General features: G+C 47.1%; 1 non-coding gene across 1 annotated transcript; it reads right to left on the reverse strand.

Annotated features, from left to right (window-relative positions):
• Nucleotides 1-191,473: 191,473 nt before the first annotated feature.
• Trnat-ggu (transfer RNA threonine (anticodon GGU)) lies at nucleotides 191,474-191,546 on the reverse strand. The gene has a single exon. It is a non-coding gene; the product is annotated as a tRNA-Thr (tRNA).
• Between the last annotated feature and the right edge of the window lie 96,812 nt (nucleotides 191,547-288,358).

Below are 288,358 nucleotides of genomic sequence, written 5' to 3' on the forward strand. Positions count from 1 at the left end.
CCTCAGTTCCGCTTCCATCACAGATGGGGTACCAAGAAGAACCTTAGCTCCTTTAGTTTTGGTCTTGTCGCAGTACCGCGCTATGGCGACCTGATCATATTGAAGAACCGCGTCACTGCAAAATCATGCGCACCCCTTCGTCGACGTCGGTACGCTGCAGCTCTTTCAGGTGTGTCGTTGCTGCTCGTTGGCGACGTGTCAGATGTGCTGCGCGTGTGTTTTTGGGCATGGGCCGGTGATCAACGATGGCTATTTGTTTCCATGGTTCAGGCACTTGGTAGATCGGAGGCTTCTTGTCCATCCAGTGACCGCGTTGACGATGAATGGCCCTGGCGGCTTCAGTGCTTTCGAGGCGTAGTAGTTGTGAAACTGCTAAGCTTTCAGCTCTGTCATCAATGGTGTTCAATTCTGTGTGGAGGTGGAGGTGGAACCATTGCGAAGTGAGGAAGACCAAAGACAACTCGCATGGCTTTGCGGTTAAGGTATTATACAGACTCTCGTTGTTTTTTGCGAGTATATAGAAGTTATACCCGTACGTCGCTTTTGGAACGAACAGACCGTTTACCAAACTGTGACCCACTTCTCGGCGCCCCACTTCTTTGAAGTAATGCGACGGTTCATGAAAGGGTGCTTTTCCACGTAGCGGTCAATTTTATGATCCCCAACTCGTACTCGAAAATGGCGGTCTCGCAGGAAATCTTGTACAAATGGGAGTGGCTTTCCGTCCAGTCCTCGGTTGCGTGCGCCTTGGATAACTGCCTCATGAAGTACCCAGTCGAATCCTTTTTTACGAAGATAGCTACCACTAGACGGGGATCACATGATGAGGTGTTAGCTATATCATCTTTTGACAACAATGTTAAGCTATCTAGAGTAGAAAGGTGCCTCCGGAACCACGTATAATGTGTGTAAAGTTGGCCTGTTGTTTCTAAATGCCATTGAATTCTTGCGAGAACCATCCTCCCCAAAGTTTCATAATATTAGAAATAAAAGAAATGGGTCTCAGATTCTCTATTTGCGTGAGAGGCTTTCCAGGCTTTGGAATGGGTACCACCCACGATTCCTTCCACTCATTGGGCAGCACAGAAGATTCCCAGTTAGCATTGAGCCAGTCAAGGAGTTGCTCCTTGTGCGCCTCAGGCAAGTTGCAAAGAGCAGCGTAAGTGGTCCCACCTGGACCAGGTGCTTTCGTCATTTTGGTTTCCTGAAGAGCTGATAGAAGTTCGGCCATTGAGAACGGGTCATTTAGACGTGTTCATTTCGGGAGGCGTCGTGGGTGGGAGAAACGCCGCTCTTTTGCTTTACCCCATGGGGGGTTGTGGGAAGAAAAGTTGGCCTGCCTGGATTGCAAGATCAGTCTCTGTGATGCCCAGTCGAAGAGCTATGTTCTGGCCCGCTGTTTTGCTCTTTCTTTTGTTCTACATGCCACGAAATGTTGTACTGACTTTGCTGAGCCCGGTCTGCGCATTGAAAGCGGCGCGGTGCCGATGCCCGTTATCCCGGGAGAATTGCAAGGAGTAATAGCATGCCTTCGCAGTTGCTTGGTTAAGGCGCCATCGAAGCAGAGTTCTCCTCCCTCCTTTGCGCAATTGGTGGAACGCTTGCAGATGGCTGGCCCATAGATTTCGCAAATGTAGGTCGGGGAGTGGTGCACCGTATTTGACTAGAACCGATGTTGGGGCGTCCCGCAAAAGAGCACCAATGCGTGTGTAGATAGGGTCTGTTGGATCGGTTCCATTTAGGATGGTACCAAATGTCTCCCATTTTACGAAAGTGGTCTGTCGTTTCTCTGGTATAGCTTGCAATGCTTGCAGTGTTATCCTTATCGGCCGGTGGTCACTTCCGAGTGTGCCTTGTCGGGTCTGCCAAATGCCTCGAAGGTTGGGAGAAGCCCAAGTAAGATCCGGTGTCGTGCCTCGCTGCGACGCAAACGCTGCAATGCGCGTCAGAACTTAAGAGACGTTGAGGAGTTGTAAGCGACTATGCCGCATAGCAGCAAGCGGCTGGGTTCCTCTGATGTTGTTTTTGGGATATCCCCAAGTGGTGTGCCAAGCGTTAAAGTCCCTACCAATAAGTACTGATTGACCTTGTAGGGTCTGCATGGAGTTCACCCATGTAGCTTCTTGGCTGCTGTGCCCCATGGCTCTCCAGTATACCGAAACAAATTTAACCGTCTGCCCCGGAGCTGAGTCTTCATCGCTACGACTTCCCGATTCGGTTCACACAGATGGATAGTGTCAAGCTGAGTTTGCGGCACGGACTTGCTGACAAGAGCGGCAGCTTGACCGTTGCAGACATCTGGCTACGATGTGTCACCGTTGTTTCGCCCTCTGTGACTTTGTCAAATAACAGGAGTTGTATAAACATTGAATTCTCTCCGCTAAATATTAGGAGTGTTTGTTTCCTGTAGAAGCCGGATTCTCGTGTGAGTAAGTTTCGATGATTAAGCGAGCACCGATGCAACCCTGTCTTCACCACTTGACCCTGGATAACCCTAAATTGGTTTGAGTTTAGTTAGAGGGCTGTCAACACCCGCTAGTAAACGCACTGGTGGGTGGCGATAATTAGTAGCCGTGAACAGTCGTCATTACATGGATCACCCGAGAACAACGGTATTTGCAGCTTCGGGAGTACAGCCTTGTGCGTTCCCTTTGTTGCCTAAGTGATTCCCGGCCGATCTTGCGAAGGAGCACTCCCGCGAGTCTTACCAGACTCGAAATTTGGTATTCCTATAGTACGCCTCACCTAATTTCGCTCAAAATCGGGCCTAACAAAATTCAACCCCTTGTATTTCCTACACAATCAAAAGCGCGCGTATAGTATCTGGGTTCTAATTTCTTTTTTGCGTTAAATAATTGCGGGAATTGCTTCATATTCTCGCTACGATTATATCCTCGTGAATTGCTACGAAGATATCCTCGTGAGACTCAGTGTACAATATATTGCACACTCGTTCTCAGCGCCGTGGCAGTTTTCCGACAGCCGTAGAAGCTAAGACCACCTGTACAAAGAATTGCGGAGACATGTGCTGCCATCTAGCGCGAAGTGGAAGAAGTCGACTGCGTGGTTCTCTTTGCGCGCCATTTTGACGATGGCCTCCGTTCCCGTGGAGTCGTTCTACCTGGCCCGGCCAAGTAAGAGGGGCTTATTTTCTTACTGTTTTACGAAATGGTTTCAAATTTGTGTTGAATAGATTTTTGAATGTGTACGGATCATCTAGAACTCTATTTTATTTCGCGCAAACGTGTATTTTGTTTGTTGTCGAGCTGAATTCTTTTGTGTACAATTTATTGCACACTGGGATAGAGGTACATTGTATTAGGTATTTTAGAGTGTGTGCACAGTATGTAGTGTTACGATGACCGAGCAGTAAATTTATCTCTACCAAAAGAGCTTTTTTGGTTTATAATACAGCGTTATCAATTTTGGCGTTTTTCGAAGCCATTGCTTCTCTGGACACATCGGATCTCGACTTGTCAGAAGACGAAGAGGACACGAGTGTTCAACTGAATATTTTTTATTCTTCTTCTCCCTCCTTCTATTCCTGCTCGTCCTCGTCCTCCTCTTGCTCCTCTTGCTATTACTCCTCCTTGTCTTCCTCCTCGTCCTCTTGCTCCTCCTCCTCCTTCTTCTTCTTCTTCTTCTTCTTCTTTATTTGGTTATTTATTTCATTCCTTTTTTGTTGTTTATTTTAGTATTGACTAATTTTCAAACTCGATTCCTCAAACACAAGAAGAAAAAACGTTCAAATTTTTCTAAGTTTCCTCGAATCATCCACCTAGGCAGTTATCTCTTTTGGTTTCACGACTGTTGTTTGGCCAATATCCTGATTGGGTATGCGCCAATATTGTTAAGGAACAACAACAACCACAACAAACACCCCTCCCAGTACAGTGGAACTGCCGGGGGCTCACAACGAAGATGGGTGAGCTTTGTGAACGTCTCCGCCTAGGCAAACTTCGAGCTTGGGAGTTCCTGCTCCAAGAGACGAACGGATTACCTCGCCTCCCCAATTTTAGAGCCTATGCTACGCCTTCCATACCTGATGGGCGCTGTGGCTCCACCACGTCTCCACCAGGCAAAGCCGCAATTATGTGCACACGGCGTATGCACAAACTCCAATTCCATTAGAAGCATGGTGTACGGCTTGGCAGGAAGTGGTTGCGGTAAAGGTGCAACTGCCCAAGTGTGCAATAATTCTTGTATCGTGTTATGTGCGGCCTCACAGCGGACGTGCACCGCGGCTACGATTGGGCTGGCTAACATCTCGGCGCCGTTCGAACGCTGGCTGTCCCATACTTGTAACTGGCGACTTCAATGCGCCCCATTGCAATTGGGGATACCCTACCTCAAGTGAACGTGGACGCATGTTACTTGAGCATTTAAACGATGCTCAATTCGCACTACTAAATGATATAGCGAGCCCTACGCGTCGATGCACTCATCCCCGGATGCCGCCCTACTCACCCGACTTAACCTGGTGGCTTGGGAGTGCAGTGGTATCTTGGCAGCGAGAGGCTGACTGCTGGGGTAGTGATCATCACCCTATCATGCTTGGCATTGCCCCGAACTCGACGCGTCGACTTCGGCGAAGCTGCACTCTATTAAACTGGGATGAGTTCCGGTGCAACATCAATGCAACCATGACGGCCCCCAGCATAGACCCCACCACTGTGATTAAAGAAGCTCTGAGCAGTGCCAGTCGGAGGACGTGGGTAGAGGAGTCCCGGCCAAAGCCTGACCTCCGACTTTTGCAGCTGTGGGCCCAGCGCAAACAGGCTGAAGTGGCTGCCTCGCGAGATCCCTCGTGTGCGCCGGCTCGAATTCGTTTGCAACGCTTGACCGCTGCGGCCAGACGACATGAGAAGCGTCTTTCACGGCAACGATGGCTTAGCTGGTGCGAGTCACTCGGCCCTTCGTCCACCACATCGTCTATTTGGCGCACTTTTCGGGCAATGGAATCAGGCGGCCGCACTCCGGATGCAGCAGCCAGTGCGTGCCTGGCATCAGGCAAGAACCCGGACCAATTTGCCTTAGATGTGGTTCGCGCCTTGTACCCTGCATTTCACATCATCCCGGCTAGCAACCCGTGCCCGTTTCCTCTACCGCGCCACGTCGGTGCCTCTCCGTCTGATGATGCAGTCCGTGGAATACAATCAGCTTTCACTATGGCAGAGTTCCTGGCTGCGATAGACCAGGCGAAACTTCGGTCATCTCCCGGCTCAGACGGCGTTGCGTACGAGGTTTATAAAAACCTCGACGATCCGGCCCTGAGCCGTCTTCTCGACTCCATCAATGAGGTGTGGCTCTCGGGCCAAATACCAGAGTCATGGCTCCGGGCAGATATCGTCGCTATACCGAAGCCAGGCAAACCTCCCGAGCATCTCCCCAATTTGCGTCCAATCGCATTAATGTGCACCTTGTGGAAACTGTTGGAGCGAATGCTGGCTACGCGACTTCAGTGGGGGATGGACACTTACCAGTGGTACCACCCGGCACAGATTGGGTTCAGACCTCGTCTGGGGACAGAAGATGGACTTGAGCACTTATCATCAATGGTGCTACTTGGCGGCCGATCTCACAAAGTGCTGACGTTGCTTGCCATGGACATTCACAAGGCATATGACAACGTCAGCCACAGCGCTATCCTGGAAGTTCTCCAAAGCCTACTTGTCCCGGAAAAGGTCCGCTCTTTCATCCGGACCTTCTTGACTAAAAGATCATTTTCCGTACGGATTGGTGGAACTAGTTATGGCCATTTTACGGCCGTCCGTGGAGTGCCTCAGGGGTCGGTGATTTCACCCTTCCTCTTTAATGTAGTTATGCTGCCGCTTGCCTGGCATCTTGGCTCCATATCGGACCTACACCTTCTGGTGTACGCGGACGACATTACAGTATGAACTGTCCACCCAGACCTGTCTCAGCAAGCCGCCAGCCTGCAACAAGCTTTAACGGACACACAGAAATGGTGTGAATACGCTGGACTCTCGCTTTCAGCTGAAAAGACAGCCATTCTGTCCGTGGCCAATGCTTGGGGCCGTCGTAGACTGGAGATGTCACCGATCTCGCTGCAACTCTCCGGCCAGCCTGTGCGCACTGCAACCTCGCTTCGTGTGCTGGGATTGGAGATTTCATCATCAGGGTCAGCTGCCTTGTGGCTTCGATCTGCCCGCCAACAAGCAGGTCAAATGCTACACCTTATACGACGCATTTCACAAAAGTCTCGATGCTCCTGCTTCAAAATGGCCCGACTCTTGGTGCGGTCAATACTTCAGCCGCGACTTGTCTATCAGGCTCAATTCCAGCATATGACCCAAGCGGAGTGGGCCCGACTTGAAGCAATTAATAGAGCTGCAATGCGGACGATCACCTGCCTCCCTCAAATAACGCCTATACCAGCTCTTCAGGCCGAGGCTCAACATAACACCCTGGATGAGCTTGTGCATCAACGCCGCTCCGCACGCCAGAACAAACTAAATTTTGTTCCGGAGGCAGCGGCGTTGGCGATCTACATGGGCCGTTCTCTACCCGCCTTACCAGCCCACCCTGTAGCTAGGCCGCCCTGGCTGTACCATCAAGTGACCGACAACCGGCCTCTCATTCGACTCAACAGTCTGTCGGTGGGAAACGCAGTCGAGCAATCCGCGGGTGTGCCATTACTAGCGACTGCGAACCTGCCCCAGGTTGTAGAGGCATTTGTGGATGCTGGGGCCCAAGAGGGCGTTTTAACTACAGCGATCGTATGCCCCTCTCATCCAGAAGCAAACCAAAACTGTGCATATGAAACACTCCGCACCTGGCCTTCTATGCTGGCGGAGCTTACAGCCATCCGGGACGGACTGCAAGCTCTCCTACCGGCACTTCTTGAAGCTCCTGGAAGTTTTACGGCACACATTTACACGGACTCAACGGCGGCCATACGGGATTTGCGACGTGTAGCCTCCAACTCGTCTGTCTCAAGAGACATTCATGACCTGCTGGACACGTGGCCCTGCCATCTCCGACTGTCGTGGTTACGGCGTAATACTATCACCGCTCATATTGCGGCGGATAGTTTCTGTCACGTTACGTCGGTTCCACGGCCCCTGCCCTTGCTGACAACTGACCCACATGACCAACTTGTCCAACTAAAGGAAGATCTGCGTCGCGCCACACGTGCTCTCATCCCACCGTGTGGAACAGACCTTCCCAGTGGGCTCGCTCGCTGGGAGGAGGTCCTGCTGCGTAGACTACGAGTTGGGGTGGCCCTCTCTCCTGCGGTAACCCGGGCGTGGCCACCGCGATACCATGCCCCGTTTTCCACGACCTGCCCCTTTTGTACGGCTCCTGCCGAAGAAGCCGACACCAACCACCTGCTATGGACGTGCCCTTCACTGAGTGCAGCGAGATCCAGGCACCTTCGCGGCACAGGCCTGCATCCGGGGAGACCCCCCGATCTTCAGCGATGGCTGTGGGGGCCCCACCACCGCTGTCTTCTGGACTTCATCCGGGAAACGGGTGCAAACTTGTACCTGTAGGAACTTATGCCAAAGGGCATACTGTCGCAATTAAAAAAAAAAAAAAGATGCTTCCTCTTCGACCACGATAGCACCCTTGCCTCCTGTCTCTTTGAGGACAGCGGGCGCCAGACACATGCCTGAGCTTTCGAACCAAAGTCACCATCAAGGTGCTGTAACCCCGGATGCTCACAACGCTCGACGTTTTGGTACTCTCGCTGCGACGCATTTTTTTGTTTAACTTCCTCAAGAAACTGCTTCAAGCAGTTTCATAGCTAGAATTTATAGCTGGGGAACTGTCTTTGCTTTTATTACGCGCAATATGTGACTTTTTTTCGCGCACTTAATCGCGGTGTGCAATATATTGCACATGCCATGGTAGGCCAACATCACATTTTACATCAGTAACAAATTTTTAATGTAATTTTCTGTGTCCAATGGGCTTAAGTACACGTTTTTTTTCTACTACACGCGGCAGGTTGTTAGTCGGGTCTCACGAGGTAAGGGTAGAGTGTAGTAGAAAGATCTGTGTGGGACGAACGGAGCGCTCCACCTGAAGCGGTGCTGGCAGGTTCAATAGGGGGCGCAGCAGGCGAAATGGACTCCTGCCGACAGTGCTCACCCAGGCAAGCGTCATCGTGCGGGCCGCGCTTTTTCGCATTTCGGCAAATGTTTATGTTAACAGGAACGCCGAAGCGACAGCGGGGTAGAAATCATGCCTGAAAAAAGTAAAAGTGACTTTTAGAGGTTTTGCGGCGTGAGGGTGCTTGGTTTTTTTTTTCTACTAAGTGCCTACAATAGTGAAAAAGAACGATATACGAACGGAAGTTCGTATATCGTACGGGCTTCCACTATTTTTCTTTCCGTGTTGCTTATTAGCTCTTCCGCCGCAATAATCAATGAATAGAAGCAACATGGGGAGAGCTGTGATAACTTAAGTGGCGTGTGCTCGGCGACACCGGGCAATTTCATTGCAGCGTCAATGAAGCGAATCGAGGAACCTGGTTTTTTTTGTACTAACTTTCCAGCGAATTCCCTGCCAAAGAATAATTTTTAAAATGTGGCCCTCGTAACTCTTCAATCGAAGACTATATATTGCTGATTTGTCTGTGCCAGTGGCTCAGAACTGAAGGCCACATCAGCATTCCACTTTCTGTTATTTATGTTCCCAGTTGCGGCCTTCGATTTGACTGTACGAACGTAAGCCGTGCGCATCATTTCCATAACAAAACTTTTATTATATTTTTGATTGATTGATTTATTGATTGATTGATTGATTGACTGATTGACTGATTGATTGATTGATTGATTGATTGATTGATTGATTGATTGATTGATTGATTGATTGATTGATTGATTGATTGATTGATTGATTGATTGATTGATTGATTGATTGATTGTGGTGTTTCACGCACGAAAACTGCGGAGGTCATCAGTCGCGCCGTAGTGAACGGCTCCTGATTAATTTTCACTACTTGGTGATCTTTGACAAACACCGAAATATCGAACCGAACACAACGGCGTTTTCGCTATTCGCCTGCATCAGAAGAGCGGCCGCAGCTGCCGGTAATCGAACCCGCTTCTGTGTACTCAGCAGCAGAACGCCTTAGCCACTGAGCCACCGCGGCTGGATAGTCACATTTTTGTATTCTTCTTGACCATGCGTATGCTCTTCGCAGAACGCCGCGAAAAGGCGCGCTATTTTCCGAACATACGCAGAATATGTCATAGGAGCCCCGATATTTTATTCGAGCATTTATAGCCCTTGTTCGTACATTGAATAAACTTAAACCTTCTGTGTAGCGTACGTATTATAATATGGAGGGCCGATACAACAATGGATTGGGAAAACTGCTTCGGCTAATTAAAGGACGACAGCACGGGATTCATAGCAAATGTACCTGTCCAGATTTGAAAAACACGAGCCCTTTGCCAAACTATTCGCCTTATACGTGCCGCGGTAGCTTATAGGCTAGGGCGTTGCGCTGTTGAGCCCAAGGAGGCGGCAGCAATTCCCGCCCGCGGCGGCCGCTTTTCTGATGGACCCGAAAGGCAAAAACGCCCTGTGTTCGAGATTTCGGCGCACTTAAAGATTCCAAGGTGGCTACAAATAATCCGGCTCCCTCTACTACGGTGCGCATCATTGCTTTTGTAGCGTTGGCGCGTCGAACCCTACAATCAATGAATCTAAACAGTGGACCTCCACCGAGCCTACCAGCTTTTCATCAGTGAAAGGAGCATCACGTGATACAGAAGAGCCGCCACGTCAGCAGAACAAGCGGCGACTGGTCAATATTTTGGTTCATAGGAATTTAATGATATGCCACTTGGAAACTAACGCGATCCGACACGACTCCTTCCTGTGGTGAATCCTCGCTCAAACTCTTGTACGTCGGGAGTCATCCGAGGCACACCGCGAGCGATTTCTACTTCTTTACCATCGATTCTGGCCTGCAAATATGGTGCATGTTGCGCTACTCTACGTGCAACTTGTACACCGGGAAGTTTTACTCCTTAGGTTGATGTTCACGTTTCATCTTAGAGAACGCTATGGAGTGATTAGCCTTTTAAACCTTTGACACCTCGTAGCCGCCGCGTCATGCCAGCTTGTGAGAGTGTGGAAGGCTCTGGGCACACCGAGGACGTCGGAATTAAACACTTGAGCCTCACATCACAACACTCAATACAGACAGATAATCAGCTGCAGAGGTTCCGCACAGTCTTAAAATACATGACCGAATAGGACTGCATGACCTCCGGTTTTTGGACACCCTATGCCGACGCCCTAGGCCGGCACTCAGCGGCATGACCCAATCCACAGTGACCACAGCGCCTGCACACCAACTTTCTACAAACTGCGCTTCGCGACGAATTGCGGCTCTTCCCACTGAGATTCTACTGGTAAACTCTAATATAGGTGTGTTTTATTCACATGATTTTGACGCTTTTAGAGCGTGATAGCTTAGCAGAGACACCCCCGGCGGCCGCATCGCTGAGCCCGTCAGTGTGCTGGGCAAGTCACCGGAGAAGCGCGAGCTCCACAGTCAAAAACGGTAGGGAACGCTGAAGGGAAAGAGTTCGCGAGTTTTTTAACATGACAGTGTTTTTGCCGGGATTCACCCAGATTTTACTGACGTCATATTCGTCACAAAAATGACATCGCCACAAAAACGCGGCTGCGCAGCATTCGAGCAGGGTGCTGTGTCGCCGCTACGGGAGGTGCCAGGCGCTTTGTTTCCCGATCGTGGAAATATTAGTTCCTACCGCAATAAAAATAAGGCAGGACGAAGTGCGGTCCCCCGCACGGGGCACCTTGAGTAATCTTCGTAACGGTGAGTGGCGACACCGCGTACCCCGAGCCCCCCTTACTGTAGCTGTTACCTGCCGTGGCTAGAAGTTGAAAGGTGAAGGGTTAGAAGCCGTGAACGGTGGCCGTCGGAGCCTTGGTCAAGCTCCGGGACCTCTTTGACTACCAGGGTAAGGTCAAAGGAGAAAGTACCCCCGTCTCCCTGCTTTCCAATGTATCATATGGCATTTTTCAACCCCCCCCCAAACGTGATCGGCCCCCGAAAAGGGGCCGCACCGAAGTTTATTTTCCTCTTTTGCAATCGATCTCTCTCCCAAAGCCTGATAATTTCTCGCGGATTTTGATCATGGAATCTGTTGACAAGACAAAGCCCATCACTTCCCAGTCTGTGTTTCTAATCTCCAAGTTTCTCGAAAGCCTTATCGGAAAGTCGTACAAGGCTAGGAAACTCACAACGGGAGAAGTTCTGATAGAAGTAGAAAGCAAACAACAATCCGCCTAGCGATGCAACCCGGCCTGCACCTTCTACCGAAGCCGCCCGCAGCCGCGCAGCAGACAACCTGCCTGGTTCCTGCGACCATACAACTCGTTATCTCACGGCTATTGTTATGGTGGACGCCAGCACCACGCCGCATTATTGCGCTGCCTGGCCAAATATCTAGCTTGCTATCACTGTAGTCTCGTTTGTCATTTCAGGTCGGCATGCAACAAAACAATAAGGCGTTGCTGTTCGTCTTATTATGTAACAGAAAATGCCCTATAATAAATCTGTGCGAATTCCCCGCACGGGGCACCTTGAGTAATCTTGGTGACGGTGAGTGGCGACACCGCGTACCCCGAGCCCCCCATACTTAAGCTGTCACCTACCGTGGCTAGAAGTTGAAAGGTGAAGGGTTAGAAGCCGTAAACGGTGGCCGTCGGAGCCTTGGTCAAGCTCCGGTCGATGGGCTCCCTGCCTGTCTACCAGGCAGGGAGCTCCGGGACCTCTTTGACTATCAGGGTAAGGTCAAAGGAGAAAGTACCCCCGTCTCCCTGCTTTCCAATGTAACATATGGCATTTTCCAAACCCCCCCCCCCAAACGTGATCGGCCTCCGAAAAAGGGCCGCACCGAAGCTTCATTTCCACCGCTTCCAACAACTGTCTTTCCAACAACCATGAACAACTATTCCGGTTTTCTTGTAATTGAGTCAACTGACACAGAAAGATATGTCGCTTCATTGTCTGTCTTCTTGGTATCGAACTTCCTGACAAGTATATTTGGTGATTCATACAAAACCAAGAAACAAAGAACTGAGCAATTGCTGGTCGAAGTCACCAAGCAGCAGCAGGCAGAAAAACTCTTGAGCCAGACCCGAATCGGTGATCTTGACATGAGGGTCACGCCCCACCGCAGCTTAAACAGCTCCCAGGGCGTGATCTCCGATCCCGATCTACTGAATGAAACTGAAGCCGACCAGCTGGAGGGCCTTCAAGGTCAGGGCGTAACAGGGGTCAGGCGCATAAACATACGTAGAGAGGACAAACAAATACCTACAAAGGAAGTTTATCAACATAGAAGGTGATGCAGCCAGATAAAACCAGACCATAACGTTGAATCCGAACCAGCAAACCCATCTTCGACACCCGAGAAAACCGACGATCGCCGTGCAAAGCTAAGTCTGCAGCCTCACCAGCTACGCCATGCTAGAAGCTCCCGCGCCAACTTCCTCGGAGGAGCATGTGCTTCAGCATCGGGTCAGAAAACTAAAGGCTGGATGCCTCCAGTTCGATACTGGCACATATGTAAGTTGTGTGTGCTGGCGTACAGATGTATGCACTGCCAGATAATGTAGTCCTAAATAGACTATCAGCTGATGTTTGCGGATTTTTGTGCTTTTGTTCATAATGGAATTTGCAGTTCTATGTCAACCTATATAAAGATATCAGAGCCATATAACTGTATGCTGTAGATTTGTGCAGCATCCATGTCGTAGTATAGTTAAGCGCACATATCATGTTTGGTTGTCAACATTTTTTAGTTGTATGTATATGAATAGTAATACTAATGAACCAACTATTAATATCAGAGTTCTTTCAAGTAGGCGATTTTGTAGCGTTTCAGTGTTTGGTTTTTATTTCGTCTTCTTACACCCCAGTTTTCCGAATGTCGTTGTTTGAGTAGATATGCATGCCTCTGAATAACTATTCTGTGTGTGTATAAGAAAAACCCCTTAGGGGCTCGACCTGTCCGTATCTCGAGTCGTCTTTGTCTCATGAAGTCTCGGCAATAAAACACACGGTACTAAAACACCTTCCAATGCCTCACACAAGAACACAACGTGTGCAAAAAGAAAAGTGTATAAAGGATGAGAACCGTTTCTTCGGTAGGGTTATATGCGTGGAAGAGATTGAGCTGATATGTCTTGCTTGAACCAAACGAACAACATGAATTCGTAGCTTACAAACATGACCCCCATCAACAGCACGAATCCTCTCCTCATAGATTAACTATCAAAAAGCAATATCCCGCTTCCAGCCGCACTCACCCCCCAAAAAACACGCACGTCTAAGGACAGTAGGACAACACCTTTACATCATGAACGCACAGCCCACTGGCATAGAATTGCCGCTGCCCCGCAATTCATTCATTATTTAGGCGTAGGATTTTTATTAGGGGTAGCTCAGTGGGATAAAACTACTATAGTGGCCGTGTCATTGAAAACACACAAGAAAGGCAAAGTTTGTACAGATACCTCAAATGGAAGATATTAAAGCGCAAACTTTCTGCTAAAAGTAGCTTCAAATTTGTTTACGCGTTATATTTCGCACAAAAATAGAAATAGGCTTAAAAACACCCCGGAGCATTGCCATGGAGACAAACTTCTGATAAAATGCAACTCAATCAATTCGAAAAAAATCCATCAAATTCTCGTGTATATATTTCGTTCCACATAGTCATTATCATCACATTTTTATGCAGCATTCCTTGAGCCTCAGAAGAGGATCCTCCTCGGAAATGTCACTCGACAGCAAGGTAATTATGCTAGTTCGGTAATTGGACATGATCATGCCCCATGGGCGTCTTGAGGACAATACCTGGCCATTGGCGTAAACAAAGGACAACCATACTTTTATGCAAGGCCTCACTGACAGGAGCATGAAAGTTTTGGGGAACTGGAGGATTTCCACGTGGAATTCAGAAATTCGCAATGACACTTCGCATCTCTAATTACGATAATCACGGGACTTGAAATCTCAGACATCTTCAATGTTTCCCCTCCTTTTTTAATGCATGCAGGAGCTCTATAAGGAAGTATATGGAGTACATGGTGTTGTGGGAAAACGCAATTTATTGGTCTTTAGAAGCGGAAGCCGATGGGGTGAGGCGAAGTGGACTCCGGCTCAGGAGGATCCGAGAAGGCACTGGAAGCACGAGGAATGTCTGCTGCCACAGTTGCGTGTGCAAAAAGTACGTAGTGTTAGGTATTTACATACGCGCGGACAATGGGCAACTCAATTATCAAAGTTCTTCATGCTAAACGTAGCAGGGGAATACAATGGGACTTGTTAAAGCTATGGAAATACAAGTTACATAATTAAAAATCTTTTGTAATTTGAATATTTATTAAAGGAAAAAACATTATCCAGCCTTCAAATAATAAGTAAAATAGGAACGAGCAAAACACAGTGAACAAATGAGACAAGGTTCAATAGTCCTCAGCAGAAGGTTTTTAAATTAACGGCGTCTGCTTGAATTAACACTGGTGCATTTCTATTTTAACATTGATGTTATACATACACGCTCTTATCCTTGGTAGTCTAATTCTGGGTGCGTAAAAAAGTAAGCCAATGTTCATGGAAATTGAAAGTGTTTTGAAGACACGTGGAAAGAGAAACCAGCAGAAGAAAAAGCTCTAACGCTAAGAAAAGGAAATATCTGGTGTAAACGTACTTCTGAAGATTGTTCACTCGTTTCTTTGTGTGTGCCTACAACGCAATATTAATTTCAGTGTAAATGTCACTGTGCAAAAACACTTATACTTCCCCGTTTTTTGTAATTTCAGTAGAATTTTGGTTACACTCCGATATTCATTTTTAAAGATTTCAAAGAAGCATAACTTTGCATTTTCGACCATTTCGGTCACCGCAGGCCGATAAAAATAGTACGTCGGCATTTTGAGACCACGAATTTAGGGGGAGTTACACGACGCACTAGTTCGCAGCCGCACCGGTGACGCTGCATGACGTCAGCAGATGGTCCAGCGGAAGGAAATATTTACATCAGAAATAAAGCGAGCAGACGACAGCGGGGATGGACAGAGCATACTGCTGCGTCATTGCGTAGGGACGACCGTAGCGTTGCCGCAGAATAAGCAGCGTAAAATCGCGTGCGGGCTCAGTGAGAACGAATATATCGAGGAAAGATGTAGACCCCACGTTATATGCCCCTGCGTTGTCAGAACTAATGCTTCCTTTGCTGTCGCTTCAATCGCTCGACCTCTCTGCTCTCCGACGTAGCTCGCGACAGTGTTGCGAGCACTTGAGGAACGCTGCGATCAGTGGGTCACCCACTCCTGCTTGTGGCTGACAAGTCAAATGCCCCTGGCGCGAAAGCCGTGTAGGGCCGCGCAACCACGCCTAAACATGCACGCCAAATCGATCAAGTGGTCACTTCGATACGCCTCCGGCTCCAACGAGCAGAGGGGCGTGGTTGCTAGACTATCCCGCCTTGTTCTCCCCAAACCTCAGTATTTTCCTGTATTCCCCCACCAGAATCGCGAACGGAAAAGAAGCCTCGCATTGTCAGCCCGGGTCGCCCGTGGTCCGTTCGCTAGGGGTCACGAAACAGTGACATCGTATCACATGGTACGCATTCCGCTTTCCTAATCAGTGATTTCGTCCGCAGTGTGAAACGGCCTCTGTCGGCCCTTAAAAAAAGGTTTGTCCGGAAGGTGAATATTGATGCTCCAAAGGCAAGTAGGCGCCGGAAAAAAAAAACAAGCAAATACGTATACTCATCGCCAGGGCGAGGTTCTCCACGATATGCAATTGCCTTCCGAACGCTGCTCCGCGGGGAAAACCACGCGCGGCTAAATGTTCGCCTCCGTAAACACGCATCCCACGTTACAAGCATAACAAGGGCACTTTTTTGTCGCAGGCTAAGAACTTCCCATTCTGCTCACCTTCGTTTGAGCAGTGACTTGTTCTTGCTCCGAATCCCGGCACGGTGATGCGACAGGTATAAGAAGAATGGGCAAATGCACACCCGCAAACAGGATTGTGGCGACGCAGTCGATTCACTTGCTGGCAAGGAGATATTGTGGCTGCGGTCTGGGTTCTGGTATGTGTGTAATTTGTTCCTGGAATATGAAATACTGTTGGCTTTACTTTCCTTTTTTCTGCTTGTTAAGCGATATTTCAGTTGAACTTTTATTTCGCGCTGGGTTTAAGTGCTCTCTGGTCGTCCTCTTTTTCATCGGTGTTTACAGCTCTGTTATGTGTCAACTTGCCCGCCTACAACACGCGTTGTTTAGCGTTCTCTGAAGAATGGTGCTTCTTAGCCTACCTCGAGAATTTTCGGTCGACTCGCAGTAGTCTCCGCTTTTCCCATCTTCCTGGCATTCAACATGCGTTGTTTAGTGCTCCCTTCAGAATGGTAAGCAAAGAGCAATTAAATTTCTGTAATCGTGCATACCCCCTAGACCGAAAGGGAATGAATCTTGCCCTCTCTATGCCGTTTGATGTACAGCAATAAAATATCGAATTGAGTACAGCAATAAAATATCAGAATATTAACAGTTGATATCATAACAGTTAATAACAGTTGATAACAGTTGCCGGTTGATATACAGCAATAAAATATCGAATTGAATACAGCAATAAAATATCAGAATATTAACACATATCTTATTATACCGTGCGCTCGAAAGTATGGCGTCTGCAAAACAATAGGGGATATTTAAAAAGAGGCGCCATCTATCGAACGAAATGCAAACTATGCGCCGCGATTTTGAGAGCGGCGGCGCCCGACGCGGAGTTCTTCGTTCCGTACACCTTATTCACAGAACCACCTTGGCCAGAATCGATCCTTAATTTAAAGAAACTTAGTTATTGTCGTGCTTCGTTTCATTGCATTGATTTAATATAATTCCACCATACAAACAACAGGGTGCTTGTAAAGTTTGTAAAGTATAATCTCGGAGGTCAAGTTGTTCATAAAGCAAGGACGAGGGAAGAAAGCTCTGTGCCATTTTCCCCCCCTGTTTTGTGAGCACGTTAACCAGCACGATAAATACCATAAAATACACGCAACCCAGTTGACGTTTTACTGCTGGGACCGCGACCCCACGCATGCGCTGAACATTTCTTGGCGCTGTTCTTATTTCGCAGCTCAAATGTTTGTACGAGAAACGTTTTATGGGCTCTAAAAGAGTTATTTATTCACGGCTGCAGAGTGCGCTGATTCATTTTGCACTGATAGCGTACGCATGATGAAATGAACTGTGGTAGCTTCTCGAACTAAATTGTGCACTGGTCTCTAAAAATACCCAAGATGTTATAACAAGATGATTATGAACAGAAAAGTGCGCATAGCAATACGTACGTATCCTCTGACAAAGAAGAAGCTTTGGGCGGGCGTCGCCTCTACGGGATCGGTGATGGCAGCCATGTAAATATTGTAAATGGAGCGCGTTCGCTCATCTTTTATTATTGTTTTGTTTCTGGTGGAGTGGGCAGGTTCATTCCAATCGTGGCCCAGCATCGCACTGTCTCGTCACCGGTGCAATCACCGAAGCTACATGGGCCTCGTCGGGCAGCTTTAGCCCAACCACGAGAAGCGCTCGAAGATGTCCTCCGCCTTCCATCCCCATCGGCAAGCGGTTCAGAACACCCGAGACTAGACATAATGTGAGCCGCCCAGCCCTGCTGAATATACCGAGAAACATGCCCTTTTGCCGACCGTGGTTCCCGGCCCCTTCGTCGTTTCTTATTGACCTTCGCAGGCGTCAATGTTTGGGGACCAGTCTTCAGCAAGTCCTTCACAGGCGTCCACTAAGGCAAGTAATTCTCTGTTTATAGTCATCTCAACTTCACCCCACCGGTTCAATTAGTGTGGTTTTTGCAGGTCGGTCAATTGCGACAACGAAAAAATTTGGAAAGACGACGTTTACGAGTGAAGTGAAGCGTATGGGTATTAACCTACCCTCAGAAAAGAAGAAGCTGTGGAAGGGTGTAGCTTTTTGCGGCGCGCTGAAGGCAGCCATGTAAAAAACGTATATACATCGTTCGAATCTATCGTGGTTCATGTGCTGCGTCCCGTAACAATATTTCTGTTCGTCATTGAAGGGAACAAAGCTATTGAGCTCACGCATTCTGAAATTACTCAAGAAGCGGGGGCAGGTTAACGGGTAAATAAAAATTAGGCCCTGCTTTGGGTCGGTAAAATTGTAGTCTGAGTGCGAGTCCGAAATTCTCGAATATGTAAGGTGTTCCGCTTACTTGTAGCTGTGAGTCATCGGTTGAATTCACTGTAGAAGGCTCTGTGTCCTAACCGCAGCGTCTATTATTCTGTTCACGCAAAGACTTCGATTTTGCTGTTGAACGTACCAAAGGCGCTCACGGGCTTTGAGGCGCGCATTTTTCAAGTAAGCAACCGTGTGCCTCCAGCACACCCTGGTGCCAGAGATATGGATTTTTTTTCAATTTTGTAGAGTTTTTTCTAATAATACCTTTATATAAGCGAATATATATGGCTACAAGTGACATGACAAGACATGATATTATATGCAAAGGCATGAGAGCATTGCCAAGAGTGACTATATTAGACATTCACACAGTACACTTCTCACAGATATATTGTAAAAAAGATCTCGATTGCAGAAAAAAAACTAGAAAACGTGTAACATGGGGACACATCTCGCCGTGCATCTGGAAAAGAAAGGGAAGTAACAAGTGGAAGATAAATACAGAGGTTCAAAACGACCTGACAAAGACAATCAATAGTAATAGAAAAGCTGAAAAATAAGATATGCCGATGGTAGAAATTACCGGAAGCTGTATTTGGCGTTTACTCCTTGAACGACTATGCCTTTCGTATAGCATGGCTGCATCCGCCGATGGCAGTCTTTGCCTTAAAAAAGAACACCCCCTGCAAACCCTGCTCCAATGCATGTCTGCCTCACGCAATTCTTCGTGAGATTCGGCTTCCTCCAGTGCACCTGTGGTCCAGTTGAGGTTATTACAAGGGGACGCCAGGCAGGTTTATGCTCTCAGGGAAACTGCGTCGACCTGGGCCCTCCTCAGGGAGTGAAGGCCCAGGACGAGAACACAGCCCTATCGGAAAACCCAGCGACGCTGGAGCTCCGCTTACAGCGTTACGTTTGATTATGGCATTACCTAACGCTGAAATACGCCGGACGCGGAAACGCTGGAGCGCGCCGGACCCGGGAAGCTGGAACACGCCAGACGCGGAAACGCGTGGATCCGCCGCGCGTTGAACGTAACGCAGGAGCACGCCGGAGACCACGACGCTTCCAGCGTATAGCGCGCCCGGTGCTCGCGTTAGGCTTTTTTTCTTTAATAGCCGTGTAATTACAAACCCGCATGACTGTTAACAAAAAATACAGAATTCCTTACTTCGGAGAAATCTAAGTAGGACTACAAAATTTAGCCAGGCTCATTTGGGCACTTTTCGGCTAATTTCGACCTGCATTGTTTCATCATCGCGTTCCCTCAGCAGCGCTAAATCTGTTCATAAAACCAAGTTTATTCTCCCGGACAAAACAAAAATAAATGAGCATCGACAGTAAACGTCCCAAATTTCGTTCCTTATAGTTTTTAGGGCCGTTAAAACACACGTAAACACATATTTATTGAACCTCTTTTATTTTAACATCAAAACGTGAGAATTAAATAGGAAAGTCAATCCTTAGCTGGGTTCCTGGCCTTGGTGAACCTTGATCTGTTGACAATGCATTCGTACAGCAAGGCCTGGAAGGGTATCCTGTGATGAAAAGCGCACGCCTCCAAGGTCCAGCCCTATCTCTAAGAGTACGCGCGCACGATACCTGCCCATGACACGCAGGGGTCATTTAAATTTCAGTCGATCGTAGAAGCACATCGCAGTCATTCCAAATCACACTGCCTCCGAGAGTCGTCGTATCCACTCGCATCTAAGTGCCAATAATTCCAAGCACCACGGTTTGTCGTCGCTAGAGAAGTCCTCACTTCGATATGCCTGGAATCCGGACCACTGTTCTTGATTTTACCACAGCTTTCGTAGCTTCACATGTCGCGGCTGACTCTTCCCGGAGACTCAAGATTCACGGTTTTTACAAAAACGTTACATGTAACTTCAACTAGGCACAGCGCCGATGTGAAATGTGGACGGGCCACTCAGCCACGCAGCCACCTTCGAATTTTGACCGAAAGGCGAAAAGCAGGGAGGAATAAAGTGCTCCCCGGCCGATAACGAGAACTTGGTCCCCCCGCGACCCCTCCTAGCCCTCTCGGTTCTTCGTATTGTGGGCTCCCCCCCTCAGCGAGTGCTTTCGCGCGACAGGCGTTCGGTAGTGACTGAGCATTCCCGGACTTTCTTGCGAACGGCCGGGCTCGAGCGAAGGCGGGCGTTTTTTTTCTTTCCACGTTTATTCTTTTTTAACACATCTTGCTAATGTGATGGCTTCAGTGGCGCCATTTCTTTTTTTTATCACTTGTAGCAGCAACTGGTTAGCTGGTTTAAAAATCTTATCTTCACTATTTAAGCTTGATTGAACAGATGGTTCGCGTTAAAATAAACAGGTTGCTCGCGAAAAAAAATAATACAACAGAACGCAGATTGAGACAATGTGGCTGTCAAAGACCCAACAATACGCGTCAGAATTTGAACTGCAATATTTACACCACATCCTCAAAAACGAAGTCTTGCTTGCCCTTTATGCGTCCGTTTTGCCAACGGTCTACCGTTATTGCCTGATTCTTTCATCAGAGGTTGTCCACGGCACAATATATGCAATTGCAATTCACTCAAACAACCCCAGGAATTTGCGAAGTGCTTTATTTATCCATTAGTTTGGTTAGCGGGCTACGCTTACATGTTCCAACATTACCGTCACTTGCGATAAATTGCGTTTTTAACTGCAAATTTGTAGCGAAGGTTTTTTCAAACTCGACCGGGATGCTAATGGCAGCAATTCAACGAACTTAAATAACGACAGACGCTTGCAATGCAATTGAACGACATGATCGTCACTCGTACGTAGCACTGCTTCCGCGAAGCGCACGCTAAAAAGTCGGATTTTGCGGCACCGCACGGGCCGCAAACACCAAGTTTGGGAGCATCTGCGTCGATCCCGGAGCTGGATTACAACCAGTCGACCACGTAACCGGCGCGCGGCATTGCTGTGTGCAGCCAAGTAGCAGCGCCGGGAGAACGTACTGTCCCGGTCGCCCTATCTGAATCCCAGTCAGTCTCCAGAGGCACCGTTCCCATGTTATTCGAGTCCTTCCAGCAACCTCCACGCGTTGATGTCGTCCAGCACGGCGTTTCCCAGTGTTTTCTGTTCTTTCCGGTGTATTCCATCTCTCTTCTAACGGTGTAAAACGCGGGGTTTTCCGACAGGGAGTCGCAAAGGACGGGACCTTTCGCATCCACACTTAGGTGTCAGAGGCTGTACCAGGTTTTTTGCAATCTTGTGACGAAGAGGATTTGTAATTCCGCCCAAATTTAGGGGGCAGTGTGGTAGGCCAGGAAGACGTTTATTATATGATGTTACATGAAGCCGTTTCTTATAAGATGTTATACTTAATAATTGAGGAGAAGGAATTTTCAACTATTTCGCCAGTACACACTTTGCTTCAACCGCTTTGTAAACACTACAGAGGACTTCATTAATCCATCTGTTTTGATCAGCAGGCAGGTTTTTCAAAGAACTCCGCAGGTTTCACGTTAGGGGTGGTGGGCCGTGATTTTGGCCGATGGGGAAAACCTACTGCTGATCTCTTGACATACTCCTTCCAAGTTACAATAACACATTGTTCAGTCAACTTAACACTAGCGGATTGCATTACCACCTCTGACAGTATGCGTGCGAAAGGCAGCAGAGCCTAGTCAGTTTTCTGTAGAGTTTCGCCACTTTGTGCACGAATTTATGGTCATTGCAGGCGCGTTCACAGCCTCATGAAGCAACGCCACCTCAGATGGCTGAACAAACCGGACGAACCAAAATCTCCCGGCATAGTAATGCGGCCGAGAGATAACAAAACTCTTGACGTCTCAAAGAACAAGCTTTTTTCTCGGCCTCTGTCGCCCTCAGTCCTCTTTACGAATGATATCGTTTTACCTATACATCGCCATACACCGCCACATCACGTACGGTACGAAACATATTTGCTTACCTTAACGAAGATGCAGCTAGTGACATGGGCGCTACAAATAGCGGTTACGTTCTATTTTTGTACTCAGGTAAGGGGGCCACAAATAACTCAATGAATACGCAAGGTCTCAACAGAAACATTCTGAACAACGCTTTCTTAAACGAGTAATAAAGGTATGGATTTATGTTAGTCCCAAAGTTCAAACAATCAACAAAAAAAATTATTCCATCAATGAATGCACATTACAGCAAAAACAATATTGCGGCTCACCACCATGTGCGTATTTTCGGAGCTGTGCGGGGCATGCTAAAGATTAGGAAAGTGTTGCATACTCACCAACATGCTCTTTACTGTCACTGGTATATGGAAGAAAATTAAGGAAAGCGGAATATTTACAACTTTAGCACGATATTCAGTGGTAGCCACAGCTGTAACATCTGTTGTTTTTACAACCATGGCTTGTCTTTACAGATCAACTAATAGTGTCACAGAATTTAACAAAACATCTTCCAAGACAAAAAGTTTGGTAAATTTTATTCCGTCTTGCCGAACCTGCGAAAAAATTCAGCGGAGCGTCGCAAAAATGAAATTTTATTGTATCAAACACGGAGTATCCAGATGGCGTTTTTTGGAATGAAAACATTTCTGCAAAGAAGCCTTGAGCAGCTGTACATTGCGTGCTGAAAATTTGGCAGAAGCTCGTGTTTCTTTTCTCAAGCCACAACAGATGACCATGAATTCTAAATCGCCGCGAACTTCAAGTGAACGGCACTGCGGAGATGTTCCGGTTCAAAAGACGCAGAATTGAAAATAAGACTTGCTAAAAATAGAATGGTTGAGAGGTACAGCCGTCGCCTAACATGCTGGTGGTAGAGGGTTCGAATCCTTGTACCGCCGGGTACCATGCGGTTAATTTACGGCTACAGACATCCCTGGTCGAGTGCGGACCATTAAAAATGGAATTCACGCCGGCATAGCTGCCTTAACGCTTGCGAGGGGCCCCTGACCATTGTTCATCTGGCGGGACCCCAGCCGTCATGCAGCGTTGCGCCATTGCCGCAGGTGACAGAGTCTGGCGACATGTCCTGCCACAGGCAGTAGCGAGTTGAGCGTCCACCGGGGCTGTGAAAGGCACCATGTGCATTCGTGTGCCTTGGTGGCGCAGGGCGCCTACCGGAAAAATAGGTACAAGTGACTGCCCGGCAAGGCGCTCGGCCCTTGTGTTGGACTACAACGCTTGTAAAGTTCACCTGGCTCGCACAGGGAATTACCCCTATAGAAAGGTGCGGCTGCAAAAACGCAGGACCTTTTAACTCACGGCGACACTCTAGTGCTGTCGAGAGCAGTGCTGTCGACGTAATTCCTGTGGGAAATTACCCCGCCAACAAGCGGTGTTCTCTGCTGCGCCAGTACACCCGAGACAGCCTCTTCAACGGTGATGAGACTGGCTTGTTTTGCAAGTTAATGCCTGAGAAGAGGATTGGTTTTTCCATCCAACCCAGCCACGGCGGAAAGCAAAGTAAAAAGCGATCGAAGGTTGTCGTGGAAGGTAACATGTCGGGGACGGGGAAACTCCCACCCCTGCTAATATGCAAATCAAGACACCCTAGATGTTTTGAAATACTTGAATCACTGCCAGTGTGTTTCAAAGCGAACAACATGGCCTGAAAAATAAAGTCTTTTTCACCTTCTAAATTACACAGGACGTTTTTGAGCTGTACATGCTAAAACTCGACCGGAAGCACGAGCAACAGATGCGCATGGTGCTTAGGATCGTTGATAAATGTGGTGCCTACGGGCACATCAACAACCTGAAGGCGATCACGATGGAATTTCCGCCGCCGAAAACCGCCAACGGGTTGTAGCCAATTAACCAAGGTGTCTTCAAAACTTGAAGCTACATTAAGGATCACGCCTTCGAAATTGAGCGCTGTTATGGGTGGCAAACGCCAAAAACTGCATTGTGGATGTGCTGCCGGCTATCGGCATCCTGTCTCATGCTTCGGCGGCTGTGACGGAGGACACGATCCGCAACTGCTTTTGGCATGCAGGGTTTATGTTTGGCAGTGAGGACCGTAACAGTGGCCCAGACCTTCACAGCTGAGAGACCGCCTGCCGCAGCATGCGACATTTTCGACGACCTGGGTGCTAGATGGTGCCGATTTTTGGAGCGGATACGTTTGAAGTCTGTGTCCCGTTCGTCCCTTGTGTGAATTTTTGCGCTTGAAATTCGGACGTTTGAAGATTTCCCAAACATAAATAGTGCCGTCCTGCCCGGTGCCGAGTTGGAGGATGACGAAATTTTGCGTAAGGTTTTCGAACGGAGCAGGTGTTTAGCGACTGAAATGATAATGTGCCACAAACGCTACAGGCATCAAATATTGGCGTAGTGGGAGCCCTTACATTGCTAGTGTCGGTCTGCAGGGACGGAAAAACGGTGGCGGAAATATACGCTGACTTTGTCGCGCGTAGGCGTGGGTGTGAACAGACGAGCATTTATACGTTTTTGCAGCTGTGGGACAATGGAGGCTGTTTTATTTGCAGTGAATCTTTTTTTTTTCAAACTCCCGATTTTTCGCAATTACAGGCGGTACCAATCGAGTAGGAAAATGCGGTCGCCGACTTTATTTCAATTGCGGTGGAATGAATCAAACACGCTAAAGATTTTGCTGCTGCTTTACAAAAAAGCTTCCTGAAAAGTAAACGACTTGTGCGCTATTCGTGCTCGAGGGCACCGTTCAAACAGCTACACTTATTTCAGGGACATTTCTTGCTCTACAACCAACAATTTTTATTGCGATAGCCTTATTAGGCTCAATTTTATATTTACCCGAGGCTGCTAGCCGTCCGCTATCAGCCGTGCTCATCAAGTGTCCACCAAATACATTATCATAGCTCATAGCCTGAAGCTACGAATGAAGCAGTATTATTCGACGGGTGGCCTGAAGCGGGGCAAATGAAGAGTGGAAATGTGACAATAATACTACGGCGACGATGAAAGAAAGGACGCGCATTTTCAGCTGGTGCCGTGTCTGCGCGTAAAGTTTGTTCTACAACAAATGGGCGCTAGCACACTCGACAGACACCGTCGCCAGCCATGGCCGCAACTAACGCCACCACATCAAAGCGACTTTCCACAGGAAAATAAAAATAAAATTCTTGAAATTCATGAGCCGAACCTAAAATTGGGCTGCGAGGCACCCCATAGCGGAAGATTCCCGAAAACTTTTAACCACCTGGCGATTTCAACCTGCGCCCAAGTGTCGACACACGGGTGTTTTAGTTTTCTGCTTCCATTATAAAAACATCCGGCGTGGTCTGTATTCGAACCCACGTCCTTGGACTCAGCAGCGCGATGTCATACCCACTAGGCCACACCGCGACTGATGATGGCACCAGCATTGGGTCACCTAACTAAAACAGTGGCAAAGGGTTAACGCACTGCCTCTCCGAATAGACGCGAAGCATTGAATTTAAGTTGAAGCGAAATAAAATAAACTTCAGTTCTATATTCACATAAATTTTCAAGCGAAGTAATATTCCCGTAGTTCTGTCTCCGCTGCAAGCTCCATTTGGGAAACGACGGAGGGTGCTACGCGACAAAGATAAAAATACCCCTAAAATAAGTACGGATGTCCTGCCAGAGAACCGTCAAGTAAGGGTGCTCAGCGAGGCTGTAGAGTAAAACGGAAGTTCCAAACAAACTCACAATCACAAAAAAACAAAATCTGAAACCAATTGCCTTTGGTGTAAAACGCCTTACAAGAACAGCAGGAAAGAAAGAGTAAAGAGGAAGACTCATTCAGCCACAAAAGAATAATTTCTGCCTGTTTAAACAGGGCTTTCACCTGCGGAAGTGTGTGTGCAGTGCTAGGTTTCCGAAACAACCGAGCATTTCTTACTCGGCTGTCGCCGCTTCTCAGCAACTAGCAAACTGGTTTTGAATGACCGAATTGAGCGTCGGGGGTTGACGTTATCGTTTCCACTTTTTGAAGAACCGCGAGGTGGGCTAGTTGGTAAATGTTCATAGTGGGACCGTGTACTTGCTCGTCCACGTCCTTGTAGCGCTTTCCTAACATGAACGGTCCCACCTATATTATCTATAGGCGCAAGTAATTTGGGGTATGCAAATAGGGGTATATATATATAACTATATTCAAGCTTTTGTTTTGGTTCAGTTCGTTTGAGTAGCTGAAGGGTACAAATAATGGGTAATTCAGGATTTATTTACAACGAAGTTGTTTTTTGCGGTCTCGGTTATTCTGGTAATAAATTTGTATTTTGAGGTCCTCACAAATTTCAAAATGTTAGTGAGCCCTCCTACCCTCCTTGCGAGTACGTGCCCCAAACTATGAGAGTATCATCATCATCAGCATCATCATGAGCTGGTTATTACTCGTCCTGCGGTACCACAAATTTACCCGCTCCAATGAAAATCAACACCACTGTCAAAATTGCTTGTAAGGAAGTCCTCAACATAGAAATTTTTACCGTGAGACAGACTGACAACCTGTGAACCAGAAGGGTTAGATTATGGAGAGTCTGAGAAGGATGTAGAAGAAGGGGAAATATATTAACTCGATGGAGGCAAGAAATCGCAACATTCGGACGCAAAAAAAAAACTCGGGCACCGGAGGACAAGAGAGGTGAACATCAATGTAAGCGGCCTTCGTCCTGCAGTCAACCTTAATAGGATGTTGCTGATAAGATTGATGTATAGGCACTCAAGTTGCGTCCTCATAACGCTCTCAAAGAAATCAGAGCAACCACTCTCTTAGCAGCCAGGAAGCGGCTGGGAAAACAAAATCGGGACGCCCCATTGTGTGGAACACAAATTACAAGTCTCAAAAAACGATTGCGCATCTTGATAGACAGGTCACCGATTCAGCAGCTCAGCATGAAAACTCTCCTCCACAAAAAACGTGGATCCTAACTTATACAAGAACAGGCACATTACAGGATCAATTTCATTCAAAGAAAGTTTCCAACTTATGACACCACAGCATACACCGACTACAGCACGTACGGAAGTACGCAGCAGTAGTTGTGGTTGTTGACTACTGGACAATCTTTGAGATTACTTTGCCCTTCTATGTACAGGAACCAAGAGACGGATGTGGGTGACCTATCATCTTTACAATAAGATTAGCGCAAGTATCGAAGAGAGCGCAAACATTAAAGGGGCCCTGAAAGGCATTTTGAGCACACTAAATTAACTAGCGCAACCGTTAGATTGTGTCGTAAACGTCCTCTGTGCCAAGTATTACTCTTTTACGCGCAGCGGAAAGCTCACACTTTTATTGCAAAGTTTGTCGTTTTTTTCTCACCCTCCCCTTCGTGTTTTTGGACGCCGCCATCTTCACATGTCTACATCATCGATTCCCAGATATTCGTCATGAGCTAGACATCCTGCTATTGGGGGGCTTTTTCACGCACTTCCGGCAAAAAGATGAGTCGTCTGCTCAGCGTCGGCTCGCCGGCTGATCTGCCAGCGGAGTGAATGCTTGGGCATTTTACGACAAACGATACAAGTGTAAACCAAACGCTTAACCGTTTGTATTGAATGCAACACGGCCATAACACGACATGGATATTCTGTTACCTGAGTACGTTCCGTAAAGAAAGCGTTGAAGCCCCGTGGCACTTCTTTCGTGCAATCGCAGAGAACGCTTTGAGCCGAATGCCCGGGTTTGACGCATACCTTTTATTCAACTTCAAAACAATCCAGAGATGCGTTTCTAACGAACACAACGTCACAACATGCGTTGAAAGTCTGAACCACGATTGACAGAGGATGGGTTGCCTCCTGCCCGTCGTAAATTCGGTACTCACCTCGCGCGCGCTTTGCGGGGACGAACAGCAAGTCACTTAACTCTGTGGCGCACAAGCCGATGGCTTTTAGCCACGCACACTGCACATACCCCATGCGACGTTGAGTCGTACGTCGCTCGAGAAAGATAATCCAGACCATGGGAAGCACTATCCACCCGCAAAAGCACAACGTCGCATTTCATCGCGAAACAAATGCGTCCACAACACACACCATCGCCTCCTGTAATGACAAACGCATCTCGCACTTCCCAATGGGAGTGAGTGGTACGCCTGCAGTGCCCACATGTCGTGAAGTGGGGCCCCAAGCTGAACCGGGATCACGCAACCGTAACTGACTTCTGGAGCGGTTTGTGCGTTGTTGCCAAGGCAACCGATGTTTGAGATTGTCAAAGAAATGGCGCTCGCTCCAGCGCTAGAAAGCTCCGAGCAGCGGCGGAGCATGTTTTACCAATGTTGCCGCTCTCCACCACGCGTCGCCCCAAGCTTAACTGGTCACATGATTGAAGCGTTTTGTGCGCGGGTTCTGAATCGGTTTATTATGACTTTTTCACATCCCGCCGGCAGGAATTACCACCGCCCCAAAATAAGACCCGGCACCAGCGGGGCCACATCTGATACGGCGCTTTTTGGATAAACAGTGCGCGGTGCATCAAGGGAACGAGCGCACGACCCTCCACGTGCGGCTGCGAGTTCGCCGCCGATAAAAAGTCATGTGCCGCCAGCAACGTACAACGCGAAAGAGCAAGGCCAGGCCGCCGCTTACATGCGGCCAGATTTTTCGTTCACTTTTCCAGCCTTGAGCGGAGTGCCAGGTTCATGGTGTCAACAAAGCTTGCCCGTAGCAGACGACTGTCTGAGCAGCGCAATAGCGGAAGTACGTCACCGCTGCGGAGCGCAGCATCATGGGAGGCAAGACTCGCGCGCCGTCAACAGCGGAGAGTAAGTCGAAAGGAGGAGGAAACGCGTAGCGACGATAATGCGCGTTTTTGATTTACGATTTCTCAGCTAATACTCATCGCTTTAACAAAATTCTTGCGGGAGGAGATTGCAAATACATTGCCTTATTTGGGTATATGTACATCCATGCATCGGCGGAAGGTATTTCAGGACCCCTTTAACATTATTACAGGCTCTCAAACGCCATTAGGCTCTTCTGCAGGCACAATACCTGTACCCTTCTGTAAGATATTACCTTCTACAATTCGGAAAATTAACACCGTTACCTGCACGCCCAGACGCAAGGGTCTGGAAGAGAATGAGACACCGACAAATAGACACGGGAATTCGCATAGCGTGCTTTTTACCTCTACTACAAATGCTAGATGACCGTGGAATCAATATATGGCACAAGATTTATACAATCAACTCAGTGGGAAAAGGGTGATCGTTTGTTTCACATGACGATTCAAATGCAAGGGCATTCTGGGGAAGGATTCACTGATGACCCAATCTTTTGGCTTCAACTGGCCGAAACCATCGTCTGTCTTGAATGAACACCTCACACCAAAAAAGAGCGCTAGCTTAGTGCGATCGTACCCCGGAACGAGGTCGCATAAACATTTATCTCGACGGCAGATGGAGAGCTCGCTAACGTGAATCATAATCGATCACGCTCGTTACATCAATGAGTGATACAGAGCGCAGGACGGTGGGTATCTCAAAGCTTGGTTACTTTTAACGGTACATTTTCTCTTGCGGCAGTCTGCAGAAGTATATAATACTGCGACCCATGCATTTTGCTTGTGTATTTATTTTGCATTTACCGCCAAGCTGCGCCGGTCTGTGTTATATGTGTGCCAATGGGAGCGCGTGTTCTGTTCATTCTTTCTTAGCCGCGTGTGTTATCTTTTCTGATAGGGAGAGCGTTCCGCAATAAAGTCAACAGCCTAGAATAATCTTTGATCTTCAGTGTCCTGGATGTTTTTCGACGGATCGAGGAACACTCGCGCACAAGATAAATTCACGCGGAACCGACGCCGCGGCATTCGACTCGCCGAGGCTCACTATGGCATGTTACTTTGTAAACTGTGGCTTCGTTGCCTGTGTATTCTTTGAGTTGTTAGGTTGATTGATTGATTGATTGTGGGGTTTAACGCGCCGACGCAAAGCAGGCGATGAGGCGCGCCGTAGTGGAGGGCTCCGGATTAATTTTGACCACCTGGGGATCTTTATCGTGCGCCGAAATCTCGTACACACCGGCGTTGTTGCTTTTCGCCTCCATCAGAAAAGCGGCCGCCCCGGCCGGGTTGAGTTGTTAGGGAAGCACAGTTCGCTCCAAAAACTTGTTTTTCTTCAGGACAACTGTGTCGTCTTTGGCTTCATGACATTTGGTGAGGTGCGGGGTACACACCGTTCCTGCTCCCTATGCCTTTTGAAAACTGATAAGCCAGCCCCAGCCAAGCAAACAGCCGACTTCAAAGTTTACCAGCCGAGTTTGGTCTCCTACCAGAACCAAACAAGAGAAAGACCCCTGCAACCGACAACATGGGGCCACTCCACCCACTCCACCCATTGTCCTGCAACAGCCCCGGGAACCACAATCGTTCCGCGGATCCCCCCGTGAATACCCTGAGGACTGGTTGGAGAAAGTGAAGCGCGTCTGGATCTTTAACGGGTGGGATGACGGAGAAACATTTTGGCATGTATTTTTATATTTGGATGATGCAGCTCAAACTTGTTTCGAGAACAACAAAAGCTCAACAACGCATTGGATTCTTTTTAAATGCGAGTTTCTTAAGACGTTCGTCAGTATCCTGCTAAAAGGAATGAGTCCAACGTTTTCTAAAAACGCGCAAGCCACACTACAATGAAATGGTGGTGATCATTGTTGAGGAGATGAAGTGAATGTTTCTCCGTGCGGACCCGGAAATGACAGAAGGAAAGAAACTACCATTTTTGATGCGACGGGTAAGGCAGGAGCCGTTTCCTTGTCTTTTTCGTAACCCTCCTAAGACGGTGGCTGAATTCGCTTGTGAGGCGGCTACTATGGAGACGACGCTTCAAGTTCGAACGAGGCAGTAGGATTGCCCAGCCAAGGTGATTGTTTTGGAGACGATCGGTGCCGGAACATAACCTCAGACACACTGCGCGAGACCATCCGTGATGTGGTGAAGGAGGAGCTGCGGAGACGCTTCCCTACGGCGCGACAACCCCAAGTCAGAAGCCTGACTGGCGTGATCCGTTAGGAAGGTCAATACGTGGAAAATTCTAGGCCATCCGAAGTATAATGTGAGCCACAAGCTATGACGTACTCCGCAGCTGTTCGTCGACGCCGACCCGCTGCACAATGTCGTAAATGGGCCCCGTCGTACCTCCGCCCAATGTCACCCGCCTGACCCCCCGTAGTCTGAAACGAGACGCAGGGGGAAAGCGACGTTTGGCGAACAGCCGATAATCGTCCTCTGAGCTACCACTGCGGAGAGGCCGATCAAATCTATCGTAGCTGCTCATAGAGAGACTCGGGCTGCGTGGTTTCTCCGCCGACACACCACGCCCCCTAACCAGCAAGCTCCCTACTGAGATCAGACTACCTCTCCTGCACCAACCGAGGTCCAGCGTGCTTCAAACGTTCGCCATTACCCTACCCCTACCGGTAGCCAAGCCGTCGAACCAACCCAGACTTCTCTCGTTCGATGTCCCCCAGGCCACTCACGCGAAACCAAATGCAACAACTTCTCGAGGTACATTTGCACGAGGGCAATAAAGTGAAAACCCTCCATCGACTCGCCGAAGACCACGTTTCACGACATGCCCTTAGCCCGAAGACCCGATCTAATCCACACGTGACTCCCGAACACGAAGACAACGACATGGCACCGCGCGAACCCGACATGACTAAGCCCACCGCTGAGAAGACGACGATAACCACGACGCATACTGCCCAACAATCAAAACGCACAAGATCAGACACGACACCCCGACGCAGCCGGAACTCGAGGAAGTCGGCGTCCGTCGTCAAGTTATCCATCTACGGCTTTGATGTAGTCGTCCATATAAACACCGGAGCCGACTACTCAGTAATGAACGGATCATTTGCGTCTTAGCTGAAGAAACTTACGACAAGATGGGACGGTCCGCACGTACGCACAGCAGGAGGCCATCTCGTGACGCAGATTGGAACGTCCACATCACGCTTCACCAACGACGGCCCCGCGTACCCTGCCACGTTCGTCATTTTGCCTAACTGCTACCACGACTTAATTCTTTCAACGAACTTTTAAATGCAGAGCCTTTCAGTAACTCACGGTGTCACCCGCGTTGTCCCGTCGTAGTCCGCACCGTCGTTGTCCGCACCCTCCCCCTACGCTATATAAAAGAAAATACCATCCGGCGCCAGGTTTCGATCCCTCGACCCTGCGGGCGGAACGCAATGTACATGGTGCTCTACCCACTGCGCCACAAAGCCGACACAGAACGGGACGCTACGAACGCACCTTATATCGTTGAATCATTCAAATTACTGCTGACGAGCGCTCTCTCGTCAGCAGTTGCCACAAGTGCAACAACATAACGTAACGCAAACTACTTAACGTCGTGCGCCCCCGGAAATACTCTTCGTTTGATCGTGCCCCTCGCGAGAGGGGGATGCTTCAGTGCGTCTTCCTACTGGCCAGTACACTCGTCGCCATCTGTCGGATGTTGTGCTAACCATTTGCGGCTGATGGCGCGCGATTTGAAACGACATTTTTATGACTAGGCTTCACGACTGTCACGTTGCGCTCCCCCTGGAACTTATTTTCCTCCATGGTTGCGCGCCTATCCGCCATCCTGACTTCGAAATTACTGCGGGAAAGCCACCCGTCGGGCATGTAGGAGCAGCGAGCCGTGCAGTGGCGGGGAAAAGTCGGCACGTGCGTGAGGGGCCAAGCACAGAGTATCTTAGTAAGTATACTAGAGAAGGTCTGCGTCTGGCAATACATGCCGTCGTGGGGGTTTATGAGAAACCCCACTTTTGGCTTGAGCTTAGCTTGGCAATTGGATTCTTAAACGGTTTTTTTATTTGCTTTCTTCACTATGCATTACAACGTCTACAAGCTACGACGAAGCCGAAAGGCCAAAATCCTCCCTGTTCTGTGGTAGCCGTGTTCGGTGAAACAGCAGGCAGTGCGTGATCGTACCTGAAGTTGGTCACGCCGCAGTAGCAGGACGTATGACTGAGCGGGTAACATGCCGCCGCGAAATTCGTCGCTGACGAAAAAAAAAGTAATTCGACGAAGACCCGATACGTGAGATGCGGGTGCCTGTATCCGTCCTTTTGTCATCGTTCACGACTGTTTAACGCAAGGTTTTCCTTTTTCTGTTAAACTGCAGCTGACGGTCGGCGCACCGATTCACCAGAAAGGTAAAGTTTTCATCGGCCCGCTCAAAAAACGCCCCAAACTCTTCAAACAACCTATTTCAACGACAACAGTGCAATAATTGATCTACTGAGCCAGTCGATACCTTTGGCACCGGTCACTATACGGCGACAAAGCTGAACCCCGAACACCAATAAGTAGTAAGGATCGCCGATGATGATGTCACCCTGCCTCACCGCGCAAACTTGATGATCACCGTCTACTGTGAAGATCCTGCTCCTGACATCGATGCTATCGTAGAGAGTGACAAAGGTTGCTTCTCGACCCCGGTGTCTCCATCGAAAGAGACATTGCGCGCAATAAGCAACGCCAATTCCTCGATTTAGTCATACTTTCACAGGGTACACGCATTTCAACAAGGGCGCGCCAATTGCGTTCCTCAGAGAAACGCAAGAAGCAAGTGAAGTGATCGCAGTCGCCGACTTTCAATGGGCATCGGAAGATACCTTCAAGCTTCCGCATCCCTTCGACGTAAATCCGGGGCTACCACAAAAAAAAAACGGAACCGATTATTGGCTTTGTTCCGTCGCGCCAGCCAGTGTTTTTCGTCGAACTGCAGATTTTTTCAGACACCTCTAGGTAAGCTCCGAACAATATCTCCCGATGGAGCACGGCCTACTCGAGAGACAGTCACCGTGCCGCGTCTTTTCTCGCGGCACGGTAGCGTGAAGCCATCCGTGAAGCCATCCGGTAGCGTGAAGCCATCCATTGGGAAGCCATCCGGACTCAAGTCGATGGCATGCTCAGCGACGACATTATAGAGCCGCTGAAAAGCCGAGTCTTCGCGAGTACGACCAGGTGCGGCAGTCGTACTCTTGAAACAAAAGCCGGCACATTAAGGTTCTTCGTTGACTACCGGCGGCTGAACAAAATCGCAAGAAATTGCCCCCATCTCCCCGCGAGGGAACCCTGGTGAGATGCGTTGCATGCATACGCGAAATTAGAGAGTACACGTGTTTTAGCGACCACCAGCTAGCTCTTTATTACATTTAGGAATGATGACTTTAAGGTCAGTAAAGTGTACAATGAGCGGTTGCCGCAGCAGTGGTCGAATCTTGGTTTCATCGTCGATGTTCGAGAAGAACGAGAGCGAGCGCTGTCTGAACCGCCGCGGAGCGATAGCCGCTTTATATTCACAGCGCTTGAAGGAGAGGAGACCGCGGGAGAGAGTCGCGCACGCGCGCACACGTGCACCGGAGCAGCGGTTAACGCAGCGTTAACGCAGCCTAGGGCGCGCCAACCAAGCGCGCCAGCTGTAGTTATGCTAATGCGCCGGAGTGAGAATGGTGCGCACAGCTGTTGGAGAGACGAACGGAGGAGATTCGCGCATGCGCAGGTGGCGTGCGGATGGACGCCGACGACGCTGGAAGGACATGCCTCAGAGCAAGAGATGCGCCGCATCTAAGAGGACTTGTACACCCTGCCAGGAATCGACGACGCCCTCGACCACCTCTGCCATGCGAAGTATTTCTCATCGATGGATCTGAAGACCGGCTACTCGCAAACTGAAGTGGGCAGGAGATACCGAGACAATACGGAATTTTTAACCTCGGACGGTCTTTGTGAGTTCAATGTGCTGCCGTTTGGGCTGTGCACGGCGCCAGCAACACTTCAAAGAATCATGGACACTGTGCTTGCTGGCCTGAAGTGGCACACCTACCTTGTATACCTCGACGACATTGTGGTATTCGCCCGTACTTTCGAATAACACCTTGCAAGATTGGAGTCTGTACTCAAGCCTATTTGCTCGTCCGGGTTAACTCTGAAGCCTGAAAACTGGCGCTTTACCTACGGAGAACTGAAGTGTTTGAGCTACATCGTCAACGCCGCAGGAGTCCTGTCTGACCCGGCAAAAACGTCAGCATTAGCCAGCTTCCCAAGACCGAAAGACACGAAGGGCGGGCGAAACTTTGTCGGACTGTGCGCACATTACCGGCGCTTCCTCGCGAATTTCGCACGCATTGAAGAGGCACTCATGCGCATGACAAAACTTACCACCACATTCAGCTGTGAAAACACCCAAGAAAAAAATCCCGCCATCTCCACGATGTGAATGATGATGACAGACGCGAACCTGCAACGGTTTTCGGTAAAACCGGGAAATATTCGCCCACAGATGATATAAAGACTCGACACGTCAAGCTTACCCCCGCTTCGTTTACGTGACCGTCGACGACGTTCATGTTTGTGGTGATTATGCAGGGCTTGTTTGGGACGATGAGAGTCTCCATGGGTAAGTTGGCGAATTCGGTGTGGGACACGTTAGCCACCTTGGCCGTCGCCTTCTGCAGAGCGTCTTGTTTCGCATACCCCCGGTACGTGTCTTGAGCTCGGAGGCGATGAATGACAACCTCTTCTTCCTCTCCTCCTTGTTGGGTAGCAACGAACGCATTGAATGTTTTGACCACTTCAGCCAATCTTTGGTTATCCAATCCCTAGGGGGATCCTGCCACAATCATGAATAATGTGCCCGATACATCAGCAAAGATGGACGGGACAGGGCTCGAGCAAGAGGACCTTCGCCCCTAAAAAGCTTTCTGCGAGCTGCGACAACGTCTGTAAAACCCACCTGTGCTCGCTTATTACGACGAAAACGAGGAAACGGAAATGAATCTGGACGCCAGTGATATAGGCTTGTGTGCCGTCCTTGTCCAAAAGCAAAGCGGTTAGGAGAAAATAAGTGCCCTAGCCAGCACGGTGTGTCTAAGCGGGAGAATAACTAGTCAGCCTCTGAGGTAGAGTGTATCGCCTTTATATGGGCTATTTCAAAATTTAGCCCATGCGTGTATGGTAGACCTTTCAAGGTTGTGACAGACCACCATGCACTGTGTTTGCTCGCCAATTTGAAGGACCCCTCTGGACGTCTTGGGCGTTGCAGCTTGTGACTCCAAGAGTTCGACGTTACAATCGTCTACAAATCCGGCAGGAAACAATCCGACACCAACTGTCCCGCGCCCCCTTCGACCTACCACCACCAGACTCCGAAGACAGCGGGTTTTTCGCAGTCGTGACGGAGAGTGACCTAGCCGGCCACTCGCGTGCCGACCCCGATTTACGCGTCATGATCGACTACGTCCAAAGACCGACCCAACGTCGCCGTGCCTAGGGCGTTCAATCGAAACTTCCCCCATTCAGCCTCAAATACTCTGTCCTCATGAAGAATAATTTCAGCCCATTAAGGAGAATGAATTATCCACTGATCACCCCCGCCAGACCTTCGTGCAAAACCTTTGGAAGCGTCCCACGATTACCCCTCCGCAGGACATCTCGGCACAGAAGCACTATCAGTAAAATCATGCCGAGTTACTACTGGCCTCGCCTTACATCCGACGTCACCCACTACGTACGGAGTTGCCGTGACTGCTGGCGACGAGAGGGGCCACCGACAAGACCCGCCGGACTTCTGCAGCCTATCGCCGTCCCATTGAGGCCGTTCCAACATATTGGAATAGAACGTTTGTGCCCCTTCCCTACGTGACGATCCGAGAACAAGTGTATTGTCGTAGTGACAGACTACACGACACGCTACGCAGAGACCGCCGCTTTTCCGAGGGCGACTGCACAACATGTCGTAAAGTTTTTCATAAGCCAGGTTGTGGTGTGACTTCGAACCCCTGAAGTCCTAATTACTGACCGCGGAACGCCTTTACTGCGGAGCTAATGCAAGGAATCTTACGCTGGAGCAACGCATATCATCGCAGAGCGATGGCGTACGACACCCAAACGAACGAACTAACGGAACGTCTGAACAATACGATCGTGGATATACTGTATGTGGTTGTTTAACTGGTTATGATAACGTAATTCTTGCATTATTTTTCTGAAAATGTAATGGCATTTCTTAGTGAGTACAGCCAATTGGTACAACCCCCAAAATATGCGCACGTGCGAAGATGTATTGACATCGTTTTGATACTCTATTTAACAAGTCGGTACGAACAGCTTAAGAGCCGAACGCAATACAGAAAAAAGGTTCTGTATTCGGATGGTTGCGCCTCTGAATACCATTCATTAAAAGCCGCCTTGGGATCACTTGAGCTCTGCTGTTTCTGTTTTGAGTTGTTGGTTATATTGCAAGGGTGAGATCTTTTACCTTGAGTAACATATCTTTACGAAACCTTTCTGGTATACGCAAGCTTCTCGGATTTCTACACCTTTTCGGTTAGTTTGAGTTACTGTTTTTTTACGTTTTTGTGGTGTTCCCTTTGTAATGTGAGGCTTCGGCTTTGTTGGTTGCATTTTGTTTATCTAGCTTATTGCAGTCTCGCTGGAAGGTCATCGGTTCTCGTTGTTTTTCAACGTCTCTGCTTTCGTTTTTGTTAGTTGTTTTTTCTGTAAGCATAGGTATTTAAAGGGCTGCACGAAAAAGGAGTGGTAAGCATAAATTTACACTGTAATGTGATAGCGTTCTTTGTGAGACAAATGGAATCCTGTCAAAAAAGGAGTGCATTTCCCCAGAGAGTGGTCGGTGTAACGTTATATTCTGATAAAATCTCCGGACGCATGGCTCATCCATGAAACTAGCCTTCCAATGTGTCAAAATGGTAAATGAAAATCGCGAAAAAAGGAGCTGTTCTTGACGAGTCAATACACGGATCGATCACGAAATGGGAGTAAAATAGTATGCTTTCATCTAATAAACCACTTACCGGTAAAAATTTAGATCTTTCGTAGATCCGTGTACCTATGCCTGACATATCGTCCTGTGTTCGATTTTCCTTCGCGGTTTCAGTATGGCAATCGATATGAAGCAATTTCAGTGAAGATTGGAGGCACTTTTCTTGAAGTTTTTTGGTAGTTTTGATCTTAGAAGGCTTTCGCACTTCCCTTGACTTTCTTGAGGAAGTAATGATAAATTCTTTTTTTTTCAAGCTTGCGCTGTTTAGTGCGTTTTGTGTTCTTTTTTTGCGTTTGCTTACTTCACTTCAGGTAGTTTTGTGTGTTTTCGGTAGGTTTTTTTATATAAACCACCCAGGTAGCTCACTTGGCGGCTGCCTGTGTTCAGTGTTTTGAGGAACCACGTGAATTCGAGCACATGCTGGAACTCGGTATTATCCGCCCATCGTCCAGCAACCACGCGTCTCCACTGCATATGGTTCCAAAGAAAAGTGGAGACTGGCGCCCTTGCGGCGATTACCGGGCGCTCAACGCTCAGACTGTCTACGACCGCTACCCCTTAGCCCACATCCAGGATTTCACCAGCCACTTGGAAGGGTGCACAATCTTTAGCAAAGTGGACCTTGTCAAGGCGTATCACCAAATCCCCGTCGAGCCTGCCGATATCTCGAATACGGCCATCACTACACCTTTCGGCTTGTTTGAGTATGTGTGCATGCCCTTTGGGCTACGCAACGCAGCTCAAACATTTCAAAGGTTCATTGCCGAGGTGACGCGCGGCCTTCCGGCTGTATTTGCGTACATTGACGACATCCTCGTCGCGAGTCGCACTCCCCAAGATCACGAGCGTCACCTCCGAGAACTCTTTGAACGCCTCCAACAATTTGGCCTGGTTATTAACGCCCAGAAATGAGTCTTCGGGGCTACCGAGCTCGATTTCCTGGGCCATCACATCTCGGCGCAAGGAATTCGCCCTTTACCCTCTCACGTTCAAGCCGTGAAGGACTTCCCCGAACCTACCAGCCTCCGCCAGCTTCGTGAGTTCCTGGGCCTGGTGAATTTCTCGCGGCGCTTTATACCCCACTGTGCCGAACTTCAGCATCCACTGACTGAGCTTCTGCGCACAACCAAGAGCTCCTCATCCGCGATTTCCTGGTCTCCCGAAGCTCAGTCGGCTTTCAACGCTGCTAAACAAGCCGTCGCCGATTCGGTGCTTCTCATCCACACTGGAATCGACGTCCCCACTCGCATCATGGTGGATGCTTCCAGCGTTGCAATTGGCGCTGTTCTCCAGCAGAGAATCGACTCCGAGTGGCACCCGCTGGGTTTCTTCTCTCGGAAGCTCCAACCTGCCGAGACGCGCTACAGCGTTTTTGGTCGTGAGCTGCTCCCAATTTAAGCCACCATCCAGCACTTCCAGCACTTTTTGGAGGGCCAGCCCTTTCACGCTCTCACGGACCACAAGCCTCTGGCGTACGTTTTCCGTACGAACTCCTCCAAATACGTCACACGGGAGCTCCGTCAGCTCGCCTATATTTCGGAATTCACGACGGACATTCGGCACATCAAAGGTACCGACAACGAGGCTGCTGACGCACTTTCACGCATTACCTCCATCGGCAGTGCTGCATCTGCTGTGGACTGGGAATGCCTAGCTCAGGCGGAAATTGAAGACCCTGAGCTGAAAGCACTCCGGGACCACCCGCGTTCCTTCCATCTACAACTTATGCCTCATCCGTTCGTTCCTGGCTCACTGTGGTGTGACATGTCAGCGGCCGCGCCTCAACCCTTCGTTCCGGCTGCCTTTCGTCGTGCTGTTTTTCACTCGCTACACGACATCTGCCACCCCAGCATCCGAGCCACTCAGCGCCTCGTTACACAGCGGTACGTCTGGCCGAGCATCAACACTGATGTCCGCCATTGGGCTCGTTCGTGCCTCGCTTGTCAGAAAGCCAAGGTGACCCGCCACACGAAGACCCCAACGCAGCCTTTTTTGCCACCTAGCTGTCGCTTTGATCACGTGCATCTTGATTTGGTCGGACCATTTCCTCTCTCCCGCAAATGCCGGTACATTCTCACAATGATTGACCGCTTCACGCGTTGGCCCGAGGCAGTACCAATCCCGGACATCACGGCAGAAACGGTCGCAAAAGCCTTCGTTTCGACGTGGGTTTGCCGTTTCGGCTGCCCCGGCATTGTTACCACGGATCGAGGCAGGCAGTTTGAATGTACCCTGTTCGCTTCCCTCAGCCGCTTGCTTGGCACTAAACACTGCCGCACCACGGCATACCATCCCTGTGCCAACGCCATCGTTGAGCCGCTCCATCGCCAGCTAAAAAGTGCTCTCACTGCGCGCCTGGATCGAGAGCGCTGGGTCGATCACCTTCCTGTAGTGCTTCTCGGCCTGCGTGCCGTCCTTCGTGGTGTCCTCGGCTGTTCAACTGCTGCTGAACTTCTCTACGGCGCACCCCTGCGGCTTCCTGGGGACTTGTTCGTCCCTTCGGCCTCCTCGCCCCAGCCGCTTGAGTACCTCCAACGCCTACAGGACTGCATGCAGCCCCTGCGACCGGTCCCGCCTCGGTCTTCTGACCACCGCATCTTTGTGCATCCCGACTTGGCGTCTTCGACACACGTTTTCCTCAGGCGAGACGCTGTAAAGGCGCCTCTTACTCCCTCCTACGACTGGCCGTACCGTGTCCTTAACAAGACCCAGAAGTCCGCCACAATACTGTTGAATGGGCGAGAAGTCGTCTCGTTGGACCGCCTCAAACCGGCCTACCTCGAGACGCCACCCAACGAACTGCGCTCAGACATCACAGGCATGAACACTCAACTCCTCGCCTCCAAATTCAACGCTCATCTGCCTCGCCGTCACGTGAGGTTCGACATTCCGTCTGGGTGGGGGGCCCTGTAGCGCCCTTTTGTCAGCCTCTTACCCGGCTCCAAGGAGCTGGCTATTAAAGACGACGACAATAAAGAGACGAGCTGCGCGTGCTGGGTGCATGAGCACGCACTGGCAGTTCGATTCCAAAAGCCTGCCACGCTGGTACTCTCTCTCTTGCGCTGCGCTGCTACCCCGTGGCTCACGACACATCCATCAGGAAAGCGGCCGCCACGACTGGGAATCGAAACTGCGTCCTCGTTCTCAGCAGCACAGCGCCTCGGACACTGAGCTGCCGCGGCGGGTTCCAGCCACAAGTGCACTACAACAAATAATTAAATGCATTTCCTTGGAAACAGTCAGAATAAACGCATTTGAATTCGACCAACACGGAATAAATTCATACTGAGCTAGGAGAATTGTGAAGGGGTGAGTTCCCAGCTAATGAAATTGTTAGTAAATGACATAAGGGCCAAGCAGAGTTCAGAAACGAGCAAGGGTGTGGCAATCATAAACCACACATTCTACTGCAGGTGGATATGGTAGTGCTGGAAGATCGGCGGATAACTATCCGTGACACAGAGCAAAATTTTACATCAGTCGCTACAGTAACCCCCTCAAATGAACTTACGAGGCCTGTAGAAAAACCATGCCAGAGAGCTGACAAAGGGCATTTGTGTGCTGCATAAAAGGTCTTCAGCGTGTGGTAAGGCTTGTGGCTGCCCTTGATCCCACACATAACCCCTCATCCTTCTGATCTGGCCTATCTTCACCTAGCAAATTCCTCGTTTCTTAAGCAATCGCAGCCAGTTTTGTTATAAAAATTTGGAGGGCAGTAATGGAAGTTTTCCAATTTTTAAAATAAATGAAATCTGTGAGCAACAGTGGGAGGTCTAAATAGATGTCATTGCCAACTAGTATAGCAAAGTCCGGATATAATGTTCTCAGATATTGTTATCCAAATTTAAGGTAGAAAAAGCAGTTAAATGAACTTGTTCAGTTGGTACATGTTCCGAAATTACACGTCCTTGTATATTATTTTTATTACGTAGTCCCATTATAACTGTTTAAACCATGTGCTCCGTACCGGTGGCAGAAGCGCACGTCCAACGTTTTCCACCATCGGCCTTCCTTTTTGTCATGTTCAGCTAACAATAGTATTACCGCAAACTTAACACAAGCTCACAAAGGAATAGTTCCAAGCACAGAAACACTATTTTTTCCATCCTCTGTGCGCGAGCACGCTGGATATGTTTCCAGCACATCGGCACATGAGCAAGCAACTGCTCTGTTGGCAAGCTCACGATCTGTATTATGTTATTTTATAGTATTTTATATCATTTTATTGATTTGTAGTATTTTATTTGTAGTATTTTATATTGCTACTGTGTTAGCTATATTGAGAATGAGATAGGAACCGTGCTGTAGTGTATGCTACACGTTCGTTGTAATATGACTGTATTTTTCCTATATAAGAAAGAGTACATGCACTTATAATCAAATACGCATATTGTCAAACACTGCAACCGTTGCCAAGATAACGACGCGGGGACCTGGTCAAGCTGCAGCGCTGGAAATTTTTGTCCCTGTCACTGCACGCTTTTATAAAAAGAAAACTATGTAAAAGGTTCATTGATTGCTTGATTGATTGATTGACTGAATGATTCATTGGTTAATTGATTGATGGATTCATTGATTGATTTCAATATCTGCCACGATGGTATCCCTCAATTTCTCTACAGGGGACCGGCCAGTGCATACTGATGGAGCTGGCTCATGTGGGTGGTTCAAATCCACTGCACTTAGGCTTGCTTCCCAATTGTTGCCAAACTCATGTCCCGGCCACATGCAGCATGTGGATTGGCATGACACACGACTGCCCAGTTTGCAGGGGCCTTACGTGCATCAAAAAGTGCGTCCTAAAGGAAGGTTTCCGAGACTCATGAAGACCACTTTCTTCTTGTGGTCCTTTCCCGAACCTTACTAACGGCTGGCTAATAGTATAAGTAAAGTTCGCTTTCTGATGATGGAGGCTCAATCATTTCCAGCGAGTTGTAAGCATTTATTAGTTACCATAATAAAGAACCCACTCCATGGGCAATGATGTGTGTGGTCTACCCTGCCAGAGATCTTCGATAAAAACGATTTTTGAGAGTTTATCTTGTCTATTCTGCTGTTAAATAGGCAGATGCACAGTGCCACTTCCCGCGCATCATAAACCCTGGCAACTAGCTTACGTCGGCCATAACGACACATCGACTATGAAACACAGCTGAACTTGACAGATTTCTATAGCGTCTAACCTGTAAAACCGCTGTGGAAACAAAAAAAATTTGATGTTACCCACAAAAATAGTGATGATCCAAAAACAGGTGGCTAAAGTAGCGTAAAAGGAAAATGCAAACCAACATTACGCAATTGCAGTTGTCGGTCCTGCGGCCGCGAATACCACGTCGAATTTCCCCTTATGTCAGATTTTAGATAAATAAGGCTATACACAACCACTAAATATTGAAACCAAAATAGGCGAAACTCAACCGTGCAGCCTCAATAAACACTTCAACGAATTTGTGTTGAGGCTTAAGTGAAGAACTTGTGTAAATTTCAGGCAACTTGCAACAGTGATAAACCTAATTTCTCTGAAATTGCATTACAACTATTCAGGTTGTGGAACTACACAAGACGTTTTACCAGACATTGGAATGGCGAAAGAATATGTAGGAATACCTAAAGCTTATCTGGATTGCCAAATATTCTGCATCTTTACAGAAATCTATCAAGGTGAGTAAACTGCCCAGGGCTGATAATCAGGGCACGAAATCTGGTCCCAAATTTTATATGAAATGCCCAACAAGGCAACAAGGCCCTTGCACAAGTACACTAACTTTGAATAAATCTAAAAGTCCCATGCAAAAAGGGCATGCCATGGAGGTTTTGTAGCTCCTCAATCAGTTCCTTCAGCCTCTCCAGCTCCTCTTCTAAGGCAGCAAGCTTAGAGCACAACTGCATTTGCAGTGTTGTAACACCGAAGACACAAATTCGAAACAAGCACAGCAAAAACTCGATATCTATGTACGAAACTAACATGTAAAGAACACACAAAAATGGCCTTATGATGCACTTCAAATAATGAAATCAATGCAATTACATACAACCCCAATATTGGAGCTAGTGGTTTTTACATTACTACTGAATGTAGCCAGAGATAGTCATAAGCATATATGCTAAACCAAATGCGCACTGTAACATATTAGACAACAATTCGCGGCGGAAACACTGTGCCTATGAGAAAACGTGAAGTTTTTTACGTCACGCAGAAAGATACCACACATTCAGTAATCCCTGTAATACCATGCCCTTTTTAAATCGTATCCCGCAGTTGCTGAGCTGAAGAATGCGGGTCCAGTCTCAACCACACGGCTACGTTTCAGATAGATACAAAACGAAAAACTCAAGTGTGCTGAGATTGTATTGCATATGAAAGACCCCCCGGGGGTCAAGATCATTCTTGAGCCCTCCACTATGGTGGCACTTCAAGGAAGTGCGCATAAGTTATGGAGACCGGCCGGATGCACGGGGTAGAATGCAGTTTTGGAGTCTTTCCGAGTAGATTACCGGTGAAGTCACCGGTGTCGGTGCAATTCGGGTGTGCCGTTGTTTCTAGTCCCCTCTGGTGGCAGCAACACAGCAAATGCTGAAATTCTCTCCGATCGACCCGTTACGTGCCCACACCAAGCGATGTCGACAAGGCATGTTACGAGAAGAAAACTGGTTTGTGAGGACTTGATTTTTTCGCACTGCAGAAAGCACCGCGCTACGCGTGAAGAGCTGTGTCCGCGTGTCGTCGACGGTGTCAGCTTGAAAGGTCCTGTATGCAGGTTCCCCTCCCACTATCCCATAAGCAGTTAAGGCGGCTGGATGGCCAGACCCTTCTCACCAAATACTGCGTTCGGAAACCGCCTCGGCCAATGCCATGCAGTTTTTATATCTCCAGGGTGTAGCGTGAGAATGTTAATATATGCCCATAATAGGTATGTTCCAAAACAAGCAATGGTTTGTTTACATTTGGGGCGGTGATCCCGAAGGCTGTCGGCCAGTTCGCCAACCCACCTGCTGTTGCGACATGTACCGCCTTATGGTCACAAAACACGCTCGCTGAGCTATAAAATCGAAGATGTCATCGTCGACGACGCATGGCTGAGCTCCACGCACGCAGGAAAGTCTGCTGGGCGTGGCAGGAACCAACTACTTTGGCACAGCCCAATTTTTATAAATAAAATGATGGCGTAAAAAGGGGGACACGGACGGAGTAAGGACAGACACAAACAGCGCCATGTGTGTCTGTCCTCACTCCATCCGTGTCCCCCTTTTTAGCGCAATCATTTTATTTAACAATGGAGTACCAACCTGCCCAGTACGCTACCAATTTTTTTCTCATTGAGTGCATCTTTGACATCCGTTGGCACTGAAACGTAATTGGGTTGATCGTTCGATGATGCTGCTTATGCCGGTGGTGTCTAGATAAAACTGCACTTATGAATCGCGTCGACACTGCTGACGGTGACGACCGACGTCTGGGATGAACAGCAAGACCGCGTTTCACCCACAATGCATCACGTCGCCAGCTGTTCTGCATACTCTCTGCAATAGAAGTTTCTATTAATGCTCTAGAAACTGATTCAATATTTCCTCTATATCTACATGCTGACTGAACGTCTAATATACAAGCACTTCCCGAAGGTTTTCTGCTATAAATTTGAGTGAATAGGAATTTCAAGTAACAGTTGGAAGATGCACCGAAGACGCATAAATGCAATGTTTCTATGCCGGCTCCACCACGTAGGCAATTACATGTCGCCGTTTCAAGTATAATCTCGGTGTAATATATACAAGGCCTGCCATTGAAGACGGCATTAACTTTTTGTATGGTATCAGCGACTTGAATGCCTTGTGTTTGGGAGGTGTGCCAACATTTCGAGCATACTACAGCATCGCGATGCTAAAACGACCTAACGACTGATGAAGTACATGTCAGGCCTAAGTGCGACGTCTCTATGGAGAAGGGGTGGTCCTTAATAATCTCGCATATTGTGCTGCACAACAAAGCAGCCAAAATTCATGAATATTTCTCGAACGTACCCCAATACGAGAAATATACTAAAGATTTGGAATTTGTCTAGCTAATTATGCTGTTTTGACTAGTGTATTCTATCTGTGCGTATAACTACCGGTTAAGCTAGAAGCGCGGAAGGGCTCAAGTGAACTGTAGTGTAGCAAGGCTACAGTGAACTAGAAGCACTCTTCGATGGCCATTCATGATTCGTTGTCATGTGTGGTGTTAGGGCGGCATTGATCAGGAAAACACAAAACAGCTAACTTGTAGTGTGCGTCCAGAGTAGCAAAAACGGACATACCAGGTATTTATTTCCCTGATTAGGCGGCCTTCACCTTAGGACGCCGTACGTGCGGAAATACGGTCAGTATTTCGTTGATCCAGCGTCCGAAGCTCCGCTGACCTCGAAGTATCGCTTCAAAAATGCAGCAACAGCACTAGCAACAGCACTAGCGGGAACTTCTACAACCGAGCTAGAACCTGGTCCAAGTTTCAGAGGTGCGCGTCTAAGTTCATAGCCCCCTGGAATGTACTGGGTGCTGTTCGCAATCCGAAAGGCAATCGGGTAATTCTAAAAGTTAAGACGGGGTGCGAAAAGCTGGTTTGTTTTTACCCTCTTAGGAGACGGGGATTTAGCAGTTTCCTGTGCGTCACATTTGTTCAGGAGGAGATAAGGTGTTACAACGGGATTCTGGTTTCCACAAAGGTTTGGACGAGCCTAAGGGTGATCCTCTCCTTGAGGCCTGGTCTTCTTATAAAGGTGATATTTGACCTGTTGTCGGTGTCGATGACTAATCCGTGAATTTTTGCGCTGGGGCATGGGAGTATGCTTTCACCCTATAGTTTAACTACTGTGTCCTGTTTTTGTATTTTTGGCGCGATTAGCCGGATAATGACGGGGGTAATTTAGCTGGACAGCATCTAAGGCCATATCACTTCGCATATTTGTCTACGACAACGGCGGCTGCCTGCAGAGTGACTTGGATCTATTATACGGAGCCAGCTTTTTCGTCGTCCAGAGCGAGATGCCGTCGGAATATAGCGCATGCCCCTATACTTCTAGCGTTCCGAGCGCGTTTGGCAGGCCCAGCAGTGTCATGGTAAACGAAGCGGTGACAAGACGCATACCTGGGTGTCCTCTTGCTTTCTAGTTTCACGGCCGGATATACCTCTTCCCCCAATATGGTTCTCGCCTGATCGTCAGTGAAGAAGTTCCCTACATCCGTTCTGCTCATCTGGTGCCCTGGTGGTTGGATAGGACGCTGGCCTGCGAGACTTTATCAAATGTGTCCTTGATGTTAAGCACCAAAAGAGCTCTGGGCGAATGTTTCGTGGCCTGCTTCATGCCCTCCTTTTAGATTTCTAGCAACACATCCTGTGTTCGGATGCGCTTTCGCAATCCAAATATGGTATCCGGCATCTGACTGTTTTTTTCTAGATTTTTCTGCAGCCTATTTAGCACCATTCTCTCCATCACTTTACCCACACACGACTTAAGAGAAATGGGCCTTAGATTGTCGAAGTGCGTGGACTGCCCAGGCTTCCGCATGAATCTGATCTCCACCTGCTTCCATTGCCTCGGTAGGTTGCCGCTCACCCAGGCCTCATTCATGTGCCTTCAGAGATGCTTCCTCGCTCGGTCGCTCAAGTTGCTAAGCAGCCTATACGTGATCGTATCTGGCCCCCTGAAAATATTCCGATGGCTCTCGGAAATCGACACACTAAGCCCAAAGTAGGCGAGCGGATTGTCCAGCACCTCGTTTGGTGCTCCATGATAAGTTCCTGGCTGCTCTACACTCCTGTCCGTCTTCAGGTATTTTTCTCTAACATCCCCAAAGGAGCTCGCCGGCCTAGTCTCTGAAGCCACGGCATTTCCACTGGAGAATTGTCGTGGTCGCAGTTGGCTTGTTAGTACGACGCCCCGTCTTGATTTTTGCTGATGCTACTCGTTTTGTGACTGCTCTCAAATCCCGTCTTGGCCTAAGGTAACCCCTTCCTTGTCTTTTGCGAGTGTTGAAGCTGATTAACTTTGGCTTCGAGCTTTTTTATCACAGATACCCTGGAGTTCCTTTGCATCACCAGTTGTGATACCTTGTTCACGAGCTCGTAATGGTGTTCATTTCTTTCCTGGGATTCACCCACTCTGGCTCGTCCTTTTGGGCTCACACCCGTCACTGGTGGTTTTCCTGCTGGTCTGGATGAATGTCCCGCTTGGGTACCTTCCCCCATGCGTTTTGGACCGCCATTTGGCTAGAGCTCTCAGGTTCCCATTTATTTATTACAGATCTATATATTTTAGGTTCTCTATTTGGCAGATTTTTTAGCCATCTCCTCATGTTGCTTTGCTACCGATGATTTCAATTGCTCGCCCTCTTTGCATTGATTCTGGTGCTCTTGAAATAATGGGGGAAATTGGTTCTCATCTATGATGGATGATCTCTCTCGCCAGCCCACCTGTTTGAGGTTGCTCCTCATTGGTGTGTGGTTGCTGGATTTGAGCTGGGCCTCGAATGCCGTATGATGTCGTCACCACCACGCGTAGAACCGGCATTGTAGGTACTCCTCCTCCGGCGTCTCGGAGTCGCCGATCCGTCCCTTCGACTTTCGCTATAAGTCCGATCCCGCCTCGACCGCCGCTGATGGCCCACCGATGCTTTCTGTGGCACCCCTTGTTGCGACAATGCCTGATGTTGATCTGGAGCCTGTCGTGGCTGCTGCTGCTCTCTCCAGCGAAAAACGAACGGAGTGACGAACTGCCTCGAACATCCCTGGCCGCCCGTAACGTGAGCGACTACGCACAGAGAGCACGTTGCCACGCAAGTTTTGTCGGGACAAGGGTCGCGCGTGCCACACTCGTGGCAGGCGGTTGTGCCTATGTGTGGGCAGGCCGTACTACTGTGACCCACATCATAGCAGACCACACACACTAGTTCTATTTTCTTGGGGAGCGTGCACCGCTGTGCCGTTCCGTAGAGTTAGACGCAGTTAGATCCTGCCACCGTCAGAGTGACAGTTGTCTTTTTCCTCATCCACCTTGCTGCGTACAACTCGAAGCCGTCCTGCTCGATGTTTCTATGACGTTTTGAATTGTTTATTCTTCCAGAACACCTTCAATGACCCCCTTGACTACGTCCTCGGGCGCATACACATTACTCTTCACATAATGTTTTTCATCATTGCTTGTGATGTCAGTTACACGGATTAATTTCTCACCAATCTGAACAGATGATGTGCTTAGCATCGCAGTATGCTGGGCTTGGTTGATCTCTAGGGGTACGTCTGCTTCGCGCCAGGTTGTGCTGCTGGCGTCAAGGAGGAGCCGGGTCAGCTGTGAAGGTAAGCTGTGCTTCAAGTTCGGCACACCGCGGCGTCTTAGGACTACCTTGCAATAATCCCTTGGCAGGAGCATGAACCAATGCCTGGTTGGACGAAGTGCATTTCTCGACTGCCGCCCTAGTTCCGAAGGCGGAATCCTTGGTTGGTTTGGTTATCAGTTACACGTAGCGGCCTTTGGTCCCGTCGTCATTACGCTGGTTATTTCCAATCGCTCCAAGTCTTCACGAACCCTGTCTTTTGCTTTTCGGACAAACTCTGGCTCTCTACCAAACTGTCATCGTCTTGATGCATGCAGTTGTCTCCTTCCTAGTCTGAGTCATGGGCTTCTCCGACGGCCGCATCACCATCGGTGCCAGGCACGAGCTGTTGTTTCATTTCCATGCGAGTAGAGGCCCTAGCCCGCCCTATCGGAAAAAGTGTACTATTAGCGGCAAAAACGCGCTAACCGGTGAAATGTCGATGTCTTGGCGTGCCCCTCACATAGCGGAGTCCGATGACAGCAACAAGTTCTCATCAAACTCGATTTGGCCATAACTTCGTGTATTCAACACAAAGCTCACAGAATGATGGGGCTACTACTCTATGTGTGTGTGCGAGCGCGCATGTGTGCGCGCGTCGCGCGTGTGTGTATGTGTGTGCGCGCGTGCGTTTGTGTGTGTGAGCGCACATGCAGGCGTGCATGCGTGGGGATGTTTGGTGCTACACTGAACTTCACGAATCCCTGCACTTGCCAACCAGTATCCATACTTCATTCCTTGTTTACTCTGTGTGCCGGCTTCTACTCCTAGTGCACCAACCAAGGCGGCGTGGTGCTGTTCGAGGGCGGTCTCAAATAAACAAATGAACAAAAATTCGGTAGTGCACAAAAATTTCACTTTTAAAGTACGGGCCGAACATCTTCTGTCCAAATAAACTGAGAGATCACGCAAATTGTACGAGGGATTTCGTTATTCCTGTTTATTTTCTCCTTACCAATTCTATCTTTGCTGTAAGGCTGCGGGTCTTGAGAAACTAGACAAGTGTACCAATCAGTGATTTTTATCTAGGCTTTATGATTGTTTATTCCATATATTGGCGTATCTTTTTTTCGCTTTGGGGACTATTATTTTGGGAGGTTATCGTATATTTTCGAGAACGTCTTAGACTTCTGTGCTCGGTAACAAAGAATGTGTTCAATTCTTGGAATTTTGCAATGTTCGAAAAAATATTTCCGGCAGTGTCCCCACCATTCCACGTCTAAGTTTTTCAGCCACCAGGAGCAGTAATTATAATCTGAAAAGAGAAAATAGAACAAGTGCTATAAATATGTATATGCGCAATTACAATGTCTCCCACAGATCCGTCACCCCCAAATAGGCATGTAATTGTCCCCAATGACATCACGCCTTTTTATTATACAATGGGGTGATATTTTTATGGTAATAAACAGACTTTGTATGCGATGCCTTCAAGCAGAATAAAGAATCAGCATTAAGAAACAAAAGTATACGTGGCGCCGAACCTTACTGTAATACAAACAGGGTTCTTATGGTCTGTGTGGATGGTTGAAAATAAATATTTACCAAAATATTAGGCATAAAAGAGACAGTGTATAGGGAGTGCCGGGGTCAGAGAAATAGAGGGGAGGCAGTTTTAAGCTTGAAAATGAGATTCTAAAAAGCAGTGAGGAATGTAGATGTAACCGATTATTGTTACACCCCAAGGGCTGAACTGTTGACATGCTGATGTCATAGCCGGCAAAACCTTGTTTTTAGATTGATTGTATATTGTGATTTACTTGGCGGACTGTGCTATTTAAAAGTTGTAGAGTAAATATATTGATCCGCTCAGCGGCCCCCCTTTTTGTTTTTATTTTATTATTGTAATAATGCAGTTGCACACAAGAAAAGTTAGCTGAATTCGCATTCTATATCCCCGATTGGTATGCCATCCTTTGTGCGTGTTCGCCTGCAAAGACATGGGAAGTTCCATCTGTCACTCGGCACACGCTGTTTTGTTGGCGGCCTCAAAACTTGAACACATAATTTTTCGCGACATTGTGAACAGAATAGTCCATGAGGGGCTATCTGGCACAGGACTGTCATTGGGAATACCGGAGGGAAAACGCCAATCGGACATTTTCCAAAAACACGCGAGGTGGCCAAATTCATGACTATATGGAAGAATATATGCCCCGACGTCTGTGGTGCGCAATTTTAGAAAAGGCAGACACGGGATAGTTAATGGCAGCTATGATAGATACGACGTCATTACACTCTTCCTTTATTTTCGGAATATGCCCACGATGCCTACTCTTGTGTTTTAGATATATCGAGGCGGCAGATTTACCACACATTGAGAGCGATTTAACGAAGCTGGTGCATACATCTTTTATTTATTCATTTATTTATTCCACATACCCTCAAGCGCTTCCGCATTGTAGAGGGGAGTGGGGTAGAGAAAAAAACAGAAAATGTAAAGGAACACAACTGCGGCACTAACAAAACACTCATACAAAAAACACGTGGGCCGACATGTTGCACTGGTAATACAAAAAATTCACAGAACAGCAGCACTGCAAAAACAACCCAAAAGATAGCATAAGCCATGCTAAATCGCACACGTAACATAATAGTATGAAAATTAGTCATGCCGCATCGTCGCCTAAGAAAAAAGCACATAAAGTCTGACGAAAAAGAGTAAAGTCAGATATCTGCGCAATGTCGCTAGGTAGACGATTCCAGTCATTTGCCGTACTTGGAAGAAATGAATTAAAGTAGGTATTCGTGCGACATTGTGTTAGCGCGACTTTATGTTGGTGATCTATACGAGCAGAGCGGTACGCAGGCAGCGAGATAAGATTCTGTTTATTTGAGGCATGATTATATATCTTGAAAAAGAGACTAAGGCGAAAAACTTTCTGACGAAGCGATAGACAAGGTAAAGACAGTGTAGATTTCATGGATGAGACAGAAAAGGATGAGACAGAAAAGGATTTGTTGCCAGAAAAGGCAGGGGCCATCGCAAAGCGCGAAACTGGCTTTATTGTATTATCGGCAGTCTTATCTGTAGGCAACTCCTAAACCTCACTAAGGCTTCAATACTTGAGAGCAAATTTGGAGGCAGTAATTGGAGAGTTAGTTGGCAGCTTGAAAATAAAAATGTGCTTTATTGAGAAGCTGAAAAAATCCCTAAAGTCCATTGTGGCTTCATGTATTGTTGCCAGCCTGCCAGGCCAGCCACAAAATTGATCTGTTCTATTCGCACCGTTGGTAACCAATGTTTGTATCCACTTGATTTCATTTTATTTGTTTTTTTTTCGGGTATTTTATGTTTCTGAATATACAAAGATAATTTTTTTTTCTAAATTATGGCTCTGTTACATTTATCCCGTTCTCTGGTCCCCTGCCCAAAAAAACAACCATGATGTGTTACGAACAGCAGGTCCAGAAAAGCTAAACAAGGCTTAAGCGAAATAAAAGAAATGTGCTGTGGTTATCGCCAAAACTGCAGCACTTCTGTGGCCAGCAATTATAAAATGTAAAATTCATTTACTACCCCAATCCGCCCCCGTACGGGTCAAATTTACATTTATGGTTACGGCGAGTGGTGGCCCTGTGTACCCCGTACCACAGAAAGAAGGTGTGACCAATCGCGCCTAAATGTTTAACTTCAGAGGGATATTATCCTCAAATGGTGGCTGTGACACCTGTGGTCAAGTTCTAGCCAAAGGGCTCCATATGGGCGGAGCAAGCACAGAGCTCTGGAACTTTCTGTGTACCAGGGAAACCCCACGGATCTATGCAGTAGCAGTTCCGTGCATTTTCTCAAGCTGAATGGTAAAATAAAAGCGGATTTTCAAATGCAGGATTACTGAAAATGTGATGCACCGAAGTCCCCTCATGATTGGTGCCGTTTTCGGTCAAATATTCATTAATCAATCAAGCCTAGCCACTTTATTTTGTTTTTAAAACTACCTTCCTCGAGGAATCCTTAAGAAGTCACAAAAAGCTTACAATTCAGAATGAAAAATTGCTCATTGACGTTTCAACAAACAAAAAGATGCTAGCATCCTCACGGAAACTTGCTTACCGATGAAACTATCAATATCTGACCCAACCACAGCCTGAACAGTTCCCAGGGGGTTATACCTGAAGAAGGTATTATAAATGAAAATATAGTGACTCAGATTAAGGGCCTTAGTGATAAGTGTGAGAACACCAGGTGGATTAAGCTGTCTTGAAATGACAATAAAACAGCAAAAATTCTCTTTTTTCTTGATATTTTACAACTCCTTATTCCCAGAGTCATTCTATACAGGCTTTATATTATTTGAAATCCAACATTGCATACAAACCGCAAACAGCTGCTTCGCGCATATCGAGCGAAGCAGCAATATCGCTCTGTAGAATCGATATTCAGCTCTTACCGAGGAAGCAAAGTTTACGACACAGGAATCCAGCGACAACCTCACAAGCATTATCACTGAGTGTGCAGTAGAACTCGGGGGCACGATGGCTCGACAGGATACTGGTGAACGTTCCCAGGAGACGAAAGATGTAATTACGAAACAGCGCACGATGGAAATCTCGACCCCAGCTTACAGAATAGAGCTAGTGGAGCATTCGAAGTAAATCAATAAGCGTACGACAGCTGATATACGGAAGTATAATATGGAGAGGACCGAATACGCTGTGAAGAACGAAGGTAGCCTGAAATCAGTGAAGAGGTGTCTTGGCGTGGGGAAAAGTCAGATGTGTGCACTTAAAGACAAGCAAGGCAATGTCATCACAAATAGGGATAAAATATTCACAGTACCCGAGGAGTTTAAAGGAATCTGTACAGTAGCCGGGATACCCAGTAAAATGCCTAACGAGAAAGTAGCTCAGAGAAGACAGATATCCCACCAGTAACCACAGAAGAACTAAGGAAGGCCTTGAAAGAAATGAAAGGGGGCAAAGCACCTGGTGAGGATCAGATAACAGCAGACCGCTTGAAGGATGATGGAGAAATTGTACTTGAAAAACTGGCAAACCTGTTTACGCAATGCCAAATGACCGCAAGTGTACCGGAATCATTGAATAACGCGAGGATATTCCTAATTTATGAGAAAGGTGACATGAAGGACTTGAAAAATTGCAGGCCGATCAGCTTGCTGTCAGTCGTGTACAAGGTATTAACCAAGGTAGACGCTAACAAAATTTCTGCCGGCTTAAATTTAAGTCAAGTTAAGAAACAAGCAGGTTCTGTAAAGGCGATTCAACAATGGACCATATTCACACGACAAATAAAGTGATAGAGAAATGCGCGGAGTATACTGAACAGATTATACTGAACGGAGTATATACAGCCTTCATAGATTAATAGAAAGCATTTGAATCGGTCGAAAACTTAGCAGTCATTCAGGAATTACGAAACAAGGGTGTATACGAGCATTTTGTAAGAATACTAGACGATATTTACAATGGGTCTACAGCTGCCATCATCCTCCAATAGGAGAGCAGTAAAATACTTATAGGGAAAGGCGTCGGACAAGGAGACACAATCTCTCCAGTGGTATTTACAGCATGTTTACACGAAGTATTCAGAACATTCGATAAGGAACAGGTGGGAGTAAGGGTTAAAGGAGAATACCTCGGTAACCTCAGGTTTGCTGATGAGGTTGCCTTGCTAAGTAACTTGGGTGAGAAATTACAAGCATGTTTACCGCACTGGACAGAGTAGAACTGTGGGCCTGAAAAGTATTATGCAAAAAACTTTAGTAACGATTCAATAATAATCTCGGCACAGGAAGCAAAGATAGGTGGTGAGTCGGTGAAAGGGGTAAGCGAATATGTTTACTTAGGCCAAGTTGTGACCCCCGATTTTAACCATGAGGCAGAGACAATTACAACGATTAGAATTGGGTGGAGCGTATTCGGCAGGCATTCTCAAAAAATTAATGGCAGACTACCAGTGTCCCTGAAAAAGACAGTGTATGACAGCTGCATCTTACCGTACTCCCCTGCGGGGCAGAAACTTAGAGCTAAGAGGATTCAACTTAAATTCAGGGCGACTCAAGGAGCAATGGAACGGAAGATGATAGGTGTAACGTTAAGGGACAAGAAGAAAGTGAAGGGGTCAGGAAAAAACGCGTGTTAAGGACCTATAGTATAAATTAAGAAGAAATGTACGCGGGCAGGGCATGTACTGCGAATGCAATATATCCGTTGGCTATTAGGCGTAACATAGAGGATCCCTAGAGATGGCAAGTTTAAAAGGGGGTGCCGAGAAAGTTAGACGGACTGATGAGATCAAGAAGTTTGCGGGGATAAATCGGTCGCAGTTAGAACCGGACCCGGGTAATTAGAAATAAATGGGAAAGCACTTTGCCCTGCAGTGGTCGTAGATAGGCAGGTGAGTATGACAGCTGCTTCATGTGCCAGTAGACTCCAACCGACAGTAGCCACACCCGGCCTATTTCTGTGCATGTTGGAAGTTGAAACTTGACACACAATCTGTACACGCAGAATTTCCCAAATAAAACTTCATCAGAGGCGCAATAAAACTTTACCTGTTTCCCCATAGGGAGGAAAGCAGATGCCGACCACAGGGAGTACAGCGGTGATTGCTTTCGGCAGGGACAGAGTGCCACAAGACATACCTTGTCCTTTCCGCCCCCCGCATTGCTGCCTTTGCAGCGGATTCCGTTACCCACCGCATGAGGAATCCGCTGCAGCTGCTGTGGCAACCGCCACCTATGGGCAAGTGTTGCTGATGCTTCTGGTACGGACCACAGCAGTTCTGTCTATAACACTCGAGCGGCATGCCGCGGGCTGCACCGGCGACGACTATCGGTGGCACTGATGCGACATCGGGTTCGAGATAGCGTGCCTGTGCGCGTGCGCGGCCCGCCTGACATGATCAGCTTGTCTTTGTCGGCGGTTTTGGGCGCCGCTGTTACAGAGGGTGCTTTGGCTGCCGGGAGCGCTGTGGGTGGCACCGCGGGTGAGGAGCGCGCAGAGGGGGCGCCGCTCGGCGCCCGTCGCTCCTGCGTCATTGTTGCTGTGGTGCGCCTGCGCTCGGAAGAAATTGACGCGTCATAGTTCTGTCAAACTGCTACGTGTAATGGCGCGTTGCGCACTGCGAGTTTATGCACCCGTTTTGGTAGTTGGTCGACGGTTGGATAGCCTGGAGCGGCTTTTATCCTTCAAGTGGTCATGGTTTCAGATCAATGGGCGCAATTAGGGCAGAGTGAGTGGAGAGTCTTGCGGCATGATGTTGCGTGTCTCGCATAGAGGGAAAAAAGCTGCTGGAACGCAACATTGTTTTATTGATTACAATATTATATGACAAAATGGAACAATGTGATCGATGTAATTTAGATAAAGAGAACGTTTATTCGTCTCGGCATTCCGTCGACCTTCACAGCCCGTGAGCGAAAACCAGGTGTTATCAGGCGTCGTATAAAAAAAAACCCCTGCACGCCTCCGGGGAAGTAAAGGCAGTTAGAGCGAACCAGAAGAACATTTATAATTCGGTGATGCACTGGGAATTAAGGACTATGAAAAAGCGAATTAAGAATTATACCAGTCAATTAAGAGAAGTCAAAGTACATAACCGTAACAAAAGTGAATTATGAAGACACTCGCAAAAACAAGAATCCGTGCGACCTAAAAGGGATTTAATGAGGCGGATTTCTGAGTGAATCAAAGGATCTTCAAGTTAATAAAGGCGAATAAAACTTAACTGACAAATGTCAAGGTGTGCTGAGATGAAACAGGGAGCGAAATAAATTGTGAGGATTCAACGCAACTAAGAGTGAACAAAGTAGTCAATTAAGATACATAAAATGAATAACATGTACCCAACAAAATTCAGGTGGACCGGAGGTGATTACGAAGACATAACAGATGGAGAGGAATGAATGCGAATCAAGCGTAATCAGAGTCAAAGAAGTTGAATCAAAATAATTAGGACAGGTCACTGAGTTATAACGTGTATCAAATTGAATTAAGTTGAAATAAATTAGAATAAATTAAATTAGAGAATAGACAGAAACTTAGGAGGAATCAGTTAATTTATTTTGCTTTAGATCGCATTCATTGTCTATTAACTGTTGTGCCATAATTGAAGTTGGTCCTTTTTTAGTTACTGGGGTTTGTGTGAATTCACTTTTTTCATCTAATACATTCCATCATTCCGCCCAAGTCACTTTGTTTCCGCTCAATCCACATTGATTCCTCTTAATTTGCTATGTCTACGTTCTAATAGGGTCGGTCGTTTTTGATTGGCATTGCTGCCGGTTAATTCGATTATATCTTACATGGACAACATTGTTCCAAAATTTGTTTATTCTGATTCTTCTTAATTCAGAATATTTCGTCATAATTTGTTTGTATTTCTTACGGATTCATCTCAGGCCATGTCAATTCATTTTAGTAACTTTTGATTTCATTTATTTCAGCATCCTTAACTTTGATACACTTTAATTCAGTCAGTGACCCACCTTTATTTATTTTGATTAAAGTTTTTTGACTCTGGTTACTCTTGATTCGCATTGATTTCTCTCCATCTGCTTTGTCTTCGTATTCACTTCGGTCCATCTGAATTTAGTTGGGTTGATGTTTTCATATATCTAACATATTTGACTACTTTATTCACTGTTAGTTGCGTTTAATCCTCAAAAATGATTTCGCTTAGTATTAATTTTCTTTTACCAATCAAACTTCCTACTTCAAATCAATCTTTGACCATACTTAGATACCATGATGAATGTGTAGCTTCTATGATGGCCTCATTGCAATAGATAATCGGTATTTTCTTCGCAATTTGACGCCTGCACGAGTGAACCCTCTATATTTTCTATATAATCCTTCCCGTGAAGGGTATGATTGTAGCACCTTTTAACGCGAATATAAGTATTTCAAACATAAACGTCCATCCACAGGTAGTAGGCAAAAGGGGAATTTAAATCCATATATATTTGAACTATACAATATTTGAACCATGGGAAAAATATCACTGTTTTGTTTCAATATATTCACACTATAGAAACATGTCGAGTATGAGATCAATCTTTGGTTGATAAAGCCCATCAAAAGTACCAGTTTACGTCGCCGTTTTACTCACTGATGTACATGGTATCCAATACAGCGCCGAAACGATCCATGCACATTATCGTCCAATTTGCAAAACTTTGTCCTGAAAGTTTGAAAAAGTAGTGTCCGACGTAAATCATTGGAGTTTAAATAACACTTTTTATATATTACGCGAATCTGAGAACGTACAAGACCGTAATTTAAGATAGAAAACATCCGGTATTTATTCAAAATCAACACTTTGCTGAAATCAAATTTCGGGTTATAAACTTACTGCGCAAACGATGTCTTTGCCATTGACTATGAAAAGATAATAGGCTCAACGGGAAGATCCGAGTTTTACAATCGATATTACTTAACAGCAAATGCTAATATTCAGGTGCATAGTTAATTTTGCAACCGAAAACGTGTTTACTGCATGGATAAATGTATGAATTTAAACTGGGTCATTTGATCGATCTTCGGTTATGATGATGTGATGAATAGGTGAGGGCGCAGCACCTTTATTATTTGTACATGTTACAGTTTATTTGTGGTCATACCATTTGTGCGCAAGATGAAACCCTTTGAATTTACACTGCGTGCATTCCGTAGCCAATACTGATATCTACCTCCCTTTAAATTTATTTTCCAGTTTGATTTAATGTTTTTCCTGTTCATTGAAAAGTCGCACGTGCTCATACTGTGGAATGCACGCCACCTGAGATGTTCGAAGGAGGAGAAAAATCACACAAATGCCAGGCTCAGGCTAGGGGCCAAATATTGGTTTTAACACCAGCAGACGCCACACCACAGTACACGTAATAAACTCTCCGGTTAACAGGGACATATATACGCATTAAAACCTATGTAGTGAAGATAAGATGTGGTGAGGATGGTTGATGCAAACAGTTATTGTGCCAACACGACCAGAAGTGCTTAGAAGGACAGCACAGTATCACTTATTTTAAAACGCTGTATCCCTTTTGCTCCGAACTCTCTTTCAATGCTTATCATTTGGTGGTAGCACATAAATACCGTACCTTTGTCTAAGATTTGGCTAATTCTTACCGCCTAAAGGGGCACTGCTCACAAAATACGTTTGGTTCATTCGAAAGATTGCCTCGTTGGAACCATACTGGCACCAATCTTAACACAAACTTCGCCAGTTAAGCTATATAATTACAAAAAAACGGGAATGGCCTTGTGACGAACCAGCTAAATTATGGCCACGGAACCTATGATGTCATATGTGCCAGCTCTGCGGTCGGCTGACGGGAGAAAGAGCCAACTAAAATTGGCCAGGGCTTATCAGCTTGCCTAAAGAGCTATTTGCCCGTATACGCAGGGCACATCCTTTTTATAGCATTAAGAACGGCGGGACAAACAGTGGAAGTTACGAAAGTACCCGTAGTCTTAGATACAGATGCGTACCGCTGTTGGTTCCCGCGCTCTATACTTGCTTCAGCTACACAGCACTGCGGGACTGTGCGGTTGTCTGAGACGACACTCGCCGCCTGGCTTAAGCGACGGTGTTTTACGTGACTATTTATGTTGAGAAAACAGCATGTTTCCCGAAACAAATACTTTCGACCTTGAAAAACCAAGCCCGATAGAAATACGGGTAAAACCAAAGCAAAGGCCTTAAACGTTTCCCCGCTGTATCGTGGCGCCATCTAGGTTGAGTAGCCGTAAACAAGGCTTTACAAAAGCACAATAGCTTTTGCTTGAAGCCTTTTGTAATGTCATTGCAGACCTAATAAAAACAGGATTTGGCGGGAGAATCATAGTTTTAACTTTGATTGAATAATATCTCAGGGAATAAACCAGCGTTGAGTTCTCGACAAGGGGTGGAGGCACTACAAAGCAGAAAATCATTCGAATAAAACAAACTCGTACTCTGTCTGCATGTATGCTTTAAACAACGCGCCTTATAGCATGTAATCATTGTAATTTTGAGCCCCCGAAGCCCATCAGGTTTTTGGTTGTTTGAATTTGGAAGTGATATTTAGGAATCTACTGCTTGAGTCCACTATTTCCCCTAACCACCCCAGCCGAACAAAAGAAAACGTTTGCTTCCTAACAGCCCCTATAAGTATCCGGACGGCGTTAGGGTCGGAGCAAGTGTCATTTAAAGTACCCGTAAAACTAACCTTACGTCTCACAACATACACTAATTGAATTATATGCTCAAACAACGAAAGAATTGGCGTTGAAAAAAAATCAGAAACGTTGCACTTTCCCCTTTAAAGATATATGCCGAATTGCAATAACCGCAATTTTGTCACAGGTGCTATGTAACCGTTGTAATATTTGTGCATTATATGCTGTATGCCTGTTTATGTTTACAGACATAATCATCCCGCAATGTTACAATGATCGTGTTCTATCGATGCCCTCTGTCGATCGTGTTCTATCGATTGCGTTCTTTCGATTCTATGTATAACCAATGATCGCAAAGAAAATATTACGTACGCCTTCAATATCAAAATTGGGCTCAATATTTGTATGAGAGAGTTAGCTAAATATTATGCGAATCAGACGACTATGGCTGAGACGTGGCATCGTCTAGATCCTCATAGCGCGCTGTGCTAGCGGTTCTCACTGTGCGCAAAAGAAAATCGTAATAACACCCCTCAATTCTCAGAGGATTTCAGGTCACCCCCGAATGAGATGCGTTTTACAATATATCAGCAAGATAAATTAGGAGCGTTTGTTTGTGGGACTTTGCTCATCTGAGAAGAATCGCGAACAGTGTACTAGAATCCTGAAGGTGTAACTTATGGAAAAGTGTCGTTTTTGATGTCAGTACATGATGCGCCCTTAACGCGTTCCATACGCCTGTCACAGTCGTTCGATACACTTGCCACAAGCTGGTTCGGTTGTGCCATCCAAAATATATGCGTGTGTGGCAGAAATCTGGCCTTCAACCAAAAGATCAGGATTCAGAGTATCGGCACTATTTTCTGTCATTGTTTTACGCCGCCCACAGCGGTTCTGGGTTGAGCCGCGACATGTAACATTGGTTTTCCCCGGAAGACCCATGGGCGCTGACATTTTGGTGTCTCTGTGTAGACGCGCGCACGTTCTTCGATAAGTTGTTATTTTCGGACCGCAGTGCGGCTGTAGGACACGTTGAGAGGGAATACTCAAGCGCCAAGACATAGCAGCGATGCCGTGCTCCTCTGTACGCGGCTGTTTCAGCAGGCGGAAATGGTGGATAAGAATTGCATCGCTTCGCGTTGGGAAAAAATGACCTTGGCCTAGTGTAACGTATAGCCACTTCAAAGCCGTAGCCTAATTAGTGGCTCTGGGGTAATCTACACCACGAAATGAACTACGCTAGCGTAACCGAGCCTGACCCAATCGCCCCGGCGCGCTGTCTCTAAATCTTCCAAAAGTAAACACCGCTGTCGTGGCTGCCAAGCCATGCCCGGAACAATTCTCCCTTCAATGTCAGCCGCAGTTTGGCGCATATACAGCTGGTCACACAAGTGTCACATACCAAAATGGCTGCCGCCGTGTGTCAGTTTCGTTACTCTGAAGCGTAGCTCATTTAGTGGCTCTAGTGAGGCCTATTCGCACTGTCTTATGAACACTTGTGTGAACCTATGCTTTTTCCACAATAAAAGTTTTTTAATATCACACAATAAAAGTTTTTTAATACTGTGTTACTTCATTTCTTTTTTCCATTTTTGCTGCCATGGTTTGCAGAGCATGCATCCTACAGTCAGTGTATTGACTGAATTCGGCAGCACAGGTTCATCGACACCATTGCGAAGAGCACCCGGAGCATCATACTGATCGCTGATTTGGTTACCCGAATGGTGCTGGGCTCCGGCACACAGCACACTATTGTCGTCATATTTAGGGCCTAAGGGGCGTGTAGCGGTATCGTAGATGTAGAGCATTCGTGTCGAGTGCAGAAGGACCGTGGTTCAAATAGTGGTGCCACGCAATTACCTGTGTAAAAAAAAAGGAGTTGTGATGGAATTGCAGAAGGTCGCTTGGGGTGCGGCCTGATATCGGCGACCATTGCCGATAACGCACTCCCTCATAATTGCAGGATTGCCCACCCTGGTGCAGTAATCGCAACAACCTCCAATGAATACGCCAATTACCCTTACGCCCCTAGTTTCCAGTGACTGCGAAGCAACTGAAAACGGCGGATGTCATACCTGTCACGCAACCGAGGGCCATTCAAATTTGAAACCTGACAATGTTCAAAACGCGAACTTAATCTAGCGAGTCGTGTCTCGAGGAACTGCTCGTATATTAGAGGGAATAAATATGATGTAATAGGATTTAGCAAGGTTACGAAGGCAGGTGAAGCCTCTACAGAGCGGATAAGCGACACGTCCTCTGTTCCCGTTGTGAAGTGGACAGAAGAGAACCAGGAGTGTGATGTCTAGCCAATAAAAGCATATTTGGCAACATAGAGCAATACCATAGCATTATAAGCCGTACAAATTCAAGGCGGTATAGGATCTACGGGCATAGAGCTAGCCACGACGGCTTGCCAGTTGAACGCTTCTTTGAAGATGTGGAATTTGCAATAGAAAAAGTGAAAACACGGTATACCGTAGTCATGACAGACTACAATGCTAAAGTATGCAAGAAGCTGGGTGGAGACAAGGGAGTTGGGAGGTATGATCTGGGTTGTAGAAATGTCCAGAAATTGGGTTGAAGAACTATAGTAGAGTTCACTGAACGAAATATTCTACGCATCATCATCCCGAAGTAGACGTGGAGGAGTCCGAATGGGGTGCATAAAAATGAGATAGACCTCATAAAATGCGATACCTCTGGCGTCTTGGAGGATGTGGAGGTTAAAGTAAGGGTGAGCCGCTGGGACCACCATAATGTAAGATCACAAATTCGGGTAGATTTGAGAAGAACCCGCAACAAGGTAGTACGCAAGAAGCCGATCAAGGCGCTAACAGTAGGACGGAGAGTTGATGAATTCAGGATCGCGCTGCAGAACCGATATTAGGCTCTTACCGTGAAAGCAGAGCATAAAGCACAGGACGCCAGCAACAACCTCACACGCGTCATCACGCAGTGGGCAGTTGACGTCGAAGGCACAGAATGCTGGGAAACGTTCCCAGCAGACAGAAGATTAGGAAACGGCAATTTATCACAAAATCCAATCGAGCTAGCGGAGCGTTCAATGATGATGAAGTTTCAATTTTTATAGCGCAAGGCCGATTGAGACCAAAGAGCGCGAAAATATGGTTTGTTTATTTTAGTGGTTTGAAAGTAAAAGAAACTTTAAGTAAAGATAAACGAAGTAAAACACAAGCTAATGAAGATGACTGGTGTAAAGGGCCAGGTTGTCATGATGAAAAGAAAGAGTTGAGATGTCAAAAAGTGACATCAGTAAGAAACTTAAAAACACGCTTGATAGAAAACATGGGCTCGTCTCCTAAAAATTATGATGGGGAAACAGGATGTGTTGTCTGTATACTTGTGGGAAGTGTTTGTGTAGTGTTGTGTGGAGCGCTTTGCATTGAAGTAGCATATGGATCGCGGATAGGCCGTCTCCACACCTGCTACACAGGGGTCATGGAGATCAGGATAGCACTTACGAATGTGTTGCATGCGTGTGACCTATCCGTAATCGAGCCGAGGTAACTTCGATGTGTCTGTTATATGTGTCAGTGGTGTATGCTCCCAATAGTGGATTTACAACTTGTAGTTTGTTGTCTGTCTGTTGATTCCAGTGTGCTTGCCATGTTGTGCGAAGGTGTTGTCTGATGTGTGATTTGAGGTCGGTGTAGGGCGTTGTTGTTTTGTCAACTCTAGTTGTATGTGCAGCAGCGGCAGCCATTCGGTCTGCGGTCTCATTCCCTTGAATCCCATAGTGCACTGGCACACAAAAAACCGTCACTTCAAGGTTTGATGATGATTGTAGGGTTTAACGCGCCGACGCAACGCAGGCGATAAGGCGCGCCGTAGTGGAGGGCTCCGGATTAATTTTGACCACCTGGGGATCTTTATCGTGCGCCGAAATCTCGTACACACGGGCGTTTTTGCTTTTCGCCTCCATCAGAAAAGCGGCCGCCGCGGCCGGGAATCGAACCCGCGACCTCGTGCTCAGCAGCGCAACGCCTTAGCCACTGAGCCACCGCGGCGGGTCACTTCAAGGTTTAACGCATATAATAGTACTATTGAGAGCATTGACCTCATAGTTTTTAGACTTGTGTGAGGATAATGTACGCACAACACTTAAAGAATCAGTATAAATCACGAATTTGGGAATTCGATTTAGAAAAATATTGTTACAGTGTGTCAGTAGCCAAACCGGAATGTTAGTACATAGCTCTAAGCATTGCGGACATAGTGCTAGGGCTCAGCTGGGAGGAAGAAGAGGTTCGGGCTAAGTCCAACGCGGTGCTCGCTTCTCTGTGTGTGAAATACACCTTCATTTTCACGTATTCCTCTCCGTAGCATGTCGGTGGAGCTTGCCCGACATCCCTTACCTCTCGTCTTGGCACTCAAATCCTCGAGTCTTCGTGAGCATTCATCACGTTACTCCGCAGCGGGCGTCATATTCACCCTGCCACCATGGCTCCGCCCAGCGAGTCGGCGACTCTGCTGGTCGTGGTTACTCAGCCCCGCGAGCCTGGTTTCTTCACCGGCACTGACAACGTTGACGTCGAAGATTGGATCAAGCACTACGAGCGGATCAGCACACACAACTGTTGGGACCGCACTATCATGCTCGCCAACCTCCCTTGCTGCTTCAGAGGTGCGGCCCTCACTTGGAATGAGACGAATGAATCCACGCTCACCAGCTGGGACGATTGTAAAGCCAAGCTTTTGGAAGAGTTCGGCAACCCTGCCGCCCTCCAGTTACGCGCAAAAAGTGAACTCGCCTCCCGTGCCCAAACGTCGACCGAGCGGTACGTCGCCTACATCCACGACGTTCTGGCTCTCTGCCGTAAGGTCGATGCGAGCATGAACGAGCAGGACAAGGTAGGGCATGTGCTCAAAGGAATAGCTGACGACGCCTTTCACTTGCTAATATGCAAGGACTGTACGACAGTCGATGCTATCATGAAAGAATGCCGGCGCTTCGAGCATGCGAAGAGCCGGCGCATCACGCAGCAGTTCCAACGGCTGCCCAACACCGGTGCTACTTCTTCTTGCGACGCACCAGCCCCTCAGTCGTTTTCGCCCGCGCCTTCTTACCGCGACACCCTAGAGCACACCGTCCAAAAGATAGTACGCCGAGAACTTGAAGCGACAGCTCCTGCCGAAGCTATGCTCCATGCCGTCACCGGCCCTGTTCCAGCCATTTCGCTCATTCAAGCTGTCGTTCGTGACAAAATTACCAATATAGGCTTCCAGCCAGTATTCGGCGAAACTCCTGCTCTCCGCCGCTGTTATGCCCCACCCAGGCACGCAATGTGTACGGCCCTACGTGCTATAGAAACCCCGCTGAATGGAGAACTCCGGATGATAGGACGATTTGTTTCACGTGCAGGCGTGTTGGGCACGTCGCGCGCTACTGTCGGAACCACTGGTCCTCCAGGAGTACCTTTTGGGACGACTCCTGCCACAACGGTGGACACCGCCCAACCTACTATCGCTCGGAGCCCCACCTTGAGACCCAATTACCAGCAGATGCTCCACCGGAGAGTACAACCTCCCAACACCGTCGCCCGTCTCACTCTCCGGAACCTCGTCGTCGACTTTTGCCGCACCACTCTCGCTGTTTATCTCCAGGAAACTAGGTGATGCAGCTCCCGGAGGTGACGCTGCATCTACGACCGACCCCGCAAACCCTCTCTTGACGTTGCCGACTGAAGACAATTTGCTAGCAGTTGAAATTGATGGCGTCCCTGTTAATGCCCTAATCGACACTGGTGCCCACATCTCCGTCATGAGTGCACAGCTGCGCTCTCGCCGACGCAAAATACTCACCCCTGCCCTTTCGCACATTCGCGTTGCTGACGGAGGAACTTCGGCTGTCGCGGGTAAGTGCACCGCCCGAGTGAGCATAGCTGGCCACCGCCTCACTGTTATGTTCTTTGTTGTGGACAAATGCCCTCATGCCGTCATTCTCGTCCGTGATTTCCTCTCAGACTATTCCGCCGTAATCGACTGTTCGACAGGTCTCCTTCGACTTGAGCTCCAACTTTCCTCCGACGACACGCCCCACACCCTCTTTCTTCAAGCATGCCCGTTCCCGAAGTAGAGACTACGTTGTTGCGCCCGTCCTTGACGTTCTACTCTCCCGAAACGCCGCCCTTCCCCATACTATTGTCTCCATACAGCAGAGCCACGTCTCCTTGCTTTCCTGAACTTCGCACTCCACACCCAGGTTCTTCCGCAAGGAAGGACTGTCGCTACTGTTTGTCCGGTCTCCGATTTCCATATTTCTGCTTTTACCGTAAACCGCATATCCCACTACTTCGTCCGCTACAGCTCCGCCCACCACTCAATTCGACGCTATGATTAGCCCTGATGTTTTCTCAGATCAGGTACACCTTCTGCGTGAGCTCTTGGCTTCGTATGGTGACATCTTTGACTTGGACAATCCAGTGCTGGGTCGAACTAGCCTCGTGACTCACCGAAACGGCACCGGTGACGCCATCCCCATCCACAGGCGCCTGTATCGGGTATCTCGGGCTGAACGAGACGTCATCCAAGCCGAAGTTGACAAGATGCTCTCTAAGGATATTATCGAGCCTTCGTGTAGCCCCTTGGCCTCACTAGTGGTGCTGGTAAAAAAGAACGACGGCACTTGGCGATTTTGCGTTGATTACTGACACCTTAGTCATATTACAAAAAAAGACGTCTACCCCCTACCCAGGATTGACGATGCTCTCGACTCTTTACACGGTGTTAAATATTTCTCTTCTAGTGACCTTCGATCTGGGTACTGGGAGATAGCTGTTGATGAGTTGGGCCACGAGAAGACCGCTTTCGTCACACCAGACGGCCTTTACCAGTTCAAAGTAATGCCGTTCGGACTATGCAATGCACCCGCAACGTTCGAGCGAATGATGGACTCTCTTCTTCGCGGTTTGAAACGGTCAACATGCTCATGCTACCTGGACGATGTGATAGTGTTTTCATCCCTCTTTTGAAACACATCTTCAGCACCTTTCAGACATCCTCATAATATTTCGACGTGCGGGCCTCCAGCTGAACTAAACAAAATGCCGCTTTGGCCACCGCCAGATAACCATCCTTGGCCATCTTGTTGGCAATAACATGGTTCAACCCGACCATGACAAAGTACGCGCAGTCAAGCAATTCCCCGAGCCTCGCTCATCCAAGGACGTCCGCAGTTTTATTGGCTTATGCTCGTACTTCCAGCGTTTTATACGGGGTTTGCTGACATTGCGCGCCCTCTGACAGACGTTCTTAAAAAGGACGCTGAGTTCCATTGGGGTGCATCTCAAGCAGAAGCGCTTGCTAAATTGATATCCGCTCTCCCAACTTCACCTATCCTGGCTCACTTCGATCCCACTGCAGTTACCGAAGTCCGGACTGACGCTAGCGGACATGGCATTGGCGCTATCCTCACTAAGCAACAGAACGGTAGAGACTGTGTTATTGCTTACGCCAGCCGCCTCCTGACGTCCGCTGAACAGAACTACTCAATCACGGAGAGGAAGTGCTTGGAACTGATGTGGGCTGTAGCAAAATTCCGCCCGTATCTGTATGGACGCCCCTTTTCGGTGATAACCGATCACCACGCACTCTGTTGGCTTTCTTCTCTGAAAGACCCTACAGGACGCTTAGGTTGCTGGGCGCTGCGGCTGCAGGAGTATTCGTACACCATAGTTTATAAGTCCGGCCCCTTGCATCAAGACGCCGATTGCCTGTCCTGTTACCCGGTTGACAACCCCGACCTTGCTGTTTCGAGAAACTGAAGTAGTGTGCTCGCAATAACGGATTTGTTATGCCTTGGGGACGACCCACGCCGCGATCCATCTCTCAGCGCAATTATTAACCGTCTCAACTCTGGCTTCCATGACCCTTCACTGCGCCTCTTTAAGTTTCGCAATGGGGTCCTCTATCCCTACAACATCCGCCCCGAGGGTCCAGAGTTGCTTCCGGTCCTTCCTGAGCGTCTGCGCTCGGACGTTCTCCAGCAACTCCACGACGTACCCACTGCAGGCCACCTCGGAGTTCACTGCACCTACAACCGTTTCCGTCGTGGCTACTTCTGGCCAGGCCTTTATCGCTCTGTACGGTGTTATGTGGCCTCTTGCGACCGCTGCCAACTCCGTAAAAAACCTACGACATCCCCAGCAGGCCTTCTACAACCGGTGGACATACCCACGGAACCATTTTTTTCGTGTAGGCGTCGATCTTCTTGGTCCTTTCCCGGTATCCAGTTTGGGCAACAAGTGGATCGCGGTCGCCACTGATTACGCCACACGTTACGCAATTACACGTGCTCTCCCCACCAGCTGCGCCTCTGACGTTGCCGATTTTCTTCTCCAAGACGTCATCCTTTCATGGCGCTCCTCGTCAGCTCCTTACTGATCGCGGCCGCTATTTCTTGTCTGGTGTTGTAGCCGATATTCTTCGTGCTTCCTCAACGCAACACAAGATCGCGACTTCTTACCTCCCTCAGACGAATGGTCTCACTGAGAGACTAAACAGAACACTTACCGACATGCTCTCAATGTATGTCTCAGACGACCATCGTGATTGGGACGTGGCGTTACCGTACGTTAGATTTTCGTACAATTCGTCCCGTCATGACACCGTCGGATATCCTCCCTTTTACCGGCTCTACGGTCGCGAGCCTGTTTTGCCACTGGACACTCTCTTGTCGCCTTCAGTTCCAACTTCGGAATATGCCCGAGCGGCAGTTGACCGTGACGACCATGCTCGACAAGTTGCCCGCTCTCGCCTCTGCTCATCGCAGTTTTCACAACAGGCGCTTTACGATTCCCGCCACCGAGACCTCCAGTTCTCACCTGGGTCTCTTTTTCTTCTGCGGTCGCCGTCCCGCCGCGTGGGGCTCTCTGAAAAACTGCTGTTCCCTTACACGGGACCCTACCATGTGGTCCGTCAAGTTACCCCAGTCACCTACGAAATCGCCCAAGCCACCCTTTCGCCAACTTACCACATTGGCACCGGCAAAGCAGACATTGTCCACGTTTCCCGCCTCACGCCGTACCACCGCCCTCACACAACATCAGCCTAGGAAGCACCGAGACGGCGCTTTTTGCCGCGGGGGTTATGTTACAATGTGTCAGTAGCCAAAACGAAATGTTAGTACTTAGCCCCAAGCATGGCGGACATGTGCTAGGGCTCAGCTGGGAGGAAGAAAAGGTTCGGGCTAGGTCCAACGCGGTGCTCGCTTCTCTCTGTTTGAAATACACCTTAATTTTCACGTATTCCTCTCCGTAACAATATGATTAGCTACAAGAAGTATGGCATAGGTTTCTGCCCTAAAGATACGTGTGGTTCTATTCATATTTTGACAGACATTAAAGGTGCCACCATGCGCAGCACAGGAAACAGTTGTGGCAGTTTTTGAAGCGTCCGTGTAAAATTCTGCACACTTATATTGGCGCAGCATGGACAACAATTGCTGCATGCTCGCGTTTCTAGGCACTCTGTTTTTCTCGACACTTGTGAAAAATACATCACATAATATCGGGAAAAGCTGCAACGGGACTAGAAATACAATTGCGGAAGTTTTCATAGTGTGTGAAAACATGACATCAAGTAGTGACGCTTCTTTTCTTACTCGAAAAGGGAAGGGAGCAGAGATTGATGGACAAATAGAAAGGAGTTGAGATATAAATGTATCATAAAAAACTGATATAACACGATGGTGAAGCAGCGACGAGATTTTAAAGCGTAAAGCCAGTTCGTGTAAGCTCGCTGACGTTCTAGGCTTCATTTGTTGCACTCTACATACAGGCTTTCAAATGAACTAGTCCGGAAGGCAACACACGACAAGCGGAGCTATAGATGGAGCAGAGGGTCCAGCATTCTGAGGGATGTTTTAGTGGCTGACCCAAAGACAACGCTACCATAGTCCAATCGTGAACCTATTAGGCAGGTAAACACACGTAAAAAAATGTTTTTTGTCCGCGCCAAAAGAAATGTGCAAAAACCCTAAGGATAGTCATTGTTCTTAAGCATTTAGGTTTTAGTTGTTTTATGTATGCATGAATGTGAGTTTTTGTCAGATTATACCTAAAAACTTGTGTTTCTTTATGACAGGAATTGAGACTCCGTGGAGTTCAATCTGTGGATCCGCCCGAATGCCACGCCTCTTGGAAAACAAAACACAAGTGCACTTTCGTGGAAATAAATATAAAACCATTGCTATCTGCCCAGCCGGCTAGCTTGTTAACAGTAACCTGGACTTGGCGCTCACAGGAAGACAAGTTACACAATTTCAAAGAGGGTAAAGGTCGTCTACAAAGGTGGAACAGGAAATAGATAGGGGCAGTGCCTTCCTAAGAGAATTCATTTTAACAATAAAAAGGGTGCAGCTCAAAACTCCACCTTGTGACACGCCATTTTCCTTCACATGAACCCTTGAGAGTGCTGTTCCAACTCGCACGCGAAACGTTCTCTCAGACAAGTAACTGGCAAGCCTGTTCATCATGTTACCCGATATGCCAAAGGACTTCAAATCGCCGAGTATACCATACGGCCAGGCAGTATTATACGCCTTTTCAACATCGAAGAATACTGCCATACAGAACTGCTTATGTGGGTAAGCATCTTTAATGTATTATTGTAGCGTTACTAGTTGGTCATTTGTAGATCACCCCGCCCTGAAGCCTGCCTGGCAGCTCTCGAGAACACCATTGTACTCAAGAAAGTACCCGAGCCTCCTGTTTATCATCTTCTCGAGGAGCTTGCACAGGCAGCCTGTCAGGGCAATTGGACGATAACTAGCAGGAGAGGAAGGGTCCTTTCCTTCGTTCAGGAGAGCCACTACTATGGCCTCCCTGAGAGGTCTTGGAATTTGCCCCGAAAGCCATAGTTTATTGTATGGGTGTAGGAGTATTTCAAGAGTGTTTGGGTGTAGGTCTTTTATCATTGTATCTGTAATCTTATCTGCGCCTGGAACTGAAGGTTTACAGGTGCTCAGGGCAGTCCTCAACTCATAGAGTGTAAGTTCAGAACTGTAACCAGATTCTGACTTGTTATTGTCATGTAGGGACTTCTTTTCACAAGCGGTTGTATGTCTCGAGAAAGTGTATGTGTAGTGTGCATAGCTGGAAACGTGTTGGAAGTGTCGTGCAACTGTGTTACCCTGGTCTTCGAGTGAGTCCCCTGTCGTACTGACCAGGGCAGGTTATGTGTATGTTGTCCTTTATGTTTACGTATTCTTGTCCATACCTTCTAAGTGACTGTGTATGAGTTAATGGAGGTAAAGAAAGCATCCCAACTATCCCTTTTTGTCTCACGGTGCACACGCTTTCCAAAGGCCTTTGCCCGTTTAAACGAGATGAGGTTATCCCACGTGGGGACCGGCGAAGGACACCCCACGCCTTCTTCTGGGCCTTTCGCGCCCACCTAGAGTCCTTGTTCCACCAAGGCCTCCTTGTGTTGCAGGAACCACTAGAGGCCTTGAGAATGGACTTTTGGCAAGCTTCGAGGATGTGCGCCGTGAAGAGTTGGGCGGCTTCCTCCACGTGTAGGTGTTTTATAGATGTGTGGTGTTGTTTGGATGTTGGTGTGAATGTGCTCCAGTGTGCTTATGATTCATTAAACCTTTTAATAGAAGAATGACTGCTTGGGCCTGCACCTATATATGTTAATGAATTGGGGAAATGGTCCCTAACATATGGTCACTAACGCCCCACTGAAGATATGGAAAGAGAACTGCGGAGCCAATAGCCAAGTCAAGATATGAGTATGTATCGTAAGTATGTAGGCTGTTTTTTTTGTTGAAAGGGAATGCTACAGAGGATGTAAGAAACTTCTCTTTCAGGCGACCTCGGGCATCCGTTCTGGAGGAGCCCCAACAGAGTTGTGTACATTAAGATAGCCTGTGAGGATGTATGGCTCGGGTAGCTGGTCAACCAGTGCCTCAGTATATTAGCTCTGAAGTGCACAATGAGGGCAGGTGTATATGGAGCATACCGTTATCAACCTACCAAATGTTACAGTATGGATAGGTACAGCTTCAAAGACAGTATTTAAAGAGAGAGGGTGGCATTCTAATAATTTCTGGGCGACAATGGCCACGCCGCCAGAAGATTGGTTGCAGCCGACCCTGTCCTTTCTGAATACCATGTATCTATTTAGGAATTTGTCTGTTTGGAATTGAGGTGAGTTTCTTGGAGACACATAATGCTTGGCTGACTGCCATGCAGCATCTCATACACATCGTGAAGATTTTAGTAGGCCTCTGCAGTTGCATTGGATGGTGTTTTTGTTCCCATTATTTAGATTTACGAATTACTTTAGTGTGTGTGTGTGTGTGTTCATGTGTGTCCGGGCTGTTACTCTGGGATTGGGCTTTTAGGGCCTTACTTTTGGCTTGGACGTCGGAGGCCGCTCCTTGCGGTGAGTTGCAGGCAAGAACGGCGCGACGACCATCTCGTCGTCCGATGTCCTGTGGGTGCCTGTGGAACAGGGCTACCCGGACTACTCCCCCCTTCGGGAGTCCTTCGTTTGAGCCGCCACCGCCGCAGGCATGGGGGGCGCCAGAAGTGGCACGGGCGGTACGGTGGCGGTGGGAGCCGATGCGGGGCCTCCAATGTCCATCCCCACGGTACCCTCCAACACACTGGAGGACGCGGAGGCAGCGGCGGGAGCGGCACCAGTCCCGACGGAGGCGTTTGACACCACAACCGCTGCTGTCTCAGCAAGCGGCATGGTGAAGGGTCTGGCTGCTGAAGCAACCCACGGGGGGTGGGGGGGGGGCGGGTCAAGGTCAGATTCGCTGAACTGGGCCCATGTGGAAATGAGGCGCCGCTCCGCCCCCGGCAAGCAGCGTCGGCGTACCTCCCCAGACGGGAAGAGGGGAACCTCTTTCTTGCCTCTGAGAAGGTGATGTTCTCGGTTACCTTGATGATGATTATCTTTTTTATTTGAACTTTTTCGCAGTGGGGGTATGCCGAATGCGGCCCCCGCAGTTCACGCGAGAGAGGGTGTCGCATGGACAGTTGTCGTTCGGAGGATGATGCGCCGCGCATTTTGCATAGGTCGTTCGCCCACGGCAAGACTTTGTACCGTGCCCGAACCGCTGGCACTTAAAGCAACGCCGCCGGTTAGGGATGTACGGAGGTATTGAGCACCGCATCAAACCGGCTTTTACATGTTGTGGGAGAACGGCGCGGTAAAAAGTCAAGATGATGGGATTGGTGGGAATCTCCTTGTCGACTCTGCGGATAGTGATACGTCTCACGGCCGTGACGCCCTGATCCTTCAAGCCCGCAAAGAGATACGCATCAGTTTCGGTCAAAAGATCTGTCTCGGATATCGCACCCTGCGAGCTGTTAATGCTCCGGTGGTGTGTGATCTTGATGTCTAGATCAGCCAGTCTAGTCTCAGCTAGAAGCTTTGTGGACTTTTGCTTGTCATTTATTTCGATGAACAGTTGACCAGACCTTTGTTTTTCGCACTTATACGATTTTCCTAATATGGCTTCAAGACATTTTGCAATCAAGAAGAGTGCCTGAGATTCAAGAGGGTAGTTTGGATTAAGGGATTCCATCGCAAAAAATAGAAAAAAATGATCCGGTTCAGGAAATGTTACCGATGGCACTGGGGGAAAAGATACTTTGGTGCTGCTCCTTTTCATGGACCGATAACGTTTTGGGGTAGGTTTTTAAACTACCATACGGCATAGTATGAAAGCAGTCGACAGGGAACTTCCTCCATTAGCCTTACCCTTATAGCTGAAGAGGTCCCGGAGCTCCCTGCCGGGTAAACACACAGAGAGCCCATCCGCCGGAGCTTTTCCTGGTCTCGCACGGTCACCATTAGTGGTTTCTGCCCTCCACCTTACAACTCGTAGCCACGGTCGATTACAGCAAGAGTATGGGGGCTCAGGGTCCATGGTATGACCAGTGCCGTCACCAAGATTGCTCAAGTAGCCCCGTGCCGGGAGAGCTTTCGAAGTTAATCGATAAATGTGACAGCTGACATACGAAAGTAAAATATGGAGAGGATTGAGCATGCCGTAGAGTTCGGAGGCAGCCTGAAGGCAGTGAAGCGGCGTCTAGGCTTGTAAAAAATCAAATGTACACACGTAAAGACAAGCAACTAAATGTCATCAGAAATATGGATCAAATAGTCATAGTAGCAGAGGCGTTACAAAGAGATCTCTACAGTAGCCGGGGCATCCAGGATAACGCCGAACGAGGAAGTAATTCAGAGGAGATAGACATCCCACCACTAACGACCGAAGAAGTATACAAGGCTTTGAAGGAAAGGCAAGGGGCAAAGAACCTGGTGAGGATCAGACAACAGAAGACCTAATGAAGCATGGCAGGAAAATTGCACAAAAAAACTGGGAAACCTGCATACCCAATGGATGATGACCGGGAGAGACCCGGAATCTTGGAAGAACGTGTACGTATCACCAATTCCAAAGTAAGGTGCATGCAGAACTTGAACAAAACAGATAGATCTGCTTACTGTCACTCGTCTACGAGGCGATTACGAAGGTAATCACTAACACAATTTCTCACACCTTAGATTTCAGTCACCCTAATGAACAAGCAAAGCGCGGTAACGGCTATTTAACGATGGGGTAGAGAACACGAATAATCAGGTCATAGATAAATGGGCGGAGTATACTCAACCTCTATATGTAACCTTTATAGATTACAAGAAAGTATTTCACTCCGTCGAAATCTTAGCCGTCATGCAGCCATTGCGGAATCAGGGGGTAGACGAGCATTACGTAACAATACTAGAGGATACTTGCAACGGGTCAACTGCTCGGATCAACTGCTATAAGGAGAGTAGTAATGTGCCCATAAAAAAGGGCGTCAGACAAGGATACACAATCTGTAAAATACTAATCAATGCATGTTTAAAAGAGTTATTCAGAACATTAGATTGAGCAGGTGGGCGTCAGGGTTAAGGAAGTATACCTCTATACCCTCAGACTTTCTGATGATGTTGCCTTGATAAGTAAGTAGGGGGACAAATTCCAATAAATGATTATCCCAAAGCGCGAGCAGAGTGGAAAGGTGGTCCTCAAGTTATTTTGAAAAAAAAAGTAATGCTTAATAACCTCGTGAGAGCTCAGCGGGATGAGATAGGTGGCAGTGCAGTGGAAGTAGTAAGCGAATATATCTACTTATGCCAAGTAGTGACCCCGGATTCCAATCATCAAACAGATACAATTAAAGGGACAACAACGGGTGTTAAGTGCATTCGGCAGGCAATCCCAAATACTGAATCAAAGCGTACCGTTGTCACTGAAGAAGAAAGTGTATGACAGCGCACCTTTCCGAATCCCACCTATGGTGCAGAAAATTCGGGTCTTGCCGAAACGGTTCAACTGAAAATGAAGATGGATCAGAGAGCAATGGAACTCAACATGTTAGGTGTAACAATAAGCGACAAGAGCAGGGCGGAGTTGGTTACAGAAAAAACGCGTGTTGAGGATATATTAGTAGAAATTTAAAGAAATTGGTGTGGGCGAAGCATGTAATGCAAAAGCAAGATGGCCGTTGGTAATTAAAGGTAATAGAATGGCACACAAGGGAAGACAAGCGTGCAGACGGCGGCACAGTTGGATGGGCCGAAGAGATCAAGATGTTTGTGGGGATACATTGGTCGCAGTTAGCACAGGACCGGAATAATTGGAGATTTACAGGAGAGATCACTTTCCTGCAGTGCGTGTACATAGGCTGATCACGATGATGAAGGTTAAGGCATAAATCCACAATACCTTTTTAGTGAGTCAGATAAAAACATGGTTTTTATTGTGTTTGCCGCAGAGTAATTTCATCATGACAGTAAGAGACCAGTGAAGATAATATGCTGTTGCATGTTCGTTTCTGTGATGTGCCCTTCTGTAGTTAGGATGCGGTACGCCTCGGCTCGGGTACTACTCGGCGAGCCTCGGTTTGCGTTTAGTGTCCTTGTACTGGTGAAGTTGCGGCCATGAGTACGGAGATGCAAAGTTTGAGGGGTAGATGCAGAAGGTGGTGTAAGTGTACATGTGCAGTAAGTGTAGGAACTGCTGTAAAATAAGTTATCTCGGCGTTTTCCTTTTGCAGATATATTTATCAGTACCTATGAGAGCACCAGGAACACATATCAAAAGAAACAAACAAGGTCGGTTTGAAAATGTTTGTATAACTCGTTCAATGAGAACCCGAGTTTCGGTGCCTGTACGCCCATTCGCAAGGGGTAGTGACGGGGAGATGGAGGGACGGGTAAATAAGAGATTAGTGTTGGTCATGCCCGTGCTCATGGAATTACTTGGATGATTGATCAATGATCCAGCCTTGCGAGCATATATTTCTGCTGTATATGAACGCTGGTGCTCTCACCTGCACTGGTCACGCTCAACCATTTCGTTTTGGATGGGGCTCACCCAAAAGGATCCGAATGCTAGCCGTAGCCTATCGGCATAACTGCATCTAACATTGCAGCGCTGTTCTAGTGGCGGATTCACAAACGAAACCAAAGTAGTCCAGGCGCAGCCTCAGCAACTATTGAGAGATCCAGAAAGCAAGTTTTATGGCCTCCAAATAACTCTTGGGTGAACACTTTCCGTAGCTTTTCTCGGTGCATTTATTCTTCTTTTACTTAATGTGTGGAATAAACATTAGTTTGTCGCCTAGCAGACAACAAAACAGAGTTCCTTTCGGACGGCCACGGCCCCACCGCTGAGAATATTATCTGGATAAGGCTTTATACAACGTTGTACGTAGAACAAAACAAAGGTACAGTTTTCAGGATTCACCTTAAAGCAATTATCAACAGCCCACTTGGCAAAGTTATTCACACCCAGTTGGAGCTGCCAATAACATATGGACAGATTATATGATTTCAAGCTGATTTGAAATTAATTTACACACACAAAATTAAAAATTTCTAACCGCAGTGCCTTTCAAACAGCGTTCATCTTTATTAGAAAAAGTGGACAACTAAGCACCCCACTTCTGGTAACAACGTGTTATTGTCTGCGTGTTCCTGAAAATGCGGTTACTCCTCTTATTCTGAAAACACGCCCAGACAGGTACCTTCCTAGTGTGTTCAGCATATTCTCTTATATTCTAACGGAATTATGGTGCCGCAGGATGCCATAACAACAAGCAGTGTCGTACTCTATTTCTGAATCGAGCATATAAACTTTCAGTGATGGCTGTGACCAAAGGCATCTTTTACGTACGACTTTAAGGCCACCAACTGGTCAATTGGCACGTGCCCGAACTAAATCCTGCGTGGCACCTATCGTGGATGCTGTGATGTTCCTAGAAATACATGTTTTCTAATATTCACCATTTCTAGCAGCTTGCTTTGCTGCTCTAAAGGGCAATGGGGATGACTAGAAGGAGAGGATACTTTTTCTACCTTTAGAATTCCTACTACAATCGAGTCTCTCCATGCTGGTGGGAAGCACCTGACACGCGAAATTTTTTGAACGAGAAAGCGGAAAGTGTCAGTAGTGTTAGACTTGAGCTGTGGACTCATTTTGTAAGGGCTTTGGTCTGTGCGAGGTGGTGATTTATAATGTTGCCATGCTCACTTAAAGCTGTAATACACCTTTTATGGCTCGCTGTTTGGTATGAGCTTGCGCTTAGCGGACATTTTATATAAACTGTGTTTGTGTAGGTTGAGCAACTTGATATGTGTTCAACTGTTTTGCAAGTGTGTTTGCCTTGTGCTCCAGTGTGTCGCGGTCCTGCCGACAAGGCGTAGTTTTTTATGCCCTTTGTATTTGTATATTCGCTTTCATACCTTGATTTTGCCTATGTAAAACATATTAGATGGCATGAAAGACATCCAACAGTTGGTTTAGGCTTTCCCATATATTTGGAAAGCTTTGAATATGTGAGGTTTTGGGCAGGGAAGCACCCACGAAGAACACTCAACGCTTTAGTTTATATTCACAACACCAAGGCCTTGTAAGGTTGAAATGAGAAATGAGGGTTGGCGAACCATTCAAGGACAAGAGTCTTGCAAACTCTCTTTAGTCGCTCCATTCGGAATCCACCTAGCGGCCTGTGTATAGATGACACCATTGACACCTAGAATTTTACCATTCTAACCAATGCAGTGTGGGAACACAGACGCAGGCAACGCGTTCTGGACGGATGTGTTAGATTTCACTATTGCGTTATGCACAGGGAACCAGTGACCGCTGTTGTAAAATGCAGTGATGGAAATAGTGTTGGAGTCTTTAAGTTCTGAAGGCATTTCTGCTAGCAGCTTTTTTCTATCGAATTCTAGATAAGCGAATCGTTCTTCATGGTTCAGGAGAACTATTGCGCATCATAACACTCCGAAGGAACACGTTGGGCTATGAGGTACGCCTCAGCGAAGTGCTCCGAGCTACTTTTGAGAACCTGTGATGTTTAAGGTGCGCCGAAACATTGACACGCGGGCGGGCTATATTTTCGCCTCCATCACCGTTTGACGGCGAATGTTTTAGTCAGAGAATTGCAATATCCTCGTCTGGTGTGTAGCTTCAGCACTGTGGAACATTTTTTGATCAGTTCGAGTCGTGCAATTAACTTGAACAGCATTGTCAAGATATTAAGGCATGTAGCAGGTTTTCTCTTTGTTTAGATACAGGTTGAAGAAACCCACCGTAACACCTCAACGTAAATTGCAAGCCCTTTTATCTTGGATGTTAATCTGGAGCTCTCTGTTGGCAGTTGTGTACAGTTTTTAGTACAGTACAGTTAACGGTTAACAGTTTACAGTTAACTGTATATTACAGTTTAGTAATGTACAGTTCCGCACTGGCCGAACAGAGTAGAACCGTGGGCCGGAAAATTAATATGAAGAAAACTAAAGTAATGATCAATAACCTCGGGACCGCACAGCTATTTGAGATAGGTGGCGAGGCAGTGGAAGTGGTAAGCGAATATATTTACTTGGTCCAAGTTGTGACCCCAGATCCCTACCATTAGGCAAAAATAATAAGAAGGCTAGGAGTGGTGTGGGGTGCATATGGCAGGCATTCTCAGATAATAAATAGCAGCCTACCATTGTCGCTGAAGAAGAAAGTGTATGACAGCTGAATCTTACCGGTACTCACCAACGGGGCAGAAACGTGGAGGCTCACTCAGAGGGTTCAACTTAAATTGAGACGACTCAGCGGGTGATGGAGCGGAAAATGATAGGTGTAACGTGAAGGGAGAAGAAGAGAGCGGAGTGGGTCAGGGAGAAAACTCGTGTTAAAGACATATTAGTAGAAATTAAGAAGAAGAAATGGACGTGGGCAGAGCATGTATTGCGAAGGCAAGATAACCGCTGGTCATTAAGGGTAACAGAGTGGACCCCTTGAGAAGGCAAACGCTGCAGGGGGCGGCAGAAAGTTAGATGGGCAGATGAGATCAAGAAGTTTGCGGGGATAAATTGGTCACAGTTGGCACAGCACAGAGGTAATTGGGGAATAATGGGAGAGGCCTTTGCCCTTCAGTGGGCGTAGATAGCTTGGTGATGATATGATGATGATGACAGTTGTTAGATTTCATCCTTCGCCTAATTCAGCAGGTTTGTGTGTAATATTTCCCTGGAAATGGACTGCTGCTCTGCGATTCTCCTCATTTGAAGAAAGTTATGCGACGTATGGCGACTTTGTGCCTTCAATCTGCGTTCTAAAAATATGAGAGAATGCAGTAGAGACAAGGTTTCGCCAATAAGGGGACCATTCTATTACCGCCTGCTTTCCGCGCTCGATGCTCCGTTTTGTGGCCGAACTTTGCTTCAAACAACTAAAACTTCGTTGCAAACGGCTAACGCAGAGCTATTGAACAAAATACAATCCCTGAAAATATACGCTATGCTGACGAAGTCGAAAACAGTCTAAAGATGTTCGCAAAAGGATATAAGTTCTCGGTAATGTTTTGGGCCAAGTTTAAACTTGGCATATTAGGCGCGCGGACAGATCCAAAAAAGAAACGTATTAAAAGCAAAAGTTTTCGTAAACTGTGTTGAACGTTTTGTTTAAAAGATATCGTTTGATTACAGCCAAGTTTATAGCGACCAAACTGGTGGATGTCTGAAAGACCCACTACGCGAAGAAAACGTTTTCATATAAAATTATTGACGTTTCATATGGTAAATAATAATTACCTTAAAATCTTATCGGAGCACCCGGGGTGCTGAAAATGAAACAGCTTTGTGGTAATGTGCGACTCAGCCTAGTTCCTAGCCAAAAGGGCCCGACCTTTACCCTAGCCGACTAACTTGAAGTTCTGTATTTCCGTCCCGCGTCTTAGGCGTCTTACACGTTTCGTAACGTACCAACCAAGGTCATTCATCAGGAGTTTTAACGTCCACATTGAAACCTCCCACGAGAACAATATACGTGGTATACCTAAGCGAATGGAAGTTATAGCTGCGCGTGCACACTCCCACCTTGTAATGACCACCCAAGCGCGAATAAACCAGGAACCAGACCGAAAGCGTCCACAATTTCCCTCAAAGAGCCATTCAACCTCAACAAATTAGAATTGCCTTACGTCGGCATCCAAAGCGGGGACTTTACTGTTCACGCGGGAAGAGTTTGCTGCTACAAGACCAGATCGAACGGGAGGTAGCAAAGATGACGGCAGCAGCATCGGGTTTTTTGCGCACCCTATCGGGAAGCTTTTCGGCCGACGATTCTTCAACTTCCGCTGCTCTTCCTCCAACCAAACAAAATTCTTTCGTCCCATGTATACTCTAAACCTTGAAGGCGTCAGCCTTTATTCTATCGGAGAAACACGGGGTTGCACGTTTCCAATCACGTCGTCTGCATCTTAGCCTGTGTAAGACGCCAACCCAAATCAAAACAGCTCGACCATGGAAGACAGCCAACAGGCTGCTCTGCTTTCAGCCGTCAGGCTTTCAGGTTTCATTTTCCCTACAGCACAAAGGGCATATTATTATAAGCGGAATGAAGCCCAACTTTGCCTGAAAGTCCTCGTTTCACCTCCATCCCATACACTCATTAACCGACAAACAGAAAGACGCGCTACGTTGCGTGAAATACACCGGCGAAAATGTTCGCGAAGCTTTGCGGCTGAACTATTGTGGGTTCATGCCAGCGTTTCCACCGAAAAAAGCTGTTCAACCTGGAGGAATTCGCAGCTTCTAGACGAGGTGAAACTTGAGGCGGCCGTGGCAGCGGCTATATGTTTGCCAGCGGAGGCTTTCGAGTGTTTAAACGCCCATTGTTGCTTTTGTTATTTTTCCGCAATGATCTGATAACGGCGCTACCACCGTTGTCAGCCTATTGCACAAAATGTAGACGAGCAATACTTAGTGGTGAGGATAATAAGGGTTGGAAAACGGGGTTTAGCGGTGTGAAGGAGGAGCAGCGGTGCAGCGCCGATTACACCGGCTTCAATAAAATAAAAATTGCCGTGGAATTACAGATTCACTGTTTTGCTTTACAACGGCACCAGATCACACTTGCTGTGCCACTTCAAAGAAAGCCACTGTGTACTCGAATTGCAGAAAACAGAAATTGAGAAAAGAAGTTTAGAATTTCGGAAGCTCTTAGCAGCGGAGCTGTGTAACCCGGCCGCGCGTTCTCCAACGCGAAAAGAAATCTTCCAAATCGAACGAAAAAAACTTGCCGCTTGGAGGAAATTGTACCTGGATGCCTCAAGCTATGAAACCGGCGTCGACTTGGTTTAGCTACAATCGCATTCGGGAAGCTCAGGATTATTTCCTTTGGGTAATTCGCAGCGTTGGCTTTCGAGCGGTCCGCATATTCTAGCACGTCCTTACTCGGTCCATTTTCCTACAGATGTAAACGCCTTCCAACAAAACTGTCCGAGCAGCAATTCATAGGAAATGTTCATCAGCACGTTAGGAAATCCGTACTGGGTGCAACAGCAACGTCTCAGACAGGGCCTTGCACCACAGGTGCAAGCTGCACCATTGCTTCGCCAATAGTGTACATTTTTCTAACGTATTTTGATGTTTTTTATGAGGACATGGATAAAACATTGTGGCTACCTCGAGCCTGTCTTGTTTTTGTGCGCGTGTGCGATTAGGCCGAAATATACCAAGCCGTTGTTTAAATTAAACACAGTGGCGATTTAGCCTTCGTCCGTTCTGTTCTGCTGTCCTTGCTCTCCGTGGTTCTTCCCTTTGCCGCGGGACACTTTATTTCCGCAACAATGAGCCAACTCACCCAAAAACACATTTTAGTGGAGATGGAGAGCTCCTCAAAGGTTTCGCTTGTGTGGGGCGGTAGTTTATCCCCAACAAGCACATCAGGATGACCAGGTTCCGCTGTCTTATTCTTCGAAACACGCTCCTCTCCGTTTTCTTTCTCGATACTCACGGCGGGGATACAGCGGCGGCGTCCGCCGTTGCGTCCCGGCCGTGGCCGACACTGCTGCTGCGTTCGGCAAGCCACCCCCGCCAATTACAGCCAACAGCTGGCAGAATATCTCATTTCACTCTTTGTAGAACCACGTGTGTGAATTCAAGTGACGTCACAGGGGCAATTGTTTCGGGTGTGTTCTAAAGCTTTCCTTTCCAACACCCTTCACACTATGGATTTGAGCCGTTTTTAAAGAAAAGGGGGGACCTGAACAGAGTCCGAACGCATTCTGCATGATACATTAAAAAAACTATACCTTTCTCAAATATTCAAGAAAATATAACGTGCAAATATTGCCCCTTCATTTTTTTAGCATGAATACACACCGAAGAACAAAATTCACCATGAACTTTTTATGTGTACACATAGTTTTCATTTAGTGTCGCGATACAATTATCCATTTTTATGTATTTGTAAGCTGTGGGCCTTATTAAAAGTAAGGGACATTTTTAGTTGCCTTTTTATTTGTTAGTGCACATCATAATATTGCTATTTCATCGGATTCCGCTGTAGCAAAGCACAACTACTTTTCAATTACATCAATTCAGTACGTCTTGCTATATACTTCCAACCATACATTGTAGCTAATCTCCAACGCAAACATTTTTTCTTCGAGACGCATGAAACATTATTTGCTCCTACAGAGCCATTCACTCTACTATTTTAAACGATGGTCTGCTTATCGAGAATCAGGTTCCCTATATCCTTTAGAATGATGAACTCCAAATAACGTCAGCTTTAATCGGTAATCATAGATGCTTACCAACATCCTCTGTCATTTGTAAGACTTCCTCGCTTCCTGAATGTTTGGTTTCACCGGTCAAAAAATAGGCTTTGTTGAGGTACACTCTGGGAATAAAGCATAACAAAACATGTTCGTTACAGTTAGAGTGGCGAAAAATATAGTGTTTAGGTTAACATGACCTTAACGTGCCGTCATTTAGACACACATGAACCTTGCAGAAACTGCAACAGCACGCAGGAAGGACCGGTGAGTAAACGGGAACAGCGGAATAGTTAGGGCAGCGTGAATGGAGATACCCAAATAAAGAATATGCATACGCAGTGAGAGCCTTGGTGTTCCCACAGTTACCTTTTTTAATTTTTGCAGTGATCGAGCACGTACATATGTGTCACCGTAATCCTGATTATATAGCTCTCCATAACTTTAGCGAGTTCGCTTGACCGCAGCTATATTTTTATTTCGCATTGCTCAGATAAACGCGTGCGCCGACATTGCTTTAAAGTTCCACTATGTTCTGAGGCGTAACTCTTAACCATTTCAAGAGTTCGCATGTTCATGCGGGTGAACATGATTAAATATTTCCATTTCGCGTATGCCTCACTCAGGACGATATGACGCCACAGCACAAATCAGTAAAATCACCCTTGCAACGTGGGTTTGCACACAGACAGTTTAAGTGCCTCGTATAGAACATACGCTTCCCATGAACGCAATCGAAACTCGTTTCCGAGCGTATGAAGCCGACTTCTACACTATGTCACCATTTAAACACATTTTTTAATTTCGTGGAACACACACCGCGAATACGCACACGATTGTCGGCCGGACTTCTGCCAGCAGAAAACTTCTAAGACCAACCCCGGACACTGCTTCTAGAACAGGTAACCATTACAAACAGGCTCCTCCAACCTACGCACTTTAACTAACCAACTAATATTTCGGGCAAAATATTTCGTCACAGGGAGAGAGGAAAGGTCAGCGTGGCGCCCCGCTCAGCGAAATTGAAAACAAAAGGGTATAAAAATTCAGAACTATAGTGCAGGGGAAGGGAGCCCCTCCCTTAAAAGATAAAAAGATTTCTGCGCCCTTCTATTGTCGGTTTAGAAACGCCAAAACGCTATTTATAAGCAGACACCTTTACACAATGCGTTTGCAGAAGGGCACGTAGAATGCCACATTTATAATGGCACAGCACACACGTAGAGAAGGGGCGTCTCGAGGTAAACACACGAAGTGGTATAGAACTGAAGGACACCTTAGTATTTTAATGGAATAGCTACGGAACGTTACATTATCAAAAAAATCCCGCCATTTCCATGAAGTGAATGATGATGAGAGGGGCGAAGCTAAAATGCTTAGCAGTAAAACCGTGAAACAATTGGGTACACATTATACAAACACTCGACACGTCGTAATAGGTCTTCTTGACGGCGCGCACCATCTGAATAAGGAAAGGACATAGGGCGCATTCGCAGCCATGCTGGCGTCTCGGTTTGTAGCACAGTGGGAAGCACGACACGTACCTCCCGTGGCGGACAGAGAGTCCTGGGATTGAAACCGGGCGCTGCCGCGTCAATGGCACTCGACAAGCTGTTACAGGTCTTCTTGAGGGCGCGCACCAGCCGAATGAGTGAAGGTCATAAGGCGAATTTGTACCCATTCTCCGTCTCAATTTGTAGTGCAGTAGGAAGAGCGCCACGTACTTCCCGTTGCGGCCAGAGTCGTAGGATCGAAACCAGGCGCCGCCACGCCAAGCCCACCACTCGTCGCTCACAAAGCTTGAGACTTCCCGCCGCTCCGTTGACAATCCTGTTGATGACGTCGATGTTTGTGGCGATCATGCAGGGCTTTTTTTGGGACGATGATAATCTCCAATGGTAAGTTGGCCAATTCGTTGTGTGGCATTTTAGCCACCTTGGCCGTCGTCTTCTCCCCAGCGTCTTGTGTCACGTAGCCCCGGTACGTATCTTGAGCTCGCACACGACAAACGGCAACCTCTTCTTCTTCCTCTCCTTGTTGGTGGGTAGCAATGAACGCGTTGAACGTTTTGACCTCTTCATTCAATCTTTGGTTGGCCAATCCCTTATGGCATCCTGTCACAATCATCATCAGCGGTATGTACACGGCGCTACTAGGGACAGGACAGGGCCCGAGCCAGAGGAGCTTCGCCCCTAAAACGGGTTGATCAGCATTTCCATTAGTTTCGTTGCACGCGCGTTCGTGGTGCACGCCAGCTCAGTTGGAGTGGACTTCGGCAGTTTTATTGTTGTACACTGACTTGACTCAGTGCGTGTGCAGAAAGCTTCTGCTTTTAATCATGTTTCTCTTAAAGCGCGTCTTTTGGTTTTCTAAATATCGTGTGTACGAAAAAAAGAACTTTAATAACCACTCTTTCGCGGGAGGTCATCAACTTGATAGTGTGGGTTTTCTCTCACGGACGGTTTCATTGCCCAGTTGTCGAACCCGTGCCGGCCTCAAACAATTGCACTGCTGTGCACGTACGACACCATAGGTTCTGGTGCGGGGAATCAGCTAGTGGGTCAAATGGCGATACGCTTTTAAAGTGAAGCTTTATTATTTTGGTCGAGCATTTTCGCGAAGAATGCGCAAGTTACCCTTTTGACCAGAGACACATCCCCGGTGACACGCCCCTCGAAGCACATCGCGTGATTCGGCAGGCCCGCTATTGGCGCTGCGCATGAGGCACCATTTTAAGTCGTTCTGCTCACATCGCAGCCGCTCCCGTCGCGGCGGAGACGTTGCGGCCGCTCAGCTTCTGCACAGCCCACCAAACCTACAGCCCCCCACGCATGCGCAGCAGGGACGTCACGGGCTATGTGATTCATTGTGCGCCGCATTGGCGGTGAAAGAGAAATGCTGCGTTCGCCGAGAATGAGGGCGAGGTCGGGCCTCCTTCTTTGAGCATCGCACTGGACCGAACGGCATTCAGCCGTGGTCGGCAATACAGCTGCATACAGGGTTAACCGAGCCAACCCAAGAGTCAACCAAGCTACGCCAAGCTTCTGCTTGCATTATACAAAGTTAGCTGAGATAAGCCTCTTCCATTTTGGCTAATTATATGGCTTATTTGTGCGAAGTTTGCGTTAAAAGTGGTGTCAGTATGATTCTTATGAGGCAGTCTTTTGAATGAACCAAACATGTGTTTTGTCTGCATGGCTCCTCTAGTTGAGGTCTCTAGGTTTCTGTAAAAATAGCAAACGTTTTTGCATTTAAACAAAAACCGCACACGTTATGGTTTCTGAAGTTTGGTCAATAATAAAATATTGTTCCTGACATTTATTGAAAAATGAGTGCGCCAGCAAGGCATGCCGACATTACCGAAATGGCTGCACAAATAGCTCTCAACGCAACGTAAAATATATCAGCTCAATTAGTGATTCTTGACATCGGAGCACCACGTGAATGGACTACATTAAATTTTACTTCCCTACACTCAACTGCAACTAGCGTCACATATAAAAGTTTAAGAGATACGCTTTAGCAACTAATACGGCCCATTTTTTGAGATGTACAAAACTTGCTTATAAAGGATTTTTTGAACTCCGTTGTGGCCTTAGCAAAACGCCTCCCAACAGACACGGCAAGCATATCCCTGCATCATCATTTTGAGTGCATCTATACAGATTTTACTCTCTGTGTTTGATGCAAAGAATGCTTCGTCTGCAAAATTTTTATTCCCAAAGTATTGTCAAGAAACAAGGTTACCTGCTTAAACTTAAACATTGTTGTGCCTCTGTACCCTTCCTAGCGAGGAATGTACCTGCAGAGGTCCATCTAAGCTATTATATGGACAACATTATTGCTCCTATTTAAAAATATAAACAAAACTTACCCATTTCTTGTCACATCCACAAAGCCATAGATAAGTTCGTATGTTCCATTCCTACCAATATTTGTTGTTTCCAAGTAAGTGCAACGATATGACCATTCGTTACGTGGTATGTAGTTGCTCTTCTTAAGAAAGATTCTCTCTCCTTGTCGTAAAAGCTGAAAGCAAAAACATGAATTTGAACTGCGAATGAACTGAAGAAGTGGGAATGGGACATACGTTTTCTCGCAACTTTTTATTATCGATGCACCAAACCCTCCCAAGCTCTGAAATTCCAAAAGCGCGACATGATTTTTATGCATCAAAGACAGTGTTTAAAAAATCTAGAAGGAAACTCAGTCAAACCACTAAATATATTTGGCCTCATCGCAGGATGTCAACAAACTGCCAAGAGAGATATAACGTCTTTTTCTACCACGTGTTACCAGTCTTGCATGCTGCTTGAAAGCGCGGAGATGAGTGGAACTGGAAACTCAGTCAAACCACTAAATATATTTGGCCTCATCGCAGGATGTCAACAGACTGCCAAGAGAGATATAACGTCTTTTTCTACCACGTGTTACCAGTCTTGCATGCTGCTTGAAAGCGCGGAGATGAGTGGAACTGGAGCTCCAATTTACCTGGCTTTAAATATTGCGTGAATATTGAAGAACTACGAACCCGCAAGCCATGGACTGATCATAAGGCTCGCTAAGGAATAATTCATGTGCGCTTCTTTGATCCGGAAATAAACAAATTTCCTTTACCGGACGTTCCAGAAGTAAAATTGGCCATGCATCGACACCATAGGTTGTCTATTTCTGTGGTGCATATTGCCACGTGGATATTTCTCAAGTGGCAATCCCCTGCTTGGGGTGTGTGTGATAGCCGTAAAGTGTTCAATCCCCAGTCAGCGACATGTTCCGTGCTGCTTGGCCAGCCAGCTGCTCGAAGACGACGGCGATAATGTGTGTGTCCAGCGCTCGCGGGCCAGGCTGATTCAGCAATTTCGCTGAGACTCGCCGTGCTGCCTATACTCTTCAGTGTAGCGCTACACCTAGTAAATAGGTGCATCGCCATCCTGCAGCTGTCTACGCCTCCGTATGCTAAGACGCAACAATGCAATGGTTTTCCCGGTTGGGTATCCGTAGTTTACAATCACGGGTAGAGCCGTCTGAAACAGTGAAAAACCAGAGAACGGCAACCGCCGAATGATTTCGAAACATCCTAAGCGCCCTCGAAAGGTGCTTAGTTTTAAAACTAATCAGTTTGGCCGACCTCTATCTTTGCCTATTTTGGGGAAACAAAGTCATGTTCTGTCTGCACAGGCGACAAAATCCTTAAACCTTTCTATTCGAACTTGTTTGCAGCCATTATGCATGCCCAAACTGTAACTGAATTGTAAATAGTCTACGGGTAAACAGATAAAACGACTTCATATAAACATATTTCTACTTGCTTCAGGCTATGACCCAGTTCACGCATTTAGGGCATCACGCTAAATTCTTTTTTGTTGTTGTTGTGTTGGTAAATCCGCATCGTTTTCTTGGTTTCTCGCTTTTGTAGTTGACTACGTGTGGATTGGGGAGAGCACGAAGAGAAAGAATTACCACCTGCGAAGAGGCACCGTGTTACCCCTAAAATTAACTGCCTAACCCATTCGGAATGCACTCTTTAATATCTGCCTTTTCACCAGTTCATAAGAGCGGACGAGTAAGTGCGAATGTTGATATTTCCGACTCAATAATGCTGTGTGTGGTTGCAGTACATTGATGGTATTTTAAAGATGCAAGATTAATAAATTAACCGAAATGGTCGTGAAAGGACGTAAATGCTGTGGAGCAACCAAACTTCCCAAAGGTTTAAACGGGAATAGAATGACAGGTTATACAAGCGTGCATTTTAGGGATCAAAGATTATTTGTCTCGATGTAGAGATTTATGTATTTACTATTGTAGAACAAATATTTATGTTGGTTGTGAAGGTAAAGGCCCAGACTAAGTTACAACAGTTTAAATGGTGAACAAAGAATGCAATATACCTTTGAAGCTCAGCCTCAAAAGAAAACATTTTACACGGGTAGCTTACGGGAGAATTATGAGGTCACGCTCTAAAATAACTACACCGAAAAGATTTTATAATTGACAAACTGTACTTTATTCGCCTAATAAATAACCATATTGTGCATTTTCACCATTGTTTTTACACTTGTAGACTCAATCGGGTGTAATTTATACGAGGCCAAGCCAACAAAACGGCGAAAAGTATGCCGAAAACTCTGGGTTATTTATTTTTTGTGTGTGTTGGCAGCGTCAAGAAGGGCGCAGAACAATTAAGAAAGAGAAGTAGGAATATCTGGCAAACGGTGATTCAGAAACACAGACAATGGTTCCGTAGGGGGGTTGTTGTTGAAAATAATGGGTCTGCCCTGTTTGTTAGCTGAGAACAATGCTTCTGTAGGGACTTTAAAATATTGGAGAGGAGGTTTAAACCTCCTGTTTGCTTGTTCGTCGGTCTCATGAAGTTTACTTCCGTTGTGGTGATTCTCTGGCCACCAAATTTATGAGAGTGCTGAGGATCGTTTCACTGTATTCGTTGCTGGGTCATGGTCTAAAGGCTTGTAGTGACCATGAAGGTGATTTTATATTTTTTCATTGCTAAGATGACAGCGCTACCTCCTTTGGCTACAGGTTTACTGAGTATTTCCCTTCTGGCTGGTTGGTTATTTAGAGTGACTTCTTCTGAAAGGGTCCTTTTTTTGCGCTTATTTGATTTCTTCGTTGTCATTATTGTTTCTTTTGATACTGATTTTATATACAAACCGAGCTCTTGAGATTCCACGGCATCTGGTGTCAGAGTGCTTGGTGCAAGGAGTGCGTTGTCACTGATTTCACTATTGTCTTGCTTATCGGAAAAGAATTCCTCCAATCTCATTCTGCGGGAAAATTCGGTGAGATCCTTGTGTAACTCGTATTCATTCACGTGGTTGTTGGTAGGACAGAAAGTGAGGTCTCGTTCTAGGATAATTTTTTCGGCTGTCGATATACTTTCTGAAATATCTATAACGTTGCTGTTACACGTGACGGGGGAGGCAAATAGAATATTCTATCCGGGAACAGGTGTCATCTTGGTGTTCCTCGTACTGTGGGAGTTAGATTCTACAATTTGAATATTACCGGGAAGTAAATATTCCACCGCAGCAGATTCTGATGTACCTTGGGGAACGACAGATATTTAGTGCCGCGTCTTCAGGCTTTGCAAGAACAGGAGGTTTAGTTGGTGCACTGTGTGTCAGGCAAAAGAAGCTGGTGTAGTTCAAATTTATTTTTTTGTTTCTCGCAGGGATCGTGTTCCTTACCGTTTCTGTAACTATCAAGATCAATTTTCTCTTCCTTAGCGAGTGAAATGATTTCAATCTGCTCATTTGAAACACTAAGCTGTTTGTCACAGTGGTCTCTGAGAATTTCTAGAAGGGACAGCTAAGGACCCATCAATATGTCCTGCCATTTTGCATGTAGTTGAAGGGGAAGAACTCCAAGGGTCAAATAGCCTTATTAAGGAGGTCTTTGGGGATTTTCCTGGTTTGGAGATAAGCAGAATAGATGTTGAGATGAAATCTGCAGTGTGTTTGTTGGCCGGCAAGTTTTCGAACACTAAGGAAAGCGCGGGATTTGAGGGGCAGCGCGTCCGCTCCGCTCGGGGCAGGTCATTTTCGTCGACCTATCGACCGAGTCGTCGTCCGAGTCGACCCTACGGGATGATGCTTTTTTGTTCCGGGTCTGTTGTTTAAGGGGCTGTTAGGTGTGATGTCCACGTCGATGTCTGTTTGGGTGCTTCTTTGCGTTTCAGTGCGTGTTAGTATCTCTGTGAACATTGAGCGTGATGTCCTTAGTGGAACTTAGTGATGTCCTTAATATACTTTCCGTAAGCCGCAAATAAAGAAACCAATAATTAGAACTATGGTAAGCAATACGTCGACTACGAAGTTCCCTGCTATTCTGTCTAAAGTAGGCAACCTCGATGACTTCAGATATACAACATCAAATAAGTATACAACACTACTAATTAAAATGACATTAAATTCTAGTATTTGAAACTGTGAGTCTGGAAACAGCGGTCACGAATTGGCAATTTTTTAAGGTTAGCTTTTCGGCAAAATTGGTACTTTGTTTGCTTCCTTGTACCTTGCTAATCATGGTATGTTTAGTTTATTACGGCATGCATGCTTTTTAGGTAGTGTGTATTATATACTGGTGTGCGACACAGAAATATCATTTTGGTGTACAGCAGGATGTCTGCGGTGTAACTTTTCGATGATATGTTCTTCATGTAAATGCATAGCCATGCATGACTTCTGTCGGGCGGAAGCCTCTGTCAGGCTTCTAGCCTTTTGTTTTTCCCTCGGTATTTCCCTGATCTCACCCTGTATGCGGAAAAAAATAAATTTCAACTTCTTTGAAAGCAGCCATCCATTTATACAAAAAATTTAGCCATCAGCCGAACACTCTCTAAGGCAAGTTCATATATAAAGGGAAGTTGATATTTGGAGGTTTATAACAAAACATTATGATTGACAGTCTGATCAGCTTGAGTTGCATCTGAGGTATATAATCCCCAAACCTTTTTTTTGTTTTTGAGCTAGGAGAGCAATCGCCTTCCAGTGAATGCTGCTTCGAAACACATCCTCATAATGCCAAACGTAGCAGGAATAACGAATTGCCAGAACTGCATGAAAGAAGCGAGGCATTTAAGCACTATTCGTTAAAATGATTTATGTTTGGGCTCAATAGCAATCGGCATAAAGTTGTTTTTTGTTTGTTTGTTTTTTAAACCAAAAAAAAAAGTTTTTTGTTTAAGCCCAACAACGTCAGTGGTTTAGCGCTGTCCGATGGCGCTGCATAGCTCACCCCTGCAGCTATTTTCTCTCGTAATGTTAGAGGGGTTTCGTCATAGCCTGTCCAGGCAAAACAGTTTGTTAGAAACCGGCTCTTGCTTCGATTATCATTTTTTACCTTTTCATCTATTTATAATTTTCTTGGTCTAAGTTATTTCTTCTTGTCTCAAACTTTTTTTGTGGTTGTTAGGTCGTATTATGTTAGATTCGGTTAGTTTAGATACGCTTAACTTATTCTACTTTAGCCAGAGCGATTTAGTTATAGATGCGATGTTTTGCTAGGAAACAGTGGTGGACGTCGTTATAGTGCAGATCATATAGTAATGTCGGATGGCTCTCAGGACCCAGCCTTCAAAAACCGTATTACAGTTCCTTAGTAGACAATTTATTCTTGCTACGGAACACACATTTGTCAGTTCCAAGGATGAGAGTGAAAAAAAAAACCACCTGTTCAGGTAGGACCGACAAAGCGATAGTTACTACGACCAGAGCTAACCGAAACTGCAGGTCCCCTAGTCGAGCGATAAAGAAACTTGCAATCTTCAGCAGAAGTCACCAGTTAGAATGAATGGGATGACTTGATGGCAACCGCCCGATTTCTATCCATGGACTTAAAAAGAGCTCGTCTAGTTTTAGAATCAAGAAAATGATATAAGTAAGCTCAACAATGTGACCCTTTCAGCTTTAACCGTCTCCTTGCGCACTGTTACAATGTTCTTACAAGTTATAAAATATACTGGGCAGTGAATATGAATGAGGAACCTATAGGCCGCCTTTTTGTGGCAATATTCTTGGAATTAATTTCATTTCCATTGGCGAAAGTCCTTTTCCGGTGACGAAAAATGCAGTGTGAACCTAAAGACTTTCACTGCTGCTTGAAAAGACTCCACCTTACACTGAACATCTACAATGAAATGGTGGTTGGCATAGATGTATAACATGTTTCCCGAACTCTTCGGTCATTAACCTGTTTGTGCCTATAATCTGGATTTTAACTGGGGGAGAGCCCCAGTTAAAATGCAGATATTGATGACGCAACAATGGCCGTCGTTATATCAGCTCCAATTGGCTGCAGCCGCATAGGACAGTTTTTTTTCTGCTTTGTAGCGCCTAGGCTTGGCATTATCCATACAGTAAATACACCTTTTCCAGTTTTTGAGGAGAACCTTTTTTGTAGAAACATGATTCAGGTTCATGACCTAGGAGTCAATATAGACACTGAATGCTACGCCTGCTTTCCTAACCTTCTCAGTACTCATGACCACAAGTTCCTCAAAGCGACCGCCTCGTCGCTACCTCAGCCTGAAGTTGCTTCCTCTGCCTTGTTAGGGGAGGCAGAAGGTGCGTGGGTATCATGTATTTTGCATGAGTTCAATAATATAGTATTATTATATTAGTTGCGGACTGAGCTTCAAAGGTTGCCTGTTTCTAAATAGCAACAGCCTGCAGTACGCAGCCTCGCTTAGTCGCCAACCGGCTGGTTTTAGTAATGAACGCGACAAGACTTTTTCAAAGTGTTGCAAACACTTGCTGCATGCACACAGAGTTTGACACTATTTACTGAAGTTAGAGTGACAGAAAACGTGGAATGATCACCATCACTCCCATGGTAAAGTGCTGCCGCGTAACCATGGGAACAATTTTTTTCATGCCGTTGAGGCTTCTGACCTCGACCAGAGCTCTTACTAACACTGTGCGTGTGAGACGGCTCTTTTCTTCGGCGTCGTCTTCGGGCTTCCACACGCGCCGCATACGCAAGGCGGTCAGGGGTCTAATTTATAAATGGTTGGCGCAACAATACTAATTCACCCAAATTTATCATATATGCCGATGACATCAGTGTATTTTTAGTGCAACTTCGCTTACCCAACTCTAAAGCATGGTCAATGCAAATCTCAATCTGTTACAAGTATGGACTCACACAAATGAGCTGCATAAAAAGGCAAAAAAAACGAATACATAATATTTGCACCTATTTCAAACTGCTGGGTAAAAATATTTATATTGCTTTCCTTGTACATAAGCTTTACCTCATAAGAAAGGAAGAATTCTTAGCCTTGTGGTTAAAGAGAAACTTTTGTGGGAACAGTCATGTTGATAAACTTGCTGTACAACATAGTAAATCGATAGGTTGCTAATGCATATTGTCGCGACCCACTCCTGTTCGGTTAAAGAAAGCTCTATATTACACAATGTTCTATTAAAGTTAACATATTGTATGCTAAAGCACGAAACTACGACCGGCTAAAAGTAGAACAAACACAATGTACCTCACAAACGTATTATCAGACTATCCAGAAGATATTCAGCCCTGCCTACACATTCGGTATCTCGTCCACTTTAAAAAAAAACACATTATATTGCGAGCAACCAAAATTTACAATTCCCAGATATCACCGACCACAAATTTTTTCAGTGATAATTCTGCCCAATGTACGCAATATACGTTCCGTAAGCCGGAAATGAAGAAACCAGTCATTAGAACTATGTTAAGCAATACGTCGACTACGAAGTTCCCTGCTCTTCTATCTAAAGTAGGCAACCTCGTCGACTTCAGATATACAACATCAAAAAAGTATACAAAACTACTAAATACAAATGACATTAAATTGTCCTAATGTTTTAAACTGCTCGTGAGGAAATAGCGGTTACGAATTGGCATTTTTTAAGCTTAGCTTTTGGACAAAATTGGTATTTTTTGCTTTATTGTACCTTGCTAATCATTGTATGTTTGGTTTATTACGGGATGCATGCTGTTTATGTAGTTTGTATTTTTACTGGTGTGCCACACAGAAATAGTATTTTGGTGTAAAGCAAAATGTCTGCGGTGTAACGTTTTGGCTATATGTTCTTCATGTAAATACATAGCCATGCATGAATTCTGTCGGGGGAAAGCCTCTGTCATGCTTCTAGCCATTTGTTTTTCCCTCGGTATTTGCCTCACCCACGCTGTGTGCGAAACAACAATAAATGTCAACTTCTTTGAAAGCAGCCATGCATTTATACTTAAAATTTAGGCATCACTCTCAAAGGCAAGCCGATATATAAAGGGAGGTTGATGTTTGGAGGTTTATAACAAAAAATTATGGTTGACAGTGTAATCAGCTTGAGTTGTATCTGAGGTATATATTGCCCACACCATTTTTCTTTTTTGAGCTAAGGGAGCAATCGCCTTACAGTGAATGCTGGTTCAAAACACATTCTCCTATGGCCAAACCTAGCAGTAATAACGAATTGCCAGAACTGCATAAAAGAAGCGAGGAATTTAAACCATTCGTTGAAATGATTTATGCTTGGGCGCAACAGTTATCGGCATAAATTTGTTTATTTGTTTGTTTGTTTTTTAAACCCAAAACCAATGTTTTTTTGTTTAAACCCAACATCGTCAGTGTTTTAGCGCTGTCCGATAGCGGTGCATAGCTCAGCCCTACAGCTCTTTTCTCTCTTAATGTTGGAGGGGTTTCGTCATAGCTGGCTCAGGCAAAATATATTTTTAAATACCAGCTGTTGCTTCGATTATCAGTTCTTACCTTTTCATCGATTTATAATTTTCGTGGTTTTAGTCATTTTGTTGGAGTGTTAAAACGTTTTTTTGTAATTGTTAGGTCGTATTATATGAGATTAGGTTAGTTTAGCTGCGGTTACCTTATTTTACTTTAGCTAGAGCGAGTTAATTCCACGTGCGGTGTTTTGCTACGAAACGCTGGTGGACGTAGTTACCGTGCAGTTCATTTAGTAAAGTCAGATGGCTCTCTGGACCCAGCCTTCAAAAAGAGTATTACAGTTCCCTGGTAGAAAATGTAATTTTGCTATGTACAACACCTTCGTCAGTTCCAAGGATAAGAGTGGAGAAAAACCACCTGTTCAGGTAGGGCCGACAAAGCGATAGTTACTACGACCAGAGGAAACCGAAACTGCTGGTCCCCTAGCGGAGCGATGAAGAAACTTAGAATCATCAGCAGACGTGACCAGTTCGAATGAATGGAACGACTTGATGGCTACCGCCCGATTTCTATCCAGGCACCTATAAAGAGCTCGTGTATTTTAGAATCAAGAAATTGATGTTGAGTAGGTTCAACAATGTGACCTATTTATCTTTAACTTTCTGCTTGCGCAATGTTACAATGTTCTTAGAAGTTGTGAAATTTACTTGGCAGTGAATATGAATTGGGAACCTATGAGCCGCCTTTCTGTGGCAATATTCTTAGAAATTGATTTCCATCGGCTAAAATCCTTTTTCGGTGCCGAAGAATTCAGTGTGAACCTAGAGTCTTTCACTGCTGCTTGAAAAGACTCCACCTTACACTGAACATCTACAATGAAATGGTGGTTGGCATAGATGTATAACATGTTTCTTGAACTCTTCGGTCATTAACCTGTTTGTGCCTATAACCTGCATTTTAACTGGGGGAGAGCCACTTTATACGAAAGGGGAATACAATCCCTTCTTAAAACGCAGGATAATGTACCACAGGATGCTTCTTCCACTTTGCACAAGAAGAAGGTTAGGTCCAAGGCTATTCGTGATTCTCCGCGCAAAAAATGTCACTTCCCGGTATATAGGACAGTAAGAGCCATGTTCCTCCCAACAGTGCTCGAGTTGTAGTTCACTAATTCATGTGCATATCCAAGAAACATGGTAAGCGTTGTCGTTACCGGTTACAATATCTTCACATTTACTGGAAATAAAACTGTCCAGTCTGTCTACTCTGCAAAGGCCTGCTGGAAACAACACATTGAAGAGGGAGATCTGAAGTAACAAAAGTAAAACCAACTCTACCGCTTGTTCTTCTCCAATGGGTGACATCAGTTTCAATAAAGTAAACGCTTTGTGGCAAATTTCCGGGAAGCTAAGTAAACCAACCACTGAAACATGCGGTGATACCTAATACACGATAATTTCTCTTTACATGCTCGTGCAAAGGTGGTCAGTAGTAAGCCATTGTCATTAAACGACAGTGTCATACGAACTTGAGATCAACAAAAGAAGAAAACGGAGCACAGTTATCCCCTACAACCACAAAACATGTTCGACGGACACTTATACTGATGACGCAAAAATGGCCGTCGTTATTTCATCTCCAATTGGCTGCAGCCGCATAGGACAGTTTTTGTTTTCTGCTTTGTAGCGCCTAGGCTTGGCATTATCGATGCAGTAACTACACCTTTCCCACTTTTTGAAGAGAACCGTTTTTGTAGAAACATGATTCAGGTTCATGACCTAGGAGTCAATATCGACACCGAAAGCTACGCCTGCTTTCGTAACCTTCTTAATACTCACGACCACAAGTTCCTCAAAGCGACCGCCTCGTCGCTACCTCAGCCTGAAGTTGCTTCCTCTGCCTTCTTAGGGGAGGCAGAAGGTGCGTGGGTATCATGTATTTTGCATGAGTTCAATAATATAGTATTATTATATTAGTTGCGGACTGAGCTTCAAAGGTTGCCTGTTTCTAAATAGCAACAGCTTGCAGTACGCAGCGTCGCTTAGTCGCCAACCGGCTGGTTTTAGTAATGACCGCGACAAGAGTTTTGAAAAGTGTCGCAAACATTTCCTGCATATCACGCAGAATTTAACACTATTTTTCTGTAGTTAGAGTGGCAGAAAACGCGGAATCATCACCATCACTCCCGTGGTAAAGTGCCACTGCGTAACCATTGGACCAATTTTTTAAATACCGTTGAGGCTTCGGACCTCGACCAGAGCTCTACCATTGCGCTTGTGAGACGGCGCTTTTCTTTGTCGTCGTGTTCGGGCTTCCACACACGCCGCATACGCAAGAAAGTCAGGGGTTGCATCTAGCAGATATAGCAGCCAGGAAACGCAAAAATGATATTTCATCGTAAGTAACTGGGCTTTCTATAACAAAATTGATTTCTGCGCACAGATACCTGTGCGCACTCACCATCCTGCGCACGCGAAGACCCTGCGCACAAATACCTGTGTGCACTCACCATCCTGCGCACGCCAAGACTCCGAGGAAGATGCTTCGCAGATGTTATCACATGGCTCATTGTAAGCTCATAAAATACAGAAACTGCACAACAGACCGTCTGTAGAGAACGATAGCCTGGTGGTCTGGCAACTGCAGTACGTCTTAAGCTTGAAGCTTGTCAAGACAATGCTTTTGTCCGTGCACTAAATTTGTTCCTTAACTGTACAGGTATTGTCTCAAAACATAAACCGACAGTGTTCGTAAGCTACTGACAACGAACACGAGATTGCAAATTTTGGAAAACAATTCATGTACACTACCTTCACCTAAACGACCGTTCGGTCGGGGAATTGTAATTTCCCTACCGGGGAATTAGGCCTCCCAATATGCAATGGAGTAGCCGAGGACCCATTGTTCTTCATTCTCTTCAGAGAATAAACCAGTTAACAGTTTGACCGTCCCCGCACCATTGATGTCAGACGCATGGGGACAGACGCGTGGCAAGACCGCTTTATTTTCTTCCCTATTTTGCACGTGCGTGTGCAGCGGAGTATTCAACATTGTTCGCTTGGTAAAATGTCACGAATGAAATTGCGATGAGAGAATTGAGCTCCGGCCGCTCTTGATGTGTGAGCAGTCACCATTTGTGCACAATGTATTTGGCCGTACAGTCTCCTTCTGCTGCCACCCGTGGTCAGCCTGCGACATTAGGACCAGAAGATAGTGTTGTGGTGAACTGATCCAGTATTCGTGCGACGAAGGAGGATCTCAGCATGCCCTGTAAGCGTGCTCGAATTTTGGATGTGACCAATCGAAATATAAGTATCGTGGTCCAAGTCACAAGTCTTGAAGGTCGCGTACCCCGTTTCCGTCATTAAAGTGACGATGTTGCTTCTTTCTACTTTATGCCTCGTTTACCCTCAACCGTCCTGTACATGAGGAAGCGGAATATGCCGCCCGCAGAAACGTGTAAAGGAGTGCCGACTCTCGTATTCATAACGGGCTCAGCGGGAGACTAGCCGTTCTTGAGCGGGATCATCCTGTATGCCAAAAGCGGATTGTATGCATCGCCTGCCTTCTCGAAGTAGCCCTCGGAGACGGGCACGGCAGCTTCCCCGAGACCATTGCTTTGAGGGTACCGGGGTCCTAATCTCACCTGTTTAAAGACGCATTCTTTGGCGAAGGCTGCCAACAGTGAGCCCGGTCCCTTTATGAATAGTTCGCCGTTGTTAGTCATTTTTTCTTCTGCGATTGCATGCCTTGCACAAATTGACTTGCGGTGAGCAACTACTGCCTTTCCAGTCTGGCTTGTATTTTTTGCCAATTCAGGTAACCTCCAGTACTAGTAGAGGACTATCAGCCACCATCTTTCGATAATATAGAAGAGGTTCATGTCGCTTTACTGCCAAGGCCTCTCAGGAAATTCGGTCGACTGCAGTGGCAAATTCCATTTACTCTGGTGCTGCAGGCAGATCCAGCAGGATATTTAGAAGATTGTCAATGTCGGTGTCAATGCTAGGCCACAAGATAGCTAGTCTTGCTCAATCGCGGCACCTGTGGATACCGCAGTGGCCTCAGTACAGTACGCGGAAAGCTCACTCATGCACTCATGTAGGTTGTTTTGGCGCTACTATCTTGTACACATGCATCAGCACGTCGCCAACTTCGGTGACGCAATCTGTGCTACAAGGTCCTCGTGGCTAGAGAGAGTCTCACGTGGTCGTTGCACGGAGACGTTGCGGAGCTTGAAGGAGCGAGCGACGCAGCCGTCTTCGGAAGTGACAGCCGGATGAAGGCGCAGCTGCTGAAGATGCGATTGCCAGACTGCGAAGATGCTGTGGCATCGACAGAACAAGAACAGATGCACTGGAAGCAGCGCCACGGCACGAAATTGCCAATGGCGACTTGGTGTCTGGACGTTCTTTACTAACGGTCACAGCGCACCTGGGTCCCCGCCGTCCTAACGACAGGTTTCTGGAGCCCTCGGACTCCAGTCGAGCATCGAGGCCGCCAGGCAATCCATCCTCCGAGCCCACTACTTCTTCCTCCTCATCTTCCTCTTGCCTTTTTCCGGGTCCCTTTAGCGCTATCCACAATGACGATGTTTTCTGTGATCAGATTGCGGTGACAGCTTGTGCTGGTCCATTCCTTCTTTAGTTTCGTTTTGATTTTTGGCACCTCACCACACTATCCTAAAACGGTTAGGTATTGTTAGGTTAGGTATTGTTAGCATTCACTGAGATCCTAAACTCAGTTCAGTGGGAACGCCAAAATTACAAAATTTAGTCTCGACAGTGCCGGCACGGCGAAGAAGGTTTAAACGAAGGAGGTTGGTGTAAAAAAAAAGCCAGCTAAAGATGCACTGTTGTCCTCTCCCGCGTTGTCGAAATATGTCGGTTCATTTCTGATTGAAATTTGGCGTCAGGATTCGAGAAACGTTTCGATACCTATATCCAAGATGACGAAAATCTGGAGAGCACTTCTGATAGTTAAAACATTTAGTTACCGTTGTCACCTAAACTGCATGGTTACCGCATTTGTTGACTCACGAAGAAATAGCTTGAGGACTTTCACGTCTGTGTAACTTACCAAGTGGTTGCGTAAATTATTGTATTAACGGAACAAATGCGCCTCCCGTTTTGGAAAGTCACAAAACATTATTCCTTCAAAAGCAAAATATTGCTGCTATTGGTTTAAACATACTGGCTTGATGCCTCGGAACGCTTGGCTATATATAGAGAAAAAATATCCGCAGAAGCTTCTCACGCGGAGGCGAACCTCACGGTCGATTCCGGGTACTCAGTCATCCTCTTCGGGAGATAGCCTACTTGTTCTCCTTCATTGAGGAACGCAGGTGTTCGGGGAACCTTGCGACCATTGTGCACCCGACGTATCGGCGCCCGAGTTGAGTGGCCTTCGAAAGCAATAGAAAGGAGTCCAGTCCGGTGACGTGAAGCAGCGAAAGGTTATAAACACCCGTTTTGAGCACTCGCCGGCCGTTTGCTACGTTGGGAACGCGAGCTATGATCGTACTCATGCATTCCATTAAAAGGTAAAAAAGAAGACATAAAATAGGGGGTCATATGACCGTTCAAAATTCGTAATTTCGTGTTTACAGATAGTCAGAAGTAATTGACATGTTACCCAAAACAGAACCAACAATAGTTTGTTCAACTCTAAAAAATGTGTGGGAAGCATGAGCTTTGAAATTTTGGGCATCCTGCGATCACATCGTAAGTCAAGATCACTATATAGCGTCGGTGCTGTTGTCGCCATGTATCTGTAGCGTGTCGCAAACGCCGCATTGTATTTCCTAATTCACTGGGGCATCATTCATAAATGTGGCTTCACCAAATAGATAACCGGTGAAAGGTATGTTTATGTAACCCAATTCATGCAATGCGAACACAGACGAAAGTTCGATTCAGTGTTCCTTGTAGTGACGCGTATTCCGCGCTGGACAGTCTATTTCTGGTAACATAATCTCTGGAAGCGTGTCCGTACCACTCCTCCATTTGCTTATGCGTCCCAGGTTTACTGCCACGAGGCCAGCCGCACTTTCTGAAGCCTTTATCAACACTGCAAATGCTGCTTCGCGTTAAATTACTTGCGCAAGAGAAATTTTGCGCGAGCGCGTATCCTTCAACGTAGATTTACCGACTGGGGTACGCCTTCTGAAAAGCAGTCGTTGTCTGCATACTAGAAATATAGATAGCGAGCCCCTCTATAACAAATATACTTGTATTACCTTGCTTAACAGCCAATCTCGAGAGACGCCGCCATTCTGCCGCCCCTGCCACCTAACTTCTTCTCCGCCTTCCCCTTACCCCACTCTCTCAGAATCCTCCACTCGTCTCCTGATACGCTCTATTGAAGTTTGTGCACTGCAATTTATTAATTCAACTCGCACTGCTGCTCCATTTTTTAGGGCAGCGGTTGTAATTTGCTACGTACTGAGTTTCTTGCTCAAGCTCAGGCATCAGAAGCTGATGACAAGCTAATTTTGGGATTTCTATCATGTATTCTTTGGAAGTCGGTTTTTTGCCTAGAATATCACCAATCACTACGGGTTACACCAATAAAAACAATATCTCCTGGGATAAATTCTGCCTAATTCGATATCTAACCTGAATGCACTATTTACCTTGTTCGTCAAACATTTGTCGTCTACGGTGCAACCAAAGAGCCTGCGGGTATTTGTAAAAATATTAAAAAATGAGAGCAAACAATAACCAACAGCACAGAGGATAAAATAAAGGTAACTATATTCTCAAGGTTACGCCATGGTACTCCTAACCCCCCCCCCCCACACAAATGAATTATTTTCCTGACAGTAATTACCTATGTTTTAATCTGCTCAAATACATCGTCCAAAATGGAGAGCGCGAACAGAGCCACTGAACCAAATCAGCTCGATGGCTTGTGCCGAATAAATGCGAGTCTCCTAATTTGGATATGACATGTCACTCTGATCCGTGCGTTACTGACATGTAGTCAGTAGTACAAGAGAAACTAAGGGACGGCCATTCAACAAGCACAAATTGGTTTACCTGCAAATCATGTGCCCGCTAATTGCGTATATGAAGGATCAACGTCGGTTTGAAAAGAGTCGAGAAACGAAAAAAAAACAATGCAGAGAGAAAATTTCGTCGCAGTGAGGAGACACACCAGGCGTTTTTTTATATGAGCTAGATCCAGCAAACGCGAATTTGAGAAACACAGGGAAAGTTTTTAACCGGACCTAATGCAACGGTGTCAAAGCTATTACATGATGTATTCTACATATAAGCTATATGGTGGAAGTATTTCGCCACACCTAATTATAGCTTTTGCCGTTAATTTGAGCAATATTCGGCTGATGAGCTAGGATTTCCCTGATATTTAATTCAAGAAGTCAAGGTGATGCGGCATTCCTATAAACTTTTTATTTGATTTTACTTTTAAGCATTGGGCGAATTCGTTTCAGTGGAAAAGAAATTAAAATAAGCAACGGAGTTTCAAGAACAGAAGGACTGAAGAGAGCAGAGAACAAAAGAAGAACAGAAGAGAGGAAGTGAATCCTGTTTATCCCGTTAGCACCGGTTTTCGAATTCTTCCTTAGAATAAGTTTTTGCGCCGACTAAAGCCGTTCAAGAATTGAGCGAGCTCTTCTTTGTCTTATGAAGAATTTCGAGAATGTTTCACAAGAAGCTGCTCACATTTTCTTCTTTACCTTAATGACGTGATTTGTACTCTCAGAAGGGGGGGAGGGTTGATGTTTGCCAGGGCTTCCAAGCGGAAGCTTGATAGTTTAATAGTAAAGTTTACAATAGGGTAGAAAAAATTATGACTACAAATATTTCGTGGGGACGGATGAGACAAAATGAAATCATTGTTACACAACTCTCAGTTACACTTGTTCACGTCTTCTTCGGTTATATTCGTTGTTGACACCTGATGACAGATCTTTCTCCAATCTCCTAATTGGCGTCTGAATTCATAGTAGGCCAGCTCCGAAAAGCAAACAAAAAACTTCCGAAGACACGCACGAAACATTCTGAGCAGTCAACCAAAAAGCTAACTCCCATTGGGAGAATGTTTTTGGCTAAATTTTATTCGTGACCAAGCAGGTTCGGCTACATTTTCAATACAAACTGCTATCTGTGTACACGTTTTCAGGGCGTTATTTAAACTATTTTGCTGCCAGCTATTTTTAGGAAAGTTGCCGAGTTTTTATTGTCACTGCAGTTTTATCCGAATTAGTTTTGGTTTCTAGATCTGGCTCATTTTGAAAAACACGCCGCACTTGTGAAGCCCTGGTTGCGGAACACCCTAGGCACAACGTCATCAAAGTGCGTACGACGAATGCTCACATTTTACAACGAGACTTGCTCCAAAATTTTTATCAGTGCGGCGTACACGATACTTGGTGAAAGCACTGTGGACCCACTAAATCAACAGCAGCGGTGAAACATTGTGGTACAGAGAGTTTTGGGATATTTGCTTCACAGCTGAACAGTTGTTCTTTCGCGTGCACGGCATTATAAAGAGCTCTTCGATGCCCTGAAACTTACTGTCTTCAAAGCGTAAAATAATGTGGCCACAACTTAAAAACAACGTTCTATGTGTATAGTAAAACCCCCCAGCATTTATAGGAATAAATGGCGAAGAATATTACTTTTTAAATAAGGATATTTAGAACTACAGTGAATGCACAAGTATATAAACACTCGCTCTTACTTTACTGAAGTGGTACTGTTGGTTTTCTTCAATAGCTTTGGCAAAAGAGAGTCCGAAAAGGCAGGCCGTTGCAATAAGATGCATAATATTGATTCACTTGTACAGAGGCCCTGAAATGTATAGTGCCGGTGAAATACAGTCACAAAACAGTAAATAAAGGTAAATAGGGTGTTTTACAAAAACACTGCATAAGTAGCGGTGATAGCATTGTCAAGATATACGAATAGAAAGATTTGATTTGTAATAATTTTTGGTGGTACAGCCTTTTTTTAGCCGGCGTGTTTTCATCTGCTAAAAATATACGACTGCCATGTTTGTCATACGATTGTCACACGATTGTCATAAACGACCTGCCTAACAGAATTTCATCGTCCATTCGCCTCTCCGCGGATGAGTGCGTTTTGTACCGCCGGATAGATAGCAACACCGATGCAGAGCAACTTCAACACGACCTAATGAAATAGAAAGGTGGTGCTCAAAAAATGTATTCAAACTAAACATTGATAAGTGCAAACTCATTCAAATAACATGAAAACATTCCAGTATAACGAATGCATATACGTTAAGCTCTCTCACCCGCTCTTCAACAGAATCTACCGTTATCTGGGAGTTCTCATCAAAAAAAATTTATCATGGTCTGAAGACGTCGAAAAACGTGCTGCTGATACATCCAAATCTCTCGGCTTCATGAGATCTCCTGCCTGATGTCCTTCATCTACCAGGCAACTCGACTATGAAACGTTCGTCAGTAGCCAACCAGATACACCATCCATCTGGAATCTTCACCAGGCGTATTTATTCAACTCCCTCGAAACTGTGCAGAACCCCGCTGCTCGCTTTATCGCTCCCAGATATAGCACTCACCACCGAATCAGCAACATCAAAGCATCTCTCGTAATGCCCTCACTGATATTTCGCAGCAAATGCGCACGACTTCGTCTCTTCCATTCACTTTTCTTTAATTCCACAGACCTCCACACCACACTCCTGATACCCCCAACACATTCTCGCGGCCCCTTTTTAACACCCACATCCTCCAGCGCTTACATGGCACCCCTATTTCCTTCAAAAATCTTCCTTACCAGCTGCAATTGAGTCTTGGAATTCCTTACCCGATGCAATTGTAAATGAGCGCGATTCACTAAAATTTTGGCAGCAATTAACCACTTTTTTCTCCACTTAATCAGACTTATTCTCTTTTCTTAGTTGTGCAATCGCTTATAGAACCAACACTACGTGCCTAATTCACTGCAATGCCTATCTTCAAACTTTCTTTGTATAGCAATCCCAGCTTAACAAATGGAAATATGCCCTTTTATGTTTAGGTGTCAATACCGCCTAAAATGTAAAAAATGTGCCTTTTGTGTTTCTGTGTGTCAATCATGTGTGTTTTATTTCCAATACGGCATAAAATGTAAAACAATGTGCCCTTTTTGCTTCTTTGTGTCGATCATGTGTTTTAAAACCATGTTTTACGAACTTCCTTACTGATCTTACCCCCTCCTTTATGTAATAGCCCGAAAGGGGCATTTAAGGAAAAAATAAATGATGATGATGATGATGATGTTGATGTGAGTATTTTGAGTGAGGAATGTCAAAAGTTTTATTCAGTGGCACAGGTCGCGACGAAATCACAAGTTGAAAAATTCTACAGCAAGAAATCCTACATACCGGTTTAAGATACATGTATTCCTGCAAATATGAAGAACAAAAAAGCCAGCATTGTAAAGGTTTTTGTGAAGGCCGTGCAAAAGCAGCGGACGCCGCCATTGTAGCGCAGGCCATGAGTCGGGAGAGAGAAAACGAAGAGTAGCGTCTTTCCAAGCATGAGACGACAGAACCTAGCCTTCCTATGCTATCTTGGGGCTACACCACCGCGCGACACAAGCGCAACCACCAAAACAATCTCGGCATGTGAGCTTAGTTATTCCCATTTAAACCAATTTCAGCTAGTTTGTTTAGGAAGTTTAAGCACTGCGAAAAAGCCGGAGAAATTCTATAATTTCTTTTTATCAGAACCTGTTTCTCGCCGCGGTGGCTCAGTGGCTGAGGTGTTGCGTTGCTGAGTACAAGGTGGCCAGTTGAGTACCCGGCCGAAGCGGCAGCTTTCCTTATAGAGGCGAATAGCACAAACGCCCGTGTGTGCGTGATTTCGGCGCACGTAAAGATCCCCAGTTGGTTAAATTAATCCGGAGCCCTCCACTACGGCGTGCCTCATCGCATGCGTTGCGTCGGCGCGTTAAACCCAACAAATCTATCAATCAAGAAGCTGTAGCTACTTTCGCCTTTTATAATACCTGTTAAAAGAAAAAAGAATTGTTAATCGATTAATTTGGATAACGAAGTCACATTCTCGCTGAGCAGTGCGCAAAATGTAGCGTTTCTCTAGCGGCCAGATATCTGTATGTGGCCTATACATTTTCATTCCTTCCCTTTAAACCAATTCTTAACGTATCTTTGCCGTACGATGACTTAATTTTGTCGGGTGCGGGTTACCGTGCAGAAGCTGTCGAACACGTTAATCAAGCCAAGCGAAAGCACGGCGCACTGAACGGAAAGCTGCACCAAATCAGGCCCAACACAACTGCTGCCGAATCAGGCGACAAAATGGTACCGCCGACGCCGACGCTGGCGAGCAAGCCCTCCCGCGCGGGGAATGCTGGATAAATTCAAGGCGCCATCTCCAGTGTGCTCCGTAGTACAACCCTCCACTTCCCTGTCCCTCCTACCTCCTCCAACTCCGTACGCCCCGAAGGAACCCTTGGCTGGTACAGCGAGAAAGCTTTGCTGCAAAACGGCAATCAAGCAAATAATTTCTGTAACCTGGTATGGAAAGAGTTGATGCGAAACGCGTGAGCAACTCAGGGCCGCGTACGCCATCGTGATGTGCCGGAGTCATCACGGGGAAAACTTCGCAGATAAATTGGCCAACACGTGGTTGAGTTTGGATGTGTCCGAAATACCATCATAGAAACTACTAACTTAAACCATATAGTAAGCCTTCGGTCCAAACCCACACAAGATCAAGTCTGTGAAACTCGGTAATTCGCGGTAGAAGGTTTTAGCGTCGATCATTCATGAGCTTCTTTTCATTGTACGAGCTTGCCCAGCTTGTGTGCCTGCTTTGCATGGTGTAGGCACTCATAGCAGTACAGGGACAGGTTGTAATATTTTACGTGCGCAGCCAGGCATTGGGTATGAAGCGGCCACTTCGTAGCCAACAGCAAACGCCCACCATCATCATCATTGTCCGCTGCCTTTATCGTCATCAAGAAGGGGTCCGGGCACGCAGGACGAGCCATGCCCCAGAGTAAGAACACCGAGTCTTCTCCGCTGCCCGGCCACAATGTACTAGCGGTGCTCGGTTCGAGTGTTCCTGCTGCCACCGAATCTCCTGTATAAATTAATGTAGGCACTGCCGCATGGCCACATCGGCACCTACATTATTGCTGACCAGGACGTGATGCATTTAATTGTTTACCCGGAAATCGGAAGCACGCAGACCCGATTCACCTGCCCGGTGCCATCCATTGACCTGCGGCAACTCCAAGCTTGCTGCTTTCCAGTCACTCGTTTACTGGACATTCGACCATTTTACTCAGTATTGCGGCCTTGCCACCTCGCCCACAGCTTCACCCCAAAAACCCCGACGTGTGGCTTCTGCAGATGGAGGGCTTTTTCGACCTGTATCACGTCCCAGCACAGGAGGACCATTACTCCGCGATGTACGAGCTCTTACTATTTAGCTTGACATCCACATTGCCGGAGCCTGTAGCCCACCCCTACGAAAAGCTTCGAACAGTCCTGGTTGTGCGCTACGCAGACAGCAGCCGCCGGACCTCCCAACACTATTATTCAGGCCTCCCTGCCTCGCACCGACATGCTGGCATCGACGGTACGGCCACGTGAAGACATCAGGGCTGTTACGGTTAGGCTAAACTCTGCGGGCGGGAGCTCAACGGCAACAACAATGAGCGAATGCAAACTACGCTCCAGCAGTCTGTTGGCCACTCTACCTGCGCTGCCTCCCTGTCATACTCAAGCACCTCTCTGGCCCCTCAGTAAACAGTTTTTACCCACTTTCAAGCAAGCGGCTACAATCGACCATACTGCAATTTCTGTAACCACCACACCATTTTTCTCGAAACAGCTGGAGGCGTAAGTCGAAGACGGTGCTCAACGACGCATTTCGACCATGTGAGATGAGGGTGGCGCGTCCACTGAATCACCACTGCAGTCACTGAGAAGCACGCAAGAGAGTCACACTGTGTTACTCGTAATCAACCAAGAAGAAAGCGCATCCTCCGAGAAGCTCCGCAGCCCATACTACCTTTCCTTACCAGAACACCGATGCGATGGATGGTGTCACCGGTAACTCTCTCGTCCACTCGGCAAAATACATCCAGAAGACTGTAAGGTGCAGCTTTACCTTGCCCCGCATCGGTAAGTGGGCGCTGAGTTTACGAGATACAAGTCCCGAACAGTCCAATGGCAGTGCCCTGAACATGACTGATACATTGAAATTCTCTCCTGCGACCCCTAACAGTCACGCCACCCCTTGAGCAACACACCTCTCTTAACATTCGCACCAGCAGATTCCGGAACTTCTGAGTGGGCGCGTTGTCCTCTCCCGTTTACCTATCGTTTTCCTCTTCTGCAGATACTGCTATCGCTTTTGGGTCACTGCACATGCCCTTCAAGCTTCCTCGAGGGTGGCATCGTTTCCTTTAGGTTGACGGTACAGTTCGGTCCGCCCCCAGATCTGCTACTGCGTGACGCTTTTTAGCAAATGCATTTGGTGACGGACAACCCTCCCCTCAATATGGAAACACTACCTGCAGCGACTACATCTACGCAGCCATGTATAAATGGATGGCGTTTGATTGACTTCACCAGTGGGCACGGTGGCAGCAATCGGGCAGCATTGGCTCATGAACATCGTTTTCCCCTTCTGCAGGTTGGTAACTCAAGTTCTCAATGTTGAGAGCAATCCGAGAATAAGGCGGTCGAAAAGTAGCAAAAGTGGTGCAAATAAGCCACAAAGTCGGACTTCTGATGCGGAACAGAACGAGATCCAAAGCATCCTAAAGGAGTTGAAGTCCCAATCAGCGATAACATCTGAGGGCATTAAGAATTACAGGAAGCTGTTGCAGAAATTCGGAACAGCTAGTGCAAGCTGGAATCAGCGCTGGAAACTTATGACAGCCGAATTATCAGGTAGAACAAAAAATGGCCAGATTAGAAGGCGTTTATGCAGAAATAAGGCCTGCTACAGGTGAGTTCGATGACACACAACCCCAAAATAATCACTTGCTCTCACGTCTCGGCGAAGGCGATGAAAGAACCAGGCCCGATAACTTTGTTTTTGTGGCATCGCTGATGCTAAAGAACTCTGGGATAAAACAAAAAAAAATGTTGAGTCTCCTGGAACGCCATTTTCGGAGCTAGGTGAGAGATCAAGACATTGAGCGCGCTCATCGCCTGGGCCAGTTCTCACCATCACGGTGCCGGTGAATCATTATGAAATTTCTCAACTTCAAATCGCTAGAAAAAGTTTTTTTCAGCAAAAAGTAAGCTAAGGAAACATAATGTCACAGTGTCACAAAATTTATGCCTTGGTAAGCGCCAAGTCTATAAAGTACTGTTTGAATTTGACGAATCCCAGCCAAAGAATCACTCGTTTACACTGAAAAAAAAATATTTCTAAACGCCAAATACTACTCTCGCGAACTGTTTCAGAGAACGTATTTTTAAGTAAGGCCATTTTCCAGTGGATGAAGACTTTAACCACGCTCGTACAAATGATAACACACAAATTGTTTTAAATCGCCAGCAGCATTTAATCTTGTCTCTGTACGCACTACTTCGTCACAGCCTGTCGTATCATCATACTAATAACGGAGGCGTAGGGGCAACCAATCCTGCGCAGCTGACATTTTCGTTCTAACCAAAACATGGCTCCATACAAACATCCGTGATTGTGAAATTTTCGACTCTGCCCTAACGTACAATTTTTTCCGTTTTGAAATGGAGGCAAGGCAAGGTGGTGGCGTTTTATTGCGTCGTACCACAGCTCGAATTATTCGCTCTTGCATATTTTCATCCATGGAAATATCTGTAGCGGTAAAATTGTCTCATCGTAGGATATTATTAGGAGCCTGCTATCATAACCTAAAGCCCCAGCCACAATTGTCACTGAACTTCAACACGCCATCAATAGTGTATTAACCTGCTATCTTTCTTCCCTATTTTCAGGCTGGGAGATTTTAATTACCCAGTTACCCAATTGCGCATGTTAGCAAAGGCCGTATTAAGGGTTATACAAGATGGGGTCAACTTGAGGAACCGGGGCGGTGAAAGATATGTCTTAAAATGTCATTGGTCATCAGCTGCAGCACGTTCTGGTGAAGACAAAAGTGTACGTTGATTTGACCTTTCGAGGACTGTATGTGAAACGGTCATAAGAACAACACTTTGAGCCAGCGAGGAGCTTATCAAGTTGAAGTTTGAAGGCGCGCATTTTAAGACGAATAATTTTGATTAGTTTAGCACGCCCGAGTCGTGTTGCCGCATCAAAGTCTTCTCTAGTGGTAAAATCTGTTTCCGTAAGTTTTCGGCCACCCGCATGAATGCTTTCTTTTATTTCGAAATGGGCAAGCTTTATGATTACAGGGGGCTTTTTGTTATCGGAATATCTGCCCAGGCGATGAGCCCATTCAATATCGTTCGATTTCAGCTGAAGTTCTAACTGGCTAGCACGCAATTCTAATACCTTTTCTTCTGATTCCATCCAGGCTTCTTTTTCGCACTCCTTAAGGCCTAAGAAAAGAAGATCATTGCGGTGGATATGGTTATTTGAGTAGTTGTGAGCGGCTTTCAAAATCACGAGTTCCTGTTTGATTTGGGAAGTTTCAGTTAGTTGAGTGGTGGGCGTTGGCTCGGCCTGTTTAAATTCTATCATGTTGATCCAGTTCCGTAGTGATGATATCAGCTTGATGTGAACTACTTCCGCATGAATATCTCCTTTCCAGTCTTCCAGTTTTTGACAGCAGCAACCAGTGAGGCGATGTCAGGCTTAGGAGGCCTCGTGTTGACCTCTACGTCGCCAGACAGTTGTAGCAAGAACTCATACAGCAAGTGGCATGCAAGCGTGTAACTTAGTAGGGAAATAACGCTACTGCACTGCAGGTCGCTCCGACGCGACACCGGGACAAGAAAACGGTTGCTGCTTGGGTATTCTTTAGAACAATATAAGGTAACAAACCTGGAACGATATAAGGGCAGTGAACATGTTGTGGCGAACGATGTTGTGCCCACAAAATATTTATATTATGTACAGAGATCCGTTCAATGTACAGCCATCTCGTCACCTCTCCTATTCGAATTCTTCTTCTTCCAGGTAAATTCTGTGGAGCTCGGTAGGAGCCTCATCCTCGTCTTTCTCGAAAGTTCCAACATTCTCCTGCACTGAAAAGTGTTCTCGTATACGGTATAACACAAATTGATGAAAGCAGTGTCCGAGTCCTTGCAATGTTGTTTGGTCCATTTATGTCTAGCCGGCGACTTGTTTCCTTTTTTTCTAATCTTCGGTTTCTCCTTCCTTCTGGACTTGGACTATTTTCTGACCTTCGGTCTATGTGTGTGCATGATCATCATGTCGGGCATCGAACCACCCGTATTTTTTCTGCATAGTTCAGTCTGCCCATAGTCTTCGGAGATCCTTTCATCGAGGTCTAATGTTTGCACCAAGTACCTAGGTTTGAAACTTCAATATTCCCGTTGTGTACAGCGAAAACTGCCATGGCACCACTTCTTGTATGTCTTTTTTATTTTCAACCAGTTCTGGTTAATCGTCGGCTACATAATTTCCGGGGCAGCATTCTTCTTTGATTCCTTCCCTCATGATGTGGCATGTTTTACAGTAGGTTTTAGGCCAATGGAAGTTCTGCGGTTCCTGTTAAATGGCCCACTTTTTACGAGCAGCGATATTAACCAGTTTGTTTTTTGCTGCCGTTCCTTGGTAGAGGTGAAGCTGCTGCACTTTTACCGCATCCGTCGTAGCTGAGAGTACCACTTGGGGCGTTAAGGTAGTTTCATTTATAAACTCGGAAAATGGGCTACGTAAATCGATAAGTAGGCGGTGGTTACATCTTCTGCCGTTTGCACCTCCCATGGTGACACATGTCTTGGTCACACGGTCAGGATTTCCTCGTAGTGCCAAATCTTCCTTGTTGTCTGTAGAACTCATCTCAACTGTTTCGATAAGCCCATCTTCATGTAGCGCCACATTTGCCCCCTCATGGAGGTCCTTTCGCATAATGTCTGTACGATGCCTTGAAGACTGAGTGGAGTTCTCACACTTCAACGGCGTAGACCACGCGGGTAACACCTTGCGAAACTGGCGCGTAGTCCAAAATGTCATCTTCTGGTGTAAATGTGATTGTTATAGATTTGGGGGACAATAAATGGCCTGAATCCCATTCCTGCTGTGGAGCTTCCGCCATCCTGGTGTGCTCAGATCTAAGCGAGATGTGCACAGTGGTCTCACAAAAAGCCTTCTCACTTGAGTGGCCACTCATAGATGTCTGGGTTATTGTTCGAGCTGGCGATATAGTCATGTGTTAACATTCTTGAGGCCTATTGGCTATTACTGTTATACCCACCGATCACATTGTAGTAGTGTGCATGCGGTACATTCCAGTCGCTTCCCCAAGTTGAGTACATTCGCTGGTAGTAATCGATCCACCTTCAGGTCGGTATTGCTCTTCTCTCACAGTTTTATTGGGTGGTGCATTCTCCTTTCCTTCCTGAATTCTTATTTCCGGTAAGGCGATAGTGGTGTGCGCTTCTTTCACCGACTCTAAAGCGTCGCGGTGTTGGCCGTCGATTGTGGTTCCGCATGCATGGGCATCCAGCTTCTCGCTGATTGCGGCTAGTCGGTCGGCAGTGTGCTGCAGCCTGGCTGACGAAATAGCCGTCTCGCCGTTCTTGGTTTTCTCGAGGGTTGGCGTTATTTCGGTGACGAGCTCCCGGTTGAATTCGAGGAGGTTTTTCTTAACAATACAAAGCCGGTTCCCTTACCTCGACGCCTCCTCCTTGCTTCGGTGTGGACAATGCAGTTGAATAATTGTGAGCCAATAACCCCTTGGCTCACCGCGTCGTGTCGCTAAACATCCCGGATTTCGGCAACAGGTGGAAGAACATCCAGGGAGGCAACGGACGATGCCCCCCTCGAAGAAAAGCAAATATATTTACAATATGTACACAGTACTGTTTAATGCCAAGCTATCTCGTCGTCTCTCCTAGTCGTCTTCTTCTTCTTCCGGGTACGTTCTGTGGAGCTCAGTAGCAGCTTCATCCTCGTCTTGCTCAAAAGTTCCAACAGTAGGCTGTTTAAAACAGAAATATCTGCAATAAATTTGCCTTAACCAGCCACATACCACTAGAACAAAAGTGATAGTTCACGGTGTTTACAGTAAAAAAGAGTCAAAAGCGTTGTCCAAAAAACAAAATTCGAAAGCTGGCTGTTTTTTTGCAAAGCACTGTCGCTCATTAAAGCAATGCTGAAGACTTATTCCATGCTTTGCTCAGCTAGATTGCGTTTCCTCTATCAATGCCAAATCGAGAAAAACGGTAAACCTTTGTGCTGCGGTTGTCACATGCTGCAGTGTTGTGTCAGTGTTCAGTTTGGCAAACAGAATTGTCTCGACCTGTTCCAGCCTCATTTTCTTCAACTGATTTGGAAAAACAGTACGTTTTTTTTAATGGGGCCATGAACACAGAATAAATAATTACGGTTTTAGATTACGCTCTGCCTTTAAATTACAGGTGTTTTCTTTGTTCTGCATCAAACGGAACACGGCTCTGTTTTATTACGGCCATCTGGTCCGTAATTTGTCCATTAAATTACGGTTTGTTTTTGCAATTCAGTACGTTTCGTTAATGGGGCCATTAAAACAGAATAAAGATTGTTTCTTTTTCGAAGGATTTCGTATTATGCAGTGCGCCTAGTGTTTGTTTGGCAGCAAACGATGCTTTAATCACTGAGAAACTACATTGTAGTTTAAAATATTGATTCGCCTGTAAATTGTCTTTCATGAAGCCAGTGATGACGTATTCAGGAAAGGCCATGAAGCGAAAGTTAGTATGTCCACTAATGCTGCTGCAAGCGACGAAACGAAGGTTATCGGTGCTTTGTATACCATCTACCTGCCTAGATGGAATTACGATACTTCTCCAAGGCTCCTCTCCAAACTTGCTCTGTTTTTGACCGGATTGGCACCTGGCTTACTTTAGGATCACCTGCCTTACAACTGTTGACAGTAATCGTTAGTGCAAAGTGGGGTATGCACTACAAACATCGTCATGTAAGCGGCGATGTCATTTACTTCAGTTGGCCAGTGTCGTGGCTGCATAACAAGCGTTCTCAACAAGGTAGTGAACAAAAATGTACAAATGTTTAACATCTAGAAATAACTGCTAAAAATAAAAAAGGCATCAATGTAAAGGTGCAGTCACTGTGCTAGAATATGGTTCATCATTACGTTATACGGAAACAAAAATATAACGGGCGTTTCAAACACACTCGTGGTTTCAAACAAGCGTGGCACCCATAATTCGGTCGCCGAAAGGTTTGCGCACCGAAATATCCTGCACCGATATGCCCGTTCACTGATATCTCCATGCACTGAAATGTCCGTGTACCGAAATGTTCGTGCACGGATATGTGCGTGCACCAAAATGTACGTGCGCCAAATTGTTCGTTCCGAAACGTCCTGCACCGAAATGTCCTAGACCCATGCATGGTTACTCTTCCGTCTCACACTTTCGGGGAAGCACGTTCCGCTGAACGGCCAGCTTGTAGGAAGAGAAATGCAGCAGCGAATCAGGGATTTTTATACTGGAGCCTTGTATCAAAAACAGCCAAATCCTAGCAATGTAACGTTTGCAGAAGAAACGCCGTACCTGCCGTAAGAGTTTCACCGATCCTTAATCGAACGCTGGCGTTCCTCCGTTCCTCCAAAAAGGAACTAGTTCCAGGAACTCCGTTCCTTGGAACGCCGTTACGTTCAACACTGGTCTTGCAGCGCGGGCAATAAATGCGGCTTCGTGTCGAATACGCACGTCGGACAAAAATATGTTTCTAGGATGTGGTTACCGAAAATCTGCGTGTGTCTTTTACGGGGAATTTATGCAACGGGGAATATAATTTAAAGGCAGTGCCTCGCTAAATATGTGCCCACTCACCCTTTATAGCAATAGCAAAGGTACGTTAATAAAACCACGGAAAAATAAATGGTCTTCAAGCGCAGAAAATATGGAATGGCTCCTACGGGAATGAAAAAAACCCAGCTTAGCTTCGGAAATGCTCACGACGGTCAACTAAACTTAATCGAGGTAAAGCTAACTACATGCGGAATGCACTGCTATTTTTCAAGAGCTATGGGGGGACCTTGAAGCGGACGCCTAGATATTGTGTTCAAATGCGGAGCGAAATGAAGGAATGAACGTTTTAGCAATCACGCACACAAGCTACGCATTCACTTTCGTTTTGTTTTTCGACTTCAACGAACGGCTGATCACTCGGAGGTTGCATTTTCTGAAGAATACTGGGTAGGCAGTTCACAAGCGATATAATGTGTCGTTGGAACAGTGTGGTATCTGATAAGGCCCTCTAATTTCAGTTTGTGCTAGATTTGGGAAGTCCCCTGCGTTATAGGACGACATCCTAAGAAGAGTTTAGTCGGGGGCGCGGATTACTCTACAGGCCCGTCTCCGAGCTGATCGCGGAGGATAAATGTACAGGTGAATATTGAGACCGCTCTCTTCACGTCGACAGGACCCACCATTAAATTTTCGTCGCATGCTGATTCCCGACTATAATTTTGGATTATCTATCGCACTTCTGTCGCGGAGTGTTTGTGAAATTTATGCCACATCCGCTTGTCAAGGGTAGTAAGTAATATCTTAGGTATGATGCTGGAAAGCGTAACTGGCATGCTGTCAGGTATGAAGGCTCTGCTAAATTATGTAAGCACACACACGCACACACAAAACCGATTTACATCGTAGTGTATAGTCGTAGCATAACCATCTCATAAAACCCCACTTACGGAGACACTGTTGGTAAATTTCAAGGCAGTGGAATTAAAATCTTCTCCATGCAACATGCCGGTTTCCCAACACTGGTCTGCGACACACTCCTGGCGCTTTTACAGACGGAATGTTTCTTACAGAGTACGACCGTGTAAGAAACATTTACACCCTCCTAAATGCATTACATTAGCAAACAAGGTGACTGCTCCACATAAGTATGCATTTCCAACGCATAGAAACGGTAAATACCAGTCGCACACGTGCCGCCAAAAGCAGTGGCTACAGTGGGCAGCGGGCCGGCGCCTCCAGCGGCTGCTTTCCAAACTGGCCCCTACTGAGATTTCAGTGGCACCCCTACAGGCAGCCCTCGAGGCGCATACTCCGGGCATCTATGTCCAGTAAAATTACTTGTTCGAATTCGTAGTTCAAATTCGTAAAAAATACCAAAGCGGCCGACAACAGCGTCGGGCGCCTTTGCATTTTGTTCTGATTGCTTTTACTCCCTGTACCTTTGGTCGTTTCTGTTCGTGGGAATATCGTCGTTCTTTCCGCAAAAAAAAGTTTGACATCCACCTGAATGCAGCCGTACGGCTACAAAGGAAATCGATACAGCTTCATCAGGCACTTCAAACTTTCCTTTGCAGAAACTTTTGCCACCTTGGGGATTTCCCCTGAATCTGGTAGATTAACACCTGTCCTTCTTTCCCTAGACGTGAACGTTCACGCGCTTGTCAATTTTGGTAAAAACGTTTTATTGAGCTGCAAAGGAGTTATTTGAGGCGTTCCTTTCTTGCGGGGGGCGTGCACAGTTTGTTGTAAGACAGGGAAACCTTTTCATCGTTTGCGCCGTTTGGCCTCGCGCTTTCGCGCAGCTGTTTCCTCATTTTTGTAGCTTCTTTAAAATGTCTTCGCCTACGGAAAACAGCGTAACTTCTGTCCAACAGCCTAAAATGTACTGTCCGTGTTTTATTTGGTGCGAGTTTACCGAACTGGTGAGGGCTTACTATGACAACATTATCTAAATAGAGTGTTTCGGCAATAATAGCCGCGTTCAAGGTGCCCGCTAGCGTATTGTTCCTTCCTCAACTTCTGGGAGAACGTAAACAATCAAGTTATTTCGCCTGCTATGGTTGGCTAAGTCTCCAATTTCGGAGCCGAGCACGAGGTCGCGGGTTCAATTGCCGGCCACGGCGGCCGCTTTTCTGATAGTGGCGAAAAGCAAAAACGCCCGTGTGTACGAGATTTCGGTGCACGTTAAAAATCCCCAGGTGATCGAAATTAATCGGGAGCCCTCCACTACGACGCGCATTATCGCCTGCGTTGCGTCGGCAGGTTAAACCAATTCCCAGAGCTTCAATGAGGCGACTCATGAATTAAATTTTTAAATGAAATAAAATCGGCACGATTTTATTTCAAAGGGACAGACAACCGATTTTTCTCGCGTATATATTCCCTAGCTCATATTAAAGCCAACGTTTAAAGGGACACTGAAGTGATATGTAAACATTGCGGGATTACGAGCGCAAATTGTAGTCCGGAGTCCCCAGGCCATGTTTCGACCACTCTAGGCGCGTTTACGCGATTTTATTTAGTAGAAAAACTAATTCGAAAACGCTGTCCTCCTCTCTTTACGCTCGCCCATTTTCGTGTGACGTCAGGAGGGGATGAGCTGCAATTGGCTGCGCCACGGCTGCGCTACTGCACGGCTCCCCGGCCGACAGAGTCAGTCGGCCCAGCGTTTCGTCCGCCGGCCACCGGCCGGTCGTCGCAATTCATTCGCTTAGTTGAAACGAAGCCAGGACACGTTTGTGAATGGAAGAATGTGCCTTTCTTTACTTGGTTTGTTTGTACACTGTATCTAGCTCCAAGTCAAGGTCGCTTCACACAAGCGCTGCACATGCGACGCTTCGCTGACTGGTACGCCAGTAGGAAAATATAAGGCCTCTTGAAGGCGGGAGAAGAGTCAGCGAAGTCAATATAGGTACTAAGGAAATAAAATCAACTGATATTTTTACCGTACAGCGTAAAACTAGGGCGCGGGAAGCACTTTTTTGCCCTGGGCGAACAAGCACAGCGGTCAGCAGCACGACTACGCATCTGCGAACGCTTTTCCGTCTACGAAATGCAATTGCTAGACGTGAGCTACTGTGGAAACTCGGGCGACGCTTACTGCACGATCGCAGTACAACAAATTGTCACCTAAGCGGCTTGAAATGCCAAAACTAAATAAAAGTGTAAACCGGTTGTACAATATATACCCTATATTAGCAAGACATTCGCGTCCGTTTTCGTTCTCCTAGGATTGTTTAGCTTGTGGAAGTGCCGTATGACTGATCGGCATGCGGAACCCCCTAGGCCGACCAAGTGCATTTTTCGGGAACAGGCGGCGTTGGTGCGGAGCGTTTATGCTGCGCAGAGTGATCCACCAGAGTGGCTGCCTCTTTTGGATGCGTGCGTTTGCTTGCCTGAGTTTTGAACTTTGTTCGACTGTCTGTTAGTGCTTAAATTGTGTGTCAAGTGTCTGGTCTTTTGAAGTTTTCTAACATCTCCATGCATTAAAGAAAAAAAAACGCTCCGTGGCCTAGCGGTCTGGGGCGCTAGGAATTCACCGCCAATGTTTTGCGAGTCACGAGTTCGAATCCCCGCGGGTACGTTCTTTTTTTTTTGTAAGTTAACTTTTTTGTTTTCCGCCGATGTTTTCTATATTGAGGTCACCTTTTTTGGGGCCGCAACGTTCATGGCTACACGAACTAGTTCACAAAACGCGCGCAGGCTGGCACTGGCGCGCTAGCGAGTTCTCGTTGGCGTGCTGTTGCCATAAGCACCGACTGCTTGCAGGCAGTGGGCACAGGCCAGACTGAACAGACCCTTGGCCTGGTGCGAACACGCTTTTTACAATACAGGCATGAGGGAGGCAAGCTCCAAATATGGGGGAAAAGCGCATGACATTTGGGCGTCTGCGGGTACGCGGAGGGCGTTCATGCACTGCGTAGGTCTCGGCTAGTGAATGCTACGTCTACAAGCCGTCCTGGGAGGCTTATCTTGTGCATTTTACAGCCGACAACATGGTAGAAGCGCGGTACGATGATTACTGAGATATTCAGAATGCCCATCCAACAAAGCCATTGGTTATGTTTTACAGAACCGAAACCGAAACAGAAACTTGTGTGATTGCTAACCTTGGGCATCGTCCAATCACGGCGCCCCTCCTCTCAACGTCACAGCCTTAGTTGGTGCGGCCGCCGCAAACCGCGCATGGTAGTTTTTCTTCTTTCGCGCTTTGTAAAATAATTACCGATTTGTCAACCGGATAAACGATGAAAAGTGTGCTAATTTGAGCCAGTCTACGCAGTGCAAGCAAAAACAAGAGCTTGACAAATTCACTTCAGTGTCCCTTTAAAGTATCCCGGTGACTACAAGCAATTTCTAACCAAATCTTCGGAAATAATTTTATTTTGACAGCGGTTCGTATTGTCGAAACTTGAGGCTGCAATATGTGTCCCTGTCACGTGACCTGCAAACCTAGCAGTTCCTGTAACTGCCAAAACGTTTATTTAATTACTGAAAACCTTTTAATACAAGTATTTGTATCAGGTTATATTGAATATGTATTTCTAAACATTATTTTCAAAATAATAAACACGCGGCGCCGCCCACCATCGATGGGGCGCTCTCAGTGTGGCTATGGTCCGTAGTAATATGTGCTAGTCTGACGCCCGCCGGCCGCGAAGGGGGCTCCTCCGTGAAGCTTGCAGCGGCGGCGCTGCAGTCAATCGGAGCGCGGTGGCCGGCCGACGCAATGGGCAGCAGCGGACGGCGTTCAGCAGTGCGCTGCTGCCTCCGTAGTTCTGTTCTATTTCTGGGTGGGTTCAGCCCATTTTAACAGCCCCTTTTTGAACCCTATCCGTTTCAGTCGACAAACCAGATTAGCCAAATAAGTTGGTTCTTACCAGTACAAAGGGTTTTAACCAAAGCGACAGGAGTACGTTTTCGCGTGTTATGAAGGATCGAGACGTAAAAACCGCGGAAACGTGTGGCTACGCTAGTCCCGGAGTATGTGTCGAATCGATTTCGACACATATTCGGGGGCTTCGGGAACACTGCTGGCACGGCATCGTTTTCCAGCTTGGAAAGATCGTGCGGGACTTCAGCTACATTACCAAGCAAACAACCGTTCTTTTTGAATACCCACGCCGTTGTTGACTGATAGATTATTCAGCGAGTGAAAATGTGCGTGTGGTGTGTCCACGCTCCGCTTTTTTGTATGGCTCTTTCGAACCGTCTTTCTTTGCAAGTTTCACAAGATGTTGTCCCCTGTACGTGTATGCAAATTAAGCAGCTCGAACCGCTGCCTTCTGACCTTTCGCATTGTTGATCTGGAGGCCCTTAAGCGCACGTCTTCGCGGCCCCCTCAGTTACGTCCAGTCAACTGCGAATTTGTTTAATGTAAATGCCCAATAAAAAAACAAGACGTGTGCACATGCATACGAAGTTTTATCACCTTCAGTCATCAGGTACAGTGATTTCTCTATAACTTGAACTCGGATATCTCGAAATATCGGTTAAGTCCAAACCTTTTCGTGCCGTGCATGTACGTGCCATTGGCGACATTTACCACCCTTTGTCTCGAAACGTCTTTTCGGAAATCACGGATATCTCGAAATGCTGACAAAAAGGACGCAATGCAACATCCGCTGCAGGCAGCTGATAAGCTCTTGGTTAAAGCTTAGCTCCCATTACGCGCCAAACACTGTCGCGAACAGCAAATTTCCGCGGGATACGCGCTGTGCGCGGCCGATGTCCCGTTAACGGAGTGCTGTCCGACGCCTACATCGTTGATATAGCTGGGGAAGACGCTTCTGATCATGTGGGCGACGAGGTGTCTCAAGAAGTGCCAAAAACGGCAGGAACATGAAAAACACATCCTTTGCCTGCTTCACAGCAAGATAGAATATAGCGTTGCGACCAACAGTTGATGCGGCATTTAGAATCTCGAGAATACTTCCTTGGGACCAGATGCGAAGACCAACAGTTGATGCGGCATTTAGAACCTCGAGAATACTTCCTTGGGACCAGATGCGAAGGCGAAACAGGCGAGCATCACGCAGTTCTTGTTTCACTATACCTAAAAAAATGGTTTTGTTTGCAAATTATTTTTCCAGTAATCCGGAAGCATCCCCGTGCATTGGAGCGTTTGTTACCAGCCCTAGCTCTTTTTACAGTAATGTGGCCATACATTTTTCGCATTTCGCTTTACCTAACACTCCGCTTACCTCGAAATTTTCAAAACTAATGGGTACTAATAAACATCTTTTGCCTGCCTGTAATTTTCAGGAATACCACGATTCGAAACATTCGCCAGCATTGGGTACGTGAAACTGATTTTTAATAACACCCCGCTGCAAATCAGTACCTTCGCTTGCATTCCTCTTTGCACAGGTTCTTTTTGATCCCCCACACACTCGGAGTGAATTGCGAGAAGCACGCGGGGAAAGCAAAACGGGGGAATATTTGTGTTATGGCCAATCATTATAATCGCGGCTGTTTGAAACCAAGGAGTAAAAATATTGAGGTTTATTTATACTGTCATGACCATATATACCTTGCTTTATCCCCCCCCCCTCCCCGCACTCTGCCCAAAGTATATAGGAACAAGTTTTTTCTGGCACAACATTTTACTCAAGCTTTCCCTTTTCTTCTTGTCAGCCTACCAGCCGGCTGCGTGCTTGTCACCGTGAATGATGTTCCGGAATGACCCGGTAGTTTCGATGTGGAACAAACGCAGCTTCTGGTGCCGCAGGGAGCTCTTTTTGAACGGGATCTCACTGTCTGAACATTAATGGTTGAACGCGAAACTTTCTTGTGAGCAATTCCTTGTCGTCTGAGTTTTGACTGTGACTCATTGAGCTTTAACTTGGACTCGTGCACATTTTGGACTTATGATCGCGCCGGATTTGACATCGACCCTTGCCGTTTGATTTCACGCGAACCAAGCTTCGTGTTCAACCATCGTTGCAGAGTGGAGGAGTGGATTATTTTTTTTACGAATTACATGCGCACGTCCATGTACTCCTCTCCAAATCCAAACTGCTTTGACCATGTTGGAATTGCGCAATGAGATAGACGTCGGCTTCATAACGCGATGAAGCCAGCTTCGATTCTGACCCCGGGAAGCGTTTTTCCCCTCTCATTTTACTCGCAAACATCACCGTCGTCAGAGACAGTTGGCTTTCCTGCCGTGCTTTTGCGAGGCGACATAGGCCATCAATTAGACATAGAAAGCTTCACTTTAATAAGGATTCAAGCGGTGGTAGTGAAACGTCTACGCTGGTTGCTGCGGTTTCATCCTTCTGTCTTACTCGCAAAATTCAGCGGCCGCAAAGAGGCTCCGTAGCCTAATTCTCGAAAAACTAGGGGCGTGAGACTAAAAGCTTTTATAGTACTAGCGCACCTTCAGTTGTGAGCTGATGTACCGTACCATTCGATTTGACCGCTCTAAGTGGCCGACAAACCCAGATGCGCGCTCGCGGTCCGCGGCAGTTGCGCGTGGCACAGGCCGGCCTGCGGCCGCTCTCGCTCCGGCCGCTGGGGCGCTCCGATTGCTCGCAGTGCCCTTTGCACAGCCCTGTGCGTGCATCAGTGGCGCGGACACGCACGGACGGCAGACTAGCACATAGTGTGGCTAACTGAGCCTCCATGCCTACAATCAACGGCAGCGTTCAGTAAACAGACCCAGTGAAGAAGCTTTGATTATTCTGCCTGCAGGGGCATTTGTTCCGCGGAAATATTTGATTTCAGTTTCCAAATACGCCAATGGAAATAAAAAAAAAACGTCGCGCCCAGGGGAGAATCGCACTTCCAACCTCCGCAACGAGACCCCAGATTCTACCTATCGTCTATCCCAACAGAATCCGCATTCGTGCGAAATAGACCGTGTCATTAAAAACACATAAAGGAACAGAAAAAGCCTGCCATTAAAACTTTTTCACCTTGGGACAAGTTTTTAAATATCGTTTTTCATTTCACATACAGACAAAAGTATGTTGTTGAGCTACTGTATGTCATGGTTGCCAGCATTATTTTTGGGAGAGACACATACGGCTCGTAGATATACAAATTCTGATTTAAAAAGTTCTAGGGCGTTATTAGCAAAACTGTTTCTCGACAAGGGGCTTTGAGTGATGCCGTTTCATTTGGGATAGAGAATATACACTCGACAAAAATAGGTTCTAGTGTAGGCATGCCATTTTATTTGTAGTCTGTGTTAACTAGGCACTTTTTTTAATGTGTTGGATGTGGGCCGGCCCGCTTTTTAAAATTGCCTGAAAATGACCTCTACGTCCGGGCCTGGGGGAGATTCAACATTGCCTGCCTAATATCAGCAATTTTTTAGAGGTACTTCCGTGTCATGGAGAGACGCAGAAACGCAGCCTCTTCAAATCTGTTTTGTTTCGTCTTACAGTTTTTGCTGGCGCTTGGATCAGGCGTCAAGGTTCCCGGAGGAGCGCCTGTTTCGGACAAGGCGAGTTCGGCTGTACTGGATTTGCGCGCATGCGCTGATTCTTCAACGACCGAGCCTGCCACAGCCTTTTACGCGCAAAGCATCAAAGCGCCTATCAGCGCACTACCGCGGTGTCTTCGTGACGACGCTCAGTGCCCTGTGTCCCTTCTGTCCTCTACACCACGCCTGGTTCCCATTATCGGCAACAAACTCTCGGTTACAATGCCCACATTTTCTGACGACTACATAAGAACCGGGCCGACGTGCTGTCTCTTCAGTGGGCATGGGAGAGACGCAGAAATGCAGCCTCTCCAAGATCCGTTTTGTTTCGTCTTACAGGTTGGTACTGCTCCATCCTATCATCGTAGTCGGTCAAACAATGTGTGTCTGCTTCTGTTCCTATGCCCACCAGTGTTATGCATGATTATTTGTGATTCTATGGATACTATGAGGCTGTTAGTCATGTTAGTCATATGTGGGGATGTCGAGCCTAATCCTGGGCCTAACAAACCAATTAGTTGAAACTTACTCTCAGTAGAGCCGGCGACGGTAGTTAAGGCTATCAATGAACACACTGACTCACGTCATGACGAGTTAAAACACATGCTGGATGATTTAAAGTCCAGCCAAGTAAAGCTAGAAAAAAACGTGTTCAAGACATCACCATGAGACTAATTAACGTTGAATCCCGTATTAGCTTGATTGAAAAGTCTAACAGTATTGAGCATACCGCGTAGTGAGCAAGCGGTCGCGCAATCGGTGGAGAGGGAGAGCATAGAGATGCACTCCCGATTAAACGACCTAGAGGATCGGTCTCACCGAGAAAATCTGATATTTTATGCATGGCTGACACTTCTACCGAATCATGGGCAGAATCTGAATAAGCAATAAAAATTTTGAGTCCTCTACACCTGAGGTTGAAATACCCTTATAGAGCATTGCAGGGCGCATAGACTGTGAAATTACATTGAAACCAAATGTCGGCCTATAATTGTCAAATTTTTGTCTTCAAAGGGGAGGAACCAAGTTTTTTATACCAAAAACCGAATAAAACGTACGGGTATACCGATACGGGGATTTTTGCAGATCTATGCGTAATTCAAGAAAAAACCTTCTGAACTACGGCAGAGCGAGCCGTGATCCAAGGCCCCTCCATCAAGCGCACGCAGGGTGCGGCCTGCTATGTGACGCGGAAACGGCGTCCGGGGACTAGTTCTCTTGGCGGCCGCCACGGCGCTGCCGTCCGGGGAAACGCTCTTGGAAGAATGCTTTGGAGGAACGCTCAGACTACGCCGTTGATGTGCCGTTCTGCTTGGCTATGTTTAAACAAACAATTTCAATTCGAATTTTTTGTAGTTTTGAGAGCTAAAAACTCCCACCTCCCCTCGCGGGAACCCCTGTGTAGATTCGACGCATAGGGGGTTCACGTTGCAGCGTTGGACAGCGGAGGAACGGCGCTGGAACGATGGAGCGAAGCGGCGCAGGCACCGCGTTTTATAGCGCGCATAACGGTGAGGGGACGCGCCGGCGCCAGTGCGTCTGCCGCGGCTATGACGCAGCACAATCCAACACAATCCACTTTAATTCAATCGAAGCCAAGCCAAGCCAAGCCAAGCCAATCCAATCCAATCCGATCCAATCCAATCCAATCCAATGCCCCTCGCGAGAGAGTGTGCGCTATCGGAGAGGAGAGGGGGTGAGCGGCGGAGAGCGAAGCTGGCGCGGCGAGGAGAATGGGGGAGGTGTGGACGCCGACAACAACGACGCCGACGCCGGATGGAGGGACAAGGCGTAACAAGACAAAATTCATATGGCAAAAGCCTTCATATTGGCAAAGTCTCACTTGTGCCTGCTAGCGTGTGCCGGAGCAGCCACCTGGCTTGGTTACCTGCGTGCCGCACGGCCGCTCGTTGCTAACCTCACAAGGCGCGCACTCATCGAGCTGCTGCTGAGTGTTAATAGTTGTTCCGCAATGAAGTTAAACCGTGCTCAAACATAAAACTGCTCATAAGGAGCCCGAAGTTAGGAACATCACTACTAAGAGCTCGCATAGCGTTCCATGTGTTTACTACATTCGTATTGGCCGGCTTTTCACGCACTATCATATTGCATTGTACATTTATATTGGGAAAAGACTCTGTCTATTGGAGCTTTAAGATTCAGTTGCATATATATTGATACTGCTCTTGATAAAAATCACTTGCAGCTGAAATTACAAAACGGCTTTGTAAATTTCCGAGCCCATTTGCGGAACACTGTTGTTCGAAGCAGACAAAAAAGTTTGAACATGGAGTTTTATGCAGGCCTTATTTTGTTTACAACTGCAATAACAAAAAAAACGTATTTACAAGCTAAGACTCTTTCTTGAGAAAAAATAAATCAAGTGCTAATAAAGCAAACTTTCATCTTTTCCAAGTTGTTTGGCGCCACGTGAGCACGAGTGAAGAATATTACTGGCCTAACCAGGAGCTCTAACTGCATTGTGAATACCTCTTTCAAGTAGAAGCCGTCTCGAATTTGTCCATCTCCGTCCATAAACTCTCACTCAAGGAAGTTGGTGCGCATAATCTTTATGGGATGACTATATTCAGAAGAAAGGAAAAGTGGGTCAGCCTTCCTTAAAGGGTGAGGCACAGCATAAACAATAAGAGTGGCAGCTTCCGAAAGACGTGAGAAACGGGCAGTATTTGTTTAGGGATTGTCAGTTGCGACTCTCATCACGAGAAATCCCACATCTTTGAAAGCTTCGAAGACTGCTATCGTCATACAAAACAGCTTCTCGTTCATGAGGTATCCCTTGAAAAAATATCCAACGGGTATCTTCATAGCTGCTTGAATATCCCCGTAAAACAACGCACCACAGCCGGTTTTCCACTTGAGGTGTCGTGCCGGCCCCTCCCCCGAGACCCATGTCAACAAAGTCATATGTTTTGTCCACGTTTTGGTCATATATCACCTTTTGTGTAATAGCCATCTGATCAACAATGAGCGAGCAGTAATATACTTGCGCAACACGCAGTTTCTTGTGCCCCACGCGAAGGCGCTCATTTATCAAGGAGTTCCCGGCAACCTCACCAGTCGAGTGCCCCACATACTTTTGAAGTGTGGAACAACATGAAAACTTTAAAAGACATCTAGCACGCAATTGCTCATACTCCTTTTGCGAGCATGTTTTCCAAAGCACGCTTTTGTGCAGTATTTCTTTACAGTAAGAGCTGTTTTTGCTTGTTAAAATTAACCACTATATTTCTAATAAACCCAAAAAATTTGCCGCCCTCTTCAGCGATTTCCGAAAACTCCACGAAAGCTTGAATCGCCTTGTCGTTTTCATACGATTGAAAGCGGTCTTTCAGTTCGTCGAGTTTGCTTTAAAATCATGCAGGTCGTTTAATTGGCGAGAAATCGTTTTTTCAGTGGGGCTCTGTTTGCTTGTTCTCTTCTATTATGCGCACGATGTCTACGAAGGTTTGACAGCCCCCGTCAGTTGAAAACCTACTTTGTGCGCGCACTTCTACGAAAAAAAATTCACAGCATATGCACGGGGTGAATGATGATGAGTGGGCGAAGCTCCTGAGGGGGAATCATTGGTAAAACCGTGACTCTTCAGTGAACGTTCGCCCACTACATCTGTGTCCGAACGTAACGTCTAGAAAGTCTCGCTTAAACCGCGCGTCGGCACCTTGGGGCTGAGCTCGCCTGATGCGTTTTGTAGACGCCTCACGAGCTCTCACTGCATCGGGGTCTGCCTGCCGATACGCGCTCTTTCTCGCTGCTTCCCGTTCTCTGACGTTTTGGAGATCCTCTTCGCGCCGCAGCCGTGCCGCTTCGCGTACGGCAGGGTCCTCGTGCCGTTGCCGTGACGCTTGGGCCTCTCGTTCTCGAACGCTGGGATCTTGGCGGCGTCTTCGCGCAGCCAGACGACACGCTTCGGCCTCCCGCTCTCGTACGGCAGGATCTTGGGGGCGGCGTCGCGCAGCTTCACGGAGCGCTTCTGCCTCGCGGGCTCGCACATCTGCAGCCTTATCCATCGGGCGACTCCGAGCGCGTGCCAACAGCGAACGGATTTTATTACAACGCTCCCCGCCATCTAGTAAACAATCCAAGAACTAAACTAGAGGTAGCCACGCCATCTAGTAAACAATCCAAGCGCATATTTTCATCATATACAAGTACCGCCATCTAGTAAACAATCCAAGAACTAAACTAGAGGTAGCCACGCCATATATTAAACAATCCAAGAAATAAACTAGAGGTGGCTACATACATACGTCGAGGATGGACAGACCCACGCCTTAAAAAGCTTCGCCCCTAAAAGTCAGGAACAAGCGCTTCTGTATTATTGTGATCACGCAGGGAACCTTCGCTGGGGTGCCCTCTTTGGAATGTACCTGCATGAACATCAGAGTTACATTTAAGACGCTTTGTGGGCTTCGCAGTCCCTTTTTGCATGTACTCTGTATAGTTTGGAAACACGGTGGGTACGGCGATCGGAAGTAAGATCCTTACCTTCGCGTTTGTACCGTAGTCGCTTTCTGTAAAAGGTCTACAGCATACCAGCGACCAGTCACTTGGTTGCCATTTGCTTCCTTTTCCCGCTGGTCTTTCGCAAGATGCATTTTTCAGCCAGGCCTCACGATGTTCCGAGTTGCTAGGAAACTCGTGGTACCGCACCCCGGTGTCTTTTTTAGCGTTCGAGCCGCAGAACGGCACACAGCAGTTCCGCGGCGTCGCGCCGCTTGCGCGAGAGTTACTGTCACCAAAAAGCACAGAGAACAATGCCTCTCTAATGACAACAATCACATTTCACCCCCGAACCACATCCGCTTGAGGGGCTGTGCCCACCAACGCAGACGATGCGCTTGATTTCGTGCAGCCGCTCCCACAACAGCGCGTCTAAGCGCGGCCGGCTCTCCGACTCGTCCCCGGATGGCGGCGCCCTCACTGAAAACAACGGCCGCAACTCTCAACTCCGCCGAAACACGTTCGCCCAGCAGAAGCGGCGCGACTCCGCAGACCGCACCGCAATACTCGCTCCTGTTAACAAACTCTACATTAACCAAAAATGTTTCGCCGGTTGTTCAAAAACTGAAAAAGTGTACGGCATTAGCCACATCACCGAACCTTCTGATTCCCCGTCGTCAAGTGCTCTCGCAGTGTCTATTAGCCCTTCGGCTGTCTAGAAATCGCATCGCAATAATTCTGGTAGTACTGCAAACACAGTGTCATTTCTATTTACCAATATCGGTAGCGTTTTAAAAAAGCGTGACGATCTTTCTTCCGTAATCGATGACTGTGCCGCCGACATTGTTATTCTCACGGAAACATGGTTGTCAAGCAAAACAATGATAGCGAAATTTTCAAACCGCACAGGAGTATACATTTTACAGATCTGAACGCGAGACAAGAGTCGGCAGTGGCGTCTTAATCGCTGTTTCGGCAGATTTACATTCTAATATTATTCTCATAAGATGCCTTCTCGAGCTTCTTTGCGCATGCGTTCGTTTCGTCCACAAAGAAGTGGCTTTATGTGGTTGCTATCGCCCACCAAATTCATGATCCCCGTTTTGCGACATATTCTACGATGCGTTATACAGCTAAGTAATTCGATATCCCGCCTGACCAATCTTTGTGCTCGGTGATTTTAACTTTGCGGATAATTCTTTGAATGAAACTTGTAACCCACCTGTTGTCCGTTCATCTGAAGGCACAAGCTTGATTACCCTCTGTGAGGATCTCAACATAACCATACTGGTAACAAACCTACACGCGTTACGCCTACTTCTTCCAATGTGCTTGACCTAATCCTCCCCACTACCCCCGACACCATTTCACCTGTGACTTACGTAAGTGGTCTAAGTGACCATTGTATATTACAATTTACGTAAAGTACCAAATTTCAGTACCAGTGCCAACCACAAAGATAAGGGAATATGCAGTCGGTGATTTTGCTGCCATCAATGTAGAACTTGGAGCGTTTACAGATTCTTTCACCAGCAGTACCAAAAATCGCACAGAAAAATATAACTGGAATGCATTCAAAACCAAAGCTTCATCTCTGATCTACCAATACTTACCCGCCCGTACCATACGTTCTAATTTCAAGTCTCGGTGGTTTACGTGTAGCCTTTACATGCTCCGCAACAAAAAAAGCGCCTGTACCGGCGCGTGGTGTCGACAGATAAGGCAGACACGCGGTCCTCTTATAATATCGCCGTTTTTGAGTACACAAGGGCACTTAAAGAAACGAAATAGTTTTTCCCCACCACCTTGCCTTCCTTGCTTCAAACTAACCCGCGCAAATTCTGAAATTTAATTATTCGCTCTAAACAAAAACTAATCAACTTTTGCGATGAACAGGGCTCCACTATTCCTTCTAACCAGTGTTGGGAAGTTTTACAAGATGAATTTACGGTCTCATTTGGTAAAAACCCTTGTGCCGTTTTGCCCAGCACTTAGATTGTCTTTGCCACCAATGGATTTCATTGTTATTGACTGGATAGGAATTCAATCGCTCATTAATAATATGAAGAATTCATCCTCTGGAACGGATGCAATTCCCGCTCAGTTTTTAAAGGGCACTGTAACGTATTCTTGTAGAACCTTGTCTTAGATCTTCACACACTCCTTGCAATGCTCTACCCACCCCAGTGATTGGAAGGCGGGAAATGTGGTGCCTGTGCCCAAGCAAGGTAACACTTCTGGCCACTTGAACTACTGACACATTTCACTAATTAGAAAATCTTGCGAAATTCTAGAACACATATTGTATTCACATCTCAGCACTTGCCTTGAATTACACAACTTTTTACTGTATTCCAACATGGTTCCGAAAGCACTACTGTTGCGAAACACAGCTACTACTTTTAACCAACCATCTGTAGTCCACCTATGATCAGGCTTCTATCACCGACTGCATCTTTTCGACTTGCGGAAGGCATTTGATTCTGTGTCACACCATCTTCTTCTTTATAAACTGAGCAAGCATAACCTAGACTACAGCTTACCTAAATGGATAGAAGCTTTTCTAACAACTCGAACTCAGTATGTCACCGCCAATAACTGCAATTCACGCATGCACCATGTAACATCAGGTGTTCCCCAAGGCTGTGTCTTGGGCCACTTGCTTTTAATTATTTCTATAAAGTGCGAATGCACTTTATAAGCGACCCCGAACCTTCCGCCGTCCGCATAGCAACAGCTGCGGGTGCGCGCGCTTTTCGTCTTCCTTAGCAACGGGGGAGATGGGCGCGCGCTGCCTGGCCGCTGACGTGGCACATACCCACGTGGGAGATTGGCCAGGAATAAGTGCGAATGCACTTCTTAAGCGAGCCTGAATCGTCGCGCTCGCATAGCGCCTCCTCTCCCCCCTCGCCTACTCTCCTAAAGCCCCTTTACTACTCTCCAGCTCGCAACACCCTCTCTCGGCGCGCCAGCCAGGCCACTACACTATATAAAAAAAAACAGCATCCGGCGCCAGGTTTCGATCTGCGGACTTTGCGGCTGCAGCGCGACGCTCTACCGACTAAGCCACGGACTTTTTTTTTCTTTATAGTATTGTCCCTAGAAACCACACTATTGTATCGAATAGCTTTAATCTCATTCTTTAGCGCATAACCCTTTTCGTCACTCAGGGAACGTTTGGTTGGCGTTTCGCCGAACCAGAGTCGCTCTGCGCGTGCGCGCACTATGGCACCCCTGTACTTCTCGATGTCAATGACCTCCAACTTATTTGACGTTGATATCAGTGTTAGTAACGCGCCTTATAACTTTAACGCATTCAAACTACGTCGTCAGCGGCGTGCGTTGGCGACTCAGCGGCGTTATAGCGGCTTGATAACTGCGTGGTGTACACGTGATACTACAAACCCGCTAGTTCTGCATTCTCTCACGTGACTGCGCCTCCACTCCCTTCACTCCGGTCGGCGCTTCGCAGCTGCGGTGCGCTGCGGTGCGGTGCGCTCCTCCTCTCGAACATACACGTTAATTCACCAAGATTTCCGCAGAGGGACAAACGAGGCGTGTTAAGCCAAACGTGATCACGAGGGGGTAACTAATGAGGGGGTAACTAATGTAACTAACGGGCAAAATGCCACCAAACTTCAACAAACTCCCCCTCATAGCATCACCCCGTGCTTCGCACTTCCTCATACTCCCCTTCGGTGAAATGCGGGGGAATTTTTTTATTGATCTTTCTGACCACGTTTCCCCTTCAATTCGACTTTTAGCGGATGACTGTGTGTAATCTATCGTAAAGTAGCCAAACCTGCAGACTCCCCTTTACTACAGTGTGACCTCAATAACCTATTGTAGCGGCGCGTGTACACCGCGCCGAGGCGACGACGACGACGAAGGCGGAACCACTAGGCGTACGATCACGTGCGCTCGTGCTGGAGGAATAAAAATCAATTCGAGCCCAAACGCTGTCGTGGCTGGTTGTCACTGCGCCGGTCGCGACATTATTGGGAGACGTGGACCGAACTCGCCTCTTCTGACCGCGCCATGTCGGACCCTTCGGCTTCGCCGGATTCTGCGGGGCAACTACAACCCGGCGCAGCTACGCCCGCCCACGAAGCAGCTCCGCCTGCTCACGCTACAACCGCGGCTGTGCACAGCGCTACTCTACCCCCGTTTTGGACTCGGAACCCGCGGACATGGTTCACGCAAGTCGAAGCGCGCTTCCGTCTGCATCGCATCACCAGCCGGGAGGCGAAATATAACATCGTCGTGACCTCCTTGCCAGGCAGCATCGCGGAAGAGCTAGCCGACATCCTCGACGCCCCACATCCTGAAGCGCCGTACGACCACCTAAAGGCAGCGATGATCCAACGCAAGTCGGAGTCGGAGCGCAGCAGGCTGCAGCAGCTTCTGAACACCGAGGAGCTCGGTGACAGGCGACCCTCGCAGTTGCTACATCGCATGCGGCAGCTATTGGGCGATCATGGCCAGGACCTCAACAATCCACTTCTTCGGGAGCTCTTCCTTCAACGCTGACATGCCACTCGACCAACTCGCGGAACTGGCTGACCGCATCGCGGGCTATTCCCGGTCCCCAAGCATCGCCGCAGTCGTCGATACGCCCTCCACTTCAAGGGACGACTCAAGGCTTGGTCGACTTGAGAGCCGCATTGATGAACTCAGCCATCAGCTGTCATCCCTCGCACCCCTCTTGCACCGACGCCGACGTGCATCCCGCGACCGACGGTACTCCCCATCCCCGTCCCGTTCTCAACATGGCTCCTCCGCAACACGCGGTGAGCCTGGCCCTTCGGGCGTCTGTTGGTATCATCGTACCTTCGGCACTGCCGCCCGCAAGTGCAGCCAGCCTTGCTCATGGACGGGAAACTAGGAGACCGGACACTGGCGGCGGCAAGTGAACCTGGTCATGCAGTCAGCCGCCTCTTCTACGTCACCGACAAGGTTGCCGGCCACCGCTTCTTGGTCGATACGGGAGCAGAGGTCAGCGTCATACCGGCCTCTTCGCTAGACCGACGACGCCGAGAAATGACCTCCCCGTTAATCGCCGTCAACAACTCGCCGATCAACACCTACGGCCAGCGGTCGCTCACAGTCAATATTGGCCTACGTCGCACCTTCCGGTGGCTTTTCACAATTGCTGACATCAAGCAGCCCATTCTCGCTGCTGATTTCCTGGCTTTCTACAACCTGGCCGTGGACGTGCACTCTCGACGCCTCGTGGACATGACGACGAGCCTTTCAGTACATGGCATTCTCTCCTCTGCCACGGCGACCGGACTTCGAGCCTTTGTGCCATCTTCCGTGTACGAGGAGATACTTGCAGATTTTTCCGCCATCACAAGACCCCACACGGGAGAGTCCCCGGTGAAGCACACCATCACCCACCACATCGTCTCGAAGGGACCCCCTGTCTTCGCTCGAGCGCGTCGTCTCGCCGGATCACGTTATGCCATTGCTCGCCGGGAGTTCGAGCACATGCTGGAACTGGGAATTGTCCGTCCATCCTCGAGCAACTACGCGTCAGCCCTGCATATGGTACCCAAAAACGACCCCGGTGACTGGAGGCCATGCGGTGACTACCGTGCCCTCAATGCGATCACCGTGCCGGACCGGTACCCGCTCCCTCATTTGCAGGACTTCACCGCGAATCTGGCAGGCTGCAAGATATTCAGCAAGGTGGACTTGGTCAAAGCTTATCACCAGATACCTTTGGAGCCAGCAGACATACCGAAGACTGCCATCATTACACCATTTGGTCTCTTCGAATATGTCCGCATGCCCTTCGGCCTGCGTAACGCCGCCCAGACCTTTCAACGTGCCATCGACGAGGTTACCCGCGGTTTAGACTTTGTCGTTGCCTACCTCGACGACCTCTTGATCGCAAGCTCGTCACTATCCGAGCACGAAGTGCACTTGCGAGCCCTTTTTACTCGGCTTGACGAATATGGCTTCGTCATCAACCCCAAAAAGTGTGTCTTCGGCGTGCAGACCATCGAGTTCCTGGGCCACTTGGTCACTCCACAGGGCATCAGACCTCTCGACACCAAGGTGAAGGCCATCCAGGACTTTCCACAGCCCACCTCAATTAAGAAGCTTAGAGAGTTCTTGGGCCTGCTGAACTTCTATCGGCGGTTCATTCCCGACTGTGCCGAACTAGTCCAGCCCCTCACTGATCTGCTGGCCACCAAGACAGGCCCTGCAGAGCACTTCGAGTGGAGCGAGCAAGCAGCGTCCGCCTTTTCTGCTGCGAAGAAGGCCCTCTCCGACGCTGCCATGCTTATACACCCCGTTCCTGGTTCTCATTTTCGTCTTATAACCGACGCCTCCAGCGTGGCTGTCGGTGCTGTGGTTGAGCAGTTCGTCTCCGGTTGGCAGCCACTTGGTTTCTACTCCCAGAGGCTGAAACCTACCGAGACGAGGTACAGCACCTTCGGGCGCGAGCTACTGGCTGTCTACCTTGCCATCAAACATTTCCGGCATTTCCTGGAAGGCAGGGACTTCTACGTCCTTACGGATCACAAGCCCCTGACGTTCGCTTTCCAGCGCAACCACAGCTCGTACTCGTCGCGTGAGATCCGTCACCTCTCCTTCGTCTCGGAATTTACTGTCGATCTCCGTCATGTCAGCGGCCTGATCAACACTGCTGCTGACGCGCTGTCTCGCGTCGAAGCACTTTCGTCTACACCCCAACCAATTTCCATGGAAGAGCTTGCTTCTGCACAGCGACAAGACCCTGAGCTCCAGCAACGCCGCTCTGACACCTCCACGCTGACGTTCACGGATGTGCCGTTGCCGTTTACCGAAGGCACAATCACATGTGAGACATCAGCCCGCGTCTCCCGACCTTATGTTCCACCGGCGTTTCGTCGAGCCGTTTTTGACACCCTGCACGGCAAGAGTCACCCCGGCATCCGAGGAACTCAACACCTCGTCACAGCGCGGTGGTTCTGGCCCTCCATGAATGCAGATGTCCGCCGGTGGGCACGCACCTGCGTCCAGTGCCAACGTGTCAAAGTAACCAGGCACACTGTCACTCCTGCCTCGCCATTCCATCCACCGGACAGCCGTTTCGCGCACGTGCACATTGACCTGGTCGGCCCCCTACCACCGTCGCGATGCGCCACCTACTTGTTGACGTTCGTCGACCGCTTCACGCGCTGGCCAGAGGCAATCCCAATACCTGATATTACGGCGGAAACAGTCGCCAAAGCATTTGTTGGTGGTTGGGTGTCCCGTTTCGGCTGCCCCGCTGTTGTCATCACTGATCGCGGGCGTCAATTCCAATCAGCCCTGTTCAAGGCTCTCGCTGCCATCTTGGGAGTACGCCACATACACACCACCTCCTACCATCCGTCTGCCAACGGGAGGGTGGAGCGTTTACACCGCCAACTCAAGGCAGCTCTCACCACCTACGAGCCAAGGGAACACTGGGCCGACCACCTTCCCCTCGTCTTGCTTGGACTACGCTCGGCTTTTAAGGCAGACCTGCATTGCACATCTACCGAGCTGGTGTATGGCTGCCCTCTTCGTCTCCCGGGCGACCTCCTCACACCTCCGCCTGCCGATGGTCCTTCGGACCCCGCCGGTTACGTGGCTGACCTTCGTCGCCTTTTTGACCAAATCCGGCCTGTCATTCCTCGACAACGCAGCGACCACTCCGTCTTCGTGAGCCAAGACCTTTCTTCCTGCACTCACGTGTTCGTGCGCCACGACGCTGCCCGTCGACCCCTCACTCCCGCGTTCGATGGCCCATACCGCGTCATCGAGCGGCACCCCAAGACTTTCACCCTCGACATCAACGGCCGCCAAGACGTCGTCGCCGCTGACCGCGTAAAGCCTGCATACCTCGCCTCTATTCGACCCAACCAGTCCTTCCCCGTCTCAACAACCATGCCCAGAACTTTGCACCATCAACCGTCGAAAAATGTCACGTGGTCTTCAACAACGACCTCCGGCTCTACGGGGGAGAGCCCTGTAGCGGCGCGTGTCCACCGCGCCGAGGCGACGACGACGACGAAGGCGGAACCACGAGGCGCACGCTCACGTGCGCTCGTGCTGGAGGAATAAAAATCAGTTCGAGCCCAAACGCTGTCGTGGGTGGTTTTCACTGCGCCGGTCGCGACAGTATGTTCGTGGTGCAACAACTGCCTCATGAACCCTAACCCAAACAAGTGCAAAGATATGAGGGTTTCTAACACTACCAATTACCATGGGCTGCCTGAATACTTTCTTAACTCAACACAATTAGACAATTTTCTCTCCTTCAAATACTTTGGTGTTCACATAAGTAATGATCTAACATGGCATAAGCGTAGTGATTACATCACTAAACACGCTAACCGCATGCTTGGCTTCTTTCGTCATAATTTTTCGCTACCTCCAGTCTCCTTAGAACTGCTTCTTTATAAAACCTGTGTTAGAAGTAAGCTAGAGACTGCCTTAACAATCTTGGACCCTCACCAGCTATCGCTTTCAGCCCTAATTGAATCGATGCCGAACCGCTGAGTTCGTTTTGTTGTTTCCAACTACTCCGCACCGCCAGCGTATCCATTATTAAATCTAACCTTGGGCTTTGTAACCTACCTATCAGAAGAAAAGTATCTCGCATCTGCCTCTCCCCCGAAATCTACTCCGGCAATCTTGATATTAAACATGACCTTCTCTCACCACCTGCGTATATTTCTGAACGTATAGACTCCAGATTGCAAGTTAGCGTGCCGAGGTCTCGAAAAAACGTGCACTTCAATTCATTCTTCCTAAGGACAGCCACCTACTGGAACCACCATCCCGCCTCCATACCAGCAACCCTGACCCATCATTGTTCAAGACGGCCATATTAAACATTGTATAAAGTTTACCCACTCCTCTCGGTAACGCCCTTAGAGGCATGGAGAGGGTTTAATAAGTAAATAAAAATAATAAATAAATAAATAAATAAAAATAAATAAATAAAAACACGACGACGGGCAAGGAAGCAGTTCCAAAAATGGGTCAGTCGAACGAATAGCATTTTCCGTAACATTTTCTGCATCTGCACGATGGAGACGAAACGGTTAGGCCGCATTCTGACAGAGCCGCAATGCCCGGCAGGCGTGGGATAGGCGTATAGGCGACTAATAGTAATCATTGGCGGTGGCGCTTGCATCAGGTGGTGCTCCAAACCATCTATGCACGTTACGATCGGGTGATGTGGCGGGAGATGCCCAGAAGATATAGCACGTGGCAGTTGGTGACCTCATGGTCCTGTGCTGTCCAGGGCAATCCAAGCAGTTCGGCGCTTCCAACGGCGCTGAAAAGCGCCGACTCCACGAAGACGAACGGCTACATCACATTCGGGCGGAGCCGCCGTGCCATATATGTGTATATGTATTATTATGTGGTGGCAGGAAAAAGATGCCCTCGTCCCGGCCATGTCATCCGACCTGGATCGGGTTCCTCGGGCGGTCCGTTTCTGCCTTCAAGACATCGCAGTTGCGGAGCCAAACATCATCAATAACATCATCGTCATCGGTGGTGTCAGGCTCAACTTCACGGTATGTTTTCATCACATTGCTTATCCGCATCGCTCTTCCACATCACAGTCCGTCGTCACGGTACCTCGGTTTCGACCGGGACCGTCGTACTCGACCCGAGGGTTGATGTTACTTGACTCCGGTGGACCATGCCTCACAACGCCTTCATTAAAGAACGATGTCGATGACTACGACGAAGTGCTAGGCACGCATCTTGCGGGAGCTCTGTGTTCACCGCTATGTGAATAATGTAAATAGAACTGCCCATAGATGTGTTATGGCTTCAAGAGACGCGACGAAATTACTTGAGGTACAGGCTTCATGCCACAACCGATTACCTGGCTCGCCGTGCGGATCATGATGCTTCCAGTTTTGGACGAACAACAACGGCAATTGGTGCTTCCGTAATAAATCAAGCACCCCAGACCGCGCCACTGGGTTTTCCGCCATGTACTTTGTCCCCTGTTACCATAAAACATTGTATAGCTGGAATTGATTAAAAAAAGCGCATATCCCACACTGTCCTACTTCAGGTTACACTTGCACATATTCACAAATTTCACTCCGCAACGACCCATATTTTTACAGATGGATCGGAAACATCTGAGAGCAGTTCTTCAGGAGTTTTTATTCCGTCAGCTAACAAATCACGCTCATGCCGGACTGAGCGAGCGACTTCGTCCACTTTAGCTGAAATTTATGGAATTTAAGAAGCCATCTGGTTCATACTCCCTAAGCCACCGACACAATGGACCATATTCACAGACTCGAAAGCCGCCCTACAAAGCCTGCGACGTGCTTGCTGCTTCAGCATCCACGACCACATTGAGCGCGAAGTAAAATACCTGCACCATCTCGCTTACGCTGCTGGTCATCGCGTAAGCCTTCAGTAGCTCCCTGGAGACTGTGGTGTCCTAGGAAATCAGAGATCAGATGAGGCTGCACCCAAGGGCCTGGAAATGATGAAAAACAAAAGAATGATATTCGTTACAAAAAATGGTGCCTCAACTATGACCAAGGCCCTAGCTCTAGCAGAAAAAACCGCCTATGTTCCCTTCAGGAACATCATCATGATTTTCTGTATTCACTTGACCCTCAGATAAGACTGTGGCGGCCAGAACGACTACCTCGCCGGCGTGAAACACTGTTTCATAGACTGCAATTCAATGCGGCGTCCACTAATGCTTACCTACATCGCATAGGCCAAAGTACAAACCCACATTGCGACAACTGTTGCGCCTCCGAAACCGTCGAGCATGTCCTGCTAGAGTGCTCCGCCTACACTGACGCAAGGAGTCGGTTAGAGCAAAGGCTGACATGTCTACACCCTGGACCAATTACGTTGAGCCTGCTACTTGGACCATGGCACTCTCCGTCATCTCAACGGAAAGTCCTGGATGCGTTTTGGGTATCTTGAAGATATTGGCGTCGCCGAGACTTTATAGCCCCCCATTAGGCGGACAGTCTATGCTACGCCACATGTCCCTGTTTTTGACCCTATCTCTTTTTTTGCTCTTTCACCTGCTACGCCTCTTCTTACTACTCATGTAACTTTTCACCATTCCCCTTCCTACAGAGTAGCAAGTCAACGTACGCATGTTAGCAAACCTCTCTGCCTTCCCTTCTTCATTAAAGAGCTTCTCTCTCTCCCACTCTCCCCATCTCATCGTTCGTCTCATCTTTGTCCTGCCGCAACGTAACAATATAAATGCTGGTTTCTGTAAATAAAATTAGTTCATAGTCAGCGCCTGCTTCGTTCTTCTAGCTGTGTCCCCGCCCAGTCAGCGCTGTTCAAAGTATGCACTACGACTCGCAATGCATGGCGTGCCGCCGCCGAAGCACAGTAGGGGAAGGTGTGACGTGACCTTTATAAAACATTCCCTGCTGACCTTTGCAAAACCAAGCCAAATGCACCTTTCTCTCGGGGTAACTGCGCTTACAAGTATCAAACTTTACTCATTTTTATTACACGGTGCACGAACTTACACGATAGTGTCTTACTGAAAGACGCATACTGTATCTACTGTATTGAGAAATTGGTGCAACCACTGGCCAACCAGCCCGTATGGCCTCTCATCCATTATTGTCATCACCTGCCCTCACGAATCATCGCCAGCAGCGGCCGTGAGACAGAAGAAAGACTTGTCTGTCCGACATAGCCTGGTCTACTAGTTTCAATGACTGCTCTTCGCTACCAATAAACACTGTTGCAATTTGCAGAGGGTGAGGGTTCATGGGAAAACCTGGACCTTCGCAACCGGTGGCTGCCCACCCCAATGTCCCACGAACCCGCTCATCAGCCTACTCCTGCGTGCCAGGTGCAACCGATTGTCTGCTCTTTAACCATACGCCCGCTGGACCCCGCTATGTTCAGCAGGATAGATGATCGTGACATGGAAGACTGGCTTTCTTCCTTTAAGCACGCACAAGTGTGACGACGTCATTAAATAAAACAATGTCGGCTTCCCTTTCACGCATCTCCCGGAACTTTGGTTCAATAACCATCGGCGGGAGATGAATACCAGGGACGAGTTGCAGGAAATGTTTATGAAATTTTTCGACCGACCCCGCGGTGCGGAAGCTTCAAGCAGACAGCGTTTACGGGTACAGGTTTGGCAACCTGGAGAAGTCTTTACGAGCCACATTGAAGATGTAATACACCTTTGAAAGCGCGTGGGCGCCGGCATGTTGGAAACTGGGAGGTAAAGCATATCCTTGAAAGTATCGATGACGACGCATTTCAGGTGCTGCTTTCCAAGGATCCGCGGACCGTTAGCGACGTCATCAATTTCTGCCGAAGTTACGACCTGCTGCGCAAGCAAAGGACCTTGACTCGGCGTCCACTCGTCCAAATGAGCCGCTTGTGAGATGAGCCGTTCACCTCGACGGTCCATGTGTGTTCATCCCGATAAAGAAGACTGTCCGCGAAGAGGCTGCTCGTCAACTTTGCCATGCCACTTCAAATATTACTGCGCACCCGGGCCCTATGCCTCAATCTACTCTTCGGCATGTGGTTCAAAAACAGGTGGAAGAAGTGCTTCGTTGTTTTGGCCATCCAACTCCTGTGGCTTCTCCGGTTATTGTCACCGAAGTCGCTGGACTGTTTGCGCAGACGAGAGCGTCGTTCCGACCCCCGGCTCCGCCAAGACCTCTTCCTCAGGCTCGATTCCGACTCAATACACGAATCCCTGGCGTACTCCGGACAACCGGCCGATTTGCTTTTCGTGCCACTACGCAGGACATGTCGCACGCTACTGTCGTCGCAACGTACTGCCTGCCAAAGGTCTTCCACCGGAATGCCGCTATCCTTATTAAGGACCTACGTAGGGTTCCTCCCCGATGCTGTCCCAACCGCTCCGGACCCGTCGTATGCGCCCCCGGCTTCCGACCACCAAGCTTTCACTGACCGTGGCTCTCAATCTCCGCTCCGCCGATCGCTGTCGCCGATGCGTTGTCGTTCCACCCCTGCCCCAGAGGAATACTGACAGCCGCAGCTCCGGAGGCAAGAACTGCATCGCCATAAAAACGTCCAAGGCCTACGCTGTCTACCGAGAATATTATTGACGTGTCAGTCGACGGTGTCGCGACTGTTGCGCTGGTCGATACAGGAGCAGCAGTTTCCGTGATTCGAGCCAATCTCTGCCGCAAATGTCTTAACGTTATGACACCTCTCTTTGGTCTATCCTTATGAACTGCGGACTCCCAACCCGTTCATGCCCTGGCTGCTTGTAAGGCTCGCGTTTCCATCCAGAGCGTAGTGTACGTCATTGAATTCATCATGATTTCCAACTGCTCTCATTACTTCATTCTGGGATGGGAGTTTTTGTCTCGGCAGAACGCTCTCATTGATTTTGCGCGTGCCGCAGCTAAATTTTCTGTTCTACCAGACAAAACCACCGACGGTAATTTTGCTTCATCCAGCGCTAAGCTGGTCGTAGCCGAACACACGAACATTCTGCCCAGTCCGCCGTTATTGTGCCGCTCTGTTGTCCGGCTTTTGGGGATGCAACTGTGGTTTTAATGCCATCCGAGGTCTTCCTTCACCGCGGATGTATACGGCTGCCTTTCGCATTTCTGAACGATTCATTCTGGCGGAACTGCCATGAGGGTTTCCGACCCGCCCGCAAGCCCGTGCTCCTTGCTACCTGGAGAATGCCTTGGCATTGCCGAGCCCATGGATTCCTGTCGGCTCGTTGACGTCCCAGACGATACGCCTGATCATGACATTGCTGCTCTGACCCCTTCTACGACGACACAACTTTTCAATAGCGTGTTTCACGCTGCAGTTGACAACGCTCTCGGGCCCGCGCAGAAATGTCAACTTCTGAAACTCATGTGCCGTTTCTAGCCGTCATTCCACTGCGCACAATCCTCACTTGGCCATACCTCTATTGTTACCCACTCCATCGACACTGGATCGCATGCGCCGCTGTGGCAGCGACCGTATAGGGTGTTTCTTAGCGAGCGTCACGTGATCGAGGAGCAAGCACGTGAGATGCTCCAACGGCACATCATTCGCCCATTCAACAGCCCTTAGGCCTCCTCCTTTGTTCTCGTGAAGAAGAAGGACGGCTGGATTAGATTTTGAGTGGACTATCTGCGCCTAAACACCATAACGCGCAAGGGCGTCTATCCTCTGCCGAGCATTGATGATGCCTTCGACTGCTTACAAGGAGCTGAATTCTTTTAATTGATGGACTTACGCTCTGGATACTGGCAGGTGCTTGTAGCGGATGCTGATCGCTCGAAAACTTCATTTATCACCCCAAATGACCTCTTTGAATTCAATGTCATGCCGTTCGGGCTCCGTAATGCCTCTGCCTCTATTGAGTGAATTAAGGACGGTGTGCTACGAAGTTTGAAGTAAAAAACGTGTCTGTACTATCTAGACGATATCATTGTGTTTTCTCCGGACTTTGGAACGCACTTTGCACGTCTCCAGCAAGTACTGACCTGTATCGTAACACCCAGCTACAATTCAACCTTAGCAAATGCCATTTTGGAGCGCGTCAGCTCACCATTTCGGGTCACGTTGTGTCTAAGGAAGGAATACTGCCGGACAAGAGCAAATTGCGTGTTGTGGCCGAGCCCTCGAAGCCGACAACTATAAAGGCTTTACGGAGTTTTATCGAACTTTGCTCTTACTTCCGCCGCATTGTACCGAAGTTGGTGTCGCGGCTTACACAGCTTCTGTCGTAGATTGGTGTAAAAAGATTCAATTGGTAATTAATCTTATCAAATCTAAATTCTTGATTTTCAGTTCAAATCAGCAGGTCGTAACCCAGCTTCCCTCGTTAACACTAGGTGGAAATCCTATTCCTGCTTGTGATTCTGTAACATTTCTCGGTATACGTCTTGATACTCACCTTAAATTTTAAATTCATATCAACCACCGTAACGGCCGCCTACACTGCGGGCAGCCAAAATACTAGCGCTCACCGCCCTGGATTTATTCACTGACCCGGCACTGCTGTCTGAAGTCATGCGGGAGTTACATGAGTGGAACTCCGCCTACCCTAATTGTGAGCATTTAGAACTAGCAAAACAGTACAGCCCAGAAGCCGGTCGTACGGTTGCAAAATTTGTACAGCCATAAACAGGTGCACTTAGTTGTTTAAGTGTTCTGTAATGCAAAACTATCAATCTTTGTCCATGCTTTTGGCGCGCATGTTCTGAAGATTTATTAAAAAAACCACTGCATTTGGCATTCGTGTGCTCATTAAACCCTGACTATATTTTTCCTCTTCCCCACGACTAGAACTCTATTTCTGCTTTGTACAGAGTCACATTATCTATGAAATCATCGCGTGGGGAAACACTTATCAATGTCACTTAAAATCGGTACAACACATTCAAAACCAAGCGATACGTATTATTACCTCCAGACATTTTAGTACTGATGTTTCGCAACTACGTAACCAGTTCGGTATCTTATCCATTGATCACTTATTTAGGTACAATCTGGCAATCATGTTATTTAGGCTTTTGAACAATCACCTTCCTTTTCAGTTCATAGACGTTCATTCTCTACGTAATGTGTGCCCCACAAGGTTTGCCTCAGGTAATAATTTTTTACTCCCGATTGTTCCTACAAATTACGGAAAAAAAGTACCCACTTCACTGCTTTTCAAATCTGGAACAGCCTGCCTCTTGCTGTAGAATCATCAATGTCAATATTGTATTTAAAACAACACTAAGGTATTTATTTTAGGGTGCAATGAGATGTTTTTATTTTATTTGCACTGGTGTATTTGCTCAAACGTTTTCTCGCGGTGTATAATATAAAGAAGTGTACGGATTCAATGTCCGTTACTGAATGGAGTAGATGTTTTGTAGTAGTTGTTGTTTTGGTAGTAAGTATTGCAAATGCACTTGATAGACTTGACAAATTGATTTGTTAAAATCGCTAATGTTTGAAGTGTTGCATTTATTTCCGGAATTATTTGAAAATAGCCATTTCTGTTTTCTGCGTTTACATGCTACCTTAGTAATGAACTACCGAGGGCCCCGTTTCAGCCTGATGGCTTTGGGACCCTCGTCTGTATATACAAATGTATGTACTTATTTTGTGAATTGAATAAACTATTGAAACCTTTGACCTTTCGACGTCGTCACGGACCACCATGCGCTCTGCTGCCTGTCTTCTTTAAAAGGGTCATGTGTGCGCCTTGGTCGATTGGCTCTGCGGCTTCAAGAGATCGACATAAGCGTCATTTATCTGTAGGGCCGCAAACATCAAGACCATGACGCTATGTCCCGATCGCCGCTTCCTTCTGAGGCTTCGTGTGCTTTGACTGATGACAGCGTTCTTTCTTCTCTCTCCTTGGAAGATTTATGCACTCAACAACGCAAGAATTCATAGATCTCTCATTAATTCCGTCCTCTCTGGTCCGTTGCCTCACCAAGGATTTCGTACCCTTCGCACACAAGCTCCGCACTTCCCACTGCGTGACGCCCTTCTTTACCGACGTAACTAGCTCGATGAAGGACGAAAATGGCAACTTTTTATCCCGTGCCTTCGCCGTGCTGACATTTGTGCTTCTCTTCACACCGACCCAGCCTGCGCTCACGCTGGTGTATTGAAGACGTACCATCGGGTCCGTTTGCGTTATTACTGACGATGCATATTCAACTTCGTTAGGAAGTGCGTCCAGTCATGTGCGACGTGCCAGCGCCGCAGGTCTCCTCCCGCTACTTCAATCGGCTTTTTACAACCGTTACCGTGTCTAGCGAAACACTTCGATCATGTTGACATTGACCTCTATGGACCTCTGACATGCACGTCCACTGGCAACCGGTGGATTATTGTCGCCATCGACCACCTCTCGCGGTATGCCGAGACTACTGCATTGCCAACAGGTGCAGCGGTAGATGTTGCTTCTTCTATTCTCAGTCCTTTCATTTTGCGACATGGAACGCCTCGTGAGCTCCTTGGGGATCGCGGACGTGTGTTCTTGTCCCAAGTTGTTGACAGACTGGTCAAGGCATGCGCGTCATGCATCCCACAACAACTACCTACTGCTACCAAATAAACGGCCTGACATAAGGATTTAATCGCACACTAGGGGTCATGCTCACCACGTACGTCGCGGACAATCACCAGAGCTGGGACCTGGAACTACCCTATGTCACCTACACATATAATACCGCCACCTAAGCTGCGACGGGTTTCTCTCCCTATTATCTGCTCTACGGACGTGAGCCATCGAGCACTCTGGACATCGTCCTGCCCTACCGACCTAATACTTCAGAGTGTGTGCCCCTATCTGATGCCACGAAGCACGGAAGACTTCGGACAGCTCGCGCGACGTTTCACTGCCGACGAACAGTGCAGACACAAATATCGTCATGATGACGTTGCTGCAGACCCCACCTATTTACCTGGCTCCCTGGTGTGGCTTTGGATGCCGTTTGCTACACGGGGATTATACACCAATCTCCTGTCGAAATTTTACGGACCTTACCGCGTCATTGAACGGGTTTCCCCAGTCAACTACGTTGTAGAGCCTATGACCCCTTGGGCGGACCTCCCAAGGCCTGGTCGTAAAATTGTGTATGTGCAGCGTTTCAAGCCTCATAACGAACCGATCTCTTCTTCGGCGCCCTGATGCAACAGCCAGGATGGGCCTCTCATCCATCATTGTCATGAGCTGCCCTCACGAATCGTCGGCAGCAGCGGCCGCGAGACAGAAGCTGTACATTAGTCTGTCCGACTAAGCATGGTCTACTCGTTTCGGTGACTGCGCTGGGCTACCAATAAACCATCTTGCACTACAAATTGTGGAACGCAATGGTATAAGATCGATGGTATCACGACCTTTGGGTTTTAAGTAGTTTAGGGCGTATTTAAACACTTAGGCATAGTTAGGTGAGGGCTCTCTAATGGCTGCAGCAATACCACCATTGGCGTTAACCACGTCGTGCATTACTGAATTGTTAAAGCGTTGAAGTGAATAATAAATTGGCCGGTGATGTGTTTGTATTTATTATGGTAAAATGAAAAGAGCGATTTAGTTCTCTTGTGGCTTCTGGTGAAAAAGGAAGTGTTCGATCGTCACACCAGCTTTCCCTTTCCTAATGGTATGGTGTTTCTCTGCAGCAGGTTCTTTATATTGTTGCTGATCATGTTTCGTTCGATGCCCTAACATGTATGTTTCGCATTTAGGGTATTCTCTTAATAAGCTTTCACTAACTCTGTCAAATCTTTTGCCTTGTAAATAACAAGGCATGTTCTATTTATGCACCTCTTAATACAGGTCCTAAACCAAGACAACGTGCTGTTCATGACGTGATGGTGCTTCTTCAAAAGTACTCTTTCAATTCCACAGGCTCATGGTGAATGAAGCGTTGGGTGGTTATCATTTGCAATTCCATATTAACCATATGGGATAACTGCAAAGCCAATGGTAGCATTCAGGTGTCTGTTATAGTATGCTCTGCTGGGTTGTAAGAAAAAATTGTTGTTTTTAAAGCGAACCTCTGCGTGCCTCATTTCTGGCGTCGTTCGTCGCAAGACGCACTGAAGAAAAGCTGACTTTACACAATGGTTTCACAAAATGGTGGTTACGAACGAAGGCACATCAAGCCCCTAAAAAAATAACTGGCGCAGCTTGCACTAGTGGTGCACGGCTGGACTAACAGCGGACCGGGGCCACGACTTAGCCTCTTCTGAATTTGCTGTTTGGCTAGGTCTTGCTAGGCTTTGCTAAGTTTTGTTTGGTTTTTCGATGTTTTTGCCAGGATAGGCGCAATGTTGACGGTTGAGCCTATCCGGCCGGTAGCGCCACCCCTACATAAGCGGGTCACGCTTCCTAAAGAGCGATAGCGTCACGCTACGAAGTTGTTGGGTCCACAAAGAGTTCAGTCGGCGAAAGGCGACGCAAGATAAAATAAACACTTTGATTAACACTCAGTTTGGCTTGGTGCCGATGCGCTCACCCGGCGAAATGTTGTGACTCGTAGGAGCGGGTCAAGAAGGCGGCGGGGGCGATATCTGTTTCTGGGGCCAGTGTGCGTGGGCGCGTTGGGTATGCGAGGACGGCGAGTTCGAGACTCACATTCCGTAGTGCGCGGTGATGTGCACCTACGCTGCAGGGCCGTGGAGCCGATATCGATGTGCTGCTGTGTGAGCTCCGTGGTGTGCGTAAGTGGGAACGAGGAAGGGAGCGATATTGTCCACTTCAGGCCGGGCCGGGTTACGGGATCGCGCTCTCGGACGGCTCCTACGGCGGATCAGTGGGCGCAAGGTGGAGGGGGCGTCCTTGAGGTTCGTTCGTTGGCTTTGTTACCCCTCAGGGAGTTGCGTGAGAGGACAAAGGGCTGATTAGAAAACAAAGATGTTCGGCGGTTCATTGCTTTCTCCACGCTACTCCATGCCCCCCCCCCCCTTACCTTTAGCGCCGGGGACACCTGAAGGTCAGCATGGGCCGCATGGCCTTCGAAGGGCCGCCATTGGTAAGATGCGGAGTGGTGCACCCGTCGGCTCTCCCCTGTTTGTGTGCAAGCAGTCAGCGTCTGCATTCAACGTAGGATCGTCACACCAGCTTAACGTTGGAAGTTCTCCATTACTCGAATTATGGGCTCGTTTGACCGGCGGCTCCATTTCGGAATCTCTGAAATCTTCCGCTCTTCGCTGCCGTTTATGCGCGGCGGCTTCGGCGCGGTACTAGGTGTTGTATTGCGGACGTTACATTGGTTCTCTAGCGGCGACACAATGGCGTTCGCGCTGCACCTATTCTTCCTCGAGAGTTACTGACTTCCTCGGCCAACCACCCGGTCAAACTGGAGAGGCGCGTGCGCGCGCATTTCCAATCCGGCCTCGCCCACCCAGTATATTTAACGCGAGTGTATATGATGTGCTCGGCACCGAGGCACGAGGCACTTCACGGCAGCGACGCCCACTGAAGATATAGTTAGACGAGGCTTTGCTCCACCTACGCAACTGCGTAGAGGAGTTTCCTTGGTATTTTTTGCTAGTGCCACCGGACCAAACTCAAGCCTAAACGGCTCCGCTGCGAAAAAAAACATTTCCCGGGGTCGGAGTAGAACCAGGGCCCTTCGCGTATTGACGCCAACGTCTATCCGATTGCGCCATTTCGGCACGGTTGGGGCAGTCTGGATTTTGGACTTGGACTTTGACTTAGGTTACATGAGAATGCTTCGGGTTTCAACCACTTTTCTTTTGAGAGAAGCGCTTCGATTTCTGTCTTGCGTTTGTTGTTTTACATGGCTACCATCATTAGATGTTATGGTCACTGATGCTATTCAAACATTCCCTGGCAAATTGCTTCAATTGTAGTCAGGCCTTCACCTAAAACTGACTAGACAAGTGTAAGCAGGTCGACATTTCAATTGCAATTATTAGCTGCGGGCCTGGCGTTGCTTTTTGCATCATTTTTGTCTTTTGGCGCGAATTGTTTCGACTGGCCTTTTTTGCTGTGCCGTACTTGCGACTCGTTCTCAGCTTTCGTTTGTTCGTATTTGGACGTTAGGTACGTCACCAGGTAGATTATCCCACGTCACAGCTTCCCTACAATCAGGGTTCTAGGTGCCTGATGTGCACCTGCTTTAAAACGTGCGATATGTACTCACGAGGCACGCACTGTTCTTACATTTTTTGCTCCAAGTTCTCTGTTTTGGGGATTTCTTGTAGTGGGCACATGAACCTGCAAATTCGTGGCCATTCCCTCTGGTCTGTATGGGCCCCGATGACTGGCACCACCATTTCGGTCCACGGAGGCCAACCTGTCCACCGCGGTGGCAGCATGGTTATAGCCTACACGGTTGTTGCTGCGGAGAATGGAATGCGGATTTGCGTGGATCACACGTGTAGCAACAGCGGACCTTCTCTAAGCCTATCTTTGTCATCGGTCGGATTGTCTGACGCAGGGGCACTTCCCCGAAGCTACGATGAAAGGGGCTGCAGTATCGGCGCTCTCTGCAAGAGGGAAGGTCCTTTCCTTTCCCCCGTGTACTTACCCTGCACTGCGCAAGCGGCAGCGAGTGCGCGTCATAAAACAGTAGCTCCGACGACTCACAAACGGTGCTAATCCATATAGTTTTTTATTAAGGATACAAAAGAGTAAAGTGAACCTGGAAATGCATGTCGCCGTGGCGAGCTAAGGAAAGATCACTGCTAGTGGCTCCGCATTTCTATAGGGTTCTTAAGCGTCTTCTTGGGTTTGCTCTCTTAATTATGAGTTACTATGTCCAGAAGGTCCCCGAAATGGTCGAAACTCTCTTCCCTCCTCTCGCTTTGCTTTGGATCTCGAAATTCGCTCCTTTTGCTCATGCTAAGATAACCGTGCTTCGTTATAAACCTGTAGCAGGAGTAGTTCCGGCGAGCGACCTTCGGTACATAGTTACATAAGTACAAACCCACAATGCGGATGCGCTCTGTGGTAAGGACAATGTGCTTCCCAGTTCTTTTTTGCAGTAGCAGTAGTTAACAGCGGCAGGACATCGTACCTGAGCGGGTAATTAGTCGCCGCGAAAGTTGTAGCAGACGGCCTGTGCACGAGTTCACCGCGAAGGCGATATTTAGATAGGTACGCGGATAAAATATTTCTGAGATTTTCAAAGAAATCATTATTGAAATATTGAACAAATAAGATGCTTTAATGAGTCTTGCAAAATTCTACGTTATTTTTAATTACCAATTTGTTCTCTAGAATAGTACGTGAAGTCCTAGCTTTAAAACAGCGTGTTTTATTTTATACTTATAAAATTGCATACTCCTTTTTGCGTTTGTAGCGCTGTATATGAAGTTACGGCCACGAAAACGTTTCATTTCAAGCCAATGATGAAACTAAGGCGAGCGTACGGGTTGATGCCGGACTATCACGACACAGACGGGCTTTTTCTGAGCCGCATAGACGCTAGCGCCAGATTCCTGTATAGTGTATCTTTTAAGAAACTCTAAAACTCGAATCTGAATGTGAACAAACACGCTCTTGATTCTAGTCCGTGATTTCAGAGTGGGTATAATTAAAGAATCGTGCTTGCTTCAGTTTCTTTTAAGCCTTCTATGGTTGTTGTGTTGCCTATCTGGGGCAATGTCTGATGAGAGTGGTTTCTTGGGTGAGTTGGTCATTCATCTTGTAAGTAAGCGCGAAATGAACAAGGACGAACTAACTGAACGGGACACGGCGCTACTATCAACTCGTTTTATTTTTACTGTGATGTCCGATTTTATACGGGAAGATACACAGCTAATAAAAAAAGGAGTATTGGGGGAGGAGCACAAGCAAGTACGAAAAACAAAATAGTCAATGAACACATTTTAAACGTTCGCGTTACAAAGGCACTTTTGCACGATAAAATTTAATGGTTGAATAAGAATTGCAGTTCTTTCTTTGTCAATGCTAAAGAAGCTCTGGTAACGCAGTTGTCTTTTAAGGAAACTATCTGGAAGGCCTCGATGATTTCTCGTGGCAACTGATCCTCGTGTCGGGCTACAATCGTAGTCTTATCTAAAAGTGGCCTACAGTCACAATCTCTGCAGTCTCTGCAGTGTATGCCCTGATGTCCTGTAATCATCTTATCTACATTATTCCTATGTTCTCTAATCCGATCGTTTAAGCAACAACCTGACTGTCCGACATCCGACAGTCCGACCTGACTGCCAGACGGTAGAGGAACGGAATAAACTGTGCCTTCTGAGCAATTCATGAACCGGTCGAGATGCTGCGTTGCGCAGCTGCTTTCCTTTTTTTCTTTTCCATTGACTCTGTTTAGTAGCTTCGACAATTTGTTGGGAGCAAAGAAGACAACGTTAATGTTGACGCGCTTTCCCATTTTCTTGAGATTGTGCGAAATACCTTATCGGCGACCGACACCAGAAGAAATGAAGAGTACACTTTTTGTTTTTCGTACTTGCTTGTGCTCCTCCCCCTTTCCTCCTTTCTTTCATTAGCTGTGCATCTTCCCATATAAAATCGGACATCACAGTGGAAATAAAACGAGTTGATAGTAGCGCCGCGTCCCGTTGACTTCGTTCGTCCTTGTTCATTTCTTGCTTACTTACACGCAATGTCTGAGTTAAGGTTGTACTGTGCCCCAGCCGCCGCTGTCGGTGTTACGGTCGCCTGGGCATGTTGGGGATCCATGATTTGTTGCGAGCCAAGGGTTCAAATTTCACTCCCGCTGATTGCCTGGTCTCTGTTGATTAGGGGACGTCGTCGACCCCTCAGTTGACGACACAACAAAGCCCCGTTCTGGAATTGATTAATAAAAGTTTACACTATGAAACCTCTACATATTTTCAAGTTTTGGATACTGTCAGACATGGTGTGTTCCATAGGCAACTGACAAGTAAGCGGTATGTAGACCAAGATCCTCGAGCAAAACCTCACGAACTTCTGGTTTCTAGGAGTGAAAGTATATCTTCCAGTGAGCAAAACAACTACAGCGGTATTTATCCTTCCCGCAGTAATGCTGTAACTGACTCTTGCAGATTATGTGACGTCAATGTATGCAGTGCATCCAAGATATTTGTCGTGAAGGCAGAACAGGATGATGACAATGTGCAGCCGTATCAACATGGTTCTTCCCTCAGGGCTACTCTAATGCAGCACAGTACGTTCTCCAAACTCTTCTCCGATGCAAAACGTCTATTAGTACGTCTGCGAAAAAATGCATTGTACTCTTCATTCGAAGAGGGAAAGATCAGGTAGATACTGAGCGAAATTCTCTGCGCTCACATTCTGAACAAATGGCTGAAGTGCCCAGGCCCAGAACGTTGCCCCCAATCACGCATTGATGGTCATGTACACGAGCCTTTATGCTCAGCTAATAGTAAGTCAATTGGGAGGTCACTACTCCGCTCTCTCACCAAATGCAAGCCCAAGCCACGAGTTCATTGGACTATGTTCCTAAATGTTTATTAGTGCTGATATTTCTCTCTTTGCTTTACTGCGATTTGTTGTGCGTGTGTGTCAAAAATGCTGTAAATGGTTGCTACTTTCTGATGCAAAGCATCTCTTAGTCGACCCTCCGTCGTCCGGCGTCCGCACCTCTCCTTCCCTCCACAACGACTGTGATAACGCCGCTCTCTCTCCCCTCCTCCACTCAAAACCACCTGTGCTCTAGCGCGCTGCTCCTCCTCTCCACACCACCTGTGCCCTACACACGCTGCTCTTCGTCTCCCCTCTCCCCACCAACCGTCCAATCACGCGCATGTGCGCTGCTGCTCCTCTCCACTCCCTCTGCTCTGCAAATAAACCCCGTCCGCGCTCCGCTCAGTTGCTTTTTTGGTACTACGCCGTCCGATGACTGGAAATGGACTTTAACGATTCCGTCAGCGAACTGGCTGGCAGACCTTCAACTAGCGCCAGCCAGCACACTGTCAGAACCGCAAGCACCTCAAAAGACAAGGCTTAACACAGGAGAGCTCGCGACGCCGAACGTAAACAGCAGCGTCGAGCAGCGGATTCTTCGCTTCGAGAACGAGAAGCCGCTTTGAAACGCCAGCGGTGAGTGGCTGATCAAGATGGCGTTCGGCAACGTGACAACGCTAGGAAACGCCAGCGTCGAACAGCGGATTCCTCGCTTCGAGAACGAGAAGCCGAAAAACGTTCCTGACTACTCGATAAATCAAGAAGACATTTAATACGCTACTACACGTGACTTTACTCTAACAACCAATTAACACGCTACTACTCCACGGTTTTGCATCCCCTCAGGGTTCCCACGTGGGAAGATGGTGTAATTTTTTATGTACAACTTCAATTGATTCTTATGCTAAACTTCATTCATGTCCCAGTGAAATTGTGCCGTTATTATTGTGTAACTGACCTCGTTCTATTTAGGCCATACTTTTTAGGAGTATACCACATAGAGTTTCTTACAATAATAACGAGAGGGAAACTGGCGCTAGTGTCAACGCGAACACGGCAGCGGCAGTTACGTTTCAAGGGGAATGATGGCTAGTTCTACAACCCGATTACGTACGATCGAAACTTGCCTCTCGCTGCGCAAATTGAGTTTTTTGACCCAAAAACTCTTATTGCCCGGTTGTCCGCTTAAAATTACCGGGAGAAAAAAAAGTTAGTGGCGAAAAACTGGTTCTGTACGAAATAAAACGGCGTGCTTAAATAAAAGCGGACGCGGAGTCGAGGAGGTTTGTGGAGCAGGTTTTCCATTTGCAGCCAACGACGGCAGAACGCGGACTTCTTTAAAAACTACTTGCAAACGTTTCGGCCCTGGTGGTTTGTAATAGATACAGAAAAGTTTTGTGCTCATAAAAAAAGAACCCGTTTACCTTTGGAGAAGTTATTCTTGCCTGAATTATTAACATTCATGAAGCTGTTATCCCATCAGCCGCCGGTACTGCTAGTCTACGCCGTAGGAGCCAGCATTCGCACGGAAGGTGTGGGTGTTCCAAGCGATTCGCAACTGTCGTCAGCTTCAATACATTGCTCGGCCGAATGAGCAGCGCCGCAACTCCTAATTCACAGACAACGTCGCCGCACAGAGCGCCGTCATTTGTGTTTTAGTGCTCGCTGTGCCGGCAAATAATTGATAACCCGCCCAATGCGCATCTCTCGTTATAAAACATTCCACTCATGGCGGCCTCAGTGCGCGTGCGGCATGCAGTTCAAGGAGAAACGTATTTTTGCTAGCTTCTTCCAACACCCCGCGTACGCAAATGCGTTCATGTAAATCCAAAGCGGAAACGAAACTGTCTGCGATCCATAGTAACTTCCACATGGTATCGAGCGCATGTCCGCATCCAGAACTACCCATCACGCACATTGAGGCGTACGATCGCATCGCCAGATTCCTCTCTAGTTGTTATTATCTGAACCTCTATGGTATACACCTTCTTTCTTTCTAGGGAAGATTATTTGGTGTCGCTTGTTTGACACATTGTCTGAGCTAAGGTGCTACTGTGCGCCTCTACCGACGATATCGATGTTACGGTGGTGTGGACATGTTGGGATCAATGTTGTGTTCCTAACAGAAGGTTTGAAGTCCGATCCTCTTCCTTGCCTGCTCTTCGTTCATTAAGCGGCGTCCTCGAAGCCGCATGCAGTTAACGGCATCGCAATTGTCAGCGGTGCTTCTCCCAATCATCGACAGCCACTTGCATCAACATTATCTTTGCAAAATTCGAGGTGATGATGATCGGTGCCCCTCGTCGGTTTGTCGCAGTGACCACAATGCGCTGCTCGTGAAAGCCATGAAACATCCACGGAGGACGAAGTCTGCGGCAATAACCAAACCGATGGGCACCTGGAGTGAAGCAAATGGAAGACATCAAAGCGTGTGTACCATAGCCCAGTGATGTGCATGCGTCCATAAATGTTTTACCAAGTTGCACGGAGCGACGTTTGCTAAAACACCGTTAAAACACAAACAACTGCACCAAAACACAGAAACACTGCGCCAACTGCGCTGGTTCCCCTTCTTCGCAGAGTGGAAGGGAAGTGAATTTACTTTGTTTGCTGTTTCAGCGGCGGCCGTTTCTTTGACCGGACAACAACAAAGGTTTTTTTAGAATTATAGGCACCTCGAACTTGATTTATCGAAGCAAACACAAAAAAAATCTTTTGGAGCATCCTGCTAGAAGGAAAATGAACAATAAAATGAAAGAAAAGGTACACGTGTCCTCAAAGTATGACGCTCAAGATGTGCGAAGAGGAGAAAATGAAATGTACACTATTTAAAATTGCTCCTTTTAAACTAAATAGCGCATTTTTAAGTTGTGGCCAACCTCTCTGTGTATGGACACGGCATCACTCTTAAAAAAAGAAGGGGTAATTTCTCTTCTGCTGCGCCGTCCAACTTTTCAGTGGAAATTCAAATATATTTACAGTTTAATTGAAGTATCTTTTTGTGGTGCCTCATAAAATGTCGGCCAATGTATACCTTTCTGCCCGTTTTCCGTTTTTATTTTGTGTAGATTTTACGCAAATAAGACATAAAGACAACTTTCCGACCTCTTTAAATAATCAACCTCGAGTGCCATGATTTTTTTCACTCCAACCATTCATGCTTAACGACCCCTTGATTTGGTAGGCGTCATTAACACAGGAACAACAAGAACAACCACAGAAGAAAGAGAAGAAGCCCGTGGTCGCGTGGCCCTCCTTCATCAACGCAGGCGTAGAGGACGCGAATTCTTCGGTGCGAGAAGCTTTGGCCACGAAGGCCGAAATGGAACCACTGGAGGGAAATGCGGTGCCCTTCAAGGCGGCGCCGAACAAGCAGCAAGGCCGGTTCTCGGCGAGGAGAAAGAGCTCCGGCGTGGACCCTGCGATATTGCGGAGGACCAGCACGGGGCTACACGCGCTTGGCATGGGTGCAGGGCCAGCAGATCGGAGGAAGAGCAGCACCTTCGCCGAACGTAAGCGCTTGGACGGCCCCAGTCCACCTTGATGTAGGTCTGGGCATCTGTGAAAAATTTTAATTCAATTGATCGGTCGGCTTTATTTGGTTAATTGAGTGATTAATCGTCTACGTGGGTTAAGAAAGAAAATAACCAAAACAATATTCTAAGAATATTTATATCAATATTGATAATACATTAACAAGCAAAATAAAATAATAGCAAGACCAATCTCCTCGTGGTCAGGTCTTAGGCAGGTTATCATCACGGCGTTGATGCGGGAGAAACGGTTATTACCCCGTTCGTCAGTCACTTTTCGAGAATCAGGAACATCAGCACTCGCTTTAGTTGCAAGGGGAGCCAGTTATATTTGTGTATACTAATGACAGAACAAAGTTATACCACGGCCAAACGGTGCAATTACCTGCTTGCCTATTTTTGTGCTCTGTAGCCGCTTTCCTGTTTCTCTTGGCTTTAAGCTTTCGGTGTTAATCGCTATCATCCCTGAGCACAATTACATCGCTTTCTATTGTGACGTCAAGCGAGTTATTTGAACAGAAAATAAGATCCTCGACACGCTTTCGCACAATATCAACACGGCACTGCTGCTTCAGTTTGCTCACATGGCTTCGACCGATTAATATGCTAAAAAACCAACACGAGTAAAGCACTAACCGAATAATCGGACACGTTAATTGATCAATCTTACACTTTCGGCGGCTCATAATGCTCATAGCGCACGCGTTGGAGTCTAGGCCTTCAGCGAGGGGTAAAGGTTGCCACCTCTTTTATCGACAGTTACCTCTCTTTTGCGGTCGCTGTTATACAGGAGCTAATATGCGGAAAACGATATCTCCGGTCCTTTTTTTTTTTTTGGAGCAAGGACGTACTTCAAAAACGATGCTGTAACGAGGGTGCCAAAGTAACGCCTGAATAAGTTGGATGTTGTATAACGAGCGGAGGTTTAGTGCTGCAAGTGCCTCTCACTGTTCACAACGTGCGAATTCTGTCAGCCAACGTATGTATATGTCGCTTATTCGTACATTCGTCCTCCTCTACGTAACGCCCTAGACCCTTTAAGCGCGGCCAGCAAGGGTTTGCTTAAGCAGGAAAAGCCCAATCGCCTCACCACTGGCTGCTCCGAAGCCGTAGATAGTGCGTAACGAAACGAAAAGTTCTACTACAGTGGCGAAGAAGCAATTCTTGCAGGCAGAACAGCTGCATTTTTTCGACGTTGAAAACAGGCCACTTATTTCCCCACATTTTCGTTAGGTAGGCGACATATCGATGGTACGTGTTCCCATATAGTCACAGCAGGTTCCCATAATTATCTTCTTCTTATTTCTGAACGCTTCAGTACTCTAGAGTGTGAATATTCTGCTTTGAGTAGTGCTTTATCGATAGTTGAAGTATCGCACCTGTAGAGTTAGTTTCGCTGGGGCTTGTGGCGCTGCATAGGGAGAGAAATCTGTAGACAGGTCATTACGACCCAGCCTTTTGCGTTAAACTCCTGAGAGAGAAATAATTTATTCGGAATGTCTGATCTTTAAATACTTTTAAGATCGCACTAAGTGCAGGAGCGTACAAGCGGGTGCGCTATCGCATTAGTAAATGGTTTCAAGTTCAAGTTTGTTTATTGTCTCTGTTTCATTTTCACCGAATACATGCATGAATGTCTGGACTGGCCTATTGGTTAGTAATGCATCCATTAAAATCATACCACAAAGGAATAAGCGGCTATGCTGCGGACATTTACATGTTTGAAGGAAATATAGTATGTAGACGTGCCCAAACAATCGAAATTCTGCATTGTCAAAAAAAAGCATGTGTAAGATTAGGAAACACGCATTTAGAAAAATTACAGTATTAAAAACAAACACTCGTTTCTACACAGACAAATTAAGCTATGAATAAGATAGATTTCTTTCACGCAGCTGTTGGGATGTTCGATCACTCAAAGTTATTCCATTGCAATAAGACCTCAAGGGTCGACGCCAAAGCATAGTGTCCCGTAATGCAGACGAGCAATCAATTCTGGCAAGAAATATGTTCCCGTAACGTGTAGCAGTACTTAGGGTTGATCGTTACACGGGGGTTTAATAAGTGGTTGGCTAGTGTGGGTACACGTGCCATTCGAAAAGATTCATGGTAATCAAGACAGTTGAGGAACTTGAGGCATTCAATGCGGTTGTTCGGCGTATTTCCTCAAAAACTCGACCAGTTTGGTTGAAATACCCAATTATTACAGGCACGCATCGTGCGAATTTATTCTAGATTGTCTTCTGCGCCTTTCAAAACGTACACAAAATCGGCGCTCCTATAAGGAGGGCAATAACGGCCGTGTAAAAAGCTAGGTGTGCGTAAAATGAGCACTGATCCATAAGATTGGGGATTGTTCTCCCTGTTTTAGAAAACTCAAAATGAGCCAAACATCTTCGCTAGCTATGTTATCAAATGGCCAGTTTTGCGCGCAAATACCAACATCAGGTATGGATATGCACAGTTATTGTCGGCACATAAACCATGCCAATATTGCAGCATGAGGCTATTGGCTAGAAGCAAGGAAACAGTTTTATAAGCATTGGCCGCGATTTCGTGGCGGTGAAATCTTGGCGGAGGTTGATGTTGTTCATCGACGAAACACCATGGATTCTGGAATAATGATAATGGTAAAAGGCCAATTCAGAGCAAAGCTCATTACCATTTTTTTCTTACTATTGTTCGCCCTTCTGTAAAACGGTGGTTCATTTTGGCAAAGTAATTATTTCAACGAAAAGGTTCTCATGAAACGCTTCCACAGACTCCAGTGTTTTTATTAAAAAACGAACGACCACAGCCTTTACTCTGGAAGAAGAGTTAAAAATTCTAACAATATTTCGCTGTCAAAAGTCCGGCGGACAGCCTCTGAGATCAGCCACTCAATATCACCAAACTTTCTTTCAATGCTTTATTATTATTTTCACTCACTCTAGTATTCCTATTCAACCGTTTCAAGCTATTTATTGGTACTTGGGTTATTTATCTGAACGGTAATTTCTACGGAGGCGGGTATTTATGACAACAAAGTCCATGAGCCCTTCGTCTGCTGTTCCTACATGATGCTTGTTTCAACGAACTCAGCCTGCATTGGCATCGTTTGTTACGCTGTAGTCGGACGCACTATTGCATCTTTTTTTCGACGATGGGAACTTCCGGTAGTTTTTGTTCGGCTACTTAAACAAAACATTTAGGTGTCTGTCTGTCTGTCTGTCTGTCTGTCTGTCTGTCTGTCGCCAAGTCAACAATTTGCATAGGCATGCATTTGTATACTACTAAACTTGTTGCAATATTCATAGTTTTACATTGTTGAGCGAAAAAAAACTAATGTGACCTCCTGCTCAGACAATCTCGGTGAAGATGAATTCTCCCTTATGCTGAAAAACGGCGGGACGTTTGTTTGTTTTTCTATGGCACAATGCGAAAAAAATCCGCCTAAAACGAACCTCTTCGAGCGTACTTTTATGTTAAGACGAACATCATTCGGGGTGACCACCACTGCTGCCGATCCTAGGTAGCGAACAGGACAGTCTTGGCGGGGTTCGGCAGGCGTTCACGGGACCAGAGGAAAGAAAAAGGGAAAGAATACCGCAGCGCGAAGCGAATTCGAGCCATGGACGAAGAGAAGAGCGTCAAAAAAAAACGCGTATAACGCGGCAAACTGTCCCACCCTTCACCTCATGGAGCCACCAGCAGAGCAAAGAAATAAAAGCGAAGCCGAGTTTTTTGGCCGCTCTGCTCTGGAGAACGAGGTGCAAAACTAGAGAGATAAAGTAAAAAAAAATCGACCCCACCTCCCCGCGAGGGGAACCCTGTGTAGATGCGACGCATCGTGGGGTTCACTTGGTGTTTCCGTTGGATTGATTCTGAAATCGCATGAAACGTGTCCGGAACGCGTATGAATATTATGTTTTACGATTGTTATTATGTTTTATTGGCCAATCTTGGTCAATTTCTCTAAGTGGTATGCTTGGGGCTTCGCTGTCGCAACGACCTTTACTCCATCATTCTTGCTGTAGTGGGAGCTTCTTTTCTTTTCTTTTATTGCAAGTGTTTATCATTGCCCCATCATGCGTTGTATCAGTAGCTTCTTGACGTAGTTTGACTTATTCGAGGATATAAGGCGCGCTCGTAGCATTTGATTCTGTGCCGTTTTTGTGACGCAGTAAGAAGAGCACCATGTGCCTCGCGTTCCGCCCACAGGGTCGTGGGATCGAAACCGGGCGCCGCTAACTATTATTTTTTTTATAGTGTAGGGGGACGGGTGTGGACGAGAGAGGGGCATCGGAGAGGAGAGGGGGGAGCGGCGCAGAGCGCAGCTCGCTCGGCGAGGAGAATGGGGGAGGGGCGGACGACAACGACGCCGACGCTGCATTGACAAGGCGAGTGAATGAGATGCAGTCGCATCTAACACATAAAATTGGCCCTGCGTTGTCGCTTGAGGTAGCGGGTGTAGGCTCTTTGCCGCCGCTTGAACTGGATTAAACCAGGCAAGAGCACGTCTATCAAGTGGCGCACTCAAATATGCTTTGTTGCCTTTTGCTCTATTGTAAGTCTACTTCCCTCTCCGTCTTGAAGCAAGATATTTGCATGCCTCCCCGCCACCCCCCCGGGCGTGTTGCCGATTCTTTTTTTAGAGGGCTACTGATAAGGCGAACAAATTATCATGGTCCTTTCGAGTTCGTCTAATGGGAGCTCACTGTACTAGTCATACTTCCACAAAACATTTACTACAGTCAATTTCTCAAGCTCCCGTTTTTGCTTTTACTGTGTAGACTTGCTCAAATTCACACACTTCTCATCGTTTATCCGGTTGACAAGTCTATAATTATTTCACAAAGCTCGAATGAAGAAACACTACCATGCGCGGTCAGCAGCGGAGGAACCAATTGTGACGACGGGTGGAGGTGCACCGTGATTGGACGATGCCCACGATTAGCATAAACCAGTTCCGGTTAGGTTGTCTAAAATCACATGCTTCACATCCGACGTTATCTGATGGGCATTCTTTATGTTTCAGTAATCGTCATACCGCGCTTCTGGCCTATTGTCGGCTGTAAAGTTCCTAAGATAAGCCTCTCAGGTCCGCTTGCAATCGTAGCAATCACTAGCCGAGGTCTACGAAGTGGATGAACGCCCTCCGCGTCACCACAGACGCCTAAATGCCATGCGTTTTTCCCCCATATTTGGAGGTTGCCTCACTCATGCCTGTACCGTAAAACGCGTGTTCGCACCACGACAAGGGTCTGCTGACTCCGGCGTGTGCCCACTGCCCGCAAGCCGTCGGTGCTTTTGGCACAGCACGCCAACGAGAACTGGCTAGCGCGTCAGCGTGTGCGCGCGCGTTCTGCGAACTCGCTCGTGGAGCAGTCAACGTTACGGTCCAAAAATGGTGAACTCCGTATAAAAAACATTGGCCTAAAACTAAAAAAATAAGCTTACACGAAAGTACCCTCGAGGATTCGAACTTGCGACTTGCAAAATATCATAAACAGCGTTCGAGGCCACTCGGGCAAGGTCTAGCGCTGTCGAAGGCTGAAATAAAAGGTATATAATGTATAACCAGTTTACGCTTTTATTTAGTTCTTGCGTTTCGCAGATGCGTAGTCGTGCACAGTCTTGGCGGTAACGCGTTACAAGTAATGGCGTTACCGGTAACGCGTTACTTTTTTTGGTAACGTAGTAACGTACTCGTTACATTTCCAAAGAAGTAACGGGTAACGTACATACGATACTTATTTTGAGTAACGTGTAACGAAATTAGGTTACGTTACTTTACTTCATAGAACTTAAAAAAATTGATGAAGAAGGACCTGCTGGTTGCCGCTACACTGCTCCCGAGATTCAAGCTGTCGTGGATTCCGGATGAAGTCAAGTGAAATGCGACCCTCGCGGCAGTCAGGAGTGAGCTGACAGTCTCTTCGCGGCTTGTCGATAGCCCCGCTTGCCCACTAAAAGCGCACGCAGCAGAAGAAGATTTCTTTGCAAACCAGTTTGGAAATGAATGCACCTCCGCGTCCGGAGATGATGAGCATTTGTGGTTTTTTCTGATGTCGCACAGCTTTGCAGTGACGGAGCTAAAAACAGCTTCCCTCTTGTGCACAAAATGTTTCTCAAAGTAAACACGGCAGTATCCTCGAGAGTATCCGTTGAGCGCCTATTTATCGTAGGCGCGGACGTGTTTACCAAGAAGCGAGGTAGAATGCCAGATGCCAACTTTGAAATTCAGTTGTCGCTTAGCTACAACAGCGGAATCTGCTTCGGGTAACAAAGGAACTCGTTCACAGACTATCTGTACTTCGACATGTTTGAATAAAATATATTCAAAGTTTCCATCTCGGCTGCTCTTAAATTCTGTGCTAATGAGGCAGGACGGTTCTTTCATTAAGTTCCGTGCCAACATGTTCTAAATCAGCTTCATATATACTTCCGCGTTTTTTCGTGTAACTATTCGGGTGCAACCCTAAAAAAGATAGCGTAGTTATTTTCCGCATAGACATATTTTAGCTATAGCGCTTAGGCACATATCAAACGTCGAAACAGAAAACTGCAAATGTTTTAGTTCGTGAATAAAAGCTAACGCAACCGTAACGCGTTACTTTTTATCAGTAACGGCAACGCGTTCCGTTTATTTTGAAGTAACGTTGTTCGGTAACACGTTACTTTTATCTGCAAGTAACGAGTAACGTATTTAGTTACTGTTTTTCTGTAACGCCTACAACACTTGTCGTGCTGCTGAGCGCTGTGCTTGTTCGCCCAGCGCAGAAAGTGCTTCCCGCACCCTATTTTTACGCTGTATGGTAAAAGTATCAGTTGATTTTATTTTCCTAATACCTATATTGGCTTCGCTGACTTCTCCCGCCTTCAATAGGTCTTAGATTTTCCTACCAGTGTACCAGTCAGCGAAGCGTGTGCACGCTTGTGTGGAGACCTTGTCTTGGAGGTTGATACAGTGTACAAACTAACAAAGTAGAGAAAGGCACATTTTTCCATTCCCAAAATTGTCGTGGCTTAGTTTCAACTGAGCGAAGGAATTGATGATGATGATCGTTAGAGTTTTTTGGCGCAAGGCTGAGCGAAGGAATTGCGACGACCCGTTGGTGGCCGGCGAAAGAAAGGCTGGGCCGACTGACTCTGTCGTAAGGGAGGCGAGCCGTGCAGTAGCGCAGCCAATTGCCAGCTCATCTCCTCCTGACGCCACACGAAAACGCCACAGAAAATGGGCGAGGATTTCATTTTTCTACTAACTTATTTCGCGTAAACGCCCTCAGATTGGTCGAAACATGGCCTGTGGACTCCGGGCTACAATTTGCGCTATTAATCCCGCAATGTTTACACATCACTTCCGTGTTCCTTTAAGGTAAATTTGAGGCGTGCTTCCCCGTAACAGTGACATTCGGATTGTTATTTTATTTCAAAACACATGACTCCTCGATTCTTGCGATAGGAAAAAAAAACACGCCTTGAAAAAATCTTTTACCTCATACGAGACAAAAAGCTCCCAAGGCAACTCTTTGGGGAGTGTTCAAAACCTAAAAGCAAAAAAAGGTTCTAGGAGATGGTGCGAGCAGTGGCACACGGCGAAATCTTATTGTCTTGAGGAGCCCTCCATTGTGTTAATCACGAATGGCGTGAAAGAGAAGAGGAGCATTTATTTTCCCTGCAGGAGCAGCAGAAAATTCTCGTCTTTCGGCGATATTCGCAGCGAGGTCAGCAGACACGAGGGCAATATTCTTCGATGGTGCTCAGGTGCTGCTTTGTTCGGTCAACACTGTTTTAGATTCATCGAGAGCCTCTTTGACAACATTGTTTGGGGACACTCTTTGTTAAACAAAAAAGTCACCCTGGTCACAAGGAACGAAAGCACCGAGAACACAGAATTCCGTGCATAACCAGCCATACATGAGTTGTGCGTGGTTGCTCTTTGGCATATTTTGTATGTCAAAACGTACGGGCGGGTTCGAACAACATTCTATTTTCAAATCTTCAGGAAGAGCAAGCACCGCCTCCCGTCTTAGTGCTGTGGAGATCTCAAGTTCGGAAGACGAGGGCGATGCCCCGGCTGGTCCCATGGAGGAGTCGACCGATTCCAGTGCCGAAGGTGCCCCCCGCCTCGCAGACAAGTTTGGCCGGCGCCGGTCGGTGTCCCGCAGAGGCGGCGCTGCTGGCGGCGCTGCGGCATCTAGACAGGGTTCCTTGAAGCCAACAGGAAGTGCGCCTGCGGGAGGTCTGCGGGCTCCCGCGCCTTCGCTGGCCAGCGGCATTGTTCAGACCACGGCCGGCCCTCGGCTTGGGCTCCAACAAGACAGGGGCCTCGTGCAGGCCTTTTCTAAGGTTTCTCCTCAAGGGAGTGCGGCACCGCTTAGGCCAGCTGCCCCCGTAGCGCCCGGTGCTCTCCCAGGCAGGCGCCGGTCGTCAGGGGCCCCCTCCGGGTCCCCGCGCGACTCTCCGGCCGACGGGTCTTCGTCGTCCGAAGAAGAGCCACCACCCGCAGCCGCTGCCCCTGGCGGTGTGCGACCCGGTGCAACGGCCGCGGGACCCACCGTGGTGACCTTTGCACCACGCAAGGCATCTGTGGAGCCGGGCGAGGGAGCCGCCAAGGTGACAAAGGAGTCGCCCGCTCCAAAAACGGCCGTCGCTAGCGCAGCTCAACCAGCAGCAGCGGAACCCAAGAGGCGGAAAAGCGTCGCGCCGCCACCTCCTTCTTGGTGGAATATTTTCACAGTAAGCTCTGCCTAGTTGGACATGATTTTGTGCGCTCCGTTGGATGCCAACCCCGAGTGTGCGGCTAATATTTTAAACTCGAGCAACGCTTGGTGTTGCGCACGTTTCTTGAACTTTGCTAGTAGGATTGCGTAAGGTATAACATAAAGATCAACTGGAAAAAACAAGTACACTTTAGGCAAAGACGGCGCAGTCTTTACGACACGTTTGCTTGTTCTTTCCTTTGCGTTTCTGTAATGTGAGTTGCAGTCGTAAAAACCGCACTGTCAGGTAACAAAATTCATGTGGATACAAACAGCACGATTAACGTCTCGTGCGTGCTATTTGTAACCTTCCTAGAGGGCTGTGTTTTATCACAGAACCAATTATGCGCCTCGGTCGGGCAAAAATATAACAATTACACCTGTTGCGGAGTGATGTGTGATACCCGTGCATGAGGTTACATTTCATTGGCGGCCATCGGGGTTGTAGTTCCGGAACAGCCGCAATTGAAAGGCGGCCCTGCGTTCCATATTGAGACGGTGCAGGCTAATCTAGAAATCAATGAGTGTCCAGTATAACTTACTTGTAGCTTACACGAGCATTTGTTGGCTCCTGCCGAGCACGTGTAATCGAAAGGAAAGAAGAAGATTTGACACAGCACTCAAAGATTTGGGAATACGTTTAACGGTTGAGCTCTGTGAGCTTCAGTTTCATTCGTGCCTGGCGTTGTTCGAAACTCAGGGAAGCAAAGGGGAGAGGGGCGAAATGCTAGGCGAGGAACGCTGTGCGGAGGAAAGGAACCGACGAGCACGTATCTGCGCGTCATGCCGCAGATGTTCGGAGGTTTAAGCTGTCCGACATACTAGGTAAAAAGTCCTACTCTGAAACAGTACATTTGAAATGTTAAAATCTGAACATCTTTCGCAAATAAACTCAACAGCATAGCCATTGAAAACACAATGGGTGCAAAGATATCACACATAAAATAGCAAAAAAGCACAAAAATATACAAAACATCGCCAAAACACGCCTTTATATGTTTCCGCACACAAAATATAAAAGAAGAATGTACAGCAATGCAATGAAGAAGGACAATAAACAGAAAATTGCAGCGTTAAAAACTAAATCAACGACATGGTATGCTTGTACGAAGAGCAATCATGGATAGGATAAATTCATCACTCAACGCACCACCACCATCAACATGTAGTTTCTGTGTGACATACAATGTACATGTCCACCTGAGCAAAGCAAATATTAGGGAGCAATGATTACCGTTCCCGATTGCACAGGTTCCGTCAAAACTAATTGGAACACGGTCTTTTAAATGTGTAGGAGTTTCTTTTTAATGCTGCCTGGCGGCATCGCTGTGTGCTTCAAGGAGTCCTCCCTAATAGAAAAAGCTAAGTGTAAACAGGTTATGTTGTCATAAAACGAGTAAGACAAATATGTTGTGATATTCACAAATCCTTGTTCTAATTTTTGATGGTTGCATCTGTACACAAAAAATAAAATACAACCGTTAGTGCAAACATGCATGCTCGACCGCTAAGGCATAGAACGGGCAGTAGGTGAAAAAAATATTTTATAAAAATAGCAACAAAGCGCGGGCATATCCCGTTTTACCCGATTATAACGCACACCCTATAGTCCTGACAAAAAAAAAAAAACTTGCACCTCCGATTGTAACGCGCACGGAACTTTTTGAGCAACTAGCGATTATTTTCTCGAAGTAATCTCACTCATCTCACACCTCGTCGCTCTCCGCTGACCACAACATCTCGTCCTTGGTGCTGTCAAGCACGTTCGCGATGCCACACTTCTGAACGAACGTGCAACCATGGTCGATAGGATCATGGCCCAGGCCTCGCACGCCCATCCCGCGAGCTTCTCCAGAGGCGCACGCTTCAGCCGACCGCTCGTTTTGAACGCATGAGAGCCGCTGCTGCCATTGCTGTTATCAAGCGTGCATGTTGAATGATTTGGCAGTTTGCGTGGACGCCGATGGAAAAGCCTAGGCGCCTATGCTTCCTGCGTTTGAAAAATCGTTGCTAAAACCTTTGGCGCCATCTTGAGATGGCGATGGCGATGGGTGGGATGAAATTTCCGCTTTTTCGGCAGTTTCGGTTTCGTATCCGATTCTAACGCGCATGCGCTTTTTCGACCTATTTTTCCGGTAAAAAAGTGCGCGTTAGAATCGGGTAAGTATGTCAGTTTAAACACTGTCAAAAATGGCTTAAAACGTTTCCGATTGACCAGCATAAAAGTAGACAAAACACCGCAAAATGAACAAGGACACAGAAAGGATCACAAAGACTGTGCAGGTATTGTCATACTCACTCTGCGCTTGTCTGTTTTTATGCTGTTCTTTTTTCGATCATGTACCAACACGGAATGTGTTTCATGTAAACGAGCAAGAAACGAAAAATGTACAAGAAAGAAAATAACCAGGTAAAGAAAAACAAAGCAGCAGCGTTAAAAACTTGATAACAAAAAGAAAAGAAAATTAAATTGCTTTAAAAAAATGCCCACCCTCAGTAGCAACTGCCAATAACGTACAAATAATTGCAAATTCCATGCAGACATGACAAAAGCACTCCTGAAACCACCATTATCTGCTGAAAAGCTTGCTGATACAAGGCCCAACATGGTCCGTCAAGTCTACGATGCAAACCAAACGAAGAGCAGGATTCCTGACCTAACAGCAGACAACATTCACATCTTTCATACACGTGTCCGCAGAGTGTGGTTGCCTGCTTTGGGAAAATTCATCTATGCGGGTCACAGAGGGGCAGGAACGGTGAATGCAGTCGCACGCACGTGTGTGTTATGCCATGCCTGCATAAACCGAGAAATTCGGGTATTACAGCTGAATGTGTTCAGTGCCAAGGGTCACGGAGAGGTGAACGCAGAGGTTTTTTGCCCCCGTGGGAACACCCACCGCGCTCTTGGGAGAAGGTAAAATTCGATTGCTGGACGATTCAAAGGTCGAATGTTCGGCACCATTCTAGTCACGTACACGAAATGGTTAAAAGGGCAGTGTGTTTAAAACGCCACATCGCAAATGGTGACCCTGCAGCAGTGTACAGTAGAACCCCGCTGTTACGTTCCTCAGTGTTGCGTTTTCCTGGCTGTTAAGGTGTTTGCATCGGTCTCGGTATAGCTCCCATAGAATATAATGTATAGCGAACCCCGCTGTAACTTCGCAACTACGGGACCATTCCCGTATGCTGCGCCATAACCTGAAAATTCCGAAGCCGGTTGGTCACCGCCATTTTGGCTTTTGATAAGTCTTGGCGAGGCTTTGTTACTGAACTGGCTACAAGAAGCCGCGAGCGACTCAGAGGCGGTCACCAAATAACCATTTATAAGAAGTGCTATCACCATCATCACTGTGCTTACAACGGAAGTTTCGCTTCAGAATGCCGGAAGTGCAAGATGTTAATGCCGCCGCACTTTTGTAATGATGCCTAGTGCATTTTTAGATTAGGTCGGTTGGCAAAGGGCACGGCTTTCCAGTACAACCGCGCGGGCCAGTGCTGCCCCCGACCAGGCCGTGGCGCTGCGGGTGGCGTTGAGAATTCAAGGGCCGTAGTTGAGATCTGTCTCGGCGCGTCGTCTGCTGCTCCTTTCTTGCTACTCTCGGTGCTTTCTACACCACCCATACCGACACTTGCAGCAGTTTTGTTGCACAAAAGCCCATTATTTTGGCACGACGCAACACTTCCTTCAGCTGGTTTTATGCATGACGTTGGTGTGTTTGTTTCGGCAGGTGTTCAGGTACATTAGGGGTATACGGATCACCGCGCTTTCCCTCAGGGTCCCCCTGCTTCGCGGAGTCCTTATTTTGACCATTCACGGTGTGTTCGCAACAGTTGATGTCTGAATTGGCTCAAAATGATTGTCACAGCCGTACGTTTGTGACGTAACCTTGAGGTTCTCGAGCGGATCCGCGCTTTCCCACTCTTTCAATCCATTAGAATCCTACGGTACTTTAAAGAAGTGCCACGGCACGGACTTGGCCACTGACTAAGAAATCCCGAACGGCGACCCGGCGGGCACCACCTCAACAAACCGCACCGACACTTCACAGATCCACTTAAATATGTATGCACGATGACACCACAGAGTCAATACGTTAATACAGACGTGATGACAACAATGGAGCTGTAGATAGAGGGTGATTTAACGACGTCAGTTAGACGCCGGCCCATTTTCGTGGCATTCCTCACTCTTGCATTTTCCCTGCGGTTACGTTTTCTTTTCCCTGTCCGGTGAGAAACGCATTAACGGGCTTCCACTGTATACTGATCACTAGTTTTGGCATTGCTGAGAAGCACGCGACAGGCAAAAATACTGCATTCATTTCCTCATTGTGTCAGAGAAATAGAATCAGGAAAGTCACAAGTACTGCACACCACCTGGTAATTAACGGCCAAGTGTAAACGGTACATGAACGTGATGCGGTGCTGGCGAGAAAACAAAGTGCAGACATCCACCTGAGAAGGTGACGACGACGACGACGAGCTGTGCTGCCGTTTGGTACATCGGCTCCCGTTTCAACTCGCTCAACCTTTCGACAAACGCGCCATCCAATGGATTAGTTTGCACCAACCGATTCCTCTCGACGAGCGGCATCGAACAAGACCACACACAGGTCGGTGAGTGGACCTCGCGGTATTTTATGACCGTTAGAAATTCTGAAGCGAGGACTGCCACGCTACGAGTGAAGACAGCAGCCACTTGCGCGTGCACTGATTGCTCTCGCGCTGAAAAAGCGCAGGCATGGTTGAGACCTGTGCGCTGGCTTTAGTTGGCAGTATCTCGGCAATGAACTGTGAAGAAATCGACAACCCGCAAGATACCCCACAGCAAGATGGTGGCTGGTTTTCGGTGCACTACCACAAATCGAAGCGTGTACTAGTGCCGGAAGGCCACGATGGCGTTGCAAGCCCAGCTTCTCTCAACCCTAAACTGCATTCAAAGCGAAGACGACCACCCCCGCTTCCGCGGCAGGATTACAAAGTGGTTCTGCGACCACGCGAGGGACTGAACCTCAGTCAGTGGAAACCCCATCACGTAGCTCAAGGGATTGCACTCGCCTGCAACAACCACCCGAGCTGTGCCGAAAACCGCCTCCTCGTGCGTACCAACCTCACCCAGAACGTTGCGGTTATCAGTACACCGCACGCCGAGACGGCCGACATACTTCGGAAACTCACGCACATCAAGCTCGCCGGCAAGGACCACGCCGTGTTCGCTTACGTAGCAGCACCGGACAACTTACGTAGCAGCACCGGCTTACGTAGCAGCACCGGAAGGGCGTGATTCACGGTATCGAGCCTGGCACCCAGCCCTCGGAACTCCAAGCCCACCTCCGAGCCCCGAACCACAGCATCCTGTATGCGCGCATGCTCGGTCAAACACAGATGGCTGTCATCACCTTCGAGGGGACACGTGTGCCGCACTACGTCTACTACTACGGTGCTGAAACACGCTGCCTCCCGTACCAGTCGACGCGACCGGTCTGTACAATATGGCTGCGCGTAGGGCACCGAGCAGATGTCTGCCCAAATCCCGAAACCAACCGCTGCCCACAGTGTGGACAAGCAAGCCCAAGGGAAAATCATGACTGCAAGCCCACCAGCGCACTTTGCCAAGGCGACCACCCTACGGCGGACAAGACATGCCCAGCGCGACTACGAAAGCACACACGTCGCCAAGGCGCGACCCACGACGGGAACGAGGAACTGCCTGCTGGAATTTTGCGACGCAGCCGGTCGTCAAAGCGTTCATCTTTAGGGGAAGAGCAGCAACGCTGGTCCTCCAGGTCTGCCTCCAGAGCCCGTTCCAAATCGAGGCGCCGTTCCCCGTCCCAGAGTCAGGTTCACTCCACGTCGAAGCGCCATTCCCGATCCAAGACCAAGACCCGCTCCAAATCCAGACGCCCTTCCCGATCCAAGAGCAAGACCCGCTCCAAATCTAGGCGCCGTTCCCGATCCAAGAGCAGGGCCTGTTCGAAATCGGGGCGCCGCTCCCGGTCCCGGCACCGTTCCCGATCTCCGAGCCATTCCCGACCAGGCTCCAGGTCTGCCTCCAGATCTGGCCCTGGATCCAGCTCCGGCAAGCGGCCCAGATCCAGTTCCAGACTATCAACGTGGACCAGGAATCCCGGCGACCCGCAGGCAGGTGGCGCAGATGTCACCAAGGTGAACTGGGCGGCGCGTGTAGCGCAGCCTCCCACCGGTCGAAATCACACCCACGCAACTCCTGACACAACACACACTTCTCCCAACACCGCACTTCTACTCCAACAAGTACTAGCTGAGGTCAAAGCACTTCGAACTGAAAACGCGGAGCTGAGGAATGCAAATCAGGGACTGAGAAAAGCGCTCCATGCTAAAGAACAAGACAGAGGGTTAATTCCTGAGCAGCCAATCGAAACCCCGTCATCGAACACCGATACGCAAGATCAGATAAATTTACTTCGCGAAAATCAAGCCCTCATACAGCAGAACATGCTGGCCATCCAGGAAACCCTTACTAAGTTAAACGTGACGGTGGAAAGGATGCAGAACATGCATATTACGACGCCGACCTCTACCCCAGTGCGCAACGAAAAGCGTGAAAAGCCATACGCACGACCCACCCTAAACCCCGCCACCTCTCTTTCGCAGCAGGATGGCTAGGGCCCCAAAAAGGCAGCTGGAACCCCTCACGCTTTGGCAGTGGAATTGCCGGGGCTACTCGAAGAAACAAGGCGCACTTATGCAGTACATAAGCAATGCTCCCACAAAACCCGATATTATCACACTACAGGAGACAGAATGTACACCACACCAGGCAGGCTACGTCACACACCTCTCTGGGAACCTTCCGCCTAGGGTAGCCACCCTTACGTCACGAACCATCACTGTCGTACAACATCAAATTGATGGCTGCAGCATTGAGCATGTACTCATAAAAGTAGTACCTCGTGCCAGAGGCCAACCGAGTGTATATGTGCTCAACATCTACAGCCCGCCTAACCATCGCCGCGATACCTTCGAATACTTAATAATGAAAGCAGAGAGCGCGGCGGGCAGAAACAGCCTGGTAATAGTCGGAGACTTTAATGCAGCGCATCCGGTGTGGGGCTGCACGTACGCCACGCCAAAGGGCAACAAGCTCCACACTACCATCCAGCAACACCGTCTGACAGTCCTCACTGACCCAACATATCCAACTCGTATCGGGAACAGCATCACAAGAGATACCAGCCCAGACCTTACACTGATAAAAAACGTTCCGCACGCAGAGTGGCAAAATCTGGAAGAGTCGCTGGGCAGTGATCACTATATTGTCCAGACTATCATTCCGACCGCTCCTTTACGTCGGACACTCAAGTCGACGAAAATAACTGACTGGACCACCTTTCGCAAGCACAGAGTCCAAAGCGACACAACCGACATAAATTCACTTGAGCAATCGATCGTGGACCTGCACCATGGTGTAAATAAGCACTCGAAAGTGATCACCCTCACCACAGAAGTGCCTGCAGTGGATTCCCACCTCCTCCATCTCTGGGAAGCACGCAAAGGCCTCCAACGAAGATGGAGGAAGCAGAAACATAACAGAAAGCTAAAATGCAGGATAGCAGAGATAAATCGGCAAGCAGCGGAGTACGCAGCCGAGCTCACGCGACAAAAATGGCGTCAGCTCTGCGACGGCTTACAGGGAACGCTGGGCACGGCAAAGACATGGAAGCTCTTCCGCCACTTGCTAGACCCCACCCAGAGTAAGCTGGAAAGTCAGAAAGCAATCCAGCGCTTGCTACACTCTCATCCTGACAGCGACGACGAGGTACTGGATAAGCTTAAAGACTAGTACATTGGCACAACTTTACCTTCCGTGACTCCTCGCACGTATGCTGGCCATCCCAACCCGGAGCTGGACAAGCCAATAACGACACAGGAGGTCTGGCAGGCACTTCAAGCCCTGACCCGCAACAGCACTCCTGGCAAAGACAAGGTCACTAACAAGCTACTTAGGAACCTCGACGACAGAAGCATCCAAGCCTTAACGGCGTACTTCAATGAGCACTGGGAACGGGGAACAATACCAGCTGAATGGAAACACGCTGAAATGGTGCTTATTCCAAAGCCAGGCAAACCTACGAAGTTGGACACATTGCGCCCGATATCACTAACGTGGTGCGTAGGGAAGCTTTTTGAGCGTGTGATCCTCGCCCGCCTTCAACCATACATAGAAGCCCAAGACATTTATCCGCACACAATGTTCGGATTCCGGCCTCACCTATCAACCCATGACATCCTCCTTCAACTAAAGGAAGACGTCTTGGCGCACATTTCTCCTCACTCCAGCAGGGCTATCCTCGCTCTTGATTTGAAAGGAGCATTCGACAATGTGAGCCACGACGCCATCCTCGAAAACCTAAGTGACACGAACTGTGGAAAACGAATGTTCCAATATATCCAGGCATTCCTCACCGATCGCACGGCGACTGTGGGCATCGGACCACTACGAACGGACCTTCAAACCATGCCCAACACAGGAACGCCACAAGGAGCGGTGCTTTCTCCAACATTATTTAACATAGCTATGATGAAGCTGCCACAACAACTTAACACCATCCCGGGGATTAAACATGCACTGTATGCAGATGACATCACGATTTGGACTACTGGTGAGTCAGAAGGCGACATGCAGGATGCGCTCCAGAAAGCTGCTGACGCAGTCCAACAGTACGCCAGTGTGGGCGGCCTTCAGTGCTCCCCGGAGAAGTCCGAGCTTATCATTCTGAGGCGCAAGCCACGTGGCAAGCCACTGGAACAAACCACAATACAAGTAAAGCTCCAAGGTAGCGACATCCCCGTAGTCCGAACCATCCGCATACTGGGACTTTACATCCAGCAAGACGGAGGAGGAACGCTAACCATCCAGCGCCTCAACCACACTACATCGCAGATCATGCGTATGGTGAGTCGAGTAACAAACCGGCACCAGGGTATGAAGGAGGATGATGTCATCAAGTTGGTGCAAGCACTGGTTGTCAGCCGCGTGGTGTACTCTACGCCTTACCTCCCGCTGAAACCGAGGGAAATGGACCAACTTGACATACTACTGGGGAAGGCGTACAAGCAAGCACTAGGCCTCCCTCCTCACACCGCCACTAGTAAGCTGGAAGCGCTCGGGGTGCACAACAAGGTGCGGGAGATAATTGATGCCCACCTTGTCAGCCAACTAGAGCGGCTAAGGCAAACGTCGACTGGTCGCACGGTGCTGAGGCAACTAGGCTACCAGATAGCGGACGCCAGCCACCCTCGACCGGAAACTGTGCGGCAGGACATCCGTACGCTGATCAGGGTTGCTCCGCTCCCACGAAACATGCACCCTGAGCATCACGTACAGCGCAGACAAGCGCGAGTACAATTCCTACTAAGGAAGTACTCTGCCCACCCCCATGGGCGATTCACGGATGCGGCCCACTATGCAACCCATCCAGCCACAGCATTAAGCGTCATCGACGGCTCAGGCGATGTCGTTTGCACTGCGACCGTACAAACCAAAAACATCGTTGAAGCCGAAGAAACGGCCATCGCACTGGCAATAACGTCTGCAACTTCGAATAAACCGCTTCACGTAATTACGGACTGCCAACAGGCATGCAGGAACTACGGCAATGGTCGCATCTCAACATCCGCCCTCCGATTACTAAAAAAGCACAAGGATACCCTGAACCCTACCATACCGATATGGACACCAGGTCACGCAGGGCTCGACGGAAACGAGCGAGCACACGCTACAGCCCGAGCATGCACCCTCCAGGCACCGCACCAGTCGCTCCGTGACCCAGAGCCTGTCCAGCAGCAGTTCCGTGCACTTCTGCAACACCACCGCCTTGCCAGATGTGCCTACCCACCACCGCACCAGAAGCTTACCCGAGAAGAGGCTGTAGCCTGGCGGCAACTACAGACCAACACATACCCCCACCTTAGCTTCCTGCACATCATACACCCCACAATATATACACCAACATGCCCACACTGCAGCGAACATGCAACACTGTACCACACCACGTGGGCTTGCCAGAACACACCAGCAGCCCCCATTATTCGCACCCCCACCCTCGAGCAGTGGGAGCCGCGCTGTGCAGTTCGGACCCTGAGGACCAGGGACAGTTGGTGGACCGGGCACGCAGGACCGCAGCCGCCGCAGGGGCCCTGGACTGAGGGCTTCTCCCGCTTTCAAGCGCAAATCTGTTGAATAAATGTTTTTACCACCACCACCCACATCCACCTTCGCTTGGCCAGATGCCTTTTTAAACACCCCTCGACGGTTAGTTTATCTAGAGGGAAAGGTCTTGCATACCTAAAGTTTGGTCGTGAACTCAGGTCGAAGCTGCAGTTTCTCGCGCCGTCTATACCCATCCACCGTTCAGAATTCTGAGACACTCCAAACAATTCGCAGGTACAAAACGAAGTTTATGCTGCAAACCATGGGAAGGGTTTTTGTAGGATTCCTCGCATACTCATCGAAAGGAAAGGCCTTATTTCGTGGATACTTCAGCCGTCTACTGTACAGGCTGACAGACACCTGAACCATTTATGGATTTATCTTTGTGGCGCTGCGACATCTTCCGAAACGGAAACTTTCTCTCTAGCGCGACTTGTGCGCCACGAAGCGTGTTACTTAGCCTGAGCAAGCCGTCCACCTGCGTCCAGGTCAACCCAGCGAACACGACATAAGTGAACACCTACTAAGCGGTCTTCGCTTTGCTGATGGCTCCATGCCGTAGCACCTCAAAAGAACACTTCTAGAATGCATTCGTCCCCCTCCTCGCCCAAATCAAACGGCGTGCAGTCGTCGCCAGCCTTTAGGCAATCAAAGAAGTCGTCCAGCGTGTCACTGTTACTGGCCACTCCGGTATCGTAGCCATTCCTGTCGCTGTCTTCGGACAGTCCAGTTGTTGCTCACGTTTCTTAGACTACTAATGTGCGCCGCTTCCACAATGGTCGACACCATCAAGTTCGTGAAGACGTTTACCACGCTGATTACGAAAAGATGCGTCCGGGGCATCTCCCGCCCAGTCTGCGCATTGTAACACCACAACTAACAAAATAAAACAACACAAAAGCACTAAACCGTATAATACAAAGAACACAGCAACTCCCTTGTAGTACAGTTAACTAGAATAGGGACAGTAGCAAGCAGCCATGGAGGAACGAAAAGAAAACAGAAACTTTTCACTTCCTGCATGCCTGCAGAAGACTGATACCGCGATACGGTGAACTATAACATGACAAACTGCGGCGCTAAAGTGTGGTACGTGATCGTTCTGCTTTTCGCCGCTGCTGGTGTGCCGTGCCATACAGAGCAAAAAATCAATGCATCTAGCATGATTTTTGATACCCTTCCTTCAACAAAAAGCCTACTAATATTCAATCAAAAGGCCACAAGAAGTTATAACAGTTTTCAGAAAGCTTTTTTGTTTATAGAAATGATGTGATATAGCACGACATCAGAAAGAACCATGCTAAACTTCGAAGCTGATATCAAATATTAGAGTACGAAGTTTTTATAACAAGGTTCGGCAAATTATCCCCAGTTTTGGCACTGGTCTGAAACACGCTCTCAGAAATCTCCACCTGTAGGCTTCACCCCAAATCTCCAGAGCGATTTATCAGCGTGACCAAATGCGCGAAGTTGGCAAGGCCAAGTGTGCTATTCAAGTGAAAAAGATTACCTTTTCTAGAATAACAGCGCACAACGTGCATTTGCGCTGTTGTACATCTATCCTTTCACACTAATCGCAATCTCAACCTCACCATTCGCGAAATTTGCGAATTCGGTCACGCTGATTAACCGCCCAGGACCGTCAGGGTGATACCTCATAAACATCGTTGTTTGTGGTATCATTGTTCGCTTAAATCCCAGGTTTGCAATGAAAGATTTCTCGCGAATAAAAGAAAATTAATAACCATTGCGGCGCAAACATTCTGAAACTCTGCTTGTATTAAGTGTAATAAAGTGGGCTACGTCCATGATACTGACTTCACCCTATTGGAAGCAGGACGTCCTTAGAGGAAGCGTGGAAAGGCTGCAGTATTAATATACGTCGCAAACATTGCTCCTCGCATCGTTACTTGTGCAGAACCAGGCGTCCCGCATGACGTCGCTGGCCATGCCTGTGGGCGAGGAGGCGCCGCCACCCGCTCCCCCAAACCCTGCATCAGCTGCCAGCCGCCGCGTCTCCGTAGCAGCAGTCGAGGGCCCCCGCGCACCTGCCAAAAGCAACCTGCGCATCCGACGAGCTCCGCGTGTCTCCGACGAGCTCAAGGACTACACCGCCATCATCAACAGCGTAGCGGCGATGGGGGCAGGTACGAGGCACCTTTTAACAGCGAAGATTTCGCAGGTCTAGCCGTTGCGTCCGTCCACTACAGGTTAAGCATCACGCAGAGGTCCGAGCAGGGTGCCCAGATCAGGGGGCGGCCTCGCAGAAGCTGCCCGCTGATCTGGGCGTGCGCTGAAGCCGTCCAGAGCAGCCGATAGAGGACGCACTACTATCGCAGTGGGCGTTCCCCTCCTTGCAGCAGCGATAAGGAAATAGAGCCTACGGCCCCTGTATTACGCTCCGGCTAGCTCTTTCGCCTCGCTGTTCTTTAGTATTTTACTCTCATCGAACCGTGGCTCACAACCGCAGGCGCTACAGTGGGTAGGCAATTGTTCTCCCTATTCTTTTTCAAGCGACAATTCGTGTTCCCTTGCTCTCTCGTTGACGCAACGGCCGTTTGGTCAGCGTAAAACCTACCCCAAGATACCGGGATATTGTGCACAACACCGACAGCACACTCGACGTAGCGACTTGAGTGCTTATGTTTTCATCTTGCTTCATCCTGCGTCCCCAGATATGCCTTGGAACAAGCTTGCAAGTTTACACATTGCGAAAGAAGCAAAGGAAGATCCTGCATTTCTTCACGACTTTTTGGCGCTGTGAGACACACTGCACGTGCGGTATGACATCCGTTTTTTGCGAATGGCGGATTTCTTTGGCCTTCTTCTCCCCTTACATAATTAGGAACAACTGTGACGATGACAGCGCCCGGAAACCCGCCGAATGAAGCCCGCCAATATCAGTATTGAATTTGTCCGGCGTCTTCTGAATGTACCATTTCTGTAAATAAGGTTAAAAAGAGAGCGGAGGAGTTCCTGGTTCACTGTTTTTAAATGTGCCGATTGAAAGGGCAGCAGTTCTTTCTGAGCACGTGGATTGCGTCGATTATTGCTTTGAGTGGGTGTTTATTATTTTTCTTCCAAAAATCAAGCAAAGATTACGTTGCATTAACAGAACATTTGTGCTCTGGTTGTGTACTGATGTTGTGGTGAAACATGCCTTATGTTTTCATTTTGCTTTGTAATTCTCACACGTATGAACTGTTCCCACATTTAGTGGTTAAGATAACTTTAGCCTGTGTAAACCTGTCGGTGATATATTCATGTAACGTTTGACTGGAATGCTGAGTCGACGGTGTGGGCCAGCTCTGTACGGCATGCCAAGAAAGGAGGCACGCTGTGGTTGTGTACAAGAACTCTTTACTTGCATACTGGCCAAACTCTGCCACACCACCGGCTACACACGAGACCTTCCAGAGTCCGAGTCCCCGGCACCTGCCACCGCATGGCATCACCACACCCCCGCACTGCATGCTTACACTAGCGCCATCCCTAAGGCGCCGATATCACAAGGTCCCGTGGCCGGCGGCCGCCCGGCAGGCGAGAAGGTCTAGGGGAGAGGGGCGCGAGGGGAGCCGAGTCGCTCCCCACAAGGCAGTCCGAAATTTACGGGTTTAAGTAGCCCAAAAAAGGCTATCGTCTTTAAAACTTACGCGCTGATAAGCAACGGCTTTGCACGCGCAGTGCCACGTTGAAAGCAGAGAGCGTGGAAGACCAAGCGGGCGCCTCACCGCACCCTCCCCTCTAGCTGCATAACAGCATCCGTGAGCAAGGCTCCGCACTCTGACTGCTGGGTTTTTCGCAGGGTCGAAAAAGGATTCCGCTCGTAAACCAGCATTTTATTGTATAAATAGCAAAAAAAAAACTCGCCCCTATTTGTGGGCGACTCTCTAAAACATAGCCTGCAGCAAAACTGAAAAAGAGCACTCGCAGCGGAAAATTTAAAATCAGAAGTGCTCTTAAGTGCCTAGGTGGCCCTGTATTTTCTATGTATTTGTAATAAAAGGCTTGCTGAGCAGCGAGTACCGAAAAAATGACGTTCCCTCCACATTCCGGCCAGCTGCTTGCCTGGTACTAATCGAGAGCTCGTTGTCACGGTATAGAAGCCACGGGCCGAGAGATTTTAAAGAGGCACCAATCGTAGTCGCTGAGGCATTGCGCAACTGAACAGGAGGCCACAGGTTGGATTCCCACCGCTGTTGGAGTTTTGCTGCTAGAGGTGGAAACCTGAAACGCCGGTGTGTTGAGAATTCAGCGCACGGCCATTATTTCCAGGTCTTCCAAATTTATACACAGTCCTCAACTACGGCTCTGTTTATAAGCCGGGCTATACAGCCGTGTTAAAGACGTGTTGTACAATCAAAGTTCCGCTAGAGCATATTTCAGGGTTTGCTGCATTCTCCGAACCTCTTGAGGGATAATGCGTGAATCCCTTGTGATTTGGTTATTTTGCCGCGCTCTTTGTGAACGGCGTTGATTATTTTGAGCAGCTCGCCACCGACGGTCGTTTTTTCTTTTTTGGCCATTTTTCGCCTGCTTTGTTGACTCTTTTTCAACGAGTGCTGAACGAGCGCTCAACTTCATGATGTACGTGCAATAGAAAAGTACACTAGTTTTGCTTAACTTGGAGAGGCTTTTTTCGCCGTAGGGACCACGAAGATAGCGACAAAAAAAAACCACGCCGGTTACTCAAGCGCTAACAACTTGTAAGAACCGCCATGCTATTTGTTTGGGGTATAGAATGACGCATAGCAGATTTTAAGCGCTTGCAGCAGAGAACGTGCTTCTCAGGCTACCCTTGTTATTGTTGTGCTCCAACGCACACCGGCAAAAGAGCACACGCGGGGCCATTGTATCAAATATTTATAGTAGGGAACATCACTGTGGCAAGTACATTTTGTGTGGGTAAAGTAAGCTAGAAATGTATACATATGGGCATTAACGACAGCGGCACTTGAGAGCGTTCAAAGCTTTACTACTCGAATCTGCATGTAAATAGCGTGCGCGGAGATGGCAGCGAGATGGTCAGCAGGCACGCATACACGCAGGGAACACCGCTCCTTAACGTACCAAACGAGGTCTCTAACAGCGTAGTAGTTTGTTAGGAACCGCACAGAATTGCATAATGTATACTTGAAGAAAATCTGGCCGCATTGTCTAGCGATCTCCGCTTTAGCGGGCGTTCCATCATGTGCCGCGTAGCGACGTTCTACTTGCCCTTGGGATGGCGCAACAGGTTGAAAAGTTGCCTGTACCTGCAAACAAAATAATGTTTTTGTATTTACATATTTATTAAACATTAGAGCTCGGAAACGTTATTCGCTATGGAAATATTTGGAAGATTTATGCAAGACGAACGAGAATAACGCGTAAGACTTGAAGGTAGCGAAGCTGGACGCAGCAAGAGCGTGTTTCCTCTTTGTCGCCTCACGGCGTAAGCGTCACCGCTGTAGGAGCGACAACAGCTGGATTATGGTGCCTAGAATGATTCGCTAGTCTGCCGTCCTCCGTCCGCGCAGGAGGCTCCTCCGTGGCGCATGCAGTGGCGCCGCTTCTGGCAATCGGAGTGCGGCTGGCGCGGCTGGCGCGGCCTGCCAGTGGCGGAATACACTCTAAATGGAAATACCCCGGATAGGGAGTAAATTGCTTGTCCTCTAGCGTCCTCCGTATAGGGGTTTTATTTACTCCGCTAAAACGAAACACCTAGTCAACGCCCCTAAGGGAGGGAGCTAGCTTTTTCAGGCATTCAGCGGAGTGTTCTTGCTCTTATTAATCCGGTGAGGAGGGGAGCTTTTGGGAGCATTGATTGGGGTATTTCGTGCTGTCAATAACTCCACTTAAGAGGAGTTTTTTGTGGCATTTTGGAGAGTATTTTATGTAATTAAGAACACCCCTGAAGGAGGGCGTGTTTAACCATCCGGAGAAGTATTTTATGTCCCCTGAAGCTCCGCCACGAATTAGTGTTTTTGAGTGTCTAGCGAAGTATAATATGTTTTAAAAACCCCGCTGAGCAGGGCAGTACCGAGACTTGCAAGGAACAAAGCAGACATTTATTTCCTTGTCAACTTCAACGTCAACTTCACGGCAATTTCAAATTCAAAATAGAACATGGCGCGTCACCTCCACAATAGCACAAAATATTTGCGTTCAAAAATATATCAGCTGATGACCAAACATATAGATGGAACACGAATAAATACGATAATGTAGTCTAAGCCACATGGACAAATAAATCGCATCAAACACAACTGAAATACCAATCACTTGAAACATGAAATATGGTTGAAAATATATGCGGCTACCAGCCATACGCCGGCCCATTGGGGTTGTGCTACTGAGCCCAAGGATGGTTTTTTTTCGATTAACGCCAAAAACAATAAATCTCGTGTGTCGATATTTTCGCCGCGTGAAAGAACGCCAGGCGGCCAAAAATCCTCCATTACGGCGCGCCCCGTAGTCATATCAGCTTGGGCTCGTTGAAACACCCGTATATTTTATTTGCAGCTCCAATGTAAGCCCATCACTTCTGCGTTTATTCTACTCACTCATAAGCGCAAATTCCAAAGAAAGTGACCAAACGTTGTAACGCGGAAGTTAGATTTATTCCCTCTTTAAACCATGTGATTTATATAAAAATAAAAACAGAACTCAAATTGAAAAACAGAACGATATTTGGCGAGTATCATTATTACCAAGTTTGTAACACAGTTTACAAGAATGACATGACTGTAGCCACGTCAGAAAAAAAAAAAAACTACGGAAAGGCTAACTGAATTCAAAACAGCTTAGGCAGTACCGAAAAGCCACACACATACGACGTCTAAATAGAAAAAGCCCAGGAATCACCAAAAGAAAAAATAGGAGGGTATTCAGACATGACGAAAATGAAATATCACGAAGCCTGAAGAAAAGAAGGTGGTGTTTAACTACGAGAATGCAAACAAGGTGACGACATTGGAATGCGCATAGGAACCTGCGTAAGGCAACCATGTTTTCTGTGCCAGTCAACTTGCTTTGTGTGAGTATATCCCCCTTATTTTAATCGCGTTCCCTAGACGGTGGGGGCGCGCGGCAGTTCCGCGGTGTGCGAGGTACGGCGTTCGTGAACGTTCCCAGAAAACGACGGGGAGATTTTCTTCCCGTGTGACGAAAGGCGAGCGGGTGAAGTCAGCTTGAAGTAACACCATCGCGGCGTGCTTACGGCGCATTTAGAGCTTTTCTGGCACTGGAAACTCGTGGATATAAAAGAAGAGTGACGACTTTTGGCTAGGAAACAAAAAAAATAAACAAACATGTCCAGCTATTTTGTAATATCATGCACTGTTTACAAAAAAAGAAACGAGATGTGAACTCAACATTGCAAACGATGGTGCTATTGCGGAGAAGACTAGCCTCTCTTTGACCACTGGAACATTTTTGAATGAAGAATGAAAACATTAGGCGGGTTGCTCTTACCAAATGATTTTAGCGAGACGCAAACACGTTCACTTTTACGCCACCACCACCGCGTCACAGTCCGCGACGGTAGCATCTTCCAAGCAAAATCGAAATTCCACGGCTGAATGCCTCCCTACCGTTTCCGACATCCACCTTGCTGTGTAGGAAGATTGGTTGCTTTCAAAGCGCAACACTTATGCCTCGACGAGTCCTACGCTTGTTGTTGATCCGGTCGCCACTTGATGTAGCCTGTTCGTGCTCCCGCACGCACCCACCGCCACATTCTACCACCGCGAAGCGAACTCGCGCACCAAACAATACGTCGGGAACAGTCTTGCTGGATCTTGCTCATACATTCCTTCCTCGCGTGCCGTGCAATCGGCAAGGTCGTCACTTTTTGGAAACTCCACAAGGCATGCCACGCTTCTCGGTGTCTCGCTGCACGCCCACCGGGAGCAGCTGCCACCTTGACGACTGCCCTCTCGTTTGCGCCGTGATCTCGCAAGAGGCTCGTCCTGTAACTCCGCTCATGGACGGCGCTTTCGCGGGCGTGAATCTCCCAAGCCGGAGTTTTTTTGGAGGTTATATGCTTAACTCCGCCCTCGGCCGGAGCAATGGTATGTTATCGCTTCGTATTTACACCGTCACTTGGTTGACGGAGTGTTTAGGCGTATTGTGCTCTATACACTCCGCAGCACGTAGTAAGCGTTGTACTGCTGGAGGATTTACCGGAGCATAAACCTAATGAAACTCCCCAGCCGGCTTGTTTTGCGTTAATGTGTAGAGAAAAGAATACCATCTAAGAGAGGACACTCGGGCAAATCGCGGCCAAATGTGGTCACCTGAGCGCCTAACTTCCTGTCCCTTCGGCAGTTGGCGCGAGTGGTAAAAACGTCCATTAAAGTAAGGTTAACACACAATATTATAGCTTGAAAATTTAGTTGGTTATTAGAATGCACACTTTTATTTATGTAACATGTTGAATAGTTTTGAATGTACATGATTGTGGCTTGTTTATGCACGATATGAAGGCAAGCCTGGTAAAGCGGCGACAAGCTCTGCTGCCCTTGTCTGGGCCTGTTCGAGCCGCTCCCAGTGCCTTGCGGGCCGGCGGCACAGCGTGTTTGCACGCGTGGCGGACGTGGGCGCGGATCGTTTCTGAGTGCGAAAACACTTCACGATTGCCTGCTTTATCCCTTTTGGAGGGGAGAATTACGCGCGGAATTCGCAAACTTACCCCGCCTTTTGTCGTAGCTGATCGGGTAGATCGGGAAACGAGCGGCTGCTCATGTGCAGTCGGGCTCACAAAGAGCCGCGCAAAAAATGCTAGCGCCTCTTGTTGAGCAGCTTTGAGGCGCCCTTTGAGGCGCCCTTAATTCTCACAATCGCTCGAAGGAATGCACAGTTTGATCAGTGAAATACTACCCGCCGCGGCTTTGCGCTGCTAAACACGAGGTCGCGGTTTCAATTCACGGCCGCGGGGGCCGCTTTTCGGAAGAAGGCGAAAAGCAAAAACACCCGTGTGTACGAGATTTCAGCGCACGTTAAGGATCCCCAGGTGGTCAAAATTAATCCGGAGCCCTCCACTACGGCGCACCTCATCGCCTGTGTTGCGTCGGTGCGTTCAACCATACAATCAATCAATCATTCAAGCTTATTCGGAGCGAATCGCGAGTCGCACGCGGGGAAAGAAAGAAGTAAAAATACTTGTGTATGGCCAATCATTTTGTTGCAGCTGTTTGATATTACGAAGAAAAGTTCTTGGTGCATATTAGGGCCTTGCTTTTCACGCCGCTTCCCCCCACCGAAGTATTTAAGAACATGTTTTCTTTTTGGTAAAGCATTTCACTAGGACTTTTTTTCCCTTTTAGTAGAACTAGCCGAGGCGGCTACATGCCAACCTCTGTCAATGCATGACGTTCCGGGGTAACGCAGTAGTTTTCTGATTAATTATAACAAATACTGTGTCCGGCGCACCGAGGCTATCTCTAAGCGAGATCTGCTCACGGTCTCAACATTGCGCCAAATAATGCTTCCAGCGGCGGTAGCGAAATGGCTACTCTCGTTTCTGCGGCTTCATCCTTCAGTCTCGGTGGCCGAGGTCAGCAGCCTAATAGGCTTCGTAGACCGATTGGCGAAAATAAAGGGCCTAAAATAGTTATACGGCAGCTTCGAATTGGAGCTGATGCAGCTCGAGCCGTTGCATTTCAGCTCTTTTAACTGGCCGACAAAACCCGATGCGTGCCTGCTCTCCGTGGCAGTAGCGCGCGGCACAGGCCTGGCGGCGGAGGCTCTCTGCTGCGATCGCTCCGGCGCTCAATCGCTCACAGCGCCCTCGGCGCACCGCCGTGCGTGCATCAGCGGCGTGGACATGCCTCCCCATAGAGAAGGCGCATGGACGGCAAACAACTAAACATTTCTGGCACCACAGCTGGATGTTCGTACTACTGCTTCACACACGGTTCTGCACGCACTTCGCTTTCCTTCGTCGCGTCGACTTATTGCTGCAGGAGGTGCGCCCTCGTATTCCTCCGCCGGTGGCAGAACGGGTCCCGGGCGCTTCTCCGTTGCCTCCTCTCATATCTCTCCCAGCCCACCGGCGCTGCTCCAGTCAGGGCTCTTGCGGAAGGTGGTGTGGTTTGACCTCTAGCTCTCAAGGTCAAAACTGGTTTCCTCGTGAAGGCTGGCTGAGGTGGCGTACTGTAGCTTTCGCTACAAGAGACGCTTACACATTGGTTGATTTTTGCTTAAATAAAAAAAAAAAACCCTTGAGCCGACCAAGCGAGGTAGGGGAGGAACGCAGTTAGCTGCTCTGGCGGCACCTGCGATGCCACGCAATTGGAGCGCAAGGTTTCTCCATGGCACATGTGCGTGTGAAACTGAATGTTCGGAACCTTTGTATTGCTGTACAGCCGCAGCTCCACCGGAAACCAAGGCCGTGGTGGCCCCCGTTGCGGCAGCGCGGGTGGCGGCGCCCACGGCGGCCGAGGATGCCCTCTACGACATCAGCGCACCCGGACTGGGCGCCAGCGTCGAGAGCCAGCAGGTGCGTTAACCTGTATGAAATTTTTATCTCCTGTTTTGTTCAAATGCTGCAGAGAAAACTTCCGTTTACTTAGTACACAAGCCTGAAAAGCGGACGTTTGCACTGCAGTGGACCCACGTTTTCCTAGAAGGGTAGGCTTGCAATTTACCCCAGACAGCTTTCCCTACTATTAGCTCCTCTGCTTCACTGAGCTTTTCCGTTGAAAGGCAACCGCTCGTCTGGCCCACTTATTAACAACTCGACCCTTCCGCATCGATAATATGAAGTAATTTACCTGCAGCGGGTCGAACAAAAACACCATGGCTATTTTTCTAAGGGTGAGCAAATCAGTTAAAGGGTAAGCCGAAGCGCAGTTCTTTACTGAATCAGGAAAACGAGAGAGGGAGCCTAAAACAAGGGAGCCGAGGAGGATGTTAGCAAAAGCGTCCACAATTTACAAACAAGCCACAATTTGCACGAGACAATCCGTTTATTTATAAAACCCCGAAGGGTTTTGATAAGTTGCTACAAAACGAAACAAGACATTATTACGAAATACTTCACAACGTAATTACATCTGCGGCGTAAATATTGTAAGAAAATCAGACCTTCAAACTCCGTTGGGCGGAGGCCTTCTCTAAGAAAGTAGTTGGGGAGTCAGGAAGAAATAGAAATCTCAGGAGCAACGAAAGGCTATGCCCGCTTCGGGATGAATAATCGCCACCTAAGAGCCCGAGATTTTTTGTTTCGATGGGCTGTGGGGCAGAAGTATCGGGATAGAAAGAATCGTCGGAAGAGGAGTTCAAGAATTTCAACCTGCGTTATAACTTCTAACACCTATCAAATGGTCTCTTTAGCACCTAGGTTCCATTCCGTCCAGGACATCTCTCATTTGACGCCTCGTTTCTGAGTATAAGTTATTTTGAAACCAAATCTTTCCTGCCCACCACCAGCGCCAGAATACCTTCGGCAATGTGGCTAGGAAGACAACAGTACGCAGTGTTTTCTTTTGCAAATATGGCATTGCAAGAACAAGATACTTTCAACAGCAACGTTGTTTAGCACTTTGTTGATTCTGGAGCTTCACAAAAATCAGTAGAACAGTATAGTAAAATAAATCACCGGCAACTACACCGGCAGGATTCGAACAAGTGTCTTGTAGATCAACGGAGTTCGAGTCGGTCGTCTTACCCCTTCTGTTATGACCTCTTTTCCGGTAAGAGTAAGTCTATTTTTAAATATAGGTACAGAGCCGTAAGGAGTGATTGCAGTGGTTTCCCAGTACAACAGTAGATGGTTTCACTTAAACATGAAAAAGTCGTTCGGCTGCAATGCGAGCAAAGGGTCGCCGTGCTTTTCCCGGCCAGTGTGAGGTAGTACTCGAAACACAAACGCCTTACTTTCTCGGCTGTAGAAATGGGAGAGGAATCACGCCACCTGCTGCACACACAACACGTCACAGTGCACACGCTGTATCGGCGGGGGCCTAGTTTAGGTGTACGCGTACCGCTCGTTTGTTCTGCTTCTGCGATTTGCTTCTACTTCGCCGGTGGAGCAACAAAGATGTAGTAAAGGTCGTTGCGGCAGCAAAAAAGAAGCCAATCGGTTTAAATCGGGGACTTAAACAGTCGTGATGTTTATGAAGGTTGCGTACACCTTCGCTACATTCATAGCTTACTCGTTAGTGTGAGTATCCTTCATTTTTTACCACCCCGTCTTTGGGCATTTCGGGGGTCCTCATTTACCTAGCTCCCTTCTGTGAACGATTGCTTTCAAGCCGATGCTCCAATCGTAGGGCAGGTCGCTGTCTCCCGCTTATAAAGTTTAAAGCCGAAGAACTTTTTATCAACTGAAAAGAAGTGAAACCAAATTAAACAAAATGTTTATTTTTCGCTACCACTTTGAGGTTGCATCCAGTGAAAAGCAGCTACTGACTGCTTGAGGTTACCTGACGATTCCTACCGAGGGCAACGAGTTGAAAGTGAGAAAAGCCTCAAATGGGCTTATTTAAACGTTTTTATAAAATTGAATCATACATAGATACCCTTCCCGCACCACCTAGGTGTAACTGACCAACATATTAGATTAAATTGCATGTTTCAATTTTAAATCGAAAGTACGGCAAGAAAGGGTAATTACACAAGATAATTAGACAGAAAAGGGCTCAATATCACAGTTACTGTGACGTTATTTGGCGGTGATTCTGTGCGTGTGTGTATGCGGATAATTCTTTACCGATATTTTTGAGGGTTTAATATTAGTCACTGTAACCGTCAGTAAGGATTGTCATTTCTTCTAAAATTTTTAACGTTTCTGTATTTTTTATTAGCTCGAGTTTCTTCGCACTGAGATTATTTTTATTGACTGTAAAAAGTTGTTCTGCGTTCTGTTTTTATTGTATTTATTTATTTCCAATGCAGTAAGGCCTGTCGGGCTGTTCTAGAATGGAAACTACATTACACAGTAACAATTATAATTTAGGAAAAAAATATTCATCTGTGTCTACATTTTCCAAGAATTTTGCGGCAAGACAGTTCCAGTACACAATCATTCTGACAACTTGTGTTTTTAAACATATCAGTTCATGGTGTGTAAAGCATAGTAATGTGTTGGGGATTGGTTCGTGATGAGACTTCCGGCTGGATGCGAATAGCGATTAGAGTTTAAATTGACCGTATTGTTGTAAACCTGACACGAAAAGTTAAGTCGCGCGATTTTGCAAGCTGAGAGAATTTAACCTGAGTAGGCAGGAATGGTATTGAACCCTTCTCTCACAAATTAGAAAAACAAATCACGCGGACATCCTCTAAACACGCTCCAATTGATTTATTTGATATTGGTGGTTATTATTTATTTGATAATGGTTATTTGACATCGTTTGTTCTGCTTCTGCGATTTGCTTGTACTTCGCCGGTGGAGCAACACAGATGTAGTAAAGGTCGTCGCGGCCGCAAAAAGAAGCAAATCGGTTGAAATCGGGGACTTAAACAGTCGTGATGTTTATGAAGGTTGCGTACACCTTCGCTACCTTCATAGCTTATGCGTTAGTGTGAGTACCATTCATTTTTTACCACCCCGTCGTTGGGCGTTTCGGGGGTCCTCATTTACCTAGCTCCCTTCTGTGAACGATTGCTTTCAAGCCGATGTTCCACTCACAGGGCAGGTCGCAGTCCCCCGCTTATAAATTTTAAAGCAGATTAACTTTTTATCAACTGAAATGAAGTCAAACCAAATTAATGAAAATTTTTACTTTTCACTACCACTTTGAGGTTGCATCCAGCGAAAAGCAGCTACTGACTGCTTGAGGTTACCTGACGACTCCAACCGAGGGCAGCGAGTTGATAGCGAGAAAAGCCTCAAATGGGCTTATTTAAACGATTTTAATAAAATTGGATCTTGCATAGATACCCTTCTCGTACCACGTAGGTGTAACTGTCCAAAATAATACATTGAAATTGCATGTTTCAATTTTCAATCGAAAGTACGGAAGAAAGGGTAATTACACAAGATAATTAGACAGAAAAGAACTCAATATCACCGTTATTCTAACGTTCTTTGGCGGTTATTCTGTGCTTCTGCGTATGTGGAGAATTTTTCACTGAGTAAGCAGGAATGGGATTGACTGCCTTCTCTCATAAATGAGAGAAACAAATCGCGCGGACATCCTCTGAACTCGCTCCAATTTTTTTATTTGATATTGGTGGTTCCGGCATATTCTACACTGGCGTATTCTCAGGTACGGGGAAAAATACCTTTGTACGCCTGAAGTTTAACCTGAGGAGGAGCAGCTGTTAATTTAGGACTCAGTTGTCCAAGTTCGGACTGAGCCGACCCGCAGACATTGTCGATATCTGCATTCCAATTCAGTGTATCAGTAATTGGATGGATTGTGGGGTTTCAAGCGCCGACGCATCGCAGGCGATGAGGCGCGCCATAGCGGAGGGCTCCGAATTAATTTTGACCACCGGGGTGGCGTACACGTTCACCGAAATCTCGTAAACACGGGCGTTTTTGCTTTCCACCTCCATCGGAAAAGCGGATGCCACGGGCGGGAATCGAACCCGGGACTTCGTGCTCAGCAGTGCAACGCCTTAGTGTATCTGTAATTGTCATACGAAGATATTTATTTCGGGTGGCTGTTTTGATTTGCTTCGTGTTCACTGTATAATCAAACATCAAAGTCGTTTTCTTATTCGAGACTGTCATGCAGGCAGATTTATTGGGGTTGATTTCAATATACCCTTGCGCACACATTTTTAAATAATGTTTGAGGCATCTCTTAAACCAGGTTTATCAGAGAGTGACTGACCAAAATAATACATTGAAATAGCATGTTTCAATTTTCAATCGAAAGTACTGAAGAAAGGGTAATTACACAAGATAATTTGACAGAAAAGAACTCAATATCACAGTTATTCTAACGTTCTTTGGCGGTTATTCTGTGCTTCTGCGTATGTGGAGAATTTTTCACTGAGTAAGCAGGAATGGGATTGACTGCCTTCTCTCATAAATGAGAGAAACAAATCGCGCGGACATCCTCTGAACTCGCTCCAATTTTTTTATTTGATATTGGTGGTTCCGGCATATTCTACACTGGCGTATTCTCAGGTACGGGGAAAAATACCTTTGTACGCCTGAAGTTTAACCTCAGGAGGAGCAGCTGTTAATTTACGACTCAGTTGTCCAAGTTCGGACTGAGCTGACCCGCAGACATTGTCGATATCTGCATTCCAATTCAGTGTGTCAGTAATTGGATGGATTGTGGGGTTTCAAGCGCCGACGCACCGTCAGCAAACAATCACACTTTCATGTTGAGTATACACCACGTGCAATGTTAATGTAAAGCAGAAACAAAATTGGGCGTAAAAGTGACCCTTGCGGCACACAAGGTGAAATGGACAACAAAAACGAAGGTTCTCCCGCTATTTCCACAAAATTTTAACGATTTGTCAAGTATGTTTGTATCCACCGAATTGCTTGCAAATTCACACCGAAACCATATAATTTATACAGAAGTTTTGCTTGACGTTCCCTGTCAAAAGCTTTTGATAAATGTAATTAAATACCTTCAGTTTGCTCATTCGAATTCATGCTGCTGCGAAGAAATGAACTTTTTCAAATAGCTGTGTCACAGTTGACAGGCATCAACGAAAACCATGTTGTTTTTTGTAAAAGAGGTCGTTACTTTCAAATTACGTAACAAGATGTTTGCCAATTATGTGCTCTAAACATAACACATTCCACATGTACTAGAAAGTCGGTGATAGGTTTAAATAATAAGATTATCTCCAACTTTGGTCAAGGGCACAATCCTTTCTAGCAGTCAATTCTCACTACGGCACTAGTTTCAAATGAGGACGCAAAAATTTGGGCTCAGAATACCATTTGCAAAAGCGCCTTAAAAACTCATTCACTATTTTATCAGGCCCTGAAGACTTCTTGTTATCTAATTTTAAAAAGAGTTCAAATAAATCTCCTTAAAGATAACAATGTCATCTTCGTAATGCCCATCGCGTTCTTGATTTACCGGGGTCATGTCCTTTGGGCCATGTACTGTTACAAAATGGTTGAAGGCTTTAACAACTGAATCTAGATGACTGCAAATCTGTCAATTTGACACTGGTTGTGTATGTACTGTATAGAATATGCATACTATAGTATATGTTTATACATACATACATATATATATCTATATATATAAATAAAAATAATAAATATATATATATATATCTATATACACGCAGAAAGTAGAAGTACGCTCTTCCGGGACTTTATTTCCAACGTTTCGACCAGAGACAGGTCTTCCTCAGGAAGACCTGAGGAAGACCTGTCTCAGGTAGAAACGTTGGAAATAAAGTCTCCGAAGAGCGTACTTCTACTTTGTGCGTATTCCTGCAGCAACTGAGGACTCTTCTTCACGACTATATATATATATATATATATATATATATATATATATATATATATATATATATATACATACATATATATATATATATATATATATATATATATATATATATATATATATATATATATATATATGAATGGGAATTGAGGAGCTCGTTGAAAATAAGAAAGAAATAAGAGTTGGCAGTCAAAAAAACCTCGGAAAGCGAAGGGGAGTATTTGGTAGGTCATTGAAACACATAAATAATTTGGAAAGAAAGAAAGTGGAGAAAAAATGCCCGCCAGGTGGGATTCGAACCCACGACCTCCAGAATACCGGTCTGGTGCGATAACCACTACGCTACCGGCGGGGAGATTTTCACCTTCACTTTCTGGGGTATTTATGTTTAGGTATTGTTGTTTCCTGTGCTTGGAGGTGGTAGCCAGTGCCACTCAGACTGGCTATTTCTGTCTATGTCTGGCTATTTCGGACTCTTTTTCTGTCTCTCTCTCTCTCCGTCTTTTTTCTCTCTCTCTCTCTCTCTCTCTCTATATATATATATATATATATATATATATATATATATATATATATATATATATATATATATATATATATACTGTTAAAGAAATTGTTAAAGGCTTCAGCAACTGACACTGGATCCCAGCAAATCTGACAATCTGATACTGGTTGTAGCCGGCTTTGTAGCCGGCTTTGACACGACCAAGAATGTCCAAAACCTCTGATGTGAATTGTTCAAATTATCAAGGAACATTGCCCAAATTTTTTTTAGGAGTTTTTAACTCCTTTCGTGTTTGGGTACTAAGCGTAGTGTTGCGACAGGGATGGCCGACCCGAGCCGAGCTCCGTCGCCTCCGACATACGTGTGGTAGCGTGGTGTGAAGCGAGCGGGCAGCCGCTGTTGCAGCCGTGAAGAAGTCCAGAAGCCGTAGGGTGACGTAACTGTTTACTTCATAGCGAGAGGTGAGCCGAAGCCGAACAATGCCCCGACGGGCGAGGTTACAGTACAGAACTCGAGCAGAGTGATAGCATTGATTCACTGCTCAAACAGGAATGAAAATACAGCGCTGGGCGGGGTCTCTTTATACCAAAAGCACTAATGGTCAAAACAGCGTTCCCTCTAGATTGTGCACACGCCACCAACATCACAGACGCACGCAACACTCAGTCTAGCGTTCGCGAGCAGACGGTAAAAGCGGCGCACGCTGAGTCCGAGAGAGGGGTGAGAGAAGCACTCCGCTGCGGACGCGGGGCTTCCGTGTCCTTGGGGCCCGTTGAAGCCAGCTTCGTAGGCAAGCGCCGAAGTTTGAAACGCACCGAAAACGAGGCGTCGGACCCAGGCTTGTCGAGACGTGAAAGCATGAGTCACCGACACCGGGGGGGTCTCGTTCAAAGGCGCACGCACTGGAGGCTTCGCCGCACAGCCGAGGAGTGTTCAAACAAAGCCCAGCTGCAGGCTGAGTCGTAACAGATTCTCCGCCGGCGGTACGAGATCCGTTGTCCGGAGGGATGCTTTCGGAAAGACGGGCTCGCCAGATGCTCGACTCCAGGCCTGGGCTGTACGACACCGTGCTGGAGCTTCACCGGGCCGGTCACTCGACGAGTAGTGGCCCGCCAAGAACGTCTCTGGCTTGGTCAGGCAAGCAACAGAACAACACAGGAAGACACAACAGCATCACCGGCAAGTGCGAAGACAAATCCACACTAAAGCTCCACCAGGCTTTTAGTTGCGAAAAAAATACGCGAATAACTAACTACACTAGTTATTTTTTTGCCTAGCAGCACTTTAGGCAAACACACAAACCTGAAAGGTGACATTTCGCTTCATTGGAAATGTTCCACAAACACAAAAAAAACGTAATCTTGAAGGGCGAAACCTGCTTCAGGAAAAATAATGCAATTGCGAAAGTCAGGCGTCTACAGGCCCCTTCTTGCCTTAAGGACTGGGACTCGTGGCAGCAGCATTGCTATTCAGTTTTCCCTTTTTGTAACGCACTTCAAACGTATAGTGCTGCAGAGCCAGACTCCAGCGCAGGAGGCGACCGCTCTTTGAAAACATCGTGTGCAGCCACGCGAGAGGGCAGTGGTCAGTCGCTACTATAAACTTCGACCCGGCGCGGTAACAGGCCAGTTTTTGCGCAGCGCAAATGAGACACGCACACTACTTTTCGGAGGCGCTGTACGCTTATTCACGAATAGTCTGCTTACGACTTGAGTACAATACTGGGTTCTCGTCATTGTCTTCAGCTTTCTGACACAAAACTACGCCCATCGCGCGGTCACTTTCATCACACTGGACCAGAATGGCTTTGAGTAGTCTGGCGAGTTCAGTACAGGGTGGCTAGTTGGAGCATTTTGCAGGTCAGCGAATGCCTGCTCTTTTGTTTCGTCTCACTATAGTGTTAGCAGATCGTTTGTTCGAAGCGCATCGGTTAGAGGGCTAGCCAGCTCAGAGTACCTCGGAATGTACCTCTGATAGTAACCTCGATTCGCAAGAACGACCTAATGTCTGTCTTGGTTCGGGGCTGCGGGAGGTCTCGGATTGCCGCTACCTAAACTTCAAAAGGTCGGCGATGAGCCCTACATATTACGTGACCAAGGTAAGTGACTTCAGCTCGTGCCATTTGGCATTTAGGTTCCTTGATCGTTAAGCCAGCTTCACGCAAACGTGAAAGCACGGAGCGCAGGTGTTCGAGATGCTCCGGCCACGAGGCGGAATAGAGAGCCACGTCGTCGTAATAGGGCAACGCAAAGTCATCGAACCCCCGTAACACTTTGACCACGAGACTTGAAAAACAGTATGGTGCTTTTTTCAGCCCAAAACTCAAAACCTTTGGTCGGAACGTCCACATGGGTGAAATAAACGCCGCGTATCGGCTAATTTCCTTCGTCAGCGGATCCTGCCAGTATCCCCGCACTAAGCCAAAAGTTGAAATGAAGCAAGTGCTGCTTACTTTCTATATACGTTCGTATATTACTTTCTATATACGTTCTTATATGTTCGGTATTGGGTAGGTGTGGTATCTAGTGATAAGGTTTAACTTCCTATCGTCTATACATGCTCGCGGATCCTTGCCCGGAACTTCAACCAGTATCAGGGGCGAAGTATAGTCGCTTTCGCAAGCCTATATCACATCCAGAGCCAACATTTTCTGGATTTCAGTTTCTAAAATTTCGCGCTGTCGCGGCGACACTCGATACGCCTTTGAACGCACGTTCTGGGAAGATGTAAGCTCGATGTAATTCATTTATTTTATTTCATTTATTTGCTCCTTAAAGGCCCGAAGGGGGGGCTTGCGCCAAGGTATAAGAGTACATACACCGAAAATAACAACAACAAAAACAAGACTACAATGAAAAGCAACATCAGTTAGGAATAGCGAAACTATTGTAAACATAATTACTCGAGTGAGAGAGAGAAAAAAAAGAGAGAACGTGACAACAGAATTTTCCCAATCGATTCGGCAGGGGTATCACGTGAAGGCTGAAAGGTTCGCCGTTTCAAGTTTTGTGCGAAATAATTTTCGGTTAGGGCATGAAGCTATGTCATTGGGTAGGGAATTCCAAATTGCTATTGCGTGAGGAAAGAAAGAACTATTCATTGATAATGTACGGCACTTGATTCGAGAGATTGGGTGACTGTGGTTAAGACGGGCAGAAGCTCTTGCTGTTGGCGTCAATAAAGCATGTCGTGATTGTGCCGGGAAATAGAAGTTGTGTAGAAGGCACAAACGAGCGACAACGCGGCGTGTAGCGAGGGTGGGGAGGTTGATGGACTGTTTGAGTGACGTCACACTGACTGTGTGGGAGTACTGCGATGTTATAAAACGGGTGGCACGGTTTTGTAGCGATTCCAAATCGTGAGAAAGATATGATTGCGAGGGGTTCCAAATTGATGATGCATATTCTAGCCTTGGTCAAACGAACGTTAGATATGCAAGTTTTTTAACATCGGCGGATGCGGTTTTAAGGTTGTGACGGAGGTAGCCAAGTGTGCGTGAAGCGTCTGAGCAGATTGATTCGATATGGGACACCCATGACAACAATGACGTCAGATGAACACCAAGGTATTTGTACGTAGTGGCCGGGATTACTGGTACTGATTTAATTGTGTACAGGTGTTGAACAATAGTGTGTTTTCGGGAGCATGACAAGACTTTGCATTTTTTGAGGTTTAATGGCATGAGGGATTTATCGCACCAAGTAGAAATTGTGTTGAGATCGTGTTGCAAGGAGTGGTTGTCAGAGGGAGAGCGGATGGGGTTATAGATGACGCAGTCATCAGCGAATAATCGTAATTTTGTTGTAATATTGGTCGGTAAATCGTTTATGTAGATGAGGAACAACAATGGTGATAGGCTTGCGCCTTGCGGGACTCCAGAAGTTACATTGGCGAGCGATGAGCGTTGGTTGTTAGCGGTAGTATATTGCATGCGGCCTTGTAGAAAGTGTTCGATCCAGCGTAGTATATTAATGGGAATTCCAAGAGAAGAGAGCTTAAGCAAGAGAAGATTATGGGGAACTCGGTCAAACGCCTTTGAAAAATCAAAAAATACTGCGTCTACTTGGAGGTTGTCTTCCATGCAGTAAAAGATGTCATATGTATATTCTGCTAACTGCGTTTCGCAGGAAAATGACTTTCGAAAACCGTGTTGATGTGGATAGAAGAAGTTAATTGTTTCCAGGTAATACATGAGGGCAGATGCTATTACATGCTCGAGCAATTTGCAGGGGACACTTGTGAGCGAAATAGGACGATAGTTAGCGGGGTCTGCTCGATTTCCCTATTTAGAAAGCAGCACAACCTGCGCAACCCTCCAGTCATCGGGAATGATGCTGGATTCTAAGGATTGCGAAAATATCAAGAAAAGTATCTGACTGGATAGAACAATAGTGTTTTTCAATAATTTGCTGTTAATTTGATCGCATCCGGCAGAAGATGACAACTTAAGTTCTTTGATGAGATTAAAAATGCATTCAAAGCTAACCTGGATAGCGGACATCGTACTCACGCAAGTGGTTGAAGAGGGGACAGAAATAGCAGCGTTACTAGGGGGAAAAATGGAACAAAAATAGTCATTTAAGACATCTGCACACTTATCGTTATTTATTGGCTCGTTGCCATGGTCTGTAAGTTCTATTAGATTAGAGCCGGGCTTATTACTAATCATGCGCCAAAACTTGTTGGGGTTAGTTTGAAGAATATTTAGCAGGTCTGTAGAGAAGAATTTTGCTTTAGCTTTACTTAACTCCTTAATGTACTGTTTAGAACATAACTGGTACATGTGCCAGGCCTCAGAATGACCAGTTGCGTTTGCTCGTTTGTACAGACGTTTCTTACGGTTTAGGAGGGATTTCAAATGTTTATTAAACCAAGGGTTGTTTGAATCAGTCTTGACAAGAATATTCGGTACGTATTTCTTTTTTAAGTTTAGCATGACATTTTTATAAATTTCCCAGTTTGCGTTGACACAGCGGTTTAGGTATAAATTTTTAAAGTCTTGAAAGAAATGCTCTAGCTCCCGGTTAAACGCCTCAACATTTCTTTTTCTGTAATCGCAGATGAACTTTTTTAATGGTGATCTTTTACGTAGTGGCAGTGAAATGCAAATATGTATAAGATTGTGGACGCTCAAGCCTCCAAGAACAGTAACACTTGGACGTTATCAGGGCAGGATGTTAGCAGTAAGTCTAGTGTATTATCTCCTCTGGTAGGGGAAGTTATCATTTGATTAAGGTTGAAGTCCAAAATTAAATTGATAAACTCTTTTGATTCGCTGTGCGGTGAACTGTGGGTAGTTGTAAGCAAAGGCCATAAAATTTCCGGAAAGGTAAAATCTCCGTACAGAAAAATAGGTGCTTGTGGAAACATATCTCTAACGCGAGTAAGTGAAGAACGGAGACAGCTACAGAAGGAGGTGGGGTGATCCGGTGGGCGGTAGCAGATGCCAAATACTGACTTCACATTGGTGTTGTACACAAGAACCCATGTTAGTTCCAAGTCACCGTCATGAAAGATGAGGGAAGAAGAGAAACAATTCTTTACGGCGATTAGGACGCCGCCACCGCGACGATTGCTGCGGTCACGACGATGAAGCGTCAAATTGAGATTGCCGGGAAATATTTCACCATCATTTCTGTCCTCCTTCAACCAAGTTTCTGTTAATGGGATTATATCTGCCGAGACGTCTTCAATAAAGCTGCAAAATGCATCGCGTTTTGGAATAATACTGCGCACGTTAGTAAAGGCGATGTTAAGGGTCATAGAAGATAGGGTCGACTGGCGGAACGGAGGCGGTGAAAGATATGTCTTAGCGTGTCATTGGCCATCAGCTGCAGCGCTTTCTGGTGAACTAAATGAAGACGAAAGTGTACTTTGACTAGAGATTTCGATTACTGTGTCCGAAACAGGGTCATAGGAATAAGACTTCGAGCCAACGAGGAGCTTATCGAGTTGCAGTTTGAAGGCGCACTTTTTCGGACGAATAAATTTGATTAGCTTTGCACGTGCGAGTCGTGTTGCCGCTTCAAAGCCTTCTCTAATGGCAAAATCTGTTCCTTGAAGTTTTCGGCCACATGCAAGAATTCTTTCTTTTAGTTTGAAATGGACAAGCTTTATGATTACAGGGCGCTTTTTGTTAGCGGAATATCTGCCCAGGCGATGAGACCGTTCAATGTCATTTGGGCTCAGCTGCAGTTCCAAGTTGTTAGCACAAAATTGTAAAACCTTTTCTTCCGACTCCTTCCAAGTTTCTTTTTCGCAGTCGTCAAGGCCTAAGAAAAGAATGTTATTGCGGCGCATGCGGTTATTCGAGTCGATGTGAGCGGCCTTTAAAACCTCGAGTTCCTGTTTGATCAGGGAAGTTTCATTCAGTTGAGTGGTGGACGTTGGCTCGGCCTGTTTTAATTCTAGCATAATAATCCGGTTACTCAATGACGATATCAGCTGTTCATGGGCAGCTTGAGCTGCCTTGACTTGAACTAGTTCGGCACGAATATCTGTTTGCCCGTCTTCCAGTTTTTTGATAGCAGCAACCAGCGAGGCGATGTCAGGCTTAGGAGGCCCGGGGTTGACCTCTACATCTCCTGACAGTAACAGCAACAACTCAGACAGCAAGTGGTATGCAAACAAATCGCTTATTAGGCGAATAATGCTACTGCACTGCAGGTCGCTGGGGCACGACACCGCGACAAGGAAACGGTTGCTGCTTCGATATTCTTCAGAACAATTAAGGTAACTAACCTGGAACAGTAGAAGGGCGGTGAACATGTTGCGGCGAACGATGTCGTGCCCCAAGCGTCCTGCGTGGCTGTCCAGCTTATATGCACTACGATGCGGTCCCGTGACAGATGACGTAGACGAATGAACATGTTGCCAGGTGACGAGGTGAATCCGGGCCAGAACTGGTGGTTCTGGTTTTGTTGGCGGGCACAGAAATTTTCCAGGAAGCGGAAGCCGAGTGACGAATGCCGGGGTGTCTGGGCCCTCCATGGTTGTGAGTGGTCCAGGGAAAATGCATGCTGTCGGGGAAATCCAGTAGGCCAGGGCCTGGAACAGTAGAAGGGCGGTGAACATGTTGCGGCGAACGATGTCGTGCCCCGCTGTAAGCCGTTGGAATGCCTTAAGAGGGAAGCTGCCGGGATTATTCGAAAACGGGTCCGAGAACTATTCTAACAGTGCTTGCAACTCACGTTTTTTGGTCAAGCTCAAGCACCGCCTTCGTTACTAGGTCGTTATTGAGTCTACTCGTGCCGTGATGGGTAATCAGCCCCAATTCCGGAATCTCGGGGGGAATCTCCTCGGGTATGTTAACGAGCACCTGCACCACCGCTTCCCGCTCCCTGTAGCGCTTTAGTAGGTTGCTGTTGTAGACTTGCTGGAGGTTGCACTTTCCAGGAACGATAACCACGTAGTTTGTATCAGATAATTTTGGAACGATTTTTGCCGGGTCTCCCCACTGAACTTCTAGTTTGTGGAGTTGAGACGGCAGCAAAATCGTTACTGCTCTCCAACCTCAAAATGACTTGCCCTGGCTGCTTTGTCGTCGTAGGGCATTGACTTTTTCTGGGCTGTGCTCGTTGCAGTGCCCGCCAGCTGCTGTGCCCTGTGCAAGCGGTCCATCCGCGAGATGTACGTATTCTACGACCATCGGGTCTTCGCCCCTACCTTCCCACGATTCCCGGAGGATGAGGAAGGGGGGGACGTAACGAGCGTCCGTTAACAAGTTCCGCTGGCGTGAACCCGGTCGTCTCGTGAGGTGCCGTTCTCAAAGCAAACATCGCTGCCGGCAAACACAGTCCCAGCCAGCCTTTTGTTCGAACCACATGGCTCTGAGAACGCGTATCATTACTGAGTGCAGCTCCTCGACAGAGTTGGACTTAGGGTTGTACACGTAACTATGAATGACCTTTACTCCGCAATTCTTGAGAAACGTCGTCGTTAGTGCGCTCGTAAAAAACTGTACCCTGGTCTGACTGTATTTCGGCCGGGAAGCCCACCGTCGTGAACAGTGGCATAAATCCAGAAAAATCACAAGTGGGGACACACATCTTGCCAAGGGGGCCATTTTGTTTTGTGCTTTATTTTCATTCATATACAAATTACTATCGTGATTTGAATTAAAATAACAAAAACGAGCACGCTTTCATACCTCACGTATTGCACTGTTCTATTGCAGACGTTAAAAAAAGATCAATAACAAATACTCTGTACAATATGAGTTCTGATCACCTATGACATGTGTAAGGTCCACTTATAAGACTAGCGGCCAGGCGCCCGGGCAGTGAAGGAGAAGCCGGTGCACTGTCTAGCGACGTGGCACTGCCGACACTGCGCTGCAACGGCCGCTAATTCGTCGCGGCGCGCACGGGAGACGGATTGTCTGGCCCACTGCATTCCTCAAGGATAATCCCCCATTGAGAAAGCCGACGGCGCCGCCGAATTCCAGGAACGTCGAGGAGGTGGGGGGATTACCGGCGTCTCCATTGTTGTCGCGCCTTGGTCAGCATGACGCACTGTCGCCGTCTTTCGTTTTCACCCCGCGGGGTCGCCCGAACCTGCTCGTCTGCGGGCGTGCCGTTGACCAGGAGGTGGCGGCGCCTCAATGAATATTCCGTGGCGTGCTGAGTGACAGCTGTCTACGTGTATTTGGGCACGCCCATACGCGTGTACGAACTCTACAGGGGCCTTCCCGAGAGAGTGTGATCTCGAGGTTATATAAGGCCGAACTTGGCCGCTGGAAATGGTTCTTGTCTGAGCACTGAGCTTGCAGTTCCCGGCGAGACAAGGAGTCTCGACCGTTAACGCTAGGTTGGGATTTGTGAGCCCCCTAGTCAAGGTTAAGATCGCGTCGGAGGTTTAGAGTGCAGCGCCGCACCGGGCAACTAGACGGATCTTGCGGCGAGACAGAGTCTCGGCCGTGGTTTCTCAAGCGGTTTGTGTACGCTCCGAGAGTAGGATAGTTAGAGGAAGTTGAGGAGCTCGAGTGATTTGTGCGCACTCGGAGCTAGCGTCTAGCCAAAGTTTGAAGTTTTTCTTTTTATTTCTCATGTACCCAGTTTTCATACTGTAAATATCTGTACATAAACTTCTGTTTCACTTAATCAACTTCAACGCCTCGAGTTCGCCAATTCGACCGCCCTCTCCAAGAACTTCAACACCATCACCCAGCCAGCCTCCTGCCAAATCATCCGGAACCCGGGCGATTGGGTTCCTGATCGACACCGGACTTCGGGAAAACGGTCTTTACTGGCGCAGCCGACAGGATTTGGTAGAAGAAATCACCAGGCCGCAACCAGGAGCAGCAAGCAGACGCAAGCCCGCCTTCATCGGCGGCGGCTGAGCTCCGCGCGGAGTGGAGCGGCAGAGCCAAGCCAGCGCACGGGGCTAACGACGCAGCAGCCGACCATCGGAGGTGCGGGGTAGTGGGATTTCTTGCGCTTCGTTGTTGCGGTGTGGGCTGAGTCCGGGTTTGCATGATTGTCACGCGGAACATGCTGGCGAACATGGCGGAAGGAGACGGAAATGGTCAGACAGACGAGGTGCCACCTCAAGGAGGCTCAGCAGCAGGAGGATCTCCCCAAGTGGAGTCCGAAGCAATGATTATTAGACGGATGGAATGGGAGTTTCAAGAACGGGTGAGAAAAGCAGCGCGCGAATTCGAAGAACGGGAGGGAAAACCAGCGGGCGAAGCGGAGGAGCGAGAGAGCAAAGCCGCGCAAGAATTTAGAGAGCGCATGCAAAAGCTGAAGCTCGAATCTGAAGAGCGGTTGCGAAGGTATGAGTTGCAGCTGAAGCGGAGAAGGCAGACGCCCTTGCGCTCGGACTCCCGCGAGCAGAAACAATGGGGCACAGACCCAGCTAGTTGTATAGCAACAGCGAAGTTGAATGGTTCCGGCCAGTGTTTGGAGGTTGTACATTGCGATGAGAAAGCAAGCAGCCGTGACTCCCTACACGAGGCTAGCATTTCCGCCGTTGTCGAACACGTGGAGACGGACATTGGGATGAGGAGCGACGAAGTAAGCGCGTCCGGGGATACCGTAGAGCGGTGTAATGAAGTGAGGCTCGAACATGACGAGCAGCCTCGTAGGCAAAGTTTGGGGATGGAGCTGCAGCGCATAGGGCAGACCCCGTCGAGCGGGCCCAGTTATGCACTGGCAGCCGAGTTGAATGAAGCCAGCTCGTTTTTCACCTTGACCCCGCGCGAGAACGAGATAAGCGGCCGTGGCTGCGCACAGCTGGCGAGCAGCTCAGCCGGGAACAGCTGCATGGAAAGGGAAGCGAGCGTGAAAAGTGTTCCAGCGAGCGCGGAGTCAAAGGGTAGCCCCGTTGTTTCGGGCTCAGAGCCGCCAGCTGCTTTTGCATCGGACACTGCGTTAATGCATGCTGAACATGCTGGCACGGGCAGTACCCAAATTTTAATTGGTGGACCGGAGGAGACGGGAGTCGCTCAGGAGAGTCTTGGGGCCCGCCGCGCTTCCAATTACGCTCGAAAGTTGCACGAGAAAGCGAACTCCGTGTCGGGCGTTCAGAAGCTCGCCCAGAAGAGAAAGGAGATAGAAGACGAGAAAGCATGTCACGAGACGGAGCGAAAACAAGGCGGAGTTGATGATCAGGCTAAGGAAAAGCAGGAGTTAAAGGCGGATAAGGGAGCTGAAAAGGTAGAGTGGATTGAGCATGTAGAAAATGGAAGAGGAAGCGAGAGGGAACGCGAAGGGACGGCGGACGAGGAGCTCAAAACGTTTGAAGAAGGTAGGATCGATACGGAGATGTCGCGTGGATTTGGTAGTCTTGATGGTGAGAGTGTAACCGAGGAGGCCGATGGAGAACACGAAAACGCAGGCGTGGAGACGGCGAAACCAAGAATGAGAGCTCTCGAGGAGGTTGTGAAGGAGAGGGAAAACCCGTGTGAGGAGGCAGCTACAGTTGAAAGCGAGGAACGAGATGCAATCGGCGATCCAGCGAAACCGGTGTCTGAGATATAGTTTCGCAGCTTTAGTGTTGGTTGCGGCCATTACCAAGACTTAGTCGGGAGCCGCGCTGAATGGGTTGACGCACTATGTTCTGCGACCTGGCAGTGTGTCACAGGCCATAGGTCGGAGTTGCGCCAGGATGAATGCGTGCTGGCATGGCTGACAAACTGTTTAGGTCAGGCCGCTGCTCAGAATGCACCCAGCGTGCACGAGCGGTTTTTGGTAGCGACAGGTGCTGGTGAGGTGGTTGGGGGGCAGTCTGTGCGTAAGGGAAAGAATGATCCCGAGAAGGTCGTCGCGCTCGCGGGCCGCCATTACGCTCCAGCATCAACCCTGCGCTCACGCGGCCAGCGCGCAGCATTGCCTTACGTTGGGGCATTGGAGAGGCATGGCCACTTGGCCTGTGGGACAGGAAGCGAAGTCGCATTTTGCGATACCACTCCGTCTTCCCCGAAGTTGTGTTCGCCTCATGGGGCTAAATTGTCGAGACTTGCGTTGACATTGCAACGCTACGCGGTCTGGATCATCTGCAGAGGGGGCTGGATGTACGCGAATGCACTCCCCTGCTTTCAGATTGTTGCTTGGGGAGGCTAAAATTGAATTGCCTCCGAGCCCTAACACCGCCACGACGGACGTGAACGTTCCCGTTCACCCGTCCTTTTTCGTTGGTGGTGTGTGTGTGTGTATGTGTTTCCTAGCTTTCGACACTTCTAGAGGGTCCAAAAACGAGAGCGCGGTTTTTGCACCCACTGACAAAGTTTTTCAACAACCCTGGCAATGTTATGAGGTCTATAATGTCTTAATGAACGTGTGCCAAAGCCATGCAGTTGAGGCGTTCCTCCCCCATCGTACTACGCAATCATGTTTTCAGTCTTCTCAAGGCACTGAACGATCTCTCTGCTTCACAGGAAGAGACCAGCATCACTAAGATAATCCTAAGAACACTCTCCACTTCATTGAAATACTGGTGGGTGGACGTGTGCATGTTCCGGAGTACTGCCGGCACGTCGTCGACGGACCTGAGGTTGCAGTTTTCTTCAAGCAACAAGCACACGCGAGACACGACTTTACCGATATCGATGCTCTTGTATCGTCGGACCACGTTCAAATCTGCTTCTGATGGCCGGTTCAGAAGGAAAAGTTCCAGAGCCCTGTACGTCACGATTCCCTCAGAATCTGGATTAAACCTCTTCTCAATGCCCACTACAGCTGCATCAATTATTGAAAAAAATATTCGTCGAATGTAGGCCCTTGCTTCAACTTTGATATAGCCCGGTAACCGCAAGCAATTTCAAAACAAATTGGCAGAAATAATTTTAATTTATTTCGGCGAACCACAGCGGAAACAGGTTTTACCTGCTTTCAGTGATTCCGCTTGCACCTTGTGCACGTCGCCAATTGTGGAAAACGAACCTTCTTTTTATTTAGCAGGAGCGGGATGGTTATTTCAGCTCGTGCAGTATTTATTAGTGACAAAAACAACAGTTGTTTTAGCTTTCAAAGGTAAATGAAAGATGAATCTCAAGGGGGGGACACTTGCAAGGGGTGTCCCCCCCAGCCCGAACAGAAGGGGGGTCAGGACCCCCCTCACCCCCCCATGATTTACGGCACTGGTCGCGAAGACTCACAGTAGGGCGTTCATGATTTCCACTAAGCCCAACTCCTTCAAGGGTACCGCGTCGGGGAATTTAGTAGCAGGACAGAGCACTGTAGAAATGTGACGGTAGGCAGAGGTCGTCGCGGGCAGTGGCGAACCGTGTCGATCACGAGACGGGAAAGGGCTCCGTGGTAACCAGTACAAGTTTCATGGGCGCTTTGGTTTTGTCTCCCCGCTTGCCCACTCTCTGGCACACATTACAATTGCGCACAAAGTTTTCGACGTCGCGAAAGCATACTGGCCATTAGTACACCTGCAATAGGTTGTCTTTTGTTTTTCGTATGCCAAGGTGCCCTGACCACGAGTTGCCGTGTGCGAGACGCAACAAATCCTGACGATAAACCTGCGGGACAACTAATTGCGTATACTCTACCCCTCTCCGGTCTCGATACTTGCGAAAAAGTATCTCCTCCCTCGTCTGGAACCTCATATTCTTTTTCGCACCCCCTTCAGTTACATTGCCCACAAACTTTTCCAGCGTGTGGTTTTTTCTTTGCTCCACCCTTTGTGCTGTACTACCGACGTGCAGCAACCGCTGTAAACTTTCTGACGTCGGTGCTACAAAAAGGTCAGTAAGAGAATCATCTCTTTCGGACGGCTGCTGCTGCTTCTCGACGCCTGCGATTTGAACCTGCAAGTAGGCAGACTGGCCGCGTTCGGAACCAACGTCGGCGCTTGTCTCAGAAAGCTTCCCCACTTCCTCTCTTTGCGAATCGCTCCTGCTTTCAACCTCCGCCTTCGCTCCGAGTTCGCGAGCCTTCGAGCGGGTCAGCGCGAACAGCTGATCGGACCTGTTTGAGAAAAGATACGGATACTGCGCCGGAAGGCTGGGAGAGATAGCGGCTTCTGTTTCACGAGCTCTCCGAAGGGACCATGAATGGTTATCCTGGCGATCGGAAGACACAATCTTTGCGCTTCTACGGCCTGCTTTATCCATGCACAATCGCCCATGAATTGGTGCGGTTCGACGTAGGACGGGTGGACCACGTTTATCATTGCTGCGGAATCGCGAACTCGGCACGGTTAAGGATATGTTCAGACTACCGACGTAACAGCCACATCGCGAGCTATGGACGTAAAAAACGGCGTGCCACGCAGTTCGATTGGTTGAGACATGAAATGACGTCATTCTTTAAAGATGTTACGACAGTTGCGACAACAGTTTGAACACGGCCTAACTGCAAGCTCGCGTACGTAGGGCTCCAGAAGGAGTCTGCTATCCTCATCTTTGTCTACTATGTGAAAGACAAGCTTGCCTTTTTTGTAACTTGTGGCGAAATGCCCTGTCTCGCCACAATTGTAGCACGCGGACAGCTTGCGCGCTTCGCAAGCTTTTTTTCGGCGCTGTGCATCTGTGTTTGCGCTCTTTTCGTTTTCCCAGCCCATTTTATTATTCGGGGATTCGGCAACTTTTGCTCCGCTCTTTTCGTAGGGAGCTCTGCCTTTCGGCCCTGACTGATCAGGCCTCGGCCTGAACTCTTTTTGACCGTCTTTCGGCCCCTGCGCACCTCTACGTGCATCGAACTCGTCGGCTACCTGAGCTGCCTGATCAACCGTATTTATCCTGGCCTGCCTTTCACACAAAGTCTCAGGTTTCGTGGTAGCCGGCGGTAAAACTGCTCGAGACCGAAGCACTCAACGACCTTGTCGTGCTCTCCGAAAGCCTTTGCCTCTTTGAGCCACTCTTCCATGTTAGCCCTTAGCTTATAGGCGAACTGCGAGTACGACTCGCCATTAGTTTTCTCGGCTTCACCGAACTTGGGGCGAAACGCCTCATCTGACAACCGGTACTTACGCAGGAGGCTCGATTTGACTTTCTCGTAGTCCTCCGCCTTCTCTTTTGGGAAGCTGGCCATCACGTCGGATGCCTCACCTGGCAAAAGTGCAAGCAGCTTTTGCGGCTAAACTAGGCCCTCTCGCACGTAAGCTCGAAGTTGACCAAAAAAAGAATCGATGTCTTCTCCTACCTTGTAGGGTCGCATTAGGTATCATTCGGAAATAAGGTCATTCAGTCGCCGCAGACTGCACGCTTGGCGCGCTGCTGTCACTCACGCCTAGATCGAGATGCCTCGATGTCTAGACACTTCATTTCCAGGTCATGCTGTCGCCTCCGTTCTCGGTTTCTTTCCTGTTGTTCCTGTTCTTGTTTTTCTCCTCGCGTTCCTGTTTCTGCCTCTCGAGCTCTTGTTCTCGCTTCTTCTCGTCGCATTCCTCACGCTGGCGCTCAACCTCTACCTGTGGAGCCTAACGTTTCGCGGTCTCCCAGTAATTGATCAGTTCAATGCATACCGAAAGCTCATCATCGTCAGCCCCAACAGCGAGTATAACCTGTATCAGCTCTGGCTTTCTCAGCGCGTCCGTAACATCCAAGCGCAACCCTTTTCAAGCTCCAACAACTGCGGTTTTTTCAACACCTTCAAATTCATGGCCGGTCTAGAGTACTGCTTTCCAACTGCTCCAAAAATATTTTGCGCGTAGAACTCAGGTTACAAAAACACATGCCCTACCAGTTATCCTCAGAAGCCTGGTAAAACTTACTGAAGACAAGTCCCGCACTCACCATTGACCGCCTATCCAAGTTTAACTCCCCCATCATAGTTTTCCGGAGTTTGGTACTAGTTAGGGCTGTGAAGTGATTATCCATTTTTCGAATGAATTGGGAAGGGATTCCCGGGCCCATAAATGACTCAAATTATTTCGGCTATTTTATCAAGAAATATCTCGCACCGAAGACGTTTGTGGTCATCTGGTTATGCTTGATGAAACCTTTAATCAGCAATGCCACACTACCCCCTCTCCTTGCCCTATCATTGGAGATTACGTTGTATGAACTGGGAAATACTTCGTCATTCGTTATATATTCATTTACCGATGTCTTAGTTATGGCAAATAAATGATGTTGATGCAGCAACGATACGCACTCCAATTCTTCAAGGCTGTTCCCGAGACTTACGGCGTAGAAAGCTAGTAGTTTAACTCCCTTGCTCGCCGGCTGTCAGTCCCTATTCTGCGACGTAGTGTCATTATCATTGCGCATTCTGGAGTGAACGTTTGACTGCTTTTTCCACGTGTACATTGTATCATTTATATGGATCTCGTCGTGAGCAAGCTTGTCGTGAGCAAGCTTGCTCACAAGGTTGCTCAATTTGTTTTACTTTCAATTTTTTACACTAGTCGAATATCGCAATCTTTCCGTTGTAGCCATAAAGCCTGATAATGATAGCTCTATTTTTTGACATTCTTTCTTCAAAGCCTACGAATTTGCACTACGGACGACACAATGACACCAAGATATTCAGTGAATACGCTTTTTAGCACCTTTTCCTCTGCATCTTCTGGCGTTTCCGGTTCGCAGCTTCGGAATACCAAAAACCGCTAAAATATTCGGTCGGGCTTCATTACAGTTATGGCAGTTATTTTCTGCTGCTGGTACTGGACAGTTCACTGTAGGTTACGGAGGGTTTCTTCGAAGCCAAGGGGCCTCCAACACTGGTCCGTCAGTGACTGAATTTTTCCTCAATATTAGCAGGCCTGGCCTCCATTTGGTTTTGGTTGTGTAAATTTTTTTTGGAGGAGTTCCTAAGTGGTTGTGCCCGGATTAGTTTAAATGTCACATGAAAGTAAGACTTGTAGGCATCACTTGTAGGCATGACTTGTAGCACCTCAGAGGGAGCGGCAGCACAAGAGATATGCAGTTAGAACGGTAACCTATTATCGAATAATAACTAACATGCAAAGAGAGCCATGCGTGTGTGAGCGACATCGTCGCGAGCGGTGTCCCGCCCCCAATGAAGACCAGCGAGCTCGGGGGTAGCTTTGTATCCCCGCTGCGTTAGACTTCCGGCGTTGTCCCACTAGGCTGGTCCCACTGGCTGTTCAAAGTGACGTCATTCGCTTGAAGACAAAGTGGATGCTGAGAAATTGGTACTTCCAAACTTGGTAGCGTTGGGTTTACGATACGCGACATCAACCACAAAGAGAGCCACGCGTGCGTGAGCGACATGGTCGCGAGCGTGCTACCACCTCGCCGCAGTCCTGAACAGAGTGCTTGAAGCTTTTTGCTGGTAGGTTTCGTTTAAATTTATGGTCATTTGCAATTTTTTGGATTTTGTGGCCTCAAGTTTATGAACATTTTTTTTCCATTGGAATGCTTGACGTTTATTTTTTTTCTTCTTGCCACCTAACATCCAGGTGTTTCTTTTTTTGAAGTATTGAAGAACCCTATGGAGGTGGGTTGGAAAATTTCACAAGTAAAAACACTACAATGGGCTTAACCAACTGGTTTGAGCTGTTTTCCGAGCTTTGTCTTGTAAGTGTAGTGGCATACGCCAGTCTATTTTGTCGTTCAGGAAAACCAATGAAGAAGCACGCTACACAAAAGGAACAACTAGTTAGAAAGACAGTCACCTAAAATTTGGTTGCAGGTCGAGTGACTGTCCTTGTATAGACATAGTCTCTCCTTTTCTGTAGCGTGTTACGGAGCCTCCTGAAAATATTCAACCATCAGACCCGAAATTTCACTTTACACTATTATTTTACCCCATTCTGCTTCTTTCGCAGCCATTTCTTCCGCTATTTTCTCTCCAACAGTTACACTGTGATATTTAATTTAATTTAGTGTTATTTAGACCTGTTTTTTTATTTGTTTGGCATTTTCTTTTTTTTTGAAATTTATTTCGCTTTCGGTTATTTCCACTGCTAATTGCTAAACCAGTTGTTTAAAAGGAAGAAAGCGTAGCATAGACTATTACGCTAATGTAGAATAACAGACTGAACTCGGAGTCAAAGTAGGAACCCAACAAGTTTCTTCAAAAAACCAGTTGTCGAAAAGGCATTCCACCTCCTTTTTCGGGTAATGTTTGCAATATTCAATTTTTTTCGCACGTACTAGAGAGGACAGGTAATGTGTATGCTAGGGACTTCAGCAAATAGTCTTTGCGGCGGCGTGATACGAGCCAGGCATCACTGCATCTAGTGCGAGAATCAGTAATATTTAGGGATCATCCAGATACTGAATACAAGAACGTATAAAGATCAGGTTTAAAAACAAGAAAAAAAGGTATGGTATCGAAAAGAGTATTCTCTCCAATACCGATATAGCTGTTTGGTTCTGTGCGCAAACCGGACATTGCGAGTACTACTAGTGCTTTCTGTTGCAAATGGCGAATTACGTTTATACTTTCAGCTGTAGCCATGCACCAAACAAATTTGCAGAATTGGCATGCGAAGCCAACAGGGCGTGATAAATTTCAAGCTTATCTTTTGTTGGTAAAACAAGACATCTGGCTATCGCTTCTGAAGCAAACTCTAAAGATTTCGCTGGATGCTGTATATGACGTCTATACGACATTCATTGATTAGCAGGTCTAACGCGCTGAAGCTGCACATGCGATGAAGCATGCCGTAGTAGAGGGTACTTCACAGTAAGACGTGTTTTTGGGTGAGTCGGTTCATATTACGGAAATAGGCGAGCGAGCTGTTTCATTTTTTGTACACGTGTGCGATTACGCCGAATGTATACAGGGTGTTTGAAGGGCGCTTTAAGTGATCTATAAAAAAATGATTGATTGTAGGGTTTAAAGCGCCGACGCAACGCAGGCGATGAGGCGCGCCGTAGTATAGGGCTCCGGATTAATTGTGACAACATGGGCATTTAACGTGCGCCAAAATCTCGCACCGACGGGCGTTTTTGCTTTTCACCACCATCAGAAAAGGGGCCGCCGCTGCCAGGAATTGAACCCGCGGCCTCGTGCTCGGCTGGAGAACGCCTTTGCCACCGAGCAACTCCAGCGGGTGATTTATAAAAAAAATGGCTTTTGGGGCCCTATTCTCGACTAGTGCACAAATTGCCGGACATTTGCCTCGTTTTTTGCGCAAGCACAATGTAAGCAATCAGTGACGTGCTGCACCTATAGCTATGGCTACATGCACTGTAATTTGACGATTCAATCATAAAGATCGAAACCAAAATATCAAACATTGCACAAGAAAGATATAAAAACACTTGGCATGGGCTATAAAAATTCAGACGGTAGCTGAAAGGTACAAGAAAAACACAATTCTAGAGGTCGAAATTGGCGTCAAAACCACAAGGCGATCGAGTAACGTTGACCCAAAAGCGAGCGAAAGGCGGATGTCGAGCTAATGAACATCACACGATTTTTTTACCGTATCTATTTATTTCAATCGCTTTTAGTAACATAGCTGGGCTCTCTGCTTCAATGCAAGCTTTATTGCGTTATCACTTTCCCTGCCGCCGCCACCGCCACGCCATCGTCTGCTGCTACACTCTTAGGCAAAAAGGACTAAAAGTTCGTCCTTTGGGGGAATAACGGCCCTTGCCACAATCATTAGTCCTTTTGGGGACTAAATGTGAGAGGACGAACGGTTTGTCCGCCACCCGGTTGGTCCGTTCCGATACTCCCCGAAGGACGAACTGCCGAGTCTAAGAAAAAACAGACTTCCACCAACAGGGATCGAACCGCCGACGCCTGCAAATAGACGAAATGAACCCGACGCGCTACCACTTCACCACGCCGCCAGACAGATGGTCGGGTAGATAATTTTCAAGTGTACAGCGTGTAGTGCTGTGCCAGGTGATGGATCCATTGCAACTGGTGCCGGAATTTTTATCCGTGCAAGCGACCGTGACCTCGACTTGCGCTTTTCGCTTAGCGCTTTGCTAACTTGAGTGTCCATTGCTCATTTCGATTCTAAGTACAGTCTCACAATCAGTTTTTTCTCGTAAAGAACAATCAACTCGTGTTGAGATAGATGGCTGGGTGATCGAACGACTCATTTGTTTACGCACAAACTCGCGCAAACAAAGTATATTCTTAGTGTTCGATACATGCGTTAAAAGCTCTAGGTATGGTGTGTGAAAGCGGTCGTCTGTGTGAGTGTCAGAATAGGGAAACAGACCATATTTTCCTGCATCGGCGAAATGAAATTTGGTGTTGCTTATCCTGAATTCTTCAAGTTAGCGTCGCTAGACGATCGGGACTGGGAGATGCAACTGGGTTTTACAGCAGTTGCAGCATTGTCATAGCTTTGGTGCACAAGGCAATTATGTACCGAGTGTAAAAGATAACTTCAAGACGCTTACCTGTAGCGAGCATTTTTATTTTGCAGTTGTTGTCATCAGCAACTAATGCGTTTTTTCGCTTCAGTGAAACATGTATATTCATTACGCTTGGGGATCAACGTTTGTTATTGTCAGTAATATTTATGGTATTGTTGACGGGCTTGAAATCTTTCATTGGCCGTTATTACCTCACCGGAATCATATGCAACACAGCGTATCACCATAACCTCGCCGAGAAGCTTCTGTCGATCACGCATCACCGCTCCTTGCCATTACCCGCCGCTCGATTGACACTAGGCGCTTTTTTTATAATTAACATAAAGATTTTTTCCAGTGGCATCATGTAAAGGACCCACTAGAGTGCAATGACTTGTGTTTTGGAAATCTGAAACTGTCCACAGACATATGCGCGAAATGGGAACGACGGGGACTAACGACGCAGCAAAGGGACAAAATGCATGCTTTTCGTCTCCCCGTTACCCGTTATAGATCGGCGGGGACGAACAGTTATTCCGGATTTGTGCACACGGCACACACTCTGCTAGAGATACTCCCATTGAAGATGAACTGTTGCCCGCTAATACTAGCAGGTGTATTTTAGTCCCTGTTTTAGTCCTTTTTGCCTAAGAGTGTATGTTACCAGTTTATGGCGTGCTCACAGAAAAAGACTGCCGCGGCGATTGCTTGTATGACACAAAAGAGCAGCGAAGCGCTACGCCTGATAAACGCGGAGCGCACAGATGACGCCGATTCACTCATTCGTCAATCTCGACTTCAATCATCGCTCTAATATACCAGAGGGCCCTATTTTCGACTGCACAAATTGCCGGCAATTCGCCACGTTTGCCGGCGTTTTGCCGAAAGACTTTTCTGATTGGCTTCCAGTTTTGGTCATGTGCTTCCGGTTGACAAAGCGGTTTTGTGTGCGGTCGTCATTTTGACGTCTTATGACGTTTACGGGCTCTAGCTCTTAACCCGTTAACTGGAAAGATAAGACAAAACAACGGAAAAATTGTTTTTCTGGTTTATTTCTTCTTTAGAGCAACCACAGAACCAACAAAACAAGTTTCATGATGTTTCATAAAAAACTAAAAAAGATAGCGGAGGTCAATAATTTTGTTGATCTGCCAGTTAACGTTAAAAAGGCGTGGCTTAAAAAACTTTTTTTGTGGATCTACCTTTTTACGCATTTGCTCTGGTGATTTTTTATCAGTTTTCACAAAATGGTAGCAGGCTCGAAAAGTCAGAAAGCAGTTGTTTCCGCTCTTGACACCGCATTTAGCGCACTTGAATCGAAAGACGCCCTTGCGGCACATTGGCGAAGATACCTCTTGTCTGCTTTCCTTGGTGCGACGGAGAACGAAAGGCACGTTCTAGAGCTGCAACTGGCCAGTGGCTGGCCTTGTCGCAACGGGTATCTTCAGAAGCCATTGCGCGTTTCTTCTTGGGGACAAAAAGCATCAGGGCTTTCATGCGAGGTCTTCCAAATGTGCGTGGTATGACAACTTGGCTCGCTGATTTCAGTGATTTGCAAACCGAGAGGCGAACATCTTTGAGAGGCATAGTTTTTTCGTTTAGGGCAAAGCAGTCCCCCTTGCAGAGAAGCCGATCGTTTCCTATGCTAACGTCCAAAGAATACGCAAAAAGCGGAAAGTGCCACCTTTGTCGCAATCATCATCATCGTCCGAAACGGGCACGAGGACGCGATTGCGGCCATTTGCTTTCTTTTATGGAGGGCAGGAGCTACTACCGACAATGATCATTTCGAGAGCCCTAGACTGGCTCTCTTAGAGCGATCAGGGCATTTGGTTCCGCCGTCGGCGTGGTTTGGTGGCGCTTCTGAGGTATCCGCGTGCACAGTTTTATCACTTCAGTCATCATCACTGGAGTCAATTTCAGAGCCACTTGGATGCTGCAGAACAAGAGCAACACCCCTTTCCGTTCCAAGCTTTCCATAGAAGATGTCTGTCCATTCCTGCAAATAAACAGATCGCTGAGTTACACAAAAACCCACTGGCGCCGTTCCACTCTCAAACATACCATATTCGCGGCCCAAAGCTTTGATTGTGAAAAACCGCAAAGTAGTTATGGCTCTGAGTGCCCACGCGATAGCTTATCAGGCTTTATCTGCGATAAGAATGTTGCAGCCGCCAATAATGAGAATGATAAAAGCGCCCGAACTGAGGCCTGCAGCAGCCAAACCCTTCATACCGCACGTGCGGCGTACCTCAACCCTTGCCTGGCAGCTCAACAATTTTGTGGACCGCGGTAGCGGGCTGCTGTCTTAGCGTCTCGGCTTAACAACACCACGATATTCGTATAGCGGGTCCCTCAAACCTTGTTCTACGTGTTTAAAAAATCTCGATTTGCTTACCTTGTAGGAGCTCTGGGAACCCGAGGAAGAATTCCGCCGTGGTGGTGAACGTCAGCCAACCGCAAACCGCTAAATTATTGTCAACAAGGCATCAACTGGCGCCATGTGTCATTTTATTTACCAACTGGAATGAACAACATGTGTCCTGTTGCCGCTAAACTTAGCGAAATAAGCTTACGTTAGGCGCGCGTTTTGAAGAGGGGTGGTTTTTTCTTCGGTCTACAATATTGTTGATCTGCGGGTTAAAGGGTTAAGTTTGCCTTATTTCTCTTTAATCAAAGTGCATAATGCTTGGCCGGCAATGAAAAACCAGACTAAAAGCCCGAGAAATGACAACGTAGGCCTGTCTTGGGTATTCAACAAGAATAATGCCTGTAATACACCCTCTCTGTGATCGGCTGAGAAGCATGTAATTTAAACAGTTGGCGGGAAAGGTTGCGTGATGCATTGGCCAGACTCCGTAAAGGTGGCGTAATGCTACGTAACAGCTTGAAAACGGCGGCTGTTTTTGTCGGAAAATAAAAGCAAAATAGGGCAAAAAATTGTACCATCTTTCGGCGCCGCGAAATGACCGCCTATTTACAGCAGCCGCAGTTTCGCATGCACGCTGTTTAAAGCATGTTTCCTACCAAAACATATTATAGTTTCAACTGCTTCCAAGAAAGCGATCATGGAGCATACACATTAACGTGCAGTATTTTACTTTTAAGTTTGGAAATAAAATAAACATTATTTGTTCGGCGTAACCGCAACATTAGAGGCCAGTACTAGCCTCTCCTTGACAAAGAGAACCCAATGCATACAATTTGTCCACACTCGTCCTAGTAAGCTGTTGGGTCACATGATCGAACTCAAGAGAAAAAGAGAAAAGTGCTCCGTTATAAAAAAATGCATCAGTACTTGATTTTTGCAACATGAGATAGTACATCCACTGCAGAAACAAAATTCACTCCGTCGCCTGCTGCCGACCGCGCCATTATAGCTTCTGGCAGCATTTTGAAAAATCAAGCGGCAACAGTTACAAAAGGTTCCACTAGATTAGGGCCACGTTCTGCTTGGAACGCACATGGAGTAGGGAAACTTGTGCTATAAACGTTGAAGTAGGGTGCCTCGATGCCCGCGCAGCTACGCTGTACGGCAGCGCTGGCATCGAGACACCCGGCCTGGAGCAGTTAAACGCCATAAATTTCAATTGAATTGATCCAGCCTCTAGCGTGTTTACCTTTGGAGAAGCACGACAGAAGAGAAATATCATGAGAGGTGTGCGGAAAAGCGAAGGGAGGCATTTATCTGGCAAATAGACTTTCATCGAGATTTGCAAACAAAGGAGAAAAGACGCGGCAATTTTTAAGTGCGAATGCACTTTATAAGCGACCCCAAACCATCCTCCGCCGCCGGCGGCGGCGGCGGGGCGGCGGCGGCGTCCGCAGTGCTCCTCTATATTTAAAAAAGAAACAGCATCCGGCGCCACGTTTCGATCCGAGGAATTTGCGGCCGCAGCGCGACGCTCTACCGACCAAGCCACGGACGCGACGCTGATATCAGTGTTAGTGACGCGCCTTATATCTTTAACGCATTCAAACTACGTCGTCAGCGGCGTGCGTTGGCGACTCAGCGGCGTTATAGCGGCTTGATAACTGCGTGGTGTACACGTGATACTACAAACCCGATGGAAGAGATGGAAGAGAAGGCGGCGAGGCGGTGGGCTGCGGGGGCCGAGCGCAAGCACCGCAGGCGGGCCGACAACCGTACATTCGCACTTTCACATTCTCCCCCTCGGGGAAATGTGGGGGAATTTTTTGAGAGCAGGCTGACGCCCCAGCAGTTTCAATCACGTTCTTTCTTGTACAGGCTCAATGCTAACCACGCGCAGTCGTTGTGAAAAGCATTATCTCAATCAAGTGTCGTGAGTGCTATCACACCAGTCCCGTAAATGCTAACCTGCGATCCAGCCTAATGTTTTCAAAATACCCCGAGAATAACATATATAGCGTCAGTACATCGCCGCATTCTGTGGTCGTCTCTGCGAATGTTTTGGATGAACTCAATGGCCACGGTGTGCTCACTTGCTAAGGCGTTGTGGTGCTAAACCCAAGGACGCGAGTTCGCTTTTCTGAGGGAGTTAAACATCAAGACAGCCCGCGTGACGAGATTTCAACGTACTTTGAAGATTCTCAGGTTGTCAAAATTATCTGGAGCTCCCAGTACGGCGCGCCTCATGACCCATGTGTAGCCTGGGGGCTTTAAACCCATGATCATCATCATAACTCTATCTTTTATAGTATCGCCAAATGTAGGGCTTTTTTTACAAGGACCTCCGCTTGATATTGTTCTCTCCGGCTGTATGTTCGGCCGCATTTACTATGACGAATGAGGCTTCCGACGGCATGGGAGCTCTTTAAAAGTTTCGCTACAACGTGAAGACGGTAAAAGTGTTTCTTAATCGTAGTTATGCTGGCCTTTCAGGCACGCCTATCGTCTCATTACGCGCACAGCCTTGGTCCGACAGGGCGGAGGATGGGTAGCATCTAGAAAGGGGTTCGCCTCACCAACTTCTCCGGCACTCATGTACCATCTGTTGTAAATAAATGAGATGGGCGCAGGCAGAGTGTGGTAGCTGGGTAAAGAAGAAGACGAAGCTGTGCCCACTGCCTCGCTCACAGTTTGTTCCATCGCCTGACGAGAACGGGTGCTGGGTCGTGCTTCTCTCTTGGATCCTCCATACCTTCTTCATACTTCAGGTGGCAATGAATCAGCGGTTCCCGGCGTATTTTGGGTTAATGTCCAACCTCATATACGCGGAATGGCTCGCACGTCGAGGTAGATCCACGTGTGTGCGAGTAAAGTGGAGTGCAGAAATTGCATGGTTATCACAGTGTTGCCGACGTGCGCACGAACAAGGTGTACGCTCACGGTACACGCGGACACAGCCTGTCTGAGTGGATGGCTAGCCGGCCCTCTTGGTAGGGCATAGAAGAATGGGTACTGTGTATAACCAACATGTGTCTTCCCAGGTTTGGAACGGATTGGCAGGCGAAAAAGTGGTCCCTTTGTGTCTTCCTTAGTTCCCACGCATTCTGGTGATCATAAATTGTAAAAGCAAGCTTCAGTTCAAGTGGAAATAGCGGCATTAGGCTTAGTGGCCGGCATGGTGATGTGATGGTTTCCGCGCTCGCGGGTGTAGTGCGTGGCAACGCGCGCTTTTACACGTGCTTACGTCCATGGGTGAGTACGGCGTAACTGCGGGCTTATGTAGTTGGGCCTTTATTCGATTTAAAGTTTCGGGCCTTGTGTACCCATACACTTACTTCCCAAACAACACAATTTTAAAATGCCTTACTTGGTATGCTTTGGTGCGCTCACTCTCGCCACGGAAAGCCAAGACCGGCGTGTGTCCGACTTGTTTTTCCCATGAATTCTTAATGAGAGTTGTTCTCCAACCCTTCCCACTCTTCCTACCTCGGGACTTCCCACAGATTGAGTGTTCATTGCAACAGCAGGATGGTAAAACATATACGTGTAAACAAGCTGCCACGGGCCAAATCTGGACGTTATACAAAAAGCCGACGGGTTGAGCGCTCGTATTTTTTTCTTCCCAGGCGGGGTACGTTTCCGTTTCTCCGTAGTGCAATTACCCCATGAGAAAATTGACCGCTTAGAAATTTCTAACTAATTGCCTCGTATTCTGCGGGTCGCTGATCAAGCCCTGGGAGGACGAAGTGGTTCACCGGCCCGCCGCTCGTGGGTTCTCCTGCCTGCGGCTTTGGGCCTGGTGTCAGGTGTTCGTCATGCTCATATTCGTCCCCGGCCTCCTCCTGTACGTCACCTACGTGTTCGCCGAGAGCCTCTACAAAGACAAGCACAGACACATCTCACACCACAGTGCTCCGACCTCCGGGTGAGCTGGCTTTTACTAAATGCGTGCAGTAACCTTATCGTTCCGTGCTTGAACCCAAACGTCCCCATTTGAAGCCAAGCCACTGTGTCGCAAAACTCTCGTCGTCGAGGTAGAATGCTCTTAATCTTAACTCCAGGCAAATGGACAGGAGAAAGACCCGTACGTTACTTCAGTGCTGGGTGAGAGAGATAAGATTCCGGCACTAGATGACTTCATAATCTGGCTTTTTCATGGGGCATGTTGAAACTGCACAACTGGTAAAATATTTATTTCTCAACATGCGACACACAACTCATTTATGTTAGCTCCGGCCTAAGCTTTTTTTTTTCTACGCGTTTAATAAGTTGGCCACCCTAACAGGTCTAGAATGATAGACAAATATTCAGTGCACGTCTTTCCGTTTTTTCCTGCAATGCCATTTTATTCAAATCATGCAGGATCGAAACAAAACAGTTGTAATGGCTCCTGGCCGGTGCATTCCCTTAACTTGTATTGTGGAACTTTCGTTAGTTACGGTATTTCTCTTCATTGTGGAAATTATCAGCCAACATAAACAGCCACGAATTTGTGTTTTAACGTCGGAGTGTGTGATTGAATGTCAGTAAGTTATGAACAGGTGCTTAATGTCGAAAGAAAAGTGTTCCACGTTGAACAGTACGTGTTCTTATAAGTGTAGGGACGCTGAGATGGCACTTAATGCCTGCTAGAGTGTTGGTGGATAGAGGCGGCCTGCCGCTTTAGCCCCTCTAAAATGAGGACAGCTGAAAATTACAGACGTCTTAAATCATAGGCTGAGGTTGTACATGCCATCAGCGTTGTAGAAACAGCACGCCTCTCCCCCCCCCGTCCAAACAATAAATTTTAAAGCGAGAAGACTCCTACCTCGTTAAGCGACATGTCAACAGTCAGTTACCTTATAGTGCGTGCATCGCGGTGTCTCAAAAGTAGAGACGAGCAAATATGTGACATCGCTTTCGTCAAGTTCGCTCCAAGTTCGCTCCAATAAACTTGTTTTCCCTTCAAGACAGCCGCGTCATCCTTGGATACGTGTCATCTGGTAAGGAGCTAGGTACGCACCCTTTACGCTCCCAATAACCTCTGGAATCCACTAAGCCAGTCCAGCTAGAGCCAGCCGCCGGCTCCAAGGTCTCCAGCCGGAGTTTGGTCTCCTGCCTGACCGACCCAAAAGAACGACCGCTGTGACCACCACCATGGTGCAACAAGCGACGTCAACAATAGTCGTGCAGCAACCCCGGGAGCCACCTTCATTCCGACGAGTCCACGCAGCAGACCAAGAAGAATGTTTGGAGAAACTGGAGCACGTCTGGGTCTTCAACAGGTGGTACCACGAAGAAACGTTCGATCATTTTTCCTTTTACTTGGGAGATTCAGGTCGAACTTGGTTCGAGAAGCACGAGAGCTCTTTGACCTTCTGGACTCAAGTCCAAGCGAGTTCCTGAAGACCTTTACTACCGTGTTAAAAAAAGAACGCGCTGTGCTTTTGCTTGAAACTCGAACGCAGCACCCCAATGAAGGGGTCATCATCTTCGTCGAGGAGATGAAGCGACTTTTTCGCCGTGCGGACACAGAAACTATGGAGGAAAAGACACTAAGGTTTTGTAGTCGAGGAGTAAAGCAAGAGGTCTTCGCGTGCCTTGTAGCAACCCCCCCCCCCCCAAGGACCATGTCCAAATTAGCGTTCGAGGCCGCCGCGATGGGGAAGACGCTCGAAACCCGAACGAAGCAGTACGACTGCCCAGTGAATGCGCTAGTTTTGGAGGCGAGCGGAGCCGTGGCTATTAGCTCCGATACTCTACGCGACACCATCCGCGCACTCGCCAGGTAAGGACAGCGAACACTCTTCCCAACAACGCCGCCACCCGAAGTCCTCTCGATATGCGACGTAATCCGGGAAGAAATTCAACTAGCTTTGGCCCCTCCTACGCCATCTGAAGTATCCAGCCAACCACAAGATATGACCTACTCCGCGGGTGTTCTTCGACCCTGCCCTGCTTCAACACGTCGTCAAGAAGTCCCGGTGTACCGCCGTCCTCTGTCGCCCGCCCGACCTCCTGCAGCCGAAAACCGGACGCCGGGAAAGACGTACGTATGGCGAACCACCGATAATAGTAGAGGCCAACCACATTTACGGAGAGGCCAACCACATTTACCTTCGCTGCCCCTACAAGATGCTCGGTTTGCAAGGATTCTCCTGGGAAGCACCACGCCCCCGACGCGGCCAGCGCCCATCTGAGATCGCAGAATACCTGTCCAACACCAGCCATGGACCAACCTGTTTCACCCGTTCGCCATCGCCCTACCCATACCAGTCGCCGAAACGACATAGCAATGCTCACTTCGCAAATGGAAATTCTCCCAGCCCACGCGGGGGAAACTAAAAGCAGCATCTTCTGGAGGTGAAGTTCCTCTCCGGCGAAAAACCGGAAACCCTCCAACGGCGAAAGGACGCGCCGAAGACTGTGATTCACGACATGTCCTCATCCCGACGACCCGACCTAACCCTGATGTGACTCCGAAGTACAACGACAGCCACAGGGCGCGACGCGTACCCGAGATGACCGAGTCTGGCGCTGAGAACACGACGACGATGACAACGCACAGTGCCCGACCATCAACACACACAAGCAGAGATGCGACGCCCCGACGAAACCGGAACACGAGGAAGGGGGCGTCCGACGTCAAGGTGTCCATCGACTGCTTTGATGTACTCGCACTCACAGACACTGGAGCTCTCTAGTCAGTAATGAGCGGATCATTCGCGTCTAAGGGGAAGAACGTTACGACCAGATGGGATGGTCAGCACATACGCGCAGCAAGAGGCCATCTCTTAACACAATGTGAAACGTACACATGGCGCATCACCATAGATGGTACCACGTACCCTCCTGCGTTCATCATTTTGCGTACCTGCTCCCGCGACGTAATTCTCGGAATGCACTTTTTGATGGATAACGGTGCAATAATTGACCTGCGGACCAAGTCGATAACTTTCTCCACCCATTACTCCAGGACGCCGGAACTGAAAAACACCGTGCGGCTGTAAGGGTATCCGATGATCACGTCACTCTGCCACCCCGCGCAAGCTTGATGATCACCGTTTCCTCTGAAGCTGCTGTCATTGACGTCGATGCTATCGTAGGGGGTGACCACAGTTTGCTTCTTGAGCGAGTTGTCTCCGCCGCAAGACGCATAGTGCGCTTTAGGCAATGTAAGGGCCATGTTTTCATCACTAATTTCACCGAAAAAGAGCAGCATTTAAACTACGGCGGTGCAATTGCTTTCCTTCAAGAAACAGAACAACCAAGTTACGTGACCGGTGTCGCTGACTGAACACGCACCCGAAAATGCTTTCCAGCTTCCGCATCCATTCGACGTGAACCTGGTGCTACCGAAGAAAGACGGGAGGAATTATTGGCTTTGCTGCGTCTTTACAGCGAGTGTTTTTCATTGACCTTAAAATTACGTCAGACGCCGCTAGTGAAGCACCAAATTATAATAGAAAATGCAGCCCTACCTCCCCGACAGTCACCATACCGCGTGTCTTCATGCGAACGAGAAGCCATCCGAACACAATTCGGCGACATGCTCAGCGATGACATTATACAGCCATAAAAAGCTCCTGGGCTGAGCCGGTCGTACTCGTGTAGAAATAAGATGAAAAATTAAGTTTCTGCGTTGACTATCGGTGACTTAACCCCCTGCCACAAATGGACGATGCCCTCGACCACCTCGGCCACGCCAAGTACTTCTCTTTGATGGATTTGAAGACAGGCTACTGGCAAATTGAAGTGTACAAGACAGACCGAAGGAAGACTGCATTCCTAACCCCGGACGGCCTATACGAGTTCAAGTTTATGTCGCTTGTGCTGTGCACGGCACCAGCAACGTTTGAAAGGGTCATGGACATTGTGCCAGCTTGCCCACTTTGTGGTGTTCGCCCGCACTTTCGACGAATGCGTTGCAAGGTTGAAGTCTGTAGGCCATTCGTACGTCGGGGTTAAAGCTTAAGACGGAAAAGTGCCGATTCGCGTACGAGGAACTCACGTTTTTGGGCCACGTCGTCAACGCTGCGGGTGTCCTGCCTGACTCGGCGAAAACTTCAGCCATAGCGAAATTTCCAAGACCGCAAGACAAGAAGGGTGTGCGAAGATTTCTCGAACTATGCGAGTACTACCGGAGCTTCGTTGCTAACTTCGCATCCATAGCAGAGCCCTCACGCGCTTGAAGAAAGATAGCCCCATTTTCAACTGGATAAGCGCCCAAAAGGAAGCATTCTGCGAGCTGCAACAATGCCTGTTAGCCCGCAGGTGCTCGCTGATTTCGAAGAAAACGCCAACACAGAAATGCATACGGATGCCAGTTATATAGACTTGAGGGCCGTCCTCGCCCAAAAGCAAAGCGGTTGTAAAAACGTAATCGCCTATGCCAGCCGTGGTCTGTCCAAGGAAGAAAAAGCTACGCAGCCTCTGAAAAACAGTGCCTCGCTATTATTTAGGTGATTTCAAAATTTCACCCTTACGTTTATGAAAGACCGTTAAAGGTTGTGACAGACCACCATGCGCTGTATTGTCTCGCTAAACTGAAGGACCCCTCTGGCCGTCTGGGTAGGTGGAGTCTATAACGCTGACTGACTGCCTCGCGCCCCCTTCGACCCACCACAACAACATTTCGACGAAGACGGCGCATTCTTCGGAGTCGTGACGGAAAGCATCCTAGCCGCCCAGCACCGTGCCGACCCCGAATCACGCGTCATGATCGACTACCTCCAAGGACGCAACGTCGCCGTGCCTAGGGCCTTCAAACGGAACTTACCAGTATTCAGCTTGAAAAACTCCGTCCTCGTGAAGAATAATTTCGGCCCGGAACCAGAACAAATGTTTTTCTTGAAATCGCCGCAGACCTTCGTTACGAAATTTTGGAAGCGCGCCACGACGACCCGTCTTCCGGACATCTCGGCACAGCTCGCACAATTGGAAAAATTAAGACGAACTACTACTGGCCCCGCCTAGCATCCGACGTCACCCACTACGTGCGGAGCTGCCGTGACTGCAAGCGACGAAAAACGCCACCAACGAGACCCGCCGAACTTCTGCAGCCAATCGCCGTCCCATCGAGACCCGCCCAACAGATTGGAATGAACCTTCTGGGCCTGTTCTCTGCGTCACGATCCGAGAACAAGTCAATTGTCCTAGCCACAGACTACATGACGCGCTACGCGGAGACCGCCGCTGTTCCGAGGGGGACTGCACAAGAAGTCGCCAAGTTCTTCATAAACCAAGTTGTGCTGCAACATTGAGCCCCTGAAGTCGCAATCGCGGACCACGGAACGGCCTTCACTGCAGAGCTCATGCAAGGACCCTTACGCTTCAGCAACATGGATCACCGAAGAACGGCGGCATATCACCCGCAAACGAACGGGCTAACGAAACGTCTGAACAAGACGATGGTGGATATGCTGTCTATGTACGTCGACGCTGAACACCCAACTTCGTGATTTTTGTTGTCCACGTGCTGGTTTGTGTATTATATTATGATTACAAGGTAGATTTTTTGGCTTTCTCTTAAGTTGGTGATACAAGCCAACGTTTATATGCCGCAATCAATTTGAAGGTGATCGCTCGAGTGGAAAATAAACAAGCACCACTGCCTTGGTAGGGGTTGAATGGTTGTATCACGCAATAAGCTAGGAGGGAAGGAAGTTCTGAACACGGTCTCTATGGAGCTTGAAAAGCCGGCTGATGAATGCTCCCGCGATCGCCTTCAAATTGATTGTAATGGTACGTTGTATTTTCCTCCTGCTAGGGTCAGTCTGGCTATAAGCATTCTGAAATAGGTAATAGTTCTACTTGGCCACAAAATCCGGATGCCTTCACATCAGCTTTTTACGTTACCACAGTTTGGCGGCTTTGATTTCTGCAATGTAAGTAGGAGCCGGAATGGCCGCAGGCGCCATTCTCGTTATGTCGACAGACGGTAGCAAACATAGCGATGCTCTCTTATCTGCACCATGCTCAAGGCGTTGGTTAAGTAAAAATAACAAAAAGGAAGATTAGTTTGACACTTGCGACATGTGGCCGCAAATACCTTATCTTCCTGCTGCGATACCTTCGTAATCAATGTAGATTGCAGGGAACGAAAATTAGCGAAAGGAAACAGGACTTGGTTAGTTTTTATTCATACCCCTAAACAATATTTGCATTTTATGTGTTATAAAATCTGCAGTTGCGAGCGCCGGAGGTTCTGATATATTTTTTATGTTGGCCCTGTCTCTCTCTGTCAATTCAGTATCCCGGATAATATCTCAACACGGAGTTACAATACGTTCCAGCCAGCTACATTTCCTTCTTTGCCCCCCATGGTAAGAGAAGCCTTTGACATTTGTAGCACTACAGCGCACGATACGCCTTGGGCAAGAGCGGTTATCATGACTCGAGCTTTATTTGACAGCCGCTTTCTTTTCCGGCCAGAAACCTACTAGAAACGTCTCTACTAAACAAATGACTTGCTGGCATTGAACCACTCTATTTTACACCAACACTGGACTCTTTTCGGACTACGCAAAAAAGCTACTCACCGGCACCGTAAAAAAAAGGAGCGTTGAAAACACTTCTGGCTTCTTGCAGAACATTATGCCCAACCAGCATAATTGTGGTTGCTTAGACCACGACATGTCCGAAGCCTCACTGTTTCTAAAAGGGATGACATCCTGCCGGTAATAACCAAGGTACACACAAAAGTGGCCTAACTATACGCGGTGACAACTACAGAACGGCTCCGGAAGTTGCCGCTGTGCCTTATCCCCGTAGCCGGATGTTTCTCAGCGCGGCGCAAGTAGGGCGTTACTGAGAATATTTTGAACATGGCGTGAGTCATTGCCGTAATTTTTTGTACTTAATATGCTTATAAACGACTTCAGCGACGACAAACAAACTGCCTGAGACAAGGCAGACGATATTATACATTCATAGCAAACCCCTTTCAAAACGCGCGCGCACTGACGTCACAGGTCTGGCGCTTTGGCGGAGTGATACACTACATGAGGTGGTGCCGTTCTTGACTTGTAACCGAGTATAGTGTAGTTGCTGTGTATGCTAGGCCTACGGTCAAGGGAGCTAAAAATCTTAGGTGCCCTTTCTCGCTGCGGACAAGAACGGTCACCGAAGCTTCAGTGTGTAAAGTTGGAGTCGCCTTGTCGGCTGATTGTGATATATTTTTTTCGCGCAGTTTCCGTAAGACAACAGTTACAGCCGTTTTTTCGCGCCTCAGAACGCAATTCAGAACATTACAGAACGCAATTCTGTAATGTGCAATGTGTTCTGTAATGTGTTAACAGTGACAAGTAAATGAAACGCAGCGCAATAAAGGGTCGTCATAGCGCATAATTGTCGCATAATTGGTTTCGGGATACTTTCGATAACAGAACGGTTAGAGCCGTTTTCTAAAATGATACTCCCTCCGTAGATTGCCATGCTTCACGGTGCAAAAAGATTTCCGAAACGCCAGCTCACAAAGACCAAGCTTGCATGAGTACCACAAAAGCCAGACTCGCCTCTTAACCGAAGTCTCTCAGCTGGTGCCTTAAAGCACAGAAGGCATTTTTCATGGGCAATATCAGCCGTCTTTAAAAAAAAACATAGAGGACCTAAAATCATTTTTAAATGTTTTGAATTTTTTGCATGCGCTGAAGGTGTGACGAACAGTGTTGCCATCCGGGCATATTAGTGGGAACTGCAAGGTGGCGCTATGATAGCCTGCGATGCTTCTCAACATAGCTCGGTACTCGGAGATAGTCTGCAGAATCCGAGCCATTCGCTGTAAAATTGATGTCCCCGCGCAACACAATCAGGCGTTCCCATATGCATTTGAAGAACTTTGTTTTAGTGCTGTAGACGAAAGTTTGTTGTCCAGTAGTGCATCACAGCTCGGTTCGGTTGCCGTGCTGAACGCAGCGTTTTGTTTGCCTGCTTCTGGCAGGTCGATCCCGTCGATTGAGTGTCTTATATGCTTCAGTAGCGTCATGTTCTGCGGCATCGTTGGAAGGCAAGAAATTTTGTTACTTGGTCTCGCATTTTCCGAGCTGTGCCCTAATCTTCAAGGCACACAAAGCTACCAAGGACACAGGAAACGAAGGAACGCCGCGTTATTTTTACCTGGTTCACTAAAAAAAGTAGGAAGAAAGGAATACATCACAGTTGGCGCCGCGTGTTCGCTTAAGAATTACTTTGTCAGTACCTCAAAGCCCGGTAGAAAAACTCGCGACCTCTGATCCGCCTAGGTAACCGAAATGCTGCGCCCAGAAATCAATTTACTTAAACATTGTATGCGAGATGTTAGGTCGTCTTCAGCTCCTGTTTCCAGCGATCAATTCCTTTCGATTACGCCTACTCTTTGAAAGCATCCTGGCCATGGGCAGTGGGGCTCGTCAAAGCCATCAGGGCAAACTAGAAAATTTCCCATGCTTGGTAATCGGTAATGCAAAAATACGTGTTTTGAATATCATGGTGTACAGATGTGTGAGTCGCGTGTCTGAAAGTGCGATCGTTACCAGGCAGAAAACACATGCTGTTGTCTGAAATTATCGGTGTGCGTCCTCGCTGTTCCACGCAGGGAACGTCTGTCATTTAACCACTGTCATTCACATACCCGCCCTAACGGATAATTGCGTAAACCTATGTCGTAATAATAAGGCCTGACATTTTTAGTACTTTCAGAAGAGCTGGGCTCCCGTGTGAGTGGCCGATGTGTTATAACAACAACCCGACCACGCGCTTGTCAACCGGTTAGGGGAAGAAATTAGTGGGTACCAGCTGGTGCCCGCCAATTTTCCTGTGTCACTTTTCAGTGTGCCAATCGGTGAGCGTAGAGAGCGCATTTTTATTTAGAACCCGACTCTTGGGCGAAACGTTCTGTTGCGGTTAGGCGTAGTGGCACTCCTACTCATTATTAGGGTGAACTGCATGCGCAAGGCAAGCTTATTGACTGCGTGCATAATTTATTGCATAACATGAACCACCGAGGTACTTCCAGATGAAGCACAGCAGTCCGAGATGGGTGATATTTGTCTGAGACAACCGAACAACGTGCGTAATGAATAGTGTCGGTTAGGCACTGCTCGAATTCATTCGGTATTGCAGCACTTTGTGAACTCTTCGGTTTAAAGTGCACTAAATCTTTCCGTTTAACCACCACCAATAAAATACACGAGTTGTCAAACCACGTACCACTACTTAGTGTCTCTGTTCAAAAACATAATTTCGCCCAAAAGTTAAACATCAAAAACACACATTCGCTAACAAACAGTCTGAAGAGGACTGTAATTTGGGCGAGTTGGTGAATGTTCATGATTGACAATCCAGCGCGCAAAAACACGGCACAAAAAAGAACGAGAGTTAGACAGGACAGCGCTGCTAAAAAAATCGTTGTCAAAACGCATAAGCCTGAAGCCCCTTTCCGCGCAATAGTTACAGAAAGAAATACTTGGCAGTTGGCGGTGTCCACATTTTTAGAACAGCAGCTCCGGTCCCTGCACCTGAATGACCCATATTTCATTCCAAATTCAGATGCCTTAGTAAAGTATCTTGAATCCTCGAACTCAGGAACATGCAAGGCTATGAGCATTGATGTCCAAGATTTGTTCTACACGATCCCTCACGATGAATTAATGAAATCAGTTAAATTGTATATCACTGAAGAAAACGATGAAGTAGGTTTCATTCAAAAGTGCGGCGTGTCAGTCAATAGTTTTATGGAGATCCTAGAATTCTATCTGAAATCAACATTTATCGAGTGGAAAAATGAATTCTTCGTTCAAAAACAAGGAGTGTGTATTGGCTCAAAGGTGGCTCCTATGCTTAGTAATATATTCCTAGGTAGGGTTGATAGAAATATCGAAATAAACGTGTGCGGCTTGGCAAAGAAAATTTTTCGTTATGTAGATGATTTTCTAATAATCGTTGAAAATAGAGATCTGAATGTAGAGGGCCTTTTAAATGTGTTCAATGAGTGCAGTCTCGGACTTCAGTTCACATTTGAGCTGCCAAAACTGAACAAACTGCAGTTTTTGATTTAAAATTAACTTTCAATACAGGTCATGTATGCTGGTGTTACCGTCCCAGATCTCAAAAACCAGTGCTAAACTTCAAATTGGGTCATTCGAAGGTAATAAAAAATGGGATCGCATTTTCTTCATTACGCTCAGCCCTTTCAAAGTCATGTGACCATCAGCTGAATGACAGCTTCTCGAACCAGATAAGTAGAATGCAGACGGCTGGCTACCCTGACAATGTTCTCCTCATGGTCGTGCAGAAGTTAGTGAAATGGATAAAAGGAAAAGATACGGCAGGTTCTGTGACGCAGCCACCAAGGCAAAGAAAAAGAAACCCCGTTGTGATACCGTATAAGCACCGGCTCTCTCATAACTTAAAAAACGTGGCAAAAAGATACGCTGTCGACGTGGTATTCTCGGCTCCAAATAAATTAGAAAAATTGTGCAGTAGGGTTGACCGAAGAGTGGCTTCCCGGAATACAAAAAAAGAGTGCCCGATAAATCATTCAGACCCATTTGTGAAATGTGCAATGGGTGTCGTGTATATGTTGCCACTTCGGTGTGGACATATATATGTGGGACAAACCGGGAGGTGTCTGAACACCAGGTTGTCCGAGCATCAGCGTTCATTTAAAACGAATCCACACAGCCACCTGGCAAAACACTGCTGCAAACAAGATTGTGAGCCGCTTTTTAATGAAACCACTGTGTTGTCGAGACACAAAGATAAAACAACACGGGAAATTATCGAGGCCTTTCAAATCAGACGAGCTGCTGACCGTTGTATAAGTATGCCCTCAATAGTGCTGCATGACCGGAAATACGCGTATCTGAGTGACGCCTTTGCATGACTAAGTAAACCAAAGACTACACATGTGCAAACCGATTAATGATTGCGTTTTTTTGTTTGTTGTTATCGGGTGCAATAATTTACCACCACGTGGGAGACTGATCTGTATATATGACCAATGTTTTCTTCAAAATAAATCAGTTGTGAGTGCAGCGCTGTCCTGTCTAACTCTCGTTCTTTTTTGTGCCGTGTTTTTGCGCGCTGGATTGTCAATCATAAACAGTCTCAAACCTAAATGATCCTCAAAAACCGTTAATGTTAAAGTTTACTGAAGAATTTCGATGTTAAATATCAAATTCTCTGTCATTATCAATGAAGTATTTAGAGTCTGCTATAGAGGCAAACTTCGATTGAAATCAAGTGAAATTCTCATATTGATAGTATGAAGTTATAAGAAACAGCGGCCCCTGTGCTCGCTCTACCGGTGCGGTAACGATAGTTTCCGTGAAGTCTGTCCCGCAACGCACCCGCAGGTTGCTCACGAGCCTTGGGGGTGCCGCTATATTGGTCACTATTTGTATGCACTTCCAAAGAGGTGCTTATAGAGGTCGAAGTTAAAAATACTCCCGCCACCAAAGCACGACACTACTGCACAAAACTAATATCCACATATAAATTTAGCCGTGATTTTAGAGAATTGACCATTAACCCGCGCTCAGAAAATATGGGGGACATGTGTGCCCGCCTCGCCCGAAAGACAAGAATCCTCTGCTGCTCCTGCCATGTCATTGCTCCTCCTCTTTCCCCCGCCAAGCTCTCGCACCGTTCCCCTCCTGTCTTGGCTCTGACATGACAAACGCGAAAGGTTTTATGAATTCAAATTTCGCGCGTTCGCACTGCCGGCTCGACATCAGTTGGGACCTTTTGTATTGCTTGGTTTGGCACTCGCCGAGTGCTCCGTACATGATCGCTGGCCCTTTTTTTGTGGTGAAGATACTGCAGTTAACTCGTTTGTGTGTTTGCCAATGCAAAAATTACGTCCAAGTCTATTTTAATAGAAGAACAGTGCCCTTATTGCTTCTGTATTTTCCTTCTTCTTTAAGTAACCTAATGTCTTTATTTTGATGAACGATGTTGCCAAGTACGATGTATGCTACCAGACCTATTAGTTTGGAAATGTTTTGAACATATCAGCGCCTTATTCAAAAACTGTTTTTACTTTTCGCCTGTTGGCTAAATGTGAGACCCACACGCACACAGATATACATGCAAAAAATCTTGTGTTTAAAGAAAAACAGTCCTCTTTAACAAGCATACTCTACGCCCGGAAGCACAAAATACATTTCGCACAGGCATGCAAAAGCATACTTTGAGAAATAAGAGACATGATGACCGAGGATTAGAAGGGAGAACACAATTCCGGTGTTTTTGTACTCGGAAATTTGGTGATGCACCTACAATTTTTAGTAATATTCTTATGGCGTACAATTAACAAATTGTTTTTATTGCTAATTTCTAACCATCCCTCGCGTAACCTTACATACTGAGGCTAACCAGGCCGGAATTGAAAGTTCGCTGGCAGGCGCTGGGGCCTTGCAGGGTTACATGCTTCCAAACTCCTGGGTCCTCGTCAAGTCAAGCTTTACATTATGGGCCCTCTACATACAATAACAGCTTCTTTGATGTACTGCCCCATTCTATCGACACCCGCAGCGGTGGCTCAGTGGCTAAGGCGTTGCGCTACTGAGCACGAGGTTACGGGTTCGAATCCCGGCCGCGGTGGCCGCTTCTCTGATGGAGGTGAAAAGCAAAAACGGCCGTGTGTACGAGATTTCGGCGCACGTTAAACATCCCCAGGTGGTTCAAAATAATCCGGAGCCCTCCACTACGGCGCCCCTCATCGCCTGTGTTGCGTAGGCGCGATAAACCCTACTATAAATCAATCATTCCATCGACATTGGTTTGCTCATAACAAGCACTAAAAATCTACTAAACAGATAATTACGTCTCCTGACCGGCATCTTGACCACATTGCGCGCACTAAAGCCAGTTATTGCTACCCTCCATGTTACCACATTGGGTGCCGACGTAGGTTGTAGACATCAGCGGCCGAGTCACTCGAGAGTAGGCGGCTCGCTTCTTTTCAACACGCATGGAGCATACCACCGGGCGCACACGACGTGACGTATCATGAACATCAGGTTGAATGGCTGCGGGTCCATTTGCCGTGCCCTGCGTTGTGGCATGCGGCCTTCACACTGCTGGGCGCAACCGTAGCAGAGCTGGTTGTCAAGCTTTTTGTCATGGAAATATTGCGCATAACTAGGGAGGCCTACTTCTTGTTTCCGCCGATTGCTGTTTACGTGCTATAATCGGGGCATGGCGCGCTGATAAGCCGAGGTTAAGCACCAGAGGTGTTTAAGCCTAGCGTTATCCGCCCGACGCGCCAAAAACCGTCGCGGAGCGATGACGTCCCCTCCCGCTGTTTAGCAACCCCTGGCGCACCTGTGAATGCCTTCGCGCTCGCTTCGCTACTGTAGGCATTGCTCTCCCAAGCCTCACCAGCGCCAGACAAGGCTTGACGTCACTGCGCAACACATGGTCTCACGTACAGCGGCGTTGGCCTGGCTTGCCTTGGGCTTGCGCAACCAGAGAAGCTCGCAAAAAATAGCGAAGAAAAATAGGTTCATAAACGTTACGATTTACCAGGAGATTTTAAAATTAAAATACCGGGCCTTCGCCACTGACGTGAAACCTGGGGAGGGGCGAAGCCTGCCGGGCGCGCCGGCGTTTCCCACAGCTTTTTCTTATGGGCATTGAGACACAAGACGATTTCGTTTCAGCTTTATACATGCGTACTTTTAGTATACACATTCACACTATACATTTATATACTATACATTAAACTATATACATTTAGTATACACAATCATCATTCGCATAGCTGATCGCGGTTCATACGCGTACTGTATACCTTGAACTCTTTTCCCTCATCCTGGTGTTGATCAGGCTACTGCACTTCCAAGTCATAGATCATGCCGAGTTCAGGTAGAGGTTGGCAGCTTTGCTTTAAAAGTCTCGTGTCTTTGAAGCACTGAACGTCCTAGCGTGAGATGAAAAACTAGTGCCCCGGTCTCTTCGTTTAGTACGCGTTTTTGCCCACGGAGAAGAAACGTTCTAGCTCGGGGCATTGGAAAAGGAGTGTGCCGGGTGTTCTTTTATCACGCGTTACGTTTTTGGACGAGGCGTTGGAAAGGAAGTGTCCCGGTGTTTTAGTACCGTGACTACACGAGACGACGACAGCCAGATCCTCTAAGGTGCTTTGCCCCTAAAATACCCAGCGCCCCTAAGCATGCGCCCGGCGTCGGCCAGCTCAACCTTTCAGGAATATTCTTGCCAGATGCTACATAGAAAAAACAGCACCAAAAACGATACGATAAGAAGTAAAGACAAACACTGCCCTAACTATCTTTACTATCAGTGCAGTGTTTGTCTTTTCTTCCTTCCATATTGTTTTTGGCGCTGTTTATTCTAAGTAGCATCATGCACCAACTAGCCCATCTCAGTTCGCTTGTTCCATTCTTGCCAGCATTGGTGGCGTCATCTCTGGCGTAGTCTTACCCGCGCCAGCTCCCGTGCGTTCGTGCCTGAAGTAGCGAGCACCTAGGCCGAAGACGCGCGACAGACGCAGCGTTTGTGAAGTCTGTTGCCACAGGTTCTAGCGCGTGCTAACGCGGTTTTCCTTTTGGGAGAGATATGAAACCATGTGGAGAAAACGGTCCCGGCCTGCCAGTCAGGAAGGAGTTACAGGGGCAAGTTTGGAAATACATGTGAAGTGCAACAGCCGGGTCGTCCGCGAAAGGAGAGAGCCACCAGCTCTTCTGTTTGTCCAGCCTTGCGCGAAATATGTTGAGCAGCGCCATTTTTTCCCTTAATAACGCTTGCATGGTAAGCATCCGCAAATAGTTGATCACAAGGAATAGGAAATGAGGAAATGTGGTCGCAACATGCTTGCCCGTTGCGCTGACGAGCAGTTCACCGTGAGCAAACAGTGCTTGTCGTTTCGTGCTCTTTACGTTTTAGCATGAAAGATACGGCTGCTCTTTTATATTGAAACATTAAGTTTTACCTTGCGCTGCTTAGTCAAAAATAAGTCACCTAAAATCTGCGGACTATTTATTACCTCCGTGTGACCGAGACCACGAACAAACTAGGCCATTGAAAGATTGAAAAATCAAATACTGTGGTTTATTACACATAACCCTCGTTGATCGAAGAAGACTACTTAAAAAAAGGTGCATTCTTTCAAAGGGTAAATAAAGCTCCTTATTAATATGCTCCAGACACCGTTGACTCTACGCACGGAATGTGCCATTGCTGCTATGAATGGTTTGATTTGTTTCTTGTGTCTATTGGAAGAATTTTGCAAAATTCACTAAGTACTTACAGATGTACTGTATTTATGTCTGTGCATACTCATTACCATTGCGCTTAAGATTGAATGTATCCTGTTGATTTACAATACATGTACATAGCCTGCTGCTTTATATGTAAAGACGAGGCTTTGGCTCCATCAGAAGACGTTTGGATCTTTAGCGTTGCCTTTTGTGCATATGTATTTATGTCCAAAAGAAGATGTGATTCCATTTTACTTTATATTACGCAGAATACCTTCCCTAACTTTTGCTCCGCTCTTAACCAATATAATTTTCTTTACAGTCTCACTACTCATAGGCGCATATGCAGCATACTGCTCCATTGAAGCGAATTGAGTGAAGTGGCATAAGCGAAAATGCCGATAGCATGTGCAAGAATGAGGAGTGATTTTGGCTCAAGAAAACCCCCTTAGCTGAAAATACCGTACACTGCAACAAAACACATCCATTCTGTTCGCGGCGGATATCTTGTATGTGTTCTCTTTTGGCCTGGCGATCAATTTGCGATTATACGATTCGACAGCCCACTCTTTGGGTAAGGGGTCTTGAATAAACGATTCCTGCAGTGAATCAAACTAGAAAAACGCCCAAAATGTCCCGGGAAGCGCCAGAAAACCATTTGAGGACTGCTATGAAGAACGAATAGCAGTGCTGTAAAATCTATTTTTCGAGGAGACAAAGGTCTGTAACGCTACGTAATTGAAGGCGCGCTTTTCGTGTTCAAACATTGTCGATTGCGTACTCGAGCCTCAAAACATCTTGTTTCTTTTGGGGCACGTAAAAGGAATTTTTTTTTTACTTTGCAATCGACATTTCATATTCATGAATTGTATTGAGCTTAGAATCAAACATTTTGCTGGTACACTCTTGGAAGCTGAAATTTTTGACGCCAATTTCAAGAATATGGGACATATCTGATGTCTACTACACCAAGAAATAAAGCCATACCTGAAGTTGCAACAAGGGAACAAAGAAACATGTGAAGCTACCGGGGTTGCAAGCTTCTCTTCGTAAGAACTTTTTGGCATCTTTTGAACATTTCGACTTCGGCCGTGAAAGTAAACTGATCCGCTTAGCCATCGGGTCCAGTGGTTAACCCAGTGGGATGCACTGCCTTATTGACCTGATGACTATGACGCTTTCACTTGTAGGGGCGAAACGCCTTAGGGGCTGGGGCTGTTGGCGTCTCCTATCGTCGTCCTCATCGTCGTGGTAATCACCGTCATAAACGTGGTTTCATATAGTCTTGGTACTAAAACACCGGGAAACTCCATTACGCCTCACGCTGGTGCATAAACCGTACTAATCAAAACACCGGTGCACTGGTTTACGCCTCGCGCTAGAGAGCTGGGTGCTTTAAGAAAATAGACTTCTTAGCTGGCAAAAACTCCGAGGCCCCAGGAATACACTTATACAGTGCATGCTGTATTTTTTAGTGCAGATGGCCCGGATTTCCTTAAGTTTTACATGAGATGTGCCAACCATTACGTCTGCGTACTTGACTTATATTTCACATGATATTGCAACTGCGCGGTACGTCACTAGGGAAAGATTATACTTCCCAAATTTACGACAGCATACGCATCCTAAGCACTTCCGTTGCTCTGCTTTGGCTACGCAGGAGCAGCTGTATGATGACAAGTCAGACCGTGATTCCGACTGCAGGGAACACGACTACGTGATCTCGTATGACGGCCCTCTCACACATCCCCATCACGGACCCCGCAACATAGTTGTGGGAACGCAGCAACGAAAGTTGCTCTGCGTTTTCGACACGTGGTGAGAAAAGTTTCTATGTTGAACTTGCTTGCTTTTCACGTGTATTCTCAAGTACAGGACACAAGAATATTATTATTGCATGTTTCAAATTTTATGGTACTTGATTTGACGAAAACCGGTGGTTTTCATTTTGGAGTGTCGATGATCCGTAATAAACAACGGAGAACAGTTGGTTCATTACATAGAGCAAGAAATCTTGCGCCTTTATTCGGAGCGCGACTCCGAACAGCGTATTGTCAAGCGCCGATCCATCGAATGCTGGTCTATTTCATAGAAGCGAATTTATCGAACTAAATCGAACATTTCGTATATATTATGCTTTGGCACAAAATATAGAATACGGTGAATACAATTTTAGGCGCCAGCTTTTCTTAACCTGTTTTCGCTTGAGAATGAATACCTGTAATCTAAAGAACTTTCTCAAATGTTAAAAATGCTTGATTGCATGCTTCCTAAGAACTCTGGGCTTCCGTAAGAACTCGGGGTATCTTTGAATTTCGAATCTTATCTGGACTTGTATGTGATCAGGTGTTTATTTATTTATTTATTTATTTATTTATTTATTGTAATTTTTAGTTGATTAAGAATTAATTAAAATATATTTATGTATTTATTTGTTCATTTATTTATTTATTTGCCTTAGGGCCTCGATGGCATTAAGTAAGGGGGTTTTATACAGTAATCAATGACAACAGCAATTATTTTTTAAGAAGAAAACATGAAAACATACACTGTCGGTCAACGAAACTGGGCAAGAGCAAGGTTTTGAACCGTGAGCACATTGAAAAGGCGGCACATCAAGTCCAACAACAGGAAAAAATGGCAATGGCTAAGATTGTCTGTCACATTCAAGGAACGAAAAGAATGCAGCCTGGAAAGGCGACTGCTGAGTATGCTAATCCAATGCTCATGTGTTTACTCCCCCGTATCTATGATGCAAGCCATACAGTCATAAACTTCCACTGCACGTTGCCGAACACGTCGCTAGGAGTTCCGTCATTTATAAGTTTGTGTAATGATGAAATCCTCTTTTGTATATTAGTGTGTTACGCACGCGTTGTTTCTTAAGTACGCGTCAGCTGTGGTTTCAAAATTTAAAAGGGGGTCGAGAATTTATCAGGCCTCGCGACTATAGTCGCAGCTTTTTCTTTCACTCCAAAAAAAGCATGCAAACTTTGAACTTCGAACCTCAGTAGGGCATACCGTGTTGTCGCATGAGGGAACGTGCAGTATATGGGGGTATTTGAAAGTGAAAAGTTTAGAGTAAGGGCTAGTAGAAGGAAGTTTCACTGATTATTTGGGTGAAGGGATGTGAGAGATGCTCGTAAAGAGAGATGCGTAGCGTAATAGGAGGAGATTTTAATACACGCAACAATCATCGAAAGTGGTTTCTGCCAATTAGTAGCATTCCCTGGTTTTTGTGGTTGCCTTACATATACCTTGGCAAATATTTTTTTTTTCATTTTACCTAGAGGGAAGTATCCACAACCACCGTAGGTCGGCGTAAGCGCCCACCCCATACGGTTGCTCATCGGCTATGGCGTGGCACGGCTGAGTGCAACGACGTGGGTTTGATCGCATTGTTGGGTTTGAACGTGGGTGCCCATTGTTGTTACGGGGGAGAAAAAACGCCCTTGGACGGACATCTTTGCTCCCGTCAGAAACTTTTTAGGTGTACAAAAACAATCCAAAATCTTTTACCGTGGCGCACCTTCTACCCAAATTGTAGCTCGGGAGCTTAAAGCTCTTATATCTTATTTTTTATGTTTAAGACACGTCGGAAACATCGTCGGCGAGAACATTCTGGCAGATCTGAAAAAGAGCAGCATGGTCTTAAATAATAACGTCTGAAACAATTTAGGGGTCAAAATAAAGAGTAAAGTACTCACCGCAATTTTCAGCAACACTTTACTCTACATCCTCTGTAGAGACTAAAGTAATCATTTGAATTTTGTGCAACTGATTTGTAGGGGTAGTTTGTTACCTTTTATCTGAAAGCCGAGGTTGCTTTGCCTCACCTGTACCGTCGTTTCGCCACAACTCGCGGCTAAAATGCTAACTTACAAAATAGGTTTCGGTAAGGCACATCGAGCACCTCAGGAAAAACCACTTGACGTGTTCGGACTACAAGCCGGGTCTCTCACATCATGACGCCAACGTCTATCCGACTGCACCATGCCGATAGACTCGAAGCATTTGGGTTCGGATTTGACTTCGAGTCAGGTTGCACCGAGAAATCTTCGCGTTTTAACCAGCTTTCACTTGATCAAAGGGCTCTGATTTTTGTATTGTTTGCATGTATGATACCAGAAAACAATCACCTTCGTTTTACCAGAGAGCGGTATTTGATTTCTGTTCTCTGTTCCATTGCATATAAAGTTTATGAATATTTGAGGACAGTGCGGGAAAGGTGTACAATCGAAGGCTCAGTAGTGACAGGCACTTTTTCAGTTGCTTAGAAATAATGGATTTCGGTGGTCGTTTTCAAGCTTATAAGGACTCGACCAGTTGGTTAAGAATAGAAGAGAATGCAGTGCAATGATGCTACGATGTACGACGCGACTCCGGAAATTCGCGAGAGTACTGTAGAGCTAGGGCACCCTGAAAGTGTTCATCTCCTATTCAAAAAATTTAAACAAGAAACTGGTGCAGATACCGCCGAATTTCGTTTCACTGGGTTTAAAAACTGCGACAAATACATCGGTAGGTCCATGCAGTAGGTAGGTCCATGCGTCGGCTTTGGCCGTGAAGTGGCACGGCCGCTTGAGCGACTGCTTCTAGCCGGTCTTTAAAATGCCGCTCAAGGCAGACACGAAGTTTCTTGTGCAGTAAAGGAGCTGATAACGTTGGCGAAAACGGTACTATAAAACACCATCCGCGTATATGATAAGGCTCAATCCTGAGATTTCATTTCACGTTTTCCCGTTCTCTTCTCTCCAATGGCAGGCCTTTGTCCAGCCGCTTCTTCTACAGCGCCCAACTCCTTCCCTACCACTATTGCGCCGAGTTCATTTATTACTCCGTGTACATAAATTCTAGTGGAGATGTTAATTTCAAGCGGAACGCGTATAGCTCCACATATTACAAGCACATTCACGACTCGGTAATTGATCCACAACGAAAGCATCGCGGAAGACGGCCCCGGATGCACGTGGCTCTTGGAGGCTGGCGGTCCGACTCTGCCGCGATTGTCAAGACACTGAAAAAACTGGCCTGGCGCCGCAAACTCCTTGCCTGGTTGGCCCAAATGGGAAATCAGGACGGCCTAGACGTGAGTAATTGTGTTTCTTCGTGCCGTGAATAGCGAACCCCGCGATAGAGATTTGTGCCCTTCGGCTGTGCGAAGTTGCTTCGTGTGGTGCATGAAATTTCCAGTTCACAACACTTATTATGCAGCGCCAGCAAATACCGCAACACGTGAGCCTCAGTCCTGTGTCCGTATATACGGTCCTCGGTCTTTGTATCGCTGTCCCATTGCAAGTAATGAAATGGTATCGCAATAATCTAATTACAATAAACAAGAATAAGTCATAACTAGTCCGTTTCCATATTCCAGCTAAGCTTATTCCTCACTACGTTCCTATTTATTTGCATACTAGCAATTGCATCCAATGTGCGTATACAGCTGTTGCACAACTATCTACTGTCAAATACTTAGGTTTATTGTTTGCTTTTGTTATGTCCTGCAATAGCCATGCGGTGCATCTATGTACGGAACTCGGAACGGTTGCCTGCCTCCTGTTTTCTATTAAATCCCTATTTCTGGTATACATACGCAAATATCCCATGCACTTGCTTACAGCGTCTTGCGGTGTGGCATTTGCAGTTTTTACTTTTGTACCGCCTTCTGGAAAAAACAAAATTAACTTTGCAATGAAGTCGGTTGTTAGATCAGTAATGTGCGGTGTATCGCTTCAGTCGCACGTAGACGTTTTTTAGTCGTCAAGAGTGCCCGATTTCTTTGTGTTGTTTAAACAAACAGTGGTGTTGAAATGTATTTGGTCCCATGAACACTGTATACTGTAAACGCCGCCACGTGACCTCCGCTTACGAGATCGCTTTGTTGTGCCGAGGGTTCGCACTAAGTATGGTGAGCGGCTGAGTATTTTTATGTCCTTTGTTATAATCAACTTCCTTCCCTCCGAACAGTTTTCTCTTGGCTCCCGTGCTCAAGTTAGAGACGTTGTTTTATTATTGCGTGGTTGGCTGTGGAAAGGTTGAAGCCGTTCAATGTATTTTGTAGGGCTTGCTTTGTTTTTCATCTCTTCTTTGTACATTCTTTTCACTTTTTTCCTTCATCATTTTTTTTTGCTTTTTGTTCCTTTACAGAAGACTATAGTTGTAGCGCTGCGTCCATAATGCGCAGAAACTGCCGGGAACGACCAACACGCCTTCTTTGGCTTGGGCTGGCCGGCATATGCATTCAGCGCCGTGAAATAGAGATTCCTATTAATATCAATCAATCAATCAATCAATCAATCATGTTTATTTACGTGCCCAGGAACAGCCAGAGGCCTGAGTGCTGGCGCACGGGTAGTTACATGAAAAAAAATACACAAAATACAAGAAACATATAGCAAGAAACAAACAAGCGACCAGACACACACAAATTGAAGTAGTGAAAATTACAGAAATAAAGCACAGGCGGAGCCTGGGTACAGGTAAAAAATAAACAAAGAAGATTCCTATGTTGCTCTGCCTGTCGTAAAGGCCACACGACAGGCATAGCAACAAAGTTTGACAGTAATACAACAAAAACAACGGCAAGAGTGTAGAGACAAATGATAAGACGAACAAATGACAGTAAACAGTTTCAAAAATAGGCAACTATCAGTTGGATAGACACAACCGCACAGAAACCAAATTCCAGAAAAAAAAGAACGACGGACATATCATAGGTGTTTAACATACTGTATTCAACAGCGCTCTACGGTAAATTGTAAAGGATTTCTGAAAGATGTCAAGGCGTTCAAAGAAGCGGTTGTAACAATTATGTATTCTGCGCACAGGAGAATGATTGGAGTTGCGCGCAGCGGTCAAGAACGGCCGATGCTACCTGGTGGGCCTTTGTGGTACACTAAACACTAAACAGTTAAGCAGGTCTGCGCAAGAAAGGTCGCCATGAACAATTTTGTGAAGAAATGTAAGGTCTGCACGCATACGTCTGCAGTTCAATGAAGGGATGGAAGGGACTATGGGTAATTCAGAATCAGGATGAAAACTGTGATTGTGATGACGGTGCTTAAATATGGATAAAAACTTCTTCTGCACACGTTCTATTAATTCACTACTAGATTTGGAGACGCCGTTCCAGGCAACAGAAGCATATTCTAACTGTGGTATACATATTGCATTGTATAGCATTAGAAATGGATCTGGAGAAGAGAATTCCTTTGTAATCCGACACACATTTCCAAGGCTTCGGAGTGCTCGCCGGGTGATGAGCCTAATATGAGGAGAAAAAGAGAGGGTACTGTCGAAAAGCACCCCTAGGTCCCTAATCTCATCAACCCTTTGCAGAGGAGCTCCCTCAATACTGTAGGAAAACAGCAGACGGTGGGTTTTCCGGCTGTAGGTGACAACCTTTGTTTTAGTGGGGTTTAAAATTAGGCAGTTTTTCCTGCACCAGACCGATAATTCCGACACATCCCTCTGCAAGGCACAGCAGTCCTGAACACCGCTAATGTGCCTAAATAGCTTGACATCATCAGCATAGAGAAGAAAAGAAGAGTTTGTTAACACTGTTGAAACATCATTGATAAAGACAGAAAACAATAATGGACCCAGCACGGAACCCTGGGGTACACCACTTGTTGCAGGGTAAACACTAGACTTTTTGTAGTTAACATCTACATAAAAGGACAGGTCAAGGAGATAGTCGGACAACAAGGCAACAAGGCTTGCGTCTACACGGGACTTAGCAAGCTTGTTAATTAATAACTGATGGTTCACCACATCAAACGCCTTACTGAGGTCAAAATAAATAACGTCCAACTGGCCGTGTTCACAAACTGCAGCCGAAGCCTGTGTCATAAAGCTTGCAAGATTTGTGACCGTCGATCGACCCGAGAAAAAGCCGTGCTGATTTGGTATCACAACGTTCTTGACGCAGGCAGCAAGAACTTTGTGCAGAGCTGACTCAAAGAGTTTTGAGGCGACACAAAGGAGTGAGATCGGGCGATAGTTAGAAACGGCTGACTTATCACCAGACTTAAATATTGGAAAAATTCGAGCGATCTTCCATGCACAAGGAAATTTACCTAAAAGTAAGCAGTTATTATAAATGGAAGTTAAGACAGGCACCAAAATGTTACCGTAAGCCTTCATGAGGGCTGCTGGAATTCCATCTGCACCACAGGAAATTGATGGTTTCATCCGTTGAAGGCTATCATTGACAATTTTTTCATCGAACCTAAGTGTGTTAAAATTAGAGTTATTAAACGATAGGCGTTCGTCGTTGCCATCTGGCAGTTGAAAGACAGAATGAAAGTACTGAGCAAAACTGGTGGCAACATCCTCAACCTCTTCACCATCGGAATTAAGCAGGCTAACGTGTTCTTTAGACGCCTTAGAACGGCCGCGTACATACCTCCAAAATTCAGCCGGTTTCTGAGACGCAGCAGCCTCTAACGATTCTATATAGAGCTGGTGGTCATGCCGGTAATAATAATAATAATAATAATAATAATAATAATCAATCAATCAATCAATCAATCATGTTTATTTACGTGCCCAGGAACAGCCAGAGGCCTGGGTGCTGGCGCACGGATAGTTACATGAAAACAAAATACAAGAAACATATTGAAAGAAATAAACAAGCGACAACACACACAAATTGAAGTAGCGAAAATTACAGAAATAAAGCACAGGCGGAGCCTGGGTACAGGTAAAAAAGAAAAAGAAGATGCCTTTGTGGCTCAGCTTATTGTAATGAATACACAACAAGCAGAGAACAAAGTTTAACACTAAGACGACAAGAACAATGACAAAGTATAGAGACAAATGATAAGACAACCATGATAAGTAAACAGTTTCAAAAACAGGCAACTATAGTGGTTAAACAGAACCACAGAGAAACCAAATTTCAGCAATAAAAAAAAAGAAAAACGAACGACAGAGATATCATAGATGTTTAACATACTGTGTTCAACAAAGCAGTACGGTAAATTGTAAAGGAGCTTTGAAAGATGTCAAGGCGTTCAGAGAAGCGGTTGTAGCAATTCTGTATTCTGCGCACAGGAGAATGATTGGAGTTGCGCGCAGCGGTCAAGAAAGGGCGATGCGACCTGGTGGGCCTCTGTGGAACACTAAACTCTAAACAGTTAAGCAGGTCTGCGCAAGAAAGGTCACCATGAACAATTTTGTGAAGAAATGTAAGGTCTGCACGCATACGTCTGCAGGTCAACGAAGGAATGGAAGGAACTATGGGTAAGTCAGAATCAGGACCCGAACTGTGATTGTGATGACGGTGCTTAAATATGGATAAAAACTTCTTCTGCACACGTTCTATTAATTCACTACTAGATTTGGAGATGCCGTTCCAGGCAACAGAAGCATATTCTAACTGGGGGATACATATTGCATTGTATAGCATTAGAAATGGATCTGGAGAAGAGAATTCCTTTGTAATCCGACACACATTTCCAAGACTTTGGAGCGCTCGCCGGGTGATGAGCCTAATATGAGAAGAAAAAGAGAGGGTACTGTCGAATAATAATAATAATAATAATAATAATAATAATAATAATAATGATTAATAATAATAATAATAATAATAATTATTATTATTATTCTTTGCTCGTTCTTCTCGTTGACTGTTTATATTGTGAGTTGCTCCTGTATATTAGTGCCGCATTTTGTCTTCCTCAGTGCGCCAGAACCAAGGCCTCGGCTGTTCCTGGGCACTCTAATAAACATTGATTGATTGATTGATTGATTGATTGATTGATTGATTGATTGATTGATTGATTGATTATTTTGTTGAAATTGTCTGTGCCTAAATCTCTCTCTTAGCTGCGAGTTGATGCTTCTTCGTTGCACACCTAATTGCGATGAAGTGCCGGTGAACGACGATGAAGAGGACACCGAGCGCGCAGCAACAGGCAGAGCGTGCAGAGTATACAATCGGGCCGATGATAAGGGGACGCCTGTGACGCGCAGGGCTTCAGAGCGCGGCCCTTTGATCGTTCTGCGGTGAAGCATCGATTGCGACCGCTGCTGTTTCGGAGAGCCGTCCGCCGCTGATCCCGACATCCCGTGGGCTGTGCGTGCTTGGAGCTGGGGACATGCTGGGCGAGAGAGCGCGGGTCCGTGTTCACCTGCAAGTAGAACCACCGCTTCGCACGCGCTGCTACGCCCTCGAGCCGTAATGCATGTGCAAGATTGACGATGCCGGCCCGATGTCCTCTACCGGGATCCGACGTGGCACAGAGGTGGTCATCGAGCCAGCCGCGCCGTGACGTCTCCGCCGACCCCGGACACGTCGTGACGTCGACACCCCGGGACTGCGACTAAACCCAGAAGGACGTTTTTTCCTGTATGGAGAGCAGTTTCATAGTACCCTGTGCCTCTTGACCGCGTGTAGCTTTATTTTCACGTTCTGGTTTCCTTCCGCTATCATTCTTCTGCTTCTGCTTGCCAGTTATGTATAAAACAACGTTTACTCGCGCACGCACCGGCCATTGACTCGTGACTTTCACGCCAATCCTAGGCCTATTCTTACAAAAAGTGGCGAGCCAGCGAGGATTGGCGTGAAAGTCACGAATCAAAGGCCAGTGCGTGCGCGGTTGTCGCATATAGTGAAGTTGCTCAGGATGCGGCCGTTCGTCAGTGGTAGCACAGCGCGAGTGCCAGATGGCAAACTGCACCGGTGAAGGTGGCGCTGTGGTGCCATCGGTCGCTGTTTGACAATCCTGCGCGTGCGCAGACTGAGGTGTATCGACTGAATTTCACGGCGAAGCTGCCTCGCTCTAGGCTCCGACCCAATTGCGTGCTTCGTTACGTGTGGGCAAACAATTCAGAAATCGATTGCCTGATTGTAGGGTTTAACGCGCCCACGCAACGCAGGCGATCAGGTGCGCCGTAGTAGAGCACTCCGGATTAATTCTGCGCACCTGAGGATCTTTAGCGTGCCCCAAAATCTCGTACACACGGGCATTTTTGCTTTTCGCCTCCATCAGAAAAGGGGCTGCCACGACCGGGAAAATTGTTCTGAAAGCACAGATTCCAATTTTGGCTGGCTTTTGGCGCTTAGGCGTCACTCACTATACACCCCGCACGCTTGCTCCAAAGCTGCCTTAAACACATTGGCACAAGTTAAAATAATTCTCAAATCGGCCACTGGGATGGCATTATTATTACGTCAAGTTTTACTTACTTATCACAATATATTTCTCGCAGTGCAATTGCAAACACTGCGGAATCCTCATCTGCTATCATACCATTGCCATCAGCGCAGTGACAGTATTTACAGAAAATGGCTGTAACTTTTGTTTTATCTGATCTATCCCGAAGAGAATTCTAGAAGAAATAATTTCGGCTGTATTCTCAGAAAGGTATGTGCATGTGCATTTAATATGTGAATATATGAGTATTGTATATTTGGGTATACTTGCGTACTTATCCACCAATAGAGCTTCGCTGGTCGCTTTCGCTTTCACGCAACCGCGATATCAGCAGTCGCAAAAGTCGTCAGCCTGCCTAGGCTACCCCGTGCCCACCGCTTACAAAAAAGGGCTGACTCCGTTGATGTCAGGTCAAACTTGAGCTGTGCATTTGTGTTTCAGTTCGGTTCCTACACACCCGTGGCGCACTCTCGGACTACTCCGTCCTATTCTTCCTGTAGCGGAAGGCGCTCTGCACCCCACCGCAAGCGGCTCCCGCGTGACGGGCGTTTCCTTTCTCTCCGGTCTGCCGGCGGAATGCCGACAGTGGGGCTTTGCGGAAGACGCTTCTTGGCGACGTCGCCGATGGCTTACTACTGGGGTCATTCCCCTTCTCTCTTCAACCGTCGCCAAACGGAGAGGCATAACTTGTTGTTTGGCCGACTCCTGGCATTAGTATTGCCGCCGTTGCCATCTTCTGGCTTGGGGGCCTTATTCCTCTCTGTTTTGAAGGACGCGGGGGTTCCTCCACCAAGCGGCGTGTTCTTTGGGGTCGACCGCGTAAGCAACTCATTCCTGCTAGTGGACCCAGGAGCAAAATTTTCTATTGTCCCGGAAACCCCCGAGGATCACCGACGTAGAACATTTCTGCGCTGCAGGCGGTGAAGAACACCGCCATTGCTACGTAGTGCTTCCGCTCGATGACAATAGACATCGGACTCAGGTGCCTGTTTTTCGAGGTCTTCGTGGTGGCGTAGGCTAATTTCGCCTTACTCAGAGCAGACGTTCTGAGCCACTTCAAACTGAATGTCCTTACATCCCTCAAAGTATGTGTTTTGGAGCCAAACATCTCCTCGTCTGGCATCTTCTGCTTCCTGCCAGTATCTGGCTACCACCTCGCCCTGGCCGAATTCCCCTCTCTCACCAAGCCCCGCAACACGGAACAGCCGGTGAAATATAACGTGACTCACCACGTCGTCATCACCGGGCCGCCAGTCACCGCCCTGCCACGACGGCTGTGCAGCAACAGGCTTCAAGCTGCATGCAGTAAGTTCAAGCATATGCTGCAACTGAAATTATTCGCCCTTCATCTAGCCATCGTTTATCACCGCTGCACATGGCGCCTAAAGACGACGGGGATGGCTGGCACCTGAGCTGTGACTACAGAGCCTTGAGCGCATCAACAACGGCGGGGCAGTATCCTCTGCCACACATTCACTATTTTATTGCGCGGCTGGCATGTACAAAAATATACAGCAAGATCGACCTCGTAGCGGCATACCGTTAAATCCCCCTCGAACAGGAGAACGTACGAAAAACAGCCATGAGAACTGCATTCGGCCTGATTGATTTTGTCCGTATGCCCTACGGCATAAAAAATGCAGCACAGACTTGAAAGGTTTATGGAAGAAGTCATACCGTTGTATTCCTGTCGTCTTCGTCTACCTGGATGACATTTTCGTGGCCAGCAGAACACCTAGCGAGCACGAACAGCACCACCACCAGCTCTCTCAATGTCCGCATGAGCACTGTCTGGTGTTTAAACTTCAAAAGTGCGTGTTGGGTGTCGAGGCTCTCCGCTTTTTCGGCCACCACATCACTGCTGAAGGCATTGTGCCATCGGAATCGAGGGAGGAATCCGTCAAGAATTTTCCTGCTCCAACATCTTTCCCTAATCTGAGAGAGTTCTTCGGGCACTAAAACTTACATGGGCGCTCCATTCGGTCTTGTGTCAAGTACACCAGCCGTTGATCAACCTGCTTCACCAGACTTTTGTTGGTCTGAAGAACACCAGAGCGCTTTGCAGAAGGCTAACGACGAACTGGCCGCCACTACCTTTTTCATCCCTCCACTCACGGACACTGCTATACGCCTCATGGTGGAGGCTTCGTCCACATCGGTCGGAGCAATCCCGCAGCAATAGGACGGTGCACAGTTGAACCCACTGTGCTTTTTTTGAAACTCCTGTAGCCCGAAGATGTACGGTACAGCACTTCTGGGAGGAAGATGCTCGCAATCTATTGTTTCATTAAGCATTTCCGCTACTTCCTCGAAGGTCGTGAGTTATACATCTTCACAGTGTAAAATAAATTCATCCAGCGGACAGGATACACTGAAAAACCGTTTCATTGACGAGGACTATATTGCGGAGCACACGACAAGTACGTAAACAGTAAAAAAAGTTTATATCAGTTCGAGCTCCCCAACAAGTCGTGAAGGATGGTGTCGGTTCACGTTGCAGCAGATGTCTTCCTGTTCGGTGTAGAAATCAAGGCGATCGTCCCGTCTCGTAGAGGCTTGAAGGACATGGGCCCAGCCGTCGCCGCCAAAAGCCAAGGAGGCGTAGCACTATTGGCTATGTGGAACTGGCTCCGCAGTGTAGCCCGAGCGTCGCCGCCTTTAGTCCAACTGGTTCCCGTTTCTGTAGTTGCCGACTATGCGTTGCGGCGGCGTCTCCTTCCAGGATCGTAGCCTGGAACTCGTGGCGGTAGGCCTGAGACGTTGTCAGGCCCCATTGACGCAGGGGCGGTTCCAGGAGCGTAGCCTGGTCCTCTGCTCTTGCTTCTCCAAACGCTTGCCTGGTTTTCTTCTTCTTCTCGTCTCTCTCTTCACCTAAATGTTCAGACAATTACCAGTTTTTGTTTGGCACATACTCCTTTTGAGTTTTAGAGACATACAACTTCTGGGGGGTTGTTCATGACATTATACCTCCCCCTTTTAGGCGTTTGTTTCCTTAAAAACGGCTCAATAACTCCACAAAAATTGTCGACCTTGTTAATCGTGAAAAATCCATGCACTCGACTGGCACACTGCATTCTCACACTCATGGTTGCACTATAAAATCCTAATAGACCACGAAACACAGTTGCAAACAGAGTTCACTGTAGGATTCTGAAGTTCGCACATGTTGACAGTTCTCAGGCCTTAAAAATAATAAAGCTCAATACTGAATTACAGTCCATACAACACGTCAAATAAGATATCTCCCACCTAATTACACTTTACGGAATCCACCACCCCCGCAATACCTCACCTCTACTATCTTTTCATTTGATGTTCTGCGCAGCAATCTTTCCTGTGGCATTCTCACTCTCCTTAACAACTTTTTTCTGCCATAGTTCCCCTTCTCATATACTAGTGTCCTTTGCGCTGTGCATCCTCCACTATCGTAACGCCGGCTGTACTTGTATGGTCTTCCGGGGAACTTATCTCGTTCTTTGTTAATTCGTTGCCGTTGAACAGTTTCTGCAATATTTCTTTTCAAAAGTGGCATATCTTTTAGTTCTGCGTTAGGTTGACGATTGCGCTTATGTAAAGCTGGCCTACAAACTTGGCAGGACTTTACATAACGCCTTGTTTCACTTTGTATGTTGGGCCAAAAGAACTGTTTGGTTATTCTCCTAAGACTTTCATTTAACCTTTGGTGATCCGCCACCACGTTTTCATGAGCTGATGTTAAAATTTCATCTCGTAGCTTTTGCGGTACAACCAGCTGCACGGCTTCTCTACCAGAAATCAACTGGCACCTTCTGTAAAACAGTCTATTTACTATTTGGAATTCGTAACCTGTACGATTCCGCCTCCACTTAGTTCCCACTTGCTGATAGCAGCCCCATAGACATGGGTCTTGTTTTTGTCGCTCTTCTAGTTCACTGGCAGTTAGCGCTAATTGTCGGAAAGACTAAATGTAGAGCATCGACTTTTTTCCTCCAGTTGCCTAATCACTGAGCAAACAACACTTGAGCTTCCTACTTCAGCTTCAACAATCCAGCGCACAGGATACACCAAAAAACCGTTTAATTGACGAGGAATATCTTCCGGTGCACAAGACAAGTACGTAAACAGTCAAAGAAGTGTTTTATCGGTTCGAGCTCCCATAAATGCCTTCAAGGATGGCGTCGACTCACGTTGCAACAGATGTCTGTCTGTGCGGCGTAGAAATCAAGGCGACTGTAGCGTCTTGTAGAGGCTTGCAGGAAGTGGCCAGCCGTCGCCGCCAACAACCAAGAGAGCGTAGCCCTAGTGGCGATGTGGAACTGACGTCGAAACGTAGCCCGAGCATCCCCGCCTGTAGCCCAGCTGGTTCCCGTTTCTGAAGTTGCCGCGGGGTCTCCTTCCCGGCTCGTAGCCTGGAAGTCGGGTCGGTAGGCCTGAGACGTCTTCAGGCCCCGTTGACAACGGGGGCGGTTCCAGGAGCGTAGCCTGGTCCTCTCCTCTTCTTTCCTCCCTCAAGGCTTGCCATTTTTTTCTTCTTCTCGTCTGCCTCTTCATCTAAATGTTCGTACAATTCCCAGTTTTTCTTTGGAACATACTTCTCGGGGGTTGTTCATGACAGACCGACAAGACTCTCACCTACGTATTCAACAACTACAGTTCCTTCTACTCAGAACGAGAAATTCTTCAGCTTTCATTCATACCTCAGTTTTGTGCAGACATACGCCACGTTCCCGAGGTCGAAAACGAAGCAGCCGACGCCGTGTCTGAGGTCAATGCTTCTGGCAGAAAAGTCCTGGACTTCGAGGCGATGGCCGCAGCTCAGCGATAGGACACTGAATTGACGAGGCTAGAAGGTGGGGGATCTTCACTCGTGATTTCGGAGCTGGCACTTCCCTACGTGCCGCGCACAATAACCGGTGATACCTCCCATTCAACCCCACGACCTTCCGTCCCACATAAGTTTCGCTTAATTGAATTCCACACTTTCCATCCCATCAGACACCCAGGTTTCCATGCCACCCAGGGGATAACGGAACGCTTCGTTTGGCCCGACCTCAACGCGGACGGGCCACGTTGGGCTCGGACATGCGAAGCGTGTCAGCAAGTGATGGTGACTCGCCACACTCGAGCTGCACTACAGAAATTTCGGACTCCTGAGTCGCGGTTTGACCACGTTCACCTCGACCTGGTGGGACCGCTACCGCCCTGCCAAGTTTTCAGGTACCTGCTCACATGCATCGACAGATGCTGCCGATGGCCCGAACCTATACCGATTGCTGACATATCAGCTGAGACAGTCGTGCAGGCCTTCGTTCAGACATGGGTGTCCCGCTTTGGCTGACCCGGCCGCATAACTGACCGGGGACGCTGATTCCAGAGCAACCTTTTTTCCGCGCATCCCATGCTGCAGCAATACCGCCTACCACGCCGTCAGCAACAGAATAGTGGAGCGCGTGCGAATACAACTCAAACCGCACTTACATCGAAACTCGATCACCAGCACTGCCTGGAAAAGCTCCCGCTCGATTTTCTTACCCTACGGTCAACATTGAAGGAAGGCCTCAGCGTCAGCCCAGCGGAAATGGTAGTAGTAGTAGTAGTAGTAGTAAGTATTGTTGAATATGGCGGACTTAGCCTTGCATAGCGGCCCGCAATTGCTCCGCCTAATCGTCCCCAATACCATATCAAATCTCTAAAAGTCATAACACATCACTTAGTCTTAAAATAACAGACACGCAATGTCACCACACCTCACTTAGTCCTGTGCGCTGCAAGAATCTGAGTAGGAGGTGAGACACATCTCTTCGCACAATCCAGTGGTCCCTAGGAAAAATAATGTCCTCCGATGTAGCATGGGGCACTCCTAACTTCTGGAGATCACGAAAAAAGTTCGTCCGCTCAGGGTTGGTTTTGGAGCAGTTCATAATGAAGTGATCAATGTCACCAGTCACACTGCACGAGGGGCACAAAGGGGATGAAACAATGCTGATTTTATGTACCCAAGCTGGTGTACCGGCTGAGTCTATTCTTACGCGGTGGAGCAGACAGACTTCGTCTCTTTTCAGGCCCTTCGTCACAACTGGTTGATGTACTGGTCGCCACAGCTGCCTAAAGTGCTCGCGAACGGTCTGTTTCTGTATGCGTTGGAAATCGCACCGCGTTTGCACCGTCCTTGTAGAAGATAAGGCGTCCTTGGCTAAGCTGTCAGCATGTTCGTTTCCCGCTACACCGACATGCGACGGGATCCACTGAAATTGCACGGTGAAGCCTTCATGCTTAAGCCGCTTTAGTAGAAGTAGTGATCGCTTACAGGACTTTTCAACAGGTACACCCCGCTGCAATAGGTGAAGGGCTGACTTTGAATCGCTGAATATTGTGACTTTTTGCCTTTCAAACGATGACTGTTGGCGCAACGCAGCTTCTATGGCAACACACTCACTCGATGTAGATGAAACCAAAGGCGCCACCCTGGCAGCCGACGAAATATTCAAACTGGGTATGAAAAAAGCCGCCGCGCACACCCCACTTTTTGCGTCAACAGATCCATCAGTGTATATGTGCAGAGAGTCCCCGTATTACCGTTCCAAATGCTCCGGCACCAGCGATCGTGCTTCAGCAATAGGTGTACAACGCTTCGAGCGCATATGAGGGATGGTCCATGCACAATCCACACTCTCGTGGGACCAAGGCGGGTCCAAAGTAGCCCTTTTCCCAGGCCATTTGGGACACAGCACTCCAAGAGTGTTTAGTGTTGCATGAGCACGAGACTCTACCCTTAATCGTAGATGCCGCAGTAATACTAAGCCAGCACTTGTTTCTCCGAGGCGCAGCACTTGGATAAGCAAACGTTGAGACGCCTGAAGACGAAGGGGTGTTGACTGCGCCTCATGGAGGATCTTGTTGTTTCCAGCTGCTTGAGGGACGCCAAGAGACAGCCTAAGCCCTTTCCTGTGCAAGGATTCCAACCGCTCGTATTGTGTCTCTGGAGGCGATGTGAGAGGCAGCTGATAAAGCATGCGGTTCAAGATCAAGGCTTCGTGCCACTTGACCATAGAGGCTGGGTGATTTCCCCACGTCAGCCCGGCAATTCTCCGCAGTACATTAAGTCTGGGCGCCACAGAGGAAAACATACAGTCGATGGCCTTTCGCCAATTCAACCTATGGTCGAGAACAATTCCTAGAAATCGAACATGATTAGCTTGGCGGATAGGGATGCCATTCCGTTCTATCCTGAGACGCGCAGACCGGCGTCGTACACCAGGAAATAGAACAAAACACGATTTCTCCTCTGATATAGTCAGCTCTACTGTTAAAAGATACGCTTGAACAGATGAAACAGCATGTTGTGCTATTGCACGCAATCTCTTTGTCTGGTATCCGGTGAGCCAGATGCAGATGTCATCCGCATATATTGACAGATTAGCTTCTGACCGATGACTATTCAGCGTAGAAGGCAGGGCAGACATGGCTACATTGAAGAGAATGGGCGACAGAACACTGCCCTGTGGTACGCCTCGTACTACAGTTCTTTTTGAACTAGAAACATTCTCTATCCGCACCTGCATGAAGCGGTCGGTCAAGAAGACTCGAATGAAGCGGAAATGGTGTACGGCGCAACAGTGCGCCTCCAGGGAGAATTCTTGTCCGATCAGACACTTTCCGCCCGAGCAGCCTCCGACCACATCGAGAAGCTGCGCGCAAGGCTTGCACAACTCAGGCCAACAGCAACTGGCATCGCCTGCAACGTAAAGGTTTTCACTTTTCGCGACATGTACTCAGCTACACATGCGTTCGTGCGACACGACGCAACAAAGCCGCCCTCACTCCGCCGTACGACGGCCCTTTCAATGTTTTGGGACGTAATAACAAGAAAATTACAATAGACGTGCGAGGCAAGCGAGAAGTCATCGCCGTCGACCGCACCAAGCCTGCTCATATTGAGGTTTCTGTTCATGCAGCCTCTCACGTACATTTTCAGTAATACCAGTGGGCTCTGACCTTTTGACAGTCAGCCGGTAACTGCTGCATCTTTTAAAAGCTCCGCAATATAGGCGGGGGGGACCCTCTGTCGCGGAATCCGCTCGGCACCCTAGCGGAAGCGGCTCCCGCGAGACAGGGCTTCTCCTTTCTCTCGGGTCGGCCGCCGGCTTGACGACAGAGCGCCTTTGTGGAAGACGCGTATTGGCGACGCCGCCGATGGCCTACTACTGGGCATATATTCCCCAGCTCTCTTCAACGGCCGCCCTCGGTGGAGGCATAACTTGTTGTCCGGCTGACTCCTGGCATTACTCCTGGCACCGTTTCCGTCTGCTCGTTTGGGGCCCCCTTTTTTTTGACGGGGGGGGGGGGGGGGCTCTTCTCCCCTCTCTTTTGAAGGATGAGAGGGTTCCCCTTCTTTAATTCGTCGAGAGACCCTTTCCGGATACGCATCATCTGAAAATAAGTCTTGTTTTGAAACTGGAAACCAGCTCCACGTCTTTTTTCTCGCCTCCTTCAGCAGCCCACATTCCGAGCTGCTGTACTACTAATATAGGCAAGGCAAAGGAATAGGAGCATCCTTATGGCCTCTACTTATGTCGACATCGGAACCCAAAACTGAAATTGTATTGAGACGAAGAAATCACAGGGGAGATTAAGAGAAACATATGTATTTTAGAAAAGCATGATGATGATAACTAAAAATGTAGCATCCAGGCAGTGACATTTGTTTTCACTTCACATCTACTTTCTTGCATCTTCCTTGTTTGCTTCATATTCTTGCCGGCGAGATTTAACTGCACCATCCTTGTATGCAATAGATGTACCGGTCGTCTGATTAACCTCCTGTCAGGTGTGTTAAGCAAACATGCACGGACGAGCCCATCGCTTCCTGGCAATGTCTTTTCAACTTTGCACAGATTCTGATGGGGTCGATGTGAATTGTTCCTGAACAGAACTATGTCCCCTTCCATAACCGTTTTGTCATCGAACGGTTTCAAGCTTGCTATTCGTAACTCTGCTACGTATTCCGGCCGCATTTTTCACTCCAAGCTGATGTTCTTTTGTGTGCCTTCATCCAGAAATCTCTTCGGCAGTTTTCAGTGGCTGTGCTCACTGTGATAAAAGCTCTGTGTACCTACTATGACGTCAGCCAGGGCAATAACAATCGGTTCGTTTGGATCGTCGTCTACATATGTGAGGGGACTGTTGTTGAGTACCCTTTCGGCTGCCACAACTGCCCGGATTTTTTCTTCTGTCATACGAGCAAGTCGCGTTCCAATCGTGTTTCTGATGGTTGACCCAAAACTTCTTATCCATCTCTCATAAAATCCGCCCCACCATGCTGCTAACTTGATTATATAGCTCCACTTCATCGGAAGCTTTGTTGTGAATAGATGCACTTTATCTTCCTCAATCATTAGCATTTATTTGTTTCCTTTTATTACCTTTTCAGTGATCCTGCATTATCACTCTAGGTGGTCTTGCACATGCCTCTTCTGGCCATGAATATTCCGAATGCGTGTGCAAAGCACTCGGATGATGCACTCTTCCTCAGTTGAAGGTAAACCGCCCGCATCATCCCACACGTGAAAACGGCAATATACATCTTTTGCTCAGTTTGTCCTTGTTCCTCTCCAGCGTACAGCGGTCCAGCGAAATGAACTCCTCTCACTTCAAAAAGCCTTGATTCGGGGATTCTGTCACCTGGCAGTGGCGCCCTTTTTCAGTCCTAGGTCAAGCGTTAAATTTCCTGCATATACTACAGCTCCTAATGGTTATTATAATTACCTGACGGCCTTGAACTACCCAAGACTTTGTCCACTATCTGATCACAATTACACAGAAATCGCCTTGCATTTTTTGATTATGCATATGCAACTCCGAAATCTCATAAAGCTTAGTGTTTTTCTTCAGCATGGTGGGGTGTTTTTGGTCGAATACGCGCTTTTTGTTTGCGGAGCTCTGAAAAATTTACATCCTGGACGAAGGTCTGATGTTTGTCCCGGGCGCTCATAGACCGGGCGTTTGTTCCGCTCTTTTGTTGCTTCGGTCATCGAACTGGCCTTCTCTGCTGCTGGCGTGAATTCGCAGAAAACCTAACACTCTCTGAGGTGTTTGAACACTGGCGGCCGGTGCGGATGTCAGTGGTCCCCCCCCCCGTTGTTTGTTCCCTTATTCTTGGAGTACATTACCATATCTGTAGGCAATGCTTTCTTGATTAACGTCTTAGCATTTCTTTCAGGTTTGACTCCCAATGAGTCAAGTCCTCTTTTCCTGAGCTGTACCTGGTTATAAAGCGCTTGGCTCCGATGAGTTCTTTTTTGTTCTTGACAGGTTCGAGAATTGAAAGCTTTTTGGTATAGACCTCTCTCAGATTCTCCTCTTTGCAGAAGGATTCCCGCACCGGTTCTGCGGCGTGCTCATAATTCACTTCTGGGAACTGCAACCCTTCAACAGTGACGCAGCTTCACCACTTAACGATTCCCGCAAATAATTACGTATTTGCGTGTTCCGCATGCTATTTTGTGTTGTATTGTCTCAATATGAATCCGAAATCGCGGCCATAGGTTTTCCTTTCCACCAAACGAACATTTCGAGCCTTGGTGCCATCGCTATGTCACTTAGTTCCGAAGCAGTTAAGTACCTTGTATGTAAATACTGCGTATAAATTCCTGAACACGATGGGCTGTGCAATTAATTAGCTCGTAGTCGTTAAGTTTCAACTCAATCTTGGGTAATGCCTTCACTATCTTTATTTATAATCTGAGCACTCTTTCGAACTCAGCGTCTGCCTTTTCTACCGTCAAAATGCTCAATTTGGCAATGCACTTGCTTTAGATCCTCCGAGATTCTTGCCACTTGGTAACGTACCATTACCAACGCGCTACGATCTACCTGCGTCACAAGCTTCTAATCAACCTTATGCATGATGGTGTTAGCCTGTTCTGGCAGCTGGTTGAGCTCTTCACAAGTATTTCTCTTTCAGTGTTTCTGCGGAATACTGCACTGAGGCATTGCCTATTTTCTTGGTCCGGCGTTGCTACTCCACGGCCTTGATGCTTCCCGCGACGCTTGCCCTATCAACGTTAAATTCCGGCCAGCCTGTTCACGCGAGGGAGTCGGCAACGTTGAGGACGTATTCTCCCCCGTATCCCGGTTACGGCACATGAAATCGCCGAGGCCGTTGTCACGTGAAGAGGAACGCATTTATGTCAGAAAAGGTAAATTATCATAACTAAAAACATGTAACGTGCATGCAGAGACATTTTTTTCTGCACATCTTCTCCTTTCCTTCTTCTTCTGGTTTAGTTCAGTGAGTGAAATACTTTATTAAGGACGAGAGGCCATGAGGCCCTAGGGGGAAGTGAGGATGGCAGAAGGGGAGCAGAAAGGGAGAGGTCACAATTCTTCACAATTCACACAGTTTACATACTTCTAGTTTTAAGGTCCTATTCACAAGATGCACATTTCACTCAGTCAGTGGCACCAAAATGCACAGTTTGCACTGTTGACATTGGTCATGGATGGGAATGGTCAGTCCGGGAAAGTCTGTCAGACCGCTATACCAGCTTGTACAGACCGTTTTCAAGCGCGTACTGGGAAATTATTTCTAGAGTATCGGGGTCTTCACTGACACGACTAACGTGCTCCAGTTCAGTCGTGGGTGCAGGGCCCACAGTTAGCAGTTGACGGCGGTTACGGGCGAATATAGGACAGTCCCAAATTAAGTAGAATAGATTTTGTATGGCATTACGTTTGCAGTGGGGGTATCGGTGCAGTTGAGAGCCTGCCGGGGCTGACCACTTATGTACAACGTGTGGTGTGTACGCTGCATTTGCATGCACTTTATTGGCAAATACCTCGCCCGAATGTGAAAAGGGCTTGAGAGGCGCAAGGATGCCAACCGGAGTTTCAGCTCGCAAACGCTTACTGGTTTCTTTTTTGAGGAGACGTAGCCGGAGTTGCCAATCTGCTTGGAGAGAGGGGACGGGCGTGGCGGGCACCGTGGGAGGTGGTAGTAGCCTCTCCCTGGCTGCGTCGTGAGCCATGGGGTTGCCTTGCACGCCGGAAGTATGTCCTGGAGTCCAAACAATGCGAATTTTGAATCCTTCAATTTGTAGGTCTCGTATCGTGGTCAGGATATTTGTGGCCGTGATGTTCGGGAAAAATGGACGGTTCAATTCTCGGACAGCGACATAAGAATCCGTGATAATGCGAAATTTCTTCGCGCTAATATGGGAGGAATGGTCATAAATTTGCCGGGTGGCTGCCAGAATTCTCAGAAGTTCTACTTCTTCTACAAGGCCGTATGTGTTGGAAATTTGCCGGGATTCATTCAATTCTGGCAGCTCTGTAGATGTCCAGGCAATGATTACCATCATCCCACTCAAAGACGTGTCAGTGTAAAGGTCAATTTCGTCGCCTGCCTTGTCATCTGCGAGCGTGCGAACGTATTGTTCGCGCACTATTCTGTTATGGCGCCGGATTGGGCGTCGACGTGGAATACCGATGGAGGGGCGTTCCCACGGAGGAATTGCTGGTGGCAAATCCGTGCTGTCAGAGTCGCCATTTAGGCGGTCCGATTTCTGAAGTCTTTTTCCCTGTGGCGAATGGTCCAGATGATATTGAAAACGTAGTTTGGTCTCTTCAATGAGATTAGTGAGATGCGGAAGAGGAACTGCTTCATGGACAGTATCTACCCGGGTGAATGAGGGGAGGCCACTAATCACCAGAAGAACGTGCAGATACATCTTGTGAAGAGCAATAACATGTGACTGTCGTAGCTCATGGACCGGGAAGCCGTAAGTGAAACGTACATGTGCCACGGCACGCGCGAGCATGGTACAAGCTGCTTGGTGCGCCCCTCCATATTTATTAGATATCCGTGTAACGAGGTGTAAGGTGGAACGCCAGGATTTCTTAAGTGATGCTATCCACTGTTTTGGGCTATGACAGCTGCTTACTGGAACACCCAGCAGTCGAATTGTTCCATTGCAAGATTCAAGGAGTGTATCCCCCACTTGAAGGGAGATAATCTGTTCCTTACTTGCACGACGTTTACAATCGACGCTGAGCAGTGCTGTCTTTGTCGGGGACAACTGCAGCTGAAATTGGGACAGCGTATGTTCCAAGCTCAGGACTGCTGCTTGCAACTCTGTTTGCATAGCTTCTTTCGTGTCATAATCCGTGGCTTCTGTCCATACCACAATGTCGTCCGCATAAAGAGCGAATCGGGCGGCAGTGTCCTGTTCAAGAGTTCTAGCAACGCGGTTCATGGCCAGATTGAAGAGGAGAGGAGCCAGAATAGACCCTTCTGGGACTCCTCTGTCCAGGTAAAAAGTAGTGGGCTGGTGGGTTCCAGGGTTAAGACGGATAGGTCGATGTTGAAGAAAGCTGCGTATCCAGGCATGAGCTTTTTGGCTGGGGAAGGCGAGGGCAATTTCCTGAAGGATTCCTGATTGGCTTACATTATCAAAGGCCTTCTGCAAGTCTAAAGCGAGTACGTAGTCCGGCAAGGCCTTGCGCGAGGTCCGATTAATTACCCGCCGCAGCAGCCACAAATAATCGTGGGTAGCAAGGTGGGGGCGGAAGCCCGTAAGAGCGGGATGAAACCAATCTGTGCCTTCCAGATGGTGTACGAGCCGATTGTTAAGCATACGTTCGATAAGCTTACATATTACAGGTGTAAGAGCGATGGGGCGAAGATTCTGAGGATGACGGGGATCTTTGCCGGGTTTGGGTATTGGATGAATAACTGTTACCTTCAGGGAGTCAGGTATCTCGCCTGAGTCCCAAGAGTGGTTGGCTAGATGTAGTAGAGCATCGAGGCCGTGAGGGGGAAGGTTCCGGAGATCTCGCAATTTAACTTGGTCATGACCGGGAGCAGACTTGGGCTTGCCTTGAGAAATGGCTACTTGCAGTTCACCCAGGGTGAAAGGGGAGTCGAGTTCAGACATGGGGTGATCAGTGTGGATGATCGGTAGAGGAAAGAGGGTTGAGGGATCGGTAATGGCGTGAGGAAACAACGCGTGAATAATGGTATCTTCCACTTCTGTGTAGCCCATTTGAAAGCACATATCGTCCAGGATCGGGAGCCGCACCTTCGCACGGCTGTTCATGCTGCGGAAGACACCCCAAAGACGAGAGAGATTAGGTTCATGTCCAAGATCTTCACAGAAACTCTGCCAATTCTCATTTTGTAATGTGACCTGATACTCGCGAATAATTTGATAATGACGTTTCAGCTGCATCAGGTGATGATGTCGTTTTCCTTGTGTACGGTAACGTTTGGTTAGCCGTTCTGCTTTGCGAAGAAGTTGCAACATGTGGGAATCAGGACAGTCCACATCTGCTGTACTGGTGACTTCTTCAGATTCGAGCGACTGTGCTTGTGTTATGGAGGCGATGAATTCCTCGAGCGTAGGTTGAGAAGAGATTGCGAACTGCGAGCGGTATGACGTCCAGTTTATCTGATGATAGGCACGTGTAGGGCGTAACTTTTTTCTGTTAATTTGGAGCATGATTGGGTAATGGTCACTACCCCAGGTGCTGTTCAACGTGTTCCAGTTCTTCACCGCCCCAGGAGTAGCTAAAGTGAGGTCCGGTGTAGTATCTTTTTGAGCATAATAAACGCCAATGCGGGTAGGGACGCCATATTCGTTTATTAGTTGAAGGGGGCCATCCTCAAAAGTTTGCTCTCAAAGGCGTCCTCAACGGTTTGTGGTGGAGTAGCCGAAAAGAGTGTTGCGAGCGTTAAAGTCTCGCCCGATAATGACGGGACCGGTAAAACGTAGGGAAAAAAGATATGGGATCCAGTCATAATGTGTTGAGGGAATGGCACTCGAACTTGGCTTGTAGTAAACCGACACTAGAAGCATCGGTTTGCCTCCTGGTGGCGTAACAAGGACAATAACCACTTCTCTGTCGCCACTGCATGCTTGTTCCCAACGGTGCTGGACAGCCTGGCAGGATTTGTGAACAAGTACCACAGCTAACCCTGGAGTCGGGCAATGTGGGGAGTGAGCTTGGCTTGGAATAGTAGGATCTGAAAGGTCATCATCATCATCATCATCATCACCAGCCTATCTACGCCCACTGCAGGGAAAGGCCTCTCCCATTATTCTCCAATTACCTCGGTCCTGTGCCAACTGTGACCAATTTATCCCCGCAAACTTCTTGATCTCATCTGTCCATCTAACTTTCTGCCGCCCCCTGCAACGCTTGCCTTCTTTAGGGATCCACTCTGTGACCCTTAATGACCAGCGGTTATCTTGCCTTCGCATTACATGCCCTGCCCACGTCCATTTCTTCTTCTTAATTTCTACTAATATGTCTTTAACACCAGTTTGCTCCCTGATCCACTCAGCTCTCTTCTTGTCCCTTAACGTTACAGTTATCATTTTCCGCTCCATTGCCCGCTGAGTCGTTCTCAATTTAAGTTGAACCCTCTTAGTGAGCCTCCAAGTTTCTGTCCCGTAGGTGAGTACCGGTAAGATGCAGCTGTCATACACTTTCTTCTTCAGCGACAATGGAAGGCTGCTATTCATTATCTGAGAACGTCTGCCATCTGCACCCCACCCCATTCTGATCCTTCTAATTATCTCTGCCTCATGGTTGGGATCTGGGGTGACAACTTGGCCTAAGTAGATATCTTCGTTTACCACTTCCACTGCCTCGCCACCTATCTCAGACTGCTGTGCTTTCCCGAGGTTATTGATCATTACTTTAGTTTTCTGCATATTAACTTTCAGGGCCACGGTTCTACTCTGTTCGCCCAGTGCGGAAAGCAAGCTTTGCAATTCGTCCCCCGAGTTACTTAGCAAGGCAACGTCATCAGCAAATCTGAGGTTACTGAGGTATTCTCCATTAACCCTTACTCCCACCTGTTCCCAATCCAACGTTCTGAATACTTCGTGTAAGCATGCTGTGAATAACATTGGAGAGATTGTGTCTTCTTGTCTGACCCCCTTCCTTATAGGTATTTTACTGCTCTCCCTATGGAGGATGATGGTAGCTGTAGACCCATTGTAGATATCCTCTGGAATTCTTACATAATGCTCATCTCCCCCTGGTTCCGTAATGCCTGAATGACTGCTAGGGTTTCGACTGAGTCAAATGCTTTCTTATAATCTATGAAGGCTATATATATAGGGGTTCAGTACACTTAGCGCACTTCTCTATCACCTGATTGATCGTGTGAATATGGTCCATTGTTGAATAACCTTTACGGAACCCTGCTTGTTGTTTAGGTTGACTGAAATCTAAGGTTGCAGAGATTCGGTTAGCGATTACCTTGGTAAATACCTTGTAGACGACTGACAGTAAGCTGATCGGCCTGTAATTTTTCAAGTCCTTCATGTCGCCTTTCTTATGGAGTAGGATGATGTTCGCGTTCTTCCAAGATTCCGGTACCATTGCGGTCATTAGGCATTGCGTAAACAGGTTTGCTAGTTTTTCAAGTACAATTTCGCCGGCATCCTTCAAGAGGTCTGCTGTTATCTGGTCCTCACCAGGTGCTTTGCCCCCTTTCATTTCTTTCAAAGCCTTCCTTACTTCTTCGGTCGTTAATGGTGGGACGTCTATCTCCTCTGAACTACTGTCTCGTTCGGCATTATCCTGTATGTCCGGCTACTGTACAGATCCCTATAGAACTCCTCGGCAACTGTGACTATTTTATCCCTATTTGTGATGACATTGCCTTGCTTATCCTTAAGTGCATACATCTGATTTTTCCCCACGCCAAGACGTCTCTTCACTGCTTTCAGGCTATCTCCGTTCTTTACAGCGTATTCGATCCTCTCCATATTATACTTCCGTATGTCAGCTGTCTTACGCTTATTGATTAGCTTCGAGAGCTCAGCTAGTTCTATTCTGTCAGCGGCGGTAGAGATTCTCATGGTTTGCCGTTTCCTGATTAGATCTTTCGTCTCCTGTGAAAGTTTACCAGTATCCTGTCTAGCCATAGTGCCCCCGACGTCTACTGCACACTCCGTGATAATGCGTGTAAGGTTGTCGCTGGCTTCCTGTGTCGTAAGCTCGGCTTCCTCGTTGAGGGCGGAATATCGGTTTTTGCAGCGCCATTCTGAATTCTTCTACTTTACGTCTTACTGTTAGCTCATTTATCGGCTTCTTTCGTACTAGCTTGTTGCGGTCCCTCCTCAAATCTAGTCTAATTCGAGATCTTACCATACGGTGGTCACTACACCTTACCCTTCCGAGCACTTCCACATCCTGCACGACGCAATGGTTATCGCATAATATGAAGTCTATTTCATTTTGTGCTCCCCATTCCGGCTCCTCCAGGTCCACTTCCGACTCTCCCGTTTACAGAAGAAGGTATTCATTATGCGGAGGTTATTCCGTTCTGCAAACTCAACTAGTAGGTCCCCCCTGCTATTTCTACAGCCCAGACCAAAGTTCCCAACTGCCTTGCCTCCAGCCTGATTCTTGCCTACTTTAGCATTGAAGTCCCCCATAACTACGGTATACTGTGATTTTACTTTTGCCATTGCCGATTCCACATCTTCATAGAATCGTTCCACTACTTGGTCGTCGTGGCTGGATGTGGGCGCGTAGCACTGCACCGCCTTGAGCTTGTACCTCTTATTGAGCCTAATTACAAGGCTTGCTACCCTTTCGTTAATGCTATAGTATTCGTCTATATTGCCAGCTATGCTTTTATTGACTAGAAATCCCACTCCCAGTTCTCTTCTGTCCTCTAGACCACGGTAACATAGAACGTGTCCATTTTTCAGCACCGTAGAGGCTTCGCCTGCCCTCCTAACCTCGCTAAGCCCTATTACATCCCATTTAATGCCCTCTAATTCCTAGAACAACACCTCGATACTTGCTTCGCTAGATAAGGTTCGCGCGTTAATGTTTGCCAGGTTCGTTAAACGTTGCCAGGTGCAGATTCCATTGGCGGCCTGTCGGGATCCAGGCATTCTTAGCACCCTCTGCTGCTTCACAGGTCTGACCGCCGCCGTGGTCAGTTGCTTCGCAGCCGCTGGAGACTGAGGGCCGAGGGTTAATTGGCGTATTCATGGGAGGTTGTGGCCGTTACTTCACCAGGGTGGCCAATCCTGCTCTGGTGAGGGAGTCCATTACCGGCAATGGTCGCCGGGGTCAGGCTGCACCCCAAGCCCCTTTTGTGCAATTCCATCAATACGCGGATTTTTTTTGAATCTGGTGGGAATTGTCCGGCACCGGGATTCGAACCATGGTCCTCCTGCACGCGAGACGGGTGTTCTACCTCCACGCCATCGCTGCATCTGAAAGGTAGTATAATGTAAAATTTTGCAAGGACCACGCGTTTCCTGAAGAAGTAATGCCATCGGACAGAGCGTTTTCACTTGGAACTTCAGTAGCGGGCCGGTTTGCGAGAAACTACGGCAATTCCATTGTAGTATGCTTCTATTAGGATAAAGGGGTGAGAGGAACATTGGAATTCAAATGTTTTATCTTTCGTTTCGTTTTGCTAGGAGGGGGCGTTGAGGGCTGTTGAGTTCCGAGCGTTTGACCAAATTTCTCCATAAACTGGCGGAGTTAATCTTTAATAGCAGTCACCTGATCTTGAAGTGCAACTATTTCGCTGGACGCTTTCTGCCATTCTTTGCTTTCTCAAATTTGATACGGGCATCCCTTTGGCTAAGCATCTGTTCCGTTATGTAAGAGCTTGTCGTGGGTGCCTGAGTAATGTTAGTAGATGGCTTGCGGTGGCTTGTACGTGAACGGCTATGGCGTGCTGCGGCAGAACTACTTGGCCCAGCGGAGGGCGATTGCCTGCGCGTTGCGGTCTTTCGGACGGCGGCCACTTCCTTCTGTAAGGCCGTCACCGCGGCCCGCATTTTGGCGAGGCTATGACGGAGCTGGGCATTTTCAGTTACTAGAGGATGGTTTTCCAGTAAAGGAGCAATTGCAGGGGGCGAACCGGATGAGGTGCCGGTGATGGTGGAAGCCCATGTGACCCCTGGTGGTGTAGATCGAGGAGGGCTGGGCAAGGCGCTTTCGGGGAGCGTCTTCTTGAAAGAGGCTGATCGGTGGTTACGTTCTTCTTTTTTAGGAAGGTGGGTCGGGCAGACCTTACTAACAGCGAGGTGTCCTGTTTCTTTGCATGCAACGCAATATGCTGCAGAGTCACATTCAGCAGTTTCTGGGTGGATACGGCCACAATCTTTACTCACGGTCGGAGATGGACAAAATTTAGCCATATGTGCCAGGCTGGGGCAGTTAGAGCACACCAGTCGTTTTGGCCTGTATTCTACAACGCGTACTAACTCCATGTAGTACTTGAAGGTCTTTCACTCTTAATCTGGTTCCACGTAAGATCCACTTAGTAACTGGAACTTTTTTGCAAAAAAGTTCCAGTTATATAATTGGAACCGTGTTCCACATATCCTGAAAATTAAGTGGAACAGTGCACCACATATTTTGCAACTAAATTATGTGGATCGGTGTTCCAAATAAAAGTATGCGGATCACTGTTCCAAATAAAAGGGTAGTTTAAGTTACTGGAACATTGATCCATGTAAAATGATTATGGAATTTATCCGGTGCGCCGTTCCAGGTACCTTCAGACCAGCTGTTTATATAAAACGCTGTTCCTATAGGCATTGGGAAGCTGTCTATGGGACTCCACTTTTCCAATATTTCTGCTTTCCTGTCGGTATACACCGAGGTCATATGCCAGGCTGGCGGAGGCATTGGTATCAGCAGGAAACCGCAAGCACCATTTTAACACAGCCTTGATATATGACCCGCAGTGATACCAACAATTGGAAAGCAGAAACCACCGCAGCAGTGTGGTCCCTGACAGTTCCCAACAGTTGCCTATCGGAGCACAGTTCTATATAAAAGTTGGTCTGAGGCACCTAGAGTGGCACACAGTCTTTGGCTTCACCCGCAGAATCCTGTTCTGGGTTTCAGCTGCATGTAAAAGAAACAATATACTTGCATTAAAATCCGCACGAAACAAACTATTATGACTCATACACTGCTTTTCAACATACTATACAACTTTATTGGGTGTTAGTATTCATACATTTCAGATTTGAATAGCTGTCTATTATAATTGCACAGAAAATGACCAACGTACAGCAATAAATACCATAACGATAACACCAGGCTCCAAGTGGCATTTTCACATATTCACTTGTACTCAAACACATGGTTAATAAAGACGGTATTAAGGTCAACTGCTTCACAAATAAATAGACGTGTGCGTCTACCGCGGCACTGACACAGACATTATACAACAGTGAGCATCAAATATATGCTTTCTTATCAGATAAACCAAGGTAATTCAAAGGCGGAATTACTCATTGCGCTTGCCATACTATGTTTACGCATAACTGTTTGGGAAAATGCAGTTTGCTATTAAATTGTAGGGAAAGGCCGAAAAAAACAAGCCATACACGGTTGTATTATCACAAACCTACAACACTGCAGTGCAAGAGTTTAGGAAAACAACGCTCGAGCCAACATCAACGATAAAACATTTCGACACGAGAGGTCGCATGCGGCAGTATGCCACAAATTAAAACATGAATATTTAAGATAGTACAGTTTCCTGACACCAGACGTAAGTGTAACATCAAGTTATTTGTAGCCAAAACAGAATTTATGAGCGTCCTGAAAAGGCCTTTGACTTAAGGCACGTTACTTGCCCAAACAATTTGTAGTTGTTTAACATAATTCATCCAAAGAAATCTCATAAAAGCCAGCGTGAATCTTATATAATTTGCAAACCAGCAGCTGGGAGCATTTTACACATATTAAAATTTAACACGTAGACTAATTTTATACACGTAATGAATTCAAGCGGGACCAAGTCAGACATCCTTAAGAAGCAAACAAGCCAGCGTTGAATCATACAGGGGACCAGTTTTACAAAGCAGACTTGAAAGCATTTTTTCCAGCTTCAACGTTTTACCTTAGGTAAAATTCACAGTTGCGTGCTATAAAAACCCTCCCGTCTTGCTGTCAGTGTAATTGTGACCAAAGCCCTGCTTCTGCCAAGCAAGAAATGCAACTTTGTTCAAAGGAGAAGACTTGTTCAAGCCAAATACGCACATTTTAAATTCTTCTACGGCATGGGTGTCAGCTCACTTACAGTACTAAAATTTATCAATGAAGGCGGAAGCCATCTCCGTAAATGAGCACTGTCACTTTTCCATCACCAGCAGCACTGCCACGAAAAAAAATCTCATGAGCTACACTTGAATAATAGGACGTTACAATGCGGTGCCATGAACTACATTAACACCCACTATAGATTCAAAGACAGCCTGCGCATTGTGCCAATGATGAAAAATAAGGCACAACTTCAGTGTTCACTTGACATGAAACTTGAATGTTCCAGTAATTTAAACCTCTTCATCTGATTTCACCCCCTTCATGCCTTTCATCTGACCTCCTTCATGCCTTTCAAGAGATACTTTAACCTCTACCAATAATTTAAAATCCCAAGTAGAGCTGAACACTACAAGTATTTCAACAGAGACTCCAACTTAAATGACACCAGGCCACTGTTAAATTTCTCATGCTTTCCAAGAAGTCCCTGCAAAAGTCCCAAGAACTCTTCAAAGGCACACAACCATAAGAACATGATGACACGATGAAAAAGATGACATATGCGGCGAAGAGGATGACCACATCCTGAAGTGACAATGCAGGCGGCGAATCCGTGATGTGTTTCTTGCGAGCAATATTGATGGCGCCATTCCCTTCTCTCAGAATAACCGGGCCTCGAGAAGACTTATTGCTCACCCCATGTACCTTCAAGGAAACAAGAATATTTTGTTACATGGTTGCTTTAAATGAGTGAGTTGCTTGGGCCCTTTTATAACACAGTAATTGATTTAAAATCAGTGATTTCTTGGGTTTTTTCTGGAAGTGCTGCTAAAGGTGAAAGTGCGCTAAACAATATCACCACAGACAATCAATGAAATTGCCCTGATTCTGGAAAGTATCCCACCTTGCTGCCTCGGTATCCTGAATATAAGGTTTTTTATCCTTGAGAGATTTCGTTTATTAATCAAATAATAATTACTATAATCACCTTTTGGAATTATATTTTACACACCTTCTCTCTGCAAAAAATGTACTCTGTACTGTATAATGTGCTCCCTAGAATGCTGTAGTGAGGCTGGCTTTATAACTTAAAGCTAAACGATGTGTCCACCGCAAAGAAATAAATGGCCAGTCACAGGAAATCATAAATATCGCACTGTGGCAGAAATTTTTGGGGGAATTATTCCACCTAAAATATTTGCCTCACGATATGTATTACCTCCATGGTTCGTAGCGGTATGAGGCAGAAGTTGAGCTGACTAATGCTGAATTGGCTGTTGCACAATTTTCTTATAAATCACAACTATAGCACATTTTCTTGCAGACGACACTTTCTGTGCTCTAAACAATTCCCTTAAAAAACAATTACCCCTTATTTACCCACCTGTCAAAATCCAATGCAAGCATTACTCATGCTACGGCTGTATTTGGGATTATTATTGGTGCTACGGGCGTATTAAAAGCGGGAAATTTAAATCGTCAGTTGCCACCGTATTTTTGTAGCAGCAACCACGTTGGGCGTGTCCGTGGTGCTGGCAAATCACAGCAACAACTCTCAAGGCGTAAAAGCTAAATATTTACAAAACTTAAATACAAAATAGTGGGGTTTTTTGCCAGTGTTGGAGCGTCCGTAATATGCGGAATGTGAACACAATGGCCAATATTGGCGTTCACGATAACTTGTTAACAGTGAGATTTTATTAGGATGAACAGCCCCAGAAATTGAGTCACGCAAATACAAAATGCCAGCTTACCCAACCAAAATTAAGACCCGGGTGATTCTGCCAGGGACGTCTCAAAGTGCACTTCCAGGAAAGTTTCGCTAACGTGTTCAGAAAAGCTCCTACTGTCACCTTGAGCCACAGGTCAAGCTGTCACTGAAAAGAAGTTCAAGTTTCATGCCATTAGTTACAAAGAAACTACCTAAAAACGCGCCATGCAAGACCAAAAAATGGGAGTGCATACTTACCTGTAGAATGCAATGATTTCATCCCGTGCAAGAGCTTTAATGTGTTGCATTCTGGTGATACACTTCCAAGAAGGGGTCCAAATACATCATATGCATTCCTTGTACAGCTGTTTTAGGTCTATCTTCGCCCTATTGCCTAGAAAATAAACAGTACAAAAATATCAGAGAATAAATTTATGCCTTGCTTTACCCAGGGAGCACGATAAAATATTGAACAATGTCTGATTCGTTCAACGAAAGTCGAATGTCTTTTTTACAGCGGAAGCCCTGGTAATCTTTTCTTGCTAAACAATTTGGATATAAAAATATTTGAACATACTTTGAGCTCACCTGTCCTTGGTCTATGCGAACTGGTGAATATCTGCACAATATGCACGACTCAAAAGGTACTCTTCTGTGGCTTATGAGCTCCACAGGGCATTCATAACCCGCCATACTCTCCCCGACGACCCTTCAGCATGCCGAAGATGTCTTCAGCCAGTAAATGCCACAGCCATGACTTCGCAGGAGCATGTAAAGAATGGAAATAATTTGTTTTCATTTTTTTTGCAGAGGAACAAAAACATTTGTCACAACCTATCAGTGGAGGGCCAAATGTCTCCACAGTCAGCCACAGACTCTTTCTGAACAGGTCATAGAGTATGAATACAGAATGTAGCAATCTGCTTTTGCAGTATAATTTCTACGTTCAAAGGAGAACAAAAATGAATTAATGTTTCGTGCACATCATGATTCAACAACTTTGCACCTTAGCGTTTCGAAAATTATTCCAACTCTCTAGCTGCCTCTGACATTGATAGCATAAAATGGCAGGAATGAATTATTTTTAAACTTACTTTGTGACGTTAAAACTTCTAATAGTCCACACGTGAGCTTTATGGCTAATTATTCTGAGGTCTCAGGTTACCACTGACATTGACAGCATAGAAACGGCACCACACTTTCTGCGTGTTCCCACCTTGCCTTCCCCTCCACAAAAGGAACGTTTTGTCACTACGCTACTGCTCAGACAACCACTTTCCCTTGCATTTCACTACACGTCAGGGAGCCAACTAAAGTTGACTAGTGTAAATAGAACATCTGAATTCATCGAAGGCATTGGAAGAAACCGGGAACAACTACACACACAGCACAGATAAACGTAAGCAGTGCGCTAACGCCTTGAACGCATATTAACATTAGGCGGAGTAGCGCGATTAGCACAGTAAGTGTATGGGTCTCAGAAGACCAACACAACGCAATTAACACGGAAGTTTGAAAATGCCGATAAGTCTAAAGACAGACGCTACAAGTTGTTCAGTGCGTGCGCGCGAGACAACAGCGAGCGACTAACCCGAGAAGATTTAGTACCGCTGACAGGTACAGCAACCGTCAATATACAACTAAGCAACACCACACCGTAAGGGGACATGCAGACTCGAGAAATGCGCGCAGCAGCAACTTTCTAAATAGCACTAGCCAACGTGCGCAGTCAGAAATGCAAGCCGACCCACAAACACGCAGCAAACGTTTCTTGGAACAACAGACAGCGGAGCGGCACGTTTATCGGACGCAGTGATGAACACGTCAATGAACAACAACCGTTACCAGAACATAAATAAGCAGCACTGACCTTTTTTGAGCCTCCTGGCAAAACTACATTTCGTCGAAGAGTAAATACAGCCCGAGGATATGAAGAAGTCCGCAGTTTCACGCCACAACCAAACTGCCATAACGGTTCCCGCCACTGTGATTGCAGTGCCTCTAGTACATCAGGCGCATAAAGCGCGGAGATCTAAAACCGCTGTAGAACGTCACTTGTGGCGCTGCATGCAGAAGAACATAAAACTGGCGCAGTAAACGCTGAGAGATAGGGGAGCTGCTGTAGTTTAAATGGTTGACGCAGTCCTGTTTTTCACTCATCGTCGTTGTACCCGTTGCCTTCCCACTGTACCATGCATCAACGCAAACGGCGTGGCGGCGTGACCTTGCGGCTGCCGACGCATGCGCACGGCACGCCGCACTGAAGTGGCGGTCGTTTCGTAATGGTTTCGGCCAACGTTTCCTTCCTCCGTGGCTTGGGCGATGCACGCCGTGGCCAGTGACCAGTCCGCGGAAGAGATCACAAACTCGGCACCCTTGCCCTTGATCGCTTTTGTTTGCTTAGGAAAATGGGAGTAGGCCTCTAAGCGGACGTCTACGCGGCTCTGAGGCTGGAACAAAGAGCTCAGATATTAGCCAATTTAACACGTTAGTTGGACTGAAGTTGTTTCTCGCCGCGGGCCGTGAGTGCGTGCGGTATGTGTGCATGAACTTTGATGACAGCATTACTTCGTTGTTTGCAGTGAAAACAAAACGACGCTTCTTTATTGACTGCGTTTTCCTGACAACAAACCTTTCCAATACCAATAATATATACTGCGACGCTCTTTGTACCCACGTTATAGAAAACTACCTCCGTATAGTGAATTCAGTGTGACATAGCTAATTAGCGAGTAATAATACATCTGCCCGTTTTCCAGCAGTTTTTCTTCATGAACACCAATAGTGCAGGAAAACAGCAACGGGGGGACCAGCAGGAGACGGCAGGTCATTCGGTGAACTTGAATTACTATGACAAGTAACAACATTAGGGTAACACTGCGGATTTCCCGATACTGCAATTAATAATTTGAAATAAGAATGCCATTTAAGTATAAATATATAGAATGTAAGGGGTAGATTTAGTTCTCCAGGTTTTGAGTCGTTCTCCTTCTGCAAAGAGGCTTTCGTTTTTGCTTGTGAAAATTAACAGCCGAGACGAGACAAAATACAAAAACGAACTTCTAAGCATAAAACTGCATGCGTAGCATGATGTGTGCGGTGTAAAATGTGACGCAGTCGGTTACCATTATGTATGCACCCCATCACAACATAAGTAACGTGGACTGAGTACCATTGAGCGCGTACTACACCACAGCGATATGATGACTGAGCGTTGAACAAAAACTGCCGTTTCTGCGAAGCTTTGTAAACCAGATGCATAACATGTAATAGCCTCAACAAGTATTTCGTTATGAAGGTGCTCACAAAAGCACCACGAATTCTTCAGCGCTATAGCAGCTATGGCTTTGCCCGAACGGCAGACGGGGAAAGGGAAGACGTTTAGTCCTTCTCAAATTGAAGTCACTGGTGATTTTGTACTTGACGCCTCAAATTAGAAAGATACGATGTTCACGAAAGCGGTTTGGGTGCCGCAGAACACCTGGAAATGGATTCCTGCAATTTCTTCTTTTGCCTAAGATATCCTCCTCTCGACATTTTTAATGCTTTGTACGGCGTTGACAAAAAAGTGGGATTTCGTTTTCTGTCAAAGGACATCACTAAAACTACAGCTTAGCCGTATTATGAAAGTTAACTGCTGCAAGGCAGTTTCAAATTTTATGTGCGGTGTGCGCGTGTATATTAAACGCGCACGTGTATCTTGGGTCAAGAAGCACCTAATATATATGCGGGTCATTGTTCCAGTTGATGCATGAAAGAGTGCATACTTCACTGCCATGCACGAGTTATGTGGAACAAGACACGAGCAAAAAATATCCAAACGCACTCTCCCCAACCGTTTACTGGGACATAAATGGAACAGTAACCGGAACCGCCGACATCGCATGACCCCATTTCTTCGGTTCCAGATAAAAACCACGAACATAAAGAAAACAAGCTGACGGTTCCAGATAAGATCCACCTATATGCTTCGTTCCAGTTATTCTTTCGTTTGGATCCACATAAGATATATGGATCACCCTTTTTAACTGGAACTTATATGGAACCAGATTAAGAGTGTTGGGAGAGTTGTGGAGTCAAATGTTAGGATTGCGCGGTCCGTTTTACCAATTTTTTGTACTTTGAGGATGTCGGCTTGTTCGCAGCGCAGCCAACCGAGAATAGTTTCGTTAGTGTCCGCTGGGTGTACTTGGATGAATAGTGTTTTTGTTGAAAGATGCCTGCTCAATTACAATTTCTATTCTATCAGCTTTGTCGTTTCGGCGAAGGGTTAGGTGATCTATTTGAGCTAATCGAGTAGCGTGCACTGCTCGTAGACAGAGATCCGTGCGCTGTTAGCGGCATCGTCAAACGTTACCGCAGCCATTTCGGCCAGCCCCGAATTGGGGGCAGTGCCTCCAATTATTGAGGCAATGGCATGCCGAGGGATGTGTCTAATACGAAGTTTGGCAAGTGGTTTCAACTGTAATGTGTAGCGCTGGAGACGCAGCCGATCAGTTTTTGTGGCTCGGCTCTTCTTCGTTAGAGGGATGCGTTGCCAACCGTCCTCTTCATCGTTGTCCGTGACTGGTTCGTCGAGGTATTGCATCTGCCCTTTGTCGTCTTCGGCATCGTCGCAGTTGGCAGCTTCAGAGGCGGGGGTTGATAAGGATCTATTGAACAAGCTCCATGTTCGTAGGCTGCCGCCGGTGGGAGCGGTGGCTGGTTCATTGTCGGCGACGGTGCGTCGTTGTTCGCTGCAACTGGATGTGTATCCGTACCACCTGTTGTAGCTGCGACAGCTTCAGCAGGTGGTGCGCTGCTGGAGCGCAGGAGCCGGAAGTTTAGGCCTGATGGGCGCCCCGCTGTCTCATACGGGACTGTTTGTGCCCCTTGCGATGGTCTGATGGCCTTGATGGGCGCAATATTGGTATCAGTCGATGCAGCACATCAGCGCGAACAAGAGGATGCAAAACAAGCAGGCAGAAACAGGCTATTGTCGCGCACAGGGCGAAAACAAACGAGCCTGGCCACTATGTAGCGATGCCACCTTCGTCGTCTTCTTCGTCGACCTGGTTTAGTTCAGTTATCGTCAGACAACGGTTAAAATTACTGACGCAATATTTTCGCAGAAGAGGGCTGACGCTCTCTGAACAAAACCCTCTGCGTGTTTTAGCTATCGCAACCATATAGGCGAAACTTTCACGAAAAAAAGCATTGGCGCAGCTTGCACTAGTGGTGCAAAGCTGGAGAAACAACACAGCTGGTGCCCTTCTTCCTGGGTCGGAGGCAGGGCTGGTGCATCATCATCACCAGCACTGCAGGACGAAGGTCTCTCCCATTGACCTTCAACCTCAGCTGTCCCACGCCGCTCGAGTCTGTCCTTTACGTCCCAATTTGCTTATTTCATTCCTCCATAGAGTATGTGGCATTCTTTTTTCTATATCTGTGTCTCGGTTTAGCTAGGACCGGCTCGAAGCGACAGCTCGAACCCTGCGCCGGGAGCGTCAGGCTGTCTGTGGTCGCCACTGCAGGCGCGAGAAAATATGCCCTGCGAGGAGAAGGTCACCCTACGGAACCCTCACAAACGCTGGCAGAGTGCTCCACATTTTTTTTTCAGCTCGCTCGGCGGCCGTCTCCACCTATGCATTGGGAAAGAATGGCTTTACAGATTCGTCTTCGTCGTCTTTGGCGTAGCGGACCAGTGGCGCGCCGCTCGCCTCTAGGCACGCAATCACTTGTTCTCGACCTCCTCATGCAGCGTAAGCCCACGTGCAAGCCTGAAGGACGCTGGCGGTCACCGCGACGCACGCGCTGACGTGCGGTAGGGGTTTTCTGCTCCCGCCGGACGGATGTGTGTCAGCCTAAGCAACTCCGCCTTTTAAAAATATTGGAGCAGCTGGAGAAATAGCGGAGCTGGCGGCGCCTTTGTATTTGTCGGGGACACGGCTGATGCACCTCACATGCATTTCCGGACTTGCCGATGCAAGGTCTTCATGACTGGCAATCCCGGATCGTTTTCTCCCGAGGATTTCACACCTCTTACAAAATGGACTGGCAACTCGCTTTTTGAACTCGGCGTACACTGGCGAAAAAAAAGGACACGAGAGATCACGGCACAAACAATCACACGCGGAAGCCTAGATCATGCCGGGCGCCCAAGGATACGCACGCTCGCGTACGCGCTCGGTATTTTCTGGGAAATTTTCTGTTAACGGACGGCGAAACTAGGGCTGAAACAGCTCGGCGTTTAAAAGAATGGCATGGTTCATCAATATGAAAGCATTATATAGTTTAATACCAAGTCTTGCTAAATAAATTCTTATTTAGTTTATATTGCAAGCGAACACCTTTAGGATACTATCGCCTATGAGATGTGGAGTTACAGCGTAAGGATTTCTGTATCATGTGCACACATTCATGGGGAACGACATTTATTGGCGCGTCTTCTCGTGCGTGGGTGGATAAATGAAGCGGGCGTTTTTTCGTAGCCGCACGTCGACTAATGGGCCTTGCTGCAAGGTAATTGAAATATGGCTGCCCAATCTGTCGCTCCAACGACACGGCGGAACTCACGATAGCTTTGCTGCCTCCGACAAAACAGCGCGTGAGCACAGCAAGGACGCTATCTTAGATTGGTTTGCCACACGGTTTAAAATGATGTTTGTTAACCGCGAGCTGTCGTCGTTCTGGCAGTTTTGGTGAGTATGCTGTATGCTGTGCGTCACGAAGAGGTATGGGAAGGTTGCAAGACCCGCCGGCGGCCCCGCACACGTGGGTTCCAAGACCCAGCGACAGAGGCCGCAGCGTTCTCGCAGGTTTTGGTTGCGTTATCCTCCCGCTCAGGTGGATACATGTGCGGAAGCCTCCTGCCGCTGACTTTCACATGCAGACTCCTCTGCACAAACCGTAGCATTTGTGCGGCGATGGCGCTGCCGTTCTGCGGCCAAAGCTCGTTCACGTTCGAGCCGGAACAATGAAAACACAGCTCCCGGGCCTCTTTCTTCGGGTTTCACACTGCGTGCTAAAATGATTAATTTTTGGAAGAGGATAGTCTTTCTTGGGCTACATTTTTCTAAATTCGCATTTTTGTCATGCAGCATATAAAGAAAACGTAAGACATTAGGTAGGAGAAAAAGAAGCGGTATAAAAGCACAGGTATTCATGAAACTGATGAGACTGTACAAGTCTAAAGTTATACCAGGTGTCCGGTCTTGTGTAAAAAAATTTACATCATCTTCCCACGAGGGGAACCATGGGTAGCTGCGACGCATCGTGGGCTTCCGTTGTGTTTTCGTTATGCTGTTTCCATTTAGCGTGTCAATTTGTTGTTGTTTCCTTTATATTACGTACGGTTGCGCCGACCATCGCGATAGCAGGCCTGTTAGTCTCCATTCAAACCATCGGTGGTCATCGGGTGTCATCGGAGCGGCGGAATGACTGAGCGGAGCGGCGCAGTTACCGCGTTTATATGTACGGCGCGTTAACGATAAGGGGAATGAGAGAGAGCAGCGCATGCGCATGTGTTAGATGTTTAACCGAGGGCTAACGCGCGCTGACGCACAGCTGGCACGGTGACGGGAGCGAGCGCTAACACGCAGATGGCGCTGCGGTGACAGCGGCGTTAGCGCGCAGCTGGCGCGGCGAGGAGAATGGGGCAGGGATGCGGACTACGGAAGACGGAAGACGCCGGAGGGACAAGGCGAGTTAAAGAGATGCGTCGCATTTAAATGTTCAGCAGCGACCTGCAGTAGAGGTCTTCGTGCACTCACCGGTTGAAGTCCCCTGGTTTCTCCCACCGCAGACCAACCACTGTTAGTGCACTGTCCCAAGCTGTTGTGGTTCATCTACGCGTCCACAAGAGATGATTGACATCCGCTTCAGCCGCTGGAGCCGGACACTTGGGACGTGTTCCTGGTTCTTCTGGTGCGGATCAGCCCCCCCCCCCAGCCCGAAGCCTCCTGAAACTTCCTCCACCCGCCGGGAAAGTTTAGGGTGAAGGAAGCAGACACACGCGGGAATTAGGGCGCGCGTGTCCCTTCCCACGAGTGATTTCATTGCTAAAAGGCGGAAGCGTGGAACACTAGGAGGAGGGCAACGGGCGCGAAAATTTTGATAAGTCTGTCTGTCTGTTTGCCTGTCTCCGTATGTAGGTATGTATGTTTGTATGTATGTATGTATGTATGTATGTATGTATGTATGTATGTATGTATGTAGGGAGCAGTTGAACTTTTGAAGATGGTAGAGAACACCAGAAAAGAAAACTTTCAACAAGGTAAAAGCACGATTGTTGCCAACGTTTCAACAAAAAGACTTGCTTTCGTCATGCAATCTCTCGCCTGGATGGCACGCTTTATATAGGGGTAGGTCCCGAGGTGAGAGGGGAGAAGGAAAGAAGGAAGTGAACTTGAGAAAGCGGATTGGTTTGGGAGTATGTCGGGGGAGAGATTGACGGGCAAAGAAGGTTGTATAGTTTAAGCCGCGAAGTAGGTCACACGGAAGTCAGACGGTGGTTGATATTCATGGTATATTTGGAGAGAAAGGATGAGAGGGTGTTTGTTGAGCCCCCGCGGGGCATAAAGAAAGGTTCTCAGAACCGCCGGAAGCAGACCAGGCGGTGAGGGTGGGGTCCTTATCAGAAACTATCTGCAAGCCTCAGGTGAAAAGAAAAGATAGAGAAGGGGGGAAAATACCTAGGTCTGGAAAAAAAGAAAAAAATAGAAAAAATCAGGGAGGGAAACCACATAAACCCACACACAAAAGAAAATGCAATGACCCGGCAACTGAAATGGCACGTGTCACCCGCGGCAACATTGCTGGAAGAGGCCTGTCCTGAAACTCAAAAACGAAAAGTTACAGTTAGAGTGACGTACGGGGCACAAGACCACGTGGACTAAAAAAAAGAGAGAAATAAAAATAAGAAAAACAAAATTGAATTCCAAAAGCAAAGGTTGGAGGGATGCGGGCGAGTATTAATCTAGGCGCTAAGAAATTAAAAAAAGAAAAAAGAAATTAGGTGACCAGGTAAGGACCAGAGTGAGCAGTAATAGTCTTTGGATAGGGTATATGTAAGACATTGCCTATTTCTGTATTCCCGGTGAATATCGCAACGATTCCAAGTTGCCCCTAGATGCATTATTTCCAGTAGGTTCCATGGAGTTCCACAAAGATCCCTTGCTTGCAGTGTCTCGGGTGATGGCTTTTAGAGTCTAGGTATTGCTGCCTGTCAGTTGGTTTTCTAAAAAGCGTTGTTTTAAGTTTACCGTTGTCTAAAATGATGGTAGTATCTGGGAAGTTCACTTCTTTTTCAGAATACTGGCAGGAGAATTTATTAGTCGAATGCGAAGAATTGCGATGAGATATAAGCGTTTCTAGAGTCGCGCGACTGTGTTCCCAAATCATGAAGATGTCGTCTATGTAGAGAAGGTAAACCTGAGGTTTATGCGTAAAAGAGCTTAATAGAGTGGCTTCAAGTTGCCCCATGAAAATGTTGGCATAGGTCGGCGCGAATGGAGTACCCATGCTGGTTCCAAAAACTTGCAGAAAGTGAGAAGAGTCGAATTCAAAGTAGTTGAGAGTTAAAACTAGTTTTAACAAAGTTATGTACACTTCTGGCGCATGTTGGTGCGGGTTCTCTGATAGAGCTTTTGAAATAGCTTCAATTCCTTCGACGAAAGGGATGTTGGTATACAATGCGGCAACGTCAAGAGTAACAAGGTGGGTTCAACTGGGTAGGTGCCCACCCTTATTTATCTCTTCTATTATGTGGAGGAAGTGGGGATTGTCCTGAACGAATGAAGGAAGAAGAGTCGGAATGTCAGATAGGTAATGATTCAGAAACAGAGATAATGCTTTTGTTGGGGTATCGTTATTCGAAACTATGGGTCTGCCAGGAATGTCGGCAGTGAACTCCTAATTCTACGGGACTTTGTGGACTTTTGGGAGGAGGTAAAAACGGCCTGCTTGCTTATTATGCGGTTTCATGAAATTAAAGTCAGTGGTCGTTATTAATTCTCTAGATCGCAGATCTGTGAGGCTCTGAAGGATTTTTAGGCTGTATTCCTGGCTCGGATCGTTATCTAAGGGCTTGTAGTGGCCAGGGTTATTCAGCTGCCTATACGCTTCATCGTTGTATTTCCCCATAGGTATAACAACTACGCTACCACATTTGTCGGCTGGATTTATGACTATGTCGGTTCTGGCTGATAGGCTATTCAGGGTAACTTCTTCGGACGGACTTAGGTTCTTGCGCTTGTTTGATCGCTTGGTTGTTGGCAATATTTCTCTTGATACTGATTTTAAGTACAGATCTAATTCTGGAGATTGATCTACATCTGGAGTACAAGTGCTAGGAGGGTGGAGGGTGCATTTGTTATTGTCAGGTTGGTCCTGCTTTTCCGAAAAAAAACTCGCTTAGTCTCATTCTCAGAGAAAATTTAGTGGGATCTTTATGTAACTCGTTTTCATTCACATGGTTATTTGTGGGACAGAAAGTTAGAACTCGTTCTAGGATACCTTTTTCTTTGGCCGTTAGTGTTTTGGAAATGTCAATGATGTTGCTGGGGCCGGTAGTGAAGGAGCTCGTTTTTTCTATAGGATTATTGGCTGGGGGATGAGGTTCTACTAAAGCAATCTCTGTATCGAGGGGCAACATTGCATGACCAAATACTCCATTGTCCGGGCTATTGAGAGGCTGATTTTCTACAGTGCAAGCTTTAATTCGCCAGGGAAGCTGGTCATGTTGAAACTTAACCGCTTGCCTATTACTAAGATCATTTTCCTTATGATTTATACAAATATTGAGATCTATTTTCTCCTGCTCAGTTAGCGAAAGAGCTTCAATCTGGTCGTTGAAGAGGCTTAGTGTGCTAGTACAGTGGTCTCTAAGAATTTCTAGGAGGGAAAGCGAAGCATTATTGAGAATACCTTGCACCTGGCAGCTAATTCAGGAGGGAGCTCACCAAGGGCACAACTAACTTTTAGGCGGAGGCCTTTTGAGATCTCTTTGCTTCGGATATACGAGGAGTACGTTTTCAGATGAAATCTGTACTTGGATTGTTTGCCGGCTAGTTTTCGAGCTTTGAGGAAAGAGCGGGATTTAGGGGTTGGAGCATCCGGTATACTCGGTGGTAGTCATTTGTGTTTGTTTCGAGCAGACCTCCGGGGTGACACTTTTTTGCTTGGAGTTAGTTGTTTAGGGGGGCTGCTTGGGGTGAGGTCCACATCGATGCCTGTTTGGGTGCCTGTTTGCATTATACTGCGTGTTGGGGTCTGAGTGAACCATGAGCGTGATGTCTTTGGTTGGTCGGGTTGTTGTTCGCCTGCGTGCTGTAGAGCTGGTGTTGCGGCCACGTCCACGGTTTGTGTGCTGGCGTCACACGTGCTGTTCTTAGGTGGACATGAGATTTCGCTACTGTTGGGGGTGTTGGGCTGGTTCTGTGGTTCTGTGCTTGCCGGCGACGGGAGGCTGATGCGTGAAGTTGGGAGCGTCACCTTAAATGAGTTCCTCAGCTTGCGCTTGATGTTTTCTGAAATCAGTCGGACGCCTCAAAAGATAGGGTGTAGTCCGTCCTTGGCCAGGTGTCCTACGGGGTCGTGGTGAATTTTTGTGTGGTGGATGATGCCAACGTTTCGTTTGTTGTGTCCAAGGTACATGAGGAAGTCGTTAAGCTCAGCTGACCTTTGTGAGTGAGCTAGAAGCCTGTGTGTCTGGGGTATGTCGGGCTTGTGTTTGTTTTCGATCCTGGGGAGTACTGTTGCGACCCAGCAAACCACGTTACGTCGTGCAGATATCCCGGAGACGTCAGCTATAGACATTGCAGATGTCCAGGAGACGTACCGTTGAGATCATAATTACATATAATCAACGTCCCCACAACTGCAAAAAACCCATCCAAATAACACGAAGGATCACGTACTGTAGACGTCTCATGGTACTTTTATACGCTGTTTGCGGGACGTTACCTTAGTGGTACGTCGTATGGATATTGTAGTGGTACGCATGACAGACATTTATAGACATCTGTTCTACATTGTTTTTCTGTCTTCGGCACAAGCATTAGTTTGTTATATTCATGACTAGTGTACGTTAGTACGATATTGTAGAGATGAACCTGTATGATGTAAATTTACATTCTTTATACTATATCTGGATGTTTCGCCAGCCCCCTTTTCAAGGCTGCCTACGTGTTGTAGGCAATAATATTTCAAATACATGTCTTACTAGCTATTCAGCACTGTTTGCTGTTACTTGTCGCCTGGTTTCTAGAATAATGTTTCCACTTTTTAAGTGCTGCATACTGAATGAAGTCTTATATGTGAAGTAACAAGCTGGCCACACACTCTTGCAGAAGCACACGAAGCACTGCTCTAAACAAGAAATGTCGCATCGAAAACAAGTGGCAGTAAGTTACAGCAAACCACTTCTGATCAGCACAAGTGACCTTGACACTAAGGCAACTACAGTAGCTTCATCGAATTGTACCACCAGCATGGCTGTACAGGCGTTCTGCAAATAAACTATCAGGGAAACAATTCAAAAATTAAACTCTAAAATGACAGTCTTGCCAACCTAGATGTAAGTAAGTGCAGCTGGTTAGTAAGAAAGCTTTCAATGCACACATAAAACACAATAGTTCAGTAACACAGTTTATGTTGACTTCACAAAACTATGTAATATGCTTTCGCGACACAACCACTTTATTTTGATTCCTATTTGTCCTGGCCCACAGGGTACACATTGTATAATTACAAGAATAGTAAAAATATTCATGACAAGTTAAATAAGTCGAACACAGCAAAAAGGTTAACAAAAATAGAAAAAAAGCAAACATGTAAACCCAGCGTACAAGCACAAGATAGTTATGCAACTTGAAGTATCTCACATTAAGTGAAATGGGTGAAAAACAGCACTTTGAAAAAAAAAACTGTGGAAACAAAAAAAAAATGATTGAATGGTGGTTACAAAAATAAAGCAAATTTACGGAACTAAATAGTTCAAATCTAGTGAACAATTTGTGAAACAATACACCAAAAGCACCTTGGAAACACAAACGTGGTGTTGAGTGGTGGGTGTGAGTGCCATACAAATTTGAGATACTTTAAACAAACCAACATCTAGGGAAATGGTTATAGACACTAGAAAAGGTGAGTATACAGAAATTAGTGTACGGTGGTTAAAGAGCAGTAGTAATTTACGTGATGAAATAATTCACACTTAGCGAAATCGCCGGACAACAATAAAACAACAAAAAACTTTAGCAACAACTTATTCAAGTCTCGTTAGGAAAACAATACAAAGTTACACTATTTCAATATTTCACACAAAGTGATATGATTTGGCAACAAACGAAAAAACGGGGAACACGAAAATGATTTAATAATATTTACAACAAGACAGATATACACAACTACATGATTCACACCAAGTGATACGCTCAAGGAACAATAACACAAAATAAAAATGCATCGAAGCAAGGAAATAATTCAATGGTACGTGGTTCTATGGTGCATGCCTCCATCATCAGTTATGGTAGGGATTCTTGAACAGTTTTCATTCTTTGTTGTGGTGCCAGAAACTGTCAAAATAGTTGCGGACCGGATTGGTTGGAAAGTGAGTAGAAATTTCATTATCCAAAGGCTGAAGGAAATTAAATGACTCTTCAAGCAATAAAAACTAAGAAGCCGCAGGTTGTCGACAATGTTGATATTTGCGCAGGATGTGACTGACAATAAAAATCTGCGCCCTATACATTGTCTAACGAAAGAATTTGATGTCTGTAACAACACGAAGATATCTAGTTACACACAATTCAGGATGTCGTTCGCAGGTGGAAAAAAGGGTGCTTCTCTTTTTCCCAAACCAGGAGAACTCCTGCGCCAAGTTGACCGTCAAAAGTAGCTCGAGCAGGCGCATTGTGCACTGTTGCAGTAGCACCTCCCTTGCAATCCAGCTCTTCAATCTAGGCATGGGTACAGGAAAATCTATGTTGTTAATACAGGTTTTAAGACGGGTATAATACAGAATTTCCACCTACCATTGTCCTTGAAAACTATAGTGTATGACAGCTGCAGCTTACCGGTACTCACCTACGGGGCAGATACTTCCAGGGTCAATACAAGAGTCTAACTGAAATTAGGGACTACTTAGCAGGCCGTAGAACGTTAGATGGTGGGTGTAACATTAAGGGAAAAGAAGAGAGCGGAGTCGATGTATTTAATGCCAGCATTGACACTACTAAGGCAATCTTAAAATTATGACTGGTAATGTGAGGTACCACTATTTATACGCAATATATATTTCGTGAATCGGGACTCTGAGGATATTTTAGCCCAGCTACGGGTCCCACCTGAACTTGCAAAATATTTTTCTGTGTCTATGTTAACCACTTTTTTGAGTGAAGTGACAATATATACACCGATGAAGCCATGTCCACAAAATGTGGCAAAAGGAAACATGCACAAACCCGGACAGCGTCTCTGCCATGGACGTATACATCCTGCAGCACAATGGCGAGGTGGGCTAGTTGGTATATATGCATAACTAAACCTTCGAAAACCACATCACTGAAAAACTCGTCCTGTTGTCCTGTTCGCTTATCTTGTTAGGCCTACATTTTTATTTGAAATATACGTTGTACTGCAGGAAACATCAAGGTAGTGCAAGAAATATTTACTGCACACTCAAATTTAAACATAGACTTTCCTTAATTTAAACTTTATGTAAAATTTTAAGTGGCCACTGTATTCGAATTTCTGAGGTTAGAATTCTATTGTAGTGAGTTGTTTTGGCCGGCTTTCATTAAATGAAGTGCATTTTGCTTATGTTCTTTCAGTGGTGTTAGCGTTTAAACAACAGACATGTGACAGTGGTGGCTGCGGCATTGCTTAAAAACTGGTAGGAATGAAACCAAAATAATAAATTCCCCCACTCACTTTTGTTATTACTGCACCTACTATGCCCAGAACACAAGCCAGACGAATATTTTTATAGTTCAACTTTGCATCAATATACAGTTAATGAGGCCACACCGCACGATCCTACAATGCAGTGAAGGGTGGGGCATAGATGACATTGGCTTGCACCAGGAGATAAACAAGTTTAAAAATATTCTTCTCAGCAATGAAGCACATGCAAAATATAAAGACTTAGGTGGCATTTAGGCGACCAACAAACATGACTGGTAGACGGGATAATCAGGACGCAAACAAGACGCACATGAAGTAAAACATGAGACACGCTATCTGCAATTGATACTGGCTCAATTTTACGGCATACAGCAGGCTTTGTTCGTTGCATAGGTGGGATGAATTGACTGTATAGCAATGCTATTAGGGTAGGTCTTCCCCAAGTGAAAGATGGCAGTCAGTCTTGTTACGAGTTTGGTGTTGCATTTGCAGTTCAGCTCTAGACATAAAAGAGACACCAACTTGAGCAAAAACAAGGTTGCTATATTCAGCAGAAGGGCGTGTTAAAAATACAAACGTTACAATTGCATTCTTTGAGGCTGAGCTGAGTTTTTTTGCGTTCTTTTAGGAATGAGTCATCATCTTCACCCACCAATCTACGCCCACTGCAGGGCAATGGTCTTTCCCATAGATCGTCAATTATCCCGGTCCTCCGCTAACTGCGATCAATTTACCCACGCAAGCTTCACCTCATCTGCCCATCTAACTTAATTTCTGCCGCCCCCTGCCACGCTTGCTTTCTCTAGGGATCCACTCTGTTACGCTTAATGACCAACGGTTATCTTTCTTCAGCATTACATGCCTTACCCACCTCCATTTCTTAATTTCTACTAATATGTCATTAACACGCGTTCGTTCCCTGATCCACTCCGTTCTCTTCTTGTCGCGCAATGTTATACCTATCATTTTCCGTTCAATTGCGCACTTAGGGGTTCAATTGCGCACTTAGTATCATCGCACAAGTTTTGTCATTCTACAGTTTCAATGCCCAAATTGCAGAAATATATACGCACAGGATATAACAATGAAAATTCCTGCCACTCGTGTTCATTACATCACTGCTGCACATCAGAGTTTTCCCGTTCAGGTGCACAATCTCTCGTTCTGTTTTTTTACTGACTGTACAAAAGGCGCCTACTACGCTGCGAACGCAAACAAATCCCGATGACACTTCTGAGGCGTTGTGCCTTCACGCACGAGTGGGAAACGAAGCTGTGCTAAAGAATATGGACCAAACCTCCACACAGCAAGTCCACTTTGGCAAATCAGCATTGCGGAGCCAGTAGGAGCAACGGGTGTAGCTGGCAGGGCCCAAGATGATGTTTACGTCAGGTGGTGTTGCCAATCCTATCGGATGTGCCCGGTTTATGTCTTTCGTGTCTGAATAAAACTCAGAGTTCACCGCTTTGTCCTATTTTCTCTTCTTATGTTCTCGTCTACGTGCGCTGTAAATCCATTGAAGATCGCGTCGCAAACAACTGCTTTTGTTGAGGCACGCTTTAAAGGAGTTTGAACTTCGACTGGAAGGTTCGAGGGAAGGCGTAGGCCAATAGAGCAGACGGGGCGGAAACTCGAGAGTTTTAGAATAACGTACGCAACCGTATGCAAAAAGTTAGCGAACGCTTATTCTTTGCGTCGTTCTCACTGCGCATGCGCCGTACGTTAAGCCGTTTCTGCATTTGGCGAACGGAAGCGAAATAGCGTGCCTACGTAAGGCCGCTTGCGTTTCCAACAGGCGGCAAGTAGCGCGACAAGCATCCACGGTTCCGCCTTTCTGTCGACAGTAATTTGCCTCCGATGGAGAAAGTTTATTGCTTTACGAGTGCTTAGCACATCTCCCTCGCACAGCTCTGTATCGTCGTGACATCGCTGACTGTCCAAACAAAGCCTTGTAGCCAGGCCAGCGAACGAAGTGGTGTGGGTGTGTGTGTGTTGTGGCCGCGTTCGCGATGAGATGCGACGTTGTGCTTCTGCGGTGAACAAAGCGCAAGTGTTTATCTGCTTATCGTTCCGCCCCGTCTGTAACGCCACCGTTTTATTTGGAAGGCACGTTTCCCACAACGCAGCAACAAAGTACAACCCATATGCCTTTTCAGAGATATTCTGGCAAAACTAATAAAGCGTGATATTTCATTAGTAATGAGGTTGAAATGCACAATACGCACGAGGGGAAGGCAATGAACAAGGTCGCAACTCCAACGGTCTAAATAATGTTGAATCGGTGACAACTGTCGTCACGCTTTCGGCTCACTGAGCTCTTCCAGACGAATTGATTTCACAACACAATTCACACGGCTGCACACAGTCTTCTTTCATTCACAGTAGTAACAGTAGACATTTGAGTAACATTCAAGGCTCTCATCCTGTAACACGTTTAAACTGAACGGCGCAGCACGCGTCTGGTAGTTGCACTGGTTGCACTCGAACGCCGAAGGTCATGACTAGTGGATTGGATTGGCTCATATGATCTGGCTTTATAGCACCGTCGTTATTTTGCGGTCTCAAAACAGCATATACAACAATAAACTTTTCAATAGTTCGAACTGTAGCGTTAGCACACATTTAGTGTATTTATGTAGTTATTATCTTATCGGGAGGAATTTATACTCAACTATGGGCACTGCTGGAAATGGCGGTGAGATATTTGAGTGGCGCCCCCTGGATTTGACGTCTGAGGGACCGGCTCCTCTGTCGTCTGCAACATTCCCGCCGCGATCGTCCGGTTGTGACTGGCAGCAGTGCCTTTGCTAGAAATCGCCGGCTTTGATGCTTTGGGGCCTTAAAAAGCGTGTTTTTATTCAGATTCCGACATCTCTGAATAATTTCAAGCTTTATCCGCACAAGTTTACAACACACGAGGAGAGCGATAACGTCTTTCAGAGAACACGGCTCAGACGATCGTGCGTAACGCGTCCTACCTAGCGTATCTGCGAGTTTCAGCGCTCAGAGCTCCTTGGTAAGTATTGAAAATGCGTAAGCTTCCCCGAAATATTTCTGAGATGCTCTTATGAAGATTCAACAATGTAATGCTACGTATGAAGCAGCAGGGCGCACGGCAGGAAATAAAACGGGTGTTTTCCATTTCTTTCGTTTTTGTTGACTTGTGTTATATGAAAGTGTTTTTTTCTGTGCCCAACGCATTCATTTTTCTGCACCGTCCCAAACGTCCCAGGAGGTTTGGAGATGTTTTCAAGGCACACAAAGTTCGTGTGGATATGCAATGCAATGAGATTTGTGCTACGCCGCAGATAATGTTGTCCATAGTACTCGAAGAAAGCTTTTGTGCACCTAATTTCTATCGAACCATCGTTATCGTAACAAACTTAATCTCAACCCGAACAGTTATGGCATGATTACGGTGTTGAAAACTTGATATACTCGCTAACGAACGCAATAAATAGTGTACATGCCAATTTTCAGTATAACACAATTCGAAACCAATAATTATGTCCAGGCAGCTCTTTATTGTTTTCTAACCACTTCAGGCGCAAAGAACAAATCCTGGGCAACTCAGGGTGACGTTCGGTGAATTGAAGAAAATTATCTTTCTCTCTCGTCTGGGACTGAGGAGCCTGCCCACTAACCAGCTCGATTTTACTGCTAAAGTTTTCTCCTCCGGCTGGTCCTCCTCCTCTTGAGTGCAGTTGTATTATAACGCCTATCTGAATATTGGGATAATATGGCTGTGGCAAATGTACCAAAATATCCCTCCAAATTTGTACAAAAATAGCCTTACTGTATGTTTGCGTAACCGGTTACTCGTTTTGCTCAATAAGCCTGCATACTGCATACTCAATAAGCCTGCATACTGCCTGGTATAAAACCAGCACGCGCCTATACACACAGAAGATGGTTTGGAAACCAACCTACATTATTTGTGCCCCATAGTGCATGTCGGCACACTCTCATGCCGTGACAACGTAAAGTAACTTTATACAATAGTTTCGAGCGTTAGGCAAGGTTGCCAAATCTGTTTTACCTTACATATACGATTTGCTGGAATCATAATGCCTTCTGCCTAAGCCGAAAGCCCTGAAGGATTGGAATTTGTTTTGGTCCTCCATTTTCGCTGTTGTCGTTTGTCAGCCTCCGGCTTTTACGTTTGTTCGAAAGACTGCTGCATAGCTCAGACTCTTCACACTCCTCACAGGACCAGCTTCGCAGCAATGCATGGGGGATGCCGGCAATGTTTTTTTCCGGAGCGGTATTACAAACTATACTTAAAATCACGCCTTGAGCTAGTTTACGCTATTTTACGTCTTTTGTTACGAATAAAGTTGCGCATACGCGAGATCTGCTGCGGACAAGCACAAAATCTCAACCGTGCGCGAAGAAACATCGGAGAGAGCAAGCACAAGGACCACGTAAAATGGTGGTTTCAATGAATGAGAACTCCTTTAGGCATCAAATTTTGTTCAGGCATATGTTCAAGATAAGTTATTTATTATGTCCTCCGCACTTGTATTTCTGTAAAAGCAATATAGGTGGACAACAAAACTTGCACAAAACACCTCGGTACAAAACCCATACAAAACACATACAAAATCCTCGGTAACATGAAAAGGTTACGGCTGCGGAGAGTTTGAAAATGAGGTATAGCAGATATAGCTAAAAATATGTACCTGTGATAGACATGTAGGAAGTAACAAGCAGACATACCAGCAACATTTGAACAACGTCAGAAAAATATGTCTAAATAGCGTCCACAAATGAAGCAGCAGCAACATCTAGAGTACATCTTCAGCATAGTTGAAATAACGTCTCCCTATAAGGTACTAGCAACGTTATCTCAACATCCAAAACTTTTGAGAAAAATATCGCACGTTGTACGGATGTCTAATAGAGATAGTGCTGGGACATAGACGTTCGGATCTTTTTGGGACGTCGCAGAGATGTTAGTGGTTTGCTGGGGAGGGTTATCTGTGCTTTGGGCCTGTTGGTCTGAATGTCGTGAACAAGAGTTTTCATGGCCTCGATGGTGCTTTCAGTGTTGTTGTTCTTTAAGTCGTTAGCGCCAAAGTGAAGAATGAAGTGAGTGATGTTGCGTGGGGCGGCGTCAATGAGTTTTCTGATGTCATGGGTTGTGGCGCCGCTTTGAAAGCTGATGCATGGTGATTGTTGTCGGCAAGGGAAGTGGTCGTGAATGTACTTAAAGTGGCTATCACCGATAAGAGCTACGTGTGCCAGAGAGAGGAGAGGGGGCTTACCTTGTTGCATCATCTTCGTACACGAAATGCAGGGAGCAGTTGAACTTTTGAAGGTGGTAGAGAACACAAGAAAAGAAAACTATCAACAAGGTAACAGCGCGATTGTTGCCAACGTTTCAGCAAAGACACTGGCTTTCGTCAAAGCAATCTCTCGCCTGGCTGGCACGCTTTATATAGGGGTAGGTCCCCAGGTGAGAGGAGAGAAGGAAAGAAGGAAGTGAATTCGAGAAAGCGGATTGGTTTGGGAGTATGTCGGGGGAAAGATTGAGGGGCAAAGAAGGTTGTATAGTTTAAGCGGCGAAGTAGGTCACACGGAATTCTGCTCGTGGTTGATATTCGTGGAATTTTTGGAGAGATAGGATGAGAGGGTGTTTGTTGACCCGCCGCGGGGCTTACGGAAAGGTTCTCAGAACCGCCGGAAGCAGACCAGGCGGTGAGAGTGGGGTTATTATCAGAAACTATCTCCAAGCCTCAGTTGAAAAGAAAAGATAGAGAAGGGGGGAAAATAACTAGGTCAAGAAAAAACAGAAAAAAAAATCAGGGAGGGAAACCACATAAACCCACACACAAAATAAAAAGCAATGACCCGGCAACTGAAATTGCAGGTGTCACGCGTGGCAACATTCCTGGAACAGGCCTGTCCTGAAACTCAAAAACGAAAAGATAAAGTTAGAGTGACGTACGGGGCGCAAGGCCACGCGGAGTAAAAAAAAGAGAGAGAAAAAAAATGGAATTCCACAAGCAAAGGTTGGAGGGATGCGGGCAAGTATTAATCTAGGCACTAAGGAATGAAAAAAAAAAGAAAAAAGAAATTAGGTGACCAGGTAAGGACCAGAGTGAGAAGTAATAGTCTTTGGATAGGGTATATGCAAGACATTGCCTATTCCTGTATTCCCGGTGAATATCGCAAGGATTCCAAGTTGCCTCTAGACGCATTAATTCCAGTAGGTTCCATGGAGTTGAATTTGTGAAGTATATAGGATTCTGGGTATTTCCTGTCCCTAGGAGACCTGAAGTTTGACTGAAGTATATGCAACTTAAGGTCATCAAAATTGTGGCCTCGTTGGTTGAAATGCTGCGCTACAGCTATGGAGGATTTGCTAAGAGTATCTGCCCGGTGACCATTAAGACGTAGGCTAATAGGTTGACTCGTTTCGCCTATATACTCTTTGTGGCACATTGAGCATTCCAACATATACACAATGTTGGATGAAGTGCACGTAAAACTTGATTATTCTTGTGGACATAATTACTGGCTGTGCTTTTTACAATGCAGTCGGTCTGCAGGTGCCTGCAAGTCTTGCATCTGGGGCGGGAGCAGCTGGCTATGACTGGTTGCTTTCAAGGCCCTGTTTTAGCATGCACTAAAA

The sequence above is a fragment of the Haemaphysalis longicornis genome, unplaced genomic scaffold, assembly GCF_048455015.1.
Source record: "Haemaphysalis longicornis isolate Haplotype H1 unplaced genomic scaffold, Haemaphysalis longicornis Haplotype H1 scaffold_13, whole genome shotgun sequence".
NCBI lineage: Eukaryota > Metazoa > Arthropoda > Arachnida > Ixodida > Ixodidae > Haemaphysalis > Haemaphysalis longicornis.